The sequence below is a fragment of the Phaenicophaeus curvirostris genome, chromosome 10 (genome assembly GCF_032191515.1).
Source record: "Phaenicophaeus curvirostris isolate KB17595 chromosome 10, BPBGC_Pcur_1.0, whole genome shotgun sequence".
In the NCBI taxonomy this organism is placed as follows: Eukaryota; Metazoa; Chordata; class Aves; order Cuculiformes; family Cuculidae; genus Phaenicophaeus; species Phaenicophaeus curvirostris.
In genome coordinates, this window is record NC_091401.1 from 20,927,556 (window position 1) to 21,162,078 (window position 234,523).

Consider the following 234,523-nt stretch of genomic DNA (forward strand, 5'->3'; position numbering starts at 1 on the left):
GCTGAATCCAAACCTAGCAAAGACAGGCATGGGCCGCCTTTGGTTTGCACTTACAGGTCCTGAGCCTCATGGATAGGCTGCTGACAAGTTGAGACCTACAGGACAATGGTTCTCATATGGGAAACCTAAACCACACCTGAGAGAAAAAGAAAAAAAAAGAAAAAAAAAAAAAAGAAAAAGAAAGAAGAAAGAAAAGAAAAAGAAAGAAGAAAGAAAAAAGAAAGAAAAAAGAAAGAAAAAATGGGAAAAAAAAACAAAAAAGAAAAAAAACAAAAAAAAAGAGAAAAAAAGAAAAAAAAAGGCTTGTGTGTATGTTCTTCTGTTCACTTCACGGGCTGGAGCCATTGGTCAGGTACACATGGATAATTGCATAAATAGGCTATTATTTTTAGTGCAGTTAAAGTCACCCTGAAACTCGGTTTTAGGTTTCTGCCAAATAAAGAGAGCAAATAGATTAATCAAGTCAAGTTTTATCAGCAAACAACTTTCCAGATCATTTTCCCCTTTAATTTGATGAAATGACAGTTCTTATCAGCTCTGCCTTCACCTGCCCTAGATGAAAGAGGTTTTTGGAGGTGGAGAATGGGTGGGACAGTTCCTTCTGGGTTTAATGTTCTGGGTTATGGTAGCACACTCCCATCATATAACTCTTAGGGAAAGTACTCCCTGAGCCGAACTGTAGGGTTAGTTTAACCTGTGCAGAAGCAGGTCTGTTAACCATTGGGGAGAGGCCAACACCATCCCATCAAATCCCTGAGAGGAGGTTCCCGTTGAGAGCCTTGAGCTGTGTATTTTCACCTCAAAGTATCACCTCCAGCAGCACTAAGTCTGGGGTACGGTAACCGGAGGGGAAAACATATCACAAAGGGTCCTTCACCGTCTTTTGACGTTATCACTGTCTACAACGACCTAAAAGGAGGTTGTGGGGAGGTGAGTGTTGGTCTCCTTGCCCAAGTGAAAGGTGATAGAATGAGAGGGAGTGGCCTCGAGTTGTGCCAGAAAAGGTTCAGATTGGACACCAGGAAAAATTTCTTCACTGAAAGGGTTATCAAGCACTGGAACAGGCTGCCTAGGGAGGTGGTTGAATACCCAACCCTGGAGGTATTTAAATAACAGGTAAGTGAAACGCTTAGGGATATGATTTAGTGGTGGACAGGTACATTTGGACTTGATGATCTCAAAGCCTTTTCCAGTCATGTAATTCTATGATTCAACTCAGCATGGATACCTTACCATGACCTCAATTTTCATTGCCTTTTCTCAATGTCAGGAGTTATTCACCCAGAGAAATAGCTGAAAAAAACAAACACATATTTGATTAGTCACTTCATCCCCCACATAAACAAAGAAAACTGGATAATTTTTGTGTTTTTGTCATATCCTCCCTGCTGGACCACACAGATGCAGTTGTCCAAATGCAAACAGTCTGCCAAGTGAGGATCAATGTTTCTGGCTTTCTGTTAAAGCCATATATTTTTTTTGAAAAACATAATTTCCACACTTTTTCAAAAAATTCCCCTCACCTTATTTCAGTGTCATCCTACTGTTCACCCCTCTATAGCAGGTTTCCATAAGTCAGAAAATCATTCCCATGTGATACAGCAGTCTTACTAGATGAAGGAGCTGTGTATTACCACCTCAATTCCTATCTACAGAATCTAACAAAGCAGCAGCGTGACAAGATGATTAATCAATATTTCACCCTGGCCCAGATCCTCAATACCGTTGCAGGTCCGAGTCACCGTTCCCATGTCAGCCTTGCTGTTTTACTGTGTTAATAACCACATTTGTGGAGTAATGGGAGGGGAAGTTATTATAAAAACATTTGTGAGCCTGCTTCTGCTCAACCATTCAGTCTGGCCCATTGCTCCATGCATGTCTTGAACTCTAAAACTTTCTGTCAGGTCTCTCTTGCTCAGACATACAGAGAATTGCTGCAAACTCCTGGATTGTTTTGCCACACTCTGTTGCCTTGCAGCTACATTAAGTCTCATTTGTGGTTTTGCTGGTCAGTCATATAGTGGTGGAGAAAAGCTAGTTCATTTTAAAGATGCTTCCACTAATGATTTAAACAAAACAGAAGCATCCTGCACCAAACAGAAGACTCTTTCTCCATGTCAAAGACCACATACCTTGCCAGGTTATAAGAAAAATGTACTTTGCAGCCCGGCCAAAACCATCCTCTTTCCCATCCCATTGAATGACTATGTAGGTTTGTGAGTATAGTTAGTCTGTGGCTTTTAATAGCCCAATTATTCCTCTTTTGTTTCAATACAGAAAAAAGTGCCAGCTTTAGGAAAGGCTCAGCTTTCCAATTTAATGAAGTCTGAGGAGAGGGTGAAGGAGAGAAGATCAAATTAAAGTAAAAAAAAAAAACAAAACAACATATCATATTCCTTTTCGTTTCCTTGATTTTTTTTCCCCAACTCAGATTCATTTGTTGCTAGAGGAAAAGGATTATTAGCAATATTTACTATTTCCCAGAAAGGAGATTTTAATCAGCTTAATATTGAAATAATCCCTGAAGAGAGGCCCAACTGCCACTATATCACTCAGGCGCTTGTGACACATCTTGCAAGACTGAATCTTGCCTTTTCCTCAAACCTACTGCCTAAATTTTGCTTGTGACAAGTTACCTCCTGGGGGGTATGACCATAAACTAAACTAATTTCATATCCCCTTTGCCCTCATGTGCTGGAAGCAGAGCCCCCTTTGTTGTTTTTGTTCTGTTTTTTTTTTTTATCCAGGAGAGTCTGTATTTTAATGCAATTGATTCTATTTATATCTATACATTCATTTGGGGAAGTTTTAGGAACCTTTTACTATGAAAGGTTGTGGAAATACAAAAATAGTCCCTTCTAATTTTCTGGGGAGGAGCTTTAGCAGTATTTTCTCCAGCTGTCTGAGCAGAGGGTCTGAAAGAATGCACCTCCAGAAGGTGCCCTCCTTTTTCGTGCTTTATTTTAATACTAATTAATTCCAGAAAGGCTAAAGAAATGTGATGAAAAGCTACACTTCCAAGAAAAAGTTTTGCCTGAGAGTCTTAAAGCAGGCCTCCCAGCTTGGGAGGGTCTAGTGGGAGAAGAGCATTAGTGGTCATTTTGATGCTTAAATTATCGGTAATTAAGAAGTTGATTTTCTGGGATTGAAGAAAATTTTAAACAGCTGCTTCTTTCAGGTCTTTACTCCTCATTTTCATTAGCATGTGCTGAGACAGTCTGGAAAATATATTTAGATCTATATTATGCTATGTCAAGACCTCAGCATCTGTACCTTGGGGCAGATACATGTGAGATAGCCGAGGGTAGATGTGCCAGCATGCACATGTGGAAGTGTTCAATTTGTAATATGATTATAGTCCCAAAACAAAGCCTGCTTGATACCTGTGGCATATTTGTTTCATGGTAAGTGCAGAAAGTTCTCAAAAATCGTGTCATGTTTCGCATCACCAGCCAACTCAAACTAGAGAAGTAGTGCTTTAATTCCTGGGGAATCTCTTTCAACAGGCACGTGTCAGGCCCAATTAAGGTCCAGGCAGCTTTGTGCTAATTGGGTTGAGGTATGCAGCAGCATAACATGGTCATTTAGCAAAGCAGCTCCTTTGTCCAGGCCAGCGCCCGCCTCATGCCAGTCTGTCTCTCTTCCCAAGGGTGGCTGGTGGAGAAACTCCTGCTAGAAAGTCACCTGGAAAAAGTTAACAAGAGGAGTGAGAGATTTTAGTAGTGGTGGATGAGCAGCTTGGGGTGCTCAGCCAGCCACTCACCACATGACCACCTGCACCGTCTCCCCACATAGTGCCATCCACAGCTTCAGCATCCTCCAAGGATGCTCTCTCTTGTCTCATCTGCAAGTCTTTCCCCACTATCAAAATAAAGATTTTTTTTTCTTGTGTCTGAAGTGCTAATATTCTAGAGGAAAAAGAAAAAAGAAGGCATGGGCCCAGACATTAATTTGTTTGACCACTCCTGAATTTCAGCAGGATTTGTGTGAAAATCCCAGCAATGGGCTCAATTTCAGGTCATCCATGATCCGAACGGAAGTGAAATACTGGAGGAAGGACACTAATGGTCTAAACAGATTCTTACGAACATTTTAATGATTCAGATCTTCCTAATTATGGAACTGGGTGTTTTTCTGTACTCAACTCTTTCGTAGAATCATAGAATAGTTTGGGTTGGAGGGGACCATTAAAAGTCATCTAGTCCAACACCCTACAAAGAGCAGAGATATCTTCAACCAGATCAAGTTGCTAAAAGCCCTGTCCAACCTGACCTTGAATGTTTCCAGGGATGGAGCTTTTGTCACCTATATAGGTGACCTGTTCCAGTGCTTCACCACCCTCATAACAGAAAATTCCTTCCTTATATTATGCCTGAATATACTCTCTTTTAGTTTAAAAACTTGTCCTATCACAACACACCCTGTGGAAAAGTCCATCACCTTTCCTCTGTTGCTGCTAGGTTTGTTGGACATCCAGCTGGTGTCTTCTCTTGAATTCATCTGCAGACATCTTTCTAGCATCCAGCCTCTCCTGGCTCATATCTCAAATGAGGATAAGCTTTGCCATCCTCAAAATAATACAAAGCCCCCGCATACTGACATGCACCTACCCTGTCTCAGGAGGGGCCTCCCAGAGATGTGAGATCCAGTCAGCTGCAATCACAATCTTGTAATAAAAATCTAGTTCAGAAGGATCCACAGACCCTCTGCTCTGAGTAACCACAACCCACAAAACACTTTGCAATCCACTGTAACAAAGTAAAGACCTTTATTACATTTAGACTTGATTCCCTGGTACTCTTCTTGGAAGCAGTTCTGCTGGTTTTATTACTTAAGAGCTATTAAAACCTTAACCACTGCATGGAGGGACTCACTCCAGCTTTAAACTCATCCATAAAACTTTGAATGGGAGATCAAGAACTAGTTTTTCGACCTAACACCCCATCAGCTGAGGAATGCCAGAATCAGGTCTTGAATTTGTCCTTGTCCTGGCTGAGTGAGTAGACAAGTTTGAGAGATGCTGAAGGGCAGGAACATGACTTGTAACTGAATTCCCTGTGCTTTTCTTTGCTGATTGTAATGAAGGACATGGAGTAGGAAGCCATACTGCCATTTCTTTCTCCCTTGCGTCAGTCATGAGTCAAGCTCTCCACATGCCACCCCTCGTTAGATTAGGAAGGAGCAAAGTTGGAAGGAAAGTCACTGTGTGAAGAACTGAGGAGAGCAGGAACAAGGACTGAGGTGAACCCAGGTACTGACACAAAAAAAACCCCAAACCCAGTCCAAGGAAAACCCAACAAAAATCTTGAACCAGTCTAAATTTGGCATGGTGCTGGAGGAGAAGAAGCATGCATTGTTAATCAGCAGGTTGGCACAATGGCATTGGACTAGGTCAGTCACCCTCCCCCAAGAAAAATCTCTCTGAAGCATGAGTGCAAAACCAAAACAAGCTGATATGGTGTAATGGAAATGGCACTGGCCAAAAACTTCTACAAGGGAACTCCCTATGCCGCTCTTTATGCTGCTCAGATACTGGTGGTGTGTGTAATACAGAAGCTAGCTCAAAGCCTCTCATTATTTTCACTTTTTTTTTATTATAGAGTCAAAAAAATCTGGCTTTCTCAGCTCACTGCTAGTTCAAAGCAGAACTTCCTCCTGCTCCACTCTGCCACTGAATTTTTAATATTTCCTCTTTGGAAAATGTCAGGAGTCTCAGCAGGGTGTGGGTTTCTGCTCTAATACAGCTCCACCGGGGCTGAGCAAGTCTGGGGTGTCATAGGGCAACATTTTGGCCTTAGAGAATATATTCTATTTACTCCCCCCACAGAAAAACAAGGCAAAGGGGGGCCGGAAGCATTTTTTCCAAAACCTGAGGAACAAGCCTCGTAAATTATCCATTTATAATGTTTCTTCCTTTCAGCTGAAACAATGATCCCGGTACATTTTCTTTTAAACTTTGCCTCCCAGTCAAAGTAGCCACTTACTTTGTTGTCCAAATTTCTCGCGCAGTTCGAATCCTACAATGTGTAATCTCAGTAGGGTTATCAGTTATGTCATGCATTATACAGCCTCCAATCAGCATAGTGGGAAACAACATTTTCATTTAATACCAGGAGAAACAGTGGAAGTCAGCGATTGATACCAACACAATGATGGGAAAAAGTGTCCAGAGGTGCTACTCACATAATCTCACTTTACAACATCTTGAAAATTCAATAGAAAGGACTTTGCTAACAATACCAGAATGACATACCACTGATTATTGTTCCTAAAGCTCTTAACAATAAGAAAGCTCTCTAAATATATCTCAACAAAAAACATACAACAGTTTGTTTCTTCTTTTTTTTTTTTCCTTGCAAAGCACAGAGTATTAGTCAACAATTGCTGTGTGGTGTGAGCCCATTAGGGCTGTTGGCTAGTAATGTTCTGGGAACTGAGCTCTTGAAAGATCTATTTTTCTTTTTTAAATATGCCTAACAATTGTATCTTAAAACAATCCTGGAAGCATTAAGTATCCGTAACCTGCAAGGACCCACTCTAACATATTTTCTTAAGAAATAACTGACTACCCTTGCATTTTATTCAGTCACTTCAAAATTCAGCCGTGAGAAGTAATTTTTAGCTCAGAGCAGAAATGAGAACCCTTTTTAAGGACCAACTGTTTCTTGTTAAGCCTCTGGTCTCTGCAGGATTGGGTGAGTTCTCCAAACTACACGTGAGCACTTTCCTGGTTAATCTCTCCCCAGCAGCCAGTCCCCAGCTTAACATGACTTCAAGGAAGGGTTAAAATGCAATTAAAGTGAACATTAAATACACCATGACGTTTCCTTCAGAAGGAAATTTGAAATAGGCAAATTTACTGCTAACCCCACACTTAGGAGGTTGAGCTCGCAACTTTTAATACTTAGTAGTCAGTCTCTGCTACAGAAAATCCCTAAAAGTAATTCATTGCTCAGTACCCTCCAAGAGCAGCAACCAACTTTGGGACTGTTCCTGCTAACACTGAAGTACAGAAGTGAAGCCACATAGGGGAGTAAAATCTTTCACTTACTTTGCAGGGGCAGGCCCATTGCTACATTTCATTACAACTTTATTGTTCAACACCTTCAGAGTGTATGGCCATCCAGAAACTCTTTGGTAAAAATTAAATAATAATTTAAATTTCTTTGATATTGTTTGCATTTCAAAAGCAAACCAAACTCTTAAATGTTGCTCAAATCTTCACTGCATTTATACCATTAAAAAGCCAATGAAAGATCCCAAAAAATCATTAGCTGAAGTAAACATTGAATCACATTACTGAGTTAGCAATGGAGAGGTTTTGAATGAAATAAATGTGTCGTGCTTGAGGATATTGAGTGAAATATCCACTTGATTTTCTTTTATTACATGCTTTTAATCTCTCTGTTTATTATTTAAGTGGATAATAAGCAAATCCTGAAACAAATCCAGAAGGTGTCTTTAGCAGCCTGATTGTCAGCTCACACTGCTAAAATATGTTTTCCACCAGCCCTTTGCAATCCTAGCTTGATTTCACCTTAAACACTTTTTGGAATGATTATTTTTGTTCCCTGAACTCAGACGTTAGTTGTATAGATTCAGTTAAGATTTGTTTGCCATTGATATAAACAGCATTTACTGGGTACAAGATATATCAGAAGGAATAATTTTAACTTCTGAAAACACTTTAGGATGATCAAATGAACAGAGCAAGAAAATAAAGAAAATATTGTGAAAAATCTAACTTGAGCGCTGGCCACTTGACTCTGCTTTCCCTGTGGCATCACCACACAGTGTTTGGTATTGTCTATCAATAAACCCACATTTAATTAAAGAAATAGATCCATTATGCACTTCACTTAGAGATTTTTTTTTTTTTCCCTACACCACTACACTGTGGGAGTCGTGCAAAGCACCTTCCAGTATACTTTGTGGCACCTGGTATTGAACCAACCATCTGATCAGTTGAATATATTTACATAAACCTTTCTATTAAGTATTAAATATTAAATATTTATTAAGCATTAAGAAGAATTTTGCTTTCTTGTTCTTTCTCTGATATTTAAGTGTAGTCTTAGTTAGTGGCATTACCCCACATTGTAACCTGAATTAACATCAGCTAAATTAGGTGCTGACGCTCCAAAAGGCAGGAGTGGAAATAATCCTGGACTTGACATAGTTTCAAATGCAGCCTTGCACGTTTTGCTGCTTTTCACTCTCCCTGATTTTATATAATTACAATACTTACAGATAAGTATTGTATGCTATAATAAGCACTTATATAAAAGTATTGCATATAATTGCATACGTACTTATGCAATTTAGAGATAGGGTTTATTGCTCACCAAAGGGACAGCAGCAACCACAGTGGCTGTGATTAACCCTGAGAATAAGGAGATGCCTTCAAATTACACCAGGGTGGAAGGTGTGGGGGTCCACATGCCTGCGCAGGGTATGCGCTCCTGCACGGAGATCAGCACAGACCAACATGTGGCAGAGCTGGTGGTTGTTGTTGTTGTTGGTTGGTTTTGAAGTCAAGTCATAGGAAGCTGCTTGAATGGCTGGAGCCAGAGCGTCTCTGCAACAGGCAGCCAAATACAAAAAAAGCACACAGGGCTATATCAGTGTTTAATTACTTTGGTGTTTTTAGAAATGTTTTTTTACCTCTGTTGAAAGGCTCCAAGTTGACAGTACCAGAGAGTGGGTCTGATGTTGCCAGAGGCTCCTCACTTCACCAGGATCTGGTTGCCTTTGAGGGTGTGGGGCAAAATAACAAACCCTCCAACTGTAAGAACCTCCTCCTCCTCCCAGTAGAAAGCTTTCCCAAGCCCAGTCCTGGAAGCAAAAGGTCTCTCCTCCAAGGGATGGAGTCCTGACTTAGAGACATCCCACGGCTGAAACCAGAAACAAAGCACTTTTGCTGAGAGTATTCCCTGTGCCACGTTGGGTATCCCACATGCCCTTGCCTGCTGGGGAGGCAGCTGGTCCCAGCCTCATTGCAGCACAGCTGGGATGTTCTTCTAGAGGTGTGTAAGTCACCAGCAGCTCTGGCAGAAGGATGGGATGGAGCCTCAGAGATCACAGCTCTCGGTCGGGCATGCTGCCTTGGACCCGTGCTGCAGCCCAACAGCCGCTCTTACATGTCTGCAAAAATATGTACCCTGGTGACCACACAAGTAAACATGTGCCTTGTGAACTACATGATTCATATGTGATTTGAGGTTTTAGGGGCAGAGATTTTTGCATTGTTTTAATACTATCCAGCACGCTTGAAAGCGCTATCCAAGAACGCGAAGCCTGTACGTAAATGATTTTCCATTATTACTATTGTATTTATGTCTTCTTTTTATAGCTCGCCCCAAACCTTACAGTGAGAACTGGCATAAGCTCTTTGACAACAAAGGTAAAAACCATAACTGAAGCTTTAAATCCTGCTGGCAGCGCTGCAACTCTCCGCATGAGCATCAGAACCGGTGCCCTGGCAGGGACGGCAGCAGGCGATGGACGCGCTGCCCTTGCTTCTCTGCAGATCTATCCCGTGCTTGCTTGCGAGCGCAGTATTTCTCATCTGTATCAATGTATCTAACATGTGAGAAATAAAGTGTGGAAAACTTATTTCAGCTGCATTTCACGGGCAGGCTCTTTGATCAGCCGGTGCCTGAGTGTTATTCGGCACAAAGGAAAACGGACAACTTAGGTAAAGAGCTTGCCGCCACTAAACGGCTGTCGACGTTGCCAGCAGTCATTAGGCAGCCTTTGGCTTTGAACAAGAATATCATAAGGCAGGGGACAAACTTCCCCTTCCCTTGCACCGGGGCAATAGCTCACAGCTACCGCCCCGAATGCTCTAATCCATGGCTAAACCTCGCAGCAAATTGTGACTCTAAACAACAGCGAGAATTTAGTCATAGCCTGGCTTGCATTCCTGACTGCAATTTTGTTTAAAGAGTGTAAGGAGAGGAAAGAGTGCTGCGAAGGCTTTTTCTTTGCGTTGTGGGTGATTTCTTTTCCTCCCAAGAGCAGCGTAGCCACCTCCCAGCTCCAATTGCCGGGTGCTCTCTCGCGGCTGCTCAGGGAAGTGCCCAGGGTCCCTCCTCCAGCTCAGATCAGCTAGAAACTAATTAAGAAGGTCAATCTCTACGTGGAAGTAACTCTGGGCGACTGCAAAGTCCCCAGTGAGAGGTTTTCTAAATGTAATTGGACTCTTTATAGCCCAGTACACAAGCACTGGGATACTGCTGCTCCTTACTGGGCTGGCACTGGGGAGCAGATTCAGATTTTTACCTAATTATTGTCTCCTGGTGTACCTGAGAAAAAAGCAGGAGCTAAAGCAGGTCTTGCAGGGCAGAGGTACCACTGATCCTTGTGCCAGCAGCAGGTTTCTCTCTGTTCACTGGTAGTTACCATAGAGAATTTGAAATTCTGCTTTACCTTTTCTTTCGGTTGTGCCAAGTATAAGAAACAGGGTGCACATGAAATGTGCAGAGTGTTATACATGAGCCAGACATGAGCACTGCAGAAAGGCTGTCTTGATTCATTGCACTCATATGATTTTGGCTGCAGTAAATTCACTCTCCTGCTACAGCATGCAATTTGAGGGTTTATTGAGTACTGGCACAAAGAGAAGGAATCATCAAAGTCTAGATAATTGCAGGTTGTTTTTTTTGCTTCCACTGTCATTGCTTTCCCAGCTATTGTCTCATTGCTTGAGAAAGCATGGCCAAATACCTCTCATAAGAAATAAAATATTAACCAAGTAAATTTTATTCCCTCTTCTCTTTCTTTTCCTTGTGGCAGAACTTACTGTTACGTATGATTCTTTATAGTCTCCAGGAAGTTTCAGTTTCGTCTCCTATTTCATCGTCTCTTTATTCAGTGTAGTCTCTGAAAAATGGTATACAAGATCCCATCCTTTTGTTTGTTTGGTTTTTTTTGCTAGCACCCAAACTCTTGGACTCTTTTTGTTGGGGATGGAAACTTAACACCTCTTCTTCAGCAGAAGGAGTTTGGTCTGTGCAATCCCTGGAGAAGCTTTCGGTTCACTCCAGTGAGCACCAGACTGACTGCTGGGAGAACACCTTCTCTTCTTAGCCTTCCACTACCATTTGTCTCTCTGCTATCCCCATGTTTCAGTTCCCCTAAAGATCATCCAGGGATCATTGGCCATTTCGGAAAAGACAACTGTTCCTTCACAGTCGAAATCTGAGCTCGCACATATGTTTAAAGTTAAAGTAAGGTCTTCTTCCCAGAAATGCTTTGTGAAGTTCTTCTCCAGGCGAGTCTTTTCCAGTAAGATAGTGTCTCCTTGCCTGCTATTTTGCTTAGTCTCACTTTTTTTTATCTTCCTTGTCGAACTTAAATGTCGCCATTCACTGCTAGCAGATGTGGTTTGGGATTCCTGCATTCTTTTATGCCTTTATTTCAGTGCTTTCATCACAGCTTCTCTTTCAGCTAGGTGAATCAAAGGCCTTTCCATAGTCCAGTCAATGCAAGCTATACATGATGGCTTGTTTTATTTGGCAATCTTCTCCAGTATGTGATTCATTGTCTGCAGGTGATTCATAGTTAGGAAATTACTTCTGAGCCCTGCCAGTGCTTGTGGTTGATTAAAGTTCAGAAGTCCCTGTAGTCTGTTCACCAGTGCTTTTTTGTCAACTCAAATATTTGTGTGCAGTAAAGAACAGTAAAAAGTGGATGTGCTATTGACATGAGCAATTTACTTGAATGTTTGCATCTTTAGAATGTTCTACCAAAATCTCTAGGACTGGCATGAAACTGTTTCACAATGCCTGACTAAATGAACCATGTTTTACAAATAAATATCTGTCAAATTGTTCAATTACTTGAGATTCAGTCATTAAGCAATAAAATAAAGCAGTAAATAGGAGACATCTGCTGCAAAGTGCTACAGAAACACAAGCATCTTTCTCAAGTTACCTTCTTTGCATTTCGGTATAATGATTCACCAAAAATGTCTTACCCAAGGCAATCAAACACTAGAAAATTGTCCCCTGCAAAACAATATTGGCATCGCATGGTACCTTACCCAAAGCAAATACAGCTTGATGTCTCGGTGGAGGCTACCTAGGAACAAAGAGGAGAAAACTGGTCAGTTGATATGCTGCAATGTTATTGGATGAGATCAGATGGTTCAGGATACTGAAAACCTGAAAGAAAAATAGTATTGCAAGTCATTGCTTCTGATCTTGAATTGATTTTTTAAACATGTAAATGCTGCCCTTCCATTGAAAGATAATATTTCCCATAATGGCTGAGAGAGAACTCAGCTTTCTCTTTATATCAGAGGTGCTTGTAGGAATAACATTAACACTCAAGGCATGGATGGTCAAGGAATTTAAAATCTGAGTCCCCATCAGGACTGCCACTTTGCCCAGAAGAACGAGGGGCTTTTTGGCAGCATCAGCCTACAGTGTTTACCCAGAAAATGGATTTCCAAGAATACAAATTGAATAGAATTCTTTTGAGAATGGCAGTCAGATAACAGCAGATTTAAGGAGTTCTAGCCTCTTCCCTTTGCTTTCAGGCAGCTCAGGCTCCTTGCTTCATCTAGAGTGTCAGTTTGCAGGGCAGTGCTGGATTCACATTTCTTTGAAAAAGAAAATATTTTTAAAACTTATCTTGATAGTTATAGAATTTCCTGTGAAAGATACATTTTTCCTGCCAAAAGATTCCTACAATGCTCAAGTAGCACTTCAAAACCGGTAAAGCTGGAATGACACTTGCATATTTTACTGGTAATGGAGCATAGTAAAAACAGAAATGGAAAGAATATTCAGATATCCAAAGCTGCATTATCACAGAAATATCAGCTTCTTTCAGACCTTTCTCTGTATAACATTTCAGCACTAGCAGCTCTACCTATAACTTGGCTCATGGATTGTGTTTAAAATCATAATTACATGTATCAAACCCATATTTTATGAAGGTTTCTGTGTATAATTCAAATTTCTTCTCTAAACACAGACCTTGTAAATTCTCTGTGCTTCAAGTTGCAACAGTTTCTCTGTAGATACCTCCAGTTACAGGATTTGGTGGTTTTTGCCAAAAGTGAGGTTTCAAATACCTGTTTAGTAATTTTTAGTTTCTTTCCACAGCTCTCAGAAGCCCGAGAAGCTCCAGCAAAGTGCAGTGTGTGTTTTAAACCTTCTCCCAATATGCTTGTTTACACAAATATTTTTGTTGAGTTCAGATTCGCTCAGGAGAATTTACTTTGGATAAGAAGTGGTTAAAAAAAAACAAACCTCCCCCAGGATTTGGTTGAGTATAATTGGCAGCAATTTAGTATGAATATTGGGACATCATGAAATGCAAAATTGGATTAAAAGAATAATCCTTAAAACAGGAGGTTAAGACTTCATTTTTTCCCTTCTTATCCAAGAAATTGCATCCAGTACAATTTAAATAAAGACATTCAACAACTAGGAGCTGAACATTTGACTTGTAGCCACTGTTTAAACCTGTCTCAGAAGATGTAGAAATGCCCCTGCTTAGGAGAGACTTTTCTAAAAGCAACCAGCTCCTTTCTGCCAGCTGCCATGTGTGTTTGCAAGCCCTGCTGGCTCAGCAAACCTCCAGGTTAAATTTGCCCACAGAGATCAACCTACAACACTCCACTTCTATAAAAAACTACAGGCAATGACAATGAATTTGGCATTTTATTTGTACGCAGCACTCAGCTTTGAATTCCTGCCTCATTTAGCCAAAGATATTTGGCTTGGTCACTCTTCCTCTTTGATAGCTCAGATACTGGTGCACTTCGCCTTTATGCAACATGTGCTTTTTATTTTAGGCTATGCAAAAACTATTTCATGATGCTAGGGAAAATATATCCCCCACGCATCCCATGGTAAGAAGGATGGTAGTTGTTTCAAATCGGTGTCCACTCTTCCATGAAAAGCACATGCATATCAAGCTGATAATGTATTTATTTCTAGTGTTTCTTTATGGTTCAGATGCCAAAAGAAGCACAAAATACACCATGAGTGGCAGAAGGACTTCCATAAGGAGCCATGCCTCTGGCTGATCTATTTCTTGACTGCCTTTTTAGTTAACCTGAAAATGTCCAAAACAACAAGTCTGTCTCAAAAGACAAAGCATAGGTACTGATAAAACACAAAAATTGTGTGGTTTTTCTTTTTGCCTGAAATAAAAATCAGAGCTATTATAAAAGGTCAATGTTCCTGGTTCTGATACAGGGAGTCCTCACACATTGGGGAGAGAGAGGAGGCAGAACAATGATTTCCTGAAATAATACCCTGTGTCACACTCGATTGTGCACAAGGAGAAGTGAGTGGAACTGCACACGCAGACAAATGCCACTAGAGCTGATGTCCACGTGTGCCCCGGCTGCCCAGCTGTCAGAAAACGGTCAGGAGGTTAATGGCCTCAAGTGCTGACCAATCCCACCGGCACGTTCTTAGGGCATGTAAAATAAGTGTAAAACAAAGCACTAACATGGTGAGACCTCTCCTTGAAAGCCTGAAGAGACTCCTTGGAAACAGCAACTCTTCAGAATCATTTACAAATTCTGCCCCATCTGTAAACACAAGAAACATCCTTAATGTAAACATCATCCCTTGCTCTGAAAGTGCGAGGAGAAATGAACAGGAAGCAAGGCAGCAGAAGGAGGAATAAATCAATGACAGACTTTTATGAAACAAGACATCTTGGTCCTTACGCATATACTCAGACACCAAAATCGCTTATTAACTCCACATGGATCAAGCGAACTCATTGGAAAAGAGAGCCTAAAGAGATGAGGAACATGAAAGGAGCATCTAGAAACAGATGGGACATAACATTTTCAATAAACCCGAACATAGATGGGAATCTCGCATAGCAGCAGCTAAACTACCTCGTGCTGTGAGCCCATCAAATTTCACAAGCTTAACAACATTGGACTGAATCTATACATGCGGATGAGAATTTGCAGAGGATAAATCTAGCATGTTATTTGAAGCTGATGATCTGTGTGGTTCAGCTGGGATGCTCCCTCCAGGTTAATACAAGGCACCCACATAGCATGTTGCTGGAAGCAGCAGATTCTCAATGTGCTTTGAAAGCAGGGGTATAACGATCTGTCAACATATCTTGCCCAGTCCATAGTTAATTAACTGATCCGACCATTTCCTTTCCCATTCTCTAAACTGTGACTGGGCCAGAAATACTTGTTCTAAGGCTGGATCTGGACCTCACTTTTAAATAAAGTAAAATAAAACATCCCCAGTGTCCCTAGGTAGTAATCCTTGTAGATATTATTTGTGTTATAGGAAGACCAAGAGATCCAAAAAATAAGACAAGAGCCAATATGTTCAGATCTACACAAATACAGTATAATTTACAATAAAGTAGGCAGAAATGATAAGAGCTTCAAACACACATTATTAGCAAGGCAGAGAATAAACCCCCTAGTCACTTGATAGCACATGTACTGTCTTGTCCATGCCACACTTGTCATCCTGGGCTTTCTAATGTTTTCTAATGCCAAGAGAATGTTGTTTTTTGATCAGGAGCTGTTGTGGTACTGATGAATACAAGTATTCACTGTGATGGAGAAGAAAAGCAATTTTGACCAGGGGGAGAAAATGTCCCCAGATGCAATCAGATTTTCCATTAAAAAGTTTTGTGTATTTTTACATCTGAGGAGACGCTAATAGCCACCAATTAAACCTGACACAACAGATAATAAAAATCTATAGCTACTATCTCTAATATGTAACAGTGTCTACAACTTAATTACCTTAATCACATTTACCCTTACCGTGAGGCAGGCAATTCATGACTGATCATTCCACCAACATCCATCAAATGTTTGATAAAATGCACCTTTGAGGGAAATCTGCACTTAACAAGAATGCCATATTAGGCTACAGATTAAGAAAGGAAATTAGTACACGAGGTCAAATCACTCTGGTACTATTTACATTGGAAAGGGGCTCCCTGATTTATGTCTCTGTAAATATTCCCAGGGAATATTATCTCCACACTAGGTGCCAGCTGGAAATGCTGGGCCAGACTGAACTGCATAGGGTGTAAATCAGGACAGGACAAGATCTGTCCTCTGCATCTGAGGTTGATGAGGCAGGATTTATTTAGAGGACAACAAATGCAACACCTCTCCTTTTCGCCCAAGCCCATATAAACTGAGCTGTGCTCAGGAATATGGATTTTTCTTCCAGACTTTATGAGACATTCAGCTCTTACCATGAAGTCCTGAAAATGGCTCACAGGTTGGGTTGGTCCTAACTTCCCATCTCGTTCAGTGCTGTGAGGTCAGCCTCAGCTGGTAAGCAAGTGATGAGCATGGTGCTGGGTATCCTTTTCCTGCTTCAAAAGCTCTTCAGGACTCACCTTATCACTCCGTGTCTTTGGGGCTCCAGGTGAGATCAGTGACTCCTTCACTATTTTTTTTTGTTGTGATTTCATGCAGTTCTGACCAATCCAACAGCAAAAGGGCAATGCCAAAGCAAAGAGCCCCACATCCAAAGCAGAGCTGAGCTTCTGCCATGAATGACTCCCAGCAGAGGCATTGTTTGGGTCACCAAGTCACCTCCAAGGATTTTGTTTGTAAGGTGCCTTGGTTAAGTCAGCAGAGGCTCTGCAGCGCAGGAGGTATTTGGGAGAGAGAATTTAAATTTTTTGCTCTGCATTTCTGAAAAAAGGCCTTTGCTGCTTGGACTCAAGGATATTTTTGACAAAAGATAGCTCAGAAGAAGTATTTCAAAGAGGAATTCTGGATCACTACACACAGCATTATTCTCCCAGTTCAAGTGTTAGCAGGATTTATGGTATGATCATACCTTCAAAAATTGCTACCACAACTGCTACGTCTACCCAGTCATTAAATACTGGATTTCTGGAAGAGCTAAGAGCCTTTCATAGTAAAAAAACTTTAAGGATCCTCATTTCACTGCTGGGGAAACAGAGAAAGAGAGCAAAGACTTACTGTCTTCCCAAAATCCCAGTCTGTGAAATGTACATACTGGAAAACCACAATGCACATTTAAAAAAAAAAAAAAAGATACAGGATCTAAGAAAGCTTAAACTGTTTTATAGAAACATTTATGCCCATCAAAACATTTCATCCCAGGCCACTGCCACTGCAGGTAGCTGCTAATTAAAATCTGGTGTGCTATGGCTACTGTCTTTAAAACTCTGGCCAGCATATGTTTTACTTCTCTTTATTTTTTTTTTTTTGTTTTCTAGTTTCTGAGCTTGTCTGATTCAGGTTTATGTTTAAAGATTGAGTTTAATAAGCTCATACGATATATAAAGAGATTATAATGTATTATTTAAAAAGATTTCTGACAAGATGTCTACAAGAAACATGACCCAAACAACACTGCCTTGTAATACTACCTCTTAAAAATTCCTGACCTCCCACTAAACACTCCTGCAGACTTCCCTGCTTCGCTCCTCACTGAATATCTCATATATGCCCCCTATAACATTACACAGGAGGAAATGAAACGGGAAAGTCATCAGCCTAGACAGGTAAACAACAGCAATTATCTAGCACTGTGTTATTTTCTCTTAGTATTGACAAAACGCACAGTGAAGGGCTGGGGATCACACAAAATGTTTTGAGTTCCCTGCAACATTTGGTGCATCTTCCCACTTCTTAAAAAATAGGCCACTAGGAATATGGTGCCTTGGAAAAGGAGAAACGACACTGGCTGCTCCGTGTATATAGGGTGCAGTGAGTACAGGCAAGAGAAGTAGAAGAATGAGAGGTGCAGGCAAGAGAAGTATCAGCACAAGCATAAGGAATGCAGTCCCTCTGCAGTCCGCCCCAGCTTACATTGGTTTGGGGCTTGCACACCCACAACGTGGGTGATGCTGGTGCTGCCTGCACACCAGAAGGACTTTTCGGGTGTTCCTCCACTCCCAGACCCTACTCCTGCACATTGTGTTCACTATGACAGAGGTTTTCCCACCTGCAAGTTGTCCTCCAGGCTGCGTGTGGTGTCTCCTCTCCAAACAGCATGCCCGATGCTCCCTCCCTCCTCATACAATATGTGAAGGTTGCCTTCCTTCCCTGCATTACATCATCTCATAGAATCATAGAATCACCAGGTTGGAAGAGACTCACTGGATCATCGAGTCCAACCATTCCTATCAAACACTAAACCATGTCCCTCAGCACCTCATCCACCCGTGCCTTAAACACCTCCAGGGAAGGTGAATCAACCACCTCCCTGGGCAGCCTGTTCCAGTGCCTAATGACCCTTTCTGTGAAAAATTTTTTCCTAATGTCCAGCCTAAACCTCCCCTGGCGGAGCTTGAGGCCATTCCCTCTTGTCCTGTCCCCTGTCACTTGGGAGAAGAGGCCAGCACCCTCCTCTCTACAACCTCCTTTCAGGTAGTTGTAGAGAGCAATGAGGTCTCCCCTCAGCCTCCTCTTCTCCAGGCTAAACAACCCCAGCTCTCTCAGCCGTTCCTCACATCATATAATCTCGAGGGAGTTTATTTGTGGTATGAACCACCATAACTGCTGAGCCTTGTCCTCAGGACTGCCTGCAAACCCCCACTGGGCGAGCTGTAGCTGTGAGCCACCACTGTCCTTTTGGCATCGCTACTACCCCCGTGTCCCTGCAGCTGCAGGTGATGACTAGGTTGGGCGCAGGATACGTGTTGTATTGAGAAAGCAATTTGACAGTTTACAATTTGTGTCAGTATGGATTTCATGTTTGCCAAAAGGGACTTGCTTTCCTAGCTGGATAAGAGGGGGTTTATTTGTTTTTTTATTCCTTATGATAGGGTTTTATAACTTCAGGAGTGTTGTAGTAAGAGAGCTTTTGTGTGAGCTCAGCCTGCAGCATGCCAGCAACTACTCACAATCACTAATAGGTAAAACTAGTGCAGGATTTTAAAGCTTTTAACAAGACCTTGTCTAGACTGGTATTTAGTGGCAATACAATTAAATCATACTGCAAAAGAAGAAAACAGAGATTAAATTATTTTAATTACCTTTTGAAATCACTCCTCCTCTATAGAGGTCAGACCTTGGTCTGATTTAAATCAGTGCACATCAGGTGTTTCTCCACTGACGCAGCAGCAGTGCAGAGGTTAGAAGGATCACAGTGCTGGTCTGTAAGACCAGCTAAAGCCTGACCTGTATTACAGCTATATTTCCCATAAATTAAGGGATATTCTTTTTTTTCTCCTGCAACCTTTGCCAAAGGAGTACCACACCTTAGGGTGGTGACTCAGGACTTGATTTGAAATTCCCAGGATGTAGACACTGGCCATAAACCTTTGTGGGATGCATGGATGCATTTTGCTTGCTTACTCCACACAAGCATCTCCTCATCCTCACATGCTGCCCTGCAGACCCGCAGTGGCCAAAAATTGTTCTGCTGAAGGCAGATGCCAGCGCACTCCCACCAGTGACTGATAGGAGGCTTTAGCATCCATTTGATGTGGCACCGACCCAAAGACCATTTCATCTCTGAAACAAGTTTATGATCCCCAGCCCAGAGTGGGAAATGGCTGGTCCCTATATATTTCTCCCATATCATCCCATTTATACTTTCCCTGTTATGCTGGGTGGGATGGCTTGATGGCATTTCTTTGCTCCTTGGGCTTTTGCAGACCTCCACATCAGATGCATCTCCAATGCCTTATACTCTTCCTCTAGATAATTAAACCTTCATTTGTTGCTTCCTTGAGACTCCAGATTTTAAAACTATATGGGTTTTTTTTCTGTTAGGTTAGGATCGCTTCCAACTTCCAATCCCCAATTTAGATTACATGCTCAGAAACTAACTCCAAACATTTACTGCGTTTGAAGGTCACAGTGCTATTGATTGATTTCCAGTTATAATGTATGTTGTCCTAACATGAGTTAAAAACATTCTGGGCTAAATCCAAAAATGCTGGGATCAAAGCATCTGGACTTGTTGCTTTCATGTTTGGCACATAAAGGGGCTGGCAGTCACCAATGTGGTCTTGGCTGGGCTATAGTTGTTTTCATTCTCTGATGTGAAACAGTTGGGAATCACAGACCCTCCAACAGTTATAGTGGACTAAATAAAAATTGGCTTAATAACCTGCCAAGCATTTGAAAGTGCCAGTCTCCACAGTTTTTCACAACTTATTGGCTATGGCATGTTTTTCTTTTCATTTCTCTTAGTTGTTTTTTTTTCTTCCTCTCCTTTTTTTTTTGTTAAAGAAAGAATTTTCTATAAAATTGTACTTCTTCAGTTGAGTATTTGAAATAGGTAAACTCTTCATCTCATCAGACTCAATTTATCATCTTTGATCTGACTTCACTCATTCCTTTGGCTGTATCTGATTTTTTAATTTTTTAAAAAAATTACAAAAACATTTTCCCTATCTAACTTACCATGTAAGAAAATAAACAAGGACCGAGTTCTTGGCTAGCCAGCCTTAAAGATAACCCAGCACTGCATCTGCACATCAGCTTTTCACTTTCAAATTCACTTTAAACAGATTATTCCTAAAGTTTTTTTATTAGTCTCCCTAAAAGTCTTCTATTTATGTTTGCTGTTTATAAAATAGCATCCAGAGGCCGTTGTGCAATGTGCTACACATAGTCAAAAGCCATCAAGCTCTCAAGACAAACAATGGAAATACTTTACAGATGGGAGCTATTTTACAGATGGCGTATGGGGGCAGGAGAGACGTGAAGGTTGGAGAGAGGAAGAAATATGGATGTTGGCCATGGCTGCGAAAGAAGCCAGTGGCAGAGCCAGGCACTTAACCCAAGTTCCCATCCAACTGCCCCCCTATTAATTAATTTTCTCCTCTCATCCTTTTCGAAGACATATTATATTTTCTATCCCTCTTCTCTCCCGTTTCTGGAAAAAACAAAGCACTGGCAATTGAAAAATCTAATTCTTCATGTGTGTCACGCATGTTTCAGTCAGTTTGTCTAATTTCAAAGAACTTTGGTTTTGCCTTGGGTCTGGTGCTCTGGAGCAGACACGAGCTGCCCATGGCAAGGGCACCCTGGGGCAGTGCCATGGAGGTTAGTGCCTCAAAAGTAAAAGAGCTGCTCCCACTATTTCCAGCTGGGCAGTGGCATCTCCTTGCACATTAGGTTGAGGTTTACCCTCAGACAGTTTTAGTGTAGCCTATCGGTCAGAGAGAGCAATGCTGCCTCTCTCACTTCCCACTCTTGACAGCTAATCCACAGGAAAAGGGAATTTATTGTGGCCCCATCAGCAGTCCAGCCTTGTGCTAGACTTCGACGTTCAAGATTGATGCAATAAGTGTTCCTTGATCCGTCCCTGCGTGGCTTTCAGCATGCATCTACCAAGGGACTGCGTACTGCAAAACCCTTTTCAGCTGCCCAAGCTGAGCCGAGATTCCTTGAATTCATGTAACTGATATCACAGGGAAAAAAGGGAGATAAAGGGCTGTATGGTTCTCAACCTCTGAACGAGGAGCAGGGTTGGCTCTGACCTTTAAGCAGCTCATTTTCAACATCTCTGTGAGCTTCCAATCAGTTCTGGGACGGTAAGACTTGGATTGAAGAGAGACTAAAACCAGCTAAAAGTAATGTTCTAGAGACAGTCAGGACATGAGGGATGAAGTGTTTAAGCAAAGGGATGATTTCAGTTCTGGCGTCTTTAGCTGGGATAGATATCTCTTTAGGACTTGTAATAGCGAAAAAATGAATCTACCGCTAAGAAAACCAATGCTCAGCATAAAAAACCCCATATTTACCATTAATATGTAGTCTGGAGACATCTAAAAGTGAGATTATAGTAAAATGAATATAAATTTGGCCTGCTAAAGAATTTTAAGGACCTTTTTGTGTTCAGGTGAAACATTATCAATTGGTGCTGTGTGTGGCTATATTTATACAGTTTGCTTTTCATATTGCCATTAGAAAACCCTATGCACATTCTTTCCATGTAAAATAATTTTGTAAAATAACTTAGTCCAACAGTTACACCTAGTCTGAGTATCAAAGATTTTTTTTTCTTTTAATGTTTTGATTATAAGTGAGTAAATGAGCATATGTGCAATTATATTTTGGGTGCAATAGCTTCAGCCACCATATTTTGGCATTTTATTTTATTAGCTAAAAGCTCACATATGGTTTCCATGTTTCCAATCTGGCTTTAAGGACGCAGTGGCTGAATTAAGCAATGTTTCTCCTCACTCCAATTCCCTTAGATATACTTAAAAAGTCCATTCAGATTATAAAAAAAGTAAATTAAGGTTTATAATATTCAGAAGGTGGCCCATGGTAGTGACTAATACAGCGCTATCTTGTAAGTGGCCTTGCACCCTGCAGAAACTGTTAAAAGCCATGTTTCATAGTTTAAAATATTAAATCAGTCCTATGATCCTGTGGGGCAGAGTCATGCCTGATTGCCAAAATATTTCCTTTTTGAACAATGATGCCATTATACCTGCACGGGGGTTGCCAGATAATGGGTCACTCCGTGTGGCCACCAGGGTTTTCAGGTCCTCCAGCACCTCTTGACGTTGGACTTAAGACTTGGGGCAGACTTTGAGAGCCCCTGTTCAACTCGGTCCAACAAAGCTGAGAAAAATGACCTGAGGGAAGGAGCTCATAGCCATTTGATGCATAGCCATGAGGGTGACCAGCAGGAATTGAGCAGTGGATGGGACAGGGGTCTGGAAGCAGGGCACAGTTCCAGGGAGGGAATTGCTGAGTGGAAATGAGTGTCCTGCAGCCTTAGAAACAACTGCACTCAGGAGAAAAATGGGACCAAAGTACCATTATACATATATGTATATATATATAAGCCTGAGGAGAATTAAAAATGTGCTTATTTTCACATGGGAGATGTGATAGTTATCTCCCAATGCACAGACTGTGGTTTTAAAAGGGTAATGAACAACCCTGTGTCCCATGGGGAAAGAAATTGCCTGCATTTGCAGCAGAGATGGTGTGGCTTGGATGTTAGGGAAAGCTTCCCAACTGCAAAGGTCACGTAGCACTTCATGAAAAGAACGATGTTAGTGAGTCCCTTAGGAAAAGGTTTTCAATAACTGTGCAGGGAGGGAAACATGTCAGGGGCTGTCTCATCATCGGTGCAGCAGCCTGACTGTGTGACCTCTCAAGGTTCCAGCCAACCCTGCACTTCTGCGAGCTCATGAAAATGCAGCTAATGTCTGGAAGCACAGGAGCATGGGCTTTCTCTACTGCATAGAAGTAGATTCAGGATATCTCTCTTTTATATTGCTCTTCTTCAGGCTACCAACCTAAACAATAAGCAAACTCCCATGGTCCCTTTTCTGAGCTTCCTGATTTCCTTTGGCCTACACCTTTCTGCTGAAGTGGATGAGGTGACATGTATGTCCTCCCACTAAGCACCCGTATTTGCTGCTCACAGTAGGAATGACATTAGGGTCTTCTTCAGAGTAACGTTGTGAGCATGGCCTCTCTGTTTGGGCTTGACATGAGGTGCTCAGAGACTGAAATACTGTGATCCAATCTGTACCACATTTTACAGACATAAGAAAACAACGGGTAGGTGAATACTGAACCCAAACCTCAACCAGTTATCGTTGCTTGGGGGAGGGTGTGTAAGCTGCACTCTGCTTACAGTACTTACCAGATTTTTCATTGGCCACTAAGCAACCTGCCCGAGTAAAGACCAAAGGATCAGAAATAAAGACTTCCTTCTCCAGGTCTTCAAGTTTCCATCTAAAGCCATCTTAATCCTGCAAAACATGCAAGTTTGAACATAAACCATATCCATAGGTACACTTAAGTACAGGATTAAATAGTTCGCTGAACAAGGTCCCTATGTTACTAAGGCATTGGCTGCTAGTCTTGGCTCTTTTTTTCAGCTAAACTGAGATGGGAAAAGGTTTCTACACTGGGATGAAGCCAAATTCTTTTCTCTCCCTTTTTCTCTCCTTCCCTTCACCCCCAACCCTCACACTGGCCCTCCCTCCCCTCTTCCTCTTCCCCTCCACCCCCCGCCTCTTCCCAAACAAGATACATGCCTGACGATTGTTTCTATCTTGCTGGTATCCTGGGATTTAGGTCTTTGTGTGTGGGAAATTCAAGACCAAAACTCTTCTCAGATGCATTCAGTTCTCGCACATGTGAGCTTTCCTGACCACTGGGCTATTTAAAGCAGGAGCATTCTTGTGATTTAGGTAAATCACAGACTAAGAAGTGGAGACAGTGGAAGGTACGCTCTTAAGTTCATCTGATCCTCCACAGAGCTTTGGTGTTGACAAGTGACTTTCTCAACTTTTATTTTAACTGAAGTATCCTAACCAATTCTAAACATCCCACTGATATTTTAAAGGGTGGCCACTAGTTTATTCAGTTCTTCAGAGATATCAGACTCCCATAACTTTGCCTGGAATCATGGAGAAAAGGGTGACCTCATCTTTTCTGAAAATCAGCTTTACGTATCGTGTTTGCGAACAGAATTACTGTCTGTGATCACTTTCATAAATGTAGACCTTGGAAGTCTTCCCTTCTTAGTACCAGCAAAATGAAATAATCAAAACATTGAGAGTTTGAAGAACAAGTGAATATTGTGTTGAAAATTCCACATAGTGCCTGGACTGGTCCACATGGACGTGTAATCTACAAGATCACGAGATGCTTCAGCCCTTTTGCTGACACTTGAAAAAACCATTACGAGGCTTTATGAGGAAAACAAAGTAATGGAAACATCCGCTTAACAGGAACGTTTCCAATCACTGGTACTCCATTCATTACAGGCCTGAGTGGTTCCAGAGACAACAAAAAACTATGCATTGTTGCAATGCCAAGAACAAGAGAGGCAATACGGATGTTGCATTGCTTCTCACTCATGGCAATCTGAACTTTTTCATGCCCTTCCCATCTCGCTGCACTGTGTTCATCAGCCAGGAGGTTACTGCCATTGTGTCACTGGTGACCAAATGCCTTGTGTTGAGCAGGCTCTAGTAGGAGCATTTCAGGCTCCTTCCAGCCAGATGCAGGTTGGGGCACTGGCACCAGAGCTGTGTCTGCCTGCACAGCTCCAAGAGCAACACAAGGCACTCACTCAAGAGCAGGCAGACACCGCGCAGGATTTCTGCCTAATGCATTGTCAAGCTAAAAAGCTTTTATGGGAGGTAAAGGTTTTTATGGGAGGTAAAAACACAGCAGTCATTTAATTAACAATACCTCAAAGTCATTCCTTTACAGACCCTCATGACTGAAGTTTTCCCAGGCCCACTGTGATATCCTTGTTAAAATTTGGACAACATTATTTAATCTTTGCTCTGTAAACCAGACTTGGACTATTTCCCCAGTGTCACTGCAGTGTAGCATTACAGCCCAGACTCTCCAGCATGGTGAATATTTGAAAATGTCACCATATGTTACAGATATTTCAGAAGAACTTTCAAAAACTTTATCTCAGGGCCCAAGAAGACACATACAATGGTATCGTGCTGTGTTCTTTTTCAGAAAGTGATGCAGCAACCCTTCATCAGAGCTTACTTCCAACCTGTGTCTAAACGAGGGGAGGATGCCTCATTTCTGATTAGTACCCAAGAGACTTCTGCTCAAAATACTCACTGCTTCACCACGTAAGGCAGAAATAATCCCACATTGTCCAATCTTACCTGCACTCAGTTCAGTGGGCCAATGGACCATAAGTAGGAGTAGGACACCGGCTGCTGCAGCCTGATGTGTAAAGTCCACCACAGCCTACTGGAGTCATCAGCTTCTGTTTTTTTCAGTCCAGAATGGGCTAAAAAATGGGTACATGTGGTGACATTGTGCATCTGGTATTGTTTTGACACTACACGTATTCCAAACTAATGATCTTGGCTGAGATGGGGAGGTATCCTTCTTTTTTGGCCTCTTGCAATTTAATCTTGCCTAAAAAATAATGGAAATAATACATATCCACCTTAGATCATACAGTGAAGATTAGTGCTTGCAAAACTATTTGTACTATTTTGTGTTTTGTGCAGTTTTTCTAGATCTCTTAAATGTAAGAACAAACAAACGCTTATACACCTGGGAGCAGATATCTAAGCAGAGCTCAGCAACAGCTTATTTTGCTTTTCTGACTGCTCAGCACCCACTATGGGGCCAGATATTAAAGTCAGTTCAGCTAAATCAGGGCCAGGTTTCCACAGAAACATGGAGTTCCAGAGGCTCCTATCGTGACAAATATGTACAGATTCATCATTTAACTCATCCTCCCACCCAGAAATGATAAAAGGACATAGTAATAGAGCAGTAATAACATCAGCTATTGATAACAACAGCAATGACCCTATGATGGAAGCGTAAACAGCTGGGAGGAATGTTGGCCATGGAAGGTGATTGCTCAAGTCCCCAGTGAAGACCTGACTGTTTGCTTATGTTCTTGCTTGGCAAGTAACCGCACTATCAAGATAATATTTAGTGTTTGAGTAAAAGTATCATTTCTGACATGCCACTGATTCCTCGGAACATAAGAAAGCTGTTGGGAAGAGAGATATGCCGTTGGTAACTGCCCTTCTTTGCCGACTTACTAGGTCTAACCCTGATTTATGAAGTGCAGCGCTGGACAGGATGTTGCCAGTGGAGCCTATGTACAGCATGTCAGCTGCAGAATTTAGGGATGACTTACGTCCTGCATGGAAATGGCTCTACACTGGACAGAAGATGATCCAAGCAGGTGTTTTACACCTCTACCTTCTATGGTGAACTGAGTCTTTTAGTTTGACAGCTGCCAGGTGCACATTTAATTGGATAGGAGAGATAGTTGAGTGAGCAAAGCAGGGAAGTCCTGCCCACATTCGTATAAACAGCCTGATTGATTTCTTTCTGCTATCATCCTTCCTGTTTTGCATTTCCTTTCCACAAACATTTCAATGAACCAAATTAACAGAAAACCAATTCCATTGTCTCATGCAAAAGAGTTACTAGAAATTATTTTTGCAAACACAAATACTTGTGCTGGTAATCAGAGGAAATAATGTCATGTATCAGACAAGCTGCATGGTCAGATATTGGTTATCTAATCAACATCGGAATATCAAACATGGAAGTAGTGAATAGTCACACCAAAAAAAGTCTCTCATGAGAAAAAAGATAATGCTATGGAAAACAGTTGCATAGATCATCTACCTTTTAAGAAATTGTATAGCATGTCAGGGGCAACATTCATTGTATGTGACTGCTTTGCATGCCACGTCTTATTCATAAGACCCTTTTTCCAGCTCACACTTATTTGCTCACTGTTTGTAACACTACAACTTCAAAAATTCTTCCTTCCCAGTGCAAACATTCTTCCTCAGAGAGGCAGCAGCAGCCCCAGTAAGATGCTTAAGAGGAGGTCAAGAGAAAAGCCATTTACCAGGGGAATCTCTCTCACTCCTTAATACATTTTTATTACTACCTATGCACACAGTGTTCTCTCAGAGGCTAGATGAATAAATATGCCTCTTTTGAGCAAACATTTATAATGCTATTTGAACACAGGGGAAGAACAGTTTCAGCTTTAAAATGATACTAGCACCATTTTTCCCAAGCTGCAGTTAAAATGAAAACATCCAGACAGACATTCAGCATAAGGCTCAGGAAAGCATGTTTCTTTTGGCCACTTCCACTACAGAATTTCACCTAAAACTCAAATTCAAAAGATTTGGGTTTGAGGGGGAAATACAAAAGGAAGATTTGTTTGTAAATGAATTACTCTGTGCATATCCATCCAAAATCATCAATGCAATTGTTCATTAATAACAGACTTGGAAGACACTTAGAAACATTTCTCTTCCTTTGAACTTTCTGAAGGCAAACACAGTCCTCAAGCTGGTGATGTAGTTGTTCATAGACTTCACTTGGAGCAAAGGAGGCCTCCTCCCCTCCACCACCCAAACTCCAACAGAGAAGGCTCTGGGGACACTCTGGGCTCAGCCCTCACTGGCAGATCTGCCCCTTGGTAAGGAGCTTGCTCCCTCTTTTTCACCTTTTCACAACCAGATCTTAAATTCCCAAGGTCAGGGAACAGTTTTTATTTTATAAGATGGTGGAGTCATGAGCTGGACCTCTGGACGCTATCTCAGCAGCTCTAGTAATGCTGATTTCAATAGAACTCTTCACGTACTAAAAGTTAAGCAGCGCTTAAGGGCTTTCCTGGCCGGGGACTGGAGGAGGGTAATTAGACCCTTTAAGGATCCCCGTCCACTGAGCTGTGAGAAACTTCAAATCCCACTGACTTCACTGGCACTTCAGGGCACTCAGCACCTTCCAAGATTAATTCCTTAAACAGGGAGAGGTCTAGAAACGTATATATTAGAGCACTTTACATCTTCAGCTGCAGTAGGGCTCTTTCTGGTGAGCTTGACAAAGGACAGATTATATGTTACCCCATGCCATAAACTTCAGCAATCTAAGAATTCAGAAAATACCCCATTCTATTACTCTCCTTGCTTTGACATGAAATATTAAACACCGCTTACCAAAGTAACATTATTGAACACAGATGTCCACTATCACATTCAAATTGTTCAAGTCAATCTAGGTTTATATATTTTCTTTACTTAAGCGTTTGTATAAACCCAAGTGTGCCCTGACAGTAATGATTTCTCAATATAGTATATTCAATTAAGGAGACAAATATGCATTTACATTTTTACTGAACTTGTTTCATGCACACACAAGCTCCAGCTCCAACTTATTTTTGACATTTGGTGGAAAATTAAGGAATAGAAAGGGTGCCACCTACTGAGTCACTCAGATATTTTTTAAGGCTGAAAAATTGTGCAAAATACAAATACACTCATTCCAGTTAAAAATAAACAAACGTTAAAGCAATATTTATAAGCCTGTGGGAAGATAACCATAAATGCTGTTTACCTTATCAAATCACTTGGTGATTAAAGCTCTTACCAGGGTGTAAGAGACACAAGCTCCAGCTCGCTCCTGTTCTCAGCAGGTTTGAATCTATCTATTCCTGTGGAAAACCCAAGCAAAATGAATCAGTCTCTGTCATGACAGTCTGTGAATAACTTTGGTGAGCAATGGATGTGATGCTCAACACATGAGAATCTGGAAGCATTGCACCACCAATGCAAACCATTCCTTGGGACCCATGTCACTTAGCAATCTCTCACTAATTGGAAATATATGTTGTCAAATAGCTTGCATATAGCCTGTACCAAGCAGATGAGATTTAAGCAGATATGTAAATTTACAAACACACTGAAAACATGCATCAAAAAGTTCAAGAATGAAGATTAGCTCTCAGCAAAACTTCAAAATCCAGTGTCGCTTTTTGATATCCAAGGCATAGGCCCAGTCTTTAAAATCCAGCAGTATGAGGCAGGTATATCGAATGTGTTGTGCTAGTTTTGCAGTTGCCTCACTTGGGGTGGAGAAACTATCAAAACAAGCCTCAATGTTGCCTTGATATCAGGCAGAGAAGCTGCAATTCATGGTTTTTCTTTGGTTGCAAAGGTACACAGCCTGGTTAGCCTTGACTTTCACAAGGTGAAGTCTACCACGCCTGTCAAGAGCTCTGTAAATATGTCTTGAAGTAGAGATCCACACATCTCTGATAAATCATGAATTTCTGTCTGGTCTTAACAGAAGCTGCTGCTGAAAAAGCATCTTCAGAGGGATGGGGCAAAAATACAAGAAATCCTCCTGACTGGCCACAAATGTAGCTCTTCTCCTTTCCCTTTTGCAGTCTCTGTACTGACATGTTAGGACGTGCCAGGAATGGTTTGCTGCTTAGCTTTCTTCCACAAAAGCTACTTACGCTGATTTTCTTTGAAAAAGTTATAGTCATGAAATGCTACATGATGTCAGGTGTGCCCTGTGTCAGGGGAATGGCAGGAAAAGCAAAAGCCTGAGATATTTTCATCTCTAACAAAGCAGGCCAGTTTTGGGACTGAAAAAGGGTAAGTTAAAAACTAAAAAACCACAAGACTGGGCAAACAACTCAATAACAAATAAGACTTTCAATACCATGCTAAGGAGGCACTGGAGTAAGTTATTTTTCACTCATGGACAACCTTCTCTTCCGTAATGCTCGTTCCCAAAGATCTGCCCAATACACCCCATGAATCCCTCCCTGCTGAGCGCAAGCTCGGCTCCACTGAGCCCTCACCAGACGTGCAGATGCAGCTTTATCTTGCTGTTTGCAGATGCAGGCAGACCAGAGGTTTTCACAGGTATCATGTGTATTTAACGTTTGCCAAAATTTCTAGCACTGGGGACTGGTGTAGCAATACCATACTTGGGAAAATAATTGTGAAACATTAACAAGTCCTTATTGTTAACAGGTGTTTCTGGCAGAGATTCCTTCAGGGCAACTTGGACAACACAGCATAGTTGAGTTGGTAATGGCATTTTTCCCAGAGGGACCTTCAAAGTCTCCTGTGTGGTGCTTTGTATTCCTGGCAGCAGAGTCGGGAAGAAACCCGGTTTTCAACATCCTCCTTCATGCATACTCAAAATAAAACATTCATTTATCAGGTGCAATATTTTTCACATCTCCCATGACTTGGCACACGCTTATCACGTGATAGCTGTAGTGCAGGACACTGAAGCACCATTTATATACTTAAGATAACAGGCGCTACGCATTTGTCCCATTTTCAATTCCTGAAGTGCTCAGGGGCTCTTTTCTCCTTGCACAAGCACTTACTGAGATATGTATTAAAATGGACTTTTATCTCTGTGACATTTAGGAGAAATCATTCTGTCCCAAATCCTTACAGACCAAGATTTTTCTCTTGCTCTCTAGAGGACCCTGTGTGGTAGCAGAGGAAGCTGTATCCATGGGAGTAGCACTGCGAGGAGAGGAGAGGAGAGGAGAGGAGAGGAGAGGAGAGGAGAGGAGAGGAGAGGAGAGGAGAGGAGAGGAGAGGAGAGGAGAGGAGAGGAGAGGAGAGGAGAGGAGAGGAGAGGAGAGGAGAGGAGAGGAGAGGAGAGGAGAGGAGAGGAGAGGAGAGGAGAGGAGAGGAGAGGAGAGGAGAGGAGAGGAGAGGAGAGGAGAGGAGAGGAGAGGAGAGGAGAGGAGAGGAGAGGAGAGCTGCGTTTTTAATTTTTTAAAGTGCGAGAAAATTAACTGCAAGTTCACCATGATGTTATACTCAATTTTTTAGAGTTAAAAAGATGGATTTAAAGGGTTCAGTGTGCTGCCCCCAAGTCAAGAATCTCCATTATCCCTTGTAGATAACCCGTTATCCAATCAGTGACACTGGACTACCGAATTAATCTGCAAAGCTTCCCAGGGCAGGGAAATCCCACAGCAGAAGGGTTTGCAATGAAATAGCAAACGAAACATATGCCCACCAACCCTCTTTTCGAGACATAAAGACTTTTCAGGCATTTGACTTCCATGTTAACTTTTTAAGTAACATATCTTGGAGAAAAGATTCCCATTGGACCAGAGGGGAGACACTGCTACAACAACAGCTGAGCTGGCAAACTGTCTCCTTTCAACACATTCTTGAGTTTGTATTTTAACTGGTTTTGCCACGTTGGCAGCCAAAAATAACTATTTTCTGATCAAATTCACTAGTTCTTGTAAAAATTTTAACATGCTAAATGTGACTGTGAACAGTTCTAATAGCCCTTCAAAGTGTCTGCTCAAGCCCCTTGCTTTTGACAAGGTGAAGGGCTCCCAAAAAAGGCTCGAGCAGAGCAATGCTCTGGCCAGAGTGGTTCATTGTGAGGCTGCTCCTGCAGGAGTCCCATCCCTCATTACCCAGGAATACAGCCTGTACTTAATGTGATGTTATTAGACTCGCTGTTCTGTGCTTCATATATACCCTTAAGGTTAAAGTAATAATTAAAAGCAGCCTCCTCACATGCCTGGTAGTGCAAGGCCAAGATCCACAAGGGCTACCACAACATTAATGTCAAATACAAAAGGGAAAAAAACCCAGCAAACCAACAGGCAGGAATTACCCCCACAGCCTCTGCTTGCACTCATCTTATTCTTTGTTAATGACATACAGCGAGGAATCCTACCGCCTATCTTACAGGACACATAAATCATTTAACATTGGATTTCTGGTTGAAAAAAGCTCCAGCTGCGAAAAACAGAGAATTTTCATTAAGTCACTTTATAAGTAATTTATAACATGCTAAGATTTACAAAATAACAAAGAAATGACAGGCCGGTTTCTTGTTAATGAGAACTGGAACAACAAGGCAGAGGCAGTGGGAACATGGAGCATTTCCACCCCAAATACAGCTTCACTTTACCAGGGAATGTGCGCTTGGTTAACTCTGGTGCTCCCATGCTGGAAAACCTCTGTGCCATCTCCAGAGAACGCAGATGAGACTACCCTTGAAGTTTCATAATAGGTTTTCTTCATTTTTCTGGATGAACTAAGAAGGACTTGTAAGTAGAAAGAAAACATTGGTGCAAAGTACATAAACTTCTGCAAATTGGAAGGCTGCAAATTTTAAATTATATTTGGTAAGAGGTCTGTGCAAGCATTAAGGCCACATGAGCAGAGATGGATCTCATCTATTGTGGATAAACATGGCAGTCCTGGGGCAGAACCATCACCTTGCTTTGGTCTCCAACTGATGCTAGTAGGTTATACTTGACTATATTAATTACATAGCTAAGATCTGACCTGTGAGGAGCAGCAAGTCTAACTCTTCAATCTCTATCATCAAGAAATCACAGACCTTAAAATAATTAATTAGTTTAATTACCATTAGGCCCTTGGAGTCACTAGAGGGAGATACGATCACGTGCCTTAAGCCAAGATGTTACATCTGGACTGCAAGAAACACACAGTAGATGATGGCATGAAGCATTTTAAACATTAACTATAATATCTGCACCGCATGCAGCTTCTCAAGATGTTTTCCTGTCATCAGCTTACTAAAAGATAAAGATTTATTGGGCTATTACTGAAAAGGAAGCTAGATGCTGCCAAATGGCATGGACAGTTAGATGACTAGTTGCTGACATCTTTATTCATATATAAAACAACTCAACTAAGATGTATTTTTTTAAAACTACCACGCTTGGAGAAATCAACAAAGCAGTGCCTTATCATACAGAACTTTTAAGTAATTTTTAAATCATATGTGGGCTTTGGATAGTTTTTTTTTTTTTTTACTGTGTACATGCAGAATACTGTAATAGCACCCTGTTAACTTTTAGTGCTGACTGAAATAAAAGATAAGTAACGCTGGCTACAGACTGTTTTAACGTTATCTGAAGATGGTGAGGGGACAATACCATGGAGCAGTGCTTCCTGGGTCATGATCACAAGATCACCCTTATTCCAGTGCCATGCATCTATTGAAGGCATATGTGACCTTTTCAAGTACTGCACAGAGATGACTTTTTTAAAGGTTTAAGACATAGACCAATGCTAACTCTGCACAGGTTGAGATTATTAACCCACTACGTGCACTTTTTGAACTTCTTAATGGTAATCATTGGGATTGAAATATTAGCGCAATAACTCCTACAATTTTTTGGAAAATTTTAAATACTGCTTCTAGTAAATAAATTAAGTTGCAGTGATTATAGAGCTATCTTTATAATGCATGTTAAAATGACAAACCAAATTAACAAAATTCATTATTCTACTCCTTGTTGATGACCATATGAACAATGAAGTAAATGACATCTGATCAAGTCCTGCAGTACTACATAGCTCAATTTAAAAGTGTTTGCTCTAAAATGTAAAACTAAGTCCAAGTCTGTAGAGCTGCTATCCCAGACACTAGCTAGCCATATCTGTCCACTTTTGCTCTGACAGCTTGATACACTGTCCCCCCTTTGTTACACATTTTTAATTCAATTTAGCATGCTACTTCCAATTAACCAGCACACAATTATTCCACTATTTGGCATTAAACCGGCACATATGTTCCTTTAGCTCCTGCCAATGTGAGAAGACAATACCCCTAAGGTGAACTGGGCTATTTGTTTGGCAAGTATTAGGCTCTGGGAGGTGTCCAAGAAGGCTGATGGAAGCCTGCAGGTGTGTGGTTTCAAATGCCTTCAAAGAGCTCCATGTTCAAGTCTTCCAGAAACGTTACACTTCATAACCATCCTCTTCCAGTAAGATTTATGCTGTGTTTTGAATATTTCTGATACTCTGGAGCCTGAGTGCCAGAAACCTCTATTTATCAGGCTCAGTCACTGGACAGGTTGCTCTGGTCAGGGATCATATATAAACCTATTTATGTGCAGGCTATTTATTCTATACAAACTACTAAAAGCAGGTGTGATTTCAGTGTGTTTGTTCTGAATGTGAATTAGTTTAACAGAATAAAGCTTCACCCACAACATAAGCCTACTGCGTTAGGACTATCAATAAGGAGAAAACAAAGATAAGTTTTAATGATGTTTATATAAAAAATTAGCATCCTTTCACTATGATACGTGTACAACAAAGTACAATACAATTTTGAGATACATCCCACATAGTCTTTGAAGGGAAGTTACAAATTCACAAAGAAATAATATTGCTATGCAAGTCCTTATTAAAAGCAATAAAAGGTACAGAATAAACAATTTATGCTCTACAAGTCTGAGAGTCATTGTTTACAGTTGGAAATTGCCTTACACAGTATTAGAATTTAAAGCCTTGCCCCTACAAAACAATTACTGTGCATAGTTGCAGCTCATGCACAGAACTGTTGCAGTCAGCCACAGGTCAATGGGCAGAAAAAGTCCTTCAAGAGCTGCAGACTGACTAGGTTTCTGGCCTAAAGTTTTGGGTTTTTTTACAAAATAATAGAGGCATGGGAGGATGGAGGTTTCTTGGTTCACCAGTTCTCTCAAAGACTCTTCCTAAGCTTTTCATTTCTCTGATAAGAAGCTACATTCTAACAGACATGCTGTGATTTGTCACTGTTAGATCAACATTCTGAAGCCACGATGGCTCCAAAACGTGTCTTTGGCTGTTCTGGGAAGGACATAAAGGTATAATTTCCATCTTTGTCCCATTGGCAACTCCTGATACTATGATGGTTATTACTTATACAAACAGAAATCTGCAGCCAATCAAAATAATATGGTTGGCAAGAAATCTGGGCAAACTTTAATAGCTATGGTTCTTCAACATAAAAAGGATAAAAGTAGAATAATAATTTTTGGCAGGGGAAGCGGGGAATTTTTAAAGTTCTGATTGTTTTCCTATGAGGATAGTGTTATAAATACTGAAGTCTAACTTAAAACACGTTGTTCTGGTTTCATGAATTCACATTTAGTAAGATTTGTCTGGACCCACTGAGTTACACTCAACTCATTTTCAGTCTTAAAGTGAAGTTATCTGGAATACACAACAAGGTAAGAGGGTGGGATTTGGCACAGAAACTGCATGGTCAAAATAATTGAAATGTCCTTCTGAAAGAAGTTATCTGTGCATGCAAGCGTGTTACAGTGAAATCCACAGAGTGCTCTTTTCAAGAAAGCGTCATTATCTTCAGCCTTCTGGGAAATGAAGACCCAAGAAAGGCATTTACCAAGTGGAAGATGAATATAAATTTAAGCATAAAACCGATTTTCACTGAAGTTTTCACTTTCATTTTCAACAAGCTCCAGTGCTATGCTCAGGACAGTATCAGCCTGACAGTTTTTCACTGGAACCTGACAAAGCAAATAAACAGAGTTATATTATTTTAGCAGTAATTAAACTCACTTGCCAGAAAACTAATCTATGGAAAAGGTGATTTAGTAGTTTTTTCCATCAAAAAAGTCCATACAGTCTAATAAAGACTATTTTGTAGGCATAGAATTAGGTAAATCCGTTAATCTCCAGTAAGGAGCAGAACCAAAACATATTAATGACATCACAAGCAAGTAAACTTCCTTAATTAATAGCTAATGATGTAAAGTTTTGGCTCCTCTAGAAAACAACATCCTGTAAACATTTTCCCTGCCTTGTGAAAAAAGTGAAATCCTTCACAAATAGAGAGCCAAGAGGAGACATTCAAATCTATTGCCATCAAAATTCATATTTTTTAAATATTTAATTTTGATTTTTACTTTTATATGATTGCACTTCAGTTTTGGAATAAAAATTCATATTGAGCCCCAAATGATCTGTTTAACAGCACTTCAGTGAACTTCTTTCCCCAAGGCATTAACATAAAGAAGCTAAGTAGCATTTTGGAGGAGGAAGGAATTAAAAAAAAAAAAAAAAAAAGACTACTGCATGTTAATAGTTTTGTATGAATTGGCATTTTCCAATTCAAAGAAAGTTTACTGAAATATTTCCCAGGCAAATCTACTTGAGCCTCTAATTCACTGGCACAGTATCAGTTACTTAAAATATGTTTCATCATGTACCCAAAATTGTGACATTCTTTAAAAATACTTAATACAACATTTTTTATTTCCTTTACACTATGTATTTACAGCTCTACTATCAAGGTACTGTGGAAAATGTAAACAAGTACACACAGGTGTAAATAATATGGCTTGAGAAAGGTTTCCCCTTTGATTAGCTGCTCTAATCACATATCAGTATACACAGGTTAAAAAAAAAAAAAAGACTACATTTTATAAACTGCTCTTAAACAGCAAAATGTAAGCTCTCAGGATTATGCATAAGCTGCTGAATAACCATACCAGACACCAGACATCTTTCCCTAAAATGAAATGTCCAGCTTACTGGAATGGGGCTGGTGGAAGGTCACTGAGGTAAACTGGGGCTCGGACAGGTGGGTCTGAGGGATCAGGATTTGCTCAGTCTTCAGAAGACAAGACCACGGGGAGGTATTACTGCAGTCTTCAACTACCCTGTGGGGACTGTAGATGAGATGAAACCACACACTTCCCAGAAATGCACACTGAAAGGATAAGAAGTGGTGGACCAGAGTTAAATTTCAGGAAATTTTGATTAGAAACTAGGAAAAACAATTGTGAGCATGAAATTTTCACTGGGACAGGGGCTGAAAGAGGTAGTGGGATCTCCCATCCTTGGAGATCTTCAGATCTCAGAATTTCTGAGCAGCACCATTTAACTTTGAAGTTGACCAGGCTTCTCTTTAAACAGACCTCCACAAGTCTGTTACAACCTAATTTACTCCATGATTCTCCAAAAAATCTTGATTATAATGCAACACTTGTATTTTGACTCCACAGTAAATACACAGTTGAGATCAAAATATGTCAATTGCTTAACTTAGGTCGTTCTTCTCCAGCAGTTGCTAAGATTGTATCTAATCTTCTCACATGATATATACCTTATCAGTTCCAATACATTTAAATTGCTCCTAATTCACATAATTGTAGGATCAGACCCAGGCCATTGCCAACTCCAAAAGAACATTTAAAATGTCACAGCTGACGGTAAAGCCCTACTGATAGCCACACACATCTGACCAGTTTTGGGACAACAACAATTTTGTTACATTTACACTAAGTAAACTTTCCAGAGACATTCATAGAGCTCTAAAGAAGAAATGACAAAGGATCAACACCAGCCCCTGTGATCTTCTGGCTGAAGGCACGGTTGGTTAATTAATTTTGACACATTCACAAGTATCTTTACTGTGTTTAGCATGAATTTTGATACCTATAAAGTGATGAATAACAACAATAATACTTCCATGAATTTTTAAGAATACGTACCAAACCTGTATTGCTTCCAATAGATCACAGTTTGAATTAAACCGGACAGTTAATGACTGCCGATATCTTTAAGACCTGAGGTGAACCATGGAGTAAAACTGTGACTTCATCTACACATTATCCAACCGCAACAACAACAGACGTCATCTTTAAAAATCATAGGTTGTCATCAATTATTGTCACTTTGGCTCTTCTAACACAAAAACTTCTCTTGCAGAGTTGCTGTTTGTTACAGTATGTGAATGGTAGTGTGAACACAAGACCTGGAACAGCACGTACTACCAGGTCTAATCAGCTCATGGCCCTGACACCCTTTAGTAAGTGCACTTTTGATATAGTCAAGAGGTTACTAAACAGGTTTTGTAACTCTGAACCAGAAAAGAGGTATAAAAAAGCACTCAAACCTTTTAGTCTGGTTAACTCAGAATATTAAAATAGAGAACATTATTTCTTTATAATTTCTTAGTCCTATATTAAAGAACAATCTAAATACACAGACAAAATAGCACCAAAATGTCTTTGTTCTATTAAGTGGCCAACAGCACCTGTTGTATGGTATCAGGACTTTTGAAAGCTTAGTTAAACTATTGTGCAGTTAAAGCACATTATAATCCTTTATATAAAATGAACACAGATTATCTTTAATGATCTATCCTTGCTTACTATCTGCTTTCTCTATCCAAGATAAATATTTTTCTGCATTAGAAGGCACCATTTTAAAAGAACTGCTGCACAGTTTGATTTGACAAATCATTGAGGAACTCAACTGACAAGATGGGAGAATGCAGAAAGCCAGAAGAGCCTGGCAGATGACAGCAGACTTTTTGGAAGATGGACTCGGACATAAACAAGATATAGATCAGGACCTGCCAATCAGTCAATCCACACCAGAAACGTGGTACATATTCTTAAATTAATGAACAACCTATGAAGGACTGTGGTGAATTCTTCTTCAGTCCAAAGTTCAAAATTAGATTGCTTCTATCTCTAGAACACATGAATCCCACTAGTTTCCATGCACTGTCATTTTGCAGTGGATCCATACTGGCTTCATAATCCATTAAAGGCTCATTATTAGACACATTGGTTGACAAGCAGGTTTGGAAAGTCATTTCTACATGATGTGGCTCACTACAAGTTGACAGTACATGGCTGCTTATCCTGATACTCTTTTGAGCTAGTCTTACTAGCATGTTCAAGCTCTCAAACAGTGAATTATATATCAGAAAGAACGTCCAGAGCAGATTAACGGAAGGGTAAGAGGCTAGGAACAAATACATGAAACAGATTCAACTTTTTAAAAGGATCCAGCTACTAAATGGCCTCTGTAGTCTTCCATAACAAGTGTGAATACTTCAGTACAATTCAAACTGAATTGAATAGCTGTTTTCATATCCAAATTCAAATACCACTTGTGCATATAAAACAGTTCATTTATTAGTCCAAATGTTACTGTTGCAGAGCTCTTGGAAAAATATTCTCTCTTTCTTGAGTTCGTTCTTCATAAAAAGGAAGCTTTGGAGGGCCACCTAGAGAATTAAGTAGAAACATTGTTTCAGGTCTATATAAAGTAATACTGAAATATTACATAGATTATCCAATTTACACTTAAATAATTCAATAAATGGTACTCCTCAAAAGAAGGCAGAGGACTGATTTCCACTGCTTTCCTCACATAGGCAGAGAGCAAGGAAAACAATAAAACATCTCTCAAATGGAAAGTTCCAAAAATGTTTCCTAAACCAAATGCAGAATTGTATGTTTTCACCATCAAGCCTGTTGTGATTAAGCCACAAGTGGGAGGAAACTTTCACACAGTGAAATTCTCATCAGTAAGAGGAGGAATTATCCAAATATAAAAAAAAACCCAAATCCTTTTGTGATAATGCAGTTGAGCTCTTTAGCACTCTCACAAATAACTCCAAATCTAATTTCCAGTATTTTATCTACTTATCTGGCTTACTGCATCTTACCATGCTCTCCAAGTGCTCATGCCAAGTGCCGGGTCCTGCACTTGGGGCACAACAACCCTGTGCAGTGCTACAGACTAGGAGAAGTCGGGCTAGAAAGCTGCCTGGAAGAGAGAGACCTGGGGGTGTTGGTTGGCAGCCGACTGAACATGAGCCAGCAGTGGCCCAGGTGGCCAAGAAGGCCAATGGCATCTTGGCTTGTATCAGAAACGGCGTGACCAGCAGGTCCAGGGAGGTTATTCTCCCTCTGTACTTGGCACTGGTGAGACCGCTCCTCGAATCCTGTGTTCAGTTCTGGGCCCCTCTCCACAAGAAGGATGTTGAGGCTCTGGAGCGAGTCCAGAGAAGAGCAACAAAGCTGGTGAGGGGGCTGGAGAACAGGCCTTATGAGGAGCGGCTGAGAGAGCTGGGGGTGTTTAGCCTGGAGGGGAGACCTCATTGCTCTGTACAACTACCTGAAAGGAGGTTGTGGAGAGGAGGGCGCTGGCCTCTTCTCCCAGGTGACAGGGGACAGGACAAGAGGGAATGGCCTCAAGCTCCGCCAGGGGAGGTTTAGGCTGGACATTAAGAAAAAATTTTTCACAGAAAGGGTGATTGGGCACTGGAACAGGCTGCCCAGGGAGGTGGTTGATTCACCTTCCCTGGAGGTGTTTAAGGCACGGGTGGACGAGGTGCTGAGGGATATGGTTTAGTGTTTGATAGGAACGGTTGGACTCAATGATCCAGTGGGTCTCTTCTAACCTGGCGATTCTATGATTCTATGATTCAAAACCTGACATATCTACAAAAAGTAAATGAATGTGAGGGCACACACAGCCCGTAAACCTCCTTATTCATCTTACAAAGCCTGTAGACATCAACTTTTTCAGGGCAAGATTTCACACTGGCAGGCATAGAAGAGTGCACAGCTCACCAGCACTGGAGGCAGCCCTGAGAATCCTTGAGCAGGCTGTGCAAGGTATTCAGTTTGCAGCCTGCTCTGAGGGCAAACCACTGCACCAAGTCAGTTCGGCTTGGCCAAAACCTCACAACCACCTGGAATGACTCCTAGCATTTGCAGTGTTCTCTGGCTTTTGCACTATCAGATTCCTGGATCCTTAGGAGGGAAGCAGATATGACCACAACCCTTCCAAGCAAAGCTACTGTTGTCATAGGCTCTGAGTTTTTCACCAGAGAAAGAAGCGCAGGATGACTTCTGCCTCACACAGAAACCATGGTGGTGGCTGCTGCTGAGCACCATGTTTGTGTGGTGGGTTCATATTTCTCTAAAAATGGTCCACTGACCATTACCACAGTCAATGCATGATTTTTTTCTACTGAGAAAGCCTGTGCATCTCCAGCTGGTGTTACCTTCTTTGCAGGTTGGCCCCATCCACGTGGCTGGACATACACAGTTCCCATTGTATGGATTGCACTGGGATTTGCTGGCACACTGGCATTGTAGGGAGCAGTCAGGACCATACTGGTTCGACCTGCATTCTGAAAAAAAAAATAGAAGTGTTTGGAAGAGGTTGAATGCTTCTTAGTAGTCTCCCTATTCTCTGGGATCAGGAAGCTGCTTAGACACTTACATCTGTTAACATTAAAACATGACATTTTAGAAAGCCTTGTAGTCTTCAAGTTTCGTCTGCCACATGGTCTGCCCAAACTGCAGCCCAGCTGTCCTGAAGAAGTTCCCAGAATGGAAATCATTACTGATGTAAAGCCAGGGGTTGACAGCCCAACAGCAAAGATCTTGGGATTTGCTCACAGAAGTTACTGTCAGCACCCTGGATCCACACTATCTCCTACAGCTCTCCACTGCACAGCTTGGCTGTCAGTGTGGGACAGCAAAGAGCCTTCACTCAAAGAATGTGAAAATGAAAATGATTCCATTATCTATATACGTTTATGTCTTACTCGATTGCACAATTTTTCTGCCTCCTGACAAACTCACAAAATGTCTCACACGCAAATACAAATACACTACATACCTAGGCTGATATATTCCCATTGCAATATTTTTCTGCATTCAGAATACAGGCATGAAGGAAAAGTTAGCAGCAGGTCACAACGCAGGGTGCTAAATACACTGTAAACAATAGCTCTCCCTCCCTCGCTTCACTGGAAAATACTGTGAATAACCAAGGCGCTTGCTTTCTCACATAGGCACCATTAGGTAAATAAAAGTGCTGCTGCGCCCTGCATCAGCTGCAGCCCCAACACATGGGAGAACCCTCCCCGTGTGCCCAGAGCTTGGCCTTTTCAATTAGGAAATGTTATGAGAAAAGGTCTCCTCAAACACCTCTGGACCTGATTTTAATTTATGTAATACCACATTTTCATGTTAATAACAATGTGTATTTAAGACATCTGTTTGAAAGTCTGCAATGTTAATTTACTACAGAAAAAGAGCACCCATAAAAGTCCGTTATATTCTCTCTCTCTTTTTTTTTTTTAATTAACATTTTGCCTGTTTAATGGGTGCTTTACCAGAGTTCAAATTAAAATCAGGCCTTTTATCTTTATGGCCACTGCACAGTCACAGCTGCTCACAGTTATATCACAGATGAACTGAGTCTAATTGAAAATAAAAATGCAAATAAAACCTACCCCATAACAGCTTTTCATGGATGGGGGCTGCCCTAGCTGATTTAAGGAAAATAAAAATTACTCCTAGAGTTTACAAGAAGCAAAACCTTGGTTCTCATTTTTGGTGCTGAGCTTCCCCCTTGCGTTTCACTCCTTCTTCAAATTTTCCTGGAAAGGTCACTGCCCGCGGACTGGGTAGCTTCGGGTTCTGACCACAGGACAGCATGGAGAGGGAAGCAAATCATTGTCTGTTTTAGCTTTCCAGGTTGCACTAGCACTTAAGCTACCAGCAACTACTGTGCATTAAGAACAAGCTTTTTAAAGCTGTTTCCTGCCTTATCCTGGAACAAAAGGAGAAGTGATATTTCCCCACTACAGTTCTAGGGCTCAAAAGGATGACGGTTCATGGTATGAACCTCCAATAGTAGCACATAGATGTTCATTCCTTTTATCTTGTTTTCCACAGCATTAAGATCACAAATCTCTTCTTATGCTTGTATAAACCACTGCAATTCCTTTCATTCCAGTCATTACCCTAAATTTACTCCATCATGACTGTGATCAGAGTCTGACTCAAGAACCTTGCCTGCCATTGCTGCATCTCAGCCCTGCAAACCATCTCATCAGGGCACAGCTGTGTAATGGGTTTTCCCTACAGGAGATTTTTCTATAGAAATTACCCTTGTTACAAAATAATTCTGCTGCCATAGGCCAACCATTTCCCAAACACACAACCCAAGTGCCTGTGCTACAAATGAGGGAATTTTATTTTGATTAAATGTTCTGTGACTACCGCTGAGCCCCAAAGGCAGGCATAGCTGCTGCAGCTCTGCTATCTTATCTGCAGGGATTCCTCCCTGCTTCCCAGGGAATCATCGAATGGCTTGGGTTGGAAGGACATTAAAAATCATCTAGTTCTAATCCCCCTGCCATGAGCAGGAACACCTCCCACTAGATCAGGCTGCTGGGAAGCAAACCTAGAGCTCGATATACTTTTGCATTGGTCTGAAAAGGGTCACAAACGTCCATAAGACAAAACATATGGGCAATTTATCCCCATTTGTGTGCTCTGGAGTCTTCCCAATGATATCTGCAAAACTGTGGGCTTCTTGGCATGTACTTGACTAGTGCATTTTCTCCAAAAGTCAAGACAAATGACATTTTACAGCTGACCCAAAACCAGTTTTTCTATCTGTATATGAATTTAAATATTGATTAAATCAAGAAGTACAGCCTGCTGATAAAGCTGTTGATAACCCCTAAGACCAATTTGCTAGAAACAATTGTGTTCTTAAATACCAGCAAATGTTCTTTCACAATTTCGCTTAGACCAAAAGATCGCATTGGTTTAACCATACATAGTCCAGCCCTTAAAATAGATTACCCTTACCAATGTTGCATTTGACTCCAGTCTTCCCAGGTGGGCAAAGGCACTTCCCAGTCTCCAGATCACACGGAGCATCTCCACAGTCGCACCGATGCTGGCACCTCTCTCCAAACCAGCCCCTGTCACAGCCTAGAGGAAAAAGCACTTTTTTAGATGCACATTAAGACGTACATTAAGTCAGAGGAGTTTTTCCAGGATGAGGAAAGCTCATAAACTCTCCACTTAAGCCAGTGTAAATGCCACATTTAATGAAGAATCAAACATACTGAAATAGGCTTAATATCTGAACTCCCCTTACGTCAGGTTCATCTAATCTAGCCTATCAAAGGTATCTGTAAATCTGTCCCAGACATGTAACTGGCACTTATTTTCAATTTTAATTAGAACTCTCTAGAAGACCATTCCTTACCACTCAACAGGTCTGACATACACCTATTTAATAATCTCATTTAGAGTTCTAGAAGAAAATTTAAAATCAGTGAAGTGAGTTATTTTTAATAAGTGACATGTAGCATTCATTGTTATTAAAGAATAGCTAATTCATAAGGAAATGAGAACACCCAGCTACATAACAGGTAAACAACCCCAAATTCAGTGTGTCAAGATATCTATAAAGCTCAAAACATGGAAGAAGTTGCTCTAACCAAACAAATATTTGGCCAATGACATGGGACTTTTTGAGTTTTATTTTGGTTATCATTTGTTTTTTTTCTTTTACATCAGAGGGGTGACAAGTACCTTTTTCACAGTGAACGCCATGATAACCCAGAGGACAAGTGCACTGTCCTGTCACTGCGTCACAGCTTGCTCCATTTTTGCAGGCACATACGTGAAGACAGCTTAGCCCATAAAATCCAAGGGGACACTCTGAAAAATAAAGTATCAAATGAGGAAGGTGTATGAAGAAAAATACACATCCCTTTAAAATCCTCTGTAATCTCAGTTATGTTCCCTGGGAGCCAATAAAGATATTTGCCATTAATTTTAATAATGCCATGTACTTTTAAACTTGTACCACCCCAGAATAAAAAATACACAAGTTACTCAGATCTGGAAGCAGCTAGGTGATGCAAGACTCTCCAAAAATGTTGACTGAACTGGTGAGGTGTTTACATTACTATTCTGAAGCTCCACATCCCATTACTGCTTGAAAACCAGCCACTTAGGCTGCCTGGGGTACCTCTACTTACTGTGCTCACAGGAGTGGCCATAGTAACCCTCAGGGCATTGGCAGCAGCCCGTGAACCTGTCGCAGGTGCTGTTGTGGTGGCACGAGCAGTCCAAGCCACAGTCAGAGCCGTATTTCCCTGGGAGACATTCTGCTGGGAGGACACGGACAGAAAAACAGACAAACAAACCAAAAAACAATCACTGACCTCACCCAGAAAAGCTCTTATGTGATAGTTTACCTGGCTGATATACGACGCCCATACAATAACTTGCAGACTTGAGGAGAATATTTGTCAAGAAGACACAGCTTTCTGCACAACTATGATGCATTTAAATATTTAAATGAAAAAACGTTTATATTATGAAGATGTTTGAACATCAAATTCCTTGTAGTTTTTATAGGCTGCCTTTTTGATTTGTCTCTTTATGTAGTCAGTGTTGAACACTCACCATGTATTGTAAAGCCACATAGTAAATGATATAAATGGTATTTTTTTGATATTTACAGCAATATTTTTTTTAGGCACTTCAAAAGTGTGAAAGAAAATGTGAAGCCTTTCCTCCTCTGTTATCATTAGAGTTCATACTATTCCAATTCCTAATAAAATCAGGAGGATCTCTCTTTCACACATAGCAACAGGCTTTCCATATATAATGATATCTGCTTTTACAGAACTAAGCACATCTCAAATTACTGAAAGTCAAGTCATGCAAAAGTGTGCCAATATAATTAACCTATGCATCATTTCTGCATAAGTTAACTTCCCACTGCTATAATAATTTGAATCAGGGCAGACCAACTTAAATGAGTGTGGACATTCAAATAATCAGATTCATATCTCTGCAAATGTCAGACAAAATCTTTCAAGAACATCATATCTAATCACTGGAAACAGGATGCCTGATTAGCTCTTTGATTTCTAGTCAAAACACACTCAAAACCACACTGCTGTGGAAATCAAGACTCAAATTTCCAATAACTTGGCTCCGTCTGTCAAAAGATAAACAGTGAAGCTCTTTCTGGTGACATAACACACAGTCCCTTACACAATGTGTGCATGTCTGCCCCCTGTGCTTGACATCAGAGATGTTTTATCTAAGCACATTTATGAGATGCAGCCAGGATCCTCTACTCCATGTGGCAACACCTGCATGACCACACTGGCTTTGCAACCCAAATCCCGTCTATGGGTGGTTACAGAGATTTTAAGGAACAGAGAGAGACAAACACAGGTGGTTTGTCCAACATGAAGTTTGCCAGTTATTGGAAAAGTGCACTTTCTTCGTGCCTGCCAGCAGTGTTATTCACATTGTGAGTGGCTCCATGTACTTAGCATCTTTCCTTTTTTCCCCCTCCTCCTCCTCTGCACACACACATGCATGAACTCAGTCTCTGAGTCTTCTCAGGTGCAAAGTGAAACAATTGTATTGAAGAATTCTGCTAAACAAGTGTCGTTTCTATATGATAATTTTATACAGGAACACTCCCTTATAACAAGCAGTTCTTGCTAAATATACATAGGGAGTTTGAGGTGAATATTCTACAAATGTCAGGGACAGAAAGGCTGTAAATGAGGGCCTGGGAGTGTTGGGGAAGATTGCACCATGGCAGTTACAATGCAATGATGACATTTGTCTTGAATGTGAACTCAGAACTAACAACTCAGTGCTAACTATTTATATTTCATACCATTTCAAATTTAAGTCCATAACTACATGGATATCTCAAATCTGGAGAGAGAAATGGCAACAGGGAAATGCAGAATGACTTTTGGGAGATGGACAGAAAGGAAAGAAACAAAAAGACTCCTGGTCTGGCAGGACGGTTTCTGGAGCAAAAACTGAGCTTATTTCAAGTGTGCTTTGTCTTGCGTAAGGGAGAGTTGTCACGGAGAAATAAAGGTGAGACACCAAGACAGTCTCTATTGCTTTGGACAGATGTCAGAGCTGTACTAACAGGGAAGTTCAGCTGCAGTCCAGCGTCAAAGAGAAGAGAATAACAAGAAAGAATATAAGAGAGGAGGGAGATGCAGGCTTCTGCTGACCTTGGAGGAGCGCATTAAAGAAAATATAAAACAATATTCCCATGAAGAAAAGAACACAAAAATTGAAGAGCAGAAGAAATATGATTCTGTTCAAAGGAATTTATGAGAGTTACACAACAGGACTTATAAGGGAACTGTCTCTGAAAGAAAGACCTAAAGCTCTAACTAGGGACAGTTCTGTGTGAGAGAAGATACAGAGGTGAATGTAGCTGGGAGGGAGTCTATGTAAGCAAAAACTGTCCCTCTTGTGGGTGTGCAGACACTGAAAACCCCTGCTTGGTACATGTTCATTATCATCAAAGCAGAAAATTACCTTTCTCACATGATCTTCCTGTCCAGCCAAGCCCACAAGTGCAGTTGCCATCCACGTGGTTGCAAATACCACCGTTCTGACAGGTACATGTCAGGTGGCAGTTGGGGCCATATTGTCCCTGGGGACACACTACAGAGAATTAACAAAGTTTGAAAAAAAAAATAAAATAAAATTAGCACCCCAAAAAAGGATGAAGGTGATGGTGAATAAATAGAAACAGATGTTCCACACAGAGTGTCCCAAGTGTCTAATGTCTCCCTAGGGCTGCAGGAGGCTACTCCATGCTTATGGAACACTGAAACAGGTTGCCCGGAGAGGTGGTAGATGCCCCATCCCTGGAAACAACTGAGGTCAGGTTGGACAGGGCTCTGAGCAACCTGATTTGGTGGTCCCATCTCTAAACTCCTTCTCTTCAACAAATCCTCTGCCTTCACTTTTTCAGTTCAAGCAATTTGCTTCTAAATTTAGTCCCACTCAACCACACTGCTACTGTTGTGTGGTACAAACTACCCTCTTCTCTGTCTTTATGCTGTTTGGACAACAGTGTCTGAAAACAGTCACTTCAGTTTGGTGGATAAATCTGCAATGACAACAAGTGTGGTCGAGCAGCAAGATGGGGGCAGGAGATGGGGTGGGATAAAGGCAAGGTGACAGAGCAGGGAGCGACAGGGGCTGAGGACAGAGGCTGAGCACAGCAAACTGCAAAGTTATCAGGCAAAGGCATTGGGAAACATAGCCATAAACAATGTTTGGCACCAAGTTTTATTTGCTGGTTGTTTTAAGTCTGTACCCAACTGACAAGATGACCTTGGGTCCCGCTTTGTTACCTTGCTGACAGCTGGGTCCCATTTGGCCAGGAGGACAGGTACACTTGCCAGTCCGTGGGTCACACTGACCTTTACCGCATGCACAGAACAGGGTGCAGTCCTTCCCGTACCTATTTTCAGGACAACCTGAAGAAAAAACAGCCTTTTGTTAAATACCCTAGGTATCCAATGTCAGTTTTCATTTTTAACTTAGGCAGGATCTTATAGGTAGAGTTGGCTTCACTTTCATTCCAGCTAATGTGCTTGCAAGCAACAAAAACCCATCCAAAGGCATAACTGATTCACCCTTTGAAACTTTACTTGATATTATAAATATAATCCATGGTTCCAGTGCAACATCTAGTAAGTTTCCTACCAAAAGGGTGAACGTACAACTGAAATATCAGCTGCTTATCCTTCCTTAATACTGATGTGACGCTATGCTGAAGAGCAAAGCTATAGGCTACAAAACATTGAAGTGTTGTCTTTCAGTGAATAAGCTGAAAAGAACTTCATCGAGATTATAGCTTTAGAAATAGTACAGGAATTTAGCCACACAACTTAGCTCTGAAACAGAGACGTTATGGTCTTTACCAGTTTTGCCATGACAAAACTTGATCTTTTTCCCATTTATTGAAACTAATGGCACCATAGTGTGAAGCAAAATATTGAGATAATTTCTCAGCCTAGAAATTTTGGACAGGAAGAAGGAACTTGAGCAATTCATGCTGAGCTGGCTCTAGAAATAAATTTGCGCAAGCAAGTTGTAATCCTGGGATGAGTATCCTTGCTTCTATGCACGCAGAAGAGAGGGAAAATATTTTGCAAGAGATTTTTTAGAAAGCTGGAATCCTGACTTACGATTCAAGGAGGGGGTAGCTGGGACCTGTCTGGTTTTTTACTGACAAGCTCTTATGCAGATTATTCTCTCTGCTGTTTTTTTGAAAGAAGCAGAACATGAATGTTGGCTTACTTTTGCTGCAGTCAGCTCCAATGAAACCAGGTGCACAATCACAAGTTCCTGTTACAGGGTCGCAGTGGCCTCCATTCATGCATTTACAAGGTTTTTGGCAGTTTGAACCGTAAGTACCTTTTGGACACCCTGTTTTAAAAGAACAAAATAACAATTGGACTATGTTGCTACTGGGCCCATTGTGTCTCATGTCATAAGCACTTTGTTTCTTTCAACCAAAATTAGATTTTCATTTTATAATTCTACTCGCTTGTAGAGGGCCAGGAGTAGGCGCTGACAAGCAGATGGTTGCCTTGAGCCATGTACTCCTCGGTACAGCAAGGCAGCACTGATTTGCAGTATCAAACCCCTGGAGAGCTGGACCGACTGCTGCTGCTGAGTCTGGTCTGACTGCTCCTTGCCCTGCCTGTTACTCCCTTTCCTCACACATAGCAGCAGCAAGAAAATCAAGCACAGTCCTTCAGAGGTTTTCCTCCCAGATTTCTATTCCAAATCAACCTGTCCCCTCTTTCCCTCCTGTGGCAGAAATGGAGAGATGGGGTCCTGGTCCCTCTTCGGGCAACACCAGCCTGGTTTTGCCTGTGATGAAGTGGTGAGCCATCTCAGCCCCTTCCAGCTGTTGTTTTAACTGACCAGCTGCAGATGGTGGGGCAGGTCTCATCTTTTAAAAAATCTTAAGTTGGAGTTAGTTTCCTTCCTCTATAATCTGCTCTCACTCCAAACTGGAGTTTTCCCTGCTCTGGCACATCTACTGGGCTGCAGATGGAAGACTCTGAAAATATGTACGTGCCAATAACAGGAAATTTCAGAAGACACCTTCTCAGAAGATAGACACAAGAGGGAGATGCTTTACATGTGAGTTGAAAAATTCTCTGAGGGGTAAAAAAAATGTAATGTTGCTGTAATGGCAACAAGCTGTCCATGAAAAGGTTTTCAGGGTGGTAGTGACTATTTCTGGTTTCTTTTTGTACATCGAACAAGTGAAGGAGCACTGAATACAAGATCAAGAAGACATGAATGCATTTGCCATGCTTAGCTCATGTCTTCAAGGTGCTCTTTCTTTAGAGTGATGGAGGAACTAAGGAAAAGAGCCGGGCAGAGCTGCTAGGCACTTGCCTCCATCTGTCAGGGCTTCCTCCAGCATGCTACCACTGAACTCTGGAAATGCAGGTTATTCTTCCAGTTTTCCAGTGTAATGGAAGCGGGAGAACCTGGATGAATGAACCATCATTCAACAGTTACAGCAGTGCTACTGCCTCTATGTATTTCTTTGCTCCTTCTCTCCTTCTCTTCCAAAAGGAAAGCCTATGGCTACTTTTGGAAATCTGGTTGAATATATATTTGGACATGTCTCCAAGCAACACATCTCCTGCAATCTGGACATAAATAACTTTATATATTTTATGTCTTTTCTGAAGGCAAAACAGCATGGTCTGAGTGGCTGGAGAAATTGCTGGATTTTTTGAACTATTCAATAGAGAGGGAGAGCTTATGGTAAAGCTTTAAAGGGATGACTTCTAAAATAAAAGTGAAAATTGGCTTCTGCATGAATCAGCATAGCAGATCATCAGGACTAAACAGATACACAGGTTTACAATATGCAGATACTTTCCCCAGCCCTTCTTAACCATGGCTTCTTCTCAATGAATACTTATCATCAGCGCTTCCATCTGTCAATACAGAAAATCTGCTGCATGTGCAAACTCTGGCATCAAGGAGATCCCTGCAACATTTAATTCTTTTCCACCAACAGATGATGCTAAGGACCCACCCAGACTCAATTATTTAATTGGATTTTAAGTCAGTTGCTCTTTTCTTTCTCCCTTTCCTTTTGGTCATTTGGTTTTCACTTTTTTTTTTAATTCTGTTTCCCACACTCCCAAACACACTGCTTCTCCCTGGCAAAGCTTTCAGAGTTGTTCCCCCTCTCAAGACTAGCAAGTGATGTTCCATTAGTGGAAAGGATGCAGTAATTCCCCCCTTGCCATTTTATTTATCCTTGCAGCACTTTATTTATTTTGGTTTTAACAAGGAGCAGCACAAGAAGAGCAAACGCATCAGCTGCAGCGTTCATGTGATTATTAACAAGGCCACTCCATCTGTTACTACTTTGCAGGAGAAAGTCTATGCAGATAGCCAGGACAATTTGCACAATATCCTGCCTTTTTAGTAGGCTCGGCCTTTATAAAGAGGGTTAGCCTCTAACCACCCGTTATCTCATAAAGACATTTTCTAATTTAACACTTTCCTGTGCATCTGACTTAGGCTTTTGTCTGAGAAGGACAAGAGCGGCAGCCAGATTCCTAGTTCATTTCCTGATTTTTCCTTCTGGTTTGGGTGGATATACCATAACCAAAAGCTCCTAAATCTTTTCATACCAACTACATACACTAGGGCTTTTCTTAACAATATTATTAATTGCATTGTCAAAAAAGCACTTCTGAAGCATCCTGTTACCTACAGCTTGAAGGGGAAGCTGGTGAAATCTTTCTGGCCCAGGGTCCACTCAGCCCAGTAAATGTCACAGAGACAGCTTGGGTTTTTCTATCCATTACAACACTGCTCACAGCTTTTTTCTCATAATTTCACTCAAGTAGATCTGCCCGTCCACTGAGTTATGGACAACTGATGGGAACCTTATTGCTAGTTTGCCTGCTTCCTTTGGATCCTGCCAAGAGACTGTTTCAGCTCTTCACTCCAAAATTTGAGAACATGAAAGCCTCGTTGCTCTTGGCTCCTGGAAATTTGAATTCCCAGCCAACTACACCTTTTATAGATGCTTTCTTGAACCTTTTTTCACAGTACTATAAATATAGTAATATTTGCCAGAAACCGTTTCCAGCAGCATCCAACCACATGTTGACTGGACTGAAGCCCATTTCATGTCTTTGGGAGTGGCTCCCAATGCTGTTTTTAATATTATATCAAAAGCTTCTTCATCCTGGAGCAGCCCCAGTTCTCTCTGTAGTGAGGATGGCAAGAATATGGAGTATTCCCTCCGAAGTCACACTAGTTATACTTGGTTACAAGACAGTTAGTTCAGAATCAGGACCACAATCTCTCACTCCACTGACCTAAAGCTAAAAATAACTCACATTTGAACTGTTTTCCTTCCATTTTTGTACCTGTCTATGCAATGGTCACAGTGGCATAGGGGATTATAGGCAAAACAACCCCACATAGATACAAGACGAATTTTCTCCCCCTGTGAACCTCCACCATGCTATTATCTCTCCAGTAAATATTTAACAAACCGCCAAACAGTGAGAATGTGCTGTGCAAGATACTGTGTATTTTTGGAACCTAAGACAACACAGCACTATGAATGACCACGTCTCCTATGCTGTAGTTTTAATCCTAGCTACACAGGAGCCCATGGCAAAACCACCTCTCAATGCAACAAAACACAGATTTCATTTTGTAAGTAATTTCTTTTATATTAGAACTTTACTGTAATTCTTAATGTTTTAAATTTTAAAACTCTGAAGTAAAAGAATCTTAAGGATCTAAGCAAGCTCGAAGACATTTATTATAATCTATAGAGATTTAGTACTATATGCACTTGTAATGACTACTGAAAGATTGCTATGTAACACTAATAAGCTAACTATGATTAAGTCCTTTAAAATGATACTGTTAAATACTCGGTCTTCACTACTGCCCTAATATAATATTTATTATAATATAATGAATAATGGATCCAGATGGCTCTAGCCTAGATGTTGAAGGCTGGATTTCAATCTCAATTACAATGATAACTGATGTACAAAAGAGGACAGACTCAATCCTTACATGTACATTTATATTTTAAAGAATAACTTCTGATGACATGACGGTAAGACAAATGTCCCTCTCTAAAGCGAGCCTCTTTCCTAGTTCTGCTCGAGGAATAAAGCAAAGGTTTAACCCTTACTAGAGCTGTACCTATCACAGCTGGCTGCTGCATTCAAATCATCACCCAGAAAATCAAGTCGACCAAACAGAGTCACACTGGCTTCCTAAGAAAGGAAAATCAGCATTTGCCAAAGACAAAGCCTATTTATTTATTTATTTATTAAATAAGACTATTACAGGCCATGGAGTAAAAACAAAATTAAAGTTGTAAATAAAAAGGTAATTAACTGTCTCCTTTTTCGGATACTTTGGTATATGTTTCTTATCAGTTGCCACATTCCAGCAGTAACAACTTTACAGATGTTCTAAAATACCGGCATGAGGCATGTGGATCTGGGAATATTTTTTATGATGGACTGTTCAGCCAATTGGCATTTTGTCCTCTACACTAGTCACCATTTTTCAATCCCAAGTAACGAGTTGTTTAATTTGATTGTTCCTCTGAAGGCCCTACAACTTAAGTGACTTTATGAATCACTTAGATTTATTGCCAATTGCAGCTTGTTGTTTTCTAATAACCATTTGTTCTTGCTTGAGCACACAGATTCCGGGAAGTGTTTTGGCCTAGGTATTTGGAAATGAAAGAGCTACACAATACCCAGGTGCAGCTGAAGACGGTAAGTATAAATGTAGAAAATGATACTGACATTCTTCGGCATGGCATGAAACTGAAAAGAATTTAGCTAGCAAATGAGTCTTTTTTACAAAAATTAAAAAAAAATACAGGTATTTTTATTATTGTAAATTGACCCAATCTATGGTTAGTTTCTCTCAGTCCATGCTGAGGGCAGAATCATAGAATCACCAGGTTGGAAAAGACCCATGGGATCGAGTTCAACCATTCCTATCAAACACTAAACCATGTCCCTCAGCACCTCATCCACCAATCCCTTAAACACCTCCAGGGAAGGTGACTCTATCACCTCGCTGGGCAGCCTGTTCCAGTGCCCAATGACACTTTTCATGAAAATTTTTTTCCTAATGTCCAGCCTGAAACTCCCCTGGTGGAGCTTGAGGCCATTACTGACCAGGTACTGACACAGATGAACTCAAAGCATCAGCACATGCTTCTGCATAACTCGGTCCTCGCTCAGAAAACAGGCAGCCCCAACCTGATACTCACGGAGGTTACAGCGGGCCCCAAAGTAGCCTGGGGAGCACACACAGTCGCCAGTCACCGGGTGACATTCCTCATTCTCAGAGCACTGACACACTCGGTTACAGTTCTTACCATACGTGCCTGGTGGACAAGCTTAGGGAAGAGGAAATGTAAACCAATAAATTAAATTTGTCTTGGTAAATATAGGACTCAAACAAAGAGTGAGCTCAAATTTATTAAATAAAATCCCTGCCTACAGAACAACACCCTCCTCTGGGACTTAGGATTTATTACATTTACTTGGGGGTTACTTCGCTGCTTGATTTTGTTTCGTTCAGTCAATTTGTGCCCAACTGTCAAGGGCCAGATACAATTTTCTTGTCACTAGAGAAAATCATAGGGAAATGTCAGGTAAAATTGACTAAAATAACAGTATAATTCACGGGGGACCAGGCAGGTGGATAAAGACATTCTACCTTTTGCAGGGAGTTTAAACTTGCAAAGCTGTTACAGCACCAACACTTTTACAGGTTTCATTTTGCCTGTTGACGGCCACATTCCCTACAGGTTCTGGACTTTCCTTGTCTAATTCTTACATCTCACTTTCATTAAGTTGCTCTGATTGTGGGCCAGGATTTAGAGTCCTTTAGAGGAGGATATGGGACACCAATGTAAATTCCTTTAGTTCTTCTTGTTATTTTTCTTTTTGCTAAAGCAGCGCTAAGGCACAATGCTGCAAGCAAGATCTAAGTCAAAACCAGGCAGCTGAGGCCTCAGAATGAGCCTGCTTTCAAAGACAGCTCCAGACGGCCAAATTCAACATTGAGAAAAAACTAGATAATGACATTTCCATGAGCTCTGACAGCAGGAACTGATGGTCTCTCAGAGGGACAAAGCCAACGGAGAGCAGAGCTGTTGCTGTACCCACAGCACAGTGACGGCCACAGGCAGGAGTCAAGCTCAGCAGGCGTCTCCTCAATCTGTTTTTATCCAGTTTAGCACCTCTATGCCAGCCTGAAACCTTCAAACTTGAAGACAGAAAACCTCGCCAGCCCAAACTGTGCCAGGCACACAGGTCAGAACTAGTCAAACCATTTGGGTGATTACCATGCAGCCCTTGTCCATCTTCACTGCCTTGAGGTTGTAACCTCCTCCATCTTTACACATTCATTATATCATTGGGTTTTTATTTAAAAAATTAACTTCTTATTTAATTTACAAAGAAAGTATGTGCATTCTTATGATACTTACTTTTCTCACAGCCGTAGCCAGTGAACCCCGGAGGGCAGCCGCACTCGCCTGTCAGGTGATGGCAGGGGGTACCCATGGGACACCGGCACCGCTGGGCACAACCCGTGCCGTAGCGGCCGGGCAAGCAGGCTGCAACAGTTCAACCAATCCTTGTTAGCGTGTGGGGCAGGAGTCAGGCAGGACAGTGCAAAACTATCCCCTCTGACAGATCTTCTGCAACCACCCCTGTGAACTCTTCCAGACCACCCCCAAAAAGCAACGCGGGAATAAAAGAATCCTGTCACCAGCTCCAGATCCAGGAGAAAGGCACGCAACCTGAAATTTCCTCCCAGCAGACACTCACGTTTGTCACAGTGCCTCCCTCGCCATCCCTTTTCACAGCGACACACTCCAGTTTGATGGTGGCAGGACAAGCCATGAACGCAATCACACTGCTCCTTGCACTGCTTGCCAAAATATCCTGGAGGGCACGCTGTAAGGAGAGGCAGAGACAGCAACAGTTCTTCCTGCTGCATGAAAAGCACCTGTCATTGGCAAATCAGCCAATATTGTTGTTCTTGCACATGGCAATGCATATTTAGAAGGCTGCATACCCAGAAAATATCATCAAAACATATTAAAAGCATTTAGTGTTGGCTGTTAATGAGTCTGCATGTGAAAGTTTACAAAGACTTTGTCATAGTCTAGAGTGCAAATTCAGCATTTAGAGAGATGGTGATGCTGTTCACTTTTACATAGTTATGCACAAAGGGACAGCTGTTTGAGCAGGGAAAATATGCCGTGTCCACCTACTGCTTTCCTCCTCACAGATTCCTGCAAAGCGATCAAATTAAAAGTGAGGCCTGAAGAAAAGGAAGGCGGAAAACGTAAAGGCTTTACAGGTCATACTGGTGTCCAAGGCTTCGTGAGTCCTCAGCATCCCAGGAGGCATCAGAAAATTTCTTGTGGTTTGCAAAAATCACAGTACCTCAGCAGCTAAGCTGAAAGCATATGTCAAGTCATCCGATATCTACCACTTATGACATTTCTATTGCAGGGATTTACATAGCTCCAAACATGCCAGACAGCTATGTCAAATCTGGGCAATCTGCACCACATGCAAGATCAGTACAACTTGAACCAGTACAGTCCAATTTGCTGAGCTCTCCACAATGACCCACAAAAGATGCAGCAGCATCTAGCAAACTCTCTTTACAACTTACTGCCTTTCATATGTTCTTCTTTGTACCCATAAGGCAGAGAAATATCTTCATTTTCTTAGCAGACAGGGAACAGAAGTAGGAGGAGATAAAATGATTTGGACAAGTGAATGTATTTGTGGTTGGGCAGAGACCTGCCTGCGGGGCTCCCGAGACACACGATCAGTGCTCATATCGGCATTATTTCTTGTTGGCCTATATAATACTGGAAAATTAAGACACAAAATAGAAACAGACTTCATATTGTGAAGGCAGAAATGGCTGATTACAGGAGAGAGTGCTAAAATAAGGCATTCACAGAAAGAACTGCCCTTACCAGCATCACAGTTGTCTCCAGTCCAGCCAGCATGGCAGATGCATTTCCCTGAGTGCTGGTCACAAACCCCATGGTGGCAGCTACAATTCTGCTCACAGCCTTCTCCGTACCTCCTGTCCCCACATTCTGAAAAGAGATGACAGAGGCTGATGGGAGACCAGACTGGAGGGGCTCCAGGAAGAACACACTTATGCCTCGGAAATACAGTGAGCCACCCAAGCTGGTCCTAAAAAACCTCCAGTGGGAGAGATTTTGAAGCCACCCTTGAAAAATTATCTACAAATATACTGTCTCCCTCTCAGAGGATTTTATTATTTTTTTCTCCTCAATTTGAGTTCATCACTTATCTTCTCTGTCCTCAGGTGACAGAGTATAGCTTAGTGTTCTCCTCTGTCCAGCAAGGTTCTAGCACCATGTTCAAGTGCCAATACCATATCTCCCATCAGTCTCCTTGTCTCTGATTAAACAACCCCAACTTCTTCAGCCCCTCCATCTCTTTCCTGGGCTGTCTTGAACCAGACCTCACCAGAACGGAATATCTCTGCAGAGCAACTGAAATGAGGTGGTGGAGGACGTGATGAGACTCACCCAGCTCACATGCTATCCCTGTCCAACCCTGAGGACATAGGCACTTGCCCGTCACAGGGTCACACGTCGCCTGGCCACGGCAGACACAGCGCTGCAGACAGTTTGCACCATACCATCCAGGAGGACAGGCTGCAAAGAAGGGGAAAGACAAAAGCCTTCTATTACGAAGAGCAGGGGGAGGACAGGGGTTAAACACAACCCTTCCCAGCTTACACACCCCCTCTCACGCTGGTGATCGTGGAGGTGTTGTGGGAGGTAGAACAGAGCAAAAATGAGAACGCAGCTGATAAGGAATTATATAGACCAGTGTTTGCTCTGGGAAGAAAACAGGAGCTGAAATTAATTATCTATGATTCCCCCAAATGACTTTTGTCCTCACATACAAAAAAGTTCTCTTGATCCCTGTCAGCTTTCCCAACTTCTAGAAGTGGAGTTATCAATTTCCCTGTTTTCAGTATTTCTTTGTACAGTCCTATTAAAACCACAGCTCCTTTTCTAACTGATCTTGCTACCCACAGCTGGCTGATGACATCTTACAGTTTATGTAATTTTAAATAAGCGAGTATATTAATTCCCATCACAACCAGATCCTGTGGGTAGAACCTCATTTCTTGGCATAAAAAATGCATACCTCTCATGTGCCAGAGTGGCACATTTTCAAGATGGTAACAGGAGCAAGTTCTCACTCTGCAAAAGCATAGTCACCACAAGATGCCCCACCCAGCCTCACACACTTATTCTACCTTATTACTTCCAAAGAGAAAAGAAATCCCTCAAGGTATCACCTAAGAACACAAGTACGTTTGACAATGTCTTCATACTTGACAACTTTTTTAACATTGGTCTTGTATTTGAGGCCTTCATGCAAGTAAGAAAATTTTAGGTCACGGTGTACGTGTCATCATGAAGAACAGTTTGGTGCCTCTCAACTTTTTATTCCCTCATTGTATTAGGATTTAAAGGTGGACCCACTTCATTCCTGTGTTCCTCTACACCTGTCAGCTTTCATCCTCTTTCCATAACCACCCTTTTGGCAGCCACTACCTGCATGGAGGTACTGACTCCAAACCCCAGGAGCATCTGCAGCAGCAAGCACCCCACAGCCCCAGCTCCATGGCACTGCTTATAGAGCCAGGTACCTTGAGCGGAGGCACAGAAAATGGAGCCTTCTGCAATGGGGATGGACAGCCTTTTTCTTGTTGCTTGGATGCAGTGGATTAGGATGTGTAACATAAGCCTCAGTGCAGCCTTTCTTCACCAGCCCTTGTCCTTAAGACTCCTTGGAGCTGGGCTTGTGCGCGAGTCACGCATATTGGTCTAATTGCCAAGGCCAGAAGTCCCAATGCCTTTCACATGTTCTGGATTTAGCCTATGTCTGGGACAGCGTATGGTAATGATGTGGATCAGTTGGGTGCACAGGACAGTAAAGCAGGCCATGGAAAAGAAACAGTTTTGTTTCAGTGTCATAAATGAGAATTTCATGGATGCTTTCTCCCTTAATCAGACAGCCTTCAAAAGCAGCTCTCTTTCCAGTTTATGGCTCAGTTTCAGCCCCCTCAGCTCCTGTACGCCTGGCTGCTGCAACACAGCATCACAGATTTATTCAATGGACAGAACCCCGTTATGCAGATACAAAACCAATGACAACACAGGGCAATGAACTGATAATTGAAAAACTAATGAAGCCCTTCTGAGCAGAAGTTTTATTTTTCCCCTCCTATAACCCTCTGTCTGCCGTTTTTATTTCCAGCTGTACCTTCTTGGCAGGTGTCTCCTTTCCAGCCTGGGGTACAAAGGCACATCCCAGTTACGTGATGACAGAATGCTCTGTTGTGACAGTGACACGTGTGGCTGCAGTCTGGCCCGTAGCTGTCCCCCTGGCAGGCTGCAATGAGAGAAGTCCAGTCCATAAAACCCTACTAGGAAACATCAAAGGAGGCAATTGCACAGCGCAAACCCAAGACACAACTCATCACCAGGGAAATCAGTTTGAAACCAGCTGCCAGTGTTACACTTTTCACGTTATAAGGGCACCTAAGTCGATATATTAAACATGCCTGATGTTAAATAACACGGCTTAAAAATAGGTATCACAGCACGTTCTGAAGAGGTTTTTATCAAAGGGCAGGATCGCTCGGGTGATGGATCAGCTGTCATTCCCTGCCCTGCAGAATGTCTTTGTGCTAAACTAATGGTCCAGTAGAACTGCCAGCTTGACAGCCTGGGTATTTATTTGCATCCTGGTAAGAGAACTGACAACTGCATTGTTTCCAGTGTTCATTTTTCACAGCTGGATGCCTTCACTCACCCAGAGTCTCATTCTTTGGTCAGAGAGGGGTGATATTCAACACATTCAGTTAAGCAGCTGGCTCCCAGGTGGAAACTTAATGCAGCCATCTCGCAAATGTACACTTGCTGCAGCTCCCTTTTCAGTGCTGCTGCCTGTGAAAAATGGCAGTGATAAAATTCCTGTAGTCTCCATTGCACTGGAGATTTGGACAGCTGTACATGGTGGAAAACTGACAGTGCTGCTACCCTGCTTTCTTCAGATATCACCCCCAAAATACTAAAAACTTGATGAAGTTGGATAGCTTCCTTGCACGGTTTTTGTGCCTGTCTTGCAGAGGCTCTCTTCCACTTTTACAAATCTGTCAGAGCCTCACATCCCAACAGCACTGCTGGCACACATCAGAGCGGTAAAAAGGCTCTGAGCCCAGATCAAGAAGAGCATCCTGCACTTGCTGATCATGCCATCTCCCAGAATCAGACACAAATGATGACTTTTCACCAAAACGTCTATGGCTTCGGGGGTGTCAGTGTGCAGAACAATACATGGCTCTGTGGGAGGACACGACCCTGGGGACCAAATAGAGGAATGAAAGCATCTCAGCCTGAAGGGGGAACTTGGTTGAAAGTGTCTGACCCATTCTAAGCTCTCTTCTTCCTATTTGAGGACTTTCAGCTTCCTGATACAGTGCTCACAGACACCATTTCTCCCAGAACTTTTCAGCAGTGTTCATTTTTGTCATTGCTTGGACCGCATCCACACTGAAACCACAAGAAAGTGCAGAAGTTCAGTCCCATCACAGTTAAAAGTTTGTTCTGCAAATGAGCCCTGGTTGCCAAGTTAAAGGTTCAGCCCATCCTACAGAGCTCTGGCTCACTTCGGGGAGCAGAACTAAGTATTTCCACAATACAGACCAGAACTCTATCATAACCAAGCCAAAGGAAAAATCAGCTCATAACCAGGTCCCCTGATTGGTTACTAGTGGTTAGTGTGAGGCTTTTGGAGTGTGCAAGCAAAGCTCTTGTTACACTTATTGAGAAGACAAAAGAGCTTTCCAGTGAAAATTCTGGTAAGAAAGTAGATTTTTTTTGAGCGAGTTTTTTTTATTATTCTGTTGGGTGGGTACAAACTTCCTTTTTAGCTTTTCTGAAGGACAAGCCTATCAAAGTACTTTTCTGAAAAATAATATAATAAGTGATATATTGAAGCTATTTTATGAGGTTCTATAACTGAATGTACCAAAAAAGTGGGACTTCTCTCCTTTCTTCATGACAAGAGCAAAGGAAAGAAACAATAGAAAAGACAAAATCATTAGAATTGTTCCTGCTTCAACATTTTCCTCTCACTTCCTCTGTAAGTATAGAAGGATTATTCATTTGCAGTCTTTAGAAAACATTTTTGCACACAGAATAAGGAACACATGAAACTGGAGACCAAAGCATTGAAACTCGAAGTCAACAGCCACCAAAAGTGTCAGTGAGCACAGGGAAATGATTGGCACTAAGACTCAACAGAAAGCCCAGAAATCTTGATTTCATGCAGCTCCTGTGGATTATTTTCCCCAGAATGCAGCTTCAACTTTGAATGGACAGGGAATTTGCAAAGTCAACTGTTCACACATCACGAAATGTCAAACCCCTGGTCATCTGCTCCCATAAGCGGAGATTCTGGCAGAGCTGATCTTTCCATACTCATTCATTTTGCAAACCAATTTGGCCTCATTTTTCCACAAGAAAATGCTTCTTCCTGCTGAGCACCAACAGGTCCAGAAAGAGACATTTTTATTACTGACAGAATCAAGGTAAAATGCAGATGCTGAATCATATTCAGCTTCTACAGTCCATATACAATATGAGGGGTTTTTTTTTAATGTTTTGTTTATTTGTTTTTGGAAACTACAGACTGTGGATGAACTTGTATAGATGAAGGAAGGTTAGATGTCTGGCACAAAGAGACACCAAACGTCAAGTCTTCACTTCTGTATCTCTGAGGCAGCACAGCACTCAATGAAACAGTTCACCTTACACAGGCAATACAACTTTCTTAAATCTCTTCCTTGTAAAATCTAAAATGTCTTAAGCAGACACTCAAAACATCCTCCCACTTTCCCCCCAGCCCCTGAAAAAGAAAAAAAAATACATCGCCAAACACAATCTTGAGCTGAGGCAGAGCTGGCTTGGCTGATTTCATCCCAGAATAATATAATCCATTTATAAGCATTTGAAAAAAACATTCTTGCAATGGAAAGTGTTAGGCAGCTTTAACAAAAGGCATTACTGTCTGCATTGCCCATAATTAGATAGCAGTGTATAAAATGCACTGCATGGCCAGCTTAAGATCAATTCAAATCCCATGATGTCAAAATTATTCCTCAATATCCTCCAGTACATTGCCTGCAATCTGATTACTTGAACACGAGTGCTGTCCTTCACACCGCTAGAGCTGGCAAGTCCCAGGAAGTGGCAAGAGGAATATTAAGCACCCAACAAGGATGGGAAGTAGTGAGCTGGTGTCTTGGACCTGTAGCCACCTAACTCAGAAGAGCTTTGGAGCAGTGTGGCCAAGGTCCAGTCTTAAAATCAAAATAGACTCAATGTTTAGCTGAGATAAGGAGGTTACTCTTTGCACCAATAACTGACCTTGCTCTTTACTTATAGGCAAAGAAGACCTTGGAGGCTTTGGCATCTTCATCAGCATGAGGAATAAATCAACCTGGCATAAAGCTTTAATGGTTGCAGCTTGAGAGAATAAATACACTGTTTTTTTTTCTTGTGTGAGTTGGGGGCAGGCACAGGAGACCATTGACAAAGAGCTGCATTTCTTAATTGAATTTAATGAAATAGGTAGGAACAAAGCTTCCCATCCTTAATGCGGTGTAAGGAGTGGAAAAGGGCCAAAGTGACACATTGCTAACATCGTGGCTTGGCTGAAGGGCAGTAAAAGTGGTCTGCAACCAAAAAGCAAACATCATACCAATTCAGCAGTATCTTTTCTGCTCTGCAGCACGGCTATATGGCTCTGGCTCTGCATTTGTTTTGTGGTCAGGTTATTAAGCTACACCCATAGGGGAATATTACCACTACCATCTTCAAATGGTGAGAGACAGAAAGCCAAGTGTTCCGACAGGGGGGGCCATAAGGAGGCAAAAAGGACTGCAATGGTGGGATGTTTGAAGAAATATCTAAAAACGGGAAAGATAGACCATCACTGACCCTCCTGTAAATCAAAAAAGCAGGGGATTTTGCAGGAGAAACCCTTCCAGAAGACAGGCTGTGTTGCATGGTGAGTACAAACAAGGGGAAAAATACTATGAAGAGCAAGTGCAGCCCTCGAAGAGGGCCAGTTATAACACGATATGTGACTGGAGAATAGAATTGTTTCAAGACAAGCATCATTTCTCTCTATTTTCTAAATTAAACCAATTTTGTATTGCAGAAATCTGCAACCTATGGACTAAAGAAGTCTTATGAAAGCATTTACTGACAATGACAATTGGTTCCTTGTGGAGCCACTTTGGACCCCAGCTCTACAACACAGTTCTGCAGACAGCAGTCATATTTTCAAAAGGAAGCACAGACTATGACATCATCCTAAAGTTAAACAAGAAAGCTGAGAGGCCAAATCCTGAAAATCTTAAACACCCTCCTCGCCCCCCAGTAACTGTTAGATTTCACAGATAGGCTCAGAGATCTCCATACGTCATGCTAAAGACAATAACTTAATATCTCAGAAGAGCCAATTTTATATATACACGCTGTAGGATAATCCATACTTGTGAAAATCTAGGAAACTGACTTGTTTTTTAGAACACAACTTCGCTAAGAGTTAGAAAACTATTTTTTCTTGCTCAAATAACAAAATAACCCCAATTCTGATTTTTCTACTTTGTGCACTTGTAATCTGTCACTTTATAATTGATAAGTATGTGAGATACACCAGAAGCAGATACACAACATATCATCTCTTAATGTTGTATGAAAGTAGAGATTCATCGTATGGCAAGAGACAGCTCTGCTATTTAAAAATTGATGCTTATAATGTTTGACAGTGCCAACAGCAGTTAAAAAAATGAAGTTGATTATTTACACAGCTACTAAAAATCATTCCCTCTTTTTGGCATCTTTTGAAAGGAATGTGACCCATCTAAAATTGCACCCTGGTAGGTCATCCTACACTCCCAGAAGAAACCCATGTTAAGTGTTGAAAGGGTTTGTGTACAGGGATGTGCCTGTAGGCTGTACGTACGCTGCTCGCAGGTCTCTCCCAGCCAGCCGGGGAGGCAGCGGCACGTTCCCAGGACGTGGTCACAGCCAGCAGCATTCTTGCAGTTGCACACCTGGTGGCAGTCAAGCCCAAAGAATCCATCTGGACAAGCTGAAAAGGCAAAACATCCTTTTTTAGCCAAGTTCTCACTTCTTTTTTTTGTATAAACTCTAGCTCAGAGATCTAAAAACATGGGGTGCTGCTCATCTTTTCATGGATGCTTTGTCACATGTCACTCTGTGACTACGCTTTAGAGCCAAAGTTACTTCAAGGATTAAGCCTGCAGAATTCTGGTATGTGAATCTCAGCAAAACATGACCCATTTTACACAAGCAACAGACTTCTGCATAGAAAAACACAGCTAACAATATATCAAAGAGCCATAAAACAGGAGAGAGAATGGATTCACACAAGCTAGTACTTGTGCTTCTGTAGTGGACAAAGGAAAATGGAAATAATCTAGCATAAAGCAAGATCAGAGGGCCATTCTTGCTGATCTCCCAGAATTTTGAAATACAATTTCTTGCCCTATCTCTTCTTCATGCACAGGCTCTTTGTCCCAGTCTACTCAATGCCTTTTCCTAAAGCATAAATTCAGTCATCTAACAGAAAGCAATACTGCCTGCTTTGGCTACAAGGGGCGGGGAAATTCACTGTGGATATAGGCAAACAGGGATCTTCGGCACGGGTGGACGAGGTGCTAAGGGGCATGGTTTAGTGTTTGATAGGAATGGTTGGACTCGATGATCCGGTGGGTCTCTTCCAACCTGGTTATTCTATGATTCTATAAGGCACTAGTGTAGCACATTGCAACATCTGCTTTGGCTTCTCTGCTCTCAGCACTCATGCTCAGCTTGTGACTACATATGATTGTTTCCTCAGAATCAGAACGCTGCTCTTCCCTTCATCCCATCCAGACTGCAGCTTCTTCTCCAGCATATGAAAGATCTCAGACTTACACCACTTTCCAAGGATGTGCTGTCCCAGAAAAACTGTGAAGTGCCACATGCTGATATAAAACTGTAATGCATCCCTCAGCCTCTGCTCAGTTTGTACTGGGAGAGAGCTGTTATCAAGCTGTAAGGAAGAGACAGCAGCATGTGGTTCCAATCTTTATGTTCTTATTTATTATGCTTCAGTAGCACGTATGGCACACCATACAAGAAAGGACTTCTCCTACTTAACCCTAGGTGACTTCAAAGGCTGACAAAGCTTTTCTTTGTTTAATGCAGGGACTACACAGTGCTGTCAGTTATTCCTTGACATGCACAGTATTTTATCTTATTAAAACAGAACTCCTACTGGGCTATCTTATGTTAACTGCTGAAACCCCAAGAGAAAAGCCCAGTCAGTTTGCCCTGTCGATTTGCACTTCAAGTGCAAACTTTGAGAGCTGCACTTCACAAGGGCTATACTTTGCTGTTATTAAGGCATCAATTAATAAACATACTCTAGAAAAAGTCTGAGACTACTCCTGCCTCCACCGTGTGGGCTAATTGTGTGGTATTTGGGGAAATTCAGTCCGATCAAGCAGCAAAGCAGATAATTCTACTGTTGGCCTGATCCTGTAACTGGATGTGTGCTTTGGGTCATGCAACACATACCAGAGCAGCGCAGAACAAAATTAAACAAAATTACATTGCACCAAAGACAATTGCAGCCTTCAAAGCGGGAGCAGCAGATGCTCGACACTTCACAGAATTAAATCAATTATAACAATTCCCATCTCAAACGGAAGCGGAGCAACCCTGGTGCAGGGCAGGGCAACCTGGCTCGCTTGGCATGGTGCACTTGTACCAGATCTGTGAGCGTGGACGTTGAATGCAGGCACACTTTGATTCCTTTGGGTTTGCTGGGTGGGCAGCTGGGCTGCCTGACATCAGAAACTCACGGCCCAGGCCTCCTGCATGTCCGATCATAGAATCATAGAATCATAGAATCACCAGGTTGGAAGAGACTCACTGGATCATCAAGTCCAACCATTCCCATCAAACACTAAACCATGTCCCTTAGCACCTCGTCCACCCATGCCTTAAACACCTCCAGGGAAGGTGAATCAACCACCTCCCTGGGCAGCCTGTTCCAGTGCCCAATCACCCTTTCGGTGAAAAATTTTTTCCTAATGTCCAGCCTAAACCTCCCCTGGCAGAGCTTGAGGCCATTCCCTCTTGTCCTGTCCCCTGTCACTTGGGAGAAGAGGCCAGCTCCTTCCTCTCCACAACCTCCTTTCAGGTAGTTATAGAGAGCAACGAGGTCTCCCCTCAGCCTCCTCTTCTCCAGGCTAAACACCCCCAACTCTCTCAGCCACTCCTCATAAGACCTGTTCTCCAGGCCCCTCACCAGCTTTGTTGCTCTTCTCTGTTAACATTATTTGAAGAAAGCATTGATATATTTAGCTAAACCACAAGACTGTTTCTGCATTTGGGAATGAGTTTTGTGTGCGTGTGTGCATTTTGGTTTATTGGTTGTTTTCGGTTTGGTTTGGGTTTTTTTTCTACTTGCCTGTTTAGGCATAAGTGCATTAAAATCAAAGCCCTGCAGCAGTGGGTGATCACAGTAGTCAGCTGAAAGATAAAGCAGGCACGTACCACCTTCAGAAATGTCTACTTTTCTTTCAGAAAGTAGCTCAATAGCTTTATTCTTACCCATTATTATTATACGTGATCACACCACTACTGAAGAGGCAGCAGTACGACTGAGTGATGCCAGGTGGAGATGAAACCAGCTGATTGAAGCTGACTCAGAACAGAGCAGAACTGAGATTTTGATGGCTAGACAAAAGTATTTTGAAGAGTGTGAGGTCTCTTGGCAGCATCCTGCTGAGGGCACTGAAGTTCAGCTGATGACTGAATAATTCACAGCAAGGTCTCATGAAACAACCACTTGGAGCAACAGTATCTCCTGCTGCTGCTTAGCCTGGAAACTGTCCTGTGCTGGCAGATGATGACGCACTTTGGTTGTTATCTGTGTTTCTGACAGGCGATATATGTAGGTACATACCAATTTGCAGTGAATATTGCAAATATCTTCTGAGCCCACCACACTGTCCCCACTCTTCATGTTTTCAGAGAACACTGAATCACATCCACGGTCTTGGGTCATACCTCTAAAATGTTTGAGTCCCGAGAACTGAAAGGTTTGCCTTGATTCAGTTAAAACTGAAATAACATTAAAGCCATGGTCCTGCCTCAAACCCTGTGGTACTCTCAAGCATGATGGTGCTTTTTCCACAGGTTGGCTGACTTGTCAGGGGATGAACGCTGGTTACTGGCCAAGATGCTGCAGCACATAACACAAATGCTCGAAATGACAAATACATGCTTGCTTGACCCATAGTGCCATAAATCTTCCAAAAGCTTTCTACAGTTGGTGCATCCACAGAGGCAGAGGAGGCTGGATAAGCATGGTTAACTTCACCATAAAGAGACATACTACAAAAGCTAATGCTAAGACATAGAGAAGGGCTAAGGTTACATTAACAATACTAATAAACAATAAGAAGAGATTATGGAAAGTTGTGGCAAATAAAGAACTTGGAAATGGCCATCTAAGAGGCATTTTGCAACAGGGACTGGCATGTAAACCTATGAAGTCCTACTTCATATCGAAGGTATCAAATTAATGAAAAGGAACAAGAATACTTTGACCCTACCTGAAAAAATAAAACTCATAAAAAGCAAAACTCAAAAGAACCCAAAGGCAAATTTTGTGACTTCAGCAATTTCAGCTTGAATCCAGATCCCATGTTGCACAATACAAAATACCTGAAGCAATGACTGTAGGATCAAATATGTTCATATTAGTCAATACTGGATTTTGTAAGGTACTGTCTTCTCCTAGGACTTCGAACTTACAAGGCTGTAAAAGTTTCCATTGCAACATTTCTGTGATGATGGAAAAGTCCTTCCCAGTCCTGAGATGAAGCATCAGCAGTATGTGAGAAGTCCAAGGCAACTCATCTGTGTCGTGTTTCAGTCTCCACAATCCTGTCTGCAAGGCACAAAGCTTGGCCAACGTGGGTGGATTGCCAACAGGACGGCAAAAAGCACATCCCTGCCAGAAGGAAACCCTGCCAGCCTCAGACTTACTAAAAACAGAAGTGCTACAGCTCCTTGGAGAGAAGGTGTCAATGAGGTTCTACCAAGGGCAAACCACCCACACGCTTTCCTCCCTCTCCATCTTTTGGAAGCAGCCAAACTGTTCTGGCTGAAACGTTCTCTGTGAAAAGGTAACACAGGTCAGCTCAGAGCAAGTACCCTGCCTGCTTGAGAGAAAACACACAGAAAACCGGGTCTAATTAATGGATCTACTTTCCCTTCCATGATCTTTTTTCAGGAATTTAAAAAGACAAAAATGTCCAATAAGACTGTTTGGAAGCAGACTTGTTTTTTTTTTTTTTTCCAATAGACATCACTCAGGCTTCTCCATGCCTCTCACACCTACTTTGGCAAAGGACATTTAGCCTTTTTGTCCCCATTTTGATTCCTGCTGGAATCATAGAATGGTTTGGGTTCGAAGGAACCTTTAAAGGTCATTCAATCCAACACCCTGCAATGAGCAGGGACATTTTCAACTAGGGTTACTCAGAGCCCCAGTGTGACCTTGAACATTTCCAGGTATAGGGCTTCTACCAGCCCTCTGGCAAGCCTGTACCAGTGTTTCACCACCCTCATTGTAAAAAAAATTCTTCTTTATATCTAGTCTAAAGCTCCCCTCTTATTTTAAAACCTTTGCTTCTCATCCTATTGCAACAGGCCCTGCCAAAAAGTTTGTCCCAGCAGTTTTGTTGCCCCCCCTTTAAGTATCGAAAGGCCACAATAAGGTCTCTCTGTTCCCTGATCTTCCCAGGCACAGAGGTGAATCTGACAGGTTAGTCCCAGAGTCCTCATTTTTACCCCTTTTAAAAATGGGTGTTATGTTTCCCTTTTTCCAGTCACCGTGAGACTTGATCTGACTGCCGTGACTTTTCAAATATCATGGAGAGTGGCTTGGCAACTACATTAGCCAGTTCTGTCAGGCCTCTGGGATGCATCTCATCAGGTCCCATAGACTTATATAAATTCAGGCTCCTCAGGTGGTTGCTTTTACAGTGGGAAGGACTTTGGTCCCTCAGTCCCTGCCTTGCTGACCATCCACTTGAGAGGTGTGGGAGGAGAGATTGCCTGAGAATGTAGAGGCTTCTTAAAGAAATACCCCTTAATTCCTTCAAATGAATAGAATTTCACCACAACACAGGTAACTGTATTCCTTTTCCAATAAAAAAAAATAATTAAAAGAAAGGATAGACTTACAAAACCAGGCTTCAGCTAAGTAATTTTTTAAAAGGATGTAGTAGAGATACTATAAATTATAGGGCACACATTGCAGCAGAACTTAGAAACAGTGTCTATTTTGTGTAAAAATTGCTGGTAAGAATGAGAGGGGAACAACAAGCAACATCTGAACTCCAGTCTGTGGGGTCCTTTGCTATAGAACTGGTAAGGTTGTGGAGCACCTTCCTTCCCATCAGAGGGCAGTAGCTGCCTGCAAGTGCTGTTGCTTCCCTCTATCACAGCTGTAATGATGCCTTTGTAAACTGGCTTATAAAGCTGCTTTCTAAGAAAAATCATTGTGACTTTGGTTTAATGATCATCATTTGTAGACTCTTCAATCATTTACACTTCAATAACTTCCATAATGTCTGACTGACTGCATGCTGTTTCTGTTGTATCCAAGACTGTATTTTTCATGATCCGCACAATGATGCAGCATGACAACAACCTCCTTAGATGATGCCACAGACTGATTCACAATAATGATTCTAAGGAATCCAGTCCAACCTTTCCAACACTTTAACAAATGATAAGGTAATATAAAATGATTAGATTATTAAAGTTAAAAGTACATCTGTTCTTAAAGTGTTCCTCTGGAAAAATGCACAGGTATATGCTTTTTTCCAAAACATTTCAGAGAGGTGTGAGGAACAAGCAAATATAAGTCAGGACAAGCATCTTCCTGCTCAGTACTCAAACTATAAGAATGATGATAAAGAGTCTTCATAAAGATGTAATATAGCAGGAGTCTTAAGCATGCATCTAACTTTTAACCACGTTAAAACCTGTGCCCAGTATTAGACACCCAGCAAAATGCTTCGCTGGGTTAGGATGGAAGGGCATATTTCAGTATCATCTTCCAATCAAGTTCAATGGTTTATAGTTTATAGTATAATGGTTTTTAGGCACTGTAAATTGTAAAACCAGCTCTCTGCATAAAGAAAACCCCATCTGCTCAAACCCAAAAGGGACTGGAGGGAGCAGCAGTACCTCTTTCACAAAAGGTTCCTGTCCAGCCCGCCGCGCAAGTGCAGGCTCCGCTCACGTGGTCGCAGGCAGCTCCGTTCTGGCACTGGCAGCTGTACTGACAGCTCAGGCCAAAGCTTCCCTCGGGGCATCCTGCAGCGTAGGAATCAAAACCAGATGATGGGTTAATTCTGGAGCAGATCAGAGATCAACAGGGAATTTTTAGATATATGGGAATTATTATTCACAAAGGAAGAATCAAGGTGTACCAGTAATGCCTTAGAACTGACGTGATTAAGAATTCTCCTCGGGGTCCAGGTAAGCTGGACTGTTTTTATTAAGATCTATTTTAGAAAAATGCCAGGGTGTTGAAAGACTAAATTCTGCACAGAAAACGTATATCCTCTGATAGCTGCAAAGCCTGCAACTTTACAGGTTCTGCTTGATGACATTTAGCACACTGGTCTGGAATTGCGTATGTGCACAGCTCCTGTGGGACTTCATCAGCCAGGAGGGGGGAAGCTCCCAGCTTCTGCACCTCCTTTTGAGGCCCTATCTTGTGTTTTCCTGCAAATCCTCCTTCCCTAGAGAGTCAGAGAAAATACGAAACGTGGTGGTTCCCTTCGGAAAGCCCCAAACTGAAAGCTGCATACTGCCATTTCAGGCTCTGCTTTGAAAATTTCAAGCGAAAACATTACATCTGGGGGACAGATTAATAATTACATTTCCACAGCAGTTAATGTAAGGAGTCTTAAAAGATTTGAATGGTACTTAACTATCTGAAGAAAGAAAACAACACGTGAGAACAAATCTAATTTCTTCCAGGATTATAGGAAAATCAATCAAGAATAGGGACAGTTGCCTAATTCACATTAGATATTTTGAACGGGCTGAAATAAAGAGACATACTTGGCTAAACACAATATTACAGGGTGTCTACTCATGTTTGAAGGTCTTGTGAACTCCCCTCTAAATAAGTTAGGTAGATTATGGCCAGATCTCTTGTATATGATTTTAGCATTTACAACAACAAAGTAATTTTCAGGCAATCTGGAAAAAGTCACAGAGAACAGAAACCAATGAGGATCTTCAAAGACAACTCTGTGTCTGGAATAAAGTGTTGGGTTTGTTATTGCCTATATCAAGCCTCAGGTGGACGTTAAGAGGAACTAGAGTGAATCCAGTCACTTCTGCAGGTGACTCCAACGAGAGCCACCCCCTGGGTCTCTTACAGAGGCTGCAAGTTGGAATGGGAGACAGAAGGATAGCAAGGTACCTTAAGCATTTATTTTCTTTCTTTGTTGGAAAACAGGCCATTGTTTAAATGTGGAGTTGTTCAAGTATATTTTTTGCACTTACAGTTGACAATCAGTCCCAGTGTTGAACTGGTACAAAATTCCATTTGCACCACCTCCTGTTCCCAAAGCTGAAGATCACTGTGCATCATACATACCTCCTACGCTAGTTTAATGAGCAAATACATAGAAGTGCACTTGTGCCTTAAAAGCTTGATCCTCCTCAGTGTTTACATCTCACTTGAAACTTCAAAGTCCAGAGGACCTATGCAAGGAAAATAGTGTTCCAGTGCAGTAATAGGTGTAGGGCTCTCAGCTGAGCCTTCTTGAAACCTACAGCATTTTGCCTGGAGTTGAGACTTTCAAGGTGATGGCAACGGGTCAGTACACTTCATGAATGATTTCGCAGACCACATCACAGAGAATCTGCCCTCTGCTCAGGCAGGCGCAGGCTGCTACAATGCATGCTGAGATACATTCACCCTGCTGGAGAACCTGTGCTGCCTATAAAGCCGTAAAGGGAATCTTTCCCTGTGTGACCTGCAGCAAGAGGCTAGAGGTGCCTCTAGAGCAGAGGAGTTCTCTGACGACAGGAAACTAAAGATGTCACCTCCAAGGCAGCGTAAAATACTTAGGGAAGAATTATGGCTTTCATAATCCTGCACGCGCACACACACACACATATATATGCACTTTTATATATGCAAATATATACGCACGCACACATATATTTAAAGTGGGGCAAAAAGCAGACAGAATAAAACAGAAAACCCATCGACAGAACATTAGGCACTGCTAGATGTTTTGTCAGTGGCAATAGCTTCACTGATTACCTTGCCAGAGACGATGACAACCAGCTCTTTGGCTACCTTCTGTCTGCAGAGATGCTGTTTTGAGAGAGGTCAGCAGTGGAGCTGGCAGCTCTTTCTCTAGGACCTGGTCTTCCCACTAACTGTTCTTCCCTTCCCTCTGTGCCAACAGCAACAACAGCCATGAGATCGACTTCTCTGGGTCTTTGTCTTAGGTCACTGTTCCAGATTAATTGTTTTGACATTTCTATGTGACACCAGCAGTTAATTCTGCCTACACTACTGTGAGACTCCAGTAGCTACATCTGTGCTACTGTAAGATTGTTGAACTAATGGATAAAATACTTATTTTATTTAACAACATGAATATAATCAATAACAGTAATAACAACAATAATAATAGCAGCTTAACTATGCAACCTACTGTCACACAACTAAATGAATACCAAATGTTTGAATAGAATAAAAAAGGAAACAGGCGCATTAATTGGGGGGGGGGGGAATCAAATTGTCTTAAATATAGAGATACTGCTTCTGTCTCAAGAAGCTCCTGAGCGACAAATTGATGAGACCTGCATATCAGTAATTACTTATATGCTTTTAAACTCTTAAGGCACCTGCTATTGAACTCTGTTAGAGACAGATTAGCAGAGATCACAGGCCTCTGGTAAGATCATTGCGTATTTTTGTTGATAACAAATAGAAGACTCAATCTTCCCTATTTTGCTTCTGTTACGTACATGTGAAGTGTTTGCATATGCCTGGCCTTAAAAAAAGATTTATGAAGAAAAAGTGCAGACCCAAACCTGATTAAATAAAACCGATACGGCAGCTTCCATACCTCAAGCCAATTATACATCAATCCCACCACTCACATGAGGTCTTAATACCAAAACTAGCTGTTGAGTCCAAAGCAAGTCTGAAAATAACTTTTCTGGAATCTGAATTCAGGACACTGTCTAACCCTGATGAAACCCGAGTGCTCTGCAATGCGCTGGGCAGACCGGAGGCGGTACAGCCTGGAGGTCTTCCTGGAGGGAATCATCAGGAAAAACAATTTCCGCTGCTCGGTCTTGCAAATTCCCCATGTTGACAAAGTTGCAACTTACTCCATTCGCAGTGTTTCCCAGTGAATCCTGGCTCACAGAAGCAGGAGCCGGTGACCGGATCACAGCTACCGTCGCTGTTATTGCAGACACAAGTGTTTTCACAGCGCTGTCCCCAACGGCCACTACTGCAGGCTGCAGTGTAAAGCAGGATTTATATTGAGAATAAACTTTGAGCTTGGCTAAAGGATTATTTTACATCTAAATGAGAGAACAGAAAAGTTGCAAAATGGCTTCTTAAGATACAACCACTCTGAACTACAATCTGCAGCATGGAGCACAAATCAATGGAAATAAATACAACTTTTGTTGATTTATTTCAGCTGAAAGTGCAGGTGTGTAGGCAGACATTATGCTATCCACAAAAACCTAATCATTCATAGTCAATCCATATCAATCAATCCACAGTTACAAATGCATAACTTCACAGAAATAAAATCTCAGCTATTGAGTCACTTAGCAAAAAAACTGCATAACTAGAATAGCTAATAGGTAAAGCAAGTCAGACTTGTATCCTCCATATTTTCCTCAAAATACTGGGAAAAGCAACATGGACAGACAGAGAAATCTCACAATCTTCGTTAAAGCAACTTAACTGTTTTCCCTCTAAAAATCTCATAAAACTGACATGATTAGAACAATGTACCAAAGCACCTCTTTCCTTTCTGGTAAGGATAAAGATTGAAAGTGCCAATTAGGGCAACAGAAGCCTGGTTTTGGAGTTGGCATCTGTTTCATGCCCAGTCTGCAACAGTTGGAAGAGCTGCGTTACTGAGTCATCCCTGGAAACCAACTTTTCTCATGTCTTATCCTGAATAGAAGTAAAAGCTTTTCTTTGCCTTGGTCTCTCAATTCTTTAGACAGCCTAGGGTGTTATGGAAATGGCTCTATCTAAATGGCTCTACACATTACCAACTGGTTCGATTTTTAAAATATGCATATTGGTGGAAACTTCAAAATTTTTTTTCAGAGTTTTCTTCAGTACCACGTCTGAGAAGCCAGGTCCAAAATTTACTGCTGTCAACATTGGCAATTAATTTATATGACTTTATGTGTTTAAGATCAAGTTTGTACTATGTAGGATTTTTGCAAGAGGGAACAAAATTAATCAAGCAGAAAAGATGTGAAACAGGAAAAGGAAAGAATTAAGCAGGATGGCTTAACATTTAAATGGTGCTATTGAAAAAGGGCAAATCTGCGCTCTTACACAGCCATCAATATGGAGAGTGATGCTAAAGTCAACAGAAGGATGCTCTGCTCTTCCAGAGAACAGAATTTCTCCCAGCATTTATATTCACAAGTTAAGGAGTGACCTTAAGACACATGATTGTACATGCCACTCACTTGTTGAATAAATCTCCCCTAAACAAAATGAAAAATTGAGAATCACTCTTAAAACTAATCTGTGCTGAAAATGAAAAACAAAACTGTCTGTCAGTCAAAATGCTGACAGGACAGATGCTATTGGGTAAAGGGATCTGTAGTGCTGAAATGGGAGCTTATATCAATACTTTGCACTTCATCAGCCATCCATTTCAACGCTTTGAACCTAGATAATTAAGGATTTTAACCACTCGGGCTGTGCAAACCCACAAATATGCAATGTCAGAAGCAATAAGATTAGCAAAAGTATATTAAAAAAAAATGCAATAGACTAAGAACAAACAGAGCTGGCTCTTACATTTGCAGTGAAGTCCCTGGGAGATTAATACACATTTGACTTACAGTGTTTGCAGCTGTGGCCAGTTCAGCCAGCGGGACACATGCACTATCCAGTGAAGTGGTGACACTGAGCCCTGCTCCTACAGCTGCATAACAGCTGGAAATTTTGTCCATAGTAACCATCAGGACAGGCTGAAATCAGATGAACAGGCTGTTCATCTGTTCAGATTGACGTTTTCAAACAAATCAGCAACACCTTGCACCCTAAAACACGCGTTAACTGAATCCAGAAATAAAAATGGCAAAATGAAAGAAAGATCTGTAATTTGTATACTAGGTTGTCTGGGGCCTGTAAAGCAGGAATAGCTTGAGTGACTTTTGGATACTTCTCTTGCACATCAGGAACAATCAGCAGAGAAAAAGAGCACTGAGCAAACCTTCGTCAAAAACAATTTTGTGACTAAAAAGGAGAAAAAATATGCCACCACTGAGGTCTTGCAGGAAGCAGTGCTGTCCCTGAGAGTCTGTCTATACTGCCAGCACAAAGCCACACTCAAGCAACCTTTAATACCCAGAGACTGGCTAAGGAGCCTCCACCATGATAGCACAGACCAGTGCTTGAGGATATTTCCATGGTCTCTGCTGAATTTGCAGAGACAGCACCGATACTACTTCTCCATCCTCATCATTATTTAATCACAGATTATAAGCATCAAGGAGTGTTGCTGCAAACATAACCCAAGAGTAACACATAACGGCCCAACAGGTCAGCACCTCTTGCCAAGCAACCAGGATTACAATACAACTATCATGGCTATTACACATTGTATTTCTAAGTACGCATTACCATAAGTCATGCCTAATGATAACATCAATTCGGGATGCAGTTTAGCTGGTCATCTGCATTTATATGCAATTTCTCTCTGGTAAATAATGTCAAATCCAATCTCAGGAATTCCTGAAGCCAGAGCGTACTTTATCTCGGATAAGCATGTCTAACATAACAAGCATCTCACAAAACAGCAAGAAGGCAGAAATAAAATTGACTCTTTCCATGGGGAAGGCCAATGTGAGGACTTACATGCAGAGCAGGACGCCCCGGTGTAGCCAGCAGGACAGTCACAGGCTCCAGTTTCCCTGTTGCACTGGCCCCCATTGGTGCAGGGCTCACAGGAGGATTGGCAGCCTGGTCCCCACTGGCCTGCTGGGCAACCTAGGAAAAAAAAGCACAGGAGGTGGCCCCAGTATCATTTTCTGGTTTGAGGCAATTAGAGATTTCTGCTGTTACCTTAAAGAATTTTAAAATAACAGTAAAACTAAGCTGGATAAGGGAGTGTTAGATTATATCCCCAGACCTACAGTGCTACCACAGTAAACCTTCTGAAAGAGTCAAAATGCCCCATGTACTGCAGCACGTGAGAGGGCATCTTAAGACAGATCCAAAGGCTCTCTTCCAGCTCCCATTACCACTCATCTGTTTTTTTGTTTAGCTTCTAATACAATAACATAGACAGCATTTGGATATAGGTGAAAAATGAATTACTGCACTTAGCGATGGAAATCTGTAGAGGATGGTAATCTGCATACAGATGTGGGAAGGGAGGGCTGCTGCTGTATTTTTGCTGGGCTGAGTTGGGGACAGGATGGTCATCTAGTCCAGAAGAATGTGAAGTGGAGCCCTGGTCTCCATTCAGCTTTACCTCCTTCAACAGTTTCCTGTTCTGTGGAGCAGTGACCACCAACCAGGTCCATGCAGGGCAGATGCTCCTCAGATGTGCAATAGTCAGAGCTCTGCAAGTGGAGGAGAGGCATCCCATGGCCCCTTGGTCGTTCAGTGTCCCTGAGACCTTTTTCATCCTTTTACTTAACTACCCACAGCAATGCTTGTTTGGTTTTTTTCCCCTTTTCCTTCCTCTGTTCTAGGTCCTTCATTTGCTGGTTCCACAACAGTTGTCCTCCACCAAGGCCTTTCAACAGTTCCTGAGCATGTTGTGTGCATACAGCAGCACAACCTCAAGCTTTGTTCTGGAACTCAGAGCTTCTGCAATGCCCCAATATCTCTGCCCAACCTGTATAAATCCAGCCCAGCATAGAAACAACTATTAGTTGGAGCAGAGAGACAGGTCAGGATAACTGAATCACTCTCTCTTCTTTACAAACAATCCCAGGTGGTGGATATCATAGGTTCTGCATGAAGAGTTATTCTTCAGCCACCCTGCAGATGAAGCCTATTGCATTGCAGCAGTTTTGGTGGGTAACAGATTAATTCTACTCGCTGTGTCTGTCACAGCAAGACCCTCACTACCCCATCCCAACAGAAAACACACCTTGGTCACACATAGCACCAGTCTTCCCAGCTGGACAAATACACTGCCCTGTTTTTGCATCACATGGTGCTTCTCCACAGTTGCACCTCTGCCTGCAGTTCACCCCAAAGCTTCCAGGTGGACAAGCTGGTCAAAAGAAACCCAAAGACACAATCAGTATAAAAAAGCATTTTGAAAACATTAGGAGACACCACCACCAGCAGTTTTAAATGGAGCTGTGCTAGTAAAAAGTGATCTATGTTAGCATCGGTGTCTCAGTGATTGGTGGTCTTTAATTTACTGCAGCAGGGCTCTAGGAAATCTATGCCTGAAGTTTTAAAAGGAACTATAGTTACCTGGACAAATATTAGTATTACTAACTGGCTTCAGCCTTGTACCTCAGTCTTTAAAGGCAGAGTGACACAGCAGTTCCTAGGCTCCAAATATCAGTTTGACTTCTGTGGGGAACTGTAGCTTGTGTCAACAACAAATATACTCTTTTATTTGCAACTTCTATATCTGATAAGTTTTCTGCATAAGCTTTCCAACCCAAAGTTTACCTCACAGAGAAATATGCAGTGAGTACCTACACAAATGGCATTTTTCTCCATGAAATCCAGGTGGACATGGATGCTTGCAGCCTCCTGTCTCATGGTCGCACAAAACATCAGTAGGACAGTTGCACCTCAGTTTGCAACCAGCCCCATAAAAGCCAGGTGTGCACTCTAGAAAAGGCAAGTAGACACAGAACACGTTTAAGAAAAAGAAAGACTTAAAAAAACTAAACAAAAGTCAGAAAATAATTTGGTAGAAATTTACAGAGAATCTATTGTAATGTACGTTTTAGAGGTGCCGACAGCAAAGTGTAAATAGTTATTAAACACTTGCATGGATGTTTCAAAGAGGTTACTGCTTAAATACAACCCAGAAACAGAGTGGTAGAATACTCAAGAATATATTCAATTACAGCTATTACAGAATTACTCTTCTTATCTGTCTGTACCTTCTGCTGGTCTCTGCCTTGGTGCAAAGCCAGTGCTGGTATAGCAATGCTCTCCCCCTAGAACTAAGCACATCACCAAGAATGTGAAAGATATTAAACATCACTACTATTATTCTCCACCAAACCCCTCAGAACTGGTGTCATAAACCTGACACGTTCCTGCCTGCCCAGAGAGGAATCTGAAGGGAGGATCTTTACTGCATTACTCCATTACTGACTATGTGCAAGCATTAACGTGGAATACAATTCTCTTTGAACTACCCCCAAAACCTACAAAGAATAAGTTGAATTCAAAACCTCCAAATCTGAAGGAAAGTTAGCATTACTGAAACCATTCACAAATAATCCTGCTGCCATAAAACACAGATTTTGCCACTTATTTACTGTCTACGCAGAAAAAGGAAAGAACAAAAATGAAGACTTGCGCAATCTTCATTATTTAGGGCCGAATTTAGGGCCATATTAGAATTCGGTTTCTATGTTTCTGTTGTCATTTGATCAGGCTAAAAATCCTGCATTCTTAAGCTGTATTCTCCTTGATGTCCCTCTAAGCCCTGTGATATCAGGCACTCATGAAATCTGCTGTATGAAAAAACACAGATAAAATAATTAGTAGAATATGAATATATTAGTAGCAGCAACAGCCAAACAAAGCAAATGGAGGGAAGAATGAGAAGTAATGCTAGGACTAAGGAATAAGCAGACACAGGGAATTTAGCTTTCTATTTTACCTTTCTGACACTTTTTGCCATGATAACCAGGCTTGCAGGTGCAAGTCCCATTCCTCGCGTTACATTCCAGCGTGTGCTCTTTCACGCACTGACACTCCTCCGAGCAGCCAGCTCCGAAGGCCCACCTGGGACAGGCTGCAGTCAGATGAAAAGGAATCATTAGCTCTGTAATTATGCATGGGTTATTTGAAATTGCACACTGCTGCAGAATGCAACTGCTGCAAAAAGCAAAACATTCATTTTACTTTCAGCATATACATCCACTTTCCTATGACAGTGCCTTTTAATGTGTGGGTGTGTAAAATATAGTTTACATGAATCCTATATTAAGTAATTCATTTCATTTTAAGCAATATGTGGTGAGTGCAAGAAACAGACACGTTTCAAAGTGAACTTGGTTAGGTTTCTGAATGAAAAAATATTTGCACACACTCAAGACAAAAGCTTCCATGAAAACAATTAATAAATCACACAACTAGTTTTCAATCTTACATAGACAACCAAAACCCGTAAGTGCAAAGACTACCTATTTTGAAACAATTGTTGTTTGATTCTTTTTATTCCCATTTAACATTCCGCCCCCATCCTGACCCAGCCAGCCCTGTTCCTCAGCTCCCACTCCAACCACATTGGCAGCCACTGACTAGGTCCGAACAGTCTTTAACCTCACCAACAACCCTAACATTAACCTGTCAACCTCAATCCACCCCTGCCTATAGTCCTCACCTTTGTGCACCAGTAAACCTCAGACCTTATGGCTAAAATTAATTGCTAGAGGAAAAGATTAATGAAGTTTCTGGGGCTTGCTGGCACGTGTCAAAAGTCACGCCCTCCCACTACTCCCAGCTCATCACAGAACTCAAAGCCTCGCTCATTTTATACATGATGTGGAATCCTTTTAAGATTGTTATGTTGTACATGTGTTAAATAAACAGATCTGAAAAATTATGGGGACTTACTAAGATGGCAGAAGCGCCCGTATAGTCCAGGGTCACACAAGCAGGCTCCATAGTGTCTGTGGCAATAGCCATTGTTGGCACAGTTGCATCGTTTGTTACAGTTCTTCCCAAAGAAACCTTTTGGGCAGCCTTTTGAGTGCACAAACACAACAGGCAATCAGCTGTTAAGTGTTAAAACATGAACATCATAGAGTCATAGAATCACCAGGTTGGAAAAGACCCACCGGATCATCGAGTCCAACCATCCCTATCAAACACTAAACCATGTCCCTCAGCGCCTCATCCACCCGTCCCTTAAACACGTCCAGGGAAGGTGACTCAACCGCCTCCTTGGGCAGCCGGTCCCAGTGCCCAATGATCCTTTCCATGAAAAAATTTTTCCTGATGTCCAGCCTAAATCTCCCCAAACCAGCTCTCTTTCTGTTGTTACAGAAAAGACCATGTCAATTTTGTTGCTGACCTGGGGCTCTGCACAATGCATCCTTACAAGGTACTTGCTTTCTTTCACCTATTATTCAAACAAAAGTGAAAGACAAGCCACAGCATTATAGTACATCTTGTGCAACGGAGGCTTTTCCCACTTGGGCCCCTAAGAGTCACTGCGCACAACCACACCTAGACTGAAACAAGGGGGAAGAAGTGGTGAGGATTCAGGTGCCCACGACCCCCAGTAAGATGAGGTGAGCCCTACCATCTTCACAAAGCTTGCCGTGCACACCAGGGGGGCAGTGACACTGCCCTGAGACGCGGTCACAGGAGCCTCCATTCTGGCACTTGCAAATGCTGGCACAACCTCTGCCGTATGTCCCGGGGGAGCAAGCTGTGGAGAAAGCAGGGAAGTTGAATGGGCCAAAATAACCTTTCCCCCTCCTCAGAGTGAAGCAAAGTCATATAGAATTATAGAATCATAGAATCACCAGGTTGGAAAAGACCCATCGGATCATCAAGTTCAACCATTCCTATCAAATACTAAACCATGCCCCTCAGCGCGATGTATCCAAATTCTCCCCTGCACATGCTACTCTTCACACAAGGCTCAAAAAACATCGCCTATAAAGAACAAAGCTTAAAAATCAGGGTACTGTTTTTAATATTTGGAGATAACTATTTTAAATTATTTTCCCCTCCCAAACACTATTTTAAAAATAACATTGTGTTTTTCTAACATAATGTCTTAAATTCCTCAGGTGATCATTGCAGGTACAGATCCACATCAGCACAGGATTCCTTCCTAAAGCCTTCATCTGACTTAACTGACACGTTATCAATGTACATTAGAAATATTACATTTCACAAAAATTTTCATTCAGCTTTTTTGGTTCATTATGAAAGAAATTTAGTTACAGTTTTCTGAAATGTTTAGCTTATCCTAAACCCATGAACTATGCAGTATATTTAGAAAGCAAGACAGAAGTGTGAAAACAATCACATATGACTAATTAATATAATTATATATTTATCATGTTCAATGCCTACTTCATTGGACTGCAGGTTTGGCTGAATAATGTAGTCCCATTAAAGTTTTTTTAAATTCCAAAGGTGAATTCCACCAGATTACATGCATGAATATCTAATATAAATACAGAGCAAAAATGTTGTTATTACTATTTATGAAATGAAAGAAAGCATTTGGATCCTTTCTTGAAGTGTTTATAATCTATCCTGAACCAGTAGAGCACCACAAAACAGAATTAAGAATATCCTACCTTGATAGCTTGAACTGTCTTAGGTATATCAGAAATAATCATTTTAATCCTCTTCATTCTTATTATTTCCTATTATTTCAGCTGTCCCCAGTGTTTACAAACCAAACACACAGTCAGTCTCCCAGAATAACTATGGACAGGCTGCTGGTTTCAATAATTCCCAGGTTTTTTTCTATACTTCAGTCCTTGTGATGATGCCTCTCAAACAATCTTGACGGCGATTAACCTGAAAATTGCTGTCTACCAATGCTAAGGAGTAATTCTTCATCGGATCTGTCTCATCAGTGATAGCACAGACTCTCTGAGTATGATGGCCCACATGAACACCATGAACCAGGAGTACCCCTCTCAAACATGGGAGCCCTGCTCTGTGAAGTCAGATAAGTTGTGCCAAACTGCAGATGATGAACAGTACACGGTACATCCAAAGATCACCACTCTATCTTTCCTGTTGGTTTTGACACGTGCTTTTAAACAATCTGCCAGGAAGCAGAAATAAGGGGAGTAAAAACCTGTTATAAAGGACACTGGCTGACTTGGCAAGAGAATTCCGAAAAATAAAATTTTCAATATTAAAAATTAATTCCAAGAAAAATGTTAATTATAAAAAGAATGCTGAGGAAAAAAAAACCCAAAACCAACAAAAACAAAAGCAGGCCCCAGTTTACCAAGAGAAGGAGAAAAAAGAAAAAAGGGGCAATTCCTTGGGATGCTATCAAGGAAAAATCAAATTTAACATCTATGTCTACCCAGTTTGTCACAGCACCTGCCAGGACAAACTTCTGAAAGTCAGCAAGACAAGTCGAGCAGCAAAGCATGGCAAACGCTGGCACTTTTCAGCAGCAGAGGAAATAGGAACGAACACCAACACAAGTACTTTGGAAGGTGTACTATACTGTACTGTATGGTAGAGACCTCATTGTTTGCAGGTTCATATTGTTTACTGTAGCAACCCTTAGAACCTCTATTTTATGTGTCAAATTACAATAAAATTTTGATCTGTCTATGAGGCAGCAGTGCTCCTAAGAGAGCTTTGCAGAATAAAAGTAGACAGGTTATTCCTATTTCCTACCTATCTGCATTGTCACAGCACTAGAACACCGGCCCCAGTTTACAAACACACTGTACTCACTTTCATTACAGATAATACCAATCCACCCAGGTGAGCAAATACAGCCACTGTGTTCACTGTTGCATCTGCCTCCATTCAGACAATCCTCACAGCTCAAGCTACAGTCGCTGCCAAAAGTGTTATCAAGGCAAACTGAAATGAAAAAACACAGAAGACATAGTGAGCACCCAGACAAAATACTTCTACAGGCTCCTGCCTATCGTTTCTGCACTATCAAGTGCAAAGAGGAACCTGCATGACATTGACAGATACTGTACATCATTAAAAGTATTTCTTGGGAGAGAATCTCCTTTTCCCCTTGCTAGGCTATCCTTTTTGTTCTTCTGTTCAGTGGTATTTTTAACAGCATAGTTTGAGTGTTATCCTAAGAAAAAAGGAGCATAATACATGTTTGTCGCTTCTTTTTTTCATCAGAGATATGAAAAAAGGGGTGAATCTTATATGAAAATGCATTCCTCTCCCACCTTCCCCATCCTCTTTTTCCCCTTACACCCACTGACATGCACACCCTCATGTTCTTTCTTCATAGGGGTCTATTGAGAAAAACATAGAAAATAAACATTTCTCCCTGCTAAAATACCTTGGTGACATTAAGATCCTATCCACACCATCAGTTTATTGCCTTCGAAACCTTATGGCAGTGGCTGGAAGCTTTCTGGAAGGGGATTTAGAAGAACACCTGAAAGTGAGCTGGTAGATTATTTCAGCTAACAGTAAGTCAGCAGGCTGGTTGTTTTTCATTTTCTATGCGAGGCCAGATTTCCTCTCGATCTCAGCACCCAGCTGTTCCTTTTGCTGAAGCTGAACAAATGCCCAAGCTTTCAGAGACATTTAGAATCCCATTGCTTGGGACAGGTTACAAATTCATACTTTAGAAGAAGAAAACAGGCTACCATTAAAAACGTTATGCTTCAACATTAAAAAGTCATTCAATCTATAGAAAATAGTCAATCACTTATATCAGCTTAATATTTAAAGCTGTCCTTTTATAATATAGACAGCAGCACAAAAACATGTCTGAAAGCATAAGGAATAAATCAACATTTGGGAGGTGAAAGTACTTACTAAACCATTAAAGGTTTCATTCCTCCATCACCTTTTCCTACAAACAGTCGTGTGCAGCAAAGCCGCAGCTTTAGAAGAAGTGCAGACACCCACCTATGACTGATAATACCCAAATTTACGTGGCTCCAACATAAATAAAACATGAAAAAATGGTCAATAAATATTTGATTGTGGTCTCTGGGCCTGGTAATTTTGCCTGTGGTTATTTCATTTACCAGTTTCCCAATCGGTTATCTGTGTTGTTGAATCTGGCTGGATGCTATGTGATTCTGAAGGGCTTAACTGTTTTGTTCATAAATATAAGTTAAATTTTTATTAAAGCCAAGACCAGTTCCTGATTTCTCCCTGTAGGGCACAGTCCTCAGATGAGTAATTGGAGCTTATATAAAAATCACAGGACATACGTAACAAAAAAAAAAAAACCTCATTCATTCCACCTTGGTGACCCACCAACACATACTGCGCTCACCAGAAACAAAGCACAGGGTTTCAACTTATAATACTCTTTTAAGTGGTGAAATTTCCACCTTCATGTGGAAAGACTGAAGTCATATGAAGTCCAGGTGCAATGCTGCTTTGTACTGACTCGTGTTACTGTCTGTACCCATGTTCACTACCAGTTGTGCCAAGCCTGAGGACAGACTGAGCTCTATGTGGGTGAGTCCATGATTCTCCTGGAGAATATGCCTAAAGCATGTTCTCCAGAATATGAATCTGAATCTCCAGAAAGTGGTTTCTGAATCTCCAGAAAGTGTTTTTTTTCCACAAACAAGAATGCAAATATCTTAAGCAAAAACTTCTCCAATTACTATAATTATAAACAGGCACACATACCCCCCTCCTTGCCCCTTTCCTAGGTCTAGAAGAAAGGAAGCATTTCCCAAGGGCTTGTTCTCAGTAGATTTTGTGCATTGAAAACCCATGGAATCCTCTCACCCCTGGGATGAACAAGATCTTTCTGTCTGTTGCTGCTGGGGCTTTGTGCAGACACCCAGTTTTTCCAGGAAGCCTCCCATCCCTTGTTTGCTATGCTCCTCACTTTTCCCAGGTCTCACCACCTCCAGGCAGCAGCAGCAGCCAGAATCAGGGAAGCCTTCCTGTTCCCCAAACTTGTCGCATTTGGAACGGGACACGTGGCATGGAGGACAAGCAAAAACCAGGATTAAGGCTCACCCCTTCTCTGCTCCTCATGGTGGCTGAAGCCCAGTCAGTCCAGCATCACTCTCACCCTAAATAGCCTTTCCAAGACTATTCTCCCACTTTGTTGTGATGGCTAAAAGCAAAGCTCATTCACTCACCGACCCTGTGCACCACGTTGAGCTCTCCTCGTGGGTCTTCATCCTCGAAGAGGGAACCAAGCGTGTAGTGAAGAAGCTGGGGAGGATCTCTGAACTGCAGCCCCGGTGCCCCAGCGAACCCCACTGCCTCCTCCACAGCCACCTCCTCCACAGCCACCTCCTCCTCATCTAGGGCTGACAGACGCACATGCCATCAGGACCTGGCCCAAATCTTCCTCTGTGACACTTTCCTCTCATTTACATCATCTTTTTTTTTATTATGCGGGTAGATTTTCCAGCTACACCCCTGTGCAGTCTGCACAGCAGTCACAGCCAACTCATTTTCTCATCTTTATTTATAAACAGTTATTTTTATACAAAAAAGAGAAAAGAGGTAGTGGAGGAAATATCTTTCCCTTTCCTTTCTTCTGGAAACAAATTCTGGTCCTGGAGAGTCCGAAAAAAATTAAACAGGGAGTTTAATTTTCCTCACTTGATGTTTGAGATTATTTTTAGTTAATGAAGATCATTACTCCAGCTCATTTTGGAGATGATACATATAGAATAGAATGGCTGTCCAATTTTTTCTTTTTTTTTTTTCAGAAAAACTAGAATTTGAGTCTTAAAAATGATAGAAAATCAGTTAGCTTTCTTTTTGGAGTTGTATAAAATATAAAACTTTCCCCAAGGTTTAGCAGGTGCTAAAATTAAGCAATAAAATCAATTAAATAAAATAAATATATTTATTTATAATAAAATTATAAATTTAATAATAATAATATTAAATAATTAATGAATTAATAAATAAAATAAAATAAATAAATTAATAAAATTAATAATTTTAATATTAAGTTAATAAAATTAAGTTGCTAGGCTAAACTCTATAGTGGCTACCCTGACAGAAATCCAGAATCACACCACTGACTTTAGTTCATCAAAGTAGCATCTGGCTACTTTCTTTCCACAGGATGTTAAGCTTCGACAAGTAGCGCAAGAAAACTGTCAAAACAGTATTTATTTGTAAAACATGAAGTTTAGATTTTCAAACATATCCAGGGGATTTAATTGTTCACCTCCCATTAATCTTTGGCAAAACCCATTACTTGAGGATGAACTTGGGATCCATGTACGGCGTGCAGATCTACCCTGGCCACATTAGGAGATGGGCTCCCAAAATCCCAGGATCTGCGAAAATCTCAGTTCAATTTACATTTTAAATCAGTGGGAAATGCTTAATGGCCTACAAGATACTAAAATAACTCACCAGTGCAGGACCGTCTGTTAACACCAAGCCTGTAACCCTCCTTACACGCACATTCGTATGACCCCAGAGAATTAACACAGAAATGATCACAATTGCCATTATCAAGATGACATTCATCCACATCTAGGAAAAATCAGATATAAATTCTGATTAGGTGCAAATATCTCTGCTTCAAGAGTATGCTCTGTGCCTGGCTGCATCTGAATAACTATCCTGTATTTAACAAAACCTGATTTTCTTAGTACTTTGGGGCTCTTCCTTTATCACTAGTATTGGAGATACTAAAACATTTCAGGGCAACGCGGAATCGATTATTTCACCAATGTTTGTGTCTCAAGTGTAAACAGCTGCTTGAAGCAGTTAAACTCAGTTGATCCTTTGGTTATTTTGAGGGCTCTCTTTTTGTAGAAGTACTCTTTAACACACATCAATATACAGTGTCCACAGAGAGAGGAGGAAAAGTTCCTCTTCACTGGCTTGTCTCCGACAGCCCCACTTCTCCATGCCCGATGCTGGGTTATTACTGTATTCCAGTCTTATGAAGTGGAAACCATACATTTGTAAAACCTTATCAGCAAAACTGGCATACAGTCACTGATTCTCTTACTATGCCCGCAAAGCCCTATGATGAGCTTTGACAGCATTTCTTCTGTTGTGCTTAGTTAGATCAAGCCACCAGAGTGAAAGCGCTCACCATCACAGGTGCAGCCGTCGGCATTCAGCTGGAACCCCGCTTTGCAGGCACATTCATAGCCACCCGCGTAGTTTATGCAGAATTGGGAGCAGCAGGACTCTCCGGTCTCACACTCATCCAGCTCTGCAAGGAAGGGGCAGCTCATTCAGTCCCAGGATACGGTCTGAGCTGCTGCCAAAGGTTCGCTTGGTAGCTACTGTGCTTTCCAGCACGTGCCTTTCTATCTCTTCTTCTCCCCTCACCCACATAAAATGCTGTCTGAATCCTGACAGCAGCTGTCCTCTACCTGCTCCCACAGCAGCCAATATCTTCCGTGCCCAGGGAGAGGCATCTTTTCTTCAAGTCTTAGCTACTATGAGATGATTTACAAAACAGACAACAACTAAGTCTCATCAGTTCACAAATACTATCTATTTAAAAGTCACCTACATTTAACCGTGTGGACGCTTGTAAGTTTAACTTTATTCAATGCAAACTAACTGTGAAACAAAGCTCTTGATACAACAAGGCATCTGCTGGACATAAGTAGACTGCTTTTTTTTGTTTTTTCAGCTTTTGATAACTAATTACCCATTGCTTTATCTTGCCCTGTGTCCATCTGGATATTGGTATCAGTGACACCAGTGTTCTGGTGATTAGATACGAGAATCAAGCTGTTATCTCTTCACTCCAGGCTCTCAGCTGATCTCAGCCCCTGCAGCCTGCTGACCAGGTTGGTGGCCATGCAAGGGCCACCTTGTCAATGCTGAGTCTGCAAAATGCTTTGAACGTTATCCAGACGAGCAGCCACAGATGAGAAAGGTCACTGTCTCAATTAACCTTGGAAGGAGTACCAACATTATTAGGAAACATCAACAGCAAAAAAGGAGAAAGAAAACGTAATTAATCAATCGAGGTGAGGAGGTCAGCATGAAAATGATTAATGCATGTTATTTGAACACAGAGCGTCTTCCAGAAATGTCACAAGTCGAGCTCCTCTGCAGTACATCAGATGATGTCTTGCTCTGGGGTCTAGTAACAGCCCTTTGACTGTGTAGGAATGTGAAATGTGCATCCAACAAAAAGGACATCTTTGCTGTTAGGAGCAGATTTTACGTCCTCAGCCTTGCCAAACCTTCCCCTGCACTCTTAATTCCATTACTGTGGATAGAGTAACAGCTTCCCCCCGAAATCTCCATCAGCAGATCACAGAGCTGGGGCACGAGCAGGAGGCTGCCCTCCCTCCTCTTATCCGTACTCAAATGAAACTGCATAACCCACCCTACCCCTACAAGGCTCTGGGTCCAAATTTGCCTCCCCGCACTTCTTTTCCTTGGGTTTTAAGCTCCAGCACCAACTGCCCTTACAGAGCTCAGTGTTTCCCTGCTCCTCCCTCTCTCCTGCACTTGGCTTTTTTTGTTGCAAGACTCCTTGTCTGTAACGACTCTCACATTCACCAGAGCTCCCGCACTCTACCTCTCCTCCTGTCTTACTACACTGTTCTGTGATGCCTGCTCTTATTTTACCCCATTCCCTCATCTTGGCTAGTCTTTAAAATTTTTATGGAATAGTGACAGCAAGTCTAAACTAGAATGAGATACAGATTGCATAGCAAAAGATGTAAACAAAAAAAAAGTGATATCATGAAATCACTTAAAACATGAAGGAATTTTTAAGCTCTTCTCTCCAAATAAAACCAAATCTAACTCCATTGCTTTCATTTCCTAAGTAAGACTTCTCACAGCCAGAAGTGCAATCTCATCTTTAAGCAAATCTGATGGAAATACAGCAACTTCTATAGCACAAGGTGGAGTATGTGTATCAAGCACTTCAGAACAGCAGTGCTGCAACTCCCAAACAGCACCAATCCTCCTCCCAGCCACAAGCTGAGGAAGGGAAAGAAAAAAAGTCAGTAAAGTGATGACTGGGCTGAGCAAAATGAGATATGGCCATGGCAACTGGTGATGCACCAAAGTGTCATCCTCCATCTGGGAGGGAGAATTCCTTCCCCTCATAAATTAATAATCCCAGAAAACATGCAGAACAAGGCAAGGTGGAGCAGCAGCAGAGGAAGCTTCAGAGGATGGTATTAATTAAAACTTCTAGAAGAAGGGAAGGGGGTGGGAAAATATTTCCTTAAGTTACATCTCTCCTGCCCTCTCCCCTTGCAGAGAGAACCGTCAAACCTTCTCCCATGGAGGAGCAGTATTTGTCATGAATTACCTGCACATGTTTTGCCATCAAAATCGAGGTGATAGCCATCATCACAGGAGCAGCGTGGCCCAGCAGTCGTGTGCTTGCAGTGGTGAGAGCAGCCACCATTGTTGTCCTGGCAGCTATCAACAATTTCCATTTCAATGCCTTGTGGAGAAATAAATCAGAAGGATGTTAAAAAGCAAGTTCAGGGGGAAAGAGTCACTGGAGGATAAACCTTCTGTAAAAAAGTACCCATAAGACAACCACTGTAGCAGCAAATATAAACTCAGCTCACATACCCAAGAGGAGCATGTTTTGGAGTCACTGAACTCCAGGTATTTGTTTCTTTGTGTCATAACACTGGATGCTCTTGACTTTGATAACATAAAGCCAGTTTGCCATTGCAGCAGTATGCCTGCCATGGGAGTGTTTACAGGTCTCCTGAGATTTATGCTTTGTTTGAATGCAGCTGCAAGTTCTGTCCTTGCTCCAAAGGAGGAAAGGAACCATATGACGAAGCCAGGTGGTTCATCTCAACCCAGACTGCTTATGATTTCCAAAAAGTAGCGTTTAGTTTTGTACGTTAATGGGAAAGAGTTGGATTCTGAAACATTCACCATGTTGGATTCTGAAACATTCAACACAAATGCCTTAAAACATCCATAGCAGAGACCGGTTGGCGAGCCTGACACTGAACCATGAAGCAAAACAATCTGCTGGTTTTGACCCTAGGACATTCCTTCAAGGGGGCATATGGCAGCTCAGCATCTGCTGAGACTTTGTTCTCTCTTCATCAGTAAGAAAGGAATAACAGCTCTTCCGTATGCCACTGGGGAAACGAAAGAGTAAACAAAGATTGTAAATTGTTCAAACTCTGGGATAACCCTGGTCATAAATATATGCAGGATGTTTTTATTTTTATTGTTTGCTCTGTAATATTATACATAATGCACAGAGAATCACCATCGCCTGAGACTTGCTCAACATCAAGAAAAAATATCAGAAAATCACAATGAAATCTAAGTAGTCTAATCCACTTTCTTATCCACCTAACAGATCATTTTGTGTCTATATATTAATGCATTTCCGCTGCTCTGTACTACTCATGGTTCCAATCACCTATGAAATAATTCTCCAGGATGTCTCTCACATAATTGGGTGTTCATTTTAATGTATGTTAATGCCTTGAAACTGATTTCCATCCTTACTATTTCTTGCACACACATTCTTTTGGAAAGCATTAATTCTCTGGCATGCAGCATATTTTCCTAAGGAAATTCTGCTGAAAGTTCTAGCACAGTATTATTAGATTGAATGATTGTTGCCCACCTCTGCTAAAACAGGTTGTGCTTTTGTCTGGATTCCAGTGAGCTTATGCTAAGTTCATAATAACACCTGCTCTTCCACACAACCTCCTTTATTAAACTAAATTTGCCCTCCAGGATAACCTGGGGATCATCTAGCAATTCACAGTGCTGGGAGTCAGTCCCCTTCTCAAGATCAGTAGTGCTAAGAAACCCCACTGGCAAGAAGTAAGTATGTGAAGGAAGACAACAGAGCTCAGCATCATTTTAGTTTGGAATCTTCAGTTGTTCAAATATTTTGTCATCCCCACCACCCCCACCTTTTTTTTTTTTTTTTTTTAATTAACCATCTACTTAACAGTGCCAGTTTCAGGAGAAGAGTAAGTAAACCTAGACAGATAAAGACAAGAGTGGAACATCATGTTAGCTTTCTTTTGCATCAGATCTAGCATATTAAAAAATTGGGGAGAAGGGAAGGAATGAATACATTTCACAGAAAAGCAATATTTTGGTATCTCTGCAACAGAATTTGCCAGACTGAAGGTAAACCAACAGGGCTATTTGCTCTTTGAAATGCAGTAATAATGGTCTGAACACAAGCTCAGGAATGCATCAGCCTGCAAAACCAGCAGCAGCAGAATGAAGATGAAGAAAATAGTATTAAGCTTAAGCGCTTGCATACATTTATTTTGCTGGGAGTGCTAATCCAACTGAATTAAAAATGAAGCATAGCAGTTTGCAGATAAGATAGCCTGAAATGCATAGCTGTAAAAGTGTCACTTACGGTAGCACTGCTTTCCATCAGCCCCCAGCTCGAAGCCAGGATTACAGACACAGGTGAAGGACCCCAGATTGTTCACACAACGATGAGCACACCTGGCTCTCCCTTCTGCACACTCATCAATGTCTGTGAAGCAGAGAGAAAGGCAGAGATATTCATTTGGATACTAAAATAAAAAATCATACTGCTCTACATGCACACGGATGTACTTCCAAGCACCCACTGAAAAGAGCATCCTGATGTTAGTCTACAAATAACAGCATCTGATGAATGTAGGAGCACTGAAGTCATAACATTATTCTCCAAAATAATCATTTTTCCTAAACACCACTGACCTTGAACCTTTCAACATGAATAGTTACAATATCAGACATGATATTTATAGTATCAGCCAAAGAAGCTTGTTTGCTGTTCCTACAACAAAAGCAATGGCAAAAGAAGTCAGATAAAGAACAGAAAGAAGTCCTGTCTCCCTGTACCCTAAAATTATCCCCAGGTCCTTATAGGCATTACATTTAAATTAGTAGACCAGAAAATATCTGCTATTTCCTGAATGTTGAATAATTTGCATTAAGGTCTTGTATTTAGGTCTCAGTAGGTATGATGGAGACAGATCTCCTCTGTCACATCCCCAAAATCCTGCAGGTTCCTCTACACAAGTCCAGCAGGGAGGCACCTACTCAAATCAGGAGGCTTGCCTCACCTGTAAGAAAAGAATAAAAGCGAAAAGCTGTAGGTGGGGGGATCTGTCCTTCACCCAGTCCTCTGTCAAGCAACGTGTTCCTCAGCTTTACACTCACCAGTGTGTATCTTGACATTAAATGCCACAAAAGGCATCCTTCTTCCTAAAATCTCAGTGAGGTATAAAAACACTTTTAAGGAATAATTATTGAATTAAAAAAAAAAGGCAAAGAAAAAACTTGTACTAAATACTGCTGCTGTAGAGCCCACCTGCAGAAAATGCCAGCCTTAGTGCAACAACCGACATTATCTTGCACATGGCAAATACTTAACCAACCTCCTGCTCTTTTCTCTTCTTCTGACGTATTTCTTGCAATATAAAGATCACAACTACCCTGGGTCAATCTCTCGCCCACAGGAGAGAACAATCTGGTGTGCGGCTCTTCACCTTTTATCACAACAAACCACTTTCTAATGGGTTTCTTTTTCCATGTGCTGTAACCTATACCATACTCATGGTCCCTTATACTTGTATACAAGTAGCTATGAATGCAATCAGCCTGCTTGCAAAAGGAGGCCCCAGGCAGTGCAACCACCACACAGTCTCATGAAAATTTCAGGATAAGTGACAGCTTCTCTGAAGCAGCAATGTGAATAGCTGCTGCTTAGAACAAAATGGTCTATTTCTCCTTTTTCTGTAATTAATTGTCACTTTGCAAATAGAGTATGTTGGCAAATGCTGCAAATGTTCTTTTCTCTTTTTCTGCTTTTTCAAATGGAAAAATAGTTGGAAAACTGAACCACAGACACCATCCTGCATGCGTTTCTCCATATCTTGTAAATACAGCTAGAAGCCAAAGCATGACACTTTAGTTGCTCTCTGTTTCCTTCTAGCTTGGTTTTCAAAAAGTCAAATGCCAGCTTGAATTTTGCAAAAGACATTCAATAATTTCTAGAAGAAAAAACAATAATTGTATATCCATGGTAAGACATGACAGTGATTCAGAAATCTGTTTCCACAAGGTTGGAAAGAAAAATTGTTCCAATATATAACATTGCAAGTTACCTACAGCTTTAGTTTATACTTACACGTTGACAATCCTGTTAATTTATCTGAGACAAAACTAACAACATGCTGACCTGAGCATTAAACCCACTGCTGTTTCCATCTATTAATCATCAGCATCTACGTTACTTGAAACTATTTTGCTTTTTCAGTAGCCTTACTCATATGAGTAATCCCAGTGAGAGCAGGAAATCGCTAAGATGTGCAGTGCTATTCACAGAAGGGCTTACAGTATTTTGAGTAAAATAGTTAGGGTAGGAAGAAAGTACTTTGCAAAGTACTTACCATGCTGTGTACATAAGAAAATTATTTAATTATTGGCAAAATCTTGGCCAGATTCTCAAAACACATAGTTCAAAATTAGTTTCTGAAAATGTACCAGACAAGGCTGTTAAAAATCTCTGCACCATGAAGTCCACAAGCACTTTTTAACTTCATAAATCTAGCTTCCCAGGATCATATTGAAAGATAAAAGCTGGTATTTTGGTTTCTAAAACCTCTACATTTAGTGTCAGAAATGCTTTACAACTTTTTGAAAATCCCAGACTAAGCACAGGACTTTGGAATCTAACTATTTAAGCTCCTCTCTTTGGAAATCTTACACTTCATGATTTCTTCCTTCACAGTAGTCTCTCTATTAATATGGAAACAGTTCTCCTGCTAAAAAGCCCTTTGAATTCTAAATAGGTTTTCAGTGACCTGTTTCAGACTGTTACTTGAACCAATTTTCCAGGAGCTATATCTGGGACATTATTTTAAAGGGACCCTACAAGAATAATACTACAAATCTGGTTGCTAGAAAGCATGAATTAAGATATTACAGAGTAATTTTCATTTCTAAAATTGTCCTTCAAGACTCTCAGCTGACATAAATATCAGAGAGAACTGCTTCTTCAAAATGCATACATGTATTTGTATAACATATTCTTTTCCATTCAAAGCTCAGTAAGACAGAACACTGATTAATAACTTTCTTTCCAATAAATAGTCCATATTTTCTTACCTAAACAGGACTTCGCGTCTGCAGAAAGATAATGCCCTGGATGACACTCACATTTTGCAATTCCTCTCTCATTCTGACAGATTTGTGAGCATCCTCCATTCCCACTTGTGCACGGGTCTATCACTGAAACCAATTAGAGCACACTGTCAACTTAAAGGTCACGTTTGTATCTGAAAATGGTCTTACCTGCCATCGCTACAACTAACAATGAAGATTACTGTAGCTGTAAGAGATTAGGCTAAAAAAGACCCCAAAAACCAGTAAAACATTTGACAGAATTTGGTGCAAATGTGGTGCATAGTAAAGTTGTTGTTTTTCTGAATGCTACTTTTTCTCTCTTGCTGGACAGTATTTTTCATAGAGTAGCAACAATGCTTTAAACAGCAGGAAACCAGGCTCATATTACACCTTGGAAGCAGGACAAGAAAAGAACATTTTATTCTTATTTTGCTGTAATTGAGCAGATTTCAAGACTTGCTCTAAACAATAGCTATTAGCACTCCAAGATGTGTGAATCTATAAACACATATATCGGTGGAGTTCACCATGGAACAATGTACATTTAAAAGTCTAGAGAAAATAAATGCTAAAGAGCCCCAAAAGACCTCTTTCAGTCTAAAAACATATGCCATTCATGTTGCACATGGAGTTTTTTTCTTTTTTTGAACAATAATCTACTATTTCAAGGATAAGCTGCTCTAAGTGGCAAGTACTCAGAAACACTACTTATAAAATGTCTGCGCAAGCCTCCACCTCAAAGATTTCACAATGTTTTACAGGTTTATTTCAGGAATACATACCTTCTGGAAGCATATTGATGTATTCGCCCAAATAAAGACTTTGCACACACCAAGCCAGGTCTATTTGGACTGTTTGGACATGTCCAATTTGGGTTAAGATCCAGAGTTTTCACAGCAAAATGTGATGTTCTGCACAAGCCTGAGGTATCAGTTTGGAGTATTAATTACACTAACACACTGGTGAATAACATTTACATACATAAATTTGGAGAACACCTTTTAAAATGTGTCCTCTAGAGTCCTTCTTAGCTTCGAATAAACCTTTTCAAAAGTTAAGCCTAGTTCCATACAATTCAAGCTCTAATTCAGTTTTAGCATTTTACTAATTATTGTTCAATTTGAAGCATTTGAGCAGTATTATTCATTTGCCTCCAGTGTGACACGTCCTTCACTGGCTACCTCAAGCTCTCTACAAGCCAACTTCTACCGAGGCAGAAGGAAAGTCAACATCAGTTCAACAGCAGTGGATTCATGGTTTCAGTAATCCTGGGGAAAGTTTGAAGATATTTTCCATTGCTACTTGCTCTTCCAGTGGCCAATCACAAACATATATATAGCTACGAAAGAGAAGAGAATTTGAAAGACCTTTATTTTACATAGATGCATTTAAGTATCTGGTAGGTTTTTTCATTTCCTCCAGTTTTCACTTTTCTATGTAGCCAGTGGCATTTTGTGCCACCACTTGGTGCAAAGGAGCAAGTTGCCCCAGAACATCTTCAGATTTCCTCAGTTCACCTCCTGCCATCTCAAGAATGTGACAATTCAATTCTGCAGGCTGAGAGTCTGACTTAATAGTATTTTGAAAAAAATAAAATCACTGAACTGAAATTTACTGTTGGACTTTCAACACAGTATGTTGGAAGTAGGTTTCCAAAGGACAACAGTGCTTCATCCTATGTGGCACTTTCAAGGCTGACAACTCGCCTCTGCAGTTTGACAATTTGTGGTCTACGAAGGATTTAGCTTCAAGCAATAACCCATTCTTTGCTGATATGAAATATTGAAATACTTACTGATTCATTTTCTGTTTGGATAAATTAAGTGAAATCAGCATCAAACAGCATCTGTTAAACCTGCATATTATAATGGTTTTCAGAGCATCTGAAGCTTTAATTTGAGAATTATTACATTATAGAGTAAAACTATTTATAATACCATGTGACATGATAACAAGCAAACAACAAATTATAGGGAAGATGATAGCAAACATAGCAATTTGGATAAGATAGCAGCCTTGGAATTCCTTAGACAAGATGAAAATTTGTAAAGTGAAGCTATTCAGAACATAAGGCAACCACCGATCAATTTGTTTTCCATTGACTTATCTGTTCCTTCCTGTTATAGGCAGGTTTCAGGAAAACCTAAAAATAAATCATTAGCGTTCCTTTTCTGACACTTCTGGCTCTTACTGTTTAACTCAATAACTTCAGTGGATAATAGATTCCATCCTACAAAGCTCTATTCCAAGCCCTTAAGTGATATGGCAAAAAAATTTACTGTAACTTTCATTTCGGACATCCAGGAAATTCAACTGAAAAAATCACGGTGACGGATTCACCTGAAATGGCAGCAACGTTCTATATGTACAAGTAGGGGCTCCGCACATGCTGTGCACTTTCCAGACCTTCACTGCAAGGTTGGAAAGAACAGGTCTAGTTCTCTAGTTCCATCTGCCATGGCCTCTAGGGCACCTAAAGAGGGAGAACTGGGCCTTATTAAGTTAATCTTCTTGCTCACAGTAACCATGACTTTTCACTAGAGAAAACATGAAGTTGTAAGGAGTAAAATTTCCTTCTCATGGCAGGGAAGGTTAGGAGTTGAAATAGCATTGACTTACAGAGGGGAAACTCAAAGTGACTAGAGAAAGATATTTGTTCTTACCATCTCTGGATAACCCAAAAAGGAATCCACTCTAGCAGACACCTTATATAGCCCACTCTCTTACGCAAGTATCACAGCCACTGCTGATTACATCCATAAGTGCTTCACCCCTACAGCAGCTATCTCAGCGCTTTGTCTGATGCCACACCATTCCATCCCATTGTTTTGCCTCCATGCTAAAGGCTGCACGACCTGCTAGGCTTGATATTTCTCTACAACGTTTTAGGACTAAGGGGTGCAAGCATTAGCTCCCAAGAAGTCAGCAGGGATGACTCCACACATGCAGCACGGCTACACTTGCTGTAGTAAATAACATCATAGAATCATAGAATAACCAGGTTGGAAGAGACCCACTGGATCATCGAGTCCAACCATTCCTATCAAACACTAAACCATGCCCCTTAGCACCTTGTCCATCCGTGCCTTAAACACCTCCAGGGAAGGTGACTCAACCACCTCCCTGGGCAGCCTGTTCCAGGGCCCAATGACCCTTTCTGTGAAAAATTTTTTCCTAATGTCCAGCCTAAACCTCCCCTGGTGGAGCTTGAGGCCATTCCCTCTTGTCCTGTCCCCTGTCACCTGGGAGAAGAGGCCAGCTCCCTCCTCTCTACAACCTCCTTTCAGGTAGTTGTAGAGAGCAATGAGGTCTCCCCTCAGCCTCCTCTTCTCCAGGCTAAACAACCCCAGCTCTCTCAGCCGCTCCTCATAAGACCTGTTCTCCAGCCCCTTCACCATCATGAACCTGTGGTTTCTCTGTCCCAACCAGTGGTACAGCAGCTGTCCTTTCTAGTTGGAAATTAAAAGCACCCAGGCTCAACTGAGCTAACTGAGCTCTCCTTGTGAGACAGATTCTCCTTCCTCTGACCACAGAGGTACTCCTGGGAGGGTTGCACAATTATATTTTGATTTACACCACCCTGAACACAGACAACCGGGCATACACATGAACTCCAAATAAGGTCTCACCTGCAGACAAAGCTGACCTTGCCCTTTCTCCACTGTTCAGTAATTATCGGCTGGTGACAAACTGCTGCCTTTGGTAGGTAGCTGACCCTCACCAGCCTCACGATGTGAGGGAGTGAACAGTGACAGCTGCCTGCACAGTGGCAAAACCTCACCAATTAGCAACTGAGTCTGCTCGTTTTCCTGCTGAGCTCAAACCAGTTGCTGGTAGCTGATAAGGCATGATGGTACGTGGAGGTTTGAACTGCTCCATGGCAGCCCAAGGGACAACTCCCACCCAGTCAGGCATCACCACGCTCAAAACATGCCAATCCAACCTGCGTCCTACCACAACACTGTAAAAACCACCAAAAAGTTTTATGTAGGGGTCTGAACGCCTAGCTGGCTTAGGCAAGGACATCTTGAGTGCCAGAGGCATTGGATAAACCACAAGAAGTTTGGAAATAGGCTGGAGACCAGTAGAGAAAGGTCTCTGATGCCCTCCTCCCCATTAATCCTCCCCTTTTCTGACTCTTTCTGACACTCTCATGGCCACCCTGTGAGAGACAGAGGAGAGGCAAGCTGGCTGTGGATGCTCCTGAAACAGAGTGTGCAGTCTCTGTGGAGGGCAGGATTCAGGGAGGCCAAAACCAGAGGCCAAGTGCTCATTGCACACAGCATGAGTTGGAAGCAAGCTGAACAGCAGGATTTACTTACACTTTATACACAGCACATAAAATCTCCAAGCAGAAGAGCAGCCATATGGAAATGGTTTTGTGACAGGAATTTTAGCGCAATAAATCCATAACTTTGGCCCTATCCTTCTCTGGCATATTCAAGGGTACCATGTGTTCAGGAAGAGGGGGAGATTTGCCTTAAAAACTGATGAATATGTTAAGATATACAAGAAAAAAACCCCAACAAAACAATAATCAAGCCCAAAGGTAGCATTTCTGTGCTGCATCTGAGAACGTTTACTTAGAAACCTGAAGAGTAGGGTGAATAAATCAGACTGCAACTAGGAGCAGCATAAGCCAGAAGGAGACAAAGAAGAGACATTTTGTAAAGTAAAATAAGTTTTATAGGACAACTCCACATACAACTTGGTGAGTAATAACATGTTAGAATCAAAACACAATTTAGTTCCTAACCTACATCATCGCCATCAGCGTGCAACAAATAGACAGGAATCTACAAGGCCAAAATCTTGTTCAAAGTTGTGAACCAATGTGAAATTCACACCTCAAGTGTATAATTTTAATCCTGTTAATAAGCAACTCCTAAAGCTGTTTTTGGCCAGCAGGGTGAAACGTGAATAAATACAGCAACCTGAAGCGCTATCCTGAGATCTTTCAGATTGGCTTTAATGTGTGTCTCCAGGCAGGTCGTGCAGGATTTACCTTCACAGGACTTGGTGTCGCTCTTCAGCTGCTAGCCTGGCAGGAACCAGCAATTTTATTGGTCTTTACCAAGCTGAACACACTCCTGCTCACAACTTTCTTGTTAATACTGCAGGAATTAACAGCTGGAGCCAAGAAAGCATTGAAGGAATGCCCATCAACAACCCCAAAAATGTATTTCCTATTTTAAATACATAAATGACAGTAAAAAGACAGAAACCTCACCAAAGAGCTTTCATAAATGCACCTGTCCCAATCCTCTGCAAAATTACTCTCTCTTGCACTCACGGTGCTTGTTTGACACAGCACCCCACATCAGTGAAAGCCTGTGATTCCAGCGAGAGGCAGGTGAGATCCAAGAGCTGTAATGCTGACTGAAGTACAGCCACCCTTTGATCTGACAGCAGCAAAGCACTCAAGAATCCACTGAGGCAAGGAGAGGAGAAAAAAGAGCAGCCCCAGTGGCATTTGCCCATTGGCCTTTTTCTGTCCCTGCTATCATCGATTTACAAAAAGAAGAAATTGTCTTTCAGGCTTATTTCCTCAGCCCCATTCATAGGAAGCTGCAAATGACACGAGTCACAAGCTCCACAGGATGAACTTGCAAAGTAAACCACAAGGAACAAGAGGCTTTTTAGTACATCTCTGAAGATGCTTCTTTTACCCAGGCAAATTAATATTCTTTTTTGTTCAACATATATCCCTGGCCTCCGGAGAAACATTTCTCCTCCTGCCAAAATACATTAACACACACCCACACCTATTCGCACGCTGCATACAAAAATAAGATGGATCATTTGAACCTGTTATTGTGTTATACGTATGCAAGCGCAAGCACGTGCATGACTGCATCTATATATATTTTAACAGCAGGGATTTATTATATTCTCCATGAGTAGCTGGAAGACTATTTGTTCCTTCAAGGAAGGCACGAAACTCTGAACCTGATACAGTCAGCAAAGAGTTTTGATATTTATTTTAGGAATATTAATATTAATTCATTTATCTGTAATGGACATTAAGAAAACATTAGCTACAGAAGCTGCTATAGGATGCATTTCACCCTAGGCTACCAATTAGCAAATACTTAGTTTGTGCAGTCAAGTACGTATTAAAAAGACAAAAAGAAAAGCAAATTCTTACATTATCATGGATGCATATATAGCAGTAGCCAGGAGACACCTCACTGCATTCTGGACCTGACCCTGGCTTCTGATCTCTCCCTGTGTCTGTGAAATCCCCACCTGGTTAGCTATGTAACTTTAAAGAAACTCGGTTTCTACATGAGAAACAGCAGACACGATACACTCAAATATTACCATTTGCTGCACATTTGTATCCAAAGACCCGTTTTCAGCAAGAATATTCAAATAAGATGAAAATATTTCAGAAGATGAAAAATGCCTTAAATCAGCTCCAAGTGACAGAATATACATCTTGCTTTTTAAAAGTGCCATTTTCCTCCCTCCTTTTCTGGGCATATGCCAGTTAGGATGTAAGGGAAGACAAGAAGCAACCTGCCATACCAAGAATTGTGGAGGATTTGAAGCCAGAAGGGGATGAGCACAAACTCCTGTGCTGAGAGCGTGCACCAGCGGGGCCATGCAGCCTGGCTCCGCACAGGCTCTGCCAGCGCGTGGGGAGCGAGGGATTACTCCGGAGTGGCCACAGCCAGGTTTGTCACACCTGCTGCCAAGGCATCCTGCGCACTACGTGAGAGAAGGTGCCAGACTAAATGAGAATTGCTGCTGGGGAAGGAACAGGACAATTTGTGCTTGTGCTGCCAGGCGCCAGCGATGCGTCTTTGGTGAGAAAAAGGGAGAGACTTGGCATGTCATGAATCTCATTCTACCTGCTGTAAAGGGGCTTGTGGCTGGAGGCCTGACCACATGCATGGGGCTCAGGCAGAAAAATGACATGCCCTCTGCTTTCAAAGATTTACTCATGAAGCCTGGTAGAAAACCCGTCCTGCTGCCGAGTCCCCCCAGGCACAGTGGTACAGGTGATGTTGAGCTAGGAGGGCAGCATCACAGGAAGGGGGATGGCAACAGGAGACGTCAAGCAGGACAGACAAAGATTGCCTGATGGTTGAGAAATACAAATTTGTCAACACATTATTTTTTTATAATAATGCTCAAATTTGTACTAAAAAATAAACAGAATATGAAGCCATAGTTGGATGTACACATAGCAACAATAGAGCTAGAACAAGTCTTTTCAAGCCTATGTTTTCCATCACTATAAATTCAACCTTATCAATGACAAGTAATGTAACTTCAGATATACTGTGCCTTTACTTATGTGTAAAAACACAGATTATAGATTTGTATAAATGTTTTCTTTGTTACTGGCTCTATTAAGAGCCTTAGTGTGTGAAAGTCTCCATAAAAATGCACATCTCAACAGTTTTTATACATAAGGCAGACAAAGATAACTGGCACCAGAGATGAATTTGGGTCTAAAGACTGTGCACTGCTTTCAGTTCTAATAGTTCAAATAGGAATAAACACCAGTGAAGACAACGAATTTACATGAATCCAAACCCACAGCCTGATATTACAATAAACAGAGTCACTGAATTTCTTCTTTCCAGACATCGCTTGGTTGAACTTTAACAAAGTTAAACTCATCACATTAGCATAATCAAGGCATTAAAAGCAAAGCCAAAAAAATAGGACAGTGTTACCCTTAGTTATTCTAATTACCTAATTTATGTGAACATTCAGTCTGGCACATACATCTAAAAATGAATTCAACATTGAGCAAAATTTGGGGAATCGTAAAGCTAAGAAAAAAAAGGACCATTGCAAAAGATGGGACTTGGGCGTAGCAGACAGTATCAGGATTCAAGAAGTTATTTCCCTTTCAGACACTAGTTATCACTGAACAAGGCAACCCATTGTAGAAGCCATTTGCCTTAGAGTACATGCAAAAGTTTCTAATGCGAGCAGGATGAATGACAACAGATTTCTTCAAACCCTGTATTTTGAGGCTCTCAGCAGCAGTGGAGGGATAGACCACCAGTAGAGTTATAGTCAGGTTCCCAAACGCACTGTGACGTTGTAAGTAGGAGAATCGGACTCACTGGGAAGGGCTTGTGACAGAAGTTCAGTACTCTTCCATGCAACTACATGAGAAAATATCCCAGGTTTTTGATTCTTCAGATGTAGGCTGAATATTTTATAAGATAGATCCGCTTCCTTATGTATGGGAGACTTCCAAGCTGTCTAAGCTGTAAAATCTGCTTCCCCTCAAGTGATTTTGGCACTTTTGCTCCCAGAAACACAGGGTTGCCAAAAAGAAAAAGACCATGGAAAGAACGAACATAACAGAAATCTGAGCTGGATTCATCTGAAAAGCCTGTCTAAGGGGATGTTTGTTTCTTATTTCTGCAGTTGAGATAATCACCTTCCTTAAACAGCTCATTTCCAGAACACAGTCCCTTTTTATTCTTAGTATGTGGGAGAGATTGTTACATCCTCTAAAGTATTCATGGAAGAAATATTATTGCTAATGCATGCCCCTCTTTGAAACAGTGAATGTTTTGCTTAGCTGCACTGTCAAAAGAGAGGTGCATTACTGGGTTTACTTCTTGGCTGGATGAGTACCTCCAACTGAATGTATAAACTGATGCAGCAGAAGAGGCAAACTTTCCATCCCAAACAGTCATTGGAAGCAGTTAGTGCCCAAATCCCAATGCTAGGCACTTGTGGATTACTGGTTTATATGAAATGCTTCCCTCTGTCCTCATCAATTAGTAACTGTCTTGTGCTCCAATGCATGAGAGCTTATTATATCCATTTATTTTGGTGTCTTGTCTAAACAGCTGAAACAGAACTCAATATCCTCCACTCAGTATTGTGTATATCCATTATTATGATAGCAGCTCTCTCTGAAGCTTACTCCTGTCTCCCATCTTAGGATTTCAGTTCCTTCTTGATAATTTCTGAGATACTACAAATGAACTGATCATTGTATTAAGAATTTTTAATAAAATTAAGTGAATATTTACATTCACTAAATGCAAGCTTGCTTTCTCATGATGTTCCTACCTAGGGGACAACTCCAAATTAAACTTCTTGATTATTTGTACGAGGAGAAAATTTTACTATTCTATGTTCATAGAAAGCTTAATGTATTACATAGATAAACTAATTTAATTGCCATGATACCTACTTTTTGTGTTTATTATTCAGTCCTCTTGCTCTTTTCCTCCTAAAGTAACTTTAGGGTTTTTTTATTTATAAAATTCCCTCCCCACCACAGCTGAAAATGAGATTGTCCAGAGAGCACAACATAAATCAAACATCACATCTTTCACTTCTGGGTCTCCCCAGTCAGATCTGATCAGAAAGAGATGAATTTCTTTCTCTTTTAATGCACAGAAAGCCACTAGTGTTTCTAGTTAAATATGAACTACTCTGCTTTTACATTATTTTTTTCTCTCACACTAGTGTTTCCTTACCCATTCCCTCTCCAGCTAAGATAATCAAGAAAGGATTGAGACTTCACCGTATTTTTAATTGCAGTTTATTACCAAAACACTGAAAGTCTCTGTATGTGGTAAACCCAAGAAACCTAAAAGGGTAATTTCATTAAATAAAAAACATCATTCCTGCAGCTTGGCCCCAGTACATCCTGTGTTCTAGTTGCATCAGTAAATTTACTGCTGTGATAATACCAGAAATGACTGATGACATATTTGGCTGATATTAATCACAACCAAGGGACTTTGTGCAAGAACTGAGACAATGATCAAACTGTGAGTGAACTTATCCTGCAGATGTGGTCTGACCATACTTGACTGTTCATCTCGTATTACCCAAAATTAGGCTGAAAAATTTGAACAAATTACATCCTTTTCTCCTTCCCAAATGACAGAACATTTTAATCCTTTTTATGGGATTCAACAACTTGACTTTCGTACCAATTTAAATGCAATACAAGGACAGCATATTTTTATTATTATTATTTTTATTATCAACATGCAGAATTAACTCTGCATGTCTTCTTTCAGTCTTCAGAGTGCAACCTAAGGAACATGGTTTATTTTTAATACTAATCCTCTCCACAAGCACATAAATTGGCATTGTGTCACAGGCTGAATTGATCAGCTATGTGATGGTCACATTTACATGAGTACATGCATAGAGTAGCTCCATACTATAAATTAGTGGATTTTCACACAAATCTGAAAATCAGGGTATGACCTTTGGGTTATCCACCCTCTTTCTACTGTTTTCTAATGCTTTTTTCTTGGAATGAGATCCTTCTGACCAAGAGCAGACATCCGTCAGTACAACTGCAAGCATTGTTCAGATCAACAGACCAGTTGCCGGGAGGAGACCTGCAGCCAGCCCATGCTCTACATTTAATGCTGGCAGAAAGGGGAAGACATCTACAAGCAAGCATTCATGAACTGAAAATCTTCAACATGGAAGCTTTAAAGCTAATTTAAAGAAAGGAATTAGTTCAGTCTGCAACCGAGTCACCTTCCCTGGGGGTATTTAAAAGACGGGTGGATGAGGTGCTCAGGGACATAGTTTAGTGATTGATGGAAATGGTTGGACTCGATGATCTAGTGGGTCCTTTCCAACCTAGTGATTCTATGGTTCTATTATTCTTTCGTTACTGGCTTTCGGGCATGGGACCACTGCAGAAACAAAGATTTTTCACTAACCTATAGCACCCAAATTATCAGCACACAGCACGAGCAGAACCTCAGGAAAAATGCTCAAAACTCTCAGCCTCACATGCATGGGCACCACCTGTATGATCTAAAAGGATTAGCACATCACTAAACATTCATGTAATATTGCCTTGGAGGAGAGTTTTCAGCCTGCCACATCTATACTCATCATTGTGCCTAATAACTAAAATGTAAACCAGACAATTCCGCATTGCTGTTTTACCTAAAAAGTTAAACATACAGCAAAGGCTGAAGAGATGAAGGGTAGAGCTTCTGCTCTTCATGCTCTCTCTGAAAACCAGACATCTCTGAGCACATACTTAAGTTTTTAATTAGCCTTTTAGAGCTCCCTCTCTAGTTAACAGTCCAAAGCACCATATACTCAAATGTATCTCATCAATTCACAAATCTGGCCTCTGCTCTTGGTCCGCCCAAGGGGATTTTCTGCTCTGCTCACTGTAGCACAGTCACAGAGATTTTACTTCACCATGTCACCCCTTGATACAGTTAATGACACCCTCCTGCCTCTTCTCACGCCACCTGCTAGTAAAGCCTATGGGGTCCCAATGTGGCAGTCTGATAGAGGTGGTCACCTACTGTAAGGTTAAATACAACTTCAGGGTGGCAACCACAAGCTTTTATTTTGTCTTTGTCACTGAAGATTCAAGCTGCACTTTGGAACTGCTTGGCTGGAACAACAGCATCCTGCCAGGTGCCTATGGACAGGAGATTTCACTACCTGCTGTTTGTACCTCTTCAGAAAAAACAGGCAAAAAGACTAAGTAAGAGGAAGAGTAACAGAGGCAGAAAAGCCCAGGACATGGCTGGAACATGCAAGGGGATGCGACACAAATTAAAAATGCTCAGAAGTGGAAAAATGTTTTCATTGGAAATGAAGATGCCTGCTGCAAAGCGAAAGAAGTTTTCACACAAGACTGCATCACAGAAACATGCGACACTATCAACAGTTTGGTCTCAAAAAAAAAGACCAAATTTAGACCCACATGAATTCTCACAAACTACTTTAAGTGGAAGGGATACCAAGATCCTTTGTGAGTTAGACAAAACTCAGAAGGGCTAAGTCTACAAACACTTCCACTTACACAAGAACAGATTTAGCAGAGAAAAACATATCTTCAGGTATTTGAAGTGCTTGTTATGTTTACTTACCTATGCAGGTGCGCCCATCAGCGTGGAGCCTGTACCCTGCTTGGCACTGGCAGTGGAAGGAGCCATGTGTGTTGACACAGCCTTGCTGGCAGCCACCATTCACCACCGCACACTCATCCATGTCTAGAGAAAGAAGGCAGATGACAAGAATTAGAAGACAGCCACAACAAAGTCATGCCCTGGTTCTCCTGTTTACTTTGCTTCTGCGCTGTGAACACATCAAAGTAAATTGAAATTTTATGGTGTTTTTCAAAGTTCCCACAGGCATTGCCTCTGTAAGCTCTGCATCTGAAGCTCTTGTTTAATTAGAGTAATCTGTGACACGGCCATTTCCTTGGGGCTAGGAAAAAAAAACCAGGGAGAGAATTAGGGTAAAGTAACATATCTGACTAACGCTCACCTAAAAGGAAGTTCTCATGTTGACTAGTGTTTAAATTCAGACCATTTGCCAATGTGTGCCACTTTTTAATCCTTCTGCTATACTTGCTGTTTTACTAGACTGTACGCCACATACATTTCCTACTACCTGGAGACATCTGGAATACTCTTTTTTAAACAAAAAGTTTGCTTTTTTAAATGCAAACAGTAAACAAAAGATGTTATTCATCTTGTTGAATCCTATACTGTTAAGAAATAGCCTGCTGAAAAACACCAGGATGAAATAAAACCCAGGAAACTATTCGTCTTAAGTATCACAGAACTAAAATAAGCAAAAAGGCTTAGAAAAATAACACAAGGAAGCAGCTGAACTACATAGTACACCACGTTCTACTATTTATACCTCAATAAACTCAAATACTGGGAGCTTCAGTATATTAATTTTACAGGCTACAATCAGCTGCATAATTTCTCTAATATACCAAATGCAGTTTTAAATTGGGATATCAACATTTACAAAGAAGAAAAAATAGTCCAAGTAATAAAACCAAGTGCTTAGTTTTAACTCTATTTGTTAATCTCTATTTGAAAATTTAAAGTGACTTGGATTACAGAGGAGCTCTGCACTCAGCAGCTCCAGCACCCGCTGCAGCTCTTCTTTCAATGGCATTTCCTTCATGCTGGCACATCCCAAAACAATACTGCAAAAAGGCAATATAATTAAATGAAAAATAAAATACCCTACATATTTGCATATATAAGCTATCCCTAACCTCATCCCATCACTCCCTGCATCACGCAGGGTAAGAAACCAGAGGCAAGACCAACAAGCCTAGCAACGTAACTCCATGACTGTCTTCCCAGGATACTGCATGAGTGGTTTGATGACAGATGATCCCTTCTAGTCTCAGGCTTCCTTTGCAAGATCAGTATTTTAAGGATTATATGTTGCAAGTTTCTATCACGTACTACAGATATAATCAAGAAAAACGCAATGCACAATTGCATTTCAGTGTCTCCTACATCTCAAGGCCAGGAAAAAACTTTGCCTCCAGTTGGGGCGTGACACCAGATAGAGGAGAAAAATGCCTTAATTGTTTTGTCTGGGGAGTAGTCTGCAAAGTGGATGTAAATTTAAATGCTTGAACAGCACTTGGAAATTTTTAGTTTTAATATATTTCGACTTCTATATTTAAATTGTTATACTGTTATTATAAAGGACATATATACCAGGAAAGCAACAGTTTATGCAGTTACAGGTACAGAAGTAGCCATTTCTTTTTGCAGATGGGAATAACTACAGAGAAACTAAATTATTCTAGAATTATGAAGCTATAAAATTATAAAAGAATTCTAAAAATATAAAATCATTATATTGTAATTCTAGAATATCATGCTATTATGGAAGATTGTATCTGTTCAACAATACACTATAATTAAATTTGGATTAGTTTCCACTGCAGAACAAATTTAAACACCTACGTGCTCAGCTCTCTATAGTTACAATTTAGGACGCTTATCTGAATAACCCAAATTTCAAGCCATTTATGGCCTGCTTATCACCAGTCAGACTGTGATAAAAGCAACTGCATTCCTGCAAAAGAGAGGGAAAGCAATCCGCTGAGAGGTGAGAAGGGAAACGAGGATGGTGTGCTGTCCCAAGGCTACCTCAACATAGGGGATTATGCTCCTAGGTGAAAATAGGAGAGCTAGTATGTGACTATCCTTTTCACCTAGGGGGATTTCATGAGAGATCCATTTTAGTGGGATTCCCCACTGAAGATATCTCTGCTTTCCATGCTGTCTGTACACACCTTGTGCCACACCACGTCTGCCAGGATGCACAGAAATTGTGTCCCCCTTTACCCACTTTTCATTGTGAACAAGCCGGCAGGAATAAGCTTATGGTCAGTCAGACAGGCCAAAAGTCAATCCTATGTGTTGCCACGACATAAATTATTTTAGTAAGCGTGACCGGCACTTTTTTTAGCTGTTCTTAATTCTGAGGTCTGTGCATTTGGACTGAGCTCTGTGCATCACAGCTGCACACTGACCTTTCCTCCATCCCAAAAGGATGCACATCTCAAATCCTGAACATGAGAAAAGAGGACACGGTGTATAAACGCAACAAGCTGCTGCCAGCACCATGCCCTTTCCAAAAGCAGATTCTACTAATGAAATTAAAGATACTGAAGTCCTCTATGACTTTGAATAGGGGCTCCACTAATCTTCAAGGAAGTTTGTTTCCAATTGATTTGATGGACCATGTTGGCAACAGTTCGATTTTTCAGTCCAAAACCTGTTTAAATACAGAGCCGGTCAATTGCTTATTTGGAATTCGGGGTCATCACATCAGTCACTTCTTTCATAACATTACTAAAACATTTAGGAACAGCTATGATCTATAGGTCCCTTAAAAACAAACAGGCAGGAGTGTTAAACACATGATTAGTAAATCTGCAATCACGTTTTTATAAAGTAAAAAAAAGCAAGATATTGCTAGATAAATTCCCTACTGACAAGCTTAGACTTTTACAACATGCAGGCCTAAATCCCACAAATAGAAAGAAAACAGTTTTGATGGCAGCAGGACTGAATGTTTGCATCATCCTCAACATTTATATGATCTTTCCTTACTTTTTTGGCTATATAGTACAAGACAGAGTTGCAAGCAGGTGAGCTGTTTTTCAGCTCCTGGTTTGTAATGCTCCATGTGTAACACCCAAGCAGCACTTGCAGGTCAAGAGCCGGCTGCAGCCACGACTCCCACATCTCCAAACAGAGAGGAGGTGGTGCTGTCAAAGACACCTCTAATACTGCAAACCAGCCACGTCCTTAAATCTACATATAACAAATACCTGAAAGGTCATAAGCCTCCAAAGGGACTCAGAAGTGTTCGTCTCTGTTTTAACCACTGGACAGGCACTTCATGCAATCCCAGGGCCTCTTTGTCTTTAAATCCCTGTTTTCCCAAAGGGCCTGACTAGGAATTTCTACAGTGACTGCTGCCACTATTAGTGCATCACTCACCCTCCTATGGGTCTGCACTGACCCTCTGTAGGTATGTGCATATATCTGGGCTCTGGTGCAGGACAACTGTCATTTCAGAACTCAAAGTGCCTGCAGAAACACTGAAAGGCAAGACAATTTGTATTTTAAAAGCACTGCATTCCTCACAAAGTCATTAGTTGCAACTTTTCACGTGCCTTCAGTGCATGTGTGCGCAGCATGCGCGTGCAGCAAGTAGGAGATGAAACAGTCTTCTAATACCAAGTTTACCACACATTTGTTCTGCTTGCACATTTTTGGCTTAAGGGTATTTACAGCACAGCCTCTACTGCAGACCTGAGTTTCCTTCTTTGGGCTGGCCAAGCCAACAACAGCACAAACAGTTTGAGAATCCTGAATAGAGAGATTACATGTCAAGGGTATCCCAAAGAGGGCATTCGCATTGCGGACACTTTGTCAAGAGTACAATGTGAGGTCTAAGGAGGCACAAGGTGGTAGAGCGAAGTTTCTCTAAATGTAACAAGCACTAAAGTGGTTTTCAGGGTTTGAAAGTTTGACTGGAAGATATTTGAAACCCCCGTTGATAGAAAAATATCTGGGTTTTTTTTCCATGTTGATGGAAGTTTCACATTAGTATTGACTCTAGGAATTAAAACACAAGTTCAAAGTCCAGTCAAAAACAAGGCTTAACATTCAACAAGAAAAAGCAGAATTTCCATTCATATTAATAAAAAACATATTTCAGTTTCATTGAACCCAACTGAGCTACAAAGAGGAAAAAGAACACTTTTTGATAGCTGTGAGATTTTAAATTGCAAAACCTTCCATGAAGTCAGGGGGAGAGGTTTATGCTTCACAAAAAAACCCCATAAACACGCTACAAGCTCTTTTGAGTGCTCTGCTGGAACCTGATGTTAAAACATCTTTGTGAAACAGTTTTCAGTATAGATAATCGTGCTCCTGTGGGGCCAGCTGGGTCATTTTGACCTATTAGCGCTCCTTGGCTTTTATTTTTGCTCCTCAGCTATTTGTTTCTGCCCTTTCCTGGCCTCTCCAATGGATTATATGAGCATGCATTGTCTGCTCCTGTTCAAAGTCAGCCAGGTTAGCTCCAATTGCTGCTGAAGCTTACTTAAATTTCAGTAAGTCATAGGTGTCTGAGGCAAGCCTGCTACAACAAAATTAATTAATAGAATAGCTTCAGCAAACCATACTGAAAGAAGGATGTCATGTCTGATAAGAGATTGGTTTAAAGGCATGGTTAAGAGATTCCTTACCCAATTTAGTCCCTGCAAACTGATTCCACAATGAAAGAGAACTCTTGTTAAAGCAGTGAGTTTTCCACTACGTTTCTTCTCTGCCCAGAATTAAGGGCAAAGCAGCTTTAACCAGCACCTATTTCAGCAGGGCTATCCAATTAGCCATGCACAGAATCAGGCTTTCCAAGTTATCTGATTATTTACCTTCCCCTGAAAATCGATGGCAGTAAAACCAAGCTTTTGTAATGGATTCACTGCCACCTTCACTCAGACCTCCCCAGTGATTTGGTCACGTTGCAGAGGAATTTTGTACCCTGTAGTTGGTACATTGCCCTACATTTCAGATGTTTCCTGGGTAGCTACAATGACTTCTAGCTGTGTCTAGATCAGGTTTCCTTTCTCTCACCTCTGGTTTATCCAGTTTTATAGTAAGAACACCAAAAGACAAAGACCACAGCACTGTAAAATGCTGAACAGCACAGTTACCTATGGGACTCTGTGTTAGATAATAAATATTTACGACCAGGTTTGAAGGGAGATGCATTTCCTGAGGACTGTTTTGAAGGAGGGAAAGAAAGAGAAATCTCCAAGGTATGGCTTTTGGGGGGAGAAGTGTGGTGGAAAGGCAGAGACCTGCTTCCAGAACATGCGCCCAGTGCAAGCAGCCCTATAGCTCCAGGGGACAGGCTCCACAGCAGCAATCGCTTTTTGGGAGAAGACATCTATAAGCACCGAAAGGTACAATCCACAAAATCTAGTCTTAAAGACCTGCATTTAATTTCCTTATCTGTCACTGGCCTTACTGGAGAATAAATACATGAATAAATTGCTGTGAGATGTCACACAACCTTGTTAGTGGGGGGCATAGATGATTTAAAAGAAGGACATTGATTCACCAAAGTTCCTGGTAAGGATGGGGGAGGAATATATCAGGGAAAAGGGTGCTCCAAGACTTTTTTTTTTTTATTATTGCTTTTTTTCTTTTCTATTACTTTCATGTGAAGGCTGACACAATGCAACTATTGAAAGTGGTGACCTGTTCCTCATCAACGACTGAATCCTGCAATCACAGCTAATTTCTCGGATGTCCCTCAAGAGCAAATCTCCTGGATAAAATGATTTGAAAAGTCCAAAATGGCCAATATCTGTACAGCTGATTTCTGCTTACTTTCAGCGCCTGGCAGGCCAGTCTCTCCTGAGATATTCAACAGTGGTTCAGCTCAATAAACAGACAATAGCCCCTCATCCACAACTCTATATGCAAACCATATGTTGCAGTTCAAAACTCTAAAGACTATAATTAGAACTGTCCATTCAATTTAAACAAGGTCAAGAACGAAAACTATTTCAAATTCAATAAATAGGCCATTTGAAAGCACAGATGCAGCGGAGGACAAGCTTAACAACTTAATTGACAGGTAAAGCTTCATTTCTAATCCTCATTTTGATATTGTCTGTAGCCTCAGGAGTCAAAACACATCACTGCTCAGTCCTCAAAATATGCAGAGAAAATGAAAATGTCAGCTGAATGAAAAAAAGGAGAAGCATCTGTTTGATAGCTGTGTAAGCCTGTGATATGTAAACTGCTTTAGAGTCAAGCAGCCCTAATTAGAGTTTCATGGCATTCTTCATTAAATATACACACAGAGACATATATATGAGATTTAAGCAATTATTGAGGCCAGATAATTTGCAAGAAAATCAGGGTGTAGAATTAAAGTAATGAACACAATAATTTCACGGACCAACCTCAGACAACACCATGACATTTCACACAGCCGTGAAAAAAACACTTTTCCCCACCTTTTCACAAAGCAGATCTGTACATTTTTCTCCACTCAGTCTTCAAAACAAAACAGAATGATCCATTTCTGAATCTCAGAGTAGTACACAGCATCTCAGCAAAGTGAAGCCCAAAAGGAAGACTGATAGGATTCCCAGCCCCCACCGTCGGGTTATACTAATAGGTGTTTTGGCAACTGTACACCCTTATTGACTCCAATTCACATCAATATGAAACCGACACAGATGGACGTTAGGGTCTCAGGGGAAAACAGGATAAGTGAATGATCACATAAAATAACAAGGGAGTACAATCTGAAGAAAGGCAACCCAGAAAATTAGGAACTTATGATCCTAAAAAATGTTTATATACTGAAGACAACAGCCTCACTAATTTTACTGTTTCCTGCAGAAAATAAATGAATGTACCAACTGCAAACAGTGAAGTTGGAAGAGGGTGCTGTGCCAGTGCACCACAGCAATGTGGGTTGAAACACTATAATTAAAGTTTTATGTAATTTCTGCTCAGGAAAGAAGCTTTGAGATCACTAGCATCAGCAACTTCACCACAACACTCCTGCAAGTTTTTCTGACATGGGACGTAATAGCAAAAGGAAAATTCGTTATGGGGCTATCAATTTTTAAATATTGTTGCTCAGCACAATTCAGTTAGGCCATGCTGGGAGGTGGAAAAGTGGCAAAGGAGGAGAGGATCCCTATAAGGAGAAGTACTTAGTAAGCGACAGCATTATACAGCCTAAACATCTTGCACCACAGATTCAAATCAGAGACATACTAAGGAGGTTTACACGTTGGGCTATCAGCATCTTCTCTCAGCAGGATATGACAGTTTGAAGAAACAGTTATGGAATAAAAGCAGAGAAATTACTGATCTGATGAGAACATCTGTTTTTTGTTAGCAGCAATATTAATGCCCACTTGCTGAGCTCTGTAAGTGTCTTTACTACAGGATGCATAGAGAAATGTCTTTTCCACACACAGTAGGTAAAATATGCAAAGGAATATGATAATCATGCAAATACTTTCATTATCTGATGTTTTCAGCTTATACAGTACGTACACTCTGCTGGTTGGAAATGTGAATGGTTTTTGTGACAAATGTTCTGCTTGGGTTGGTAAAAAGATTTAAGACATCACACGGACAGACTCATCTTGGAAACTGACTGGAATGTAAGCCAATCTTGGTAACAATTGGTTTGGGAAGAGAGTTGCCAGTCGGAACTGCATTGTTCAACATGTGAAACATGTAACGCTGGAACTGTGCTTGCAGTGACAAGACTGCATGGAACTAGAAAAACACAACATTCAGCCACCAATCTCCGTATCTCCGTCCATCTCACCCAGACAAGACAACGGCACAGCAGAATCCACTCCATTTCTGCAAAACCTGACTCACTGACATTGCTGTACAGCCATGAGGTCAAATCACATCTCCTCAAGAAGCCTCCACAAGCATCAATCCCCCACTGGAGCTATCAACTCCAGGCCCATCTGCAACACAAACCCCAGTGAGCAAAAGACAGCATGTTACAGATTTTCTCGCTCTGCTTCCTTATGACATACATTAGTTGTGACTCTGTAGAGATTCATAAGTGGCATTAATACATTCCAAACCTGTCCGTACCAACCTTCCAGAGCTGGAGCCTAATGAACAATGTCACCAACCTCGGAAGATTCTTTTTTTTTTTTTTTTCTTTCCTCTTGCTGAGATTAAAAATGACATCAAGTTAATCACTTGATTGCTGCATTTTTATTAGTTGTTTTTGAACTCCTTGGCTGACATTGAATCTCTGTTGGGATAAGGACTGTTAACAAGGTTTTCAGGTGGGTCTTCAAAGATCCAGTGTGCAACAACAGCAGGTTTACTTCAAGTTGGTCTTTTAATAAATCCAAGTTAAAGCCCTCAGGTATTCATGTAATTGAAGTTTGAGTAATCCAATATGATGTTGATCAAACCACTGATCTTTTAATAATGAACTGTAGCCCCCCCAGCAGTTGCTATCTTGCTGACAGCCACGTCTGGATCGCTTCCTTTGGGCCAATGCTTTGAACAGAGAAGCTCACAGATTTCTGTTTGGTTTAGATTTTATCATAAATTGTTTTAGAGCTTTTTAAGAATATATCAGACAGCTCATAAAATCCACAGGCACTTCAATAAAAAAATTGAATTTCTATTAGTTGTGTCAGTGAAGACTGGTATTAAATGCTTCTAAAAAAGAATATAAACACCACTCAGGAATTGTACTTCTTCCTATCTATGTATCTGCTGTTAGTCCTTGTTTACACAGCCTGTAGGCAAAGCTATAGAAAAAGCAGTAGTTACCCTGCACAATACTCTCCACTGAAAGGCAAATATGCACATTTTTTCTTTCATAATTTCCATTTAAAGCATGAATTAGAAGGTTTCTAAGCCTCGCCTCCCTACACAAGAGTAATTCAGTTGCAATATGCATTTTTGACGTGCTCAACATGAACACCAAGATGACTCATGTGCTGTTTATAAGATGCTTACATTTGGTGGTAAATACTTTGCTACAAACAAGCTATAATTTAAGTATTCAAAAGTCTTGCTTCTGCATAGAATTACTACTAATGGTAATTTTGGAGACCATGACCAGAGCTTCAATTTCAGGCTTGCAAAGTTCTTCCTACACAATCATTCTCAAAAGTACGAGTGTATTTTCTTCTCCGACAATGGCAATCATTGTATCTCTGTAATTGCAGAAAAGATTACCTAGCTTATAATTCACATTAGTCAGCTGCAACAATACCAGGCTTCTTTCCTTTCCTTTAAAATAAACTAGTTATTGTCAATCAGCCCAGTGGAATGTTAACATTCTCCATAACCTGCTTTTCAGAGGTAGTCATAAATGCTAGAAACTAGCTAATATAAATGAATCAGAGCCCTAGAAATATCTCAAAACATATTTGTATAGCAGTCTATCATTTTTTGTCATATTATTTCTAATACTATATTTTGTCTGGACAATAATAGTCCCTTCATATAGTTATGTAATGCTTTTCATTTGACTATTCAAAGCCCTTCCATTAATTAAACCACATTAAATCCCTGACTGGTGTAGCAAATACCTTATTTCCAAATGTTAAATGTATTCGTTGTCAAAAGCTGACCAATAAATCTTCGTGCATGGAGCAGTCTGGACAAAGAAAACTTTTCAGGACAGCTTGTATTCTCACGCTCAACTTTCTGCACAAACTGACAATTGTAAGAACTGGAGTTACTTGCAGAGACACCATGAAGGGAATGACTGTAATTCTCCCTGCACTTTACACAACCACTCCTTTCCAAAGATAAGCAAGTTATGGTTCTCACTTCGTATTTCCTTCCAGCTGGTAGAGCCCATGCAAGGCTTTTCAGATCCCGGAGGAAGATAGAGGAGCTGGAAGCCTTGGGGAAGCAGCCCATGTGCTGAGTCTATAATCAGCTGTGACGCTCGGTGAGCTTTCAAGCGCCATATGGGCTAGACCAGTAGACATTGAGATGCGACTCTTCATTTGTTGTTACCTGGGAGGCCTGTGACATCTAGAAACAATTTTTCCCTTTCAGTCTGTGTCAGATCAGTGATCAATAATTCATCTGATAACTGAAATGCAGAATGAGGTGCCAGTTTTCTGTGGTTTATGAATAATACCAGGCTTTTTAAAAAAACATGCTGCTTTGGAAACATAGAATATGTGCTGCAGGAAACGTGCGACACGCTGATACACCGTGCCACACCAAACCCTGAGGAATCCTCACATAACCTAAAAATTAAACTGTCAATTGTATGGTTTGATCATGCAAAGGCTGCTATTAAAATGCTGCAGTTGAATTAAACATTCAAAGAGAAAAATCTATACACAAAAAACCCTCCATGAGAAAAACAGACTGAAATCTGACTATACTTGTCCTCAGCTCCAATCAACAGAAAACATGCATCCAGGATAAACGAGCTCACTCTTCAATGGCAAGATTCACTTTGGAGGAAGGTGTCACAACTGTTACTTCATCTACCCTGAGGGATATCAGATGTGAGAAACTGTGGTTTAGCTCACAGTCATCTTTGTTCAGCGTGTAAGAGAAGAGCAGGGAGAATTTAGCAATAGTCAAGAACAAAACAGGAAAAATATAAACAAGTGCAATTAAAATTCAAAAATAAATTTGTTATCAGAGCATCAGATGGTCTTCTCAGCTGAGACTGACATGTAAGAGCTCAAAAAACACATTGGAAGCATCTGTTCTGGTCTGAGTGATTTGTTTACCCTTCTCTGAGTGAATAGAAACAGGTCAGATCCAAAATGACTCTGACTGAGTATATCATATATTTTAGTAAGATTGAAGCGGTTCCTGTGTCCGCAGCGTATAATTGAGTAGATTAGGCTTGGGAAAGCGCACAAAATGAGAGAGGACTGACCAAACCAACCGATGGCATTAGCTACAAACGCAAAATGAGCCTGCCAGAATTCAGCTCATGTTCTCCCTGCTTTGGGCTTGCCGTTCATTGGGATTCAGATAATTCATTTTAAAGGTACATTAGCCTACAGTTATTGTTACCTTTACTAGAGATCTTCTGTAATTTTTAGTACTTACTCTGATTACCTTTTTTTGTTGTAGCACCACCATGAAGACACAACTGCAGAAAGATGATGCTGTTTGCCTAGGACGGTGCAACAGCTTCACGCAGCTATTGATCCCAGCTGGCTCCAAAGGCCCCACAGGAGACCATAAGAAAGGTCAGAAACGACCTCCAACCTTCATTCCTTCTCAAGAGCTGGAGACAAATGCTTAAAAACTAGAATCAGGAATTTCCAAAAGAATTACTCAGAAGAAATAAAATTAAATTCCCACTAAGGTTTGCAAATACAGCTATGAATGCCTGACAGTAGTTTCTGCCCCGATCATCTCTGCACCCACGCACAAACACCATACAGTTCTCCTGCCTAAATTCAACAGTATCCAGAAAACCACAGAAGTCTGACTTTGTAATGCTAAATAGCGTTTAAAATGCACAATTTACCCTTAACCTTACTTAATATTTTTCCCTTTATAAAAGAAGGAAGGGAACCCTTGAATTTTATCAACTGGGATCTGAAATCAAAGCAGTAGCTCGTCTTTTTATTTGTAACTAACAATACTGATTTGACAGTTAGGAGCAACCATAAATAAACAATATTTAGATGTAAAAACAGCTATTGCTTCTTGTTCAAGTCTCTTCAAATGATCCTAAAAAATACATCTATCAGCATTCTAGATTTACAAGCTAATGGACAAGAAAATATTTGTTCTTCAGTATCTAACAGAGTGCTTCACAACTTTTTTTTATATTTTGAAACTTAAATACTTAGAGTTTTCTGACTTGGCTATAAGAACTCATGTTGGAGTCCCAGGGTACCAGAAAGCAGCTAATGACAGGGTCAGAAATACCAGAAATTAGGTTTTGTCCTCTTTTCTCTCAAAGTTCTTTTGCTTTGTCTATTCTTTTCCTCTACCTTTTTGGAACACTGTACAAAACCAATATATAGCAATATCTTAGGATAAAGATGGCTTTATTAAGGTCACAAGATAGAGCTGTCTGTTACCTTAATTCTATGAGGTGGACATTAGGTGGGCACAGTAATTCAGTTACAAATAATTTGATAATTGTGATTCAAATCCTGTAACTGGTTTTATTTCCATATCTCAAAACAAAGTCTTAAAACAGATAAAGATGAATGAGGCTGAATTGCTTCACTTCATCTAGGAGTGCCTTTAGCTGATTCCTACAAGGTTAGATTTCATGCAGAGTGGTAATAGTTGAATGTGTGACCAGAACAGGTATATTTTTTCTTTTTGTAAAATAAATTATACTTTCCTTGTTCTCTTTCTCTTGAAATGTTCCTGAAAATAACTAACTCTGTCCTGGCATGCCATACTGTTACGAGTCAAATGCAGCTTTCTGAGATAAGAAAATGCAAAAGCACCCTGAATTGCTCCAATGGACTAATTTCTCTTCTTCTATTAAAAGAACAAATACATTTTAAAAAAATTTTAGAGGAAAAAAAAAAAACATGCTTCCTTGGCATTTCCCTAGAAGTATGTGGTATTAAGTCTTTCAGTTTTTTCACAGTGTACCAGAAGTATGGTGCATTGATTTGTTGGGCAAGGAAAACAGTCCAAATGCAGAATTAGCGTGCCTCTGTCAAAACCCAAAAATAAGTCACAACTGACACCTCACACCTTGCAAACTACATAAACGCTGAGGTCATTTTAATAATAAACACTTTCTTTGTCTTAGACAAATCCTTCAGTATTCCTTTTAACCCAGCTATTAACTCTTCTGTGGGAACCACGTCTGGAGAGTTCCCATCTGACCAGGGGATCGGGCTGAATCAGTGACACCGGTGATTTTTGCATCACTGAGGTAAGCAGTGGTGGCCTTGCAAAGTCACACACTGGCTCAGGATGTAGTCACTCCAACAGTCCCTCCAACAAAGGTCAGGAGGGCTGCTAGGGCTTCGAGATCTGACCAAAACCCCCAGGGACACCAGGGAGAGGGTTGCGGTGATTGCAATATTGCTTTAATCAGTAAACTGAAAGCTTCTTTTCATCAACAGCTAATCATAGGACTTAATTCGTCTCTAACTTCCTTCAGTCGCTTTTACAGATGAGAGCACAATAATAAGAAATGACAGCTTACCAAAGAAGGTTAACATAAGGTCACAACCTTTTTTTATTTGACTTCTGGAGCTTATTCATGTGTGAAAACCTGCTTTTGTAGCTCTAGCCTCAGCAACCCTTACAGCTCTGTACTTATGCCAATAATTGAGCTTTAAAATGGTATTTTTGTTTGGAAGAAAACATTTTTGCTTTCTATGAAGTAGGGTAGAATTGTTTTGCATAAATATGAAATGAGAACATCTGTATGTCTTGCAGAGTATCACATAAGTAGTCAGTGGTACCTCTGCTTAACAAGCAAGGAGGGTGTTGCATAAAGGTAAAGCTGATTTGCATGTACACTCAGACACACACAGTTCCTCTCCCCTACTCAAGCCAAGATACAGCTTTCTGAGCAAATCCACTCAGGGACACTAACCAGACAGCCCCAGAAACTCTGCACACTGGTACAGATGCATAAGGCACAGAATTAGGCTGACAGTCGTATAATAATAAACGTCAAATATTAATTTGTTGTATTATTTGTGCAGTGATTTACATCCAAATCTCTTCTCATCTTTAATTTCCATCAGATTTACAAAGAGCAAGAGGTAAGCATGAGCTTTATGTCAAAATCTGTAATGCCTATGCAACGATCTGCCAAAAAATAATATTTCCCTGTCAGATAAGAAAGCTGGAGAGCTGTCAGATAAGAAAACTGTCCATGAACACTGGAGAGTAAAAGCTGCCATACAACATGTAGATAATTAGTTTTGGAAGGCTAATCAATTCACCACTCTGGCATTTCTAGATACACATGCTTTCGCCTTACTACTACTTGCCTCTTGATGCAAGTATCCTTTAATGAAATGAAGTGAGACTTCACACACCATATAACTTTGAATGATATATCCTGCTGTAAGTGCCCCAAGTGAGTTCGACAAGACCCTTACAGGTCTTGGAAGGAGCACGGAGCTCACAGGGTGGGATGACCCAGGCTGCACGGCTCCATCCCCTTCCCTATGCAGTTCTAACTAGCTGTGGAACCACCCAAGAAAGGGAAGGTTTAGTCAATGCTGATAGCAATAATATATTTTTAAGACTGTCTCACCTATTTCATGCTGTTGTCTTGTTTATATTCATGGCGACTTGTCTAGCACACACCTTTGACACCCTAGAAAATGGAGATGAGGAGTATCCTCAGCTTGCTCTAGCTGTGAAATTAGGCCTTTGGGTCTCCTAAAATTGCTCACAAACCCCCCAGCTACCATTGACCACACCAGCAGTACACTTCATTATGTTTTGGATTAGCAAACTTTTATCCACTTTCCCTTCCTTAGCATTAAACAGCTACAAATAGCTTCAACTTATTTTTATGTTTTTTAAAAAATACAGTTATTTCCTGACAACATTCTTCCATTTTGTCAGAAGGATGCTCTATTTAGTTCCTGAAAAACAGGATCAACCTTTGCACTAATAATGACTTACTGAATAAAATCCGTACCACTTCCATGGTGCTTTTCTAACAATACACCTTATTTGTACCCTGGCTTATAAAGAAACCTGGACACCAATTGATCATTTCAGTCACTAGTGAAATAAAACCAACCACGAGACAGAGCAGAACAATAGTAAACATCTATTTAACACTCAAGTTTAGACCAAGGGGTAACATAAAGCACAATGATGCTATAAAGAAATATTGTAACTACCCAGAACAACAGTAAGCCTTATTCCTCCAAAATCACTGGCTAACTTAAAATGAGAAGCTGTTTTACTCTCATCTGCGAAATTACTCCTTTGAGTAATGCAGGGGCATCAATAAAACACCAGTTCAGCATCACATCCTTTAAAGACCAGCACCTTCTAGCATCACACAGTTTTGTTTAGAAGCTCTTTTCCCATCTATAATAATCAACCACTAAGTTACTCATCTGGTGTCTAGAATTTGGCTGAAGAAGCTGTCTTGCAAGTCAGCATAGCCACACGCTCATTGTCATTATCATCTCCTCAAATTTCAAGTGTAATTAGGGTCACAGATATGTGCACTTCGTTCTATGACTTAAGCCCTTGCAGTTTATTGTGTATTTCCATCTTTGTTTGGACTTTTCAAAAAGTGGTTTCAAAAAGACCGATTTTATATTGCCTCTTGTAATCCCTGATAAGACGATACATAGTACAAGAATCAAACATCTTAAGCTCTGTTTGAACTTTTTAAGATGTCAAACCACTAGAATTTTAAGTATATTTTAAGAATAGCAGAATTGTGCAGAAGGAGTATTAATCTAACTCATTAACACACAACTATTTTAACAGAAACAGGACTCTTGCATGGTAAGCAATTTAGGATGACAATCAGTAGGAGCCCTGCTTTCACAAACAATTTTTTGAAAAACTTTTACACAGATCTGAAAGCAGTAAGTAGTCATCAATGTACAGACCTATTCACTGGTTCGTGGTGTATTACCAACTAGTCCCCAAAAAAGGTAAGAGAAGACTGAGGTAAAACAGCAGGAATCTGTTAATCACACACAGTATTTCTGCCTTGGGCTCTCAAAAGGCCAAAATGAAAGCATGAAGGGCCATAATGAAAAACTTCAATCAAAACAAAATAACCATCTACAGCTTATTTACACTGTCAAGTCGGATATAAAATGATAGTTTACTGTGAAAAGTAATTCTACAATCTTCTAGTGGAAAAAAGGAGTGCAGGCAAATAAATTATAATGTTAGGATAAAGAGTATGACCACAGCTAAGGAATACATTGCTTTGTACAAATATTAAGAAAGGAGTTGAAGGACAATGGTAAAATGAATTCCTGGAAGAAAGGAATTTGTGAGATACTACACAACAGGAAAAGCCAGAGAAGATGGGGTTTTTTTGTGAAAAGATGATAATTCAATTCATGAAAACCTACCTACCTACGACTTCTCATCTTGAGAAAAATAAAAAAAAGTCAATGATACACTTACTGCAGCAATGCAATCAAGGGTGCAGTCCAGGCACAGAGCCAGTGCACACGAGATCATATGGCAGCAAACATTCGTTACTTGTATTAGAAAGGAGTTCAAGAAGTGGGAGCTGCTCTGGACTGCACACCTTGGCTATGCTACACCTGATCTTCTTTACATTCACCCTGTGTTTATGAACCCTAATCATACTTCATTACAGGTTCTAACATAAGCTAATATGATGTTTTGCTTCTACACAAAGTTAAGCTTTTGCTTAAGAACAAGTTTACCCCATAGTGCACTAATCAGACATATTTTCCGTAGGAAAAAGACAAATGGGTATGTAGCACGTGGTTTTAAATCCTTTTTTATCCAGTTAATCTGTACCTGTGGAATTGTGATTGAAGTGCATGGATGCATGTGTATTTTCTGATATAAACCATTTTATCTTAGAGATAGATGAAACGTTATCCAAACATATAAGCTTTCTTCAGGTTTTTAAATTGATGTAAATTCCATAATCAGATCATGGCACACACAGTTCAGGTTAAATAATACCACTTTTTTCTTAAAAAAAACCCAAAACAAACCAAAAAAAAAAAAAACACCAAGAAAACAAAGCCTCAACAATTTGAAGTGTTCTTACAGTTACATCTTCATAACACAGACATGAAATCTGCACATGAGAAGATCTTGACAACTCTGAATATACACGCTTAAGCTGGCTCTGGGTAAAAACTAACATTTCCTATTCCTTTCCAATGTTTTCTCTTATTTCTTACTAGCAGTGATACTGAGTACAGAACATTACCTCCACATGATTTTCCATCTTCCTGCAATTTCTGGCCAGCTGGACATTTGCAGTGGTAGCTGCCGATGGTATTAGAACATCGGTCATGACAGCCACCGTTCTCAGTGGTGCACTCATTTACATCTGTCAGAAGAAAGTATGCAGCAGTCAGTGAAGAGTGCATATTGACCACATTATCTGGTTTTTTGAGGACAATCATGTATCATTTCGATGTGACAAAATGAGAAAGTTACTGAGACGTACAGCTAAGGACCCTAAAGTTCACAGGAGCAGTGTCTCCCAGCTATGTTCCTTGGTTCTGACACTCAACCACGAGGTGCAACAGCGGCATTTTCCTCCCCTACTTCTGTATAAAGTAAGCTGAAGGTTCTACCCAACTTGCCAACTTCCATGCAAATAGACTAGGAATAATCTTTACACCGTCCTTTCCACCAAGCTCACTTATGTATTAGGTTGCTTCTAGCAGTCATGGTAGAAATGAGAAACATCTGAAAGATCATAGAATAACCAGGTTGGAAGAGACCCACCGGATCATCAAGTCCAACCGTTCCTATCAAACACTAAACCATGTCCCTTAGCACCTCGTCCACCCGTGCCTTAAACACCTCCAGGGAAGGGGACTCAACCACCTCCCTGGGCAGCGTGTTCCAGTGCCCAATGACCCTTTCTGTAAAGAATTTTTTCCTAATGTCCAGCCTAAACCTCCCCTGGCAGAGCTTGAGGCCATTCCCTCTTGTCCTGTCCCCTGTCACTTGGGAGAAGAGGCCAGCTCCCTCCTCTCCACAACCTCCTTTCAGGTAGTTGTAGAGAGCAATGAGGTCTCCCCTCAGCCTCCTCTTCCCCAGGCTAAACAACCCCAGCTCTCTCAGCCATTCCCCATAAGGCCTGTTCTCCAGCCCCCTCACCAGCTTTGTTGCTCTTCTCTGGACTCGTTCCAGAGCCTCAACATCCTTCTTGTGGTGAGGGGCCCAGAACTGAAAGGAATAAGGCCCTTCTCTCCTTCGGATACATGTGCAGTAGTATCTATACACCTCACTCATTCTCCTGATCAAGTCAGTGCTCGACTGCATGCAAAAATAGAACTTTACATGTTATACATGAAGATCGTTAAAAAACCACAAATAAATCAGCTGGTCAATGACAGTGAAAAATCAATAGGACAGATATTTGCTTTCTAAATTGTGTACTCGTATACCCTACATAAGAATTTCTGAAGAAATGTGATAGAAATCATTGGGTCAGTAACACTGTTGAACAGGATCAGAGACAACAGAATGCATGGAAGTATTTCCAAACTAGAAAATTTGTCAAATGGGATGGTAAATTTAACAAACGCAACAGGTATTTGCTGCACTCATTTAACACATACTGGAATGCATACTGTACAATGCTTTCTTGCTTGTTTTGGTCTCCCTGAAGTGTTAATGCCACACACGCACATAAGTCATCAGTGCAGGGATAAGTTGGGACGACAATGAACCTGCATAAGAATAATGGGGTGCAAGTGTCTTTTATTCTATGCTTTTACAAATGTCTCAGACTGGCTTGCTGGCAGAGCAGAGCTCCTCAGCACGCTGGAACGGGGAAAGCCAAGGCTAAGGGGACACAGTACATTCTCAAAGCCTGGCGTGAGGGCACAGGTGACAGATCTCACATTTGCCAGCCCTATGGCACTGGTAGAGACCATGCATTGCATTCAGGCTAGAGCGCTAGAAAAGAAGTAGCAGGAAGATTAAGCAACAGAAGACAAGCATCATCATAACTGTAAAAACCACAGGCAATTACTTCTTACCAGCAGCACTTCCACAATGGGAAAATGTGGTTTTTAAAAACTGCTAATTAGACTCTGGTCAAAAGAAATACAAAGCGCTGTAAAGGCAAATAAAAAATGAAAGAATTTCACATTCATGCAAGAACAGAGAGCCTTTCAACTGGAATCCTTAGCTGTTAAAAGTCTACTATTTACCAAGGTTTGTTAGTCCTTCGATGAGCTTGAGTTTAACTTTACTAGCTCATTTCTGATCATAAGTAAAAGTTGGAAGTTAAAAGAAATATTTGGGAGGCCTCAAATTATTTAAAAACTAAAAGAAATGCCTATGATGAAACATCAATATTCGCTAAAATGCAGCTGAAAAGGCACAAACTCACTAAACCCATCTCTTCTCTCTACACCTCTGACTGACACAACAAAACTTTCTTTGTCCTTAGAGATACTGAAAAACACTGGCAAGCTATGCATAAAAAACAAATATTCAGTCATCTCAGAGCTACTCAACAAATCAAATCCTAACTCGTGTGAAGTCAACAAGGCTCTTCTTGATTTCATGTGAACACAATTTAGACAGAAACTTTTCAGAAGAAAAAACACTCCCCTCCACCCAAAAACGCAAAAACAAATCGTACCAAAATAAGACATTCGTCTGTTCACTTCTCTTCACCAAGCGATGGAGAGAAAATATGACAAGTGACAGATTTTAGACATATTCCTCAAAGCACTAGAAGAAGGCACACTACCCCTGCGCACCGTGCAAAAGATCGACAAAACAGGCATGTTCCAAATGATTTACTCCCTTCTAACTAGCAGACATCTTGATGTGCCTTGTGGTAATAAACAGTAATGAGCCATATAATAACCCTGCTCCATAGCTTTGACTTCTATTTATACTAACAGTATTGAAACCTAATAAAATCTCTTGGTCTTTAAAAAAAAAAAAATAATAATAGGAAGAACTACTTCATTCTTCCACACTATGTTTAGCAACTACAATGCTACATGACTTCCTAGCATAAAATATTGACTAAGTGATGTGGTCTACGATATGCAGCCCAATTTATTAATGCCAGTGTCTGCAGTTTAAAACAAAGTATTGGAAGAAAACCTTTCTAGCTGAAGAGATAATCATTATACTTTTGATTTTACTAGGGTATAACTTTCTTCTTAATGCTTTGTCCAGGATTTGTCCTCTGATGGAACGTTTTGACAGATGTATTTGCTGCTTCTTACACCAGAAATCCACTGCTGCTTCTATTATATGCAGAAAACCTGACTTTTTATCCATGTCTCTTTAAAGCTCATTTAAAGCTAACCAGCATAACTCAGAAAATATAATCTATTGTAAGACAGCAAAATAAGCTTTTTGAAACAGCTTTATCCCTATTTATACAGCACTCACATTTGAAGGCATATCCTCGCTACGTATAAACTGTATTAGTTTTAACCGAAGTATCACGAACACTTCCTCTCTAAGCATCTGTATCTTTCACTGTACTGTCTCCTGTACAAGATCTTTTCCATTGCCAGTACTCAGGTAATAAAGGTCAGAATTCAGTAATAAAGGTCAGAAGTTGCCTCAGTCCAAGAAGCACATAAATGATCCAAATAAGAAGTAATAAAGAAAGTGTTTTACATTTGTAAAAAGACTGTTTGTTTAGCTTTCATAAGCAGCAATCAGCTCTCTATAGTCCTCAAATACAGAGAAGACAGAAATTTAAAATCCGATTACAGCTCTGCCACTCTGTAAAAAAAAACAAAAAAACCCAACAAACACAATTCTGTTAAATGATAAATTTCTGTCTGCTTTCCATATTCAATGTCATTCAAGGTTGCAAATATATTTACCTTTTGAATAGCAAGAAAAATGACAGAAAAAACATCTGACATATAACAAGTCTGCCAGGTTAGGTCTGACAAAAGTTCAATGTTATCAAGACTATCAATCTGTCTGTAATGACACGCCGTAGGCGCTCCAAAAAAATGTGATGTTTGCTACTGCAATGCTTCACATTTATTTATAGAGCCAATGTAACAACGCAAAAATATTATCCGTGGGAAATACTCTATGTGAGCTTTCAATCCTATTACGTGAAATCTTAAGGGGAAAAATAAAATTAGTAAACCTCTTCATCTAGATTAACCTGATATTAACTTTATGCATGATCCATCTACCATACATATGGAAAAAAAAAATTCCGTCAATATTTAAAATGTGGATTATAGTCCATGTCCTGCACACCTTGCACATATGGTATTACAGAACTGCAGTATATAAAAAGTACTTTATCTAAAAATCTCAGAAAGTAGTAGCAGAGCATGCCTTTTTTTTCCTGAAACATAAAACATTTGTCCAATTAAATACGTCTGGGGCTATATGCTAGATGGAAAAAGACTGAGTCCAATCCCTCTACTTCTGTATTCTTGTTTAATGCTACTTTCTCCCCAGCTGAAAATATCACACCACAGAGAAAATCAGAGACATCCAAAGCTTTAGGGAAAACTCTTCACCAAGTTTTTATGTAAGTCTAGGTTATTTCAGATACCCTACCAATAAATGAAAACTGTACATTAAAGCAGACACTGGACATAGTGTTTTCAACTGGTAGCTCTATTTTAAGTCTGACAGAAGTGACCTGCTCTACTACTATCTCTCAAATGTACCAAGCAGGTGAAGACAACGACAAAAAAAACCCCAGACTTCTGCTGAAAAGCAGAAATACATTAGGGCAGAAGTCATCTCTACACACGTCCACACTGAGGTACTAGTGAGGGCTGCATCTCTGTTGGTCCTCTCTGTGGAGCTGAATTCAGTGTCTTTAAAAACAAGCCAGGAAATAAGCCTGCCCTGACCGCATGACTGGACACGCTGGCTGGAGGAGAAAGTATCTGCACTGAGCAGGAACAACCCTGCAAGAAGAGGCAGTTGTTCTGCAGCAGGAAGACAATGGACTGAATGATCATTTAATTTTGGCTACAATTTGTACATTTAGATCTACAAGACATAGCAGCCAACCCATTGCCTACAAGTTAAAGTATTTTTAAGTATATTTTACTTGTATAACAAGTTCACACAACAGGTACTAATATAAAAATTCATTTTTAAAATACCAGAGAGAATGTTGTAACTGCAGCCCACTATTTAAAACCTATTTTCCAAGGGTATTTTTATATTTATCAGCTGTATATGAGCAATAACTTTAAAGCATCCACATACAAACTTGCCATTTCAGTGACCAGCCTTTGGAGCTAACCTGTGCTCTGACTCATAAGCCACTGACTTCAGTGCATGTCAGAGCTCACTGGATATGTAATAAATCACTGAAGTGGAATAAAATCTGTAAAATTATTCACATTGTTATTGCAATACCACATGAATGAAGTCCACCATCACAAAGATGGGAGGTTATTTTGATAATGCACCAGGTTTCAATTAGGGGTCCAAGTAACGACAACATATTTATTCAGGAGGAAGACAGCATTTCATTTGGAAAACTTCTTCCCAGTTGAGGTTTTCTTCCAAGGTGATTTCAGGAATCTAAATGTTAAATATCTTTACCTAAGAGTTTTGATTACTGTCTCTAACAGTCATTGGCAGCTTATATGGACTTCACTAGCAATTCAGAGATGTTCATTCCTAACTCAGAAAACATAACTCAAATACTTTCAGGTACAAAAGACTCATAATGGTTAGAATCAAAGCCTCAATATAGTTTAGAATGTGCAACTGAAATACACCTATACGTGTATCTTAGTACATGTGAGTGCCTGGTACATGGGCAAAGCAGTACATAAGCAATTGTATTACAATTTGCTTTTATAAGGAGGCATTACAGGCAAGTGTCTGCAAATCATAACGCACACTTGAGAACTTCTCATTCATAGTTCTAAATATTTTGATAAAAATTCTTAAAAAAAAAGCTAAAGATCGAGTAAGTAGGTAGCTCCGGAACTTACTTATGGGTTCAGATACTGTTTTTTAAATTATGGCCCAGATGGTCTGCAACCAAAACCATATGTCTGAAAAAAACCCTGAAACCTGAAAAAATTGATTTGAACTTTAAAGGCCACTCACTGCTATGATGCAATGTAGTTCATGTTAATGCATACACACGTACAACATAACAACATTATATGTAAATATTATGCAATGAGAAAATACACTGGACAGGCTGGCAAGTACAACACACACACCCCAGAGACTGCATTTGTCTTTTTCTTCATTTTGTGCAAGAGCTTTGTAACAGTCATTTTTGAACAGTAATTGTCTCTAAAACATAAATTACATCCATCACTTCCAGCACTAACCATCAATTATCTGCATGAATAGAAAACAAAGCTGCTCATTCTGTTAGTCAAGCGCAGTCCTACACATGTATTGATTAAGCACTCCTAATGCTTTATTAGGTTTTCTTCCTCAACAAAGTCAACAGCAGGATGAATATTTCTTCCTGTGCTGTTATGAAGTACTGTAAATCTGAGGTGTTATTAATAAGCATGTGATTAGCAGCGAAAACTTATCTGAGAATTTGGCACAGACTCTTTGTGGGTGAACTCCCAGAAAACACCCATCACTGCTACTGTCTCCTCTGGCAGCCACAGTACTTGAGCTGTAATGAATTATCACCTCCTCTTTTTTTCTTTCTTTTAAAAAAAGAAATTACTGCTGCACTCCTTCCTCTTTATTGCCATGTCACACTCATGTGTGCAGAGAACATCAGTCACAAAACAAATGTGAGCATGGCCCATGTTCCCCAGGGATGTGGGTCTCTGCTATGGCTTGCTTTCTTTTTTTACTAAGGCACTAAAAAATTCCAGTTCATCAAACTTAGATGCAAACCCAAGATCAAACAAAGCCCTCTGTTACACATACTTTGCTAGTATTAATTTTTTCTTATTAAAATGATCATCTGAGGAAAAAACCAGATTCATCAGTCATTTGCACTTGCTCACATTAAGCATTAACTCTTTTGAAGTCAGAATAAAACTCAAAGTCTACATAAGTGAAACAACAAACTCTTAAAAACCAAGATGCTGGCAAGCACTGCTGTGTTAGACTAGACCTGTAGTTAATCTCTCACAACAGCAGAGTGTTCAGTGCTGCGCTGCAGGTACAGAGATGGCCAGTTCCAACCCAACCCCTCCTCCTCCCGCTCTCTGCTAACTAAAGACTAGACTCAGTTCTGAAAATTGACATTTAAAAGTCTTTTAAAATCTCTATCAGTGGTTATGGCAATGCTCCATATCCATATACATGGCTGCCCTTTCCTTTTTCCTTTTTCTTCCTAACATCAATGACATTTTGCAACAATGACATTCAAATCCAAACTGTTATGTGAAAAAATACCAGCTTTGATTTTATTTTTTTTATAATCCCTCTTGAAAATTCTCTATCAAGAAGGAAAAACTATTTCTTAAGTAAAATGCAGGACCTAAATCATGCAATAAGTTTTCCTTTCTACACCAACTGGAATAAATTAAATAGGGCAGGGAGTCTATCACAGTACAATGAAATCCTGTAACAGTACTAATTTTTAGAATACATTTTCCCAGACAAGGTATGAATAATGCAAGTGAACATCCCAGAACATCTGAATTAAGCAACAACAGACTAACGGATGCTAATTGGCAATGATTGGAGATGATTGTGGAGTACAGCTGGAACTATGATTACAAACACAGCTTATATACCCAGCCTAAACCTCAAGTACCATTGCTCCAATTAAAGCTATTTTATCAAATTAGACAAGTGTTTGCCTTTGCCTGCTACAATGGTTATGAGCAAAACATAAAAGAAACCATCGTTTGCTCTACTGCAACTTGCCTTACACCAGTGCTCTGCCGAGATGGATTTCTTTTTGCTTTGGCTTTTAATGCCACAAAATGGAGCCTTTTAGAAAGAAATGACATCGTTAAAAGTCCTTGCTTTTGTCTAAAAGTGCTTTTGCCTGGAAAACACATTACATTTGTGGTAAATCTAGCTGTCAGTACCAACAAGTGCTGGTTACACACCCACAAACGTAAGGAAAGACTTTAAACTTAAAGTTTAATTTCACAATATAAGCCCTTCCATATTTTACAGGCAGGTGAATTGTCCTTAAAGATCATTTCCAAGGAAGTGATTTCTAGCAAGACTTAAGAACTGTTGGCAACTGAGGCCAAAAAGGGAGTTTACAAATAGCACCTTGAACTTGAGACAGGCTTGCAGCTTGCTGCCTTCTCTTTTGCTGGGTAAGAAAATTAGTAGAAGGCATCAGCTGTCTGGTCACAAACTAAGACTGACTCTTTACCAGTACTTTCTATTATTCCAAATAATATGTCCAACTTCCCTATCTTGCTCCTGTATCTCACAAAAATTTACATGCCGAATTTCTGCCTTTCCTTCAGCTTCCTACAATCTCCTATAAATCAGGTCATCAGAATAGAATTGAAAAGGGATATGTGAAAAAACAGGTATGCTAGTTCATTTCTAAAAGCTTAACATTTCTAGTAATTAAAATTAAGCTTTATAAGTCTCTACAAGAATTAGTTGCTTCCATATTTTTTTCAAAATCAAGGCTATGCAAAATTACGGATGTTCTCCGGCCACAATAACAGGAGAGTGATAGACAGTACATATAAGTGTGAATAACCTGAAAGTGCCCATGAGTTAGCTAGTACCGATACCTTGAAGGCCAAACACAAGATCAGAGGACTCACAGTACTGCCAACTCGCATGTTCTGCAGCATCCCGTGCATTCTGCTCAACCTATGTTTTCAAAAGATTTAAGATGTCACATCCTACGAAGAGCACTCCAATAGTCCAACATGTAAATAAACAAAAAAGCAAAGATAAAGATAGAGCTATACATTGTTGATGCCCTTCCAACTTACCAGGATAAAAGGTTAACAAACAATTTCAAACATAAATAAATATGATTGCTCCAGGTAAAATCTGTACCGATGGGTCAGATTCTTCCAGTTCAGCGGTGACATACTCTAGTACCCACATGCAGTGTGGGATGTTTAAAAGCTCTGCTTATGCTGTTACTCGAAAATCTATGTGTGGCATCAATTTGAGTTTGCAACAGCAGGAGCGAGCAGGGCAAGCTCCAGCCAGCAGGACACAAAACAGGCATTTGAAAACTACAAGAATGGCTTTTTTGGAAATTGGCTTCCAAGCATTCATACAAAGGAAACTCAAACCATGGGTTTAGCTTCTACTTGCAGAAAAGACAAAGAAAGTCCTATAATAAGTGCAGAATAAAGCAAGTGTTTATTCTAGCTCTGTCTCTTCCTCTGTCTTATTCCCTACTTGAATAAAGAACTGATCAATCTAACCAAGCATATGGGTCCTCTTCTTCACATCTGTAAAACAAGCATCTTGAACCCAGAAGTGTCCTTGCATCCACTGCAACACTATGGAAACTGGACGCTTGAAGCAATCCAGAGTAAACTTTGGTACTTCAGTTCTCATTGGGGCAGGCTCTCACCTAGCACAAAATACTATTTGATTCCGTGCCAGCAGCATCGCTAGAACCACAGGTGTGAAACAATCAGAGATGCCACATGAGGATCGCCCCAGCAGAGAGTATGTCAAACCACACCACCTGCCTACAGCCTCTGCTTCGGGACCAAATCAGCAAATACAGAAGTTGCTGTTTAACATACAAACATGCTGATTAACGCAACAGTACAGTCAGAGAAAACAAAAAAAATTAAGTAGCTTAACTTTCAGGGCACTCCTATTGTAATAAGCCAGCTCCTAACAAACTTTTTTTCATAATATAATTCACACCAGGACTAAGTATGTAAGCAAATTAGTTAATTTTTCACATGAACAATGAAAACTTTCTTTCCATTTACTTTTTTTTCCAAAACCATTACAAACTGAAATGAATGTAAAAGGTTTCTCAGCACAGAAAAGATTATGTGTGCCCAGCTTCTAGTTTAGAACCGAAATTCATTATTGAGATTTAAATGGAAACGCCTATTTTCTTTTCTTATTTTTCTTAATAGTCGTCTTTGCCAGTCAATGTCAATCACCAGCAGAATAGATTCAATTCATCATTATATATAGGCTGAGATTAGATCAAACAGCAATGATCGGCACGCCTCCAATACTGACTTGTATGGGTTAAATATCCCTTTCTTCCTATGTACTCCTGAATATTCTCTCCCATCTTTTGTTTTTCATTTCTACAAGATCTTCCTAACAGTTACGTGGGCAGAATTACTCACCACCCTGACACAAATCCTGTGATAACTACAGTTGTAAGATCGTCTTACTTTCTACTATAGAAAATAACTTCTCTGTAATCATTCCCTGCACGACTGAAATACAGCCATAGAAGCAGGTCACCCATTTACAACAGACATAAATGAGAACTCGGTATTTGCTTTACACAGACATATGCCATTATCACTTAGCTGCATGCAGTCAGTTTGTCTTCTAGTAACTGGTCTTGTGTGTCAAGGGCAAAGGAAGCCATAGGAAAAAAAAATATTATTAAATCTTCATCAGTTTAATTTGTAAAGAAACCCAAGGGAAGTCATTACTCCCAGAGACTTCATTGCCTAATTTGTCTTCTGAATTCTTCTAACTTATCTGACACCAATGGGTGTTTGGTAACTATTGCGACTTGATAATTATTGTGACTGCAGGGCTGGTTTGCTAAGGAGTGCAGCATGCAACAGCCTCTGCGCACAAAGAACAGAATTGTTCAGACCCAAGTACCTCAATGAAAGGTAAACGCTGGGTGCTTAGAAAAGGCAGATATTTCACTGAGTGCCAAAGGAAAGCTAAATATTTCAGGAAGGTCTGGATCCCTCTCACCAGAAATGGTAGCAAGATGAGCATCTTTTAAGTGGAAGGGAACTCCAGCTAAGGAATTCAAGCAGAACACAAACTTGGATATGGAGTTACACGAAGCTTGAAAAAAAACACATGCACAAACCCTTAACTCTCATGCAGTTTTTAACAGGGACAAGCTCAAAGCAAGGGATGGAAGAAACAAGATTTTCTTTTTCCAGCTAAATTAAGTGAGTAGTAGAGAACAGCTGTGATTTCTGGAGGCCTTTCCTAGCAAAACAGCACAGAGGTCTCCTTTAAAACAAATAAGTCAGGCTCAGTGTGATGGTGCAAGTCAGATACTCTGCAGAAAGAACAATTTGGCAGAAGGTTACCTTAGCCTGACACCAGCATTTGAACCCAGGACCTTCACCCCTGCAGGCACATCTGTTCACCACGTGTAGCAGCTGCTGTTAGCAGAGGTAGCAGACATAGTTTTACCGTCTGGGAGTTCTAGTTATAAAAATATGCGATCTCAAGGTTTTTAAACTGTCAAATGTCAAAGGTGATCACAGGCAGAAATTAGAGGGCTGAAATTGTTAATCCTGCACTACTAAAACTGATTCGTACCAGAGCCAGAAAGAGCCAGTTTTATACAACCCAAACTTTACACTCTGGTTCCCAATACAAATTAAATTTGCCTTTTGAATCTTTCTGGTGTCAGGCATCTGGTTTTGATGGTTTTGTTTCAGGGGGTATAACCAAAAAGAAATTTGCATTTGTGTTTTCAGCAAGGCAGCAGTTAAACTGCGAAAATAACTTAAAACTTCAAACATGAATTGGTCTTTTCAAACACGATCATTTTACACTTTGAAACATGCGTTCCTCTAACTCTCTCCCTACAAACGGCAGACACTTTTTATGTTCCTCACTATTAACAAAGGACACACTGTTGTAAAATCTTAAATAATACCACTCTCCTATAAAAGTGCTTGGTTTAGGATAACCAACAATATTTTTTCAGCAGCAGTAAGGTCACAGCATTAAATTTAATACTCTTAAACAGAACATGTATTAGAAATAAATGTAAAGTTCTTAAGATCTATTATAGATGTTCGATAAATTAAAAATGGACATCAAAGGGCAAACGTTATGAGGGGCAGAAAATCCAAACATGGCCATAGAGGCTGCGTGGAAATAAAGATCTATCCACCTGGCATTTGTGTGCAGCCCACATAACAGGCAGACAACTATATTCCACAGACTTGTATTATTCGGAGTCCTAGTCCAGTTTTCAGAAGAGTGAGAAAAATCAATAGACGTGTTTACCTTGATCCTTAGCTCACGCGTACAGACCACTCAGAGCACCCAATTTAACCAAACCTCTTCAATCCAAATGCTGCCAGCTCCTCAGCATGTGGGAAAACAGTTGTACAATGTACGTCAGAGGAATCCAAGGCTGAACAGCCTGGCCTGAACTTATCCCAGACTGGATTGCACACTACATAAAACCAAGACTTTTCTTGCTATATACGTGAGTCCCTCCTAAGTGTGAGAATCTATGCAGGCAAAGGCAGTGCCAGGGCTGCAGGTCGATGCCAGTTCATAGCTCAGAGGTTTCCACATTTGGAATTTCACCTTTCAGTTCCAATCAAAAAATAAATTCCTCACATTCAACCCAGTCTAATTACTTTTCTTGCGTGGAAGAGACAGCCAAATTCATTCTGACGCACAAAAGGAAAGTGTGATATATGAGCAAACTACATGTAGTATAATGTTATGGATGATGCTGAAAATCTAACCAGAAACAGACGTCGTGCCTAACATTGTAGTTGTTGCCAACAGTTATCACCTAATGTTGTCTGAGAGACTGCTGTGATTTCATATTCAAAGGAAAAGGCAAAGACTCTGGTATCACAGATACCACACTGCCATTACTGATGGCAACAGTGAATTTTTATCAGCTGTAGAACATTCCTAGAGAAGGCAGCATGGGATGCATACGTGTCCCTGAATTACTCAAAAAACAACACACTGTCCCAAAATCCTGAAAGACGGTCATGAAGCTTTCTGAGGAAGGAACTGAGGCAGTGAGGCCATTAAGCTGATCTTCAATTAAAGGATATTTAAGTTGTGGATTTTACTTTTTCTGTGTACACTTCACCACTTCCTTGGCCCACCTAGAAGCTTAAAAGGCTTGATTCTACTAAACACTTATTATACCTGTTCTCCAGGGTACCCTCCATTGTGAGCATTAAGAAGCAACGAAAAAAATTCTTAATGTGGGGATACTTCTGCACATTATTTTATTTTAAATACAGGAAAGGTATTAACAGGGATCAACATATATAATGCTAAAACTTGGCTACTACACCACTAGAGCAAAACACCACAGGCTCAAAGAGAGGAGAGGAAAAAATGAATAGTTTAACTTAATAGACAATATTCTATATAGCATTAATCTAAGAAGACTTATTTGGGAGTTCTAGACAACACAGTTATTAACAATTATTAACAGTTCTTCCCACTGGATGCTAGAGGGGTTTTAGATAAATGTGGTGATGACAACTCCCAAAGTCTGGTTAGGAACAGTACAACACTTGAAACACAAGATGCCTATACCTGATCTAATATGAACACATTAATGCTCAGGGTTGGCTCTGGCTCTTCTGACATGCAAAGACCCAGGAGGAAAACTCAGAAAAATAAATCTTAATAATCATGCTTATCACAAGATATGAAATATCATTAATGAATCTTTTGGAATTGTTGAAAATAATTTCACACTTGAAACTATGGGGAAAAAAAACAAAGCTCAAATCTGTATGTAGGAACTACAGTGCTATAGGAGCTCAAAAGGGCAAACCAGAGGAGATGTGCACAAAAGAGACAACACAGTGGGACTGCGGCTTGACGGTCCTTGTGGATGGCCACTGTCCCCAGGTTAAAGCTGTTTGGCAGCAATTGTTCTGAAGAAAAGAAAGGAGCTCCAGGATGACCATTCCTACTAACTTTTTACAGTTGAGTTTGGCCCACTGTGGAGCAGACGACTGATGATGTAAAGCAACAAGGTACACTGTTCCCTCATGTTAAATGCTTGGACATCTAACAACACCACACACCTTTGCAATATACATTTTAATACATGGGTCTTTTTCCTCTACTTGCTGTTATTTTTGTTTTTTTTCTGAAAGTCATCTTATGCATTTTTAGGGTGACCAAGATACAGCTTTTCTAGCAAGAAATCAGTTACTCTGGGAGAAGATCAACAATTCTTGTGAGGCAAAGATTTAGATCGAGTTCTTCAATGGTGTCCTAAGCCTGTGACACCAAGAGGTAATGTTCCCCTGTAAAACAGGCCTCACACTTCACTCACAATAATCTTCTCCATCCTCAAGTAAAAGTTCTTCACAAAATGCAAAACGCTTTTATACTTCTTTTTTCCTTCCCTTTCGCACACCCCAGCAGCCATAAACTTCTGACTAAATTACAAACTAACAACTACAGTTTTCTGGGATTTTCCCCTCAAATCCTAAAGTAATAATTAAGGGAGGGGGGAGAGATAAAATTACAAATTCAGCCAAGGTCATTAATGTACAAAATGCAAATTGTCTCCCATTTGTCAAAGACCCTGGGGAAGTCTAGAGATAATTGAAAGGATAGATGAACAGTGGAGACTAACTGCTAATGGTCTGTATATCAATGAATCAATGTCATATTTATGAAGGGCTTTGGGAAATTATTTTAAATACTTCATCTATAACTGAGGTTTAGCCTACTTTTTCTTTTTAATGCTGAAAAATTAATGATAAAGTTCAGTTTATAGTTACACAAGTGTAAACCTGTGGTAATTTAAGCTCAATAGCAAGATACTGAGAAATTACTTATGTTTGTGCCAGAAATGACCAAATTTCTCAATTACTAGGGATTGTAGTATACTGAAGAGCAATATTTATTTCAGAGATGATCAAATATAGAACCAGTCCTCACACTCAAAGTATTTAAACACATCCATTTTTCCATGCATCGTATTTCGTCCAATTTTATAATACATTGGAAAAGCAAGGAGTATACGTACCCTTGGTACTCATGCTTAGCCATTTCCCTCATATTTTCAATTACAAACTGAAGTGCTTAGAGCAGAGGCTATTTTCAAATGCATTCACTGGGCACCAAGCAAACAGCAACAGGGAGAGGAGGAAGGAAAAACAGAAGTATTTCTTATCCAGACAAGAAGGGAAGCGAATCTTGGAGGTAACTTTGGTACAGTTGCACATAAATCATATTTCCACTTCAAAAGAGGAAATACTGCAAACCAGTAGGTTACTCTGCAGAGTCTTCTCCCATTTGTATAGGTACATCAGTAAGTGACAGAGACAAAAAACCAAAAACAAACCATACATAAAAAGGAAGTTTCAAACATTAAGATGCCATTTTAGCAGGGTCTATAAATAGGGTGGGAAGAGAGGTGTCAGTTTAGAGGGTTTATTTTACTTTATTTTATTTTTATTACTCCCTTCTCAGTATTTTTCTGTTTTCATACTGTTCAACAGAAGGGGGTTGGATGAAGGGAAACCAGCAGGACATCTGTAGGCGCTTTTTTTATTAAATAAAAGCTTTTCCTAGCAAAAAGAAACTGACCATCACATCACATCTAAGTGGCAGATACCAGTATGCTGAAACAGACAGTTAACGTTCAGGGGCACATTAACTTTCCATCACCATGGACTCTAGTGCTAGGTAATCATAACAGGGCTACCACTCAGTCCTTCTACCTCACAGGTGTACCACGAGGCCCAGTGACACTTTATGAAGTGCTGCCTCTGCTGCTGTTGCTACAGCTAAGTAGCCAATTACCTGAACATTCAATTCCTCCATTTGCTGAAGTACATCCGTTCTACTAGATTTTAATTTTTTTGAGAGAGTCAAATACAAGAAAGTTAATGTACATGAGCTAATGACAAAGGACAAGTTAACTGATCAGTTAGTCACATGAGAAGATATCTATATGCAGGAAACAATTTATACACAGCCTATCAGGTACATAATTACTTGCAATACTAGTGTTTCAGCACACTCTTCCCTTTTTGTTATTGCTGTTTTACAGATGTGTCTTGAACTCCTAAGTGAAAGCATATTTACCTGTCATTGATCACCCAACACATCCACAGAGGGAAGGTAGGGGAAGCATCTCTCCAGTGAGAAGTTTTGATTTGTGGATGACATTCCCCTCTTAATCAAGCCATGCTTCTTCTGTTAAAATCTTGATGAAACCCTGGGACAAATTTGCTTCTTTGAAGAGCAGGTTTTTCCTCACATTGTATCTTCCACTTCCTTCAGTCTTCTTCCATTAAGACTTTGAGTCATATATACAAACCGTTCATTTCAAATACTCATAATGGAAATATTGCAAACCCAGAAGATGTCACAGTCATTTCTTTTACAGCTTTTCTTTTTGTAGGCAGCATTCATATTGCAGAATAATTTAGACAGTAATTTAATCACAGGGTTTAGAGGTCCAGCAAATGTTACATTTACATAATGTCAGTCTTTCAGCAGATAATTTGGTCCTTTGCATGTGTTAAAAGACGACATGGCTTGTTAAGATCATGTTAGTACATTTAGCCCAACAGATGAATGGCTGGTTTGTTAATCTGCCATATATATCTAATTTTCCTAAGGATGATTAGAAAATTCTATTTAGAGTAAATTCATGAGACTTTCACTCCAGAGTGACAAATCAAAAATATTATTAAATCTCTGGATCTAGAAATCTCCATAAAATGGTCATAAGTCCTTGCTATACAACATATAACGAAACTTCCCTTATATAAATATTACAGTTGCTAATATTTTTCTTATGCCTGCCTTAAGTACGTGTGACTAAAGATATTAAAATGTCTTTTAAGTTTTATAATATTCTTATAGGGAAGTATGACAATTTCGTAGTTTGGAAATGCAATATTCTTCTTTCTCCTGTCAAATGCTGCTAAAGAGAATGAAATAGGATATAAGAAATACAATTTAGTTTCAGTGTGGTAATGCTCCTACCCTGGACCATCAAAAGATTAAATAAAAGGTAGTAAACCATTATTACTCAAAAAGAAACAGCATATCTGCACAAGTGGTTTTCAAAAAGTACTTCTGGGTATTTAAATTTAGTTAAACAACATCTCAGGAGCCTTAACATTGAACAATTTTTCATTTTAAAGTTCCACATTGTATCCTTCTTTCTTACATTAAAACTAAGCCTCCTTTTTAATTTAAGCTTGCACAAGAGCAGGATTTACAACAGATAAATGGTTGCCTATCTGGTCAGCCCATGCCACGTTATGATATTCCTCCTATTTTCCACTTCCTCACTTGTCTAGTTTAAAATGTACTGTAGCTAACCACAGACAAAATCAATAAGCCAAAAATTACACCAGGAGCTGATAGCACATTTTGATAATTTACCTGTATCTTGGAGCGATTTCACCATCCTTTAAAATAGAAATGTGTTTACCTAAAGGACAAATTCCTACAGTCTTCTATCAATAAAAAACACAATAGACATCCAGAGCAAGGGTCTGAAAGAAGCTGAAGAGCAGGGCAGCAGAACAATACATGAAGAGAGACACTCATTCTCCTTAATCCACTCAACTGACAATTGTTACTAATCCTACTTCTGCAGCGCAGAGAAATACTCACTTTCTCTCCTGGCATAAGATTTTGAAAGGATCATATTTCATTTCTGAAACAATTTTATTTCTTTTCATAATACACTTAATAAATAAAAGTACTGCCAGTTCCCCTGTATTTGTGTGGTATCTTCTCTCGGCAGGATATTGGAGATGTGGTCTTAGTCCTTGCTGCAGGCTGATAAGAGACCTAATTTGAACTGTGATGCAAAAGGCATTAAAAAGGAGAGGATGGTACAGCTATTTTGTATTACAAATTTTGAAAATACCTCAAAAATTTCCAGTCAGTAGTATGCAATATGTAAACCTTACAAATTATTATGACTCTTTAAAGCATTTGAATGTTTTTTTCTATTTCCATTTGTTTTTAAAATTAAATCTGAACAGCATTTCTGTCATTGCAAGTTTGGGCTAAGGAATCCAGGAAAATAAGGAATACCTACCCCTTCAAGATATAAGACAATCTGTGTATCATCTTAGCAATGATAAAATGGAATTGGTTAATCTCCATTATTGCTTAGATAATTAAGTTTTAAAACAATCAGAACTCAATCACAAATTAACCACTAAGGTTAATCACAAATTAACTACATTTTAACCACTAAGTTTTTTGGCTATTGACATTTAACACAGCAAGTTCCAAATTTCAAGTTAAGACAGCATCTACAGGCACTCCTAAGATTGTCATCTAAGCGATAAAATTTTAAGCTCAAGATACTCCTTTGTACATGTGTTAACATAGACTGTATGATGGCACTAAGACTGGACGACCCATCACCAAATATATCTCCTTACTCAGTTGCTAAATCCTTCTACAGTTTAAGGAAATAGCCTATCAAGAAGAGGCTAGATCTCCTCCAGTTAAAAGGTCCCACCATCTGACACTTTTGTCAAATAGACTGGCACAAATACCATGATTTGTGGGTCTACACTAGGAATACACTGGAGAAACGCACCTGATGTCAAACTAGTCCAAAATCAATGTGTATACCGATACAAAATAAGATCTTTAATGGCAAAATCCTTAAAGTTCTTCACACCAACTAATTAATTAAATTTAAAAGTACTAAATGTTTTCCTAATTAAACAGCAAACAGTGCCAAATACTAATCTATTTTCATCTCTAATATATTTTTGTCATTCTTCTCCTTGCAGCTCCTGATGTTTACCTACAGAAAAGAATCTCATCTACTTGTAGTTATAGAAAAAAAAAAAAAGAAGCTGGCTTACAAATCCAAGAAAGCAGGGAAAAGTTATTCCAAAATGTTCTCATTAGCACTTCTTTAGATTTGAATGAAAACCAAAAATCCAGCTCTGAGAGGAATGAATGCCACAGCTATTTATTCAGGCTATTATAATTGTATCAACAGCTTCTTGAATTTCATAGTTATAGCTATATATCCTTCACTGACAGCTATCAGTGAGCTTAACTCAAAATAAAAGCCTAAACCAGGATGAAAGCATATACACAACATGCTTACAAACCAAAGAAGAAAACAAAATTTCAGAAGGTCAGATTTACTTTATGGTGAATATATACTCAATAGGGACACACATTACGCTCTGATTTGTATCTATGCACCAGTGAAGCTGTAAGTGTACAATGTGAAGCTCAAATATTATACATGTATCCCCTGCTGTATATCAATATTGCACAGTACAGCATGACAGAATATTTCACCACTATTATTTTGCAAGTGAACCTCACTCAGTTTCTCAAGAAGGAGGGATTACTTTGGTTTCAGGCACCAAACTGTTACATAATGTTATTGGGAGCCAACTCCAAACTCTGCCCGTGTCAAATCTGGGACAGTGAAAAATCTTCAGTACCAGGCACAGGGCATGCAACCTGTCTGCCTTCCCTGAGAACCCACAATTATAAATAACTAGCAGCTGGCAGTGAAGTACAATCCTTGTTAATACAGATTACCTTCTTACTGTAAGAATGAGTCACATAGTACAAAGTGAAGCCGTGCCTTCATGATATAGAGGTTTTTCACACACCGAGGTTACACATTTTCTATTTACTGAAGCCTCCAAACTTGGCAGTAGAGGGAGATTGCATCATCACCAAAAGAATTGAAAAGAATTAAGATTAGACGGTACAGTAATGATGAAAGACTCTGGAGAGACAGAAATGTTGCCTGATGCTAGAGCATAAACTATCCGCAACCCCAACTAGTAAACAATAAACTAATTGATTTGAGTCCCCACCCAGTGGGAAAGGGGAATACTTTAGTGATTTCATGTGCAAAGTATCTCACCTGCTTGCACTGTCCTGCACAACATATGTAAACCTCTGGGCTGGTGCCACAGCAAAGTCTGGAAGATGTCAGTCTCAAATGGGCAAGAAGACAAACAGGAGCGGTGATTTAATTAGACCACACCTTTATTAACCTATTTCTTTAGGGAACTACCAGTGATAGCTCACATCATTAATAGACCATGATTCATTTTTTAATCATTTCTGTCTGGTAAATAGCTGTATTGATGTTTCCCTCCCTCCTCATCTACATAGCTGAATTCCTCTAAGTAATACCAAAGGGACCGGGGCAATGGCTTTACTATTACAAGTCCCATGCTGCACTCTACTTCTTTTTAAGGACAACCTCAATCTCCCATGGAAGAAGTACTTGCACAGGCAACGTGCGCATATCACACATTTGTTTAGCTCCTTCTCCTCAATCTCAGCTGGGTACAGTGATAATTAACAGTTCCCTCTACAGAATTTCCCACAGGGAAGGCAGACATTATTGCGAACTGACCTAAAAAAATCACACCAAACACAATATATTCAGAGGGCAATTATACACTCACATCACCTCTGTTGCCTTCTGGCCTTGTCATCACCTGAAGAAAGGGTCTGATAAATCCCAGTAAGTCCTCCATATAGAGACCCCTTGTCAAATCTCAAGTGCACTTTGCTTATGCGCAGAACAAACACTTCAAAGGACTCTTCCTGGGGACAATTAGCCCATCTTGCCTTGTGTTGGCCAACACAGAATTGTTTTACATTTGAAGTACAGCTGCAAATTTCCAGAGGAATTGCCTACCCATCTGAAGACCCAGTGCACAGTAGATCCAAATTATCATCACTATAATGTTTTATAGAAAGACCAAGAAAAGCTCAAATGGAGACATGACAATCAACTTTTATGACACTTGTGACTTTGGAGCCAAATACTCTGCAGGCAGAGCTCCAAAGACTTCAGAGTTACACCAAGAGAGAATATGTTAATTTCCTGGCCAAGATCATTAAAAAAAAAAAGTTGGTTTCCAAGAACAACAAGAAATGACAAGCAATTCATTATTGCACTGTAATTCAGTGCAATTTATTGGCTGATTTGCTGTAAGGGATTTTTAGCTACAAACTAATACACATACTATAAAAAGAATGCAAATTCAGTAATGCAAGTCTAAATGAATGAGAAGTAACATTTTCTCACAGTTTGCAAGAAATTAACCTTTAATGTCTTTCCTGTGCTTTGGGAACAGCACTTGGCCAAAAGCTCTTACAGTAATAAAGCAGTGACCCATAGCAAAGAAGAAATGTCAGAGTGAAATGATAACAGCAAGCCTATTTGCCAGAAAGTGGTAATTTATAAGATTTTAATTTGAGATCATCATGGGGGGTCAGCCTTATCAAATAATTCAGAATGTAGGTCACAATTATAGCCCTTGAAGTGTGATTCTGCTCTGAAATGTGACTGTAAAAATGGCATGTTTATTATTTCTAAATGATTTCTTGATCGGCTCTATTTAGTTTACAAGTAAAATGGTAATGGGGCAGACTTGCTTTTTGCTTTCTCCAGTTTTTATATTTGTGTAGCTCACTGAATTCAGAAGTTATTTCTGATTTACATTACCCTAAAAGGAAAATCAGACCCCTCATTTTCTCACCTTCCTGCTTTAAGTTCTGCAGAGCCAAATTAGGTCTTTGTTGTTCCCTGTGTCACGAAAAGCTTTCAACAAATTTACACATGTCAAAGCTAACTGTAATGTTAAAACCCCAACGCTCTCAATAATAAGCAAAACAAAATACAATCCACCTCTCACTTCAGGCAAATTCCTTGAGTGGTGTCAGTCATTGCAGCTCCATCAAAATCAATCGAGTTTGCTGATGTACAGCTTTCTCTACAGTGCCTCTTTTGCCTTTGTTGGCTCTTCAAGGCTCAGCAGAAGGAGAAAAGCCATTTAACAGGTTTTTCAAATCACCCAGCCCAAATCAGTTACTGTGAGATGCTAGTACCTGTCTGAAGCAGACCACTAAAAAAAGCTGGAATCTAGCGTATGTTTTTTAAAGTGAACCATACAAAGAAGATGGTCCAGGAAGAAGCAAAGAACCACCATACATGTTTCTTACCTTTTCTCACAACTTTTTTCACACACATGTGAACTCCCAGTTCCAGGTAGATTCTTGATGTAACAAAATGCAATTGCTTATTAGTCCCAGCTCATCAACCTGTTCTCACAGATGCATTTGGGCAAGTTCTCAATCGACTTCCAGAGAAACAAAATTAATTCTAATGAAGCAAAAGAATTACACAAGAGAATGCTAAGCAAGCCCATTGGCTAAAGACAGGTGTGTTTCCTCCACCCTTGCCTGTGCAGAGAGGTACAGAGACAGGGGTGCTGTTTATGTGCAGGAGGGGCCTCGCCTATCAGTAGTACGCAATGAGTCAATTCAATATTGTTGCTGCTGCTGCTAAGAAGCAAGTCCTATCCATCCTGTTGTATCTTGAGAACTTGTATCTTTGCTTCTTTTTCCTTTGAAGTAAGTTATAAAGGCTGATAAAGCCCTTACTCTTTGCTTTGGTGAAACAAGCTGTAAACAGAGAACAACTCCATCAAGAACAATGAGCCATTCTCCTTTCCATTACACAGCTTAGAATCAATCAGGGTTTGATTAAAGCAGGCTTAAACACAATGCAGGTAAGAAGATTACATGAAAAAACTCCATAGTCTCCATTCAAGAGATCACATTCTAATTTTGTCACATCTGCAATTTTATTTCATTTTATTCCATAATTACATTTCCCTGGTAATCGTCTTTTGACATTTTTCTTCTGTCATGACTTTCTGTAAGTCAGCGTATGCATTCATTAAACTCAATATTGACACACAAATAGATGATCAAAACAGACTGAAGCATCTATTTGTCTGGCCCAGAAATTGTCATAGACTAAAAATAAAAACCGCAAAGCATTAGAGCACAGATTTCACGGGATTGCTGGACTCTACTATTTCAACAAGTAAAATACTGCCATTACTCAAAAATACTTTTAAACTCATTTCATCTTCTTGAAGGAATATTCCCAAAAGAATGAATAACTGGTCAGTTATATAGAGTGAAGAGCTGGTGGCATTGTCTAGGGGTGACAATTGAACCCAGGGGAATGCGAAATTGAATATAAAGCCTTTCATTATAAAACAAAGTGGGAGAAATGCAACAAATTGTTCCTTACAGGCAATTTGTTGCTTAATGGCCTGAAGCAATACCAAGGGCTGTTAGAGCTGGTAAGACAGTCCTTAACCATAGTAACAATCTATACATTGGGATTAATGCCATCATAAAGTTCAAGCAGTGGTTTATAACTTCAAATATTGGCAGAAGCAACCAATTTTCTGTCTCTTGGAAAGCAGAATATCTTACATTAAGTAAATGATAATTCAAAAGCAAGGATAGGGGAGAACAACTACTCCTGCCCTCCAAATGAATAGGTTTCAATTATTACAGTACTTGCGTTTGAAAATACATGTCAGGAAACAACATGATGTAATGTATTGAAAACACCTTTCCACTCTTTTTTCCCAGGTTGAGTCAGCATTCAGACAGTATTTTAAGGCTGATGCACATGGCTTAGCAGACAGAAGAATAAGCTTGCTTTTAGGAGGCAAACACCTGGCAGTACATGCTTGGTCACAAAGAGGCGTGAAGTGACTGGAGATGTTCCTGAAGAAGCTGATATTTTGTCCAAATACCAACAAAAACAGTATGAAAAATACATCATCTTTATGGTACGTATCTCTTCAAAGCTTCAATGGACAGCTGTCCAAATCTCTTGAAAGACAAAGTATGAAAACTCAAAGGTTGACAGTGAGAGTCAAAGGGGCCCAAACTCAGTACTAATAAATACTGCATACTATTCAAAGCTTTTGGGAAACTCAAATGAGGTGTCAAATCCCACAATAGCAAGCTAACTTGTTGAATATTTAACATTCAACTTCTGATCCAGACTGGAAAAAAAATCAGTAATCATTTATCTTTTCAAGTCAGCTACCACATTTGAGTTTTCAGAAGGGTCTAGAGCAGACTCAACTACAGGAGCAGCAAGGGCTGGATTCCTATTAGAACAGCTTGCTTATGAAAAAAAACAGGTTAATTAATATTAAAATGATATTTTAAATTCTCCCATGCAATAAGAACTTTGAAATAAAAGCACAATATATTTCAGTTAGCACATCTGAGTATTTTACATCTTTGCTTGCACTGGAAAACAACAGACGAGGAGATACTAACTGTTACACCATATGACTTTATCCCTACTGCCTCCTTAGGCTGTGCCTGTATTAGTGTCTCTCCATGATGGGAGTTTCTGTGTACCATCAGGACACAAAAAAATACAACTAGCATTTTTTTCCCCCTTGGCTATTCTATGTAAAAAGAAAAAAAACACAAGCCACATTTTAAGTAGGAAGTTTTCAGAATATACACTGATCTTTTGGCATTTCAACACCTCATGTATCATCTTGCTACTTTCTCCTTATTAAGTGGCTACATCACTCTTGCAAACTAGCAATGAGTGTGGAGGTATTTATTATCGTGTATATCTTCTGTACAGATCATCAAAGGATGGTGAAAATTGTCTGTATGCAGAGAGGGTAAAAAAGAAATGTAATTATTCCTGCTTGATCTGTTCATTTCAGAAGTTGGACACAAGTCATTGCCATGACATTTTCATTTTCCTGGATACGCAACCGGATTCCAATCTCATTTGTGCTGGTGTAACTGCAGGAGGATCAGCAAGATTTTCCTGTATTTACATTTTGGTAACTCACAGCAGGAATCAGGCCTGTAACCCTTGTTCGTTAATTATGGTTCACCTCTTGCTTGCAACAGTAGCTGTCAAAAAGATTTTGGAAAACTGTCAATCTCTAGTAAGAGATAAGATCTTGATTAATAAAAATAATTTAAAGCTGAGTTTGTTCTACTGGAAAGAGAGGTCATTGGCACTAGGTGTCAAGAAGCCAATATTTTTCAAACACATGATATTCTTAGGGGAAATCAAAGCAAAGCCTGTACAGAGGCTCCTGCCAAGAGAGCTAACAACTCCATTTAACAAAACAAAATCATCCTGATGCTTAGAACTCTTTCTTTAACAAATAAAAATCAAAGCAAAACGCAGACTAATGTAAAACTACTTCCACGATAAAATCAGAAGCTAAGGACCAAACTGTGTGTTGAGGGAGGGGACTGTTTGTGGGGGCGTTTTGCTTTTAGTAAGCAAAAAGACTAATGGAAATGATCAACAGTGAAAACGCAGTTATCTGAGCTACTGTTCAGCTGTTTTCTGATTTACCAAAAGGTTGTTTAACAGATTTGAGTCTACAGCTCTGCTCAAACTAAGAAAGTCAAGATAAAGACTCTGTAGGAGTTGAGATGATCTTACTCAGCCTGACTGTCCCTTTATTGGCATCCAGTTTGTCAGCGTGCACTTTCTCTGGTACTATCTGTTGGAGTAACACTATTACAGCTACCTCATCTGAGATCAGCCCAAGATTCAACACAAGGGTTGCAATAATCAGGTTACTCCACCTGCACATTCAGATCTGCAAAACATCAACCGCCTTGGCAACTTCCACTTATAACATCTTTTAAAAAGCCAAAACCAACCCATGGAGGCCATTTCTGTACAGGACTAAGCAAGCTTTGTAGGTGCTAAATACCCTTTCTGCCTCTGACTAGTCATGTTCCAATACCAGCAAAATGCCAGATAACAACGTGGTGAAGTATCCCGGATACAATCAAGTGCAACACAGTTTTTTAACTTGTGATAAATTTCAGGGAGATACAGATACATTTGCTCCAAATTTTCATTTGGAGGAACTACACCAAGGCTCCAACAGATGCAACGCATTATCACCTGCAGCTAAGCTCAGAAAGCTGCTTTAGTACTCCAGATTCTCAGGTTGAAACCTAAAATGCCTCTTGATCAAGTTTTCCTTACTCAAGTTACTAGAGGCTACGCCTAAGAAGGAAAAAAAAAAAAGTCAAGATTCATTCTGTGATTCTATGAAGATGTGCTTCTGCAGATAGGAGTGTGTGTATATGTTGCAGATAACTAGCTACATGACAATATGCATTGGAGATGAAACCAAAGCAAATGCCAGCATGATATATTGTGTCAGTAACATCAAAGGAGAAGGGGAGGGGAAGCGAGTGTGAAAATCAAACAGAGTGCTTGGGAAAGAAAGCTAATTTTGAGTTTGATGTGCACGAGTGACACTCATTAAAAATTGACGAGTGCATGTGAGAGGATGCCACCTGGGATTATGCAACTGCTAATTAACATTTAACACCATTTTCTAACCTTATAAAATATTCTTAGCCTGCTGAAGGCTTCTTCATAACAAGCACAATGGAAAAAAAAAATCACCCAGCACCTAGCAACAGCAAATCGAATGGGAAAACTTTATGAAGTTTTTAAAGCAACACAGGAGACATGAAGGGCTTGCTTAAAGGGACATTGCCAAAGCAAGCACAGTCTTTCAACAGGTGAACATCTGTGTCTGTCCCTGCTCTTCCTCAGTTGCAGGCACATGGCCAAGCCCAACAAAGGGACAAAAGAGCAAAGGGAGAGAGCACCGGCTACAGGTACCGTTGAGCGAACATACCTCATAGTGCAAAACAGACCCTAGTGCTGCCTGGCTCCCAGCATCCTGCTGCTTTCACAACAGCACTGACACTCTAGCCTGCAGGTTTCACTGGATTTTCATAGAATCATACAATTTATTAGGTTGGAAAAGACTTTAAGATCACAGAGTCCAATCATAAACCTAACACTTTCAAGCCCACCACTAAACCATGTCTCTGAGCGCTATGTCTACGCATCTTTTAAGTACCTCCAGCATATTTTAATATTAATAGAAAATCTACACATATGAAAATTAAATATTTTCCAGCACAGCATACGATTTTACCCCAAATTACACCCTCCCACTTACCACAAGCCAAAACTGAGAATATTGTGTGAGGTCTCTCACCCTTGAGAGAGCCTTCCAATAGCTGTTAATTTTCCTCAAAAAAACCTGTGTCTCCTGGATTCATGCCACTACCCAGCAGCCAAATACTGATTTCTAGTCCTTTTTCTAACAGTGATCAAGGGTTATACAGAATCCAAGGCACCGAGCACCCGTCTCCGCTGTACGTTAGCTTAGGGGTTCAAAAAATAGCAATTTTGAGAAGTTGTGTTGGAAGTAATGGAGAAAAGAGGAGAATAACTGCAAAGAGCTGGAAGAAATAAGGGAGAAAGAGAGGAAGAGAACAGAAAGCAGACAAGATGACAACAAAACCTGAGCCTGGTGGAACAGATCATCATAGCAAGACAAAAGAGACACAATTGCTGATACAACACAAAGTTTAAGGAGCCTGGGAACTTGCACTTCGGAGCATTTAAAGAAGCTAAACCCAAAGCAATAGAGATTATAGATTACATTTGGGTTTGGATATTTATGCTGGGTGTTTACATTGTGCATTACATAGTTTTAACAAAGAAGGGAGACCAGAAGGACAACCCAAACAGAGCTGCTTTTACAGGGCTCAAGGCACAAGCATCTCTGCAGATCTCCCAGGACAATATGGTTCTTTGCACTTACAAAACATTTGTATAAACTCAGGAGCCTTCCAGACTTTTGTGTTTTGTAAAAGGTAAACATCTAATGTTGTATCCGTACACTTTAAATTTATGAAGAAAGATGGCTCCATGATATCTTGGGGACAGGCTTTAACTGTAGAATACTGACATATTTAGATAGATTTTAATTAATACATTGGTATTCATACAGCACACCCAGGAGGATTCTTGTGTCTTTCTTCACATGCTTCCAGATGAACTTGCTAATTGAATGGTTAAATGCTTTCCACTGAGGCAAAATAGAGATTCTCCCTCTTTTCACAGGGAAAAAAATAAAGGGATTAACTCTTACAAATAATTATTCACTATAATAATAATAAATGGTTTAAATCAGAGTAGTATCTCCAGCACTTGCAGATTTGTCACACTTTACCCATGTTCCTTAAGTTCCACAGACACCAACAGCTACTGATGCAATGCACTTTATCCATACCCAAAAGATGTGAGGTATTGCCTTGCAGTTCTCTGTTATAATCTAACAGCTACCACAGTTCTGTCCTGGATAATGGATAACAAGAACAACATGCATTCAGGGAAGACTGAGCATGCAGAAAACAATAAAGGACGTTTCTCTGAAGAAGTGCAAAAGAGGGAAGAAAAGCAGGTCAGTAAATAAGCAGCAGTGATGTTCCGGCTACAATAGAAGACAAGATGAACCATGGCCAAGAGAAGAGAATCGGGGGGGGAGGGAAAGGCCTGAGGCAAAGCAGGGAACTGGAAGGAAATTAATTTTTAAATAAAAGGAGGGCTGCTTTTTTTTTTTTCCCCCCCTCAGATTTTCAGGCAGTGCATTTCTATATGTTCTGCTTGGGACTTGACAAGCCTCCATCGGCAAATAGAGGATTTTGCCTTTAGGGGGCAGTGCCAGGAGCAGGGGCAGCTCTGGAGTCACTCGAGCTCTTCGCAGAGAAGGATATTCCTGCACATTTGAAATGAAAGGCTGCAACTTGTATAAACTGTACAACAGATACATTTGCTAAATAGAAGATGAAAGGCTTGTCAACACACAAAAGAAGAACAAAAGACGCCTTGGATATGTATTCGCTTTTTGGGGTCCAACTCAAAAAAATCACACTCCGTATTACAGAAAATAGTTTCCAGGGCAGAACTGTTTCATCACTGGCATCACTGAGCTTGCCTACACTCAAGGCTGGATTTACAAATCCCAGATATTATGCTGGCTTCCTCCTTATGAATTGCAAAGCCTACAATGAGAATACTTAGAGAATGAAGTTTAGATGTATCATTTTTTTAGCACAATTTTTTACCATTACACGTCATTGTTTTAAAAAATTTTAGGATAGCCTTTCCTGAAATGGTTCTTGTTTAAAATGTAAAAATATATTTTCACATGAGAGCTACTTGGTTTTCAGGAAACCCAGAGAGATAAAGCTTACCGATTGCCATGAACTGTCATCTTCATAGCAAAAAGGGAAGAAAAAAAAAAAAAAACGAGATCAAACACAGACTTGAAAAATCTGCCCAAGGCTTCTAACCCTTTAGTTAATAAAAGAAAACCAGTAAATCAGATTTAAAAACATACTATCCAAAACTAAATATTCCTAGAAAAGAAAGTATCAGAAAATTATTACACCGTAAATATGAAGAAAGAGAAAAATAAAGACCCTATCTTATGTGCCAGAGGAAATAGAGCAATCAAAAAAAAAAAAAAAAAAAAGAAACAGGCTTGAAAAGCCTATCCAAAGACTGGGGAAGTAAGTTATTTTGATTGCCAGTATGCAAATGAGGAAGGATATAGATAAATGGCATGCAGGGATATGATTTTACTTTTTTTTTTTTTTAACTCTTGCCGGAGCCTTCAAATGCATGAACTTTTTGTTTATTTCATAAAGTATCCTTTAAGATTTTTCTTATTTCTTTATTTTCTTAACATTCGAGTTTAGAAAGCCACTGCTAGTGAATATGGGGCATACTTAGAGCAGGGGGAGGTGTTTTGTTTAAGATTATTGTCAACATGCTATTATACAAGTGCTTATATTTGTACATAAATCCTGTCTGTACTCAAAGGCAAACCAAAACCCAAAGACATGGAGGAGATTTTATGTAGGAAAGTGCTGATTACTTGGTCCACCACATTTGCCAGCTGCTTCCAGGGGTATCAAATCCAAGATATACTGGAATAATAAATTTAGAACTACACCTACGCAGATGATCACAACCAAGAGAAACGGTAACATGAATTTACAGTATTCCACATGTAACTGGAAAAAACATATTCACTGGGAAAAACAACCTTTTCAATCACACTGGACAGGGTAATAGGTCAAATTGCTTCCTGACAGCTTTACCACTGTTGCTGGGTTTTTTTGAAGGTAACATGAGAGTTTGTTGGAAATACCTGTTTTAATTTGGAAAATTGGAATTTGAGTAAGTCTCTAGCTGTGGTAAATAAAATCTGTACAATTTGTGCAACAAGCTTTAACATTGAAGGAGTTTTTGTACTGGAAGATAAAAAAAATTACTTATTATTGTAAGATGTTTCCTGATGGACTTCTCATCTAAAATCAGCTTTCCCAAAGAAAAACTAATTTGAAATCTCAATGCTTCAAGAAGAAAATAAAGGAAAAGTAGATACAGCATTAAAAAAGTGACCTCCTTCCACCTCTCAAACCCGGAGTAATATTAAAATCAAGATTTGCTGAATTTTTAAGTAGTAGGTTACGTAAAATTGCAAAGGAAACAAAATTTTTCCTATTTTAACAAAGAAGCTAAAGCAAATAATGCCAGGTGCTTTGTACAAAAATATACACCATCTATGAAGGAGCAGGGGCAAACACCATTTTCTTTCCAGTCACTGTGCCCTAAAGCCTCCCTCAGATTTAGGACTAGTATAAGAAAAAAAGAGGGCAAGAGTTTAAACCATCCCTGCTTTCCCTCTCCACCAACAAAATGCAAGCCTGATATTGCTAACGCAAAAGGGCTTTTACTACGATTCATTAAACTTTTCATTGCCATAAACTTTGTTGCAGTCAGGGGAAAAGCAAAATTATTCTCTACTTGCCATGCTTATAGTATAATATTTTGTACACATGCACGCATTGATTTCCAGTGATGATGAGAGCCACACAGCCCCTGAAACCAAGTATGGGTCGCCTTCAAGTTTGCTTACGAGGTCTTACCCACTCTTGATTTCTGGAGCCACGGAGGCGGCTTTGGGCAAGCTGCTGCACCTCTGTGGAAACCAGCATGGGGTGAAGATGATGAGTGTGACATCTGTCTGCATCGAGTCCTTATGGATTGATTGTAAAACAAAGGGGTTTTGGCCAAGAAATACATATGCCTGATCTAATGACTTATATTTCCTGCACAACATTCCTCTTACATCATTTGTACTGTCTCCGCTGCACTTTACTGGGACTAATAAACATTCCACACTTACTCTGCAATCTATTTTCCCCCTGCAAGACAGCCTACTTGCTATTAGCATGTAAACTGCATGCTTGCCAGTCAGGCTAACCTCATCAATCTTGTTCAAGGCAGAGGAGCTTATACTTTCTTACAATATTTCTGGGACTGTACTTTTAAGCTATTCATCCATTTACAGGAAAAAAAAATCTTAAATATTTCATCTCTAGACTTCAAAAATAGGACATATTAATGGAAAGAAAAAGGATCACTTGGGTTATTTTTAAACTCATACTTGAATTTTTTAACCCAGAGGAATCCATTTTTGTGTTTCCCAGAAGAATACATTACAATTTCATCCCTGCTTTGACTTATGAAAGCAGAATGAAGAATTAAGATTTTTAAAATAACTATTGAAACTCTGCCTTGGATTTCTGTGTTTATGCTCTCTCTCAATAATGACTAGCATCTCGCCCCCCAAGGAGCAGAATATATTAAGCGTGTACCTCATGAACACAGTGTCTTATTCTAGGGCTGACTTCAGTATTTCTGCAAGCCCCTGCACTGCATAGAGAAGACGATCTCCTTGAAGAACAAGGCTCTCGGCAGATGTTGCCCACATGCCCTGTGAAAAAGTCACTATCCACAGGGAAGAGCTTACAGTTGAAACAAGACAAGGTGAGAAGGTACTCAAAGCCTTCCTGACGGTGAGAGTCTAACCTGGTTCAGTATCCTGGCTAGCCAATATTTGGGAAATCAGTACATCAGGAGGGAAAGGAAGAGGTTCTCTTCTCTCTACGTATTCTGTTGGGATTTCCTGAGACAAAAATTGTGTCTAGGCCACAGGATACAACCCTTAGCAATGGACACAATTTGTTTCGTCCTTCTGAATTCATTTGTACTTTTTTACCTTCCACATACTCTAGAACTGAGCTCCCTTATTGTGTTGCTAGGAAAAAAAAAAAGTTTTTTTCACATTCTCTAAAAAGGAAACATGAGTAGCTTTGTTTTGCAGTAAGAAAAGAAAGGCAGAGAAAGACTACAATCCTTGCTCAAGACTATGGGAAAAATCAACAAAATAATAAAAAGACCTTTTAAATTTCACCTCTAGTGTTTTACAACCATTTCCTGAATTCCTCTGGAAGATTTGTGAATGGAGAATATCAATATGTTGCCCATGCCTGAATTAACACGTGACCTCATTAAATAGAAGTAAACTCAAAACCTGAAAGATTATACCTCAAAGGGCAAAAACATTTGCCATTTCAGAAGTCCTGTTCTTTGGAAGCACTGCTTCCCAGTAAAGCTTTTCCAGATGATACTTTACAAACTTAACACTGCTTATAATGTAAGCAAACGCCTTCATTACTAGGAGGAGGAGAAAAAAGTATCCACATTATTTTATTCTAAAGGGTGGCTGTTGTACAGCAATTACTTTGCATAAGATCTTTCATAATGAATTAATAACACCAAGTTCGTGCAGCAGCCAGTCTGACATAGCAGGCAATCCATCATAGAAATGGTTCATAAATTAAATCATCCCCACCTAAGGCCTTCACATATCACTGTATAATAGCTCCTAAGGAGTCATTATAGGTATTCTGTCAATAATGCATAAACTTCATGACCCTTTTAACTCCTACTGCCTCTCAGATCCAAACTGTAATAGCCCATCACTCCTTCCCCCCATCCATGATTGCTGCGCACCCTTTTCTCACCCCCACAGGAGTCAATGAAAATTGTCATTGATCTCCAGCAACAGAAATTCTCCTTCCTCTCACCTTAGTTTTTGCAAACAAAGAAATTCAAACCCAACAGTGCTGCCGGGGCTGAAACTGTGAACAAAGACATGGAGAAACAAAGGGAATTAAGGACTAAATGCCCACTTTGCTTATATTATTGCCAGAGCTCTGCCCAAAGCATTGTTTGTGTGATATACAACGTGCATGCAGAGGTGGGCTTGTTAGTTTAACTGCTAACAATTTTCTCAACCTTCCTCAATTTTCTGCTTTTGCATCGTGGCTTCATGTGATGTTTCACTGGTAATCGTAGAATCGTTTGACTAGAAAAGACCTCAGAGATCATAGTCCACTCACACATGCCCACTACTAAAACCATATAAGAGTAATAAGAATTGATAAAGCCAGAAGACAAAGTCCCATTCAAAATGGCCTATTTGGCCTGGTGATTTTCTGAAATACTCCAACACAGCACAATTACCACACAAACTACGAACTATGTGCTAAATTTCAGCAATGCCAAGCTGGAAGCAGCCAGAAGGCACCTCCTGTAGTGTAAGGGACCTCGGAAGCATTTCAGCAGGTACTGACAAGGAAAAGCGCTTTTCAAGTAAAGTTTTTTATGTCAAGAAGTAAACAAAACTGTAACGTCAAATCTAAAATATTTTGGTTAGGGAACAGAATAACTGAATGCGAAATTTTGAGACTGACACCTTACCACCTTTATTTAAGGCAAGCTGGTTTGCAGAGGTGTCTTTTGGTACAAGAAATCCTACAGCCAAAGTCATAAGTGAGTGAGTTTCTACTAAGCAATAGCATAGAAAACTATGCTCTTATTAGTTGAAGTACTGCTTCACAGAAGGAAACCGATTTCTTCCTTTTAAGAACTTGAATAACTTAAGAAATCTGCTTTGTTATGTACAAGAAACCATCTTGCAACTTGGTAAGAAAAAACATAGAAGAGATGTTCCAAATACACTGGACTTTCGCTTAGGCAGAAGATTTATGAAAAGAAAAACTCTGTTTTTAGCACAATGTATGTATGAGAGAATTTGTTCTTCCAGCAAAACCTCTGCCCAGAAACACTGAACGGTTTGGAGGTCTATTTGAAATAAACAAAAAATAAAATTCTGAGTTTACATTAGGATGCCTTTTGCTATGTAGCATTGCATAAATCAGTGTAATCTGCAGCTGCATACATCTAATAAAATACAGCCTGCCTTATTACTGTAGCTTTTGCAATTTCATTGCTATTCATCTTACATGTTGCAGAGTTCACTCGCGGATCAGTCTCATCAATTACTGCTTTACACTATGAGGCTCTGATACTACCTTCAAGAAAGCTCTGTGCATCCAAATGCAAAGGCAGGCAAGGTGCAGTTGTGACTCAAACATTATCATTTAGTTTTCACACACAACAAGGAAACCTATCATTGTGAAAATGGCTAATCAGCCAAACAATTTTGCATTCACTTCAATTACAGGTCTGCAGTTTACAGTTCTAACAACTGAGTGGAAGCATTTGGTTGTTTTTTTTCCAGCAGCAAAGAAGGCAAATGCAATGAAGAATATGTAAACTGCAAGGAACCACACATACTGGGTTTCTTCTCAGTATTACTCTTCAGGAAGGTTCAGATATTTTCCCTTCAGGGATTTTATGCATGGTAAGCAGTAATAGTAACCAGAAATATTTTCACTGCACCAGCCTTCTGGATCCACTGGGATAAATTACCTCTTATAACAGTAGCACCAAATACTTCATGTCATTTTAAACCTCTGGATGCCTAAACCCATCCTTTACTTCACTAGTAATTACTTTTTTAGAAAAAAAAAGAAGTATTACCTGCTTGACAATTTAAGCCAGCACTGACACATTAATCTTTCTCTTCAGGTAATGTCTCAGACCGAGCGTTCCTTCTAAGAGCAAAGCCTTGGCTTGGGGAGACACAGACTGGTGAGGCATCCTGACGCTATTTTCAGTCTGACACTGGAGAAGGTCAGAGAAATGAGTACTTGCATTGTTTCAGTCTAACAGTCGTTACATTTAGCACAACAGTTTATTTTTTTTTCTACCACACTGCAAGACAGAAGGATTCAAACAGAAGCTTATTTTCATTTTTTCTGTGCTGCTTCCACATCTGAAATACCACAAGCCTTGAACTCTCCCACAGCTACTCATTGCATTAGTGATGAGGCTGTCCCTGATGCTCTCTCTCTTTTGCATATACAAACATACACAAGCACATTCTTCACGGGCTATACAGTATACTAACAATCATTACTTCCACTGGTGGCATTTCTCAGAATTGCAAATTTTTCAACTCCTTCAAATTCCTATTAAAAATAAAGCCAGATTTCTCCTGATGTGACAACTGGGGAGCAGATGCTGCCACAGAACCAAAGGACACACAGACAGGACAGTCATATCGACACAATGTCAGCAGGGGAGACTATGGGGACATACTCTCAAGTGGTGTGAATAATAAATGAACCTCAACAACTGCAGTCAGAAGGATTTATAGCAGCTGAGTATCTTCCCTACGTTATGTAGCAATGTGACAAACAAGGACACAGTGTTAGCTTCAGCCCTCCCACAGGACATGTACACCAGCACCACAGTTCAAGTGAATTTGTGTGCTCCCTAGGAGTAATTCTACATCTGACACAGCTGCAGAGGCACTGAAATCTCTTAATTGCTGCTCTTAAACTCCCAAGCTGGTGTCAGCATACATGACTGGTAACGTTTTTAGGATTACAAGTGGTGGGTGAAGCAGCCAGGAAGAGGTCTGTGTTTCAGGGAGAGCAGGTTTGGGAAGGAAGGTTGTTACTGTTCTCTGCATGCTTTTTAATATAAAAATATATGGACATGGAATCCGACTTGTTTTTATAGCCTCATAACTCTACAACCCTGGCCACTCCCAGGAGCCCCTTCCTGCAGCCACCTCTGTGTCATCTGTAACTGTTGGGCTTTGACTCGTAAAGGCTGGAACTGGCATCACGTGGCCCAGTGCAGCAACACTGAACGCGAAAACTGTCCCCATACATCTCTGTACTGATTTGTATGAGGAAAACCAGCTTCATACAGTCAATATCATTTCAAGCATATTTGGCGAAAAATTACATCCACAATTCAACTCTGTCTTGTCTCTGCAAGCTTAGATCAAAGAAGTATTTGTATTTCTGAAGCATGAGATAACCAATTGCACTGGAACATAACCACTTGACACACACATGCTACTTGGGCTACTAAGAAAGAAACAAGAACTCACCTGGAATAAGAATTTTCCTTTCCCTGATTTTATTGTGTACCCAGCAAACCTTTCATGATCTCACTGCTGCATGTGCACTATTTCCTATTCAGATTAGAACACAAATGAAACCCACTGGCTTCATGGCTTTACTTCTCATGTATTGACTTTTTTATACCCTTACCTGGCCTACTTCCATTTATTAGGAGGATATAAAAAACGATTGCCTTCTATAACTCTTCTTCTACCGCCTCCAGCCTGAAGGCTTCATGAAGTTGTAAGCAAAGATTTATATGTAATAAATTATTGAAAATGAAAAAGGTCTTAAACAAGTTCTATCTTCTGCAAAAGAAGTAGTATATTTCAGATAATAATGACTTTTCTAGTGAAGAGGAAGATAAAAGTGTATTTAACAGGTATTCTGGCACCATAAACTAGCATACAATATTTGCATGCTAATTCAAATAATACATCAAGAAATTACTTGCTGTTGTAAATCAGTGTAACACAATTTACTGTTGTAAATTGGTATAAAACAATAAATGCGTTACAGACTAATATAGTGACACAGTCCAGTTGGCAAAGAGAATCCACTTAAAGATTTAATAAAAAAAGTAACCCAACACATGCATATTATTGTTAAAAAAATATACCAAGAGGAAATACTAGAATGTCATTTCCTGCCTTTGTAGCACATACCTTCTCTCTTAATATTCGCTCATAGTTTTCCCATAGGAGCCCTACATCCACACCCCAGCACTCAGCTTTCATACAGAGAATCTACTAAGTGGATTAAAGCTCATTTTTCACATGTGGCTTCTTGTCTTACTGTGTTTTGCCAAGACTCTTTCTTGACCAAACTTGGCCTAATTCATACATTATTATATTATAATTCTACATATGCAAACACATAAATAGATTACAGCTGTATTACTTAAGATTCATTATACCAGAAAACAACTCAAGATGCAAACTCCAAATATGGTTCTAAAAATTAGTATTGTGTGTTTTTCATGTTTTTATTTCAAATAACAATAAATCCATTTTCTCTGTACTGGCTGTTGACCTTGACTAGACAGTTTAAGACCAAGCATAGGTGTTTTTGGATAGTTTAAACTACTTCTGTATCTTATGCTGCAGTACCTCCAATGTCCATAAAACTGTCCAAATGGAATTTATAACCACATTACACAAATGGCATATCCAGCATGTAAGCCAAAACGAGAACAGCATTTTCCCAACAACAGGAATGAAATATTAATGAAATAAAATAGTACAGAAGCCTTGTGGGCTGCTGCTTCTAAATTATAAAGTCTTAAGAAGGCTTTCTAAATATTAGTTTTCACTTTCAATGCATGGGAGGAAGACGACGGTATAAGAAAAATGTTATAAGGGCTACAGTAGGATAATCCCAGTATTTAATTCTCTTAAAAACAATAGGGTAATTTTATTACTTCTAAAGAACAAGTTACCACTTCTGTAGTTTCCCTAACACAAGGTGAGAATGAACCATAAAGCTTGAATCTCAAGCAGTGCAAGGATATGAAACTTGCTGTGAAAGCTGATAATTTGCACATCTCTCTGCAAAGTCCCGAGAGAACTGCAAAGAAGCATTTTAAAATTTCAATGTAAATAACTAGTTACCAGTTTATAAATACCAATAGGCACCTACCAACAACTTAGGTAAAACATAAAGCAGAGGCTAAGGGAAGCACGCTGCTCAGGAAGTTACAGCAACCCTGAGTGATGTCCATGCACCTGGAACAGATTTCAGCTGCCTGGGCTTCATTACTTTATTAATTTAAACCAGCAGACAGAAGTTTTGCATTGCCTAGGACATCAGCTTCACGTGCCTGCTTCAGTCGATTGTACTGGAAATGAGAAACACTCTCATACTCAAGAGGCTTCTCAGTAAGCTCCTGTAGAGGATAGAAGGGAACAGCATCGTGGCCAGGCAAACAGACTTGAAATTGTGTTCTGTACCCCTGGTCACTCGCTTACAAAACAGGAAAGTGAAGAGAATTAAACCACATATACAACAATAGTTTGAAAGCAAAAATATGTAAGGACGTATATGACATGGTTAGCCTACGGCTGCAGAAAATTAAACCCGATTACTCAGATTACCCTAAATTCCTGCAGAACAGGCACTGCTAGTTAGCCACTACAGCCCCATTCTGCCCTACCTCAGCACACCTGCACCTTCGCAAGAATACATCAAAAGAACCAACTTTTAGTTCAAGGGTTAGTTTTCCTTTCTAGGCCTGCATACTGCTGACAATCCCCTATACAAAATTCCCTGCAAATCAGATTTGTATTTTGAATTTGGGAAAGAAAAACAATTAAATCATAAAAAAAAACCCAAACCATATTTTCCCCATAACTGTAAATTTTTGCGGCCAAAAAAGTAGACTTCCCTGCTAGCAGTTAATTTTTTTTGAACATTGAAATGCTGCTTCTCTTTATACATACACTGCTCTTGAGATGCCCATGAGATTGCTCCATTCCCAGGAGATCTTCAGATTTATTTTGATCAGTTTATTGGCTTCCTCCCCTGATTTCTGTCAGCCTAGCAATTTTTTTTTTTAATCTAAAAAGCCCTGATGATTTTTTTTTTTCCTCCTTGGTGAATGTATTACTGGCTACGAAGATACAGCTATCACCTTTCCTAATGAGTATGGGTGGATTTGCTTAGCCTTAGGAAAAAACTGGCTCCTGTTTCCAGAAGTGTGCTAACTGCAGAGCTACCAGCAAACAGAATCTATTTTAGTTCCTTCCATCAGCAGGTTAGATAGTAAATACATGCAGAAAGTAGAGCTGCAAGTAAGAAGGTGTCATCATGACACACTTATTTTCAGGATAGTCTCAGGCTTTAATATCTTCATAATCACTATTTACCATTTAAAAGCTACCCCAAGCAGTTGCCAATTTATAGCGGACATCCATGCTGAGCATTAATGGCTTGTACTGATGTAAAATAGATCTATTCTCAACATAAATATATTTACTGAAACAGCTTTTCTTAAATCTTTATTTATGAGACACATCAGATAGCCCAATAAATGAAAGGAATTTTTTCTATGTATCACTTTTCACTGCATTTCCTAGAAAGATTACAGAACATCATTGACACAAGGATCACACGAAAGGCTACCTATTCTAAACAATAACTTCAGAGAAAATAAAATGCTATGAAGAAAGGTATCTCTACAGAAATCCACACAAATATCAGTCTATACACTCACACACAGCTCCAAAATGCACAAACACAGTTCAGACTTCAAAAGGAATGGAGTCTAGTTGATGGACTTTCAAGATATTTATCTGACAAAAGACTTCCAAAGTAGCCACCTCCCACATATGATATTATCTTTATAATGTACTAGAAACCCCTGGCCTTCGGTATTCACCAAGTTGTGTTGAAATTAATAAATAATAGAGTTACTAGCAACACACTATTGATTTTCTGCCCGATTTGTCTATTTCCTCAGAATTTTAAGAGCTGTTTAAACAGATATATCCATTATGTGTTGGAAAGAATTTTAAAACTCCCCAGTAGGGCTGTAGTTGATGACATATTGACAGCAACTCTGACTGAAATTGTTTTGGACACTTCTCTTATGTAGTATGCAGACAGAGCTCTAAAAACACCCAGCTGAAGGGCAAAGTGAAGGTCAAATGCCTAAAGTACTCCCAAAAAGCAGCTATACTACAAACACTATTGCTTCAGCCCTTGGTCATCAGTAAGTGAAGACAGAGGCAATTCTTGTTATGAACTGTACAAATAAAATTATTAAAGCATCAGACTGCTTTTCCATCAAAAAATGTGCCATAAGGACTGAGATTTTAACTCTGCTGCTAAAGAGCTGAGTAGTTCTTATCTTCATTTACTAATATAAACAGAATACCTTCACTAATTCCCAAAAGCAGCTCCCAGCTCCTTTGCAAAGTGTTCCTGAAGTTCTTTCCCTGTGCTCTGCTTCTGTTGTGGCACAATTTAAGAGAACATTTAGTGCATTAAATCTTGAAGGCTTCAGATTTTCCATTTGAAATGTAGGGCACCAGAACATTGTCACCTTGCAAATAAAATGGAATTATGTGCTTTCACATCCATTTACCAATCCCTTGGAAACTAAGGTATTTTTTCTACATTTTAATGCACTAGTTGAACAGAAAAGTGTATAAATTTTGGTCCAACTTTGACAGGAGACTAAAACAAGAATATGTTAATCAGCCGTGTAAATGCTTCTCCTTGTACTGTTCTTATTTCCTGCTCCTTTGCTTGAGTAGAAATGTTTTCCTCATTACGGTCTTGATTAAGAAGTTTGATGTGCTGACCTTGAATACCAAATTAAGCTCCACGCTGCAAGCAAAGCATCCTATCTTCTCTAGTGGCTTATAAACTCATTAGGCACTTCAGACATAGCTTTAAAATTTGCTGACACTAAATTCATTTAATATGGAACTGAACTGTTAAGATTCATAGGCAAATCTGCAGTTTAGTGAAATACCAGTCTCCGAGTGATTTCTACCAGGAATCATCCCACCTAGGTTTCCCCTTGCTTTTAAACAATTCCCTGTTAAATATCAGACTGTTAATTATCTTTTCATTTTCCAGTCAAATGATCAATACAAAAAGAGAGACAGCAGCCTGACAGCTGTTGGTACGAATCTGAGCCAGAAAGGCTACAGCACTGAGAGACGGTATTTTCTTGCTGCCGTATGGCTAGAGACAGTTGTGTTGCACACCATGCAGAAGTTCAAAAGGAATAATTTCAGTGTAAAAGTTCAGTTGCTGCTATACAGTGAAAATAATTTATTTCAGATGCTATGTTTTTGAAGCTGCTGGATCAGAATTTTAAATCTTTTTGCCATATATATTCCCTGAGGGCACACAAAGCGAATCAAGGCTCTTTTTTGCTTTCATGAATTCTAGACTTTGACAAGAGTTCACAGAGAAAAAAAATAACTTCTGAACATCAGTCAAGCCCTGGGCGCCTCGTCCTTGCTTCACACACTTTGTTTTCATTTTGGCAGGATATGTTTTGTTTGCATTTAAAATGAGGCATTTGATATCAAATACAAGTCATTAGCTAAAAATCAGCTCCACCAACAATGCCGATCTCATCTAACGTGCAGGATAAGAGCCACAAAAGCGAATTAACTCAGACACTTAAAGGGAATGTCAGGATGTAAAGCCTGCTCACAACAGGAAGGAGGAACGAGGAAAGGGAGACATAGGGTAAAATTTATTATTGGAGTAATATTCTCACCTGACTAATTTATCCAATATAAAGAAAAGTATGTGTCTCATACCCTCATGCAGACAAGATTTAACTAAGCAGATAAACTGCAGAGAGAGGGTCAATACGAGGACACAGAGGCACCTAAAATACCCAGTAGCCTTCCCTAAATACTCAGCTGAAATTATTCTCTCTCATATTCCACATGGTGTGCGACACAACAGTCTCAAGCCGTATGGCACTAAGGATGCTGATGTGCACTTCTGCTGCCATCCTGGCCAAGAACCCAGAACAGCAGCAGCTGCCACAGGGATGTCTCTTCTTTCACATTGATCATTTTGCTAAATAATGAGGATCAGTGCAGTCTGTATACATCACAGCTCCAGGATGGAGGCTGCGTGGCTCATACCAAGACTTTCTTGGAAGTCTGTTATCAGTCTGTGGGTTGCTTGCAAGAAGAGGACCCAATCCCAGAGTGGCAGACAGGACACTTAGCCAACAGATGCAACCTTGAGCACAAAATTTTTTTGTGGTTTTTCACCTAGAGCTAATTCTGCTTCAAATAAATATTTCAAAACAGATTACAAGCGTAAGCAAAGATTTGATACACTGATAGAAACCACACACAAATGTTTGGGACGGAAATGTTTATCTAGACAGCAATGCAAATTGGTTTGAAAAGAGAGTGGCATCAACTGAACTTGATATTACTCTTCAGTTGACTTCTCCATTCTTACTTCAAGGAAAGTAGATACACCTAGTGTCAGCATTAACTGCCAGAGCTGCAATTCAAACCAGGAGGACAAGGTGGAAATAGGGGTCTTACGTTGACCTTGTAAGCAAAGAAATAGAGTGCAATTTCAGTTGCCAAAAGATCAACATGAAAATAAGGAAGGACAACAAAAGGATTTTATCTCATATTCAAGTTGGCATTTCTAAGATTTGTTACAGAAATGAAGGTTTTAAAGAAGTGTCACATAGCTAATGACATCAGAGAGACTGTGACCTTCACTAACCCAAGTAAAAGCAAACCTAATAAAATAGTCAATTAAAAGATGAGGTGAGAAATGGGAAGCACCCCCAGCCATTGCTGATTCCTCTTGAACCAGAAAGTAAAATGACAGGAAGTAACTGCATCTTCAGATACTCTTACCTACAGCTCAGGAGTGTGTTTTAGAACTGAGTAATGCACACCCCAGTCACCATATATGCCTTTCTATTTTTCAAAATTGTGTATGATGCCTTTAGGAGCCAATGTACAGAAAAGAAAATGAACTTGAAAGAAGATGGTCCCATCTGTGCAATAGAAGAGTTTGTTTGAGGATATTCATTTCTTCTTACATTAGTGACAAAGGGACAGAAAGAAAAATCAGCCAGCAATCAGCAACAGATAGCTGGGGGGCGGGGGGGGAGAGTTTAATTTGAATCCTCAAGGGAAATTTAGCTAGACTAATTAAACTTCCCTATTTAGGTTTTAGCTGGCTAACACAGCATAAAAGGGCAACAAGAATAATGTTTTGAGTTTAAAGGTGCCCAAAGCCCATCACCTACTACTATCCTATGCCTTTTACTTCCAAGATTAAGCTTCTGAGCAAGACAATCCCTGACCACCACGCTACCTTTAAAAGCAATTTCTGCCTCATCTTGTGCTTTCCCATTTAACTGCTAACAAGATCTGACAAAATTAAGCCTTGAAAAGTACGGCCACTGTTGGGTTTCCTGCATCAACTCTTGCAAGCTTACGTGGTAAACTTGCTTTTGTTTAAATTTTTCTTGTCTTGGAACATTTTGTATCATAATTTTTTTTTAAAAAAAGAAGTATCTGTGAGACATAAGGAAGAATGTTTCTAGTTACATATTGTGCATTGCTTTTGAGAAGAGAGATTTATTACTTTTTTTTTTAGGAGAGCATGTGAGAGTCAGTGTCTTTCAAATGCGCTTAACATGGATGATAGACATATCTCCAAGTACAGTGGCCAGTGAAGAAATAATAAGAAGGAGCAACTCACAGGCAAGAGACTGCTAAAGGCAGCACGAATACGTGCTTGACTAGAGATCAATATGTGCTGCAAATCTTGTGACAGCAGAATGGATTTCAGCAGATGAAAAAAATTTAGATAGTGAAATGATGAGCAGGAAGACCTGGCAACAATCATGCAACAGGACAAGGGGAAAGTCACTACCATGCACTAGAAGTATCAAAAGAAATTCTAGTTTGTAGGGATTTTCTCCAGTCATCTTCGGAGACCTGCTCCACAGTCCTAAGAAATTCTAAGTGCTAACAGAGCCTCTCAGAAGAAAAATATCAAAGCACAATTCTAGTTGTCCTTTTATCAGGATAATATTTTTAGATTTATCAAGAGTCCCCTCACATACTACCTAGACTACATTTTCTTTGGAATTTGCTCATAGGCTGGAGGAAGATGTGGCATTTGCCTGGAAGATTTGTGGCTGTCCCCCAGGGAAATGTAACTGAAATTACTTCAGAAAATGCAAAAGGGTGTGAAACCAAGGAGAAAATGCACACAAATCACAATATTGAATTTGTGTTCAGCAAAAAATTAAGCTAGGTTATAAAGTTTTACTCCTGAAAGAATTAAGATTTTAAAATCTTTGTCCTGATGAGAGAAAAGTTTTCCATCTAAGCAATTCTGTAGGAAGGTGTAAATTGTTTTACATGTCACAGTAAAATGCTCAGTTTTCAAGGGGCAGTTGTAATTGCCAGAGTGTCAGTTCACTGGCGTAACACCATTAAGTGCAGGAGGAAATGGTCAAGAATTATTGCCAAGCCATACCTAGAAACCAGAAGCTGGGCATAATGGTTAGGCACAGACAATTGAGCTAATTGAGCATGTTTCACTTACCCTGTTACTTAAGAGCCAGAGATATTGAGTGTGCTGGTGAATAAAAGAACATCTGCCTGATAACATCCATTTCATGTTCAAGTTAGAAGTTTTAGAGAGCAATTACACAGCGTTTTTGTTTCCAATCCAAATCAGATGTTTAAACCATTCTGTGATTGCACAATTATCTTGTTTCATGAGGCAACCCAAACATCATTTAACAAGATTTGAGTACCACTGTGTATTTTCAATTTACTAACAAAAATACAGAAGGCATACCCCCAAAAATGACAGGGAGAAGCAATGGAAATGGCATTTAATAAGGCAGGGAGGGTGGAAAACTCCAACACCTAAACACAGTGGTGAGAATAACCTCATTCGACCAATACTGCTCACCACCTTAATGAGAGCAGAGATGATTCCAGCTCTCCTGCTTCATTATTGCAGGATTATTAAACACGCAGTAGCTGCTGATGAAGCAAAGGCATAGAGAAGAAAAGGCAGCTTATTCCTAGGAGCTTCCCCATAACTCCCATCTGGTGTGGCATCAGCAAGGGACAGAAGAGCCCACTCCTAACAACACTAATTCAGATACCCAAAGAAGCTGCTGCAAGCAAGAGAGGTCCTTGATCTTCAGACTAAACTGGGCCTGTCATCTGCAAATCTAGTCCAGCAGTGCAGTGAATTCTCAGAGGAAGTTAGAAAGTTAGACAAAAAAAGAAATTATACAAGCCTTCTATTGGGTACTCAGAATTTCCAGGACATTTTACAGCCATAAGCCAAGCGCTAGAAAGGGATCTAAGCAGGAATGGACCCCCTGTTACTTCAACTGCAGTACAGCCGAGAGTTTTCTTATTCTGACTTTATCCAAATGCAAAATTGGGAAGCAGAATAAGCCAGATGCTGCCTTGGAGAGGATAGAGGCTGAGTAGACAAACATAATTCTGTTACTCAGGAATTAATTCTCACCAAAACATATTTCTGCCACACTGAAATTGTAATATTCAGCTTCCAAATCCACAAAACTCTTGGAATGAGTATTCAGTACAAATAACACCCTTAAAAAAAGCTTTGATTTATCACGTCTCATGTATACAACCTCTATCTACAGTCTTAAGCTAATTTAGCTTTTTCTAAAAGATTTCCAAAGTTACTGTACTGAATTAAGTAATAAACCTGAGAAGTCAAGGCCAACTCTCAAATCCTAAAGCAGTGTTGTTGAGCAGGGCACAACAAACGAGTTTAAATGTTCATTTGTACCTCCCAGTTTCACTCTGGGAGCAAATGCAGGAGGGACCAGTAATTACCTTCATTTGCAGAACACTGGGGGCTCCAGACATTAATCTTTTGAGGTGAACCTCATCATGTCCTTCCAGTCTTTAGCAAGATATTTTAAACTAGGATTTTTCTTAAAACATCATGAAATATATCATCTCTTCTTACAGCTTGCACTCTCAGCAGCCAGCTACTCAGTGTTTTACTCTTCCACCTCCACTAGGACCATCTTTTGTTCTCATGACTCCAAAGTTCTGGCAAACCATAACTCTGAAAAACTCCTCCAAACCAGTTGCACTTGCAGTGAAAGAGCAGGAGAAGCCAGGAGCAGAGGCCACCAGACCAGACTGAACAGTGCACTGCAAAAATCTTGGCAAAGTAGAAGTTTAGCCACTAAATCTGGTGACAGTCTGCCTAATTACTTAACAGCACATGGTGGGAGAAAAGCAGGGCTGCTGTCTGCAAAGTGTGGCAGAAATTGAGGACTGCAGATAAGACATTTTGAGAACAATGACAAACCCAAACCTCAAAAATAATTATAACTGAAAATAGCTGCTTACTAACTTGTCTGCCACTGATACTCAGTGAAAAGCCATTACTGTGTTCAGTTTTATGGAGAGAAAAAAAATCTTTAATGGAAGAAAAACAACTTAATCATTCCTCAACATTTAGGAGATTTGAGATCCAAGAAACACAGAAGACTGAATAACAGTGAAATATGTTCTGCATTTCCTTTTGTTTCACCACTAAGTACATTTTCACGGACAGAGTACTCACACCTAATATCCTTTGTAAAAGGACTTCAAAGATGTAGATTGTAGGAAATAACCCTGCGTTAGTACAGGGACCAAACAGTTGACTGAAAGGTCATCCAGAGCTCTAATTTTTAACGCTTATTTTCTAGACTTTCAGTAGAGGCTATATGAGTATACAGAATTTGCAAACTCATTTCTTCCTGAGTCATCTTTTATTTACCTTTTTTCTCTCCTCATTGACTTACAGACTCAGCTTTGTGACTAAACAATTTTGGTAAGCCTTGCAATCAACAGGATTAAACTGTGTGTTGGATGAGCTACAGACTGAATTCATTTGTCAGATCCCTGGTGCCCTGACTTTAATCAGGGGTAATAAAGCTAGCAGTATTTCTAATCCAATCAGCAACTCCAATGAAAAAATAAACTCATAAATGCAGTTCAAAACCTGCCCTTTCACTCCGAAAAGCAAAAGTGCAGTGAAAATCTCTCCTTTTTCCTCCCTCTTACTGTAGAGGACTAATGAACAAAAGAGTGTGGAGACAGAGGAGTTACATATCAAAGTCCAGTTGTTCCCCAAAATACAAGTTCTTTAACGTATGCGATGTACTCAAAGACATACTTTAGATCTTGCAAGCTTACATTACAAAATTGTATGCTGCCAAACTACATCCCTTAAAACCAAGTAGACTTCCTTCTAAGAGATTTCTCCTTATGAATTTTGACTAAATATGGTATTTTTCTACTCTTTCCTGAAAAAGAAGTATTTCAAATCAGCTCCTTGTTTTCCCTGAAACTGTTCTCAGTGAACAGCTGCTTCTGTATTCTATTTGCAGAGGGACAAGGTACAGCTCAGAGCATAGAAAAACAGAGGAGAGTTGCAAGCGCTGAACAAGCCATGATGATTAATGGGCACTTGCTCACTCCTGGCACAGACTGATGCCAAGAGCTTCTCCAACTCACCTTCAGCCGTTACATGTGACAACATTTCTTTGAAGCAAAGCAAAAACTACAGAGCTTACACAATAAAACTCTAGCTTCCCTGTACTGTTTCCAGGAGTTCTCACTATTTTAGGAAGGGACATGATAAATAATTCAGTTACTAATGATATGTTTGCTCCAATCATTTATTACATGCAAATCAGCTGGTTGAAGACTAGAGAAATTACCTCCTGGTGCTGACAGACTCCCAGATTTTATTAGATTCTAGGCCTTTCACATGCAGCACACACTGAGAAATTCTTTATCTTCTTAATGACAAGACATTAACTTCACAGGCATATCTTAATGAGGGTAATGACTAAAGTAAGAAACATTTGACATGTCAGAAGTTTGTCAGACTTCTGCATAACAAACCAGAGCAGTGAATGGGCACTACAGACCTCAGCTGCCTTAGCCCAAGTTCTCCTCAGCCTGAGATGTCAACACCTGACTATTAGCTTTTGAAATCTAAACTAAGACAACATTACTGTGGCTTTTGCATTATCAGAAAGACAACCTAGTTGATGCCAACCTCTTTCAAAGAGGGTGCTTCCCTTGAAGCTGCTCCTGTTTTTATGGCCACAGTAACTCTAAATTGCTCTGGCTGATATTATTTCAATGTAAAACAACCCCTCATAAGTAACATGTGAAGAAGTCTGGTCAGATTTGAGACACTTGAATATAAATGTATGGATGTTTGTCACAATGACTGGACCTTATTTTCTTTTCATCAGCTACCATATCACAAAGCTTTTCAAAAAAGGAAATGGATGTCTGTGTCAGCCTCACCTTCCACTTGTTTGTGAGGGTTTCAGTCAGCACAGTTCCACAGATCAAGTACCCCCTTTCTCTCTCCACCAATTTTCAAAATTATAGACTCTAAGAGTGTGACCAAGAATCACAAATCTTTAAAATCATTGTTTAAACCTCAATCAAAATCTCCCCCCGCCAAAAGCACAGACGTGAGTGGAATTTTAAAACAAGCATGTCAAAAGTAACATGGGTTAGGAGCAAACCTATATTTCACTGGAACATTAGATGCTTCACGACCATCACAAGAACCATCTTCTGGATCAGGCTTTGAAGACACACAGTAATTGTTCAAAATCACTAGTGAGTGCAAAGAAAGGGAATATGAGTTTGTGTTAATGACAAGATGGTAACTAATGTGTTCTTGAGTTTTTAACACTAGAAGCTACATTCTTACCTATATTTTTATTACTTTAGCTGGATAGGTTATTCTAGACCACTAAGCAGCTGCTGTGAAATAACCACTGCTCATACTTTAATTATAGCAATATCCTCATTAACTTGTGCTCTCTCAATCTGTTGCTTCCACCTGTTATTGTTAAGTTTATCTTTATCTTATAGTATCTAGGAAAGAAAATCTTCCTGTTATGTAGCTGTACATTGCTCAACAAATGGGAGGCCCAAGCATGACTGGGACACTTATACACTGCTAAAAGAGGAGAATAAGATTTTAAAATCTTATTGCTACGGGCATGTCATGTAATGACCAAGGAGCTCCAGCCTGGAGGTTAATGCATTTTCATAATGAGAGAAGCAAAGAAGTTAATAAACACTTCATAAAGCCCACAGGCACTGATGAAAAGCAGAATATACATCAAATGTAAAACATTATTCATGATGCTGACCTCTAAGCAGGAAGGCACTGCCTATTTGAGCAGACTTTTTTTTGTATTCATGCCGGTTTAATGAAGCAACTATTGCTAGTTGTTAAAAGAAAAATGACTCTTCATTCTTCCTTATTGATCACTGAAGTGGATGCTCCCTTAGTCCCCTGAGTCATAGCAGGAAGTCAACACACAAGCCACAGTTTGACAAAGTCTGACTCAGGGGCTTTGAATCAGCTCCTGAACAAAGCAGCTAGTTTTAGGAACAATGACGGACTGTCTAAAGCTAAAAAAAAAAAAATTACATCACACATGATAACCCCAATATGAGTCTACATCTTACCTGTGAGCCTACTCGTAAAACCAGGGAACATTGAGAAAAGTTTCTAAAACTTTCAAGACAAAATTACTTCAAATTCTCCCCAGACAATGAAATTACTTCAATTAATCTTCACACTGATAGACTGTTTCAGAGCATATTTGTAAATGGCCTAGGGAACAATAATCAAGCACTCAACTTGATGAACAGCAGCACTTTTTTGAAACCAGTCATTAAAATTAAGGACAGAGTTACCTGCCCCATTGTTTAACATGAGCTATTAGAATAAAAACATCAAATAGTAACCCTGGAGGAGAAATCATTCTTCATAATATATTAAATGGTTGCATTTGGTTTCCCCACAGAGTCTCTTTCCTGGCTCCTAATTTCTTTGGGAAGAAGGCAGCACCTCATTATTGCACTTGCTCTTTTAAAGGAACAAAGCTTGTGATTTAGCTAAAAAAGACATTTCAAGGAAATGGGTGACCTCTATTATCCTTCCCGGATATAAAGATTCAGAAAAGATATATATGGGTCACAGTTTCTTGGAATGTCTAATTAAAACATTACCTAGAGTATTAATATGTCACAGTCACAATAGAGGTGTTATTCATATAACATTTTTAAGAGTGTTTTTCTAATACTAACTTATAATTACTCAAAATCTTATTTATTTATAAAAACTATACATTTATTAACATGCACATGTTCTCCAAGACCTTCCATGCTATAAAGTTTCAATAAGATAAACTTAGGATACTTCAGTTTTGAGAAAAAGTTGTCTAGAAGAAATACCTTAGCCTCTCTACAGCCATTTCTTTATCAATATACAGATATATATAGAACAGATTAAAAACAGTATCAAGTTATAGGTCAGTCTTGTTAAGCTTCAGGAAAAGCGTGGGGTTTTTTTTATAATGACCTTGGTTAAGCTAACAGGAAGACTCTACAGACTTCCACTCCTGATTGTACCAGGATGTGCCATCAAAAGGAATTGCAAGAGAGGCATCATCATCATTATTATACAAAGAGAACAGAGATATATTTAAAAAAAAAAAAAGTCACTTCAGTGGCAAAGTCTCTTATCAAACAAAGAAATTAATTCAATGAAAGAAAAATGATGAAGAAGTCAACTTCCTCACTAAAGGGAAAATTAGAGCCTGGCCTATTCCCAAAATGGACAGCTGAAAGACTTAAATCAAGCTGAAGACTGGAGGAGTAAAGGCAGACTGACCTGGATACACATTTCAGATCTCTTTAAATTTATGTTGGAATTGAAAAGGGAGGGCTGAGGGAAAAGGAACTGTATTTTAGCTTCAGACAGGTTTGGTCTTCAAGATCTCATTTATGCCACATTGCGTTTTACTCAATACAAAGCCTTTTGACTAAGCACTGGAATAGTTACCAGTGCCACAGCCCCTGGAAAGCCAAAACATTTTTCTGGAATTGACTGAACTTTGGAAGAGCATGGGCAACGTTTTACAACCCAACCTTTTTTTTTCCCCCCAAAGGTGTCAAACTCACACACCCCAAATGACTTCCCAGATTACTTGTATAGCCAGTATTTCTAAAAAAAAAAAAATTAAAAGATAAGGCAACAGTAGCTACCTGTTCTTCAGGAAGAAGAGAAAGTTACCATCAAAATAGATACCTTGTCATGGCAAAAGTTAACTCCTACTTAAATCAGAACACAGGAGCTACAAAAATAGCCTAAGACTGGGAAATTTAGCTTAATTATTGCTATTTTCACTAAGTCACCATACATCTACAAACACTGAACAAAGTCTCAGTTTCTCTCTTTATCACAATATTTACATAAGCAAACTGCCATGTGCTTAGAGATCAGGTGGATAGGGGGATCCCATTTGAAAAAGCATTACAGTGTTTATGCCCACAACTCACAAAAAAGAGGCAGACAAAAGCAATTTGGCAGTCAGTCCCACAGTTCCAGTGGCTCTGCAGCAGTTTGCATTAGCTGAGGATCTCCAAGAGATGAAACTACATTCTACACTTTCTTATACGAGATTTTTCAGTGGGGTAAGCAAGACATCTTATTTAGGTCTAACCTGCTGTAAGCATGAAAGAGACTGAATGAAGGGAGAAGTTACCTTCCCGGCCAAAGTATTTGTCTGTTCTAGAAGCAGAAAACAGAAGACAGTTTCTGCTGTCTGTCCAATGTGAAGGCTTCTGCTTGTTCAGCATAGTGTTTTTGCTTGTATTTGCTTCCCTTAGACCTTGATCTTTCCTGTATTCAATTGCTTGGCTCCATTTCTCATTAGGCTGTGTGTTACAAAAGCAACTATTCAGGAACTAGAGATGCTCAAAATCCTTATCTTTAATTTTAAGGACAGAGTTATACTAACCTCACTCACAGTGAACTGTACTTTAAACAAAGCATATACACCAAAGTCTCCAAGAGCCAGTGCTATAGTGTACAGCACATAGGATTTTGATCTTTCGTGATATATCTACTCCTTTCTTGGCATTTCATGCTGACTGATCAATATACCAATGCAATACAAAATTTTATTGCTACTGGAAGCTTTTGCCATTTATTACCTAAGTTTACCTATGAAAATAGTTGCATCAGAACAACAAGCCAAACTGTATTTGCATAAATCTGCTTGTATTTAACTATTCTTACAATATTTCTCTCTGCCTGGATTGAAAGGTCTTGTAATATTCTCACCAAATCCAAAGGGAGGAATAGTTCTTTCCTGCTTTGGAATAGATTCAGATGCCAAACCACAGGGGTTGCTTTGACTCTAGAGAACAGCCTTCTAAATTTTCTTTTACTGGCAAGAAATACAAAAAGTAATTTAACCTCTATAGAAGAATAAGGAAATCCAAATGATGTCATTTCCAAGAAAATAAAATTGCAGGACCTCATCTGTCATATATCAGAAAACTGAAAATGAGCAAAGTAAGCATCATGAGCACACAAACCCTTCTATCTCACAGATGGGGCTGATTTGGAGATTGCCAGCCCCAACAAGGTCAAGCTGGCAGCAAGCCCTGTGATGACTGGACTACAGTCCAGCCAAATGTGCTCTGAACAAGCTGCCAAACAAAACTCACATTCTAACTTACAAATTGTGCCCATCAGTTGTTTGCAGGTAAAAAATTCATTGCAAAGTTTCAGTGATTTTGTTCACCTGTTCATATTTTATCCAAACTGTCTACAAATTGTTTATTCACTCTTCACTGAATCAGAGGCCACAGTATCTTACCATGCTTGAAATAAATTTCTGCAGACACTAGAGTGCACCTTACCTGTCCCTTAAATTCAATCAAGTCCCTCACAGCAGCTCTTCCAAACGACAGAAACAACTAAGACACTTGCCAACCCCACACAGCCTGCAAGGAGAAGGCTTCAGCTAGCCACAGAGTTAAAACTGACCCAGGATTCCTAGCAATCCACAACAATGGCACAACAGCTCTGTAGGGTACCCCTTATGTAAATAAAACCATCTACAAAGGTATACACTTTAATAATTTTGCAGTTTATTTGTTTAGCCTCAAAAACTTAGGTAAAATTAATGCATGTAAATGGCCCAAGAGCACTTTTTCACATTACTTAATCTCATGGAGATGCATACTTGCTCCAGAAAAAACTTTTTATTAAGCTCTTATCAAGGATGTTAACATCAGTATTCCCTAAATTAATTTGGAAAAAAAGACAGTTACTTTACACAAATACAAGACATGGGGTTAGCTTTATCACTTACCGTTTTCTGAATACTCTAATTAGGAGTGTATGTAACTTCACAATCACAAGGCTTCTATTTTTCCAGAAGTAGCATTTGTTTAATATCTCATAGCTTTCCAGAAGAGAACACAAGCCACTAATTTGAACCACCTCATTTTATTTCTTTGTATGAAATAAGTAATGCTGAAAGCAAATAACATTAGAGACCAAAGGGAAGTACAAAAAGACAGCCAGATTTTACCTTGATAAGCCTGTCTAAAAGCAGCACAAATACTATGGAAGCATCTAGAGGTCTCAGCTGTAGCAACCTGTATAAAAGCAAGCAGGCAAATTGCCATTTCAGTGCCTCTTAGGAGCTTTGAGTAAGTTAGCTCAGCTACTAGATGCAGTGTGGCTAAATTATGTACAAGTGGTCTGTGGGAAAATCCAGGCTAATACAGCTGAGAGTACATAGCAGGGCAGACCTGTCCCCATTCTGAAGCAGTTCAAACAAACCAGAAAGAAATGGTAGTAGGTGAAAAGCTACAATACAGCAAAAGATCCCACCAACACAGATTATAGAAACAATCCTACAGCAATGCCAACACAGAGCCAGGTCTCCTGATATACCTTGCCTGCCCTGTATATTGCTCCCATAACATATGGTGAAATTCTGCAAGGATACTAATGAGTTATAAAACCCATGATTCTTGAAGTTAATGTATTTCTGCGCTTTGCAAAAGGGGCTTTGTGCAAGAGATCATAACACTTTTCACAGCTACACATTACCATTATAGTCATTCCACAGATGTTGCTTTCAGATGAAAAAATGCTTTCTAAAATGCCAGCTCTCCTTCCCTTTCAAAGGCACAACAAGTTTTTGGCTTGCAGGATTAGCAATCCCTCTTGCAACTGCTTGGATCCATCAGTCACTCAACCCCTCTGGACCAGTCCCTTCCTATCTCCTTCTCAGTAACACCTGGGAGCTTTCCAGTAGACTCAACCCTTTCTGTAGCATCTGCCCCCAAGATAGAAGGGTATTCTATTCCCATTGCAAATATTATTCATTAGTTGTCACAAAAGGCCAACAATATTTGGTACTGTGTAAACAATGGCACTTTCCAGAACAGAGAACAGACTCACTGGCTCTTTACAGATAGAAAGGATAACCAGATTTCCTGAAGAGAGTTGCTACCCTAAAGTAATCAAGAATATAGTGAAATAAGGATAAAACACCAAGCAATGGCCTATACAGTTTTTACCTATCATAAATAAGGAATGAAGGACTTTGATGTGCAAAACATACAAGGAACACTCTTGAAGACAAAATCATTTAAAATGGATTTTGTTTAGAGTCACTTTCAACAGTTTCTGCTTTCTTACAAGCCCCAGGTCTTAATTTCTAAACAATGAACCCTTTGTATTCTGTCACATATTCACAGTAGTAAAAGCCAGATGTGAACACCAGAGTCTCGTTAAAAGCATCATTGCAAAGAGGTGATGGAAGCTTAGAGGACTCATAGCCAAACAGGGAGGTCTGAGATTTCAGCCATTCTTTTGGTACAAGAATATATTTTCAGAGAATAAAGCTGTCTAATGTGAAACAGCCTTTGAGCTTTCAGTAAGTATAGTGCTGAGAGCGCTGCTACTTGTAACAGTGGTAAGAAATAAAGACAACCAGCATTTGTTAGCTTTACTTCATCCTACACACACTGAAACTAACTACAGTTTGTAGTCATGTTAAGTCCTGCACTCCCCAAAAGGGTTCCAAACGTAAATGGCTTCAACCCAGTTTACAGCTAATACCTCAACATGTTGCAAACAGCCTCAATTTACAAAAATTGCCTTATTAGAAGCCCGAAGTGGGAACAAAGACAAACAGCTCTCTGCTTGGAAGGGCTTCTACCAGGAACAGCATGGATTGAGGCACACTGGTGGTCCAGTAACTTGGAAGGCAGTTTCCCTACTCCTGTTCTGGAGCAAATGGAAGTATGCAGAGATGATGTTTCACACTGCTTCATTCCTCTTTTACTCAAGAATCATGCTTACAGGGAATATAAAATTACATACAGATTGAGTGGAGTCAGGACTTAAAATGCATTTGAGATTTGTAATGTGACCATTCTGCATAATGCTTATAGGACTCTCTTGCTGGTAGTAAAAGAATGCACTGTTGAAGATGGTAGTAAGAATCTAGTGAGCATTTTCCTGGCTCAAATGCTTAAAAACTCAAGGTATCATTTAGATAGAACAAGAGTATACAAGAGTATACATAGCCAAAATTAACACTGTACATTCAGTATCAAACTAGGTAAATCCTCAGACTATGCACCTTGTAACAATCAAGTTATTTAAATAGAATAGTGTGCTCCTCCTGGAAAACATATGAAAACTAGCTGCAATTGTTTTCCAAGTATTAACTTAATAATAATTTTATTTCAAATAAAGCCACATCTCTCTTTCCCTCCAAGACAAAGACATCGCACTACAGAGAAAGTGGGTAGATTTGGCAGTTCAAATTTATATCCTTCCTAAAAGAGGAGATAAGTGAATATAATCCAGAAAAAAAAATGTATCAATATCTGTTCAACAGGCATTCCCTTGAGCTTTTGAGTTTGGAGAAGTGTGAGTAATCATACTCAAACTGTAAGCACCAGACAGGGAAAATGGAAGTTGCATGGTCTGTGATTAAATTTCAAGATAAGGTGAGAAAAAAAAAAAAGTTTCATTTTCACATATGTAAGTTCCCTTTCTTTAAAGAAAATAAGTGTTAAATGTACCAGCCTTCTCTGCACTATTTGACTCTCCTTGTATTAGTACTACTAACCATCATTAAGAGAGATGAAGTCCAATTCTGTTCTTGTGATAAAGAAAAAAAAAAGACAGTGATGAATGAATTATTTCCATCTGATAAACAAACTGCCACAAAAATATCAGAACTACTGAGAGGCAGCAGCAAGGCAGAGTTTTCTATTCAACCTTTAGCTTTGCTCTAGCAATCTGAAGTACTTAACATATTCTTTCTCTTTGTAGAAGGCTGCTTGAAAGGGAAAATAATTCAGTGTTCTCTATGCAGAAGAACAAAACCGCATCTTATTACGCCAAAAAAAATTTCATTAAAAGCACTGCATCTTAAAGTTTTATACAGAAAAGCTGTCTTCAAACTACCACTACCAGAAACTACAAAAAAGAAGTCACAGGGATTTAACTAGTGATTCAAGTCCAATAACTACAGGACATACATAAATTTTAAAATTAAAAAGTTGGGTTTGTTTTTTTTCTTTAGTGAGATATGATGTAAATTATCTTTTTTTGAAAAGAAAACCAAAACGCCAAAACCCACCATTAAAAAAAACAAACTCAAAAGCCTATGAACCCCCCAGAACTCAAGCAGTTCATTAGCCACTGTGGATCAGACACTACATCATTACTGTTACTTACAGCTTGCAGAGGCAAAGTATATTAATAAACATCCCCTTTGTTTACAGCATGTTACACCTTCCAGTCTGCAAGTGTTTGCATAATATTCCAATAGCTGGATTGAAAATATGGCTCAGGGAAGAGATCCCTGACCCAAATGACTGGGCAAATTCCTCCTCTGAGACTTCCCAAACACAGAATAATTCTGAAGCACCTGATAAAACAGAGAAACATCCCTGGATATGCAGAATAAGGGAATGCCGTTGACAGTGCTGACAAAGACAAATTTTCTACAGATAGCACATGAAAGGGAAAGCTACTTTTGCAGGGCTGATGATCATAAGGCAGAAAAACAAAGCACTGAGCTACTAATTTCACCCAAGCAAGAAACATTCAGCTGAAAAAAGGTGCATTTGTTTCTGAATGAACAAAGTATTAAGCATGCAACCAAAGCTTGCAATCAGCTACCAATTATAATATCTAGCAACAAGTAATGGCAGAGACATTGAACTAGACTGAGATTATCACCACTCCAAACAAAAGTTCCTGGAGAAAAAACATTTCTGAAAGACCAGAGTATTGGGACTTTCCATTGCCAAGCAATGGCAATTAAAAACTATAAACAGAATTTGCTTTCCTATATAACCATACTCATTCAAATCTGTATGCTTGCCATATGAGAAGAGGGTCAGGCAAGACACAAACAGGCAGAGCAATGCACAGGTCAATTCAATTTATTGGAAAGTCTCAGTGGACTTCCAAAATACAGAACCCTTATGAAGACAGAACGTCAGCCAAGCAGGTCTGAAGCTAAATATATTTTAGCTTTAGAAAAGATACCAAAAATTAAATGCTGAAGCACAAAATACTTCTAGTTCTTATTGTCAGGCATTTAATTTTCTCTGACAAAGAGGGAGAAATAAAGGTAAAGAAGTTCTTACTAACTAAAGCTGAAAACATTACAAGGAAAAATCAAGAACGAGGACAGACCCTGCTGAAGAAAACAAAAGGAAGCAAAGACCTGATAGTGGAGAAAACTCTAGATTTAGACCCATTCAAGTCTCCAGGGTAGCTTTGAGTTAAATTGCTTGAGGTTTGGTTTATTGCTAGCTTCATCTGTATTCTTCTAATTCTCAAATGGTTTTGCTAAAAACTAGGAGTTAGTTTGCTGCTTGCTCTTACTTAGATTTAGAATTCTAAGTTTCATATTCCACAGAAACTGGAATTCCAGTTATTCCTGTCCAATTATTTCATTGGTACATATTGGTGAATGGACACGCTAATTAACAATTTTGACATTCCTAATGAGGCAGTCTCCAGATCCTCTAAAGATTAATTGCAGTGCAGAGTGAAAAACATTACTGCTACATCTTCTCTCATTTCCTGCCATTCTGTCAGGCAACATGCTGATTCCCACATCACCTGGGTCTACCTGCAGATCCCACCTGCCACATCTGTTCTGCCTACCAGCTTCAATCACAGAGTCCTCATCTGGATAGCTTAGCTTCTCTTTGAGCTTATTTCTACATGTTGGCTACTGTAAAAAGATTTTATCAGACTTTTTTTGGAGCCTGAATGTTGCAATTTCCCTTGTGCATATCCGTACAGACTTGTGAAGCCACCAGTCCAGATAAGTGGCATTTGCAGCCAAATCTGTGTTTTTTCCTTCTACTGGCTCTTTCTCTGCGACATCAAACGTTATTTACTTGCCTTACCTTATTTCCAAGGTCCCCAATAGCTCTGTCCCATCAATCAAGATGTCAGACTTCATTACCCGTATGATACAAATAAAAGCAAACATATCTCCTTGCACACTGTCTTATGTTGTCCCTCACCATGAGAGTCAACACAAGGTCACAATTCTTGAACAAAACTAAACCATTGCCTCTACTGTCAAAAATCCCTCTATCAACTTTGTTACTGAGAAACTCAGGCCATGGATATGACAAAGCCACAACTTTAAACAATAAATAGTTGAAGTTCTAATTAGTTTTCTACCTCCCTGTCAGTTAGCATCTATCATCTTTTACATTTAAGGTGTCGTTCCTGATCAGGGATAAGTAAAAATCCTTTACGTTTTCACTACTCTGAGGATCTCATCCATAACTAAACTACATAGTAGTAATGTTAAAACTAAATATTGTCAGAAATGTAAAATATTTATTCCTACAACTTACACAGTCTAGAACAAGATCAGTCAACACCAACAAGTTGCATCTGTAATTTCAATATAGGTAGATGACCTCTGCATTTTTGTTGCTCTTTTTTCCTCAAACCACCAAGAATATCAGTCTCAGAACAGCAGATGTTGAAAGGGACATCTGGAGATCATCCAGCTCAACCCCTCAGCTAAAGCAGACTCACCAAGGGTCCAGGTGGGGTTTGAATACCTTCAGAGAAGGAAACTCCACACTCCCTGGGCAGCCTGCTCCAGTGCTCCACCACCCTCACAGTGAAGTTTTTGCTCACGTTCAGGTGGAATTTCCTCTGTTTCAGTTTGTGGCCATTGCCCGTTGTCCTGTCACTAGGCACCATTGAGAAGAGTGTGACCCCATTCCTTCTGTATCTACCCCCTAGCTTCCTTCTCCTTCTGTCCTCCACCTGATCTTTCTGTTTTGGCACCACTGCATGTTGACGCATCAAGTACAATATTTTCCACTGAACAATCCTAACCCTTTCCAATATGACACTGTGAAGGACCGTGCACTTGTTTACGGTAATGTGGTTTTATTACACTTACCGATATTTTCTAGTCTTCCAGTGTTACTATGGAGTATATGGAGCATGCTGGACAGATAGTGTGTTGATCTTACTGCTAGAAAAAGTAAGAATTTCTCATTCGAAGCATCAGGTAAAAGCACATCATGGGCCTTAAAACACAATCAGTACTTTTACCATTTGCAAAAAAGAGTAAAAATACACACTAATTTGATTTCCCACAATCTGTTTGCCCAAGAGTAACCACCTGCTTCTATGCATTGACTCCATTCTCTGATACAAAGTTCATGAACCCAGCAGCAATTATCCATCCTTTGCGTCCAGTGGTCTTTGCACTAATCCAAACCAGAAGATAAAACAAAAGATGTTAAAATGAGCTTTAACAATCTACAAAACTCTTCCATTACACAACTTATGGCAAACTTATCACTACACTATGGATTCCCACAATAAGTTACTTTATTAATAGCCTCCTGAGGCTATTGAGTCAATGGCTAAAAATTATAGAGCAAGCAAGACAGAACTCCAAGTTGGCATTTTATATTCAACAGTAACAGAGATACAGATGGATTTACTTGGGTTGTGCATCCTGAGATCACTTCAGTAATGAGCCTGAGTGAATGTAAGAAACATTAGGAGAGTTCTGCTCAACTTTACTCAGCAAAGCCTGTGTATTTTTGTCCTCTGAAAGGATATATTTGAGCCCTTTAAAAAGCAGCAGACATAGCTGGCGCAAAGCAACAGATTTTCACAGAGAGGAGGAGTTCTAAAAATCCTGTGTTCTGGACAGCACACTGTTATTCATCAGACATAGCAGTAATGGAAATAAGGACTACGTTAATCATCCAAGCTGGTCTCTAGGAGCACACAGGGCCATTCACAATAGGCCATAATAATAACTTTTGTTATTCTACAATGGACATTTAGATTAACGGTCTTATTTTTCTGTGATGCTGTGCTTGGTGCATTTCAACAGAGCAGTCCTACAGAAGGTAAATTATTTCACTAGCTCTGTAAGTAGAAAGCTATGGCATACCATTAAAGAAGTATATATTGATTAAACCTCTGTCATAATTACAGACTCTTCAAACATTACATTTTCACCAAGAAAATTTTGTCATTTTCTGGGAAGACTACATATCTGCACTGATATCTGCTATATCTAAAGATTAAATTGGAAGAATAACTTCAACTGAAAGCCAGGTTAATATGAGTGCTTACCAATATTTATTACAGCTCTGAATCACGTTGGCTTGTAAATTATAATCAGTAAGCAGACAGCATAATCAAGTCGGAGCACAAACAGGAAAACCATAATATGCAGTGTTTCAGCATTTACCTTAATGATATTTTTCCTAAAATACCGGGGAATTTACTGATGCAATGCAACAAATGGTAACATGCAGAAGACTATTTTACTTACGTTTGGTTTTTTTTCAAATGGCAACCACAAAGTTATAACCTTTGAGGAACCATGAGAACATACATATATTATTCACAAGGCTACTAGAATTCCTAAAAATCTTTTCATAATCACCCTTTTTTATTCTGGTTAGCTGTATAACATGTGTCAAACATCTCATTACAAGATAAGCTCAGGTTTATTTCAGTAACTGAGGAACAGCCAAATGCACTGACAATCCCAAGAATAAACTTGATGTAAGAAATGCGATTAGAAGTTGTTTTTTAAAATCCCATGAAAAACATATATCAAAAAACAAGTTCTCAGGAGCAACCTTTGAAACTTCATTCTAAGAGGTGAGCAATACAAAAACTAAGTGGGTTTAAAACCTGAAATATCTTAAGCTTTTTCAAATCTCCAAGAGAAGAGAAAAAATAACATAGGCAGAGAAAATATTACAAGAACAGTTTACCAGACAATGTTTTCATGTTTTAAAGGAGTTGATAATTTACAGAATGTCAGAAATAATTACTTGTTTAAGCAAGGTATGCTCTGGACAACTTTCAGATCAGTTCTGCTTGAAGAAGTCCTTTATTTTACTCAGAAAATAAATTGTAAACATGACTGTGTCTTTGAAATCCCATGTGAACCTGCATTCTGCTGCAAGAAATGCTTAGAGGGAGAACCTACATATAAAAATTAATAACAATTCCTCAAGTTGTTATAGAAACCCAATTGCAGCAAGGCAATGTCTAGAGAGATGAGTATCATGAACACTTTCATCGGCACTCGTTGCTGAGGTTACCTAACAATGGAGTAAGTTTTACATCCAATTCCCTCCTCACAAAGGTATTACAAAACCAAGGCTTTACAACAGAACAATGATTGCTGAAACAAGTGTTTTTTATTTACCATGTACGCATTTAGAAAACATTGTTATCTTGTTTCTTCAAATAGTTGTTAGTGATTTTAAGTAGAATCACTTCTCCAAAGAGAAAAAAGCTTTAGCTGGGGAAGCAAAACACCATAGTTATAAAACAGTCAAGCGTGGAAAGGGGAGAAGCCAAAGTTAAAATAGGGAAAGGTTTTATATTCATAACTAAAAGCAGATTTCAGAAAGAAAACTCAGTTTCACTACAGTCGATGACAGCTTTTCCATCAATTTTAAGGGAGCCATGACTTCACCTCTAGACAGATATGAAGTTCAACCAGCTACTACATCATTTTTTTTTTTTAAACTAAAAAAAAATGCAGAGGAACATTAAAATGAAAAATCTTTGAATCTGACAAATCCCAGAACAGCAGTTGAATATAAATGTGGAGATAAATGATGAAAAGTGTCTTAAAGCAATTTTTCAATAGGTTGGAACAAAACAAAAAGTTTGTAATCTCACTCCATCACCATTATTATTGTGAAACGAACTAGAAAATCACGGTTTAGTGTGGGTAGGTGTCTCACTAGATGACTGAACGGTCCCAACGGTATCAATAGAACTCCTACAGTAAGTCTGTGAAACTACACATGTGTTTGTGTGTGTTACAAATAACTACATTTGCTAGAAAGAGGCAATATTTAGATAAACAATGTGAAAACAAAGCACTTCGTAAACTTTAAATGTTTTTGCAATAAGGCCTCTGCTAGTATTCTTTGGAAAAATTAGCAGCAACTACTCTTTTTTTTTTTTACATTAGCTTCTTAACGATTTTGTTTATGATTGCATGTGTTATGCTTGGGATAGCTTATCACAGATGGGATTTCTGCAAGCTTTTAACTAGACCACAGCAAAATTTCTGCACTTTCTTGGCCTTTACAGAAGGCAAATACAGGCAGCAAGGCTGCAGAAATTGCTACTATTTACAATTACTTATCCAAATCACTCAACTCTGTATAGAAAGAAAGAAGTGATTGAATTTTAAGACCAAGAAATAAATATGCTCAACAGAAAGTGTTCTTAGTATATTTGGTTTTTAAAAGAAAATTATTCTTTTTGCTCTGAAGTCTTCTCTATATTTAGTGTTTGTCCAGTTCTTCACAAAAGCTTCCTAATACACATCCCAGTGGCCAAGAACTCCAGTAAAAAACTAAGGAATGCAGTTCTCTATTCAGAGCTTTAACAGATTATCAAAAGGACTATTTTTCACAGGATTGGTAAAAAGGACACTCAACTCCAAATACATGAATTATGCATCATTTCTGTGTACGTATCATTTATATGATTAAACCAGTAATGGTACAAACATCTAGAACTGACAGGCTTCTCCTACTGAAGGAATATATTAAAAAAATTAAACGCCTTAGTTCCATTATGCTTTTCAGAGGGTGTTCTTGCCTACCTTCTCTTTGCCAAGCAGTCTGAAATCTAGATTAATCTCAAATCATTTCCCACTATAAACACCTGAATCATGGACTAGAAAAGACATTCATCACAAGCTCTTCCCACCTATTATGGCATTCTCCAATTCTCTAATGAAAAGATCTCAGGCTCCAAGAACAGCCTTTTATTTTCTTTAATGGTTCTAGTTTAATAAAGCACATAACCCAGAAAGACTTTAAAAGACGATATCCACTGGACAAGATCCATGTATATTTCAGTTTTGTACAATAAGAAAAAATATCATCACAGCTATATAACTGCTCTGGAGGTATCATGGAATTTATCTCATTTTACGTCCAGACCCTTATCAATAGGTTTGAACCAATAAGAAGACTTTCACTGCCTTTTGCTGCTTTGTGCTCCAGACGATCTGGGACTTTGGGGATGCAGGTCTGCCAGAGCACTATGCAAAATGGTCCAGGACCTATTCAACCAGTCAACTGAATTAGTGGGAGGTATCACGTCTAAAGAAGATACTGAGGTATAAATTAACTGGGTAGCTTTCCTTGTGCCACAATATACGGACTAAGTAGTTGACACAGCAACTCCACAGCAGGAGGAAAAAAAACTCCTTCTCTTAAAACAATTTCTGTTACAAAACCTTTTGCAGACTAGTTTTCAAACTCTCCAGTTTCAATTACATAGTGAACTCACACTGGGGGCAGTAAAGCTGTTCCTGATCCACAATGATGGAAATAGAGGAACATTTAGCATGAGAGTTCACAGAAAGTTAATTGGCTGAACTAACAGGCAAAGAGTCTGTCTCCATTCGACTGTTAGAGAAAATACAGAATTAAGAACCAAATGATACTCTGAACTTTCGAGCACAACTTAGTCTACAAGACAACAGAAAGGGCGACAACAAGCATTAAGCTCCAGCGCTAAGTCAATTCCCACAATGATCATCCCCAAAACTAAACGCAGAACTGACTGCCAGAAGACAGATGAATAAGACATTCCCCTGCCCCTGCTGCATTTTCCTTCCATCCTTCCAGTATTTTCCTTTGCAGCTTGTCATTGCCAGGTCATTAAGGTTTCTATGATTGCTAGTGAGCCTGAATAGAAGAGGGCCTGCAGGGCAAAGGGGTGGATGACTCGAATATGACACCAAGTTACGGAGGAGAGAAAGCCACCAGCCTGACAGACAGGAACTCCAAATGTGACTCTTACTGTTGGTATTATGGTGCAGCATGCACAATGAAGTTGGCAGCAGTGGGGCAGAAGAATGATTGAGACAGAAGTCTTAAGTATTAACCTTTCTTGTACCTCCTCTTGTAATCCAAGATAGTCAAAACCTGCACCCTCTGCTCTGGTGCCATTTCCAGGACTAGTCCCTGGAAAACTGCATAAAATGATATTCGAAAAACTTCATAGGCCACACTGAGGATAAGCGTTTGAAATTCCCACTAAAGTGAAACAGATGTTGGAATGCAATGATGAAACCAAGAGTTATATCACAACACAGAAATTATTTTGAAGAATTATTAAAACATATTTGAAAGACAGTATTCCTAGAATTATGCCAACTTCTAATAAGACGAACATTTAAGCATTAATATAGAACAGAGCTGAAGGCTCAACTCTCATTCTTATTGACTATGTACACATTTCTCCAGAAAACAGGTGATGAGAGATGCTCTCATTCAGTGCCAGACATGCATATGGATCTGACGCTGAAGAAAATGATCCATACTATTCCCCAGCGGCTGCAGGCATGATGCAGAAACCAATCCTTTAGACCCTTTAGTCTTAAAATTGGTACACAGATTTGCTTCTGATTTATGCGCAAAGTGGCCACGGCATTAGATAAGAGATTGGATTATTTAACTTAGGATCATATTTACTAGTGCTGGGAAGAGCCTGTTCCATTCTTACTACAATTTCTTTGACTTCTAATAAGACTAAAGTTTAGATGCAAGGTTGGCTTTGTTTCTTTTGCCTTTTTTTCCTTTTTTTAAAAGTGATGCTGTAATTCAAATCCTGGTATCCTTGGAAACAGCTACTTTCCTCAGATATATCTGTGTCAATTAAAGTAATTGGGACACTCCAGCTAATGGTGCCTAGATTTAAAAATCCAGGCTAGTGCTGAAACATTAGTTCTAGAGGACTCGGTGGAGGGACAGATCCTCTGAAAAAAAGATTGCCTAAGATAGGCTCTTCTTTCTGTAAGCATTTGCCAGAAGGTTAGCTTTAAAGAATTTCTATGTATACAGGATGCACAAAGACTATTTAGTAAGAGCGAACTTGGGAGTTTATTTGCATGTGTATGCAAACAAAGCTCCCTAAGCAGAGAAACACCATTTACTTAGCTATAAAACCTTTCACTAAAAACACTACAGTTTTACAAAACCAATCTTCTTTGCCATCCTTTGTATATGTACAAACACTCAAAACGACATTCGCTAAGAGGGAATTTCTATACATGTCAGATCTATGAACAAACAATACTGACTTTACCAAGTACCTTACGTGACCCTGAAAACTGGAAGAACACTTAGACAATAACCACTTTGTGACACAGGTAGCTGGGCGAGGTGGGGGAAAATAAAAAAGCTGTTATTAGGAATTTCTCACAGCATCTAAGAGCAGCTTCTTCCTTCCTATTTAAACCAGAAAGTTACTTTTAAAAAAGGGTAAGATCCTCTAATATTTTTAAAGTCACATAGCCACCAATCAATCACTCAGTTCCGTGACATGCATCCCCACTTTTCTGCACGTCATACCTCAGAAAAGGTTTTTGCTGAAGTATATCTTGAGACCCATCTGCAGCACCAAAGAAGGCATTAAAAAGAAAATTTCTTCTACAGAAGATGTTCACAGCAAGAATACTGGTAGGTAGCATTGTTAATTAAAAGGTAAAGATATTTATTCATTTTTGCAAATTAAATTATTGAATAGTATAAAGTGATTTTTAGTAGAGGCTTTTGGTTGTTATGCAAGTGGTGAAGTGACTACACCACATTTAACACCTGTCTTTTCCATCCCTATCAATAGCAGTGGCACAGAAAGGGAATTAAGCAGTATTTGGGAAAAACCAATAACAATGGTTTGAAACTATTATCATCAGGTATTTCAGTTATTACACATAATACTGGCAAAGGGAATAAAATAAGAAAGTCCAAGCTTCAAGGAATCTTTTCCTATATTAAAGAACTACTTTAAGTCTTTTTCTAAAGCCCAGATGACCCAGGCCTTCCATGCTGAAAGACCAAAAACAGGGTATTCAGACTTAGGCTGAGGGGACTAAATTATCCTTTGATATTGTTAACAATGGAAAAAAAAGCAGCCAGAAGAGTGTAGTAGCTGAGTCAGGACCGATGCAGACATTCACTGCCAGCAAAAACATGAAAAGATCAGAAAGATCACAGTCCAGAACTGGCTGCCATAACTGTTGTTTCAATCCCTTTGATACTTAAAGTTACGTATATAAGAAATCTGTAATGGAATATGGAATAACTCTATCAACAAAACTTTAAATGAGAATTATACAAGTCCATAGTAGAACAGCTGCCAAACTGGACTTGGAACAACTCAACTTTAGAAGGTAATTTTTCAGTTTTAAGACTACAGTAAGCAAAATCCTAAAATATTATGCCTATAAAAAAGTCTGGAAATATGCTGTAATATTCAGTAAAACCAGGTAATGCAAGTTTCAAGTTGTTACTCATTACAGTTTGAATATGGAAAACACATTCTAATCACTGAAAGCCCAGACAGGAATGTTTTCCCTAACAATTTATTCGTATATAGTAAAAAGTTGTGTATACATTGTCATTCTTAAGATGTAAACTAAAGGTCTGATTCTGATTCTTCCACTGAAGGAGGCTAAGTTTGACATTCACAACAATAGCAGCACAATTAGGCTCTGCATAAAATTACAATTGCATACAAACAGCTGTCTGACAGTCCCATGGCAAAATAAACAGAAACCCTAAATTAATTCATAGTAATTATTTATATAGGCTTATGTGAGATCAGCGTTGTGGATTGTTTAACTTGAAGATAAAATTTACTTTGTTTTACTACCATCTTTTATGTGAATGTGAATAAATGCTCAATACTGTTTGCTGCTTAAAAATATTTCATGCTGTAGCCTAAACATGTATACTTGGTTTCTGAGGCAAAGTGGTTTACTTGGCGCTTTATTTTACTAGCTTTACATTTAAAAAAAAAAAAGGTAGTTATATTCTCAGCAGAAGCAATTTTAATGCTGTATCAAGTCCATTCTGATGACCATCTATATGAAGAGGCCACTACAGCAGATCACGCCAATCAGGTCTCCCAGAAACATTAAATATACCATAACGGCTACTGAGAATTTTCAAAAAAAACCAAAAATGTTGGTTGGTTTTAAGATCATTCACTGAAATAAGTGCCTTACAGAAAACACATGAGTTGAAATCAAAACCTGATGAAACACTGAGGAGGCTAGTGAACAGGGAAGCTACTCAGCAGCTCATGCAGATGGCTGCTAGAGATCTCTGGTCTGCAACAACCTATAAAAGCCCATCTGGAGAGGTTATGGACACAGAAACCACAGGATTTTCTTTCACTTACAGAATTGGGACATTCTTGGGAGCCAGATGTCCCCTGTGTCTGGAAGCCATGCTGGCCAGAGCCCTGAAACAGCTAAGCTGCAAGGCTTGTGCAGAGCCAAGAACACATCATGTTGTGTGACTGAGCAGCTCTTTCTTTTATTGACAAGTATAATGGAAGTTGCTAAGGTCATTCCAGGTTCATTCAGCACCTGCCAGAGCAGGTGTCTTCTGAAGTTATACATGTACTCTAACCAAGGCAGAGTAACAGAGATCTTCAGGACCATAAAGGCTTGAATTTTGGTGCTCTGTTCTCAATTAGAGCAAGGACAAAACAAAACTCCAATCTTGAAAATATTCACAGAACAGAAATATTGTTGCCTGGCCAGTCCTACACCACGCCACATTACTTCATACTATTTGCAAAGGCATCTGCAAGCTCAGCCCTCGCTGTCTCTAATATTCAGCATTTTGTTCACTTCAAGCTAAGTACAGGATGATGAAAACACATAAAACATGATGGTGCCAAAAGAAAATCTACACCACCATTAATTGTTACATGAGTACATTAGATCTGTCATGAACAGTGACATGCCAGGCATAACAAGCATCTCTGAAGTCAAATTCCCAGTTTCCCTCTGCCACAGAATAAAGGATGCTGATGACAGATGGGCAGAGTTAAGCAAGCCGCTCGGCCAAAACCCTAGATAGATGACTGTAGCTGTATTTCACTGCCAAGACCAGAACCCTGGTCTATCAGAAACCACTAACTTTCTGGCTTCAGTTAGGGAAAAAAGTCTATTAAATAATACTATAAATAAGGAAAAAAAAAAAAAAGAAACTATTATCCAGTCTCCTGGCTCCTTCTCCTAGTTTTCTCTGGCTCTAGAACTATTCCCTCTGTCTACATAGTCTCAGATCCATGTAACTGCAGAACTGTCATTCCACATCACTTAACACTGCTATCCACCTAAGTCAAAATTCATGTTTTCCCTTCAGTTCAACTATTTTTTATCCTCCACCTGAACTAGTGGGTATTTCTATTCTGCCATGCTGACTGAGCACCAGCTTGGAATCACTGGACAGAAAGTCATGCCTCCCCCCCAAAAACCAAATAAATGGGAACATGAGTTGTCCGTGAAGCTTCACTTCTACTAGAAGGGGATCATTTCCCATTTACTCCACAGTGACAGAATGTCACTTAAAATTACGTTGAAGCTTCAAAACATGCTTAGGGTGCATGCAGTCAGGAAGGACCCTGCCAGGCAGATCCATCATACATTACACAGTAATGTACAAGTTGCTCTAGCTCTCCCAAATTCTGCAAGGACAATTTATTTCAGGTTCACAAATCCTAACCTGCAACTGCATTTTCTCATGAAGTATTCCCAGTGATCTCAGTAGGAGCTGCAACAAATATCTAAGAATCTAGAGGATCCTCTATTTTATTGAGGTTAACCATGCATCAGGTCCTTTGCTGCCTCACAACACTCCCTTGAAGTTAGCAAGGCTGAGAAGAGTATAATTCAGAGTAATTTCAGCCAAAGTCCCTTCAAGTATTGCAACATGAACTTTTTTCCTACTTATGAACAGAACAGCAAGTTAAAGTACTGCCACTTACATAAACTTGCATTTTAAGTTTAAACCTAGTCTCAGGAAGATTGAGACAACGTTTTACTTAAATATGAGAAAGAATGAGATCATTACAAGTACACTACAATCAAACAAAATGTCAAGAAAGTTTTCAAATGTTTGTTATTGGCAACTTGTGAAGCCTTACTTTGCCTCTCATAACAACCTAGTCAAAACAAAAACAATCAATAACAAGTACATTTCTACTAAGAGAAACTTAACGTAGCACAATACCATATTGCTATATGCATTAAATCAATAGGCCTTTTCAGTTTTAATGTAGTTGTGGCAATACTTTAAAGAGAATTTTGAAAGGAGTTGTTTTTAAACCACAAGCTGACTTCCTTCTTTGTGAACACAATAGGCTTTTAATGAGTGTTTCTTCTGTACAGATAAAATTGCTTATAAAAGGAAAATAGGGAAGTTCCACAAAGGCTTTGCAATTCTTAAAAAATAAACATTTATAACACCTAGATCATAGATGGGTAAGATGAGGGAAAATCTGGGGGCTGCTTGCCTGCAGACATAAAATAAGCTAAGCAACTCAAACTATGAAAAACACTCAGCTGTATTAGGGAATCATTTCAGCCCCTCTGTGTTCAGAAGCACAGTTTGTAGGAACAGTCATCTGTTTTTCATCAATATTTACTCCTGCCCGTAAGCCCAGCTACAGCGACCTTTATGCTACCTCTTCATGAAATGTTGCAATAGCCCTACAGAACAGCAAATGCTACCTTCAACACAGAGCCAAGGAGGACAACCAGGCTAGGCAGGACTCTGAGGAGTGCCCTGAGGCACAGATAGAACAGTGGGGGTCTCTGCCTATATCAGTCAGTATCCCCTAACAGCATTTAGAGAGCTCAGCTGGAGTTCTACACAATTGCTCATTGTTCCTTTTCAACCTCCAAGAAAAAACTATTACTCCACGCTTGTAAAAGGAATATAAACCTTACTTGCTGCTCTTTGTAACAGTGGTAAGAGGTAGGACAGGTGTCTGAGCTGCTCTGGAGTATCCACTGGTTGAGGCATTCCTGTTCTTTGTCTTATTAGTTACTATTCACTCTACACCTATCTAGACACACAAAGACTTTTTTTTCCAAAGATACAGGCTTTCCATAAATTCCTCATGGGTTCTTTAGGTGAATACCAAACCATTCACTCTACGCTTAAGTATCTAATGAATCACAATACTATTAAGATGATCCACCATTATCCGGTGGAAAGCAACACAGGAGCTAAATAAAAAAAATGCACCACCATCCTAGTGATTCTCCATACCCTTTAGCTGTGGATTCTCAGCACAGTGTTTTCTACCACAGAAGAGTGCCGTCAACTTAGCCTTTTCACCCTGCATTTGAACTGAGCCTTCACTGCCTCCATTTGACATAGGTTTACTCCATGTCAATATGTGCATATGGCACTTTTCATCACCGAGATCTATTTTTGCAGTCTAAAAGCTGGCTGCAAATTGCAACAATCAGAAAAACATACTGGGTTTGATCACATTTTCTTATAAATGTGTTGAAAGGTTAAGCGCTCCTTTTCTCCAGAAAAATAAAATAAACCTGATAAAGAGTTTAAACATGGCTAAATACCTGTCATACAAAACCTTCAAACACAGGGTATGAGAGGCCAAATACAATGCAAATAACTTCTGCAAGGCTGTGTAAAAGCAAATATGGGGCAAGTGCCCATAAAGACAACGCACTTCCCTGGTTCTGTTGGTGGGTACACTCAAAAGCTATTGCTTTTTAACAAGGGCTGTTGATTCTTTAGGGCCTGGAAACCTATAGTAAGGTCTATATAGTCCTCAGCTCCTCTGAGGAAGCACGTAAGTATTAATCCCAAAGAGCCGAGTGACAGGAAAACAATAGGACAATCTCTTATAGTGGAAAGAAAGACTCAGGGAGGAACAGGCCAGAAGACACCAAAGCTGTGTGAGTCATCAACTAATTTAACCTATAGACACTAGACTCATTAGGAAGAGACTGGCAGGATTTCTCAAGACAGTATGCTACTTAAGCATGAGCTCTTCACCATTACTAGTTAAAAATCTCACAGGTTTCCTATGAGCATTGAATAAGGTTAATGACAACACAGAAAACCTTTGAAATGGTGACAGAAATATAGGCCTCCCAACAGAGAAAAAAAAATGACCTGTGTAAAACTACCAAGTCAGGAAATTTGATATTGAAAGGGAACCAGCCTAATAAAATAAATCAGGTGATAGTTACTAAGTAACTGCGTCAGGATAAAGGGCAAAAAAAACCCTCAAGGCATTATATCCAACTAACTGTACAGATAGAATGAACTGCATTGCAGGTCACTCAGATATGTTTGTGCAAGGTAACTGGACTATTAGCTTCACTATGATAAACCACACTTCAAATATATTTAACTTCTGAATCCCAGAGCACAATGCTACCTTGACAGCATATTTTCATCTGGTTATAACCATGACTCTGCTATTCCTATACACACTTTCCACTAGATACTTGAATAAGACTATTAAAAAATAAGAAACTGGTATTCAATTTGCCTACTTGAAAGCTTATGTAAATGAGCGTTCATAAATAGGGCATGAAAGCAATATATAAATTAAAAGAAAAAACTTGCTCTAACATAGTAGTGCTGTTTTGACAACTTCTGGTTAACAGAGGCCATGTCAGAGCACACTTAACCTCACATGATTCCTCTCCTGTGAGTCCTCCCCATATGACAACTTGTGCATCTCACTCCAACCATTTAGCTAAGTCTGAAAATTTACAAATATGGGGGACTGTATGTTGTAGGAAAGTTCAAGCTTTTTTTCTTTAGACATTTCTTCCTTATTTAAGGCTAAAGCACGTTGAAAGAAATCATTACTGGGAGGCAGTAACCAAACTGCAAAGTGCTGGAGTTCACTTATTGCCTAGCTAGGGTTTTACATCAACAGCATGCATATACCATAAGCATACGGTAAGTCAAAACTTTTTAATAAATACTTCATTCTTGTATTACAAATACCTATTTAAGAACACACAGCAATTTTTAGAAAATGGTAGAAGGGTCAGGTACTAAGCCTCAATCTGAACTGTGCTGGAAAGATAGCTACTATATTCTCAGAAATTTTAGTGAGTTACGTCACCCTTCACAGACTTGTCTAAATTGCTGGTTAGCTTTATCCTTCACCTCCAAAAAGTTGTCCATACTCAATGACAGGATTGATAGCATTTTGGCTGCTGTTGAATTGTTTTATTTGCCATCCCATTTTCTTAAAAAATTACATGAAGTCAAAAGAAAATGTTTTCAGTGAAACTGAATTAGTTGCACAACTCTAAAATCCTAAAGTATTTATTCACATATAACAGTAGTTAATCAGCTCAAAAACTCTCCGCTTTATTATGTGCTTGTCAGAATAAATGATAATGCCAAGTGGCTGGCAGAATAACGAACAACTGCCATGATAAATGGATCGTCACACAAAGCTATCTGGAATACAACAGTGATGACAAGAGCAACACTTAGAGCTACACCTACAGTTTCTCTTTCTCCATTTTTCTTCATGCGTTGAACAATTTCTTTCCATCCCAAATTTAGTTGGCTGGAACAGAGGTGGAACAAAGAGCGGCTAAATTCCTAACAGAAGCACAGTACAACTCCACTGTAATCAACAGATAATTGTACAGGCATGCCACAGATGAATTAGCCCTTCGTGCAAAGAATTTAGCATGCACTGTTAATATGGTCGCTTATTTCACAATTAAGTTTGTCTTCTGATGGAGATCTACTACCTACCTATTCTGTTAGCACATTCTCCTTCCTGTTGCTTCACACACTTTGTAAAACTAAAGGAAGACGATTACAAGTAGGTATTGTTGCTTTACTACACTAAGGTCAAAAATAATTCCAAATTCAGTTCCCAAATGCATTCAAGCTGATCAAAGCAGGTTTTAAAACAGAGCTCCAAGAGCACAACTCCAGTTCATATTTAACCACAAAGCAGAGAAAACTATGAAAAGAAAATTTAATTGAGCTCCCAACTTCTAGATCTTTACATAGTCAGAAAAGGGACACTACAGTCCCCAGCCTGGAAACCATCACTTAAATAAACAGTCCCCTTTTATACCAGTACCACAATGAGCAGATAAGGCTATTCAGTTAAATAACCATTACACATACTTTGAAGACACTGTCCCGTAGGGTACAAAGATCCAAAGTGAGAAAAATATCCAGGAGGCTTAACATATTGAGTGTGACATTCACCCCACTTCCTTGAGTAAATTACATTTACAGTTTCTACATTATTTACAGCATAAACACAACACTGGGATCTAGAGATCATACTAAGAGTTGCAGGAGAGGGAGTACAGAGGAACAAGGAAAAAAAATATGTCACTTGTACCTGCAGGTACATTTAAGGTTGGAGCAGGCATGTAGGAAGAAAAGTGAAAGACTAGCCCAAAATATCTCCATTACAATGGGCTATTCCCCTCACCCTGAGTTAGCCTTTGTTATACACTAACAGGATTCCTGGTATTCACAAGTGAAGTAAACGATGTAAGACATCTACCATCTAAAAGATTGGTAATGCCTTCTGTAACTCCTGTCAGCTTTACTAAGCTCCAAAACAGTATAAGATTACAGTGAGAGAAAACAGATTCAGGTCAGCTACCCTGAACACAAAAGCTGTACTTGCAGTATGGGTAACTGAAAAAACCAATTGCCCATGAATTCTTGGTGAACCAAAAGCAATTAGATTTTACAAAAAAAGGAAGCAGTTCAAAATGTTTTCTTTAAAAGTATAGCATAGACACTATTTCCTTTACTTCAGTACAAGTGATGCACACCATCAGAATCTCTCAAACATCTTAAAAAGAAGATCAGCCACTTTTATTCCAGGTAGCCACAAAATATATTTGGCCTTTTCAACTTCCGTTGTACTTAGATGATGTTATTGGAAAGTACCTGAAGAAGCAGAAAACAGTTTTGAAATAATTGGATCTAAAGTTTAAGTCACAACTTCTCGATATGAAAGCAGTGAGGATAGAAGAAAAATGAACACGGAAAAGGAAGAATGATTGAGACACACAAAAGAGAGAATCACAGGGCTAGCACCTCCAGAGAAGGTCTCATCTGTAGCCACCTCATCCTCTGCAGCAGAGGTGACAAAGCAGAAATGGCAGATGTCTTCTAGACAAAGAAAAGCGGCATTTTCTGTAAGCAGTGTAATTCAGTGCTTCATTATTATTATTAAGGGGAAGAAAGGAGGGCACCCAAGAACAGTCTTAAGAAATGCCATGGGAGGCTCAGCTTTGAAGCCCTCAAGTCTAGAATTTGACTGGTTATTGTAGCTTTTCCTGTGCCCAACAAAACATTCCATAAACACTACCTGTTTTCAGAGAATGGCAAGGCTTATGGTACAGAAAGCAAGGACTCAGAGTATTCAGAATCATTACTCATCACAAAATTTATGAGAGCATGGGAATTATTTCTATGAAGTGACTGTTATCCGTGATTCTGGAAAATGACAGCAGGTAAAGTCTGAGCTGAGTTTAAAATCTGCTCCATGGTTCAGGACTGCAGTTGGTTTTGTGCTGTAGAGTCAGTCATTTTAGAGTTGCTAGGAAGCCTTTCTGAGCAGAAGGAATGTAAGTAGGAATACTTAAACTAGCTTTGCCCAATTAATGTGTTGAATTTTGTATTAATGAGTTCTGGGATTTTTTTTCTTCTATAGTTAACTTCTAGACTGATCATTACCTACAAGTAATATCAGCCTTAACCTTATAGCCCAACTTTCAGATATTAAAGAATGCTACAGTATACACACCCATCTTACCATTGAAATAATGCCTAAACTGCTGGGAGTAAGATGGCAAGTTTTCCAAACAGCTGCTAGGGCAAATCCTTGTGCTACAGAAGACACCATGGGGTCTGTATACATACACAGAGTAGTTCACCTTTGCTTTTTAATGTCTTCTCCAGAAGACACGCTGACATTCAAGTAATCTGATGATGGGGCAGATTTGACCTCCTGGACAGAGAAACTGTAGGAACTAACAGTTTCAGATGTAAAAGGCATGTCACGCTAAATAGTACAAATACAGCCAAGCTTGAAACTAGGCATATAATCAGCATCAAACTTGGAATTTCCACAACATTTACACACAGTTCTCATTTCAATCTGACTTGGAAAATATTTAAAATTCCCTATGGAGGTTGTAGCTTCTAGTTTTACTTTCGAGATTTAAATTCACTTTAAAATATGAAATTTTCCATTCCATAAGAACTGAAAAATAAAGAATGAAAATAGCACTTCAGTAGCCACGTGGTAGTCTATTACTGACGTATCATTGATTAAAATAACAAATACAGTGAAACTTTAAGGTGCCTTTAATAAATGTTTAGCCTTCTCCCATTCCTATTCTCCCTCCCCATGTTTCAGGCAGGGATAGCGCTTACTTCAAAAGTAGTACAGAAATACAATAAAAGCCAGTAAGTATTATTTCCTTTCTAACTTCCTTAGCCACATGTTAATCACACAACTGATGCTTAGCCTAGGCTGCTGAGCATTACAGAAGTCACTCATAATACAAAACATGCACGCACAGACATTGCTGTTCAATATGTTCAGTGATTAGACACTATAGGACTTTCATTTGTGAATAGTCTCATATTTGGGGTGGAAACACAGAATAAAACACTGCATGCCTGACATATCTGAGCAAAAGCCAGACAGACAAAAACCAAACCTCATACTGCAACCTCCCTGGGGAAATCTTTGTTCATTTTAATACTTGTTCAGTCAGCTGTCTCTGTGAATGACAAGGTTTTATCTCTAATGTGAATGGCTTTGAAGGCTACTTGCATTATCCATTCTTCAGCAGCTGCTGCTGAAACCACAGGGTTGCAAACTTATAATTAAATCCAGCTGCCACTACTGTGAGTTCAGTTATATCAAAGTGAGCAGTAATGCCTTGTGGTTGCTGGCAAGATTCTGTCTCCATTTCTAGACAATGTAATTAACTCTTTTGCCCCTTTTAGATGAAATAAATACCAGCACTGAAGAATGCTGTTATATGACTGTAAAATACTATTTATATAGAGGAATTCTGTTGTAGTCATTACACCTGAGAAAAATTTCTAGGTGGATGATGACTAACAACGAATGGCTGTTTCCTTAAAAGCACTGAAAAGATGCCCAAGGAGATACAAGCCCCAGGATGGAAGGAATTGCCTGTAGGAAAGGAGGCATGAGAGGACAGACATTAACAGATTTACTCTTTAGCCTTAACACAACCTCTAGAAGAAAGCAAATAAAGATTCCTCTCAAGCAAAAAAAAGCTTGAGAGAAACGCAGGTATGGGCTGAAAAGGAACCAGAAAAGGAGTCAACAGGCCTGCCTTTGATTCTAAGATCATTTCTTAAAGGCCACTGTCCACTTCTTTAGTCAGACTTAGAGATAAAGTGCCTACTGAATGCATATGCACACTTCTAGAGGTATACATTTTTCTTTTACAGTCAAAAACTGTTCACAACCATGTGTCAGTGTTTAGGCAGGCAAAAATAATTAGCTACCTATATTTGATTTTCTCAGTCATCACCTTTGAAGTGCTGCTTAGGAAAGCCTCATTTCCTCACTTTTCTTAGAAATGTTGCAATGACAATGCCTCAAAAACATTCCATGGGAGTAAAAGCCATCAGCAACAATATTCTAGACTAATGTCACTGAAGTAGAAAGCAACAGTCAGCTGAGCTTTGTTTGTGAAGATTTCTCTTATTATTTGTCCCTCTTTGGAAACATACGACAGTCCAACTACTTCTGGGGATGGGTGAGAATGCACAACAGAAAAGAGAAGTGCCGGACCTCCAACTACAAGCACACGAAGGTTAAAGAAAGGAGAGAATTATTTGTTGCGAGGAGAATGAGAGGCATAACAACCATCTCAAAATTCACTCTACAGGCTTCCCAAAATAAATCAATAAATATTAAAAAAATTTCTGCCAAATCAGTTAAAACTTTAGGTTATCTGAATTATTTTTTAATTTAGGGGTTGCATACAAAGCTACATAAAGTCTGTATGAACTGGGTGCTGGTAGATGTCTAGCCATCAATATATTATGACAGGCTGTTTTAACTCACCTGTATAACCCCACCTAACTGATTGTGATCTAGGTCAGAAACCTCTGCACTGCGCTGAAGCAGGCACGCTCAATACCCACATAAACTTGCCCATGGTCACAGAGACTGGCAGGAGTCATGAAGTAGAGTCAGGATGTTTCTAGAGCCTCGAGGGCTGCTCACTTACCTTTTGATGGGGAAGAAAATGTACCTGCAAGCATCTTTGCACAACATTCATCTTTTACTATGGTTTGCTACCATATTTCCTGAACCAACATCAAATAGATGTTAGCAGCTAGAAAGCAAGTTTTCTTCCGTTTTTTACTTTTTGCAACGAGTTCAAAGTAAACAGCCTTTTGTACCGAAGATAAGGGTGAATTTGCTCTCAAGTGGTTATTCTTAGGTTCATCTACTTTTGACATTTGTTTGCTATTTCACTACTGCCATCTGTCTAGCTGCCTCTTTGTACTAATGGCTGTGAAGCCCTGGCACCAAAGAGCATTTCAGCAAGATGGGCTGATTATTATATCCCGTCATATCTAGGTGAGAACGAGTCATGATTTTTCTATCAGTGTTTCACCATTCCCATTTTAAAACGACAACGCTTTTATTCCTCCTAGCTTTTTAGTGGCTACTTTAAAGGGCTTATCTGCAGAGGTTCATAATTTACCAACGCTTAAAGGTGTTTCAATAGATTACACTGCCAAAGACTAGACGTGCATGAAGAGGGAAGTGAATGCAGGGGGAAGGGCAAGAAGAAAGAACAGAAAGGTTGGAGGAAGCCATACTTCAGGGTTTTTTTAATCCTTCACAGGATCTTGCTTGCAACTAAAGTCATCTCTGAATCAACTGCTAGCCATCATTAGAACAGAATGTAATTTTATCTTAACCATAACTTTTTCTTGAGATTACAGATACAGCTGGACCTTCTGCACTACATTTGTCTTTGCAAGTCTCTGCACCAAAGAACAGGAAACTCATCTTTCTCATGAGTTTCTAATCAGCTCCAGCTCTGTGACATTTTATATTTAGATCCAATGTTATATCTGTATTCATTTGTGACGATGTATCTACAATTTAATATGCAAATTATAATGTGTTTTACATGTCAGAATATCTACCAGTTGCCATCAAAGTGCAGAATACAGGAGACAGCAGAGAAAGGTATAATACCATGAGACCAAACCTAAAAGGCATTATTCAATGACAGCAGATAACTATTTTGCTAGACTTGCACATAGGGATTGACACTGTACATTAGAAAGATTTTTTTTTATTATTATTATTACTTAAATGGGGGGTGTCCCTCTTAAAAGAGGTGTGGGGGAAATCATGCAGTACATTTGTTTCTCAGATCTTCAAGGCAATTAGATCACTGAAGCGCTGAAGGTCTCCAACTATCCAGCAAAACCAGAATCTGATAAAAACTTACATTAAAAGGCTATACCATGGTTAAAATTTCTTTAAAGTTGATAAACTAATTATGGATTGAAGGAATAAGACACGAGTGTCTTTCCCTTTTTACTACAATTAAGACAGAATGAAATCGATAGGTTTGAAGCAGTGTACGACACAGGGGAAAAAAAACAATCAATTCAGTTCACTAACCATAAATAACTGCTCTGATTAATATACTAATTTTAAACACCAAAGGTCTGCTGGCATACTTTCTTGTGCAAATACTTTAGATTAACCACAAAATTGCCTAAAGCATTTGTTTCATATAAAATTCTTTATTAGCTTAATTTTCATCCAAATCTCCAACTGAAATAGGACTTAAAATACCCAAATAGCTAAAATAAGTTAAACACAGGAGATGTTTCAAATGCCTGTTGGGTGTGGAACACAACACTGAAAAATAACTAGTAATAGCCTTCGAAACAGTTTTAAAGAAACTGAAATCTTCAATGTTAGAAAAGAATCACAACAGATAAATACCACATTCTCTAATCACTTCATCTAAATCAAGGACTTCTGCATTTGTAATATAACCAATTTATATTAAGTTTGTTTAAAACCCAGACTGCTTACTACTTCATTGAATTGAACCAATCTGCTTTAGACCTGGCTGAGATGTCAGTAGTGACTACTTCTTTAACACATCAAGCATTAATTGCTGGCCACAAACAACCTGCCATATAAGAAGTAAAGGCAGTAAAGCACCATCATACAAAAATGCCTTATGCTGCTCTTCTGTGGTTCACACATTACAAACAAAAAGAAAGTGCCACTGTCTGTTCTTAACTCCTGATTACATGAAACATCAACGTGCCTTGTTAACAGTGCTTGTTGCTTAAAACACATTCACATTTTCAAATTCTACTACTTGAAATGGTTTTGGATACTCCAGTACAACATCCCTGTTATTATAATACTTTGACAAGCACTAGAGAGATGCTTATTACCACAGGCCCTAATGCAGGCACGAGAGACTGCACGACTTCAGTGCTTTAGCACATACCATCCAACAGGATGCTCTCAAGCTGTTAAGAACTCACACGACATCAGTGCTCCTTTTACTGCCTTAAGAAGCAAAACCATCTACACCTTCATATTTGCTGTCAGCCAGTGCTGCTTAGCCACAAGAACAGGAGAGTATGGTAGCCAAAGAAAAAGGTGTAGGTCTAATTTTTAATTTTCTCCTGGCAGCTGAAAAGGAGCAGAGGGAGAACAGGAGGCTAGGTACCAATATGAGCAGAGGATGGTCCTGAGGTTTCTATTTGCCAGAGGACAGGTAGCTTTCTATCTGGAGAAGCCCAATCGGTTACCTCTGCTTCCCTTGCCATGACTGGCTTGCTAGCAATCCACTAGCGAGAGAGTCACTTGGAGCAAGAGCATAACCATGCCAGGGCCAAAAAGACTGATAACCTTAGATTATGTGCACTAAACTAGAGCTATCTGAACAAAAATTAGCTTTTTGCCATCCTCTTCCACTTTCTCTATGGGCTAATGCAGAATTATGATTTATTTTCTTGCATGTTACACATTTTCATCTTAAAAATCTCACCATTAGTAAAACTGCACAGAAAGAATTCATAGCCAAGATACGTAAACAAAACATCAGAACTCCTGACAATAACCAGCATCTTGCTAGAAGGAGCACTGTGTAAGCACATTAAGAATTAATGTTTCAGTATTTATGAGGGTAGATTACCTAGTTACACTAGGAAACCAAGAAACCATGAAAACTAAAGACATTTATATGGGTAACTGAACCATGGAAGTTTTAAGCTTGCGATTTGCACTTTGCTATAAAGAATGAAAGTCTGTAGCACTGTTTCATGCATATATACCACCCTGTAAGGCTTGTCTAGGTCTTCAGTCTCAAAGGAAAAAAATATGAATCTCTCCAAGGGACCAGAATGGCAAACAGGATATGAAACTTCTGCTTAATCAAATAACTCTTTGCAGAAAGAAATATTTCATGGAGGAAAACATACGGAAGGTCTTTTTTATAGTGAATTAGAAATTATATTTGTTTGCAAGATCCATCAGACTTCATGCCGTTTTAATCAACAGTTTCCAAAAGAACACTTTTGTTTTAAGGATTTCTGTACCATAAACTCTGATCTATCTGGACTAGTAGGTGCTGACATTTTCGTTTACTGGAATCTTTACATAGTTCAATATCTTAATAGTGTGTGACCAGAGTTAAGGAAGAGATTGACAGGTAGTCAATGAACTGATGAATATCTATCTCATGAGCATTTCATTTTAGCTACCCATGCAGTGTGCATTTTGCCTTTACGTACACATTCCAATGCTATTATCTTACACTTAATTACTTAGGTCTCAAAGCACTTTACAAAAGAACGAGCTATCATTATCAACATTCCATATACAAAGAAATGGAAGCATAGTGGTATCATTTGCTAAAAGTTATTGAACTGATATCCAAGGTCAGTGGCAGGTGAAAAACAAAGCTCTTATCTCAAATATCAGGCAAGAATTGTATTCAGCAGACCACAAGTCCTCTCAAGCTGTGGCAAATGCTTCCCAAGTACATAAACTTTAGCAATCTACATCAGGCAGTGTAAAAGAATTTAAAATTCAACTTGGGTTACAACAAGCGCTACAGTTTAAAATTTAAATATATTGACACTTAACATCGTGTTCTGCTTTCTTCAATTGCAGAAGCCAAGACGGCAAACATGTCATCATAAGATGACTTTCCTGACAAGTCTGCCCTGGTCATTCCTCACCTAGTTTTAAACACCCTCTGAAAGCACCCGTCTCCCCAGAGATGTTCAGTTATACCATCATTGTTATGGTAGTCTCTTGCAAAACCTTTGAAATGCTAGGATTTTGTTTTAGTCATGAAATTATAAAGCCTATTCAGTTCTCACTCTTGCTTTTACTTTAAGTATTAAAAGCAGCAGAAGGCACTTGGTAAAACCAGAATTAACTTGATAATTGATGACAATCAAAACTCGCTCATCATTTTGCACTGAGCAGTTTTACATCATGAGGAATAAAGTAACCCTTGTTTGTAGAATCTGGAATGTTTTCACTAGCTGCATGTTCAAGTACAAGTCCCAGGGCTGAATTAAACAAGCAAAATGAAGTTCACTTACTTCCATGTCCAGCTCAGGTGGCTAGCAGGCCTTGAAAAAAGTTAACAGGACAACTGGCAAATACCAACAAAACTAGCACTGCACCAGTTTATTCCTGGCAATCAGTTCTACCATTACTCTTTTTTGGTACAAGTTTTCCCCCTCTTTGACTGGCTCAAGAGAAATGGGAATTTACTTCCAAACAAGTTAAAAAACTTAAAAGAAAGAAAGCTTGCAAGTTTACATTGTAATTGGTGCAAGTCTATTATTGCAAGACAAATTGCAGCAGACAATGAAAGAGACAGCTCAATCTGTTACTGAATCCTTGTAAAGGCTATATGAAGATCTTGACCATTTCACTCATAAATCTTTCTTTTAAGTTTTTATTGCTGCTTGTGTGGGTAAAATAATAAAACAATGGAGTGAAGAATAAAAGAAGTGCACTAATTCATTTTTAGTCACAATTACATCAAGTTTGTTATAGATATCATAATCCTTTCAACATCACATCAGAAATAACATCATATTACAGGCCACTAAAACACCACAGATCTCTTTAAAAAGTCATTACACACAATCATGCCAGCTGTGAATAAACATCTCTGCTACAGACCAACATGGTGCACAAGGTTGTCATAAGTCATCCTCAATAATCTGGCACAAACTTTCTGCAGGACAGACCAGAACAAACCACATCACAATTTGATTCCCATGAGGCTAACCTACTTATAAAACTTACAGGCAAATATAAAAAAATATCCAGATCAGGATACTCTTAAGCACCGTGTTCCTGGTTTTTTAGATTATTACTTTTCATAATACTTTCTGTTCTAGTGTCTGAATTGTAGTGCCCAGCAGGAAGATCATGAGCCACTGCACAAGTCAGACTTTAGAATTAGCTGTCAACACTGAATGACAGAAACAAAAGATAAGCAAAGAGCTTGGAGAAGAGAAGACAAAACTGAACAAATGCAAGAATTTTGTTCAAATGAGTGTAAGTACAGTTATGAAATGCCCATGGTTCCTCCTCTGTCCAGAGACTGATGGAGGCAACAAGATGAAGTGACAGAAAACAAGACTACAACCAAAGATGACTAATGAGCAGCTTTCTGTCAGCAGTTGCTGGTTTCCAGTTAGTCTCTTCCCCTGTAAGGCCCCTAAGAGGGCTACCTGAACACTCCTGCTGAATCAACAATTGAGGGATGCAGCAGAGGTACAGGAAGCACGTCTCTGTACCAAAGACTGTCCACTAAAAGCTTCACATATCACAGTTTAATATTTTCCACTAACACTTAAGAGCTCATGTTCAAAAAACAAAGCATGGTTTTCCTGGCATTCATCTGTTCCACCAAATCCTCAAAGCACAGAAGAGATAGAAGAGATTCTTTTTCCTTCAGGTGAAGTGTTGGAAGTACATCAGTTCATTTTAGAGTAAAGTTGCACATGCAGATAGGGAGGAGGGGACATAAGTTTAAAACCACAGTATATTACCATTAAGTAATGCAGTCAAATTAAATTTAAGCTACTTAAACAGCAATATTCTAACACCAGGCAGAAAAACAGAGGCTATAGCTGCTAGGTCTACAGTACATTTTCTTTAGTTTCACTTGCAATGAATTGATACAAAAGTGGCAAGCAGCTGACTGGAGATGTCCGGGACTGTTAAGAAGTCTTACACTCTAAATTACCTTGCTTTTGTTCGGCAAGTGAATTGTCCATAACATTCTTTCTGAAAGCAGTTTTTTCCCTGCAGAATTTAATTTATAAACCCACTCCTGCCAGGCTGTGATAGCAGCTACTGTACAGACCTGAAAATGATGACTATTGAAATTCCATTGAAACCCGAGGAATCAATAGAAACCAGACAAACCACCAAGATAAAGTTACACCCAACTGCAAAGACCAAGAACTGCAGGATATCTCACACTTGTTTTTACAGCATCTGCAGTCACCAACCTTGAAATAGAGACCGCACAATCTCATTTCAGTTTAAAAATACAACCTGTGCTATCCACATGTTGCACATACATAATCTGCCTGTCTGAAATGCCTTAGTGCCGTAGGTCTTCCCAGGCAACAGAAGACTCAAAAGACTAGTGAAGACAGTTAAGAATTTGCTGAGGCTTATATTGCATTTCATAAAAGCTTATTATAAAGGCTCCTTAGGGAACCTGATCCTGCTTACCTTGAAGCAGCAGCTCTGCTGTAAGTCAGTAACAAAGCAACGTGCATTGATGTCACATTGGTTCATATCAAGTTACAGATACAAACTTATCATTTCTATAGGCAGTAAAGAAATACACAATTGCAGCATCTCCCTTGGACTACCCTTACCTGAACTAATTTTGTCTGAAGGCAAATGTTGGCACGCTGTGGTCTGATAGCAGAAGTCTTATTGTAATGAGCTACATTTTATTTAAATGCTTGCTTATAAATGAAAAATGTTATCTACGACCAGGCTTCAATGAAAACCACCCTTTTGCAATGCTTGCTGACTTTTTTGCATTTCCCACTTACCGTGCCAGCTGCAGCTCCAGCTGCTTTATTATCTTCACTGAGGGAGGCTCCTACCCCCACAGACAGTTGTTTTGGTGCAGTGAGCCCACACAAGACCCAGTCCATCATAAAAGCCAAAATATGACAGAGGTTACAAAGTAAGCATGATACAAGCCATGTATCAAGTAAAGAGCTTAGCCTTTCAGCTCTTAAGGGGATTGTTGTAAACAGTTGTTACATGCCTTCTCACTTAATGATGAACAAGGCAGGTGGGTACGCGAACATATTACAATTTAAAAGCAAGAAACCAAAATATTCAAAAATCAGCCTTTCTTTGAACTAAACGCGTTTCACTTCAGCTGAACAGGAAATTGTAATTTGTCTAATACAAAAGAAATCCTCTGTCCCAGTCACAGCCTACTCTGAAGGAAAGACTTTTTCCCCTCCTTAAGAAACCAAATAGATGCAGTTCCATAAATTCAGAGAGCTTCATGCAGTATACAATGGTCTTATTTTACATAAATTACAAGACAAGCCATTGTGGGTTTATCAGATTGTGAAGCAGCACAAAAGAGGTTCCCATTGAGAGTGGGTGATAGTCTAAGTAGCATAGAATTTAGCCTGTAATATCCCAGAACAAAGTTATCGCAGTGAAAGACTGTTACACAAATTATTTCAAGGACACCAGGAAATACTTGGTAGCAATCTGTAAAAACAGCTTCCCTGCTTTCAGAGGCACCAAATGAAATCCCATGAATAAATACATTTGGTTCCTTTGCTACAGCCCTTACCCACAACCCAACCTGTTTTTGACTCAGAATTTACGCTCACAAGGGTAAAAGCAATGCTGAGAAATTTAGCAGGAGTGCCACAACCACAGACATGTTCAGAAGCAATTGAAAAATACTCCACTAAACATCACTGCAGATATTTAATGGCATTATCCACTACAGAAGCTCATCTGATATCAATCAAATTAAATTTTCACCTTATTTTGTTAAAATTAAATACTAAAAGATGCAAGTTCTGGAAGATAAGAGAATAACCAAATAACAAGTTGAAGCGCAACATATGCAACTTTAATTTTAAGTCAACATTTTTAAAATATTCATGTCTTCACAAATATTGTTAAACATGCACTTTACCCAAACACCTGATGCATTTGAGAGAATTTACATTGGACTCACCATATTGGCAGCGAGGGCCGTGAAATCCTGCAGGACACTGGCACATCTGGGATCCTGCTTCAGAACATTTCCCTCCATTGAAGCAAGTGCCAACAGTACACAGCACTAGTACACAAACAGAATGAAACAGGAGGGAGGTTGTTGGTTTTGTGCCAAGAATCCTCCAGAATTGGCTCTTCTTGTTACAGCCCTGCTGTAATAGGGACTTCCAAACAAGAAATTCAGCTTTTTATTTAAATAGAAAGGTTAGACTGCAATAGAACTTGTCATCATGGGTGTAACTACCATGTTAATAAGGAGAAATAGAACTTCAATAAAAATAAGACTAAGATAATGCAGTTGAATCTAAAGATGCTTCAGAGGCAGAAGACAGTTTCTCAGGACTCTAAACGCTACCTGAATCCAGAATGGAAGAAGAGATGAACTGAGGGAGAATACTACAGGAATCGTTAAGAAACACAGGTGTACTAAAAAATGTTATACACATTTAAGGTAATTACAACACTTCCCTTCCTCCAACAGAACATTATTTGTAGACAGTACGTTAAATTCCACATACTTGAGCCACACTTGCAATGAGTACCAGATATAAAAGAATAATTCAACCATTTTGGTCCCTTGAAGAATTAAAAAAATCTGCACCAGTCTTTCAGCAAGAAAATTTTATATTACCACTGGTGCATCAAATACATTAAATTACAGGTTGTAAACATATCTTTGACTTCTTACCACAAAAGAGGTGCACACTAAATAGATTGAGGCTGAAACTAACATGAATGCCTCTCAAGGGCTTTTTTGTGGGGTTTTTGTTTGTTTGTTTTTTGGTTTGGGTTTTTTTTTTTAACTACAGAGACAATCATGAAGGCAGTCTCTTTGAATGCATCCCTCATTCTGGTATGCAGATTAATTACATAGTAACAGATGCTAACGTTCATACAGAAGATACAATTACTGACAAAACAGTAACAAACCTAAACAGTGAATAAATTGCTATCTTCTACTCATATCTTGTAAGCAGTGGCTAAAATGGTTCCTTATTAAATACCACCTATTAGGAAAACATCCCATCGTGATTAGAAATTACTGATAGGAACAGGTTCTCATCAGGTGGAGAACCATAGAGTAGAAATGTATTTGCTTCAATGGCAATAGCAGGAGTGAAAAAGCCAAAACCAATCAGACTCCGTGATGAGCACTACATCCAAGAAATGAGTGTCTTACGGCAGATTCCTCTGAATAATTTGGGTGACAGCAATAAATTTGATTGGCCTGTCAAGGCCAGGCTGGTACAGAAATGCTGCAACAACTCTAATCAGAAATTCAGTTTCCACTGCTCAGATTAGACATACTCAGTACTTTTACATTTAAAAATACAGCTTCTGTATTATTAAAAGAAATTTCTTTCCACAATAATTACCTCTTTACAGCAGGAAATCCCAGTTACATATAGCAAGAAACAAAATCCATCTTTCTAGAAGCAAGCATTTGTAGGAAAAAGTAAAGTCTAAGGATATCATCTCTCTTGGTTTGTCAGCTTTGCCGTCAACTTACGTTGCAAACAGCCAGGCTCATTGTCATGTTGGACCCATCCAGGGCAGCACTTATAGACAGTCACACGTTCCATTCGGTACACCTGCTTGTAAACTGTATAGTACCCAGACCTTTGAAGAGAGTAAGTTTAAGAGAACAATCACAAGTTCTATTCAGTTTATTCACATCTCATCAGTAACAAATTGTACTCATGCATCTTATTTACCACACATTTCTTCAGCCCCTGTCAGTAGTTCTTGTTAAAAATGAAGCAAATGCATCCTGATAACATCCAATAGCTCTAATATATACGATGTCCACACTTTCTGATGAATTTGTATTCAGGCTAGTCAAAGATGACTAACTGTTTTGCAATCAGTTTTGGTTTTAGTTATCAGCCGAGGCAGATCTCCCATCAGGTCTATGCATATCACAGAAGAAAGTTCAATTTCTCACATGACATGACTTGAACTGAAACAGAACCATTTTCTGATCATGTAAAAATGTGGTCTAAAGCCAGCCAAGAAGTTCATGACACACCCAAAACTGAGAAAAGTTGCATTTTCTACTCAGTAATAGCAGAGTCACAGTGGGACATGATAGATCCATAACTAAGTCACACATATTTCAGAAGATTAAATGGTTTACAACTACCCTCTCAAAAAAGAGACAAAAAAAGAATTAAAGAATTTGCAAAGCTTAGTAACAGAATTCATTTATAACTACCGATAATATATTACCTTCTCTCATAGCCCATACACCACCTCCTCCCTGTGCAACCTTGCTTCCACATCTTGACCACACGACTAAAGGCTTGAACACACGGCTGCTGGTGTCCTACCAGTGCCAACTCAAACACCGGACAGACATTTGGCCTTGAGGGAAAGAAAAAGATACACTTTTCTTACTTCTAACAATATTTAGAAGTCTAGGGAAATAAATATAAAATTATGCTATGTATAACAGTTAATAACAGTTTGAAAGAGATTTTATGTTGCTATTAAAATATACTGTAGCTCTATGACTTTTTTACCTTGAAGTGATCAAACAGGTCTCTTGCAAGAAAATACAGTATCCATAGACATCTGACAAAGCACGATCCAATGATTTCAGAACAGCAAATGGTCCACAGACATTAATGGAGCCAAGATTTCATTAATGTATTAGTTGTACAAGTCACAAGTAAACACATTCCTGATGGTAATTTTCAGATGAATGGCCCAGCTAGAAATACATGATTGCACTTTGTTCCCAGAAAATCAAAGCAAAGTGTTGGAGCAGGATTTAACTGATAACTCGGCAGATGCTTTTGCCATCTCTTGATGACACCAGCCTACAGTGATCCTTCCAATGAGGCGTTGCCTGACAAAGGCTGGTGCCTCACAAGCTGAGAGACAGATGACCAAGGTGAGGGAAGCAGAGAGGTTCTGCCCACATTGTGGTCTTGTACATGCAACAGCCCTTATTTCAGCTGTTATGCTAGGGTGGGAATCAAAGGCTTGACAGCTACAGGCATTGATCCCACAGCTCAAGCCTACTGAACAGCCAGCTTCCATATAGGCACAATAAAACCACAGCACCTGCCTTAGTACATAAACTGAACAAAACATACAATGACACTCAGGCTCCACAGAAATCAACAGGAGCTTTCCCATTGATTCAAGGGCAGATAACGTTTATCTAAACTATTGCGATGGGAAATGTATATTCTGTAAGATTCTCCGCTTTGCTCTCAGTCTCCTCAGGGAAGCAGATGAAATTTGTAAGAGGAAGTATCACTGCTCTCTGATGATTATTCCTAAAATAACAAGACCAAAATAATAGTGCCACTTTGTAGGATGATACATATTCTTCATCCTGCTATCTAACCCGAGTTACAAAAATAGCAGGATTTCACGAGGTGTGGAAGGTCAAAAAAGTGACACATTGATAGTTTTGCAGAGACTCTGCCAGCCTTATTCTGGTTTCATTGCGCTGGTGCAAGGTCGGAAACACTGTGTGCCAAAAAGTAAAACATGCAGAGTCTCAGTAAAGCCACAGAGCATGGTCAGGTTGGGAGGCTGTTTTAAGACAGAAGCCTACAGTATCAAAAAAGAACTTAATTCATTTATTTTTTGTTAATAGTTTACAGATTGTTAACAAATAAATTATCAGTTCCCCAAGACAGACTGCTCTAGCTGGTGAGACTGCAAATTTAAGCCTCACTGACTAAAACACAAAGGGAAAATGGGGACATTGCATACCCACCCCAGTAAATAACAAGCAACATCCAGCAGCTGCATCACACTGGCTAGCAGACAAGTCCTTCTCCAAATTCCAGTTTGAGACCCCTCTTCAGATCAGAGAGTAACAAATAGTAAGACTGACACACTCATTTTCTCTGTCAATAGACCCAAGTATGAATGTGAGCCCGTGCTAGAAAACAAAAGGGTTTTTTACACTAACAAGATAGAGAACTGTTCTACCCCAACAGCTGCCTGGCAGTTAAAGCTATTCGTTACACTGGATATTGTCAATATCTCATTCAAGATTTACGGTGCTTTTTATCTCAGAGGCCCAAAGTACTTCATAGCTGTCTATTATGTCTGAACACCATACAAGGTAGCCTTCCTAATATGAAAGTACATCCTTCATCTGCATGTCTTCAGGTAGTTTATAAACATCATTAGATTAAACCTGAGCAGAAGAGGGAAATACTAAAAGTGTGATCATTTTTACTGCCGAGCTAAATACTTAGAGGAAGTATTACCTGCATAGACCAAAAATCACTCCACCACATTCCCAGTACTGTGCAGAAGTCTTTCAGTACTTACAGTGGCCAGCAGTCATGTAATGCACACCCAGAATGTGAAATCCAGACACGTCTCGCAGCTCCCAGGGAAAGGGGAATACTTGGGACAGCTGTGTCAGGGTAAAGAGGCTGGTCTTTCACCCAAAAAGGACTCTTCTATAGAGAAACAAATCATATTTAAAACCAATCACCTCCCTGGGAATTCTAGGTACCCTAGGTAAAAAAGGAAGTTAGGAAAACGAAGTCTACAGCTGTATGGTCTGCTTGTCTTATCTCACCATGAAATTAGTGAGAGTACAGTTTTACTATAAGACCTTATCCTAACAGCAACTAGCTTCCTGAACTAGAATGCCTGTTTCTTCCAGGCTTTGGAGGAACTGCTTATCTCCATCATTCTAAAACATGATTTTAGCAGACATCTAACTCGCATTTTTCCATATTCTTCCTCCTCCATTGCAGAGTTCATTTGTTGTATTGCTTCTTACTTCCCGTTCCTTGAGTTTGCCCTACCTGCAGTTGCCAACACCACGAAGCAACGCAAAAGACAGTAGCAGCATAGTTTCAGATTGCCTTAAATGCCTCCCAGAAACCACTCTTCCTCCACACTCCCTTGTCATCTCCATTCTTAGTAATCTTTCCCACATATGCCAGCTACCCCTTCCTCTCAAATTACCTCACCATTTAACATACTTATCTGAAGTTCAGAACAATCACTCCCAAGCCATTCTTAGTGCAAAGTCTGCTGTTTGTTTCACATCCAATTTTTGTATGCCCAAAATCTTGCCTGCTTTTTTTTCCATTACGTCAGTTGGTCTAATAAAACCCTCGCCTTACTTAGCAACCATGCCTCACTTAGCAGGCTTTTTAAAGTGACTCTCCCTCTACTGAATAGAACATCATGTACTGATAATTCATGCATATCTCCTTTTATTAGAATTGCCTAAAACTTCCCAGATAAAAGGTACATTCATATGCATCGCTCTTCCATAAATAAAAGAAGCTGATGATTATTGTAATGACATACTGAGCCCATCCTATAAATTCTTACTCGTGTGACATTACCGTGTTTCCAGGAATAGCTGTATCGACTTCTATGACATACTTAATAGCAACAAATGGCACTCACAGAACAAAACAAGCCAGCAGCATAAAGTCATGTGTTTATTAAGATTTATTTAAATTAAGTCATTCCCCCTAGATGCCCTGGGGATAATTTAAAGGCAGATATCGAAACCTCTGCTACACTGTAATTAAATTTCAACAATTACCTAACAAAATCCTCTGCCAGCAAAGCCTGAAATAAAACATGCCCTCTCCAACAATTAGCCATCTTAACAACTCCCCTCACAAACAGTTAACATATCAGTTCTTAAGCCATCTGGCTCATTGCTCTTTGATGTTATCTATAAACTTAACATCTTCTTGAACAAAACTACAGCTATTGAAAATATTTCTGTATTATGGCATTCTATTAAAACCCATCTAAGACTAACCTGAAACCTCAAGTGGATGTAATGGTATATCCAGAGGAGGAGAACTCTATTTTAATAAACTCCCATGCCCTTCGCATTCAGAAAATATTTCTTAATGGCAGTTTAAGTGTTAAGACTAGCAAAACACACAAAAATATTACGTTCTAATTTGATTGACACACCAGTCCCTTATATACTGATGCTCACTGTTAGCCAAGACTATTATTAGCCTGTCAATCTGAGTTGGGCAAGCCAGAAAGTTCTCTTTTCGTGTTTGCATTAAGACACTGCCCCTTAAACAAAGGCACCTTACACACTTCCAGCTCAAGTCTTACGAATCTAATGAACAGATAATTAGACAAACATGAAGCAAGATCGGTCCTGGCTAATCATGCAGTTGTGATGCCTGAGAATCACAGCACAACAGGAAAAGTTCAGAGAAAATTAAAAGCATCCCCAAGGTGGGATATAATTAATTCCTATGTTTAGACTTTTAAAAGTATGTATATTCATACAAAAATGCAGTCAATAAGGCACCCGTGGAGGTCTATTGAATACAAAGATGGCAAACCTGGCTCAGGAAGTCCCTGAGCCTCAAGTGAGAGGCTGAGACAGTAATTCAGGCAAAGTCTCACTACGTGCTCCCCCTTTTTCTTATTCTCCTCACTAGCCATTTGCTTTCCATTCCAGGAAGCAGCCCACAAGCTTGATGGACTCTTTTCTCACCCACCCCGCGTCTTGCAGCATTTGGACATACAGACAGCATCCTTGAAGTCCTCAAGGAGTGACTGACAACTGTGATCACTCGTCCTGAGCTGCAATGCTACATCTTCCACCTCAAGCAGTCATCACCACCACTATCACCTCAAAAGATTTCCCCCAGGAGGGGATTGCACTTTTCCCACAACTCATGACAGAGAAGAGATGATATAAACAGCATACCTATAACCTCCCAAGTGAGGTTCTCTGCAATTTTTTACTTGCCCATCATTCTGCAAGCCTGAGAAAGATGTTAGTGCAGCTACCTATTTTACATATGCTTATCCATGCATAAGTGATTTTATATAGCAATAGAGGGACTCTTATGATGAATTGTACATGGTTTTCACATGATAAAAAAAGTTACAGGTACAGGCCATCTTCTTTTGGGAACAGAGAGGCAGCTTTCTGCACACTCTTGGCACGAGTGATCCAAAATGGGCAGAGGTAAGGAGATGGGAAGACAACTGAACACACAAGAACTTAAAGGGAACAGCTCCATTTCAAAAAGTGCATCATATCTCTGTGACAGGGAATTGTCTTATTCTGCCTTGCACGTTCCTAACACCCGACTCTTTGAATGACAATTAAAGTAAATCTCTCATTCTGTCAACCTACTCTTTTATAGCTCCAATCAAGAAGGTAAAGGTAGGTAGATTTAATGGTAGTGAGAGAGCAAACACACATCAAGATATCCCTAAAGGTTTCTTTCAACAATGCAAACTTTAAACCAAAACATTAATGAATATGAAGCAAAGAATCATTTGTCTGTCTGATTTTAGGTCTTTCCACACAAACCAAGTGAGTGAATCACACCGCCTTCTATGTTAAACCAGCAGATTTTTAATATCTTCCTAAAAACAAGATGTCATAGCCTGCATTGACTCAGCTGAAGAATTTACAGCCTGAACACTATTGATCTTCCCATGAAACAGTCAATAGTTGAAACCTGTCATAAGAAGTGACTTGCTGAAATTCTGTATTTTCAAAACACTAATTAGTTGGTGCTCCTTCCTTTTATGCTGTTATTCAAAGTTTAGAAAAGCAGAGTCTATGTGCTTTCCCAGATTTAGTTTGAAAAGATCAAATGAGAACTTCTCCTAAGGAAATCAAGATTGTAGTCAGGGCTAGATTCTCCACTGCTATGATGACAACTAGTGATTTTGCTCTAGGGATACACTGACGTTGATCAGAACGGAGTTGTAAATACATTGCCACATCGGCTTTGGCTAGAAACTTCTCAGACTAGAGAAATCTCAATCTCTTCACACTTCCAACCACCCAAACAGAACATTCCTTAGCTTCTTTTATAAGAGAACTCTAAAAAGGCAGGTCAGCACCATGCAGAAACATGCTACGTTGTAGAAATCAGTAACATGGTGTTGTATGCAAACAGGATGTTGATCAGAAGTTTGCTATATCGTCTCAAGTGGAAAGGAGAGAAAAGCGAGTTTCATCTGAACAAGTCAAGTTAGGAAACAAGCCACAGAAAAGGTCCAAAGAACAAGTTAAACATTTATACAGAAAGATATAAATAAATTGTCTGTAGATATACATTCCTTAATAACAAAAATAATTCACAATGGCTCAAATGACAGAAAAGACTCGTCTTTTTTAAAACTGCCAGGCTCCCCTTTCTACCCTTAAACTATTTTAAGGCTCATTTCCTCACATTCCCCAGGTAAAATTAATCAGCACCATCAGAGACAATTGGGACATCCTGCTCTCTTGACCGCTAATCAATCCCTGCTCTCTACTGATCCTGTATCAATATTTGTGATGTTTATAAGCCCTCTGGGATATGGATTGTAAACACCAAGCTCATTTAGATTAGGTCTCATTATCACTACTGTTCTCTGGATCCATGGACAAAGGTCCACCACAGAAGACTCTCCTAACCCCACAGGTTACTAATGCACTGCTGTGTCTTATCCACATCCTCTCTCCAATTAGACAGAACAGCTAATAACATGAGAGATCTTTCAGCCTTTGTGCAGTGCATCTAGATTAAGAGCAGATCAATACGAGATGATTAATTACACTCAACTATTATAACAAGATTTTTAGTTCCTACAGCTATCAGAGTGCAGCGTCTGTTGTTTAGCTCCTATTTGACTATCCTCCTTCCTCCCCCAAGACAGAATAATCTATTTTGGTTAGGAAGAAAAGCAGAAGGTAAACATGCACATCCAGATCATTTAACTACAATTCGCCAAGTCACCTTTTCTGCATCTTAGATCAAAGAGTGATTTTTTTTTTTTTGTAATGTCAGTCCAACAACGTCCAGTTTTATAGTTTGTCCCACTGACTGACCTCTGCAGGCACTAAGGAGCATCTGCAGGATGAAGAATCAAGTAAAGCACATAGACAGGATAGCATACAACTGGTAACTTCCAATACCTGTCTTCATTCATGTTCAGTAACTGTGCACATTGCTTGTACCTACAGTACCTAAAATATTTGATTATCCTAGAGTATGGCTGTTTTGCCATGAGTCTTACTGTAAGCGAGGAAAATTCAGTACCAAAAAAAAAACCACAGTAGCAGAGACTGATATTAGCATCTTCTTAAATCCATTATTTTCTTTATTGCTAGATGCCTTCTGTGTACCTCCAGTTTTCTCCATTGGGGTTTATTTTTAAACAGGTGACAAAGAACAGCATCCAGAAGAGCGTCAGCATCATTGCCAGTGACCATGCCTGCCAAGCCTCAAACAGCACTGACAAACGCTTCTAGAATGCAAAATGCATTACAGACATTTTTAAGGACCTTTGTCACAAGGACCCAAGTCTAACATCATTAGAAAACCACATGGGAGGTCACATAAGTATGCTAAGAAATAGTTTACACACACTCATTGTTAACATAAAGCAAACATTTGCCCAGAAATCAGACAAAGTGGAGGTAAAAAAATGTGAAATTACAAGAGGAAAGCATCAAGCAGCAGCAGTCATCTCCAGATGAAATTTCACATTAACTATATCTATCTCAATTATCATTCCACTGCAGAAGAGTGTATAATAAAAGTCATCCCAGTAAGTCTGTCAGGTACTGACACCTGAGCTTCTCTTGGCAAGAAGGCACAGGAAGACATGATGCTAAAACATTAAAAAAAAAAAAAAAAAAAAGAAGTCTGTGTAGTGTTTCATACCACTTGCATTGTAAGGGAAAAAATCATTTTGGTTCACAGTAAGTGCCACATTGTTTGACAGCAAAACTAGTTATAAGGTAGCGAAATCCTCAGCTTCAGTTTGGCAACCAGTATCTAGGAATTGTTCACGACTTTTCTGGTGGATGTCAGATTTTAACAGTTTAGAGCCAAAACCTCCTCTCTTAAAAGATTTCATTTGAAGTAACATGTAATATACGCAAGAACAGTCCCTACATGCCAATGTTTTAAGTGTTAAAATATTCCCAATCTTTTACTCCCCTATAAATCCTTAGCTCGATACCATTGATACAAATGCCTTTTTTTTTTTTAACACCAAGTAATTTTGTTAGAGCTAAATATTTTATCAACTCTAGCCACAAAAAAACATGGCAACTTACAAGCATACGTTAGTGGACTAGTATTCAGTGGCAAACAGGGAAAAAACCTCAAACATTGCTATCTGTCAGATTAGAAAGTTAACACCAAGGTTCTAAATCACCCACAGATTCGTGGTGTTACTTTACAGACAAAAAAGATAGACAGGCCTTGTCTCATGAAGAAAACAATTAAAATAGTAAGTTAATGCAACTGTATTTCTCACCATTGATCATGCATCAGGCAGGCAGGGAGAGAGCTAGCAATTACAAGCAGAAGGATAACCACTGAAGAGCATGGCAATGGTTGAGGTGTATGAAAACTCACTTCCTACACAAGGATATCTTCACCTTAAAGAACTAGATTAAAAATATGTGTTTCATAATTTGAGGAATTTGTTTGTTATAAAACAATACAGAGCACCTTATGAAGCCACCTCCTCAGGTACAGCCCAAGATATTATGATTTATTTTCAATATTTCATTCATTTGTGTACATTAAAACGCAGTCTGGGCAAGATGTTCTCTACTAAGCAACAATTTGAACAGAGTTCCACTGCGACTTACAAAGGGAAGACAGTACGGTGTTTCTACTAAAGAAAAAAAAAAGAACATCAGCACTCTGACTTAAACAAGATTCCCCTTTACACATAAGATATCAAATATTCATTCTCAGGTCAAAGGTACTGAGAGAAATATAGCCAAGTGTACAGCTCAGCTTCTGTATGCAATATATCTCAAGGCATATATCTTCTTGTGCAAAAGGCAGAAATACCAAGTTTACCTCCAGAACAATTAATGCTTTACACCAAGACCAGCATGGAATCCAAAGCATAAAACCAAGAATATATATGTTCAGCATGCAATTTTACAGTGCTTTGATTTAGCAGTAATAGAAGGAAATTTCTTTCTCCTCTGAAATAAATTAAAAGCAATAGGTTTTAGAGAAAACATAAGCAGTAACAGACTTGAATTTCAGAAGGAGGAAATCGATTAATTGTGTTCAAAGAGAGAAGGTATTTAATTGCTGAATAACACAAGTCTGCAATATGGTCTTTTAACTCTCAGAGTCAAGGCATCACTTCCATCAAAGGAGGTTCTGCTGAGGAGTTACCCAAAGACCAGGTTTTACATTACCAGATAACCTCACCCCTCCTCACCAGGAGGGTTTTTTTTCAAATTTATTAAAACTATTCCATGTTCTCTGTCACATCTAGATCACGGCATGCCTAGGACTATGACAAATAAGCAGCACAGGATATAAACAATGCAGAAGAACAAAGCAACCTTTCTAGAAATCAGAAATACTGCAAACAATACATGCACATAATAAATGTATGCATAAATATCAACTGTATCAACATTTCATAATGCAGCACAGGTAAACCTACAGAAACGCAGACAAGTTCACCCCTCCTAGGATGCAGTTTTGAAGAGCAACTTAAGAAGCCAAATCCCAATAAAGTGAATGCGGACTTACCTACCTTAAACTTGCAGATTTAAGAATCTTACAGTAAATGAGCTATTGTGATTATAAGCAGCAAATTTCTAAACCCCTTATAGGTACACGTTAGGTCTCTGATAAGAAAACAGGTATTTATAAAACCAGAGAATATTTTACAGTCAATCATGAGCTCAAGTTCATCTTTGATAAATGCAACATGTATGTTCATATATGTTCATAGTCTTACAGCTACTCCAGGGTTGAGGAAGAAGTCTTCATCTTACTTTTCTCCTGAAGAGCAGGAAAACATGTCAAATGAGGAAAAAAACTATAGCATGGTGATGCTTATTCTCTTTAAGTCTCCTGCCCATGAATATACTGAGGGAGAAAAAGAGCCCTTTACCCTCTGTTAAAAGACTAAACTAAAAACTGTTTTTCCTCTAGAAATTCTGAAAGAGGCTTTGAGTGCACAATCTTGAAAAATGTGATTGTCTTACAATGCTGTCCCACATGAGCTCTATCTGGTGGCAAGATACTGTAATGCACAGGCTAGAATTACTATTTTTTTGGTTCAGCATGATGTTCACATCGACAAAGATGAGAAACATCTCGGACTTCAACATTTATTTTTGTTTCCCAGAAAGAAACACTGATTATTAAAGGATTAGAGTAAGTAAGGCAGAATGAAGGGATGAGTTTACCACAACTTTTATTCCAAAACATTTTAACCATGCTTACTAAAATCACATTCTCCAAACCTCAAAGGCTGCAGGTAGCAACTCTTTTCAAGAGTACTGAGGGTTTACTGCTACTGATTCTAGGTAGACAGAGCTGGGAAGAAATACTTGAGATTCCAGCTGAAAAAAGATTTTCGATAAAATTCAGTAGTGTAAGTCAGAATTTGGCAGTGACTCTGATTTGCCAGCATAATTTCAACAAAAGTTTAAAAAGAGTTGACAATAAAGACTTAACTTCAGCTTACTTAACACAAGAGACATTTAAATACAGCAGTGGCAAATCAGGTCTTTATTTTCACTAGAAAAACCTACTAGAATTTAACAATCTAATCTCTGAGCATAGGATATCCCATTCTAAGAAATGGAAGATTCTACCACATCGCTAGTTTCAGCTCCAAATCTAAACACACTTTAAGCCCTTATTTAATGCTACAAACAAAAAGCTTTCCTGACACCTGCAAATTGGCATCGCTGGAAGTGAAAATACAGTGTATTGACTAAACAGCCAATATACTGAGACAATTTCTCACCACGAAATGATTACAATCTACTTTTCACATCATTTGGACAGTATTATGACAGAATTCCAGGCACCAAGCATATACTTAATAGAAGTATTTTTGTGTTGCTTTATTTTCTGCAGCGCATTGCAACATACTCAAACTGATACGCAAATTATTCTACTGTAGAACTCAAAACTTAGAAGCATCTCTTCATATGGAAATGCTTTGTACAACATCAGATGATGCTGAAAAACATTCCAGGCTTCAAAAGAAATGGACTTAAACCTTCTTAAATGCACCTAAAAAAACCAATCTTATTTATACAATTTTGAAATAGCATCCACAGCCATATCTCTTTGCAGTGAGAAGACATGGTGCAAAAATAGCCCTGCATCTTTGTAGCCCAATAACTGGTACAGTTAAAGGACCATATTTACTTGAGTGCTGAAAACGTAGCTACCACCTGAATGCTAGATTTTGCTTTTCGGAATATGATTTATATAAAGGAATACAAGTAAGCCTACAGTGTCCCATAGAATTGAAGCTGGAAAACAGTTACTCAGTCAGGAAGCCAGCTGTAAGCCAGGTGTTCCTTGGAATGTGACCAAATTTACTTGCTTATATATAGAGTAAAAATTTGCACAAAGGGGGTTCCTAGCATGTACCTCATAACCACTCCTGCCATTTGGTCCATCCTATATAGCTAACATCTGTACTTCTAAAACTTGTAGCACAGTATTTCTCTAGGAAAGGATTTACCACTTTTGACAACAACTCAAACCCTCACCTCTCAGTTCCTATTTCTGCACTGTCCCACAGCTACCCTCAGCCTTCTAGGAAGCACAATCCTGAAAATAAACTCAATGCTAGATAACCACACACCACACTTACGTCATTGTATATCCCAATTTTGAACGGCCGAGCTCACTGCAAAATTAGCTGCTACAAATGTGCGTTTTATGACAAGAGAGTTAATTCCTCATTTCGTTGCCTAAACAGCATGTTTTTCTATGAAAACCCTATATTTGTTCTCTGGTCGTTTCGGTGTTCTCTGAAGTTCTAATACAAGATCATCAAGGGCTAATTGTCTGGAAACATAGTTGATGGAAATAGCTAGTCATCCTCTAATCTGTTCTACATTAAATCTCCTCAGGGGGCATGGAAGCAGAACACCAGCATCCACAGAGATCCTTTGCATTTTTAGCTAGGAGCAAACACTCAAGTTAACAGCAGAACAAAAACAATTACAAAGAATATCCTGTATATCCTCAGCCACATAAGATCAAGTAAAACAAGAGCAAACGCTAAATAAGAATGCAGTCTGCATGGTATGTTCCAGGGGATACATTTGTTGTTGTTATCTCATTGACCTATGTCAAAGCAACAAAAACAGAATTACTTTAAAAAGGCAGCTCAGAAAAGTGTCCATTTCGCTCTGTCTTGGTGGAAGCTGGCAGGCTTCTGAGGAGTAATCACATCTTGTATTTCTGTTTACATCAAAGGTAAAGTGCCTAAAGAGCATTAACTAAGTTTGGAGTAATACTTATACTTGCCCTATCTCAGGAAAAGCAATAAGGATTATAGTAACTATAGGAATACACCTCCTGGGAAACACGCTCAAGTTCTGCCATGGGTACGGGGGTTTTGGTGGGTTGTTCTTACTGCTGCTGGTTAATGCCGCTCCCAGCGACTCAAGTCCAATTGATAAATCCTCATACAGTGTAAGGGAGCATTTCACGTATCCTTTCAACAACACTATCTTTAAAAAGGCAAAAGCAAACAAAAATTGTTTGAAGGTAATTCACAGTTAACACTGCCTCCAGCTTGAAAAGTGCAGAATCACAGTTATTACCAAGATGTCAAATGCAAAGAGTTTAATGTAGGCCAACAGTATTCTTTCTCATAGTAATTGCTTATAATGAGAACACGAAGTACACCCAAAAGAAACACTGAGCACTCCTAAAAAATTAAAATGCTTTACTAGAAAATGAACTTTACATCCCTAAACATTCTAACGGATACTTAGAGCTGTAGCAAAACGGACTGAAATAAAGCACCTTAAAAGCACTCCCAGTAAATATAGAATTCCATGATACTGCACAGCAAACCAATGAGCAATTTCAATTTTGTGACAGAGGAAATAGACAAATTGAAACTAGATCATAGAATCATAGAATAACCAGGTTGGAAGAGACCCACCGGATCATCGAGTCCAACCACTCCTATCAAATTATGGAAGTGTGCGGTGAAACTGATTAAGTCAATAAATAGGAAGAGGTTATTAATTAAGGTACACACAGACATCCGATAAAGCTGCCATCGGGTTGCCGCGGGCACGTTCCTTCCTAATAAAAGGAGGAGCTTTGCAGAGAAAAAGGTGCCCAACACAAAGCAGGGAACTCTTCCCAAAAAAAAATTTTATTTTCCACTTCAACGAGCAAAAACCTTAGCCGGAAGATTTTATGCAAGAGATCACCTCTTTCCACTTCAGAATTTGACCAGAAAACTACCCTTTAACAACAAAAAAAAAGGGATACATCGTCCTTCCAAGCCAGGACGCTCGCTGCTGGGGCCACGCGAGGCGCCCACGGAGCCACCTCCCGCCCGCGCGTGGCCCCAACTCCTTTGTGTCCGCAAGCCGGGGAGCTCCACCAGCCCTCACCTCACGGGCCCCGCGGGGAAATACCTTTTACTACCCTGATTTCCCACAGAAAATTCCCCACGGGGCGGAGGGAGCCGCTGGCGCTTCGAACGAGGAGGAGAAGCGACCCCGCTGCCCTCTCCGACCCTCCCCTTCGCGTCTCGAAGCGAAGCCGACCCCCCTCCGAAAACAACTCCCCCCGGGGGAAGCGAAAAGCGCACGCGGCTCAACTTTTCCTCGCCTCGAGGTTGAGCCGCGACCAAGACCGAGCCGCCCGGCCCCGTGGGGAGCGCAGGACCCGGCCCCGCGAGGGACAAAGGCTGCCCCTCCACTGCCCCCCCCCCCCCCCCCCGGCAGTCACTCACTCACATGCCCCGCTGCAGCCGCGCCGCCGCCAGCGCCCAGCACGGCCACAGCCACAGCCACGGCGGCCCCGCGCCCATGGCGCCGCAGGGGGAGCCAGCAGGAGGAGCAGGAGGAGGACGGTGGTCTCGGCTCGGCGGCAGCAACGAGCCCGAGCGGCACCAGCCCTCCAACTCATTTAAAGCCGCGGCGAGGCGCGCCACTGGCCGGGCGGGCCCGGCACGCCCCCAGCCCGCCCCCGGCACGCCCCCTCCTCAGCCTCCCCGTCATCCTTCCCCCCTCAGCCTCCCCCTCAGCCTCCCGTCGGGGAGCCCGGGTGCTCCCTGCCTAGACCCGGGCTCTCGGAGCCGTTCGCCATGGTCCTCCCTCTCTCCCTCCTTCCCTCTCTCCCTCCTTCCCTCTCTCCCTCCTTCCCTCTCTCCCTCCTTCCCTCCCTTTCCCTTCTTCTCTCCATCCCTCTCTCCCGCTCTCCATCCCTCCCTCCCTCCCTCCATCCATTTGGTCCTCCCTCTCTCCCTCCTTCCATCCATTCCTCTCTCCCTCCTTCCCTCCCTCCCTCCCTCTCTCCCTCCTTCCCTCCCTCCCTCCTTCCCTTCCTCCCTCCCTCCCTCTCTCCCTCCCTTCCTCTCCCTCCCTCCCTCCCCCCCCCATCCCTCTCTCCCCCCCATCCCTCTCTCCCCCTTGCCCAGCTCTGTCCGCATACTTTACCGCGTTGCCTCCCTTTTTCTACAGCATCTCTTTCTGTCCCATCCTTTAAAGGGACTTCCCTCCTAGTCCAACTTCTTGTTGGGTACAAGGTGGAGAGGTGGAGATAAGGAGGGACTTGGTTGCTCTGAAAAATAAATGAAGTTACATGCAACCTCATGTCCGTTAGGGCTACCAGTTCTCAGAGGAATGCTGACCATCCCTGCTCGCTCGCTCTTCTGTTCCCGAATGCCAAGCTGCTTCTGCTTTACTGTGAGAGCTGTATCTTGGCTTCTCTTCTTTTTCCTCTGGTCCTTCATTGTTCTGTGTGTGATGCCCATTACAATCTTATCTGAGCACTGCAAAGAGTTAACTGTGAAAATAAATGCATTTAACATCATCAGGAAGGGATAACACCACTACTGCTAAGAGTTAGGGGTGGCAGGAATGCAAAGCTGGGAACTGAGGAGCAGTTTCTCAAATCCCAGAGTTGCATGCTGTCCTCCAGACCATCCATTCTCCTCTTTATGATCTCTCCAGACCTGTATTGCTGTCAGAAGCCAAGTGTTTCCCCTTTACAGGCAGCAGAAGGGAGACCAACTGACCTGGAAAGGCAACTGAGCATAGTAGCAAATGAAAAATGGGAAAAAACACACCTTAAGCATTTTATGATCTAATGTAGGACTCAGAGTCCATTACACCACAATTTTCCTATCTCAAGAGACTCGTGACTAACCAACCACTGGGCTGTGAACAAGCAGATGGGCTTTAAGCCAACTGATGCTAAAGACCACTGCAATTTCTATCCACTTCAGTGGAATGGGCTCAGTCTCAAGTTGCTCCAAATTAGCTCCTATACAAATTTGTGACAGAGAACTGCACGGGTATGCTAACATCCTCATGGGCTGGGGATCAGCCTCAATTTTACAATACATTCGTTAGTCTTCCTTTCATTCCTGTAACAAGATACTCTGACTTTTTCACACACACTTTGCAAGCACAGTTCCCTGTGTGGATTTTATTTTCCAAGGTCTTTGTTAAAGCAGGTAAATATTTACCAGTCATAACAAGAAAGCTAGTTTTATATTGCCCATTGCTTTGAAGCTTGCATTGACTTGATTCCATCGAGATCTAATCACCTGATTTCTTTTTCATGGTAAAGAAAATGTACAGCCTTTATCTAACCTTAGAGCAAATTAACTGTACCCTGAAACGTCCATTGAATGGATAAGCCTTTCTTGCATCTGGAGCAGTTTTAACTCTGCAGACCTTGTGTGGTGCTAATCTCATTACCTCCCGCAGAGTCCATAGTTTTCTAATAATTTTATTTCTTAAGCCCCAGAAAATCTGCCTTCATAAAACTGTAGACCTTCATTATGTCAAGACTGAGTTTTAATTATGTCTTGAGATGTCATCCCAACCTGGATCATTTTCAGGATCACATCATGGCAAAATAGCGAAAGATCTTACTGCTCAGTTGTTTTTTTCCAAGAAAGGTAAATAGGTCTTTCAAAAATATTTTAATTTTTCCATCTCAAGGAATTTAACAATAAGCTACTCAACGTTATTTTTTCAAACCTGGATGTGATCATGACAAATTATACATGACATTTATTACACCAAGTTATTAAGAATAATGAAACAGCAATATACAGATTGAAAGGTACTGATGTGCAGAGTGTCTTACTTGGTGAAGGCCACTTAATGGATGAGACCTTTTCCTGTGGGCCATGCAACAAAAATATAGCTGCCACTGAATTCTGAAGATGAAGCAGTGCATGATCTCTTTGCAATCTATGCAGAAAGCCTTGCATGCCTCACTTTAGCAACTATGACACTGATGTTCTACAGTGAAATGTAAACCCTGTCTGTGCAATGTGCCCTTCTTACAAATATTATCAAATGTTTTATCTTCAGCTGTATTTTAATTGAGAATATCCTTCAAAGCTGTTGACTTTAATGGGGCTATTCACATAAGTAAGAGTTGCAGGGAACCAGCATTGGTGAAGGCAGTTTCAAAAGCCCTACTGGGATAATTGATCCGACTGTGCCCAAGTCAGTTAAATCTTCAGACCTGACACAGATGTAAAAGCAGACTCATTTATTCTAGTTCTTACAGTGGTAACAGTAGGCTGTGTCAGGAAAAAGGGTAGTGGATGCATCATCAGTGGATTCTTTGTCTTCTACATCCCTGCTGTGACTAGCTAGACCCACGTCTACTGTTGTGAAACTTATTTGCCGTACAGCTCTGCATCTTTGATACCCACAAACCATATCTTGGTCACCACCAAACCAAGCACTGAACATGTGAACAAAAGAGTTCCCTTCCTGACTGGCGAAAGGAGTAAATTATATTGCATCTTGCTCTGGTAAACCAGATTTTGAACTGAGCAGCTAAAGTACCGGTTCCCCTTGGTGGCTTTGTGCAGGTGAACCATAATCTAATTTAATTGTATAGTACACAAGTGGTCAGAACAAAAACAGCTCATGCCCTCCAGGTAGTTACTGCAGGACTTTCTGTGGGGTGGAAAACACATAATTTTCATTATTCTCCTCTCTTATTGATTAGAAAACTGTTCTAACAGGTTCCAGTGCAATCCAAATTAAGCATTGTCTACAACACTGTCCAGAGCATGAACTCTGTAGAAAAGTTGCTCTCCCTCTCATGAAGTCCCATCCTATTTTCTCCATTTTAAAGCATATTTCTCTCTCCATTAACTTTTTATTTTTCATTAATGATTTTGTCTTGCTACAAAGATGTCATGAAAGTTGTTGTGTATCCCCAAGCATGATTGATTGTGCCCACAACTTTGACTCAGTAACGTATCACTACTTTCTATTTTAATTTTTCTGTCCACTCCTCAGCATCCCTTTTTCCAGTCTTTTTAAATCGTAGCCAGGATTTAACATTCCCTTCTGACAGAAAGCCATTTTCATGCAAAGATTGTAATTAGGAAGGCTGTGCTGTGTTCTGTTATTAGCAGGAATTGTGATTTTTGGAGTGGTGGGTTAATTGCTAATAACCATATGCAATGCTTCTCTCAAGATGTTTCCCATTACAGTAATTAACTTAGCAGCTGGGTTAACAGACATTTACCATTTGTCTTCACAGTATCCCTGATTTAGGATTATTCCAAAAACCTATTTGGACTTTGTTTGTTCAATTCCCAGGTGTAAGATGAAAAATGGGGGGTGCTGAGAAAGGGAGATTTGGAAAGAACAAGTTGCAGGGACAGTACCTGTTTTCGGATGTGAACTGTCTATTGGCATATCCTCAGGATTTCTGAATTTTTCTTCACTAGTCTTAGTCTTTGACCATTATTTTCATCAGCGCCAACTGGAGGGAGAGACTGGCAGACAAGCCTGAATCAGAGAATGTTTACAAAATTCACTGATTACTCTGCTGCTCAAATTAATCTGATTAATCTTTAGCCTTCTTGAGGATTTATTAACTGAAAAGTGTAGAATTTATTATTGCCTGCTCATGTCCTTAAGCTAAAAATCCCTACAGTTTATGATTATTTTTCCTTCATGTTTCATAGTCAACGGAACAGTTTTAGGTAATTACTTCCTTTCTATGTCGTCTCACTGGAGTTCCTTCCTCCACAATAAGGAGTAAGAGTTATGCTAGAATTACAGTAATATTTTTAAGTATATGGCTAATGTGAAATTTAAGACGAAAATAAAGTTGGTCTATAAAGCCAGACCATATGACAGAGCAATGGCAGTTTTGTTGCTTTAATTCATTACCAGAATATATTGAAAGGATGAGTTTTGCTTACAAGATAATTTTAAAGTCTTTTAGAAATGTAAGGCTGGATTTATCTCTTTTTTAAGTTTGTCCTGTGCAAACAAAGTAAATTCTGTATGATATTGTATTAAGGAATGTTTGTTAATACCCGTCAAGATGCAAAGAATTGGCCACTGGAAGCTTCCTCTGTTGCAATGAATTGGTGTAGCTCCATTGGGATGAATGGGGGATTGCTAATTTACAGTAACTGAGGATCTAGTCCGTGTTGTTAATCATAATTATGGACTTACTTCAGGAGGTACATTTTCTAAAGCAGTTGGGTAAGACAATAAAATTAAGTTCAAATTATTTTCTTCCACAGGAAGTAAAAATAGTGCATAAGTAAATACTTGGTGTTGCGCTAGATCTTTGAAACATATAATAGCTTTCTGGCACTGCATCATTCCCCGGTATTTTTCCCTACAGAACATAATAGTAAGTTTCTGATAATAGTGCTCACAGACAGCTTTGATTATAACCACTTGTCAGGGAATGGATAACTAGAAAAATAACACCATATTCAACTGTAAAAAATGCTGCCTGAAATACATTAATACAGTGATGATTTCTGCTAATTGAAGTCTCCGAACCCCATCCATTAGCTCTGAATTGAAATTCCTGCCTCATTTCTATCTTTCTGAGCATTTCTAACTTCCGACCCCTCTTCCATTACTGGGTAGCAACAGAGTCACCCACAGACATTAGCTGCCACAAAGGGCTGAGCCCCTGCATGAAGCGTAATGACAAACTCACAGAGAGTTTGAGCTGGGTCTGGAAACCAGACCCCTCACAATGGCTCTGCTGGCAGCGGGCACTGCTTCACGCGTACCAGTACAGGCAATGATGAGAAGCAGGGCATCAGTGCTTCAATAGGTTTGCTTCGTGTGTGAATTTATTGTCAACATCCTACTTATTCTTCACTCATTTCCACCCTACCAATCCAGCGGTCACTAACTACATTCGCCTATTTGCCTGGTATAACAGAAACTTAGGGTTTCATTGATGTTAGGGGTTCATTCAGAGGAGAGGGCAGGCAAGATTGGAAGGGGTGGAAAATAAAAAGGATCTGAATAATTTGACCCCACAGCAGTCTCTCTAAAAGGGGAAAAATGTACAAATAACGTCTTTCTTTTTGACTGAATAAGTGCTAATCCATTGATATTCAAGTCAGGAGTATATTTCTGTAGGGAGCTATTACATCTGATTGAGAAAATAAAATGTTACCCACATTCACAATTACTTATATAAAGACTGCTGATCTCATTTCTTAGCTTTTCTCTTTAGCATTAGTTAACCAAAACCCTCGCAAGATCATGCTATTGACAATATAATCCTAAAGTAAGTTTTATGTTGGCAAGCAATAACAACTGGGAGTACTTCTATCTATTTCTGGATCTGGCATAATGACACTCCAATGAGTGGATAATCTAGTGTACTTACGGACATTGAAATTAAAATCACACATTTCAGGGTGACTTGCATCTTCTCTGACCTACACAGGTGAGAGACAGATAAAACTCAAACTCAATGGAGATATTCCAGCCTCATCTCAATACAAAGAATTAGGATTTAGAAACTTCAGAGCAATCCACTATTATGCAGAGCAGAGTAAATATTTCTAGGAGGAAATAATTTTTAATTTTTTAGCAATTCTTTTCTCAATGGTTTTCTTTTGACCCCTCCTGAAAATCTGCAAACAGCTGAACAAGCAACTCATTCAAAACTCAGCACAGTACCTGTATGCTTATGTGTTCACAGAAATCAAATTTGGGGTATTCGTGCTAGGAGTGTTTACAGGCTCATCAAGTCAAGAAATACAGATAGTCTTCTGAGACTCAGCCAGACAATCATAGGTAGACAATGCAACCTGATTTTCAAATATCTCATCTATCCAAAGAATAGGAAATTTCAAGGAGACACTCTCTAAGAAAGTTGAAACAAATAAATGCAAAAAAATTATAAAATATATGATAAAAGAGGTTTATTTCACCTAAGGACTTTTTCAGTTTGTTCATAGCATAGTACCTTGAGTGTGAGGGCTATATGAAAAGGATGAACTCAATCACACAAAACAGGCAATAATAAAACTCCAGGAAGCACCAATTGTAAAACTAATCTTAACTAGCACTAATTCTTCGAATGTTCTAATTTATCCTCTGGGGTAGGCAGCCTCCTCAAAATTTGGGTTTTAGATATTCAAACTAGTTAACTCTCACCTACATCACCAAAAATGCAGTTGCAAAGTATATCAAAGAAGAAGAGTGCTCAGAAGTGGAATTCTCCTCAGGGTTTCCCTGTCCCTATGGAATTGCTCACCTATTTCAGATGTGAGCTGCTTGGAAAGCCTGCATTTTCTCATTTGTCTAATACAGTACTAAGCACATCACTGGCACTTAAAATACTAAAATTCAAAGGAATAAATGCTTTGTTTGTTTGCCTCCAATTAGGAGCTAATGAAATCCCTAAGAATACGCTTTCAGGTAATTTGTCACAGAAGAACCGAAATTCAATAGCATGTTTCTCTGTATAACTTTCCTCTCTGTCTCTTCTGCTGACACAACTAGACCACACTTCATTCTCAGAAAGACATTAGAGCATTACTTTACAGTTTTTTCTTCTAAATTACCTCCCTGACTACTGTCACCATTGATCTTTTAAGTCCTTGACTGAATAATCAGTCAGACAGCTAATTAATGTAGTGGCTTGGAGGGAAAGCGAGAGGGAAGGATGAAATGAAAGAGGAGAGATTTTTCCTTATTCTTCATGTTTTTATTGCCTTTGAAAGGTGCTGTATCCATAGCATAAAGGAGCATTTGTCTGTGTTTTTTTCTTCTGAGGGACCTACTGTACACGTATTTACCAACTACTAACAGAAACCAGGAAAATTTCATGGGAGTAATGAAACTAAAACCTAAGCAAGAAAAGCATAAGATTTCATATTTATTTTTTCCCTATTAACACTTACAGATTGCAGTATGTATTTTGAATGAGTAGAAATTGCAAGACCTGATTCATACTTTTAGATGTTTTTAGAACTAAAATGGATGTTTTAAAATTCAGATTTTGATAGAAAGAGAAGTGTTTTTCACTCCTTCCCTCCTCCAGGGTCCTGCTCGCATAGATAAGAACGACCCATGTGATCTAAAACCCCAAAAATTTATCCATATTTGTTTTTAACCAAAACCAAATCAGTGTTTAGGGGTATGGTTTAGTAGTGGACAGGTATGGTTGGACTTGATGATCTCAAAGGCCTTTTCCAACCAAGCAGTTCTATGTTTCTATGAAAACGGGTCTAACTCAGGTGCCGAATGTATTACTTAAACACCACCACTCAGTTTGACTATAGTCTGAGAACAAAGATGTGAGGAAAGGGAATGCCTCGTGCTGAAATGTGTATTCCAAAGGTGCTCATCAGGGGCCAGGATTTAAAAAAGAAAATCACATGGGCATTTTTTTCCCTTATAATGCCGAAGCACTTTGCTCCAGGTCTTTCCCTAACTCCTAAACATTTAATAGGCTTTTTTTCCAAATGTGAAGTCTGGAGGATGATGCCTGCACACTGCAGTTGAGGATATTTGCAGACTTTTCCCTGTACTTCCCTATTAAATGTTAGTAACCAAGTTCTCCTAAAAGAATAAACAAACTATTAAGAAAGTTAACAGTAGATAGATCCTGTTTACCTGATCATGGATGTCTGAGACGCAGAAAGGATTCTCTTCTTTGCAACAGCTATGATACATGAAAAGGTATTTAATTTTCTTTATTCTCAAGGAATCATATGTATCCTGGAACAGCTCTTTTAATACATAGAGTTAACCTTATACTGCCATGCACACATATATAGGTATTTACATATTATGCAGCAGAGTTTAAACAATCCTGTCCACAGGGAGCTGATGAACTGAAAATGGTTTAATAAGCTTTCTTTTTAAATTCTTATGGGAGACAGATATTAGCATCAGCAGTATTTGTTGCTAAATGCAAATAAAATCATTCTGAGTGTGCGAATTGCGCTGACCATGCTTCATGAAACAGCAAGCACAGGACTACAGCACGAAAGTGGCAATTAAATATTTCACACATGCCTGCACGTCTGTTTATCTACAGCTTAATGGGTTGTACTGTGATCATATCCAACAACAACAAAATGGTGTTGGAAAGGAATCCCCAACTAATAATTCTGTGCCTGTTCTTAACTTGTGGAGAAACCCACATTACTACAAAGACTTACATGCAAAGTGACTGAGAAGATATAAAAGCAGTCTTTACTCCAACAGAATCAGCATTGAGTGGACTAAGTACTGCAAATCAAGCATGTTTTATTAATTCAAGTATTGGAACAATAATAAATTAAGCATCTAGATACATGGAAAAAAAAGTCAATGTCAGCAGGTACAGGCATTTAAAAATTTTTAGGCATCAAAATTTGTCTAAAAATGAGAAACAGCTCTGAAGGTTACTTTAATTAAAGGGTAATGGAAATCGTATAAAATTCTAAAAAGTTTGTGAAGCTAAATCATGCCAAATGAACCCAACATTCTTCTTTTATTACTGACTTTTTAGATGCAAACTCTAATCTATACAGACTTCAGTGAAGCATTTATTACTTGTGGAAAATTATTAGTTTAACCTCAAGCAGTTTACTTTATAATAACAAAAGCTAAGGAAGATATACTAGTGAGTTGTTTTCATAAGGAAATTGTTTAATTATAGGAAAGTATCTAATGAAACTCGCAAGGATGAGTCTCAGAGGGGAAAAATACTGGTATCTCTGCACACGGCACAAATGACAGACATAACTTCATGAAGTTTGTGGGTGAAAAGGTGAGAGGTGTTGAAGAGGATAAGAATATCACACTGGAAAAACAAGACAACTTTGAGGCTGAAGTAAGGTACAGATGAAATTTAAAATCACAAGAAGCTAGATGATACACTTGGGGACTAATAACAACAATCTGTGCTATATTTGCCATGACACACCAAGAGAAGAACTGGAGTCACTTACAGGATTCTGTAAGCCAGTAACATGATTAGGCAGTTAAAAAAAAAAAAAGATTACTGTGTTCCAACAATATAGTGCTACATTGCAATAAAGATATATTGCTCCTACTAGGAGGCCTTCTGAGACCCCACATATGATTTTGATTATTCAGTAGTATGGAGAAAAGAATTCAACATGATGCAAGCATGGAGCAGGCCTGTTAGGATAAGCAGGAGAACAGGCAGAGAGGAAACTAGGGAGAATTTGATTGTTTAGACAAGCAAAAATAAGGCATGTTTAAACTAGCAGAGTGAAGGTTGGGGCAGAGAGATTGTTATACGAGTGCTCTCTGAAAGTTAAGGGGGAGTGGGACAGGATAAATATTATGAATGTTGGCAATGCTAGAAGACAATGCTGGCATAAGAACAAGCCAGTCGCCAGTCTGAACTAGCCATACACACATTTAAGCAGTGGGTGTCTGGAATAGCTTCCTAGTATAAGGAATAGAACAAAATAAATTAAAAAAAAAAACAACAACCAAACAAAAACTAGCTACATGGTGGAAATCAAAAAGAATTCTAAAATATGGTTTTATGAGATAACAGGGAACTGGATTTGGTCACCAGGCTGTGCCTTTCAATCCAATGTTCCTTGCTGGTTTTCAGTCTTTTAATTCTGAATCCTATCTCTATAAACATAGGGTGTTGCAGCCTCAGGTGCAAGAATAACACATTGATCTCCTTCTAGTAACTCCTGAGCTAAAAATGGAATTCTACCTCAAGTAACTATATGAAATAGCTTTGGAGATTGCCAATTTAACTAGAATTCAGTGTTTTCCAATAAATAAGCCTTTTGACCCTTGAAGTGGGAGCTATCTTGGTTTCAGTTTGGGTGCAATAGAATCCTGAACCTTGCTTGGGGATCTTTAGCTTTGTGCTAATATAAACAATAACAAAAAATGGCAAACTAAACCTGACATTAGAGCATGACATGATGTTTTCTCTTAGGAGAGAAATATATTTGTCTTTTGGATCACAGAAAACCATCTAGAGGCTGAATAAAAGCAAAGGCCAGCTACAATATCAAACCACAGATTTCTATGCACCCATGTATCATGATAGCATGGATAAATATACCAATGGTGTCAAGGTAGTCCAACTTGCTATCTGAATTTATCTGCAGTGTTACTGAAAACGGGAAATGAACAGGTTTTGCAGTTTAGTTAAAACTAGAAAAAAATTATATGTCAACTTACTTTCAGTGTAGCAGCACCTTTTTTGTAACCATATATTTACTGATAAGCCACATCTACCAAGGTCAGCACTGCAGGACTAACAGAAGAACAAGATACCCTCTATTATATCTTTGTACACCATCAGCAAGTGGCTTCCTAAATTTTCTTTACAATACATTTATCTCCCATAATGATGCATGCAGGAAAAAGACTGGTGATCGATCAGTAGTTGCAAAGTTGATTTTGTGGATCTAAGGAACTGCAGAACAAATCTCACTCCTACTATGTCATTCCTTGCAATAGCATTTTTCCCACGTTGGTACTGAACTATAGTAGGAAAATCTGTCAGAAACATTGAATTGCATTAAACTGATATGATAGACAACATTTGTTTAACACCGATTAGCCTGTATTATAGGTGATAATTTGGACCAGGGCAATATGCAATTGACATTCTGAGCTTGGCCCAGAAATTATATAGATAAATGGAGATGCTTCTGCAACAGTGTCAATTAACTATAGAATCATAGAATCATTTAGGTTGGAAAAGACCTTTAAGATCATCAAGTCCAACCATTAACGTAGCACTGCCAGGTCCATCATTTAACTAGGTAGCAGCCCCCCATGACATTTTCTCCTGTTATTAGGCATTACAGCAATGCACTAAAATCTAGTTTGAAAAGCAGTTTCTATTTGTATACATTTTGTTATAATTTTCAGTGAAAATAGAATTTG

At 39.7% G+C, this 234,523-nt stretch overlaps 1 protein-coding gene across 1 annotated transcript; it reads right to left on the bottom strand.

Annotated features, from left to right (window-relative positions):
* Nucleotides 1-38,538: 38,538 nt before the first annotated feature.
* LOC138724579 (multiple epidermal growth factor-like domains protein 6) lies at nt 38,539-209,733 on the bottom strand. Its single transcript, XM_069864675.1, is given in 36 exon segments — nt 38,539-39,064; nt 40,856-40,984; nt 43,467-43,592; nt 44,202-44,330; nt 44,654-44,782; nt 46,992-47,120; nt 47,819-47,944; nt 48,771-48,899; nt 53,788-53,916; nt 55,015-55,143; nt 55,358-55,486; nt 56,530-56,655; nt 57,118-57,246; nt 58,874-59,002; nt 63,650-63,778; nt 69,970-70,098; nt 73,159-73,290; nt 74,881-75,009; nt 75,899-76,030; nt 77,145-77,270; nt 77,714-77,848; nt 78,858-78,992; nt 79,817-79,945; nt 80,508-80,636; nt 82,655-82,786; nt 85,018-85,191; nt 86,261-86,383; nt 86,955-87,077; nt 89,157-89,294; nt 91,218-91,340; nt 93,965-94,087; nt 105,847-105,969; nt 122,693-122,815; nt 207,335-207,439; nt 208,886-208,995; nt 209,605-209,733. Coding segments are annotated over 36 exon segments (4,503 nt in total). The 5' UTR covers nt 209,658-209,733; the 3' UTR covers nt 38,539-38,984.
* Between the last annotated feature and the right edge of the window lie 24,790 nt (nt 209,734-234,523).